The 288,358-nt window shown below is 47.5% G+C and overlaps 5 protein-coding genes across 6 annotated transcripts; 2 read left to right on the forward strand and 3 right to left on the reverse strand.

The window, feature by feature from the left end:
- The first annotated feature begins 10,350 nt into the window (after positions 1 to 10,350).
- Positions 10,351 to 42,321, forward strand: KDELR3 (KDEL endoplasmic reticulum protein retention receptor 3). The gene is made up of 5 exons (XM_075321835.1): positions 10,351 to 10,647; positions 22,220 to 22,320; positions 25,223 to 25,381; positions 36,201 to 36,453; positions 41,895 to 42,321. The coding sequence occupies exons 1-5, from the start codon at positions 10,557 to 10,559 to the stop codon at positions 41,933 to 41,935; spliced, it is 645 nt and encodes a 214-aa protein (XP_075177950.1). The 5' UTR covers positions 10,351 to 10,556; the 3' UTR covers positions 41,936 to 42,321.
- A 7,938-nt stretch (positions 42,322 to 50,259) lies between these two features.
- On the reverse strand, positions 50,260 to 123,964 carry LOC142249875 (putative endonuclease 4). 2 transcript variants are annotated; one of them, XM_075321832.1, is made up of 13 exons: positions 123,838 to 123,964; positions 118,546 to 118,667; positions 118,203 to 118,316; positions 115,924 to 116,028; positions 114,606 to 114,728; positions 112,054 to 112,209; positions 111,754 to 111,963; positions 111,493 to 111,675; positions 110,992 to 111,123; positions 110,787 to 110,891; positions 78,214 to 78,343; positions 59,571 to 59,636; positions 50,260 to 50,410 (listed from the first exon to the last, which is right to left on the reverse strand). In XM_075321832.1, the coding sequence occupies exons 2-12, from the start codon at positions 118,637 to 118,639 to the stop codon at positions 59,579 to 59,581; spliced, it is 1,410 nt and encodes a 469-aa protein (XP_075177947.1). In that variant the 5' UTR covers positions 118,640 to 118,667; positions 123,838 to 123,964; the 3' UTR covers positions 50,260 to 50,410; positions 59,571 to 59,578. The 2 variants fall into 2 exon arrangements, with proteins under 2 accessions (XP_075177947.1, XP_075177949.1); XM_075321834.1 differs by lacking the exon at positions 78,214 to 78,343.
- A 23,938-nt stretch (positions 123,965 to 147,902) lies between these two features.
- LOC142249877 (noggin-like) lies at positions 147,903 to 151,652 on the forward strand. Its single transcript, XM_075321836.1, has 2 exons — positions 147,903 to 148,830; positions 150,222 to 151,652. Exon 2 carries the CDS (start codon positions 150,802 to 150,804, stop codon positions 151,543 to 151,545), a length of 744 nt encoding a protein of 247 aa, XP_075177951.1. The 5' UTR covers positions 147,903 to 148,830; positions 150,222 to 150,801; the 3' UTR covers positions 151,546 to 151,652.
- A 19,443-nt stretch (positions 151,653 to 171,095) lies between these two features.
- GCAT (glycine C-acetyltransferase) lies at positions 171,096 to 239,518 on the reverse strand. The gene is made up of 9 exons (XM_075320867.1): positions 239,283 to 239,518; positions 210,078 to 210,208; positions 207,120 to 207,221; positions 191,457 to 191,603; positions 187,011 to 187,165; positions 177,152 to 177,234; positions 174,559 to 174,730; positions 172,965 to 173,086; positions 171,096 to 171,557 (listed from the first exon to the last, which is right to left on the reverse strand). Exons 1-9 carry the CDS (start codon positions 239,464 to 239,466, stop codon positions 171,406 to 171,408), a joined length of 1,248 nt encoding a protein of 415 aa, XP_075176982.1. The 5' UTR covers positions 239,467 to 239,518; the 3' UTR covers positions 171,096 to 171,405.
- Positions 239,519 to 274,009: 34,491 nt separating this feature from the next.
- On the reverse strand, positions 274,010 to 275,840 carry H1-0 (H1.0 linker histone). Its single transcript, XM_075321837.1, has one exon. The coding sequence runs from the start codon at positions 275,548 to 275,550 to the stop codon at positions 274,957 to 274,959; it is 594 nt and encodes a 197-aa protein (XP_075177952.1). The 5' UTR covers positions 275,551 to 275,840; the 3' UTR covers positions 274,010 to 274,956.
- Between the last annotated feature and the right edge of the window lie 12,518 nt (positions 275,841 to 288,358).

Consider the following 288,358-nt stretch of genomic DNA (forward strand, 5'->3'; position numbering starts at 1 on the left):
TTTACATAAACAGACGTAAATCTATACACAGTCATACACACATCATACATACAGACACATTTCACATTAGAGATATTAATATGGGGAAGCCGGCAGCAGCCTTAGGCTACTTTCACACATCCGGTTTTTGCTCTGCAGCACAATACGGTGCTCTGCAGAAAAACCGCAACCGTTTTTTTTTTGCCGCTGGTTGCGGTTTTTTTTGTATAGACTTACATTAGTGCCGTATTGTGCCGCATGGGCTTGCGTTCGGTCAGGTTTTTGCCGCATGCGGCAGATTTGCCTGCAACGTTTTTTGCTCCGGCAAAAAAAAACGCATCGCGACGCCTCCCGCCGCTGCGGCGCATTTTTCAATGCATGCCTATGGACGCCGGATGCGACGCGATGCGGAAAAAAATGCATCCGGACGCCGCATGCGGTTTCTTCCACTACGCATGCTCAGTAGCGTGCCGCAACCGGAAAAAAACGGGCCGCATGTAAAAACTTATGCAAAGGATGCGGTGTTTTCGCTGCATCCGTTGCATAGGTTTCACAGCCGGATTGAGCCGCACTGCTCAAACCGGATGTTTGAAAGTAGCCTTACTCACCTTCCCGGCTTGTCTTCGTGTGACGCCCTGGACTCGTCAGGTCGTCCCAGGTAGTCCCATACACATACGCCCCCTCCCCTTAGTAAGGTGACAGCAGCCAAACTACAAAACCCTTGTCACCTCCCTCCGGGTTTGATGTTCACACCAGGGGGCGGAGCCAGGCGGTTGGCTCCGCCCACCGAGGAGTTCACAGGCCCGGAAGCGGAAAAACAGAGAGTCGGAGTTGAGCTTTGACAGTGGAGTGAAGTGGAGTCAAGTTCAAGAGCAGACCTGTGCTCAGGCCTGAAGTCTACACCAGGTGTCTGAGTTGGAGCCCAGTCACCTCTGGCAAGGAGGCAGATGGTGGTGGCCGCCTGCAGGAGCTGGGATTACGGCCGGTGGAACCGTAGGGACCGGGGACGGGCGGTGGCCCGCCAGTACCGAACTGGGGAACCGATTGGAAACCAGAGCACCAGGAGGGGTACTCAGACCCAGTACGAGGCCCAGAAACAACCGGGCTGAGTCAAATCAACTGATTGAGGACTGGACTTTAGGACCTTTCCCACATAAGACCCGACTGAAGACAACAGCCCAACCATAGGGGTAAATCCACCGCCCAGGCATAGAGACCCGAGGGGCCAGCGTCTGCGGGCAAAGAGGGCTCTCCCGACACATATCAAACCGGGGAGCGGACTACTGTTGCTCAGGCATAGGAGTCGTGATTTCTACTTAAGTGAGGTGCAGGAGAAAGGCGGAAACCACCAATCTCATAAGGGGAAAACTGCAGCCAGCTGCGGGCACCGTTCACCATCTTGTTTGGTTTACCAGAGACTCCAGCGGGTTTATCATAGTGAGTACACCAGTGCCTTCGGGCCGCGCACCGCGCCGCACCGACACCCCAGCACGCATCCATCCCCTCGCCTCAGCACCTCCCTCGGGCCCCCGGGACCATCATCCCCTACCCAACCCCCTTTCAGAGCGACGTGACCCCCAGGTCCGTGAAGAGCTCGAGCCACCCACCGACGAGCACGGATCCGAGCGGCTCGGCGGCCGGCCGAGCCCCGGGGGGTACATTCGTCCAGCTCCTCCATGGTATGTAAATTTGAAATAACTCCGGCACACTACTGATTTCCCATAAGAATCAAGGAGACATGTCTCCTTGATTCTTATGGGAAATCAGTAGTGTGCCGGAGTTATTTCAAATTTACTGACTGTTTTTCTCCAGAGCACCTACACTAGGTGAGGCGAGGTCTTTTCTTACAAACCTCCATGGTATGTGGCTGTGCAGGCCACACTGCATGATGGCTGGGGGCACATACAGCACAGGGGGCATAGACAGCACTGGGTGGGGCATATATGTTACCGGGGTCACCAGGGGGTATACACATTGCTGGGGGTGCTCGGATCCGGGCTCGTTTGGTGGGTGGCTCGAGCGCCTCCGGACCCGGGTGTTGCGTCGCTCTGCAAGGTGGTTGCTGGCGATCTCGATGGGGGGTGGTTAGGTAGGTGTACATCCGGAGCCGTGTTTGAGTTCGTGACGCCACCCACGGGACGTGGTGAAGGTGTAGACACCACCGCTGCAGTTATGGGGGCACCCGGGGGAGATGGTCGTGCAGCAAGATGTTAACCCCTCCGTGGGCAGGGATGGTGGCCCCGGGACCCGTTTGGGGAGCGTAGTGGCTGGGCGGTGCAGGGCAGTGCGTGGCCGGATAGCACTGTTGTACTCACGAGTACTGACACACACAAGTCTCTGGTAAACAAAGTTGATGGTGGTCGGTGCCCACAGCCGGCTGCATCTGGTCCTCCACCCGGATTGGTGGTCTTGGCCTTTCTCCTGCACCGTGTTGTGTTTGTGTAGACTGCCTGTGCTTCAGCAACGGGAGTCCGCTCCCCGGCTATGTATGTGTCGGTGGAGTCCATTTGCCCGCAGACTGGTCCTATCACCGGTCTGGGTCCGAAGTCACGACGGGGTACACGGACCCTAGGTCGGGGAGAAGCTTCAGGCGACCCGGCAATTAACCTGTGGAGGACATGGCCTTTATGGACTGTTCCCACGAAGCTCAGAGATCGGGGGCACTAGCGCAACGAGGGGGATAGGGCTTTCCTAGCAAGTGGCCCACTGAAATCCCAAGCGTGAGCAGGCTCCTTCACTTAGCCATAGTGGGGAGCGGGGCCCAGAAATTTCCAAGTTACCGGGCCACAACGTACAATCTAAAACTTAGTGCCAGGTGGCAGGTTACGGACCACCAGGCAGTACTGCAGGGGACGGGACCCGGACGAGCTCCCCTCAGCAGACAGCGGCACCCAGAGACTTGGTTTACCCTGTTGTCAGCGTCTGCTTCATTGCTGAGTACCCGACTGACCCCTGCACTGCATCCCCGCATCACCATCCAGAGTCCCGGGGCCTACCCCCAACCCGTGGAGGGCAATGTCATCTAACTGCCCCACTCCATCACCCCGGGTACTCCTAACGGCAGCGGCCGTACTCCCAATTACCGCACACCACGGGTGGTGTCACGAACAGGGGCGTAACTACCACGGTCGCAGCGGTCGCCACTGCGACCGGGCCCGGGAGGTTAGGGGCCCGCCCTGAAGATAAACAGCTGATCGTGTCAGGGAGCGAGAGCTGCATTACTTCACTTGTAACTATACTATACGATCTCTTTTACAAGTGGCCGGCTCCGCCCCCTCCAGCCTCTTTACCTGTGACCTCGGGCTGACTGCCTGCCGCGTCATCTACTCTTTTACAGCCAGGGTATGGAGACAGTGACTGGCTGCTGTTTGTGACTGTGGATGCATGTCGGGCCGGCAGTGCAGGAAATGAAGATTCAGGTCAGGACTGGAGGCTGCAGACAGTGGCCGACACAGTTTGTGACTTGTTTGTGAGGCTCAGCCTCTGCTGCCTCCCTCTCCCATTAGCTCTGTAGTAATGGGCAGCCATGTGCTGGGCAGGGTCAACAGTAACTATAATGCAGAAAAGTGGATCTGGCCCTTTTTGCATTATATCTTTATTATAACATGTAAAGATTCACCAAGCTGCCAGTGCTTGGAACACTAGAATCTGGGGGGATGGGGGATAAGGGACTGAGGCTGATCTATGAGTTGGTGGGGGTCACAATCCACAGAATCAGTGCCATACAATGAGTGTAAGCAGTGGGGGACGCATTTGGAGCAGTTTGTTGAAGGCAGCCAGGTCCTTTGCACTATATATGGCTAAATGACTGTGCACTGCTGAGTGCTATTACACTGTAAGGCTGGGGCCACACGGGCACTACTGCGATCCACTTGCATGAGACTCGGCTCGTGCTGGCAGTACAGCAGAGCCGAGTGTCATGCCTGTGTCCTTGCAACTGAGGTCCGTTCGTGCGAGCAGACCTCAGCTGCGGGGGGCGGGCCGGCACTCAGGAGGGGAGGGAGGGATTTCTCTCCCTCTCTCCTCTGTAGCCGGCTATTGCCATTCTCGCACTGCACTAGCAATACACCGGTGTACTGCGAGTGCAGTGCGATTTTTCTCTCGCCCCATTCACTTGAATGGGTGCGAGAGAAAGAGACTCAGCTTACAATCGCAGCATGCTGCGATTGTTTTCTCAGTCCGATTAGGGCTGAGAAAATAATCGCCCATGTGTGCTGACACACAGGCTAGAATTGGTCCGAGGGGAATGCGATGTTTTATCGCACTCCACTCGCACTGTTTTTCTCGCCGTGTGGCTTAGCCCTAACGCTATGTGCACAAGATGGAGATTTGTTTGCAGAAATTTCTGCACCAAGTCTGCATCTACTGGCAGGAGAAATGCTGCAGCAAAAACAAAGGGTTTTGCCACAATTTGGTGCATTATATGTATTTTTGGTTTCGTTTTTTTTTTCATTACTTTTAATGGGGAAAACGCAGCATAAACACAAAGAATTGACATGCTGCAGTTTTTTTTTCTACAACCAAATCTGCAAGGAAAAGATCCTGAACGTGTTCACAATACTTCAGAATTCTCATTTACCATATTTTTCGCTTTGTTAGACGCACTTTTTTCCCCTGAAAACTGGCGGTAAAATGAGGATGCATCTTACAAAGCAGATATGGCTTTATGAAGGCGGCGGTGATCGAGCGGGCTCATAAGATGCGCTCAGAGGTGTCGCGTGGACAGCATTGATCTGCGGGCAGGCGGGCTGTGAGGGTGTCTCGGCGGCGGGTGCATTGAGCTGACTGCAGGCTCAATTGAATCGCTCACAGTTCACGCGATGAACTTCAAAAAAATGGCCACAGAAGCAGCACTTGCACAGATTGACACAATGGACTTTAAGAAAATGGCCATGGAGTCCTATCTACGCACGCGCCACCTCCGCAGCCATTTTCTTGAAGTCCATCTCGTCAAACGCAAATGATTCAATGGAGCCGGCAGTCAGCGCAATGCACCTGCCGCCGAGTTGCCTCCACAGACTACCCGCCGCCATGACACCCTGTGTTGTGACACCTCCACAGCCCGCCCGCAGATCAATGGCGGCCGCTGCAACAACCTTGAGCGCATCCTGTGACCCTGCTCCACCACCACCGCCCTGGTAAGCCATAGCCGAGGGATTCAAATGCGCCCATGGCTACACCCCGAGCTACAGCATCGCTGACCCTCCTGAGCCGCAACACCCCCTCCTCCAAGCCTGCAGAATCGCGACCCTCCTGTGACCTTCCCAAGCCACTACACCACTGCCGCTCCCCCCTGGTGAGCATTAGGATTAAAGGTCCAGTCACACTAAGCAACTTACCAGCGATCCCAACAATAATAGGGATCGCTGGTAAGTTGCTAGGAGGTTGCTGGTGAGATGTCACACTGCGACGCTCCAGCGAACCCACCAGCAACCTGACCTGGCAGGGATCGCTGGAGCGTGGCTACACGAGTTGCTGGTGAGCTCACCAGCAACCAGTGACCAGCCCCCAGCGCCGCGTGGAAGATGCTGCGCTTGGTAACTAAGGTAATTATCGGGTAACCAACCCGATATTTACCTTGGTTACCAGTGCACGGAGCTACACGTGCAGAGAGCAGGGAGCAGCGCACACTGAGCGCTGGCTCCCTGCTCTCCTAGTTACAGCACACATGGGGTTAATTACCCGATGTGTGCTGCAGCTACACGTGCAGAGAGCAGGGAGCAGCGCACACTGCTTAGCGCTGGCTCCCTGCTCTCCTAGTTACAGCACACATGGGGTTAATTACCCGATGTGTGCTGCAGCTAAATGTGCACAGAGCAGGGAGCAGCGCACAATGCTTAGCGCTGGCTCCCTGCTCTCCTAGCTACAGCACACATCGGGTTAATTAACCCGATGTGTCCTGCAGCTACATGTGCACAGAGCAGGAGCCGGCACTGGCAGTGTGGGAGCGGCGGAGGCTGGTAACAAAGGTAAATATCGGGTAACCAAGGACAGGGCTTCTTGGTTACCCGATGTTTACATTGGTTACCAGCCTCCGCAGAAGCCGGCTCCTGCTGCCTGCACATTTAGTTGTTGCTGTCTCGCTGTCACACACAGCGATCTGTGCTTCACAGCGGGACAGCAACAACTAAAAAATGGCCCAGGACATTCAGCAACAACCAACGACCTCACAGCAGGGGCCGGGTTGTTGCTGGATGTCACACACAGCAACATCGCTAGCAACGTCACAAAAGTTGTTCGTTAGCAGCGATGTTGCTAGCGATGTTGCTTAGTGTGACGGGGCCTTTAGACGCACTGGGATTATAAAATGGACCCTCTTCAACATTAAAACTTATTTTTTCCTCCTCTAAATCTTGGGTGCATCTTATGCCAGAAAAGTATTTTATTTTTCATTTTATAAGGATTTCCTGCAGCAGCATTTACTGAACTGTACACTGACAAGCTGCAGAATTTATGCTAAACTGTGAACTGTATATATATATATATATATATATATATATATATACCTGTCCTCATGGGTGTAACTACCGCGGTCGCAGCGGTCGCGATTGCGACCAGGCCTCGGAGGTCAGCGGCCCGCGGCCGCCCGGCAGATCAGCAGCCAGCTCCTTTCTGTGAGAGGAGCTGCGCTGTTCTGCACCAGACCACGCGGCGGCTGCTATATGACCCAGTCGCCGCTGCTGACACCGGGCACCCCCTGTCTGGTGTCAGCAGTGGCGTCACCGCGCTCCCGTCTCTCACCGCGCTCCCGTCTCTCACCGCGCTCCCGTCTCTCACCGCGCTCCAGTCTCTCACCGCGCTCCCGTCTCTCACCGCGCTCCCGTCTCTCACCGCGCTCCCCTCTCTCACCGCGCTCCCCTCTCTCACCGCGCTCCCGTCTCTCACCGCGCTCCCGTCTCTCACCGCGCTCCCGTCTCTCACCGCGCTCCCGTCTCTCACCGCGCTCCCGTCTCTCACCGCGCTCCCGTCTCTCACCGCGCTCCCCTCTCTCACCGCGCTCCCGTCTCTCACCGCGCTCCCGTCTCTCACCGCGCTCCCGTCTCTCACCGCGCTCCCGTCTCTCACCGCGCTCTGCTTTGATATTGCATAGAGTGGCCGGCGCCGCTCTATGCATCATCAGTCTTCCCCTGTGTCTGCGCGGTGACATCCCTCCTGTGCGACTGCTGTGTGTGGTGAGAGCACAGAGCACAGGAGGACGCCGACCGGAGCCACGGGGGAACGATGACAGAAGTGAGGACGGGCAGCGGTGAAACAAGTAGAGGTGAGGACAGAACTGCAGTGGAAGGAGGAGAGGTGAGTACTTGTTTTTTTAATTTTTTTTTTTTATAAATCAGTGAGTACACGGGGAGGCTGGCTGCAGGACACATGGAGTCCTTGGGGAGGCACTGGCTGCAGGACACATGGAGTCCTTGGGGGGGCCCTGGCTGCAGGATACATGGAGGCCCTGGGAGGTGCTGGTTGCAGGACACATGGAGTCCTTGGGGGGGGAAATTGGTTGCAGGACACATGGAGTCCTGGGGGGGGGGGGGGGGTGCGTGAGGCTGGCTGCATGACTCATGGAGGCCTGGTAAGGGGCTTGCTGCATGACACATGGAGACCCTGGGGGGGCTGGCTGCATGACACATGGAGGTCTCTGGGGCTGCATGATACATGGAGGTCTATGGGGCTGCATAATAAACATGAAGGACACCTTATACATGGACTATATAAGTGCATTGTACATGGAGGAGTATGGGGCTGCATAATACAATATGAAGGTTTATGGGGCTGCATTGTAATACATATAGAACTATGGGGGCTACATTATAATATATGGAGGCTACTTTATATATGGAGGATTATGGGGGTGCATTATAAAACATGGAGGACTGTGGTGCAGTATAATACATGGAGAACTATGGGGTGAATTATAATACATGGAGGACTATGGGAAATGCATTATAATACATGGAGGACTATGGAAGGGTATTCTAATATATGAAGGGTTATGTGGGACCCTTTATACTATATGGAAGGCTATGTGGGGGCCATTATAGTTTTTGAAGAACTATATACGAGGGGGGACAAAGATACAAACATGGGATGGGAACGTTTTATGCTGAGGAAAAAAGGCTCTTTCCCTCAGCACCCAGATTTCCCATGCTCTGATATGGGAAAGCTGGGTGCTGAGGGAATGATGTATAGCAGAGCATGGGAAAGCTGGGTGCCGAGGACAAGATGGATATCAGAACATGGGAAAGCTGTGTGCTGAGGGTAAGAGCCAAGTGTCAGCATCATAATCCTGTACCACGAGTGTCAGTGTCATTATCCCGTACCCTAAGTGTCGGTGCACGTACAGGGGGGGCCCCGGTACAAATTTTGCACCAGGGCCCATCAAATTCTAGTTACGCCACTGGTCACGAACTATACCAAATCCCCCGTTAATACTCCCTTTGCCATTTGAGTGTGGCCCCTAACCCCCGGGGCCAGAGACCCTCGAGCCACGAGTAATCACCCCCCCCCCTTCCAGATCCGAGCAGTTCGATCCTCTGCAGGGGCGGCACATTCTCCCTGTGTTCCTGTGGGTTTCCTCCAGGTTCTCCGGTTTCCTCCTACATTCCGAAGATGACACCGATAGGGAGTTTAGATTGTGAGCCCCAATGGGGACATAGATGATAATGTCTGCAAAGGGCTGCAGAGTACGTTGGCACTATATAAGCAACCTAATAAATACATATCAGGTCACAAAGAGGGATAAAAGTTTGAAATGCAGCACAAAAGAGTCACTTTGAGGTCTGGGTGGAGCAGTACATACTTTTGGGACCTTTGGTATATAGATTTTCATTAATTATACTGCCATATAGTACACTAAGTATGTCATGCTTTGCTACATGTGTCACATGGGTCTGTATTCAGCTCTGGAGCTGCTGGGGGTCTGGGGGAGTGTGTGTGTGTGTGTGTGTGTGTGTGTGTGTGTGTGTGTGTGTGTGTGTGTGTGTGTGTGTGTGTGTGTGGTGTGTGGTGTGTGGTGTGTGGTGTGTGTGTGGTGTGTGTGTGTGTGTGTGTGGTGTGTGTGTGTGTGGTGTGTGTGTGTGTGGTGTGTGTGTGGTGTGTGTGTGTGTGTGTGTGTGTGTGTGTGTGGTGTGTGGTGTGTGGTGTGTGGTGTGTGTGTGGTGTGTGTGTGTGTGTGTGTGTGGTGTGTGGTGTGTGTGTGGTGTGTGTGTGTGTGTGTGTGTGTGTGGTGTGTGGTGTGTGGTGTGTGTGTGTGTGTGTGTGTGGTGTGTGTGGTGTGTGTGTGGTGTGTGTGTGTGTGTGTGTGTGTGTGGTGTGTGGTGTGTGGTGTGTGGTGTGTGTGGTGTGTGTGTGTGTGTGTGTGTGTGGTGTGTGGTGTGTGTGTGTGTGTGTGTGTGTGTGTGGTGTGTGGTGTGTGGTGTGTGGTGTGTGTGTGTGTGTGTGTGTGTGGTGTGTGGTGTGTGGTGTGTGTGTGGTGTGTGTGTGTGTGTGTGTGTGTGGTGTGTGTGTGTGTGGTGTGTGGTGTGTGTGTGTGTGTGTGTGTGTGTGTGGTGTGTGGTGTGTGGTGTGTGGTGTGTGTGTGTGTGTGGTGTGTGTGTGTGTGTGTGTGTGTGTGTGTGTGTGTGTGGTGTGTGGTGTGTGTGTGTGTGTGTGTGTGTGGTGTGTGGTGTGTGGTGTGTGTGTGGTGTGTGTGTGTGTGTGTGTGTGTGTGTGGTGTGTGGTGTGTGGTGTGTGGTGTGTGTGTGTGTGTGTGTGTGTGGTGTGTGGTGTGTGGTGTGTGGTGTGTGGTGTGTGTGTGGTGTGTGTGTGTGTGTGTGTGTGGTGTGTGGTGTGTGTGTGGTGTGTGTGTGTGTGTGTGTGTGTGGTGTGTGGTGTGTGGTGTGTGGTGTGTGTGTGTGTGTGTGTGTGGTGTGTGTGGTGTGTGTGTGGTGTGTGTGTGTGTGTGTGTGTGTGTGGTGTGTGGTGTGTGGTGTGTGGTGTGTGTGTGGTGTGTGTGTGTGTGTGTGTGTGGTGTGTGGTGTGTGTGTGTGTGTGTGTGTGTGTGTGGTGTGTGGTGTGTGGTGTGTGTGTGGTGTGTGTGTGTGTGTGTGTGTGTGTGTGGTGTGTGTGTGTGGTGTGTGGTGTGTGGTGTGTGGTGTGTGTGTGGTGTGTGTGTGTGTGTGTGTGTGTGGTGTGTGTGTGTGTGGTGTGTGGTGTGTGTGTGGTGTGTGTGTGTGTGTGTGTGTGGTGTGTGGTGTGTGGTGTGTGTGTGTGTGTGTGTGTGTGTTTTGCCACCTGGTCACACAGGCCCTGTACGTGGCACATCCCAGCTGCAGTTTCTGTCGGCGCACTGTCTCCGCAGCCCCTTTAAAGCGTCCTGAGTGATGTGCAGCCTCCCCCGCCCCCTCCCCGCGCCCCGGTGTCCGCACAGCCACGTCACCCGCCTGCTGGGGAGAATCACCGCGCACTCCTCCGGGTCCCTCCGCCGGTCCCTGCGCCCCTCACTGCGCCCTCTGCGCCCCTCTCTGCTTTGCCCCAAGTTTCCGGCCGGGCAGTAAGTTGCTGCCTCTTTTCTTACTCACCAGTCTGATCATTTACTGGGAACAATGAATGTGTTCCGAATCTTGGGAGACTTGTCCCATTTACTAGCGATGATCATCCTGCTGATGAAGATGTGGAAGACCAAGTCCTGTGCTGGTGAGTCCGGGCCATGGACAGGGAGGGGAAAGTTTGGCTATGGGAATGTATAGGAGACATGTAAAAACTTCTGATGGGTTATTTCTTCTCTTTCCTGTGTGATCTGTGCAGAATCCTCCAGCAATCGCCCATGTCCAGTAATCATGCATAAGAACGGATCAGGCAGCGATCCAATGGCAAAAAAGTTCTATAAACACTTTTTTTGTCCGTTTTTAATTTGATTTTTACAGTATCCGTTTTTTTTTTAACATTGGAGCCAATGGAAAACGGATCTGTTAACCAATTGCTATTAAGGGTGCCTTCACACATCCGTTTTTTGCCGTCAGGCACAATCCGGCGAATGCCGGATAAAATGGACCAGGCGCTGGATGCATATTTTTCCCTCATTGAAATATGTGTCTAGCTGCCGGAAAGGACGCAGCATGGAGCATTTTTTGGCAGCAGCAAAAAAACGGACCGCATCCGGCGTCATGTTCAATGAAAGGCTATGGGTGCTGGATCCGTCGTAATGCGGCATACAACACATTACAGCGACGGATTCCGTTTTTTGCTACTGAGCATGCTCAGTAGCACAACGGATCCGTCCAAAAACTGAAGGAACTGATGGAAAAAACTCATGCAACTGATCCGTTTTTTCACCTGATCCGTTTTTTCACCTGATCTGTTTTTTCGCCTGATCTGTTGCATCAGTTTTTACACCGGATTGTGCCTGACGGCAAAAACTGTATTTGTGAAAGCAGCCTTAGCCTCATTTGTAACGGATCCCTTTTTTTGCTTACAGGATCACTTTCAAATGGAAGATAAATAGCAATCCGTTAACGGATCCGATAGACTCCAGTGGTAAAAAAAAGTGGATCCAGCAGACATCAGTTATTTAAAAACGGACAGAATAGTTGTGTCTGGACAACTTTTTTGCCAACTGATCCGTTCTAACGTGAATTCAAGCTGATGTGATCACATCTCTTTCGATTGCTGCATGAGTCTCACGGTATCATCTGTGTTGCAGACCATGTTAAAGGGAATGTTTCACTTCATTGTTTACATATAAACTCGAGTACTTCTTTGAATTTCCAATGTTCCTCTGATTCTGGAACAGTTTTTCTTTTTTTTCTACGCCCCTCCGTTCTAAAGTTATGCCCTCCGGAAATAAGAATGCTAATTATCCCTTCAATTACATGGGCGAGTACCACAGAACTTCTCTGTGGGCGTTTACTTTTTCTCCTCTTGCAGTGGCCAATCAAAGCACGACCACGCCCACTGAGAAGTTCTGTGGTACACGCCCATGTAATTGAAGGGTAAATATGCATCTTTATTATCAAGGGACATAACTTGGGGACAGAGGGGCCTAGAAAAAAAAGAAAAACTGTCCCGGAATCAGTGGAATAGACACAATTGGAGGATGTGCTCTCTTTAAATAATTATATACAGTGGAACCTTGGGTTACGAGCGTAATTGGTTACAGGAGTGAGCTCTTAAACCAAGTTACTCTTATATCAAAGCAAATTTTCCCAGAGAAAATAATTGAAACGCAGACAATTCGTTCCACAACCCAAAAATATTTGCTGTATTTATACAAACTTATTACAGCAATACAATATAATGTACTGTATTCATATAAAATTACAGTACACTAATACAAAATACTGTGCAGTAAAAAACATGTAAGGCTGCTTTCACACTACGTTTTTTTAACATGCGTCATGAACGTTTTTTTGCTGTAAAAGCGGATCCTGCTTTTACAGCAAAAAAACGCATGCAAACGCATGTGTTATTTTGCAGGATCCTGTCACTTTAAGTTTATGGGCGGGCATTGGAGTCATGTGATCGAGAGTCAGTGGAACTGAACGTGATAGACTGGGAGCCGGCTCGTAACCAAGGTAAACATCGGGTAACTTGCTTGGATACCCGATATTTACGTTGGTTACGAGCATCCGCAGGTGCTAGGAGCCGGGCTCCCTGCACACGTAACCAACATAAACATCGGGTAACTAAGAGAAGTGCTTTCCTTGGTTGGGGAGAGGTGGAGGCTGAGAGAGGCAGAGAGGGAGGGGGAGAGAGACAGAGAGGGAGGGGGAGAGAGACAGAGAGGGAGAGGGTGAGAGAGGAGAGGGAGAGGGAGGAGAGGGAGAGAGACAGAGAGGGAGAGGGTGAGAGAGGAGAGGGAGAGGGAGGAGAGGGAGAGAGACAGAGAGGGAGAGGGTGAGAGAGGAGAGGGTGAGAGAGGAGAGGGAGAGGGAGAGAGACAGAGAGGGAGAGGGTGAGAGAGGAGAGGGAGGAGAGGGAGAGAGACAGAGAGGGAGAGTGTGAGAGAGGGGAGGGAGAGGGAGGAGAGGGAGAGAGACAGAGAGGGAGAGTGTGAGAGAGGAGAGGGAGAGAGAGGAGAGGGAGAGAGAGGAGAGGGAGAGAGACAGAGAGGGAGGGGGCGAGAGGGAGGAGGCGAGAGGGAGGCAAAGAGAGACAGAGAGGGAAGGGGAGAGAGACTGATCACCCGAGGCTGGTTCCTGGGCATGCTCAGTAGAGCAAGCCGGATCCTGTCTATCAGCACGCCAGCGTTCACATGCGTTTGCATGCGGTTTAGTCAGGATCCAGCAATTTGCAGAAGTTGGACGCAGCTCAAAAACGTTACAAGTAGCGTTTTTGAAAAATGTTAAAAAACTGCAACTCGCTGGATCCTCATATAACGCACACAAACGCAGGTGAACGCATGTTGACGCGAGTCCATTGCAAATGCATTGAAATGAAAACGCATTTGCACTGGATCCGCTTTTGTGTTAAAAAAACGTTCATGACGGATGTTAATAAAACGTAGTGTGAAAGCCGCCTAAAACAAATTAAACTGCACTTTAGCTTCCAATAGAATTGTTGGTGTGCGGGAGGAACAGAACAAGCAATGTGCTGCACTGGTTATCAATAAGAAAGTACAATACTGTATTCACAAATGCAAATTGATAGACATGCTATATAGTATATACTGTACTGTACAATGGTATACAGTATACAGTACATATGGACATAGAGTTACCTCCAGAGCGGGTCAGAGCGCGGTGAAAGGACAGAACCGGAAGTGTACATGGTGGGAATTTGCTCTTATTGCAAAGCATTGCTCTTAAACAAAGTTACAATTTTTTAAAAAGCTTTGCTTGTCTTGCAAAACACTCTCAAACCAAGTTACTCTTAAACCAAGGCTCCACTATATATATATATATATATATATATATATATATATATATATATACACATATATATATATATATATATATATATATATATATATATATTCAAATTGACTAATAGCTAGTTATGCCCTACCCTACCCAATATAAGTTATACTAAATTCTTTCTTTAAAAGAATATGTGGCTATATATACTATATATCGGTCTCATCCTTGCCCGCTCTGTGCTATGCTGCCTGGAGATCAGGTTGCATTTCATTGTGACATGTTCCCCATAAAAGGGTTTTCAGTTATCTGAACACCACTGTACTCGGGCTGTAGTTTCTATAATAAAAAAAATAATAACAAAAAAAACCAACAACTAAACTTCTTTACACACCGTCCCATTGTGAAGGCTCGGACTGGCTGACAGGAGAGCAGGAGAATCCTCTGGTGGGCCCCTTTTATATCATTTACCCCCCAAACATAATTAACCTATTATCTACCATTGTCCTTTTTTTGGGATGCCTAATCTTTTGCTTAAAATTCATTAAATTAAATTAATCATTAATTAATTTAATTTATACATTAAATTCATTAATTTTGCTTAAATTTCATTTTAATTTTTAATTTTTGTTTTTCATTAAAAATCTGTCATTTAATAAAAAAAAATGAAAATGTCTAATTTGGCAAGTAATGGGTTAATAGTTGGAAAAATACACTTGTTTCAATATGTACAGACAAAAGAAAACAACTAATCAGTCATTTTACCAACTACCCAGAATATTATTATATAGAAGCATAGGTAAATGTCATTTATAGAATGTAGTTGATTAGTGGGCCCCCGTAGTCAATGTTACGGGGGGGCCCCTGCCGCCCCAGTCTGACACTGCCGTGGTCCAACGCTAAATCTCTGCCGCCGCTCCTGGTGTCGTCTGTTACTGTCTGTAGCGCTAAAGTCATGATGACGGCACCACAGCGAATTCTGGATCCAACACTAATGTCAAAGAAATGAAAAATATCCAAAGAGTTCCAAGAAGAACAATGAACCAGTAATGAGCCGCACGGGATTTCACTATTGTCTTTAGAGCATGTGCAGGATTTGGTGCAGAAATTTCTGAACCACTTCTGCATCTCTTGGCAGAAAAACGCAGCGCAAAAATGTGCATTTCTGCTGCATTTATGGATTGTTTATGGGGCATATTGTTCCCATTCATTAGTATGGGTGAAATCTGCAGCAAAAACACTGAATGAATTGACATGCTGAAGATTTATTTCTGCACCAAATCTGCAAGGAAAGAATACTCAATGTGTGCAGGAGACTTCAGGATTCTCATTGACTCTGCCAGTATCAGTAAACCCTTCAGATTGTGACAATTCTGCACTAAAAAATGAATAAAAATGCAATAAAAATGCAACATGTGCACAAAGACTTAAAGGAGTTTTCCGGAAAAACCTTATCCCCAGGCTGCAGTTTGTTTAAAAAAAAACAAAACAACAACAAGCAAACTGTGCTTTACTCACTCTCCCCAGGTCTGGCACCAGGGCTGGGAAGGGTGAGGAAAGCACAGTTTTGGGTTTTTATTTTTTTTAAAGCTGGGGAACAAGATTTTTCCGGAAAACCCCTCTAAAGACAAGAGACAAAATCCTGGGTGGTTCATTGCTGGTTCATTTTAATTATTTTACTTTTTTGATGTTTTTCTTTTTTTTTCATCAGAGATGTATTAGTCTTTTCTTGTATCTTTCGCCTCTGTCCTTGCACTGATGCAGGACTGCTCCCTGAACATGGCCGACACCGCATATCAGTGTATGGAAACCTCTTTTCTTGTGTTGTGTAATAACGTCATCACTTGTTGACTGCTCTGACCTGACTGTTGGCGTTACAGTATCAGAAGCGTTTCTTGGCTGTTGCTACACTGTATTCTTCTACTGAACACATTCCTATGTGACAGCCCTGCAGGCAGATGTGGTCCCCCAGGACACGATGAGCTCTGTCATGTAACCATATTTGTTCATACTCCCTTGAGGGAAGACAAGTTGAAACTTTTCACTTATGAAAATAACTTTAACTATTGACATACTGCATGAAAGAACATTTACATATTAATTTTTAAAGATGAATGCTGAAATATATCTTCTAGGTCTAGGACATAGCATGTACTGTACAAAGGGACAGATGGGGGAGTTTGAAGGCAGGGCTGCCACTAGGAATTTCAGGGCCCCATACTGGCAACATTTTTGGGCCCCCTTGAGACTCTGTCCAAGCTCCACTACAGCACCCTTGAAGTTGCTCTACAAAATGAAGTATTTCCCTCAGAAAATTAATACACCCCCTACACCACCACTATCCATAATACACACTCTACACTGCCTCATACTGCCCCCAAGTATAATATCCTCCACACACACTGCCCCTCTGTGTAATATCACTCCACACACACTGTCCCTCTGTATAATATCCCCCACACACACTGCCCCTCCTTATAATATCACCCCATTCACACACTGTCTCTCTGTATAATATCCCTCATATATGCTGGCCCTCTATATAATATCCCACACACACGCTGCCCCTTGGTATAATATCCTCCCACACACACTACCCCTCTGTATAATATCCCCATACACACACTGCCCATCTGTATAATATTACCCCACACACACTTCCACTTTGTATAATATCGTCCCACACACACTACCCCTCTGTATAATATCCCCACACACACACTGCCCATCTGTATAATATCACCACACACACAATGCCCCTTTGTATAATATCCCCCACACACACTGCTCCTCTGTGTAATATCCCACACATACACTACCCCTCTGTATAATATCCCACCACATGCGGTGTCCCTCTGTATAATATTTAAATTGTCCCTCCAGTGAGGAAGGAGACAAACTCTAGCGCCACCTATTGGAAGTAGCAATCCTACAAGTCAAATGTGGCGTTTTAAACAAGCCTTTTCATAAGACTTAGGATTTATTTGCCAGATCAGAATCCCAATTTGCAGACACTGTGTTTCGGGGTGATTGCCCCTCGTCAGTGCTAAGTGTGGGTATCTGATCTGGCTTATGAGAAGCTATGTGGGGACCACGGGGAAGACTATTCTCCTTATGGAGACCTGACAAACCAGTCTGGCTGTCAGTAAGAGGACTTATAGCTGCAATGCCCCTCTGGGAATTATTCAAATTGTCCCTCCAGTGAGGAAGGAGACAAACTCTAGGGCCACCTATTGGAAGTAGCAATCCTAAAAGTCAAATGTGGCTTTTTAAACAAGCCTTTTCATAGGATTTGTTTTCCAGATCAGAATCCCAATTTGCAGACACAGTGTTTCGGGGTGATTGCCCCTCATCAGTGCAAAGTGTAGGTATCTGATCTGGCTTATGAGAAGCGTGTCTGCAAATTGGGATTCTGATCTGGCAAATAAATCCTAAGTCTTATGGAAAGGCTTGTTTAAAAAACCACATTTAACTTTTATGATTGCTACTTCCAAGAGGTGGAGCTAGAGTTTGTCTCCTTCCTCACTGGAGGGACAATTTGAATAATTCCCAGAGGGGCATTGCAGCTATAAGTCCCCTTACTGACAGCCAGACTGGTTTGTCAGGTCTCCATAAGGAGAATAGTCTTCCCCGTGGTCTGTATAATATCCCACACACATGCTGCTCCTCTGTATAATATCCTCCTACACACTACCCCTCTGTATAATATATCCCCACACACACACTCTGCCCCTCTGTATAATATCCCCCATACTCACACTGCCCCTCTGCATAATATTCCCCCACACACTGCTCCTAGGAACACTTTAAGAAAGAAGTAGTGGGCACCACAGTTTAATAAATATAAATAAAGGGAGAGGTGCCAACAAAAACCTCATGTTCAGGTATTTAATTTTTTGCCTAGCAGCATTAGATCAACTTATGAATTTTGGATGTGTGGCCATTTGTTTTTTCTTCCACATTGTTGCTATAAATAAAGGGAGGGGTGCCAAGAAAAAGTATGCAAAAAAAGAGTTGCATAGTAAAAAATTTGCACACTCAGCTATTTATATATAAACATGGCTTTTATTGATGCAAAGCATATAAGGCTGACAAAAACAAAGGTTAAAAACATGGTTGGCAAGAAAAAAAATAATGAAAGAAATAAGAGGGTAGACCTAATAATCCTGTACTTTTCCCCAATGCAGTATCAGGGCACTGATAATAGAATGCACAGTAAGTTTATAATCCCAAAACACACAATACCTTTACTATACATTTTTGCCCTGTCATGCATCATTTTCGTCCATATACGTGTATTGGAGGCGGGCAGCAAGATGTAGTAGACTACTCCTTCAGCAATTTTGCATTAGTAGTAACTCTGGATTAAATGTTAACCCTGTGCTTCTGTACTAGAGTTGAAGGGGGCCCAAGGTACGATTCTGTAGTCTCCTATAGACTTTGTTTTTAAAGGTGTTTTTCACCAACACAAACTTTCTTTACCTACATTAAGCAATTGAGTGTTCTTTAAGGGCTTCTTGTCTAGGTATGACCTATGGAAATAGCGGGCCCTTTTGCATCACCTCTTTATTCCCTGTTCAGACTACATATTAGGAACAAGTCACAGTGGATAGAATGCCACCCCCGTCAGTGTCCTGGCTTCAGTGCTTGACTTTGACTTAGTTACACAAGAAAATGCATTAATTACTGTACCCGAGGCAGAACTAGTCCAGGTATTAGATGCCCGGACTAGTCCAGGATAGTTAGCACATCATCAGCGGCGAAATAACAGTGTTTTGATGTTCATATTTTTTCAAAAACGCAAACACTTGATTAAATTGCCGGAATATGGCTTTGATATATGCTGGAGACATTTTCAGGGCCTAGCAGGTTCCCTTTAGGGCTCAGTCAGGAGAGCATATTAAAGATCCTTGTGCCATACATACATGCCATTTATATCCATACAATATGGATATTAAAAAAAATGACATTCGGAATACAATATGAATGTAAAAACATGAGGTTTTTTCAGGATGAAACTATTTTGGCCAATTTTTTTTCAGGACAATTTTGCATGTGCTCATCACAGGTTATTGGTATGTAACAGGAGTGGTAGTGTCTGCCCCTGGAGTCTGACCAGAGCGAACATTTCTAGATCTGGAGTGTGGAAACCCAGTGTCTTGCACCACTTATGTAAGGTGTTGGTCTGTTAAAGGGAATATGTCAGCAGGTTTTTGCTACCTCATCTGAGAGTGGCATGATGTAGGCAAAGAGATTCTGAATCTAAGGATGTATCACTTAGTTTACTGGCTGCAGCCTCTCTGATATAATCAGTGGAGCTGATAGTGCTGTCCCGCCCACACCAGGCTCTCTATAGAGATTATACATGGATAATAAGGTGCCAATCACAGGAGGGAGTGTGCTGGATTGCAGTGCGCATAACATTGAAGTCCAAGCAATAAGAAGTTCTGCTGGTTAAACAAACATAGCAAATAAACAACAGATCGTACTGTGACAAGACAGGCATCCCTGAATTCTATGTTTTAACCCTTGCAGCATGCTTTCTTCAGCTTACATAGCAAAAACCTGCTGACAAATTCTCTTTAATGCCCTGTTTGTGCCAGGGTTGCCTTCTTGACTTTTATTTTTTTCTGGATGACTTATCAAATAATCCCAGCAAACAATATTTTTTACAGACACATTGAAAATCCATAATAAACTAGTATGATAAGTGATACACGTCTATGGACAAGGCAAATTATGTCCTATTGTCATGGACTGTCCAGGAATTTCTGGATGGTTGGAAACTCATATCTGTGGTTAATTTCCATATAAGAGAAGTTGTTCAGTGAAGGTTTCTCTTAAGACTCTTGGAGACTTTTATATGTATCCTTCTTAATTGTAGTTAAAAGAGATGGATTAATGCACTTCCAAAGTCAATGGCCAGCTTGCCAGATATAAAAAATTGGGTTATAAATTACTCAACGTTATATAAATGGTTAAAAATGTATTTTTAAACAGGCTGAAATATTGAATGCAAGCCTTACAGGTTGCCCAGGATTATACACTCCGTCTTTTTTTTCTGCAAAGTACCAATCCATGCAAAACAGGAGTATCCAGAGCAATAAATTGTGCAAAATATAACAATTTTTATTGATGTAGAAACACAAAGGACACACAAAGGAAACAATGGCCGTTAAAAAACACCATTAAAAACACCATAGACAGGGGGATTGTAGCCCTAAAATGGGACAGGAGTATGGCTTCATAGATGTACAGTGTAAGTAACCTGAACTGATGATTATCTCATATAGAATATATCATGCTGTATTGCATCATGTTAGATCAACATAGGTTATTGCATCTTGCCATAAATTACAATTGTACAAAAGTATATATAGGCTATGATAGATGTGTCCCAAATTTACTAGTGATATAGCCTATAACGTGTAAGCCTAGCAGAAGGCAGTAAACAAACCACTGGAAGCAAGAAAAATACTATATGCAGAGTACTGCAAATTACAGTAATGGGGTAAGATTTGCAGTTATGCAAGAAGCCAATCCAGGTTGCAGTAGATATATCGCAAGATTACTATAATATAATAATATAGCTTATGCAGTGCAAGCGTGGCAAAAAGCAGTAAACAGGTCACTGAAAGAAAATAAAGTGCAATATGCAAGTACTTCTAGTCCCAGTAAGGGGATCCCCGTGAGAATAAGCCCCCTAACCATCCAACGCACGTTTCGCCAATATATAAATACCCTTGTGGACACAGCTTCATCAAGGAGGGAAGGCCATAAGCTATATTATCAGTAATCTTGCGATATATCTACTACAGCCTGGATTGGCTTCTTGCATAATTGCAAATCTTACCCCATTACCATGATTTGCAGCACTCTGCATATAGTATTTTTCTTCCAATGGTTTGTTTACTGCCTTCTGCTATGTTTACACGTTATAGGCTATATCACTAGTAAATTTGGGACACATCTATCATAGCCTATATATACTTTTGTACAATTTTAATTTATGGCAAGATGCAATAACCTATGTTGATCTAACATGATGCAATACAGCATGATATATTCTATATGAGATAGTTATCAGTTCGGGTTACTTAAACTGTACAAGCCATACTCCTGTCCCATTTTAGGGTTACAATCCCCCTGTCTATGAGTGTGGATGACGTAGGACACGTCATGCACCCCGGCTTCAGAAGAAGGAGGACAAAGATGGCCGAAAGAGGAGGCGCTGGCACCGGAGAACAGAGATGCACATATAACCCAACTCCACAGCAGCGACCATTTAGGTAAGTATTATAAAGTGTTTTTTATGTTATACCCTGCGGCCTCGGCTCTTATATACAGCATGTTAGAATGCTGTATATAAGAGCCCACAGGTGGTGGCCGCAGCTTATAGGCCCCAAATCTGGTGACTGGTTCCCTTTAAGGCGGCGGTAGGTGAGTATAAGAGAGGGTGCAGGGAACTTACATTTAAAGCAACGCTCCAAAAGTGAAATAAAAACTCTGGAGTGGTGCTTTACACAATAAAACACCTGTACTTGGTTTGTGTCTGTTTTTACATCTCAGTTCCATTGAAGTGTATAGGCTCTGAGCTGCAATACCACAATTAGGCTATGTGCCCACGCTGCGGATTTTGCGCGGATTTTGCCGCGGATTTACCGCGGATTTTCCGAAAATCTGCAGCAGCGGCACTTCCAAGCCATTTCAATGGCATTTTGGAAATGCTGTGTCCATGCTGCGGATTTTTTCGCGGCGGATTTGCCGCGGATTTTGATCTGGAAAAATCTGCAGCATGTCAATTATTGTTGCGGATTTTGGTGCGGATTTTGGGTATAGAATGGGGAAAAAAAAAAAAAAAAATCCGCATCAAAATCCGCAGCAAATTTGCGGCAAATCCGCGGCAAAAATAAGGTGCGGATTTGCCGCGAAAGTCGCGGATTTTCATGCAGAAAAATCCGCAGGTACATTCTACCGTGGACACATAGCCTTAAAGGGAGTTTGTCAGCAGATGATAACCATCCAAACTAAACTCAGGCACTCACTGTGCCCTTGATTTGTCTAACTATTTTAGCTCTTCTTCCCACCTATTTTTGCATTTTGCTTCTATCGCTGACCCCCACTCCCCCCCTTCCCCCCTCCCCCCCCTCTTCCCTGATTGACAGTTTTGATTTTACAGGAGGGCAGTGATATAAGGCAAACAAGTAGGTAGGAAGGTGCACGGAACTGTTTGGCCACACTAAGGGTGCACTGAAATTCCCACAGCTAGTGAATCATGCTGCATTGTCGGTGTGCAACTTCTGCTCCATTCAGACGAGAGATAGCTGATGAGTGTTGAATGAGGGAAAACTCCTTTAGGTGGAAGAGTTGGAAAAGAAGAGTTTATTTAGACATAATATTATTTTGTATTCCAGGTATATCAGGGAAGAGTCAGCTATTGTTTGCTTTAGTATTTACTACGCGCTATTTGGATTTGCTGACCACATTCATCTCCGTCTATAACACAGTGATGAAGGTAAGAAGGTTTTCACTCCGTAACGTCAACTGTTCCTATTGTAAATATTAAATTTATGTGCCACAAATATCTCAACCTGAAAATAGAAGGGCTAGCTCCCCTATTTCATACACCTTTTCCTAATTTGTCATACACTATAATGTCTGACAACGCATGTATGACCACATCTCACCAGGACTCTTGTTATCAAGACATCCTCTGCTAGGCTGGAGGTCAGCCTGAAAAATACCTGTGCAGGCATCCAGGTAGCCATAACGGTGGCACTCAGGAATGACTGGTATTGTAGACTTCATGACATGAAGATCTGGGGAGCTGAAGCTTTAAAACGGAACCATTATTTTAATTTTATTTCATAAATCAATAGTACACATGAAAATAAGCAAATTTGTAATTTATCTTATCAGACAAATCTGCTTCTTTCTCTGCCAGAATTGATCAGTCATTATCAAAATTCTCAATTTTGAGGTCAAATATGTATTTAGCGAAGACTTTCTCATTACTGAGATAGGAGATGGAGGCTCGTTCTGATGAGATTCTATGTAGATAAAAGAAGGAGGAAGGAGCGGAGCTCTACCTCTAGCTCCTCCCTCTGCACCTAGCTCCTCCCTCTTCATCTACCTCCTTCCTCTGCCTTTAGCTCCTCCCTCTTCCTCTAGTTTCTACCTCTAGCTCCTCCCTCTGCCTCTAGCTCTTCCCTCTGCATCTAGTTCCTCTCTCTGCATCTACCTCTTTCCTCTACCTTTAGCTCCTCCCTCTTTAGTTTCTACCTCTAGCGCCTTTCTTTGCATCTAGCTCCTCCCTCTGCATTTACCTCCTTCATCAAGCTTCTACCTCTCCCTCCTTCCTCTGTCTCTAGCTCCTCCCTTCTCCCGCCATTATAGAATCTCATCAGTAAAAGATGCCATCTTCTATCTCAGTAATGGGAAAGTTTTCACTGAATACAGATTTTACCTCAGAATTGAGAATTTTGATAATGACTGATCAATTCTGGCAGAGAAAGAAGATTTCCCTGATTAGATATATTACAAGGTTCCTTATTTTCATGTGTACTATTCATTTATGAAATAAAAATGAAAACTGTTATGTTTTAAAGGGAATCTGTTTTTTTGGAACCTCATCTGAGAGCAGCATGATGTAAGCAAAGAGATCCTGATTCCAATGATGTATCACTTAGATTACTGGCTGCAGCCGTTCTGACACAATCAGAATTTTATATTTAGCCATGTAGCAGAGCTTTAGAGAGCTGTCCCTGCCCACCAGGCTCTCTATAGACATTGTACATTGACAGTGAGATGTCAATCAGAGGAGGGGGCGTGCCGGACTGCCGTGCATATGCAATATAGCCTTATCAATTATAAGTCCTGTTGCTTAACAAACATAGCAAATAAAAAGCAGATCGGACTGTGACAAGACAGGCAAACCTGAATTCATCGCAAAATCCTGCTGACCGATTTCCTTTAAGAAACATTTAAACTAATGTCTCCAGATTTCACAAGTCAAGCTGTATACATTGTTGAATCAATCTTTTAATTGTGGTGATTCTGGTGTACTTCTTTTGAAAATACAGGTCAGAATGAATGTGTAATGCTGAAATTAAAATGAGTATGTAACTTTGGGCAAGAAAACACTTAACAGCATTGCGACATAGCATTTTCAAAGTAAGTACACCCTCCTCTACATGTCCAAGGGGGTCATAGAACTAGAAATAGACCAAGGAAAAGGCAAAATTTTGGATGTTGCTTACATGCAATTTTTTTTTTTACAGGAGTAAAGCCAAATTACCTAATAACGTGACTTTCAAAGTTCCAGAATTTTCCATGCTGGATAAAATTTTAAAAATAAAAAGTTTAGTTAATTTTTAACAGTTTTAAATTTCCCTAATTATTTTTTATTTAGCTATTAAGAGCACTGTAATAATACTTCAGGTTCATACAGTAGTTACATAGACTACAGCTTATCAATCACAGCCATAGGAGGACTCATAACAGGGGTGTGTAATCTTTAGCATTTCTAATACCCAAGTGTAATAATCTTATTATGTCCTATTGTTTTTCCTTATAGCATATGTAGGTGACAGATCTGCTTCCCTGTAAAAGAAATGTTAAGTTATTCCTGTATCCAAAAGGTCCAATATTTTGGGTTGAATTGTAACAAGCATTGAATAATAATGTGATAGGCGATGGAGTTCTATAGAACACAAGAAATAATTAAAGGGGTTGTCCACTTCTCCGATATTAATGGCCTATCATTACATTAAATCATCAATTTTTTGATTGGTGGTGGTCTGATCCCTTGTACCCCCACCGATGCTCTGTAGTGTTTATACCCGGCCTTCCCCACAGCTGCTGATCGGCGAGGGTGCCTTGTATCAGACACCACCAATCTGGTTCTGACCACCTAGCCTAAGGATAGGTTTTTAGTATCTAAATAGTGGCCAACTCCTATAAACCAACCACAGCCTTTAAAAGGAATCTATCAGCAGGTTTTTGCTACCTCATCTGAGATCCGCATGATGTAGGCAAGGAGATTCTGAATCCAACAATGAATCACTTAGATTACTGGCTGCAGCCGTCCTGACACAATCTGTATTTTAGGTTTAGTCATGTAGCTCAGCTCAGGGAGCTGCCCCCGCTCACACCAGGCTCTCTATAGAGATTGTACATTGACAGTGAGGTGTCAATCCGAGGATGAGGCATGCTGGACTGTCATGCACATGAGTTTTTAGTCCTGTAATGATAAGGATACTGCTGATTAAACAAATAAACAAAAGATTAGACTGTGACAAAACAGGCATCCCTGAACATTCTTTGTTAACCTTTGCAGCATACTGGCTTCAGCTTACATAGCAAAAACCTGCTGACAGATTCCCTTTAATACCACATATTGTCTCATTTTTCAACAGATCGTATTCTTGCTTTGTGCATATATCACAATTTACCTGATCTACATGAAGTTTCGAAAGGCATACGACAGTGAGAACGACACATTCCGACTGGAGTTTCTCTTGGTGCCAGTTATTGGTCTTTCCTTCTTAGAAAACTATGAGTTTACACCGTTGGAGGTGAGAGACCAAATTCTAAAATGCAGGAATGTTATCTGAAGTATTTTAATGTTGTATCCAATAAAAATGGTCTTTTTTATTCGTAAGAGAATGAAACAAATCTGGTTGGGTGATGCTCATATGTAATATGTAGGGTCTCCAGACAAAGGGTAATTATTATATCCATGATGATAATAGCTTCCATATGGTAGCCCCAGGGGCTAAGATTTGTAGCCCTTGAAAGCCTATGGGCTAAAAAAAAATTATTCACGGAAAACCAATTTTTTGGCTGAGAAAAGGCTTTCAGCCTCCTGAACATATAGTGCCTACAAGTAGTATTCAACCCCCTGCAGATTTAGCAGGTTTGATAAGATGCAAATAAGTTAGAGCCTGCAAACTTCAAACAAGAGCAGGATTTATTAACAGATGCATAAATCTTACAAACCAACAAGTTATGTTGCTCAGTTAAATTTTAATAAATTTTCAACATAAAAGTGTGGGTCAATTATTATTCAACCCCTAGGTTTAATATTTTGTGGAATAACCCTTGTTTGCAATTACAGCTAATAATCGTCTTTTATAAAACCTGATCAGGCCGGCACAGGTCTCTGGAGTTATCTTGGCCCACTCCTCCATGCAGATCTTCTCCAAGTTATCTAGGTTCTTTGGGTGTCTCATGTGGACTTTAATCTTGAGCTCCTTCCACAAGTTTTCAATTGGGTTAAGGTCAGGAGAGTGACTAGGCCACTGCAACACCTTGATTTTTTCCCTCTTGAACCAGGCCTTGGTTTTCTTGGCTTTGTGCTTTGGGTCGTTGTCTTGTTGGAAGATGAAATGACGACCCATCTTAAGATCCTTGATGGAGGAGCGGAGGTTCTTGGCCAAAATCTCCAGGTAGGCCATGCTATCCATCTTCCCATGGATGCGGACCAGATGGCGAGGCCCCTTGGCTGAGAAACAGCCCCACAGCATGATGCTGCCACCACCATGCTTGACTGTAGGGATGGTATTCTTGGGGTCGTATGCAGTGCCATCCAGTCTCCAAACGTCACGTGTGTGGTTGGCACCAAAGATCTCGATCTTGGTCTCATCAGACCAGAGAACCTTGAACCAGTCTGTCTCAGAGTCCTCCAAGTGATCATGAGCAAACTGTAGACGAGCCTTGACATGACGCTTTGAAAGTAAAGGTACCTTACGGGCTCATCTGGAACGGAGACCATTGCGGTGGAGTACGTTACTTATGGTATTGACCGAAACCAATGTCCCCACTGCCATGAGATCTTCCTTGAGCTCCTTCCTTGTTGTCCTTGGGTTAGCCTTGACTCTTCGGACAAGCCTGGCCTCGGCACGGGTGGAAACTTTCAAAGGCTGTCCAGGCCGTGGAAGGCTAACAGTAGTTCCATAAGCCTTTCACTTCCAGATGATGCTCCCATCAGTGGAGACAGGTAGGCCCAACTCCTTGGAAAGGGTTTTGTACCCCTTGTCAGCCTTGTGACCCTCCACGATCTTGTCTCTGATGGCCTTGGAATGCTCCTTTGTCTTTCCCATGTTGACCTAGTATGAGTGCTGTTCACAAGTTTGGGGATGGTCTTAATTAGTCAGAAAAGGCTGGAAAAAGAGATAATTAATCCAAACAACATTGTTCTTTGTGCCTGAAATACTTCTTAATACTTTAGGGGAACCAAATAGAATTCTTGTGGTTTGAGGGGTTGAATAATAAATGACCCTCTGAATAAACTTTTCACAATTTAAAAAAAAAAGAAAAGAAATAACATTCTTTTTTGCTGCAGTGCATTTCACACTTCCAGGCTGATCTACAGTCCAAATGTCACAATGCCAAGTTAATTCCGAATGTGTAAACCTGCTAAATCTGCAGGGGGTTGAATACTACTTGTAGGCACTGTAACATACTAAAGAAGTTGGCCGCTACTTTAACATTGATGGCATATCCTTATTATAGATCATCAATGTTTGATCGTCCGGGGACCGACGCCCTACGGCTGCTATCAGAAGAGGAGGTATCTCCGGAACTGAGCATTTACAGCCTCCTGCTGCCGCCTGCACTGAGAACAGCTGATAGAAGGACCTGTGCTGATGTCATACCCATGTGTCCAGAAGGAGCGGGGCCCCAGCCAACAGAAAAATGTTGCTTCCTGGTATCAGCTATGGTGGCTGAGGCCCTGCCCCTTCTGGTCACATGGGTATGACATCAGCACAGGTCCTTTAGTCACAAAGTAAATCGATTCTTTAATAGAATTAGGATAAATAACACGGGAGGGGATAACTATGAATATCCACCCCAGCTATCAGCTGCTGCAGCTGCTGTCATTTAAAAAGCTGCTGATTTTACAAACTTTACTTGCTTGTGTTTTCAAGATCTATACATTCTAGCTGACAACTAAACGTATGTAGAAAATCAGCCTGATAGTGCCAGTATAGCACTGGGTTTAGGTTATATACGAAAATCCTGAAGATTGGTCCACGTAAAGATATTTTTAGTTATGTTCGTTGTGTTCGGATTTTAATGTTTTCCTAAATGATGAAGTCCACTGATGTATCATGGCTGAGTTTACATGTAAATTTAGGAACTTGTAGTTCATGCCATGCCTCTTTATTAATAGTATTACTTTTAGGGTATATTGTGGAGAATACCGCCATAATACACCATGTGACGGGGCATGATTTCAGAGTCCTTGAAAAACAACTTGATGTGATACTGTTCTTTGAAAGTTTTACATGAATTTGTGTTAAACTGACATTATTTTAGCCCAAAAATTATCCGGGATTTGCTATCTAAGCCTTTACAACGCCTTCATAAAGTGCCTTTCTGTAGGTCTATTACATAGATTGTCCATATGTGCAGTTTTGCCTGGTATTGCAGCTTAACACCACTGATGTAAATGGGGCAGCACTGTAATACGAAGCATAGCCAAACTTACAGATAGCCCCTGTGCAGGGATAAACAATAAAGGAATAAGGCTATGTGCACACAGTGCGTTTTTCTCGGCGTTTTTCGGGTGCGTTTTTGGCCTCAAAACTGCATGACTTTGCTTCCCCAGCAAAGTCTATGAGTTTTCATTTTTGCTGTCCCCACACAGCGTTTTTTTTCAGCTGCGTTTTTGTGGTGACCACAAAAGCGCAGCATGTCAATTATTCCAGCGTTTTTCACCGCGATTTTCATCCATTGAGTGCAATGGGATGTTGAAAGATGCAATGAAAAACGCAAATAGCTGCGTTTTGGTGCGTTTCTAAGACCAAAAACGCAGCTATAAACGCAGGAGGTGGGTAGTAAAGTGACGTGTACAGGAAGAGGATTCCTTCTGTCAGTAAACACAGAAGCGTGAATCCTCCCGGTACAGTCAACGCCGCTTCCATCTCCCGTCCTCTGCAGGTATGCTGCCGTCTGGGCGGGAGGTGGAAGCGGCTGCGAAAACAAAAGTTAACAGTAGAAAAAAAGAAAAAAAATTATACTCACCTGTCTGCAGACTCCCGGTGCCATGCCCGCTCCCATCTCCTCTCACGGTATCGCCACCCCCGCTCCGGCTGTGTGCAGACGGCCGGGAAACCTCCGATGGATGCAGGACCTGGCGATGGATCACCTGATGCAGTCACCTGACGCATCAGCTGATCGTAAGTATCGCGGTGACGCGGGCGCCCGGCCGGTATCAGCGGATGCATCAGGAGACTTCATCCCTGATTACCGGCAGCTGCTGCAGCGATCGGACAGGATCAGACTCCCGCCCCATCGCTGCAGGAGCTGCCGGTAATCAGCACATAAGTGAGTATTATTTATTTTTATTTTTTTTTTTGCACTGATGCTTCAGCTGATTTTATAATCGGCTTTTATACAATCAGCTGATGTGTGATGGGATTCAGTCACTTGAACCTGACACATCATCTGATCACTTTGCCTTCCAGCAAACCGATCAGATGATATTGGATCCGGATTGGACGGCGCGGGACCCTGACCCAGGATTACTGCGGAGGGGGGGTTCTTTATTTCAATAAAGATGGAGTCACTAATTGTGTTGTGTTTTATTTCTAATAAAAATATTTTTCTGTGTGTTGTGTTTTTTTTTTATCTTTACTAGAAATTCATGGTGGCCATGTCTAATATTGGCGTGACACCATGAATTTCGGGCTTAGGGCCAGCTATACAGCTAGCCCTAACCCCATTATTACCCAGCGAGCCACCCGGCTTCAGGGCAGCTGGAAGAGTTGGATACAGCGCCAGAAGATGGCGCTTCTATGAAAGCGCCATTTTCTGGGGTGGCTGCGGGCTGCAATTCACAGCGGGGGTGCCCAGAAAGCATGGGCACCCTGCACTGTGGATTCCAATCCCCAGCTGCCTAGTTGTACCCGGCTGGACTTAAAAATTGGGCGAAGCTCACGTCATTTTTTTTTTTAAATTATTTCATGAAATTCATGAAATAATTTAAAAAAAAAGGGCTTCCCTATATTTTTAGTTCCCAGACGGGTACAAATAGGCAGCTGGGGGTTGGGGGCAGCCCGCACCTGCCTGCTGTACCCGGCTAGCATACAAAAATATGGCAAAGCCCACGTCATTTTTTTTGTTTGGGGGGGCAAAGAAATCCTGCATACAGTCCTGGAAGGAGGATGCTGAGCCTTGTAGTTCGACAGCTGCTGTCTGCTCTCCTGCATACACTATTGGATGGAGGATGCTGAGCCTTGTAGGTCTGCTCCCCCTGACTCTCCCTCAAGCATACAGTCCTGGATGGAGCATGCTGAGCCTTGTAGTTCTGCAGCTGCTGTCTGCTCTCCTGCATACACTATTGGATGGAGTATGCTGAGCCTTGTAGTTCTGCAGCTGTCTGCTCTTCTGCATACACTAGTGGAGAATGAAGAACACATTGAAGAAGGAAATGACATCAGACCTTTTTTTTTTTGTTCACTGATAAAAAACGCATAAGGACGCAGTGAGCAAAAACGCAGCAAAACGCAGCAAAAAAACGCACCAAATCGCGGCAAAACGCGTCGTTTTTTGCCACGTTTTTTCGACGCAGGTGCGTTTTTGTGCGTTTTTAGCGGCCAAAAACGCAGCGTCAAAAAAACGCACTGTGTGCACATAGCCTAAAGGGTCCATAGCACTCCAGTGAGCATCACTGCCCCTTCGTAGTGATGATCGGCAGACAGGGCTATGGAGTCGGAGTCGGTATATAATGCACTACGACAACTAAAATATATAATAAATTGGGGACAGTAGTACAATGCAGAATGTGCTGAATATTTTTTCATAGGAATTTGGGAAAGTTATGAAATGTCCTATAAATGGCTGTTCTATTCCTGATCTAAGGCTGCATTCACACACAGCGTTTTTGCTGCGTTTTTTTGAGGATACGTTTGTCAGCTGCAAAAGCAGATCAGCTTTTTAAAAAACTGCATCACCTGAAAGGTTTCTGAGCTCATAGATAATGCTTTCAATAGCAAAAGCAGATTAGAAAAACGCCACAAACTGACATGCTCATTCTTTGTGAGGATCCTCACAAAACCATGTGTCTGAATGTCCTATCTTGAAACCCATTGCCTTTGCTGGATGCCAGAGACACTGCATTTCACTGAATTATTTTGCCATCAATGTTCGATATGTTTGTGACAAGAAAGAAATTGTTAGCAAGTCACTGGCAGTAAAAGATACTAAAGCTCATCACACCAGCCAGTTTCTCCAGGCCTTAGTGGAAAAAGTTCTACAAGACTACAAACTCAAAAAAGAACAGGTTCTTGCTATTGTAAAGGACAATGCTTCAAACTTGATAAGTACAATTACACTGATGAATGAGAGTAATAAACAACAGCTAGAAGAAAATGTCGGATTTAGTATGTGTGAGATGGAAGGCCACAGTGCTGTTCATGTAACTGAGGAACAAACAGATATTACAACAGAAGAACAGCAAAATGATACTTTAGGATTAGATGATCTTGTTGAAGCTGGTTCAAAACACTTTCATATTCATCACATGCGCTGTGTTGTGCACACGCTGCAGCTGGCAATAAGAGAGACAGTCTGCAAGAGGGACCTCGGTTTCACGCATCCGGCTTTTTGCCGGTTTGGTGGATGCGGCGCACTCCAGTACAGTGTATACAGTACAGTGACAGCGCGACAAACGCCGGACACATGCTGTCATGTGACCGGAGCATGTGACACGGAAGTTGCAGCGCTGCCACTGTACTGTATCGTACTGTACTGGCGTGCGCCGCATCCGCCAAACCGGTGAGAAACCGGATGTGTGAAACTGGGCGGACATGCTGGAAATCTAATTGGAAAAGTGAGGAAGTTGGTTATTGCCGCCAGAACCCCTAAAATTGATTCCATCTTGAAGAGACGTGCTGGGAAAGGGGCAATTGTTGATCAAGCCACTCGGTGAGGCAGCACTTATTTAATGACAGAGCTTGAACTAAAATAGTTTCTTATAGATATGGTGAACCCTCAAGTAACATTAAATGAAGGTCAATGGACACAGGTGGCTGAATTGAAGGAATTGCTTAATCACCCATTTACCGTGACTAAAAAATGACAAGCTGAGGATTTAACTCCTGGCATTTTCATAAGGGAGTGGAAGAACTTTCTATTTTGCCTGTCCCGAAGAAGACGTTTAATCACAGATGGAATTTCTGCTTCAATGCAACGGAGAGAGACACAGCTATTGGAAAATAAAATTCTTCTGGCAGCTGTTTATTTGGACCCAAGTCATCGTATACTGCTTGATGATCAACAGCTTACTAAAGGAAAAGAAGCTTTGAGTGAGGTAGCAGTTAGGATGAGCGGCTACAGGACTGCCAGGCGCAAGAGGACTTGGGGCCTGACAGTGCTACTGCTGCCATATCTTCAGCCTCATCGGATGAGGAGTTTAACTTTGACAAGTATTTGGATGACATGGAGCAGGCAAAGCGTTGCCGCAAGGAAAAAGATTTTACTCCGTCTCCTATAGCAGCAGATTGACCAGATTTCAGTAAAATTTTTCACTTGCTCTCAAAGAAATAGAAAAATTCAACTGTTCATCAAAACTAACTGTGCATGAGGCAATTCCTTTTGTACCCGGAAATTGTTAGAGATGTTGCCCATGTGGCTACGGCTTTGCCTCCAACCCAAGTTACTGTAGAGAGGCTGCTCTCTAGCCTTAAAATTATTAGGTCAGATTTGAGGTCATCTGCGAAGAAGGATCTGATGGAAGCAATTCTATTTCTTACAACAAATTCATAGACTGCACAAGTGTTATTTAGTATGTTTTTGGTGAAAACTGTTTTTTTGTCACTTACATAGTGTATTACATAGCGTTATATATAACACTATGTAAGTGGCAAAAAACTGTTTTCATCAAAAACATACTAAATAATAACATTTAGTATAATGCTTATATTTAAGTGAAAAATGTATTGTAGTACAATGTGAGCATCAGACATTTAATAATTTTTATGATACACAATAATCAAGATATTTAGATAGAATATAAAATATATTTATTGGATACAACTTTAGAACACGAAAAAACTAAAATTGTAAATATGTAATGCACCATGTAATATACAGTAGCATATCTATATATATATATATATATATATATATATATAGATATATATATCTATATCTATATCTATATATATATATATATATATATATATATATATATATATATATATATATATATATATATATTACATATTTACAATTTTAGTTTTTTGTGTTCTAAAGTTGTATTCCAATAAATATATTTTATATTCTATTTATTGGAATACAACTTTAGAACACAAAAAAATAAAATTGTAAATATGTAATACAATATGTAATGTATATATATATATATATATATATATATATATATATATATATATATATACGATATATATGTAATCTACTGTATATTACATGGTGTATTGCATATTTACAATTTATTACAGGTTTTTGTGTTCTAAAGTTGTATTCCAATAAATATATTTTATGTTCTATCCAAATATCTTGATTATTGTATCATAAAAATGATTAAATGTCTGATGTTCACATACACATGTTCATGTACTACAATACATTTTTCAATTAACTATAAGCAATACATGTAGGAGTCGGTGCAGGTGCAAGGGAAATTGAGTCGGAGCTGGAGTCGAAGGTTTGGCTTACCGACTCCACAGCCCTGTCGGCAGGGTCAGTTTCCTTCAATTAAATATTTTCAAAGATAAAATACCAATATTTTACTAAAAATCCCTGAACCCTTTTTCTTAAAGTAGACACCTTCCAAGTCGTAAAAATGACACATAATGGGCATCATGCAAACTACACTCCAGATGCCTTTAAACATCTAAGTGCCAGAGTCAACAAATGGCCTAATTAGGATTAGATGGTAACTCTCACAGTGCCCTTAAATGTGACAAGAGAACCGAGCTTGAAAGAACACTCCTCCATCCCTCATCTGCAGTAAGTGTAAGGTTGAGGCCTTTTTTTCTGTCTTAATTCAGCTTCTGTTAGGCATAAAAAAAAAATGCACGTGTGGCACGTTCCGTTTTTACAAATCGTGTGGCCTTCCATGTCTGTATGTGTCATCCATGTGACACGTACCAGAAAATAATTAAGAATGTGCAAAGATAGCTAGATAAATAGCTTATAGGCCTTTTCATTTAGCCTGTTAAATAAATAAAAAACGATGTGGGGTCCCCCTCATTTTTGATAACCAGCAAAAGAAAAGCAGACAGCTGGGGGCTGATAGTATCAGGCTGGGAAGATCCATGGTTATTGGGACCTTCCCAGCCTAAAAATACCAGCCCGCAACCACCCCAGAAGTGGAGCATCACCTAACATACTTCAGTTCTGGCTCTTTGCCTTAGCTCTTCCCGATTGTCCTGGTGCAGTGGCAATCAGGGTAATGGTAGATGGGGTAGATATCAGCTGTGTAATATCCAAAAACACAGCTAGCATCAAGCCATGGTGTTAGTAATGGAGAGGCGTATATCAGATATCCACATTACTAAGCCAGTAATCACAAAAAGGAGACACACACACACAAATAAATAATTTATCGAAATAAACACTCCCCGACACTTTCTCTCGTCCTCACTTTATTAAATAAAAAAAACAAACTACATAGGTTAACCATAGATCAGGGATTCATCGTAGTCCGCAAATGTAAACCTGCAAAAAACAGAAATATAAACATAAAAGAAGATACTTAAGGCCCCGTTAAATGCAACGACATCGCTAACGAGATATCGCTGGGGTTACGGAATTCGTAACGCACATCCGACATCGCTGTGCGTGACACCTACGTTCGACCACTAACGATCCAAAAAGCGGCACAAATCGTTGATTGTTGACACGTCATTCCTTTCCCAAATATTGTTGCTCGTTCTGGACGCAGGTTGTTCGTCGTTCCTGAGGCAGCACACATCCCTACATGTGACACCCCAGGTACAACGAACAACAGCTTATCTGAGTCCTCCGGCAACGAGGTGGGAGTGACGTTTATGCGGCTGCTCTCCGCCCCTCCGCTTCTATTGGTGGCCCGCTGTGTGATGTCGCTGTGAGGCTGCACGAACCGCCCCCTTAAACAAGAGTTTGTTCAGCGGCCACAGCGACGTTGTTAGGAAGGTATGTGCGTGTGACGCGTACTAGCGATATTGTTCGCCACGGGCAGCGATTTGTCCGTGACGCACGCACGACGTGGGCAAGTGCTATCGCTAGCGATGTCGCAGCATGTAAAGCCCGCTTTACTCTCATTCACCCCTTTATTAATAAATAAATTAAATAAAAACTCCCGCTCACGTGCGACGAAGCCCAAAGATACCATCGAACAACGTGTATGGAGCATCAATCTGACACTCCATAGTCTTACAAGCAATTCTGGGTCTTGCTGCACCTCACTAGACCCAGTAACATCAGTAACGTTAGATCTCTTCAGAGTCACTGGGTCACGCTGTGCTGTTCATGACTCTCTGAAAACACGGGAATGTAAGCAAAACCATAGATTTTAATGGCTGTATGTATGTACATGTCTTCGGTTTGTATAAAAATGGATGCCATACGTACCGGAAACATTCACATGTGGAGAGGGCCTTCCATAGACACTGAGACCCAGAAAATTACATTTTTGACTCTGATCCAAGACTTTAAAAAAAGTGCTCCTCCTCTAGTAATGCCAGCAGGGATTTGGTATCATTTCAAGGGTTTTTTTCCCAAGAACAAAATTAATTTTAATGTTGATTTTTATCATTAGATCTTAGAATACTTATAAGTTCTACAATTGGATCTGTTTAAAAAAAATGTTCCTGTGCTAAGATAATCTTATATATGTGCCCTGCTATGTGCTGTGTAATGGCCGTGTCTAACCGTACAGGAGGACATGGTCTGATCATACCATATCTCCTGGGCCAGGGAGAAAGTAAAAAAAAAAGAGAGTATACAGACATTACAGCATTGGATTCTTTTTATGAGTTAAAACATTTCCGTGACTTTTTTTTTTTTTAATATTTTACCTCACAAAAAGAATTAGCTGTACTGTCTGTATACCTTTTTATTTCGTCTTCGGCCCAGAAACATAATACAAAAGTGGTCTCCATCGAAATCTATTTTAACCAGATGTTAGAAATCAGTAGGGATCACTGAACCTTTCTTCAGCAGCCAATCACATTCATGTATCACTGTTCCTCCTAGGAGACTGTAACCCTGAATCATTTTGTGATAGTTATGATATTTTAATGTGTTTTTGTACTATGTAGACATCATTTTAGTGTAAATAGGACCTTATGTTGAAGGAATGTGACATTTGAGGAATCTCCTAGAAGCATTTGCTAACAAACTCTTTTCTCTTTAATAAAATTGAATGTATTTTTCTTTTAGATACTTTGGACTTTTTCCATTTACCTGGAATCTGTGGCAATTCTGCCCCAGCTCTTTATGATCAGTAAGACGGGAGAAGCCGAGTCTATCACCACACACTACCTCTTCTTTTTGGGCTTATATCGTATGCTTTACTTGGCTAACTGGATCTGGCGCTACCACACGGAGAAGTTCTATGACCAGATAGCCGTGGTGTCAGGAGTTGTGCAGACCATCTTCTACTTTGACTTTTTCTACCTCTACATCACTAAGGGTAAGAATTCCAACTTGGGGAGAAAAGTAACCCGTAAGGCCTCAGTCAGATGTCTGTTTTTCCACATACGTGTACCTGTGTTTTTCGTGGATAAAACATGCACGAATTATAGACCATGTTTGCAAGTCCTTTGAAGTTCCAGTTAGACAGCTTGTGAATTAAAAATGAATTTATTTATTCCATATTTAAAATCGTAGGAAGAGGAAGGAGAATCTCCAGCATCCAAAAGATGGACAAGTGAGCTCCCCATAACGTGGAGCTCCCCATCCTGAGAATTCCAGCTTTCAGCCGTGTGGCTTTACCCTGGCTGGTATCAAAATTGCGGGGGGACAGCACGTCTTTTTTTTTATTTGTTTATTTTACTGCACGATATAGACCCGCCCACCGGCGGCTGTGATTGGTTGCAGTGAGACAGCTGTCACTCAGCGTGGGGGCGTGTCTGACTGCAACCAATCATAGGCGCCGGTGGCCAGGGAATAAGAGATTGAATAATGAGCGGCCGGCATTTTCAAAAGAGGAAAAGCCGCCGGAGCTTGTAACAGCCGTGCAGCGCCGCACTGGTGATCGGGGATTGGTGAGTATGAGAGAGGAGGAGAGACCGACGGACGGACAAAGAGAGGGACAGACAGAGAAAGACCGACAGACAGAGCGACCAACTGACAGAGAAAGAGACCGACCGACCGACAGACAGTCGGAGATTGACCGACATCCACAGAGAGAGACTGAAGACCTGCGTTTTGCTTGTCAAAAAAAGCATGCGGAACGCAACAAAAAAGGAATCCAAGTGCATTTTGGTTGCGTTTTGACCCACATAATTGATTTCAATGGGTGGAGAATAATTGATTTCAATGGGTGGAGAACGCAGCTACAACGCACAAAAGAAGTGACATGCTGCTTTTTTTTTTCCGCAGCGATTTTTGGCATCTAAAACGTTGTGTTTAAAATCGCAGCGTGTGCTTTGAATTTTCGGACTTCTCATAGACTTTGCTGGGGAAGCAGAACGCATGCAATTTGGCACTGAAACGCTGCAGTTCAAAACGCAGCGTTAACTCGGGAAAAAATGCAACGTGCGCACATAGCCTAACTCAGGCCTGCTGCTGAGACTCACTGATGATAAAGATAAGAGGCTTAAGCTAATATTACAGGTAAACAAAAAAAGACAGATAACAGACACAGCTGAAGACTCTGTTTTAACATTTGCAGCATGCGGTCTTCAAGTCACATTTCAGAAATCTGCTGACAAACTCCCTTCAATGTGGTTGAGCTGATTTCTATATTTGTGTTTTCATAATCGTGGACCAACAAAAAAAAAAAATCACTACAAGCTATAAGCTTTACTGAAGGCATTCATACCATGAATGAGTAAGGCCGGCTTTGCACATTACGACATCGCATGCCGATGCTACGATGTCGAGTGCGATAGTCCCCGACCCCGTCGTACGTGCGATATCTTGTGATAGCTGCCGTAGTGAACATTATCGCTATGGCAACTTCAAATGCACTCACCTGTCCTGCGACGTCGCTCTGGCTGGCGAACCGCCTCCTTCCTAAGGGGGCGGGCCGGGCGGCGACACAGCGACGTCACACGGCAGCCGGCTAATAGCAACGGAGGGGCGGAGATGAGCAGGATGTAAACATCCCGCCCACCTCCTTCCTTCTCATAGCATCCGGGATGCAGGTAAGCTGATGTTCCTTTCTCCTGCGGCTTTACACACAGCGATGTGTGCTGCTGCAGGAACGAGGAACAACATCGTACCTGTCGCTGCACCGGCATTATGGAAATGTCGGAGACTACACCGATGATACGATTACGACGCTTTTGCGCTCGTTCATCGTATCAAAAAGGTTTTACACACTACGAGAGCCTAGAAGAGGATTTCTCAGACACTGAACTAGGCGATGCTATTAAAGCCCTTAAAGTTGGCAAAAGTCCTGGCCCCGACGGGTTTACTCCCCGGTTCTACAAAATATGTGGAGAAGCCTGTAGCTCTATAATGTTGAAAGCCTTTAACTCCATAACAAAAACATGCCAGTTCCCTAAACAGACACTTCAAGCCCGAATAACAGTAATCCCAAAACCTGGCAGGGATCTACTAACTTGCGCCAATTACAGACCTATCTCATTAATAAACGTGGATATTAAACTATACTCTAAAATGATAGCTTTGAGATTAGGCCCCTACATTCCCAAGCTGATACACAAAGACCAGGTAGGATTTGTTCCAGGGAGGGAGGCGCGTGATAATACAATCAGAACCCTGTCTTTGGTAGCCCAAGCCCGACAACGCCAGACTCCAATGTGCCTCTTGACAGTCGATGCCGAAAAAGCATTTGACAGAGTCCATTGGGGCTTTTTAGAAGCCACGCTGCAGGCAATTGGCGTCCGTTCGCGCTTACTACAATGGGTAAAGGCCCTATACCGTGAACCAACGGCACAAGTGGGCGTGAACGGACGCCTGTCAACCCCATTCAATATTGGAAATGGCACCAGACAGGGATGCCCTCTATCACCATACCTATACATTTTGGTAATGGAATCCCTGGCAAACGCGCTTAGGAAAAACCCCTCGATAAAGGGGTTACAGATCGGACCAACGTCTCATAAACTGGCACTGTTTGCAGATGACCTCCTGATATATGTGACACAACCAAGGATTAGCTTACCTGCCATACTACAGGAGTTTGAGACTTTTGGTGGACTCTCCAACTTTAAAGTAAACCTACAAAAAACAGAGATCCTAAACGTATCGCTACCGTCGGTGGAAGAGGATGCCCTCAAACCAGTTTTTCCCTTTAAGTGGAACAGCAATTGCATAATATATTTGGGGATCAGGATACCTTCTAAACACCAAGACCTATATGAACATAATTTTCCAGACCTTTTAAAAAACATACAAAAAGACCTCACGGCTTGGCATAACCTCCCCATCTCATGGTTTGGCAGAGTCAATACAATTAAAATGGATGTCCTACCCAAAATACTATACATGTTCCAAACAATCCCATTGAATCTAGGAGAAAACTTCATCTTCAAGTTAAAAAAGATGATCAGCAATTTTGTATGGCGAGGTACCAGACCCCGACTGAAATACTCCATGTTGAACAGGTCTCGCTGGGGCAGAGGGGTGGGGCTACCTGATTTTAAAGCGTACCATGCGGCGTCGGTGGGCAATTGCATACTGGATCTCCTCCATAACAGGGACAGAAAATTGTGGATAGAGATTGAATGTGATCTACACGCAACCATGACGCAGGGAATCTTCTGGTTATCATCTAGAATCAACTTGGAGACCCTGGGAATTTCCCCAATTCTCTTGTCTCTGGCTACTGCATGGAGGAGGGCCAATAGGCGATATAGGCTGACAGGGGAACCGGGCCCTATGACGTCACTGGTGGGCAACCCTGCATTCCAATGCTGGCTTCATGAAATCCGTCCCAGCTTGATTTCAATGCCAACGGGAGGGATCCCACGTGTTAAAGATGTCATTACTCAACAGGGTTGCAGACCACTGATGTCCTTGCTAGATGACCGGCCAAGAGAGCCAAGTCATTGGTTCAATACTTACAACTACGTAGCTTTGTAGACTCTCTATCTCCGAGATCTGAGATGCATAAGGACTTAACTCCATTTGACAGATTTTGTTTCCTTCGAGAAACACCTCCCCACACAGTCTCAATAATCTACAACATAACAGTGTCTGGAGGGACGGGGGGGACCTGCCCGAGTATGTAGGGCAATGGCAGTCAGAACTGAGAGACTTTTTCCAAAGAACAGTGGTATAAGTCATTTAACCTAACACACAAATCCACCATCTCATGTAGAATGCAGGAACTCAACTATAAAATCCTCGCACGGTGGTACAGGACACCCGCCAGGCTCCACAGAATGTTTCCAGAGGTCTCAGACACTTGCTGGAGGTGTCAGTCCTCTGTGGGCACAATGCTACATGTTTGCTGGTCTTGTCCAGGGATCCAGGGATTATGGGAAGACGTCTTTGCTCTCTATAATCATTTACATCAAGTGGGAGTGACACCCTCGCCGGAGGTGGCACTCTTCTCAATGTACGGGGGGGCAATCTCTAAGGTGAGGAGAGGTCTGCTCTCATACTTCATGATCTCAATGAGACAGATCATACCGAAACATTGGAGGTCCACCTATACATTGAGAAGAGCAGACTGGGTGGGGGCTATGGATGCCCTGAGACGTTTGGAAGAGATAAGAGCATTTGATGAAGGGAGAGACTCACTATGCTTTTCCACCTGGTATCCGTGGCTTCAATTCAGAGAAACACAACAATCCCAATCCTGGTTACACACGGGCACGCTGCCACACTGATGTTTGGCGGGGCGAAGTGGCCCTCCTGATGGGAGGGTGGTGTGGTGCGACGTCACAGAACCCTACAGAATCTCCCCTTCTCTCTTTCTCGTGTTTTCCTTCTTTCTCTTCTCTTTCTCCCTCTTCTTCTCCTTTCATCCCTTGCTTTTCTTTCTTTCCCCTCTTTTCCTTCTCTTGCTTATCTAATTAGTGTACATAGGTTTACTTGTTGAAATATATGGCAAGATTATTCAGAATGATATTGGCATCTACATATTAAATAGAACAAAAGATAAACGATTGATATATACTTGGGATAAGATGTCATTAAGGATGTTATGAAGAATTTTTCTTGTAAGACCTACGATAAAGTTCACTGTAGTATATGCTGTATAAGATTTAAATGCCCAGACCAAACTGCTACTTTTCCATATTCTGTAAAACCGGGCACTACAAAATTATATATATTCATGCTTTGTTATATAATTTTTCTTGAAAACAATAAAGAAATATTAAACGAAAAAGGTTTTACACACTACGACATCGCAAGTGACGCCGGATGTGCGTCACTTTCGATTTGACCCCACCGACATCGCACCTGCGATGTCGTAGTGTGCAAAGCCGGCCTAAGGTTTAATGCCGCAGTGCGTAGGATTTCACTTATCTACACTTTTCTTATCTATTGTCACACTTTTATTTTGTACCATGATTTTAAAAATGGAATAATGGAATTGATTTTGAATCCATGGGCTGTCCAGCTGGATCTTACTGCATGTTACCTGCATGTTTGCCTCCTGTGTTGCTCTGACTCTTCCTTGCTGGGAATCACCTGTGGTCTGTTCATGTACCTGGGGTAAGGTGACTTAGAGGTTCCTTAAATTATAGTCTATGGGTCTGTTTACGTCTTTTTTTTGCAAACTATTTTTGATCTGAGTTGCAGACCAAAATCACCCATACAAGTCTAAAAAAATTGGCAAAAATTGACAAACTAATAAAAATCTGATTGAACGTATTGGACATTTTTTTTTCACATACAAAAAATAAACGGGGTGTCTAAATGAGGCTCAAAAAATACATAATATGCTGAAATGTGTAAGGATGAATCATTTTTCTTCTATCTAAACAGTTCTCCGCGGGAAGAAGCTCAGTCTCCCTATGCCAGTTTAATGCCAGGACTCATCAGTAATGACACGTTACAAGCCGTGGACCAAGTGAAGAAAAGGTTGCATCCGAATTTACTCTATGCCCATTAACTCGATCCAGAATTGGGTGATGAGCGGCGCTTCTGAGACGGCCAACCAAGAGTGTATTAGAATTTATCTTGGGGGAATGGAGAGAGTTGAGTTCTTAAAGAAAGAGGACAGTCTACATAATATTTGGTGGTACTGACAATCGATCACAGTAAATCTGGTCTGGGTAAGGGGGTGGTCTTCTTTGTTTTATATTTTGGTCTCTTTCCTGATAAGACAATATATTTGGGATATAAACTTGTAAATATCTTTGTACAAATAAAAGAAGCAATGATGCTCTGTAGATAATCTGGGTCACATGCTTTTTACGACTAAGCTTTTTGCCACCTTGAGAAATGTGTCGGTTTTTTTTAGAGCTCACGTGCAATTAGTTTTTATGGCTCTATTACATGATCAGGATATTGAAAATCAGCAGTCATGTAGTCTCTGGCCATAGAAGGTCACAGCGTTTGGCTGCACACAATACTCCCTGACTTTCCATTGTTCCTGCTGTTAGTATTCATTGTACTAGGTAACTTTCCTGCTGGGTTTTCATCTCTTCCCCTTTAGGACCCAGCGGCGCTCTTCTTCCACCCAGCTGCTTATTATCAGTATTTCCCATGGTCTTAAATACTCCCATCTTCCCTGGACTTGTGCTGGTTATATTATTCAGTTTTTTCAAACTCTGGTTGCAAGCAGGTGGCTTGTACTCATCTGTGGTATCACATTGCTGAATTTCTACCTGAATCACCTGTAGATAAGTAGTTCATGAACTTTTTCCCAGTATGTCCTCCTTGTGTCTTCGTTAGTGTTTAGTGGGGTTGACAAAGACCTCATCCCACCCGTTCCCTATTTAGAGTCAAGCATTTGGAATACCTAAGGTCAGATATCCATCTCAGCACATAGGTAATGAACCTATCTAGGGTGGTGAGGGACCCCAGGGGACAGCAGTAGGTTTGGTCAGGGGTCACCATATCCCCCTTCCCTAGACAAAGGGTTCCGTTTCACTTTCGCGGTTCGTTTGGTACTCCCCCGTATCTAGCGTGACAATAGCCTGATGCTAGGCAGGGTACAGTCAGTGACTTAAGGCCACTTTACACGCAACGACATCGCTAACGAGATGTCGTTGGGGGTCACGGAATTCGTGACGCACATCCGGCCTCATTAGCGACGTCGTTGCGTGTGAAATGCACGAACGAACGACCGTTAACGATCAAAATTACTTACCTAATCGTTGATCGTTGACGCGTCGTTCCTTTCCCGATTATCGTTGCTGTAGCAGGACGCGGGTTGTTCGTCGTTCCTGTGGTAGCACACATCGCTACGTGTGACACCGCAGGAACTAGGAACATCACCTTACCTGCGGACGTCCGCAATGAGGAAGTAAGGAGGTGGGCGGGATGTTCGTCCCCTCTGCTTCTATTGGGCGGCTGCTTAGTGACGTCGCTGTGACGCCGCACGAACAGCCCCCTTAGAAAGGAGGCGGTTCGCCGGCCACAGCGACATCTCTAGGCAGGTAAGTATGTGTGACAGGTGTAAGCGATGTTGTGCGCCACGAGCAGCGATTTGCCCGTGACAGCACTTTGCTTGGATACCCGATATTTATCTTGGTTACCAGCTTACCGCAGGCTGCCAGCGATGGCTCCCTTCACACTGTAGCTGTAAAAAGCCCTGCTTTTGGTGATCGAGCCGTTCTCGAACGTAACTCGAACTGTCGAGCTTTTAGCAAAAAGCTCGAGTTCGATCTCGAGCACCCCCCAAAATCACTCGAATATGAAATTGGCGAACCTCGCTCATCTCTAGTGTATACCCTAATAACTTTTCTAAAGTGTCAACATAATCTGTAGATAATAACGAATACTGAAGAATTTCATATGACCGATTAGTTTTATATCTGAATAGTACACTGTGTGCAGAATTATTAGGCAAATGAGTATTTTGATGACATGATACTTTTTATACATGTTGTGCTATTCCAAACTGTATAGGCTTGAGAGCCAACTACCAATTAAGTAAATCAGGTGATGTGCATCTCTGTAATGAGGAGGGGTGTGGTGTAATGACATCAACACCCTATATAAGGTGTGCTTAATTATTAGGCAACTTCCTTTCCTTTGGCAAAATGGGTCAGAAGAGAAATTTGAAGGGCTCTGAAAAGTCCAAAATTGTGAGATGTCTCGCAGAGGGATGCAGCAGTCTTGAAATTGCTAAACTTTTGAAACATGATCACCAAACAATCAAGCGTTTCATCGCAAATAGGTCGCAAGAAGTGTGTTGGGCAAAAAAGGCGCAAAATAACTGCCCATGAATTGAGGAAAATCAAGCATGAAGCTGCCAAGATGCCATTTGCCACCAGTTTCGCCATATTTCAGAGCTGCAACGTTACTGGAGTATCAAAAAGCACAAGGTGTGCCATACTCAGGGACATGGCCAAGGTAAGGAAGGCTGAAAAACCACCACCTTTGAACAAGAAACATAAGATAAAACGTCAAGACTGGGCCAAGAAATATCTTAAGACTGATTTTTCAAAGGTTTTATGGACTGATGAAATGAGAGTGACTCTTGATGGGCCAGATGGATGGGCCAGAGGCTGGATCAGTAAAGGGCAGAGAGCTCCACTCCGACTCAGACGCCAGGAAGGTGGAGGTGGGGTACTGGTGTGGGCTGGTATCATCAAAGATGAACTTGTGGGACCTTTTCGGGTTGAGGATGGAATGAAGCTCAACTCCCAGACCTACTGCCAGTTTCTGGAAGACAACTTCTTCAAGCAGTGGTACAGGAAGAAGCTCCATCACATGCATCCAACTACTCCACGGCGTGACTGGCCAGTAAAGGTCTAAAAGATGAAAAAATAATGAAATGGCCCACTTGTTCACCTGATCTGAACCCCATAGAGAACCTGTGGTCCGTCATAAAATGTGAGATCTACAGGGAGGGAAAACAGTACACCTCTCGGAGCAGTGTCTGGAGGCTGTGGTGGCTGCTGCACACAATGTTGATCGTAAACAGGTCAAGCAACTGACAGAATCTATGGATGGTAGGCTGTTGCCTGTCATCATAAAGAAAAAAATCCTTTTTTCTTAAAGGGACTTTGTCAGAATGACTGTTCAAATCAAGCACAGGCGCTTGGTGCATCATGGTGGGGCTAATCATTTAAATGCATCTTCCCACCTGCTGTTTTCCCTCCTAAAACCACCTCTTTCTTTGATCGGCAGCTGTGGCTTCATAAAGCCAGAGAAGGGCAGAGATAGAGGGAAAACCAGCAGGTGGGAAGGTGCACTTAAATGTTTGGCCACTGTTTGAACAGTCATTCTGAGCTGATAGCGTCTCTTTAAAGATCAAGTTTAAAATGATGTGTTTCGGAGCCATCCTTTTTCAAACGAGAAAGTACAGCCTTGTCATTTGAAAAAGGAGTGAATGGCTCTGAAATGCATCATGTATTACGCTCATCTTTAAGAATAAAGGCTTTGTCTTCTGTTGGATGCTGGGATATTTCTACATTGTACCCTTGATCGGTAGTAATGGGCAGTCCAGCTCTTTTTTTTTTATACAGCTCTCTTGGTTTTGTTCGCCAAAAAGAGATGGATCTTTTGGATACTCAATGGATCCCTATTAAATAGGTGAACACATTTAAGATGACAGTAACTCGGCTGAAACCCTGCCCACCCATGACCAAAACCGGGGTTTGCTCAGGTGCGCGGGATTTTGTTTGCCGAACACCAAATTTTTATGCCCAGTGGCAGCCATTAAGAAAATGTAGTGGCTGTCACTGGAGTACCGACTCTCATCAAATTCATAGCAGGGACCCTGCTCTTTGTCTCAGATCGGTCATGACAGACATCATTATTGATCGAATGTGCCTAATTGGATCACTGTATCTGTTGCTTTCCTTGGGTAGTGCCACAGCCACTGTACACCACTGGATATGGACTTCTGGCAGCAAATGAAGCCTTGATTAGCGTTGTGCCTATCCTAGCACAACTAAGCAAGGTGAGCCTTTGAGACGATTACATTGCTTATAAATGTCATGCTAGGTACAGGGAAGTACCCAGCATACGGCGAAAGGGTGACCCCCTGACCAAACCTACCACTGGGCCCTGGGTTTCCTCACCACCCGAGATAGGTGCGGAACCTATGCGCTGAGAAGGATACCTGTGACCCTAGGCTGACTGTCTGTATCTAGGCCCTAGGTAGGGAATGGATGGGATTAGCTCTTCGTCAACCCCACTGAGAGCTAAAGAACACACAAGAATAACAAACAAGGGAAGTAAACAACAACAACTTATCTCCAGATGCCTCAGGAAGAGGAACTGCAAGCAACAACCATGTTACACCAGAAGAATGCGAGCTTGCACTGGAGACTTGTTAAGGGTAAAGAATTAAGAAATTATATATATTTTATATATATATATATATATTTTATATATATATATATATATATATATATATATATATATATATATATATATATATATATATATATATATATATATATATATATATATATATATATATTACACACACATACACTGTATAGACACCAAGAGCCAAGAGAAGTGCTGATGAAAAGCAGCTGAAAGGGTGAAGAACTGTGCAGGGTACTAAAGGGAAAGGGATAAAAACAAAGCAACAGCGATACATAGGATACCAAATACATTATGAAGGAATGATAGAGTCAGAGAGCAGTTTGCACAGCCAAACTCTGTGACCTTCTATTAGAGTATACTTACCCTCTAAGGGCCTGTATCTATCTGGTTAATGTTTTCCCAATATTGCCTGATATGCTGAACCAAGTGAAAATGAAATCTTTGAATATTTACACATTACTGTATAATGGGCCTCTAAGCTACATACATTACTAACTAGTAATATGTGTAACACCGTACAATTTAGAGATCTGCTATTAATTTTCCTACAACATATTGCAACTCTACATGGAACAATGTAACCAGTCATATGGTAAACTACTGCATCCTACCACCATCCATATGGCTTAAATATGCACTAGAACATTTATACTGTATCCATTGTCCATTGTAACCATTAGGTCTACTCAGAATGGGATATAGTGATAATTACTGGCGTTCCAGAGAGGCCTGACATTTGTACTGGTCAATGTTTTTATCCTTTGTTGATCTCGAAGATCCTATCCAACATATAGTAGGTGTAGTAGTAATAATAATAATAATAATAATAATAATAATAATAAAAAAAAATAATAATAATAGCAAATACCTCCAATTAGAAATGTAGTATAGCTCTGATTAGCTATGTCACATACCTCATGTGCAAGGCATTGCAGCTTAGGTTTCCATAGTTACGACCACTAGCAACTAAGTGTCCCTATATGAGTGGTCAAAAAAACATGTATACTTAAGCTACTGTAATGCCCTGCACATGAAGCAAGAGACGTAAGTAATCAAGAGAAATATACTACATTTTATATTTCTAATTGGAGGTAATTGTTAATATTATTAGTAAACCTACTACACATTGCTGACAATGAATGGTAGGGGTTAAAATACACGCTGCCATGGCATGGTGATTATCCTGATGGAGTTTCCACTCAAATATATATACACACACTATATATATATTTTATATATATATATATATTACATATTTACAATTTTATTTTTTTGTGTTCTAAAGTTGTATTCCAATAAATAGAATATAAAATATATTTATTGGAATTCAACTTTAGAACACAAAAAACTAAAATTGTAAATATGTAAAATATATGTATATGATATATATATGTAATCTACTGTATACATACATACATAGGTATATACACATAAGAGAATGAACCCCTTGCGTCCTGGCCAGTTTTGGCCTTAATGGCAGACCTACAATTTGTTGTTTATTTTTCTATTGTCACGTTCCTGGAGCCATAATGTTACCTTTTATATTCATTTTTGCAGCAGTCATATTAGGGCCCATCTTTTTTTAGTATGAGCTGGCTTTGCTTAAATTATTAAGCTTTTATTACCGCTTTATGAGGAGCATTTTAATAAAAAAAAAAACAGTATTGCCAGGTTTTTTGTGTTTGAATTTTACACTATTTCTCTTGTACTAAAAAAAAAAAAAAAAAAAAAAAGGGGTTAGTTTATTCTGTGGGTTTGTACAAATACTGATGTATGAGCTCTACTTACCATATGATGAGCGGGCACTACCATGCTCGGTAGTTGTTAAGACCAGTTGGGTGCTCGGACGGACAAGACTCGAGCCCCCGTTTATAATGGAAGTCAAAGCGGGACTCAAGTGTTTCTCTGAGAAATCTGAAAAAAATGCTCGAGTTCCCCATTAACTTCCATTATACTCGGGTGCTCAAGTCACACCTGTCCTAGCATCCAACTGCTCTATTAGAGAATATGTCACCAGGTTTTTACTCCCTCATCTAAGATCAGCATGATGTAGAGACAGAGACCCTGATTCCAGCAATATGTTACTTACTGAGCGGTTTGCTGTCATTTTGATAAACTCCATGTTTTCTCTGCTGCTTCTCTAGCAGTTACACAGATTTCATGAATATGCTGGACTACCTGGCAGCAGGGCAAGTAGTCCTCTAATGATAATCTCCTGCTGATAAAATCACTGTTTAATCAAAACTACACTAAGCAGCCCAGTAAGTGACACATCACTGGAATCAGGGTCTCTGCCCCTACGTTATGCTGCTCTCAGATTAGGTGGCAAAAACCTGGTGACAGATTGCCTTTAACGAGTACTGAACACCTGAGCATGGTAGTGCCCTGCCCTCTCATAATGAACGGCGATACCAAATTTGTATACTTTTATACATCTTTTACTATTTTGTATAATTTTTTTTTTTTGCATAATTTACAAATGGAACATGTCATCTTTAACTTTTTGCCTTTTGGAGAACATTTCATCTTCAACTTGCTTAACTGTTCACAATAACAGTAATTTTGACCCGGGATGCCCAAACGTTTGCATCATGCCTCTGTATAGGGCTTAGATTGGCGCTATGTCCGGCCTCAGCACTTGCAGCAGGAGTCTGTGCAAAGCAATTGGCTCTTCCATGCGGATGACATGGGTACAACTTCTGTGCCTGTGCAATCGCTGACAAACCTGCACGTCAGATTACAGTAAATCACCTGCAATCTTGATATAGTTACAAGTTACGTCATTTTTTGGGAAGGGGTTAAGCTTATCAGTAATGTCCCGAATATGTTCTGAAGGCAAAGTTTTTAGAATATTGTAAGTGATCTGAAATTATAAATGTTGGTTCAGGTCAATTAGCAGATGTATGTCTGTGTCTGCCTCTGTCCCCTAGCTTCTTGCTTCTTCTTCCCCCTTCTTAGACTTTTAAGAGCAGCACCGGTCATCTTTTCCAGCTGGAAATGAAAATATGTCTTCACTGAGGACATATTTCTGCAATAAATATTCTAGAAAGTTTCATATCTTTGCTTGTTCTGCTAATTTATAACAATGGTAACTCTATAACGGGATCCAAGGCCACAGTGCATACTTTATATTTTGGACTGGACAGGGCAGAATGTGAGAGTAACAGTGGCCTTAGAGAGCGGACAGACCCGGCCGAGAGTGGCAATGTCTATGTGTAAGGTATTGTATTATCGTGATGTCAGGCACTACGGCTCCAGCAACTGCCAGGAATATTCTGCACAGCTCCGGATTTGCTTCTCGTTATTGACAAATTTGGCTACGAATACAATATCTAGAGTTGAGCGAGTACCTAACTATTCATACTCGCTATACTCATAACGAGCACTGTCTACTACTCGCGTATTCATTCCGAATAGCATGTGCCATGAAAGTCAATGGGGAATACTCGCAATGTAATGAGAAACCCAAATTCGGCATTATTCGCTACTCGAATGAATAGTATGCCATTCGGGTTACTCGTTACCTTGTGAGTTTTCCCCATTGACTTGCATTACACGCTATTCGTAATGAAGACGAGAGTAGAAAACAGTACTCGTTATGAGTATAGCAAGTACATAGTTAGATACTCGCTCAACTTGAAGAATATCATAACTTAACTGCATGCGGACAGAATACATTTAGTTTTATTAGAAAATACTTCATATTATATAATATATATACATACACATACACATATATATATATATATATATATATATAACACTGCAGAAACATTATTGTGTATAAAGTTACAAAATGTTTAAAATATTACATCAATTTTCCTCTTGAACATCAGAAGAAGTGTCTTCTTTTTTTTTTACAAGGTTGGAAAATATTTTTCATCTTTTTCTTGAAAAAAAAAAAAAAAAAATATCAGTTTAGAAAGGTATCTATTGGGGACAAAAACCTTGAATTGCCAAGAAAATGTTGAATTCTTCAGCCTTGCAAGAACTTTACACTGAATATTTGCTTGCTGTTTCTCAAAAAGTCTCAGAAGTGTCAACCTCTAAGGAGGAAGAAAAAAAAGTTCCATTATTACTTGTTGTTCCATAATAGATGGCTACGTTCACACCACGTTTTTGACACATACCGTATTTTTCGGACCATAAGACGCACTTTTTTCTCCCTCAAATGTTGGGGGGAAGTGGGGGGTGCGTCTTATGGTCTGAATGTGGATGCGGGGAATGAGGGTCATCGGGAGCACAAGCAGGCTGCAGCAGCGCCTGCCGTGACCACGTGAGCCCGCTCATTAGATATGCACGCCCATCCTCCCGCCCATCATCTCTCAGCGCTGAAGTCAGCGCTGACAGGTGGGCGGGGTAATGGGCAGGAAGATGAGCGGGGGATGCGCGCATAATTAACAGCCGGCCGCATGATCATCCCTGGCAACTACAGCCTGGAGTGATCATGTGCGGCTGTATTCACTGCCCCGTGCATCATTATCAGCGCAGGGTGCAGTGAATCAGTGTACTCACCCGTCACCGTGTGTGGAGCAGTCACCGTTGTCTGCAGCATCGCGATGTCTTCCTGTCTGTGCCGGTCAGCTGATCTGTGTAGAGAGCGGTGAGCATAGCGATGACGTCATCGCTGTGCGCGCCGCTAGTGTCCACACAGATCAGCTGACCGGCACAGACAGGAAGACATCGCGATGCTGCAGACAACGGTGACGGCTCCCCACACGGTGACAGCTCCACTCAGCGGCGCTGCAGCTGAGACAGAGAGGAAGATGATCGGTGCTCCAGGGAGTGAGGAAAGGTGAGTATAAACGTTTATTTCTTTTTCTGTGCCACAGGATACAGGCCATATACCAGGATGGGGGTATTTTATGAGCAGGGTGGGTGGTATATTATCAGCAGGATGGGGGTATATAGCAGGATGGGGGTATATGAGCAGGATGGATGGGGGTATATGAGCAGGATGGATGGGGGTATATGAGCAGGATGGATGGGGGTATATGAGCAGGATCATATACAAGGCAGGAGGATAGTTACCAGAATAGGGTACCTTAGTAGAAAATTTGGGGACATTACCCCCATAACAGTGTCAGCAGCAGATCCTTGCCCCATAACAGTGTGTCATGACCACATTTTTTGGTTAAAATTTTATTTTCCTATTTTCCTCCTCTAAAACCAGGGTGCGTCTTATGGTCAGGTGCGTCTTATAGTCCGAAAAAGATGGTAGTTAAGGTACATTTTACTATTAACTGTAAAAAATAAATTTTAATATATATATCTCCCTCTCTCTCTATATATATATATATATATATATATATATATATATATCTATCCCCACAACACATACATAACAAACAATTTCTATTTTCTCATTAATGTACACTCTGCACCCAATCTTGCCAGGAAAAAAAAAATAATTATAGAAATTTACCAGAAATGTAGACATTTTTGCAAATTTATTAAACAAGAAAAACTGAAATATCACATGGTCATAAGTATTCAGACCCTTTGCTCAGTATTGAGTAGAAGCGCCCTTCCTTTTGAGCTAGTACAGCCATGAGTCTTTTTGGGAATGATGCAACAAGTTTTTCACCCCTGGATTTGGGGATCCTCTGCCATTCTACCTTGCAGATCCTCTGCAGTTCTGTCAGGTTGGATGGTGGACAGACATTTTCAGGTTTCTGATATTTCAGTTTTTCTTGTTTAATAATTTTGCAAACATTTCAACGAAGGGAATTTTGTTTACTTACCGTAAATTCCTTTTCTTCTAGCTCCAATTGGGAGACCCAGACAATTGGGTGTATAGCTACTGCCTCCGGAGGCCGCACAAAGTACTACACTTAAAAGTGTAAGGCCCCTCCCCTTCTGGCTATACACCCCCCCGTGGGATCACGGGTTCCTCAGTTTTAGTGCAAAAGCAAGAAGGAGGAAAGCCAATAACTGTTTCAAAAACAAATTCAATCCGATAAACAACATCGGAGAACTGAACTTATTAACATGAACAACATGTGCACCCGAAAAACAAAATCCCTAAGAAAAAACAGGGCGGGTGCTGGGTCTCACAATTGGAGCTAGAAGAAAAGGAATTTACGGTAAGTAAACAAAATTCCCTTCTTCTTTGTCGCTCCTAATTGGGAGACCCAGACAATTGGGACGTCCAAAAGCAGTCCCTGGGTGGGTAAAAGAATACCTCGTGATAGGGCTGTCAAGCAGACCTTTCCTACAGGTGGGCCACCGCCGCCTGAAGGACTTGTCTACCTAGGCCGGCATCCGCCGAAGCGAAGGTATGCACCTGATAATGTTTGGTAAAAGTGTGCAGGCTCGACCAGGTAGCCGCCTGGCACACCTGCTGAGCCGTAGCCTGATGCCGTAATGCCCAGGACGCACCCACGGCTCTGGTAGAATGGGCCTTCAGTCCAGATGGAATCGGAAGCCCAGCAGAACGGTAGGTGTGAAGAATTGGTTCCTTGATCCACCGCGCAAGGGTGGATTTGGAAGCTTGCGACCCTTTACGCTGACCAGCGACCAGGATAAAGAGTGCATCCGAGCGGCGCAGGGGCGCCGTGCGGGAAATGTAGATCCTGAGTGCTCTCACCAGGTCCAACAAATGCAAACCCTTTTCGAATTGGTGAACTGGATGCGGACACAAAGACGGTAAAGTGATATCCTGATTGAGATGAAAGGAAGATACCACCTTGGGAAGAAACTCTGGAATTGGACGCAGAACTACCTTGTCCTGGTGAAACACCAGGAAGGGAGATTTGCAAGATAACGCCGCCAGCTCGGACACTCTCCGAAGAGACGTGACCGCCACTAGAAAAGCCACTTTCTGTGAAAGCCGAGAAAAGGAAATCTCCTTCATAGGCTCGAAAGGCGGCTTCTGGAGAGCAATTAGAACCTTGTTCAGATCCCAGGGCTCCAACGGCCGCTTGTAAGGAGGGACGATATGACAGACTCCTTGCAGGAACGTGCGTACCTTAGGAAGTCACGCTAGGCGTTTCTGAAAAAATACGGATAGCGCGGAGACTTGACCTTTAAGGGAGCTAAGCGACAAACCTTTTTCCAACCCAGACTGCAGGAAGGAAAGAAAAATAGGCAATGCAAATGGCCAGGGAGAAACTCCCTGGGCAGAGCACCAAGATAGGAATATCTTCCACGTCCTGTGGTAGATCTTGGCGGAGGATGGTTTCCTAGCCTGTCTCATGGTGGCAACCACCTCATGAGATAAACCTGAGGCCCCTAGGATCCAGGACTCAATGGCCACACAGTCAGGTTCAGGGCCGCAGAATTCAGATGGAAAAACGGCCCTTGAGACAGCAAGTCTGGACGGTCTGGTAGCGCCCACGGTTGGCCTACCGTGAGGTGCCACAGATCCGGGTACCACGACCTCCTTGGCCAGTCTGGAGCGACGAGAATGGCGCGGCGGCAGTCGGACCTGATCTTTCGGAGCACTCTGGGCAACAGTGCCAGAGGTGGGAACACATAAGGTAGCCGGAACTGTGACCAATCTTGAACTAAGGCGTCTGCCGCCCAAGCTCGGTGATCGTGAGATCGTGCCATGAAAACCGGGACCTTGTTGTTGTGTCGTGACGCCATCAGGTCGACGTCCGGCATCCCCCAGCGGCGACAGATCTCCTGAAACACGTCCGGGTGAAGGGACCATTCCCCTGCGTCCATGCCCTGGCGACTGAGAAAATCTGCTTCCCAGTTTTCCACGCCTGGGATGTGAACTGCGGATATGGTGGATGCTGTGTCTTCCACCCACGACAGAATCCGCCTTACTTCCTGGAAGGCTTGCCGACTGCGTGTTCCCCCTTGGTGGTTGATGTACGCCACCGCCGTGGAATTGTCCGACTGAATTCGGATCTGCTTGCCTTCCAGCCACTGTTGGAAGGCTTGCAGGGCAAGATAGACTGCTCTGATTTCCAGAACATTGATCTGAAGGGTGGAGTCTTTCCGAGTCCACGTACCCTGAGCCCTGTGGTGAAGAAACACTGCTCCCCACCCTGATAGGCTCGCATCTGTCGTGACTACCGCCCAGGATGGGGGTAGGAACGACCTTCCTTTTGACAAAGAGGTGGGAAGAAGCCACCACCGGAGAGAATCCTTGGCTGTCTGAGAGAGGGAAACATCCCTGTCGAGGGACGTCGACTTCCCGTCCCATTGGCGGAGAATGTCCCATTGTAGAGGGCGCAGATGAAACTGCGCGAAAGGGACTGCTTCCATTGCTGCCACCATTTTCCCTAGGAAATGCATGAGGCGCCTCAAGGTGTGCGACTGGCCCTGAAGGAGAGATTGCACCCCTGTCTGCAGCGAGCACTGCTTGTCCAGTGGAAGTTTCACTATCGCTGAGAGAGTATGAAACTCCATGCCAAGATATGTTAGTGATTGGGTCGGGGTTAGATTTGACTTTGCAAAGTTGACAATCCACCCGAAACTCTGGAGAGTCTTCAGTGCCACGTTCAAACTGTGTTGGCATGCCTCTTGAGAGGGTGCCTTGATAAGTAGATCGTCCAAATACGGAATCACAGAGTGACCCTGCGAGTGCAGGACTGCTACTACTGCAGCCATGACCTTGGTGAAGACCCGAGGGGCTGTCGCCAGCCCGAAAGGTAGCGCTACGAACTGCAGGTGTTCGCTTCCTATAACGAAGCGTAGAAAAACGCTGATGCTCTGGCGCAATCGGCACGTGGAGATAAGCATCCTTGATGTCTATTGATGCTAGGAAATCTCCTTGAGACATTGAGGCGATGACGGAGCAGAGAGATTCCATCCGGAACCTCCTGGTTTTTACGTGTTTGTTGAGCAACTTTAGATCCAGGACGGGACGAAACGACCCGTCCTTCTTTGGCACCACAAACAAATTGGAGTAAAAACCGTGACCTTGTTCCTGAAGAGGAACGGAAGTCACCACTCCTTCCGCCTTTAGAGCGGCCACCGCCTGCAGCAGAGCATCGGCCCGGTCGGGCGGTGGAGAAGTTCTGAAGAAACGAGTTGGAGGACGAGAGCTGAACTCTATCCTGTACCCGTGAGACAGAATGTCTCTCACCCAACGGTCTTTGACCTGTGACAGCCAAATGTCGCCAAAGCGGGAGAGCCTGCCACCGACCGAGGATGCGGAAAGAGGAGACTGAGAGTCATGAGGAAGCAGTCTTGGTGACGGTTCTTCCTGCTGTCTTTTTTGGGCGTGATTGAGTCCGCCAAGAATCTGAGCCTCTCTGATCCTTTTGAGTCCTCTTAGACGAGGAGAATTGGGACCTGCCTGAGCCTCGAAAGGACCGAAAACCAGACTGACCCCTCCTTTGTTGGGGTTTGTTTTGTCTGTGTTGAGGTAAGGATGAATCCTTACCCTTGGAGTGTTTAATGATTTCATCCAAACGCTCACCAAACAATCGGTCACGAGAAAAAGGCAAACTGGTTAAGCACGTCTTGGAAGCAGAATCTGCCTTCCATTCCCTCAACCACAAGGCTCTGCGTAAAACTACGGAGTTGGCTGACGCCACCGCCGTACGGCTCGTAGAGTCTAGGACAGCATTAATCGCGTAAGACGCGAATGCAGACATCTGAGAGGTCAATGGTGCCACCTGCGGAGCAGATGTACGTGTGACAGTGTCGACTTGTGTAAGCCCAGCTGAAATAGCTTGGAGTGCCCATACGGCTGCGAATGCTGGCGCCAACGACGCTCCAATAGCTTCATAGATGGATTTCAACCAGAGCTCCATCTGTCTGTCAGTGGCATCTTTAAGTGCCGCTCCATCTTCCACTGCAACTAAGGATCTAGCTGCAAGCCTGGAGATTGGAGGGTCCACCTTGGGACACTGGGTCCAGCCCTTGACCACGTCAGGGGGAAAAGGATAGCGTGTATCTTTAAGCCGTTTGGAAAACCGCTTATCGGCATAAGCGTGGTGTTTCTGGATTGCGTCTCTAAAGTCAGAGTGGTCCAGAAAAGAGCTTAATTTACGCTTGGGATATCTGAAATGGAATTTCTCATGCTGTGAAGCTGACTCCTCCTCAGGAGGAGCTGGCGGAGAAATATCTAACATCTTATTGATGGACGCTATAAGATCATTCACTATGGCGTCACCATCCGGTGTATCCAGATTGAGAGCGGTCCCAGGATCAGAATCCTGATCAGTTACATCCGCCTCATCACCCATAGATTCATCCCGCTGGGATCCTGACCAGTGAGACGAAGTTGAGGGCCCCTCATAGCGAGCCCGCTTAGGCTGTCTGGGACTGTCGTCCGAGTCAGAGCCGTCACCCTGGGGTGCATGTGACACCCCCGGAGCCCGGAAGTGTTCCAGTTGAGGGGGACCAGGGAGCAATGATTCAACAGTGTCCGTGGTCTGAGTTACTGGTCTAGACTGCAATGTTTCAAGAATCTTAGACATTGTCATAGACAATCTATCAGCAAAAGCTGCAAACTCCGTTCCTGTCACCTGGACAGCATTCACAGGTGGTACACCCTGGGTCACGTCTAGCAGAGGCCCCGGCTGAGCAAGTGCTGCAGGGGCCGAGCACTGCACACAATGGGGGTCAGTGGAACCTGCCGGTAGAGTAGCCCCACATGCGGTACAGGCAGCATATAAAGTCTGTGCCTTGGCACCCTTGCGTTTAACGGACGACATGCTGTTGCCTCCTTGCAATCTAGGAGGGTATATAGCCGAGAATCACCAGCGACCGTACAGTGAAAAGTATTTGCAAACACAAAATACCAAGTACACAACGGCACAAGTGGGGGTGAGCCCTTGAGGGCTGCTTACCGCCCGCTGAAACGCGGGTATGAGGTCGCAGAATCCCGTGTCTGGGTCTCCCAGGCTACCCTCTCCAGCTCAGCGTGCAGACAGGAATGGCTGCCGGCGTCCTGTGAAGAGGGGCGGACCGTGGGCGTGCCACAAACAAAGTGCGGGAAACTGCGTCCTACTGTGCCTGGTGTGAGGGCTGGAGTATGTAAAACAGACTCCAGCCCTCAGCGCTGATGCTCTGTACGGCGTCCCGCCCTCCTCCTGACTGGCAGGTGCGGAGGCGGGAACGAGACGAACTAGGCCGCAAAAGCCGGGGACTGTAGTAATAAGCGCGGCCGTGATATATGCACGGCCAGCGCGGAAGTCCCCGGCGCACCACAAGTCCCAGCCGCGTCGCAGTGTGACTGACCCCAGCGGCCGGCGCGACCGTTCGCCCTAAGTCTACCCACTCAGCCAAGCTGTAGTGAGGAAATGGCACAAGCGCAGCAGCGCTGATGTCCCCGGTGCACTAACACACCCAGCCATGCTGCGGTGTGCGCGCGGTATGCACGGGGACACAGAGTACCTTGACGGAGCAGGGTCTGTCCCTGATGATACTCAGCTCCATATCCAGCGGCTTCTCCAGGGGCTGCGGATGGAGCACGGTCTCAGTGCCTGGAGACCGGTAAAGTCCCACTTCACCCGGAACCCTAATGGGGATGGGGAAGGAATCAGCATGTGGGCTCCAGCCTCCGTACCCGCAATTGGTACCTCAAACTTAACAAACACCGCCGACAGAAAGTGGGGTGAGAAGGGAGCATGCTGGGGGCCCTGTATGGGCCCTCTTTGCTTCCATCCGACATAGTCAGCAGCTGCTGCTGACTAAACAGTGGAGCTATGCGTGCGTGTCTGACCTCCTTCGCACAAAGCAAAAAACTGAGGAACCCGTGATCCCACGGGGGGGTGTATAGCCAGAAGGGGAGGGGCCTTACACTTTTAAGTGTAGTACTTTGTGCGGCCTCCGGAGGCAGTAGCTATACACCCAATTGTCTGGGTCTCCCAATTAGGAGCGACAAAGAAATCTTTTTTTTCTGTCTAGATGGGGGATGGGGTGCAGAGTGTACATTAATGAGAAAAAAATGAACTTTTTTGAATTCACAAAATGGCTTCAATGAAACAAAGTGAAAAATGTAAAGGGGTCTGAATGCTTTCTGTACCCACTATATATATTTACACATAGATTTCTCATTTTCAGAATACATTGTTTGCTTGGAAATTCGAAGACATTGTCAGTAGTTTATAGAATAAAAGAGCAATTTACATTTTACTCAAAAATCTACCTATAAACAGAAAAATCAGAAAAACTGACAATTTTGCAGTGGTCTCTTAATTTTGCCAAACCTGTATTGTGTGTGTGTGTGTGTGTGTGTGTGTGTATATCTTTGTTTATTAACTTTATATTTTTATTGTTAACACAAAATGCAAAAAGAACAATTTATATTTTACTCAAAAATATACCTATAAAGAGAAAAATCAAAAAAACAATTGACAATTTTGCAGTGGTCTCTTAATTTTTGTCAGAGATGTGTGTATGTTTATATATATATATATATATATATATATATATATATATATATATATATATATATATATATATATATATATATATATATCTATCTAATTTTTATTTTACATATTTTTATTAAAGGAAAATGTTATTTGTCAATATTATTTCTTGACAGAAGAATGCAGATTTACATTCTCAAATCCTGTAAAAAAAAAAAACACACAAAGAAACTCAATAGTATACAGACATATACTAACATATTTTTGCCATTACAGTAGTAATCAGTGTCAACTGTATCCGGTTGTCTGTTTTAGGCTATTTTCACATTACAGATGTCCTCTGCGCTGAGGGCTCAGTCAGAGGATAAGGGCCTGATACATCAAGACCAACGTTGCTCTCGCCGGTCTTGATGAGAAGATGGGTGAGAGTCAGACGCTTCTGATTCGTACGCCCCTTCATGAACAAGGATCACCGGGCAAGTGGTCTACACCTCTGTGTGCGCCTCTCCACCAATCCTACTCTACTCCCTGCAACACCACCATTAGTCATGAATTTGACAAGTGGTCGCCATGCACCCATCCTTCCCACTTTATCAGAGTGAAGCAAACACACCCAAAAGTCAATATTTTAGCACAGCCTGAATTTGCGCCAAAATTATGACCTTTTCAATGCTTTTTACATCAGAATATCAGTGTAAAAGATAGGGCGACATGTCTTTTTCCTACCAAAAGTAATTCAGCCATGGTGATGTGTCCTCCATAGTGCACCTCTGTAGTGTGAATGTAGCCTTAGCAATAGTCTTTTTTTTAAAAAAAAAAAATTGCATTAAAAAAAAATTCTCAACTGTACGGCAAATGCATAATGTAAGCATAGAGAGAAGCACATGTTCAGTGTCCTGCACGTCATCTGGATGCCACTTACTGTTGTCCTTATTGACACAGAGAATACAGAAGATCAATCTCTTTGGAATAGTCTTCAAATTCAGAACTGAGGGGGAAAAAAAAACAAAAAAAAAAAAACTTACTAGAAATATAAAATAATAATAATAATAATTATAAAACACTCAATGATTGTCCATATGTGCTTAATATAGGCCCTGTACCTCTCTGGCGGAGACCGATAAAAAAGAACCTCTGTGAAAGAACAATATATGGGCTGTTTGCAGTTCAATAGTTCATCATAATGCATAACTCCACTTTTTAGAGTGGAAATGAGCCCCTGTGTGACTGTACAGATGGGATGTATGAGGTGTACCTCTGGTGGACCCATTAGTGGTACTGTGCTTGAGAAAAATAGTTTTAATTTGCATGCATATAAGGGGGCTTTGGCGCACCCTTAGCAATGGCTTAGTGTCAGTGCATCACTACACCCTCCATTTAGCATGTTGAGTACTACCCTAGCTTCTGATTGACAGTGCTCTCTTCCTATTGCGAGCACTGCCTGAAATCGGCTCATGAGTGACCCCGGTGTGTGCGCACCCAGTAATCAAATGTTATTATCGGTGGCAGTTGTGATCATCCCCTAATCAGTGATGGAATGAAATTAGGAGCCACAAGTATTTCATCTACATCTTCTCTTCTCTGAAGCCATTCTCTAGTCTGTGACCACAGAGAGGAGCGAGAAAGGAAACCAAACCAGCCCACCGTGTGCACTTGCAGCTAGGCTCCTGGAGGGTGTAATGAGAATTAGAAGGAACTTCCCCGACATGCAATAGGAGCACCAAACGATGCACCAAAGCCAGTCATTATTGGTACACAAATAAAAGTTAACTGGTACAGTGCCTGAGAAGGCAAGTATGGTTGTTATAGGGCAGGGGTCGGGAACCTATGGCTCGCGAGCCAGATATGGCTCTTTTGATGGCCGTATCTGGCTCGCAGTCAGGGCTCCTACCTGTCTATGGGAAGGATCAGGGCCGGCGCCAGCACAATTGAGAGCAATGATGAGAGAGTGAGCAGCGCGCTCTCTCTCTTATCATTCTCCCCGCTGTGACTGTCGGCGTTCTTCTGACAGCTCTGCAGCGAGCGCGGTGACGTCATCACTGCGCGCCTGCTGAGAGGTCAGCGAGCGACAGCAATGGACGATGCGCCGAGGAGACCGGATCAGCGGGGGAACGAGTGAGCCGCCCCTCTACTGACACTGGGCTCCACTGACTCACAGGCCGGCCACTACACAGCGGCACTAGTACACATAGGGGCCCGGCAGCCGCTCTGCGTCTATGTGTAGTGCTGCTGTGTAGTGGCCGAACTGTGAGTCAGGGGAGCCCAGTGTAAGTAGAGGGGCCCCTGACCTGGAGAGGCCACCAGCCATGTCTGAGCTGCAGGAGTGCTAGTCCTGACCTGCACAGCAGACGGAATCTCCATCCTGCAGGACCTGCGATGATGTCACGCCCATGTGACTGTGTGGGAGGAGACACAGGATGCCGGCAGAAAGCAAGAGAACTGAATCCTGAAGGAGATTTGGACACATGACTGGTAATAAGAAAAGAGGGGACATGAGGGTGAGGGGGGCTGCAGGGTGAGGGGCATATGAGGGCTGCAGACTGACAGAAGGATGTGAAGGGGTGCAGAGTGTTTGAGAGGGGTAAGTTGGGGTACAGGCAGGGTGAGATATGTGAGCAGGGTGTGTGAGATATGGGGGTGTAGTGTGTGAGATCTGGGGGGTGCAGGCTGTATGGGAAGCAGTGTGTGTGTGTGTGTGTGGGATATGGGGGGTGCAGGCCGTATGGGGAGCAGTGTGTGTGTGTGTGATATGGGGGGTGCAGGCTGTATGGGAAGCAGGGTGTGAGAGATATGGGGGTGTAGGCTGTATGGGAAGCAGGGTGTGTGAGATATGGGGGTGTAGTGTGTGTGATATGGGGGTGCAGGCTGTATGGGGAGCAGGGTATGCGACATATGGGGGTGTAGTGTGTGGGATATGGGGGGTGCAGGCTGTATGGGGAGCAGTGTGTGTGTGTGATATGGGGGGTGCAGGCTGTATGGGGAGCAGTGTGTGTGTGATATGGGGGGTGCAGGCTGTATGGGGAGCAGTGTGTGTGTGTGATATGGGGGGGTGCAGGCTGTATGGGGAGCAGTGTGTGTGTGTGATATGGGGGGGTGCAGGCTGTATGGGAAGCAGGGTATGTGACATATGGGGGTGTAGTGTGTGAGATCTGGGGGGTGCAGGCTGTATGGTGAGCAGTGTGTGTGTGTGAGATCTGGGGGGTGCAGGCTGTATGGGGAGCAGTGTGTGTGTGAGATCTGGGGGGTGCAGGCTGTATGGGGAGCAGTGTGTGTGTGTGATATGGGGGGTGCAGGCTGTATGGGGAGCAGTATGTGTGTGTGATATGGGGGGTGCAGGCTGTATGGGGAGCAGTGTGTGTGTGTGTGATATGGGGGGGTGCAGGCTGTATGGGGAGCAGTGTGTGTGTGTGATATGGGGGGTGCAGGCTGTATGGGAAGCAGGGTGTCTGGGCCACTGACAGATACAATTGCTCCAGCGGTCACTTAGTACACAAAGGAGTGTTCCTCTCTGCTGCACTAAGCCACCGCTGGACCTAAACAATAATTCGCTGTAAAATAATAAAATAGATAATTGACATAACTGACAATGCGTTGTGTGACATGTCCAATATTCCAGCTTCTTTCTTCTGCGAATGCCTCAAAGCTGGCATTCTCTCAACATCAGGTGGGAAGAATGCCAGCTTCCAGTCATGCGCAGGAAAAAGAAGCCAGACTGCTGGACTGATGTCATGCATCGCAAGTTCACAATGTAAGTTATTTATTTGATTTTTTACTGCTAATTACCATTGTTTCAGTCCAGTTGTGGCTTTATACAGCAGGGAGGAGCATTCCTTGCTGTACTAAGTGAACATTGGAGCGATTGATCTGTCAATGGCCCTTTAAACATATTGTACGGCTCTCGCGGAATTATATTTCAAAATATGTGGCGTTTCCGGCTCTCTTAGCCAAAAAGGTTCCTGACCCCTGTTATAGGGGGTAAGTCCACTATAACACTGTATGGCATATTTAAAATTGAGTTGAGGGGCATCAGACTCTTTTTAAACATACAGTCATAAAAACATACAGAACTTACAGACAGAAATAGAGGTGGATCAAACAGGAAGCTCCCATGACTCAAATCCAGTCTTTAACTGTGAAGCCCACCAGACTAGGGCTGGTATTGACAGAAGTGATAATAGGGGAGAGTCTCCAGGGTCTGATCTCCTGAATGTGCATCTAATCCTAAATAAAATCCAATGTGATCCTAGGTAGGTGTTCATAACTGGAAGGAGAGCAAGGTGGAAGCTGGATGGAGACTAAACCTAATCAAGCACAGTGCACTAAAGCCGCCAACGCTCAATAACTGGACAGAACATCAGCTGAAAAGCTGCACGGGGAGCTTTAAGACGTAGCCGAGCAGATGCCTGCTAGCCTTACATCACCAAGCACAAGACCATCTTGCCCAGAGACCTGGCTGACAGGAAAACACAATCTACATGTTGCATAAAACTGCAACTTTCCAAAGTAATAATACACCGTGCTAGCACATAGGCAAAAAGGGAAAAGATATAACCTCCCAACGGCAGGGAGTTCATAAAAGTATCCCTCTATATAATATAGATCTATAACATAGATATGGTTATACATAATATAGATTATATAGGGGGATACTTTTGTGATTGGACTTTTTTCATCCAATTCTCTTTTATGAGCGCTCTTCGGTGGTGAGGTTATAGCTTGAACTTTCGCCATTTGCCCTACGTGGTAATCTTGCTTTATAGGTTTGCTGTAACTCATGGGATTTTGGACTCGCCCTATTTACGCAGCAGCTCTGTTTGCGGTCTTTCAGACTGATGTGACTACACACGCTAATTTTATTTAATACAACTAATATCGGTTTTGCTTTACACCTGATGCGCTCTCAGTCCTCTCCACTATGAAATGAAGTGATGCTGGGCAGAGATGTCCCATGCGGGTGCACTGCTGGACATTATACTTGCTGGTATGAACATTTCACATGGTATGACATTTAGTAGGTGCACAGATCACACTGACACCATGTAGATGGGAGTTGTAAAACTTAGCTAGTTTCTTTCTATATAAGATGTCACCATCAGATCCAGACTTTAGGACCTCACAGTACAAGAGCCCATCATACAACCACAGAGATGTGTGTACCAGAGTAAGCTAGTAATGATTATGGGGGGAGTGTGTACCAGAGTAGCCAATAATGATTATATGGAGTGTGTGTACCGGAGTAACCAGTACTGATTATGGGAAGCGTGTGTACCAGAGAATCCGGTACTGATTATGGGGAGAGTGTTTACCGGAGTAACCGGTACTGATTATGGGGAACGTGTGTACCGGAGTAACCTGTACTGATTATATGGAGAGTGTGTACCGGAGTAACCAGTAATGATTATATGGAGAATGTGTACCGGAGTAACCAGTAATGATTATATGGAGAGTGTGTACCGGAGTAACCAGTACTGATTATATGGAGAGTGTGTACCGGAGTAACCAGTAATGATTATATGGAGAGTGTGTACCGGAGTAACCAGTAATGATTATATGGAGTGTGTACACCGGAGTAACCAGTAATGATTATATGGAGAGTGTGTACCGGAGTAACCTGTACTGATTATATGGAGAGTGTGTACCGGAGTAACCAGTAATGATTATATGGAGAGTGTGTACCGGAGTAACCTGTACTGATTATATGGAGAGTGTGTACCGGAGTAACCTGTACTGATTATATGGAGAGTGTGTACCGGAGTAACCAGTACTGATTATATGGAGAGTGTGTACCGGAGTAACCAGTAATGATTATATGGAGAGTGTGTACCGGAGTAACCAGTAATGATTATATGGAGAGTGTGTACCGGAGTAACCAGTAATGATTATATGGAGAGTGTGTACCGGAGTAACCAGTAATGATTATATGGAGTGTGTACACCGGAGTAACCAGTAATGATTATATGGAGAGTGTGTACCGGAGTAACCAGTAATGATTATATGGAGAGTGTGTACCGGAGTAACCAGTAATGATTATATGGAGAGTGTGTACCGGAGTAACCAGTAATGATTATATGGAGTGTGTGTACCGGAGTAACCAGTAATGATTATATGGAGTGTGTGTACCGGAGTAACCAGTAATGATTATATGGAGAGTGTGTACCGGAGTAACCAGTAATGATTATATGGAGAGTGTGTACCGGAGTAACCTGTACTGATTATATGGAGAGTGTGTACCGGAGTAACCAGTAATGATTATATGGAGAGTGTGTACCGGAGTAACCAGTAATGATTATATGGAGAGTGTGTACCGGAGTAACCTGTACTGATTATATGGAGAGTGTGTACCGGAGTAACCAGTACTGATTATATGGAGAGTGTGTACCGGAGTAACCAGTAATGATTATATGGAGAGTGTGTACCGGAGTAACCAGTAATGATTATATGGAGAGTGTGTACCGGAGTAACCAGTAATGATTATATGGAGAGTGTGTACCGGAGTAACCAGTAATGATTATATGGAGTGTGTACACCGGAGTAACCAGTAATGATTATATGGAGAGTGTGTACCGGAGTAACCTGTACTGATTATATGGAGAGTGTGTACCGGAGTAACCAGTAATGATTATATGGAGAGTGTGTACCGGAGTAACCAGTAATGATTATATGTAGAGTGTGTACCGGAGTAACCAGTAATGATTATATGGAGAGTGTGTACCGGAGTAACCAGTAATGATTATATGGAGTGTGTACACCGGAGTAACCAGTAATGATTATATGGAGAGTGTGTACCGGAGTAACCAGTAATGATTATATGGAGTGTGTGTACCGGAGTAACCAGTAATGATTATATGGAGTGTGTGTACCGGAGTAACCAGTAATGATTATATGGAGAGTGTGTACCGGAGTAACCAGTAATGATTATATGGAGAGTGTGTACCGGAGTAACCAGTAATGATTATATGGAGTGTGTGTACCGGAGTAACCAGTAATGATTATATGGAGAGTGTGTACTGGAGTAACCAGTAATGATTATATGGAGTGTGTGTACCGGAGTAACCAGTAATGATTATATGGAGTGTGTGTACCGGAGTAACCAGTAATGATTATATGGAAAGTGTGTACCGGAGTAACCAGTAATGATTATATGGAGTGTGTGTACCGGAGTAACCAGTAATGATTATATGGAGTGTGTGTACCGGAGTAACCAGTAATGATTATATGGAAAGTGTGTACCGGAGTAACCAGTAATGATTATATGGAAAGTGTGTACCGGAGTAACCAGTAATGATTATATGGAAAGTGTGTACCGGAGTAACCAGTAATGATTATATGGAGTGTGTGTACCGGAGTAACCAGTAATGATTATGGGGATTCATAGGTTAAAGACACACCAAGATGTCTTGTTACCTAGTTTAATGTGTAGGAATAAATATATTAAAGGGAACCAATCACCAGGATTTCCGTATATAAGCTAAAGCCAGTGCTATACTGGCACTATCAGGCTGATTCTGTACATACCTGTAGTGATCAGCTCGGATGTTTAGGTTTTGAAATCCAGAAAAGTAAAGTTTATAAAATTAGCTGCTTGTTGAGTGACAGCAGCAAACAATCAGATAATTTATTTATAGTTGTCCCCTCGCCCTGTAAGAATTAGCATAAGCATTATACAAACGATTCACTATGACCCCACACAGGTCCTGCAAGAGACAAAGTGAATCGTTTGTATAATGCTTATGCTAATTCTAACAGGGGGAGGGGATAACTATGAATATATTATCTGATCCTCAGCTGCTGTCACTCAACAAGCAGCTAATTTTATAAACTTTACTTTTTTGGATTTCAAAACCTAAAACATCCGAGCTGCCCACTACAGGTATATATAGACTCAGCCTGATAGTGCCAGTATAGCACTGGCTTTAGCTTATATAGGAAAATCCTGGTGATTGGTTCCCTTTAAGCATCTTCAGAGGAGCTCTTATTGTTTACTGCACGGGCTATGAAGGGGTTAAGTGTTAGCATTTCATCGCCATAACAACCTGATACTTAACATGTTGTGCTTTTAATTATTATTCGAATGATTGGGCTGATTTGCATGCGCCCCCACCTCTGATATCTCTGCTAATGACTACACAGCATCATCTCAGACTGGATTTACTTGTAAGGAGATCAGCGGTTCAGCTTCCTGCTGGGACGGAGGATCAAACCTGGAGGTGAAATTACAGGCTGACGCTCTATATATACACGCTCACCAGTCCAATGCTCAACCAGGTTCAATGCAATGTTTAGAATGTTTTATTTATTTTTTCTATATGAAGTGTAAATTACGGAGGCAGCCATGTGTCAAATGACAAATGCTTTATTAAAAAAAATATAATAAACACCCATAACAGATGTTTATTCTCGGAGATCACACTCTTACATGTGCTGCTATTACCGTATTTTTCGGACCATAAGACGCACTTTTTTCCCCCCAAATGTTGGGGGAAAGTGGGGGGTGCGTCTTATGGTCTGAATGTGGCTGCGGGGAATGTGGGTGCTGCGGTGGAGCGGGTCATCGGGGGCACGAGCAGGCTGTAGCAGCCTGCCGTGACCACGTGGACCCGCTCATTTAATATGCACGCCCATCCCCCGCCCATCATCCCTCAGCGCTGAAGCCGGCGCTGACAGGTGGGCGGGATGATGGGCGGGGGATAAACAGCCGGCCCGCATGATCACTCCTGGCAACTACGGCCTGGAGTGATCATGTGCGGCTGTATTCACTGCCCCCCGTGCATCATCATCAGCGCGGGGAGCAGTGAATCAGTGTACAGTACTCACCGTTCCCCTGCAGCATCACTCGTCCTCCAGTCTGTGTCAGCGGCAGCGCCGCTGATTGGAGCCGCCCCATTACCCTGCTGGATCGCGATCATCTCCTGTGTTTGTGCCGGCGGCTGAGTGGAGACTAGCGGCGCACACAGAGATGACGTCATCGCTGTGCGCACGTGTCCACACGCAGCCGCCGGGCCACTGGCACAGACACAGGAGATGATCGCGATCCAGCAGGGTAATGGGGACGGCTCCAATCAGCGGCGCTGCCGCTGACACAGACGGGAGGACGAGCGATGCTGCAGGGAGTGAGGTAAAGTGAGGTGAGTATGAACGTTTATTTTTTTTTATGTGCCACAGGATGCGGCCATACACCAGGATGGAAGCATATTATGAGCCGGATGCAGGCATATTATGAACCAGATGGGGGCATATTATGAACCAGATGGGGGCATATTATGAACCAGATGGGGGCATATTATGAGCCAGATGGGGGCATATTATGAGCCAGAGGGGGGCATATGAGCCAGATGGGGCCATATGCCATGATGGATTATATAGCAGGATGCGGCCACATGCCAGTATATAGCAGGATGCGGCCATATGGCAGGATTACGGTATATAGCAGGATGAGGGACATATACTGTATATACCAGGCAGGGAGGATCATTACCAGGATGCGGCACCTTAGTAGAGAATTTGGGGACATTACCCCCTGTGAGGTAGCGCGGTCGGCTGCGCAGCAGAAGACACGGGATCCAGGCATTAAGTTTCACAGCACACGGTGTTTAATGTCCAAACAAAAATCCACAGCAATATACATGTCTCTCCAGCAGAGACTCAGGGAGTTGTGATCACTCCCTCACACCCGGCACACCTGCCCCTCGTTCCTGTTTCCATTTAACCCTTCCTTCAGCCTGTAGGGAAACAGCATTAACCCTAGAGTGGATTTACTTTCTATCATGGAGTGAGCACAACCGGGGCGAGACATACCGGCCGTCATAGATAACCCCGGTCACAGTCTCACATACCCCCCCCCCTCAGTTCAAGCGAGCGGGGTTGAACTCCTGCCAGCAAACACGGGCCGCGGGACAAGGCATCGGCGTTGCCCTGCAACCTACCGGCCCGGTGTTCAACCGTAAACCGGAAGTTCTGCAGAGAAAGGAACCACCGGGTAACCCGGGCATTCCGTTCCTTGGCGGACCTCATCCAGACCAGTGGAGAGTGATCCGTCACCAAGCGAAACTGCCGTCCCAGCAGGTAATAGCGTAGGGACTCCAAGGCCCACTTGATCGCCAGGCACTCCTTCTCCACTACGCTATAATTCCGCTCGGGAGGGGTGAGCTTCCTACTTAAGAAGGTGACGGGGTGTTCCTCCCCCTGAACCACCTGAGACAGCACTGCCCCCAGGCCGACCTCTGAGGCGTCAGTCTGTACTATGAACTCCTTCCGGAAATCAGGGTGTACGAGAACGGGCTGTCCGCACAGGACCCCCTTCAGGGCCCGGAAGGAGTCCTCGGCCTGCGGAGTCCAGCGTACCATGACGGACTTCTTGCCTTTGAGAAGGTCCGTCAAGGGGGCTGATAGTCCCGCAAAATCCTTTACAAACCTCCTGTAGTACCCCACGATACCCAGGAAGGCCCTAACCTGCTTCGTGGTCAGGGGTCTAGGCCACTTCTGGATCGCCTCAACCTTGTTAATTTGGGGCTTAATCACTCCTTGGCCTATCACGTAGCCCAAGTAGCGGGCTTCCGTGAGTCCCAACGCACATTTCTTGGGATTGGCTGTCAATCCGGCTGTTCGAAGCGCGTCCACCACCGCTTGTACCTGTTCCAAGTGGGTCTGCCAATCGGAGCTGTAAATAATGATGTCATTAAGGTACGCTGATGCATACGCCTGGTGGGGTTCCAGCACCAAGTCCATCAACCTCTGGAACGTGGCCGGAGCGCCATGTAACCCAAAAGGCAAGACAACATAGTGGAAGAGACCCTCCGGCGTAACAAAAGCGGTTTTCTCCTTGGCGGACTCCGTCAGTGGCACCTGCCAGTACCCCTTGGTCAGGTCGAGCGTGGTGAAATATCGCGCCTGTCCCAGCCTATCAATCAGCTCATCCACCCGGGGCATGGGGTAGAGATCGAACTTGGATATTTCGTTCAATCTCCGGAAGTCATTGCAGAACCTTAAGGAGCCATCGGGTTTTGGTATTAGGACAATCGGACTAGCCCATTCACTCCGGGATTTTTCGATGACCCCCAGGCGTAGCATTGTCTTCACTTCTTCTGATATGGCTTGTCTTCGAGCCTCCGGCACGCGGTATGACTTCAGGCGTACCTTCAGGTGGGGCTCGGTGACAATGTCATGTCGTATCAGACTGGTCCTACCCGGCAACTCGGAGAAGACATCGGGGTTCTGCTGAACCAGCCGTCTGGCCTCTCGCCTCTGTTGCTTGGTGAGGGCTTCTCCGATCCTTACTTCCGGTTCGTCCTCTCCGGAGGTCGCTGAAGCCGGGAGTGAACGACCCGAAGAGGAGGGAGATGGGGGAAACTCAACCATCAGGCTTTCCCGTTCCTGCCACGGTTTTAATAGGTTGACATGGTATATTTGTTCAGGTTTCCGCCTACCGGGCTGCAATACTTTATAGTTGACCACCCCGACTTTTTCCTTTATCTCGTAGGGGCCTTGCCACTGAGCCAGGAATTTACTCTCCGCCGTGGGGATTAATACCAACACCCGATCCCCGGGTTTAAAGGTCCGCACGGTGGCTTGTCTATTATAGCGGCCGCTTTGCGCGGCCTGAGCCTCCTGTAAATGCTCCTTCACAATTGGCATGACCGCGCTTATGCGGTTCTGCATTCCTAAAATGTGTTCAATCACACTTTTATGGGGGGTGGGCTCTTGCTCCCATGTTTCCTTTGCCAGGTCCAACAATCCCCGAGGATGTCGCCCGTATAACAATTCAAAAGGCGAAAACCCCGTGGATGCCTGTGGCACCTCTCGGATGGCAAACATCAAATAGGGAAGCATCATATCCCAGTCCTTCCCGTCTTTGGAGATCACCCTTTTTAGCATGGTTTTCAGGGTTTTATTGAATCGTTCTACTAACCCATCCGTCTGAGGATGATACACAGACGTACGCAACTGCTTGATCTGGAGTAGCCGGCATAGTTCTTTGGTCACTTTAGACATGAATGGGGTCCCCTGATCCGTAAGGATCTCCTTGGGCAACCCCACCCGGCAGAACACAGAAAACAACTCCCGAGCTATAAGCTTTGCCGCAGTATGTCTGAGAGGTATCGCCTCTGGATACCGGGTGGCATAGTCAACGATCACTAGGATGTGTTGGTGCCCTCGAGCAGACTTTACGAGGGGCCCCACCAGATCCATCCCTATCCGTTCAAAAGGGACTTCTATAATGGGTAACGGCACCAACGGACTGCGAAAGTGGACCAGTGGTGCGGTAAGCTGACACTCCGGGCAGGTTTCGCAGAACCGTTTTACCTCCCCAAAGACCCCGGGCCAATAGAACCTTTGCAATATTCGCTCCTGCGTTTTCTTGACCCCTAGGTGGCCACTCATCAGATGTTTATGAGCCAAGTCGAGGACCCGCCGGCGATACGGCTGGGGCACCACCAACTGCTCCACCCCCACGCCCCGTATTTCATCTACCCGGTAGAGTAAATCCTGTTTAAGAGCGAAATGGGGGTACCTTACCTGGGCACCGGGCAGCTGGGCCACCCCGTCAATTACTAACACCCTATTCCGGGCATGTATTAACGTAGGGTCCTGGAGTTGGGCTGTCCCAAACGCATCCGGGGATGCCTCCAAGTCCGGGATGGGCTCGACCGTCTCAGCCTCTCCTGCCAATACCTCTAGGGGCGACCTATCGGGTTCACATTCTGTCCCTATCATGGGGACCCCTACGGCAGGTGTCCCGGATTCAGGATTGTAAGGCTCAGGCCCCGGACTGACCAATATCGGAGGGGATCTAGGGGTTCCCTTCCATAAAGTCCAAAAATAGGGCAGATCCCGTCCTAGGATCACGTCATAAGGAAGAGTGTTAAGCAGTCCCACCTCATGTTGCACCTGACCGCAAGGTGCTGTGATGGTGACAATCCCCGTGGGATAGTCTCGGCGGTCCCCATGTATGCAAACCACCCCCACGGTACGTCCTGTGGCCTTTACTTTAGCCCTCAAGGTGGATCGCACAAGGGTCACTAAGCTTCCGGAATCCAACAATCCTGTAACCGGACATCCATTCACCTGTATTTGGCACAAGTGGGGCTCAGTCTCTGGGGGAACCAGGTCAGCGGTACACACCACCTGAGCATACATTGAACCCCGCCGGGTAACCCCACAATCCATGGGCTCCGTGGTCAGGGGACACTGGGCTTCCATATGTCCCACCCGCTGGCACCGCCAACATCTAATAGGGAAGGAAACCCCCTTGACAAGTTGTCGTTTAGGGTACATGGCCTTCCGGACCTCAGGAACGGCGGGCGCGGCCTCAGCCAGGATGGTAGCGGACTCCTGTACCGGTGTCGGCGGTGGGTCCTTGGCCCTAGGCTTGGAGGGGCCGGACCGACGGGCGGTACGCAAAGTCTCAGTGTCCCGTATCAAGTCCTGCGTAGCCACATGCCGCTCTACCAGGGACACTAATTGGTCCAGGGTACTCGGGTCACCCTGTCCTACCCACCGTTGAACGGTGACGGGTAAAGTGCGCACAAAACGATCCACTACTACCCTTTCCACCATTTGCGCCGGGCTCAGAGTGTCAGGCTGCAACCACTTTTTTACAAGATGTAATAAGTCATAGGCCTGGGAGCGTACGGGTTTGGCTTCCTCATAGAACCACCGATTTACCCGCTGAGCCCGTACATAGGTATTCACCCCCAACCGAGCCAGTATTTCGGCTTTCAGGGTCACATAGTCAATGGCGTCCTCGGTACCGAGGTCCAGGTACGCTTTTTGGGGTTCCCCCGTCAGATAGGGCGACAATACCTCAGCCCACTGGGGGGTCGGCAGCTTTTCCCGCTCGGCCACCCGCTCAAACACTGCCAGGAACGCTTCCACATCATCCCCCGGGGTCATCTTTTGCAACGCTTGTCTCACCGCTTTCCGGACGCTGCCGTCGTCACCCGGTCCCGGGGTTGTTGCTGCCGGTCCGGCACGGATTGACTTGGCCAGGAGAACCATCTGTTCTTGGTGCCTTTTTTCCTGCAATTTCAAGGATTGCTGGTGCTGTTGCTGCTGTTGCTCCAACGTCCGGAGCAGGTGGGTATTCACCTGTTGTTGCTGTGCATTAGCCTCTTGTTGTTGTGCATTAGCCTGCTGCTGCTGTGCATTAGCCTGCGCCAAATGCCTTAGTATGTCCTCCATGGCGTCGCTGGGTTTGGGCCGTAGTATAGCTGCTTGAATCCAGGACATGTGCTACCGGATCACCAGAAAAGGAAGTACACCTCACCGGGCTGGCATGCCCGCCGATTCTCCACCATATGTGAGGTAGCGCGGTCGGCTGCGCAGCAGAAGACACGGGATCCAGGCATTAAGTTTCACAGCACACGGTGTTTAATGTCCAAACAAAAATCCACAGCAATATACATGTCTCTCCAGCAGAGACTCAGGGAGTTGTGATCACTCCCTCACACCCGGCACACCTGCCCCTCGTTCCTGTTTCCATTTAACCCTTCCTTCAGCCTGTAGGGAAACAGCATTAACCCTAGAGTGGATTTACTTTCTATCATGGAGTGAGCACAACCGGGGCGAGACATACCGGCCGTCATAGATAACCCCGGTCACAGTCTCACACCCCATAACAGTGTCAGCAGCAGATCCTCGCCCCATGACAGTGTGTCATGACCACATTTTTTGCTTAAAATTTTATTTTCCTATTTTCCTCCTCTAAAATCAGGGTGCATCTTATAGTCCGGTGCGTCTTATAGTCCGAAAAATACGGTAGATACTTGCAGTAATTGAAAAAAAAAAATAAATAAGAATTTAAGTATTTTTTCTACAATTTTTTTTTATTTACTAAATGCTAAAAGTGATTTAATTTGCAGACAAATGTCATATCCCGTGGCTATGATATACAAGGGTCTGATCACAATAGGGTTGGCATGACTCCAATCTCTCCAATATAAAAGATGAAGAAACAGTCCCATGTGAGGGTATGTGCGCACGTTGCTTTTTACCTGCTTTTTACCTGCTTTTTCTTCTGCGCTGTTTAATGCCAAAATGGATGTGTTCTTCTATTCAAGCAAAGTCTATGGGAATTTGGGTTTCTTGTTCACACCATGTTGTTCAAAATGCTGCCTTTTTGTGGCAGAACTTTGGTCAAAAACTCAGCTTTGCAGTGCAAAACCCAAATGGCAAAAACAATTGACATGTTGCTTCTTTGAAAAGCTGAGTTTTTGACCAAAGTTCTGCCACAAAAAGGCAGCATTTTGAACAACATAGTGTGAACAAGAAACCCAAATTCCCATAGACTTTGCTTGAATAGAAGAACACATCCATTTTGGCATTAAACAGCGCAGAAGAAAAAGCAGCAAAAAAAGCAGGTAAAAAGCAGGTAAAAAGCAACGTGCGCACATACCCTAAGTCCTTTTATATAATCACGGTAGGGTTTGTGAGCTTTTCATTAAAGAAAAACAATGAATGTGATCATACCTGCAGATTTATGCCACCGTTCTATTGTTTATTGTGTGCAGAAACTGTCCTGGCGCCAAAAACAGTGTGTCTTCTGGCGGCAGTGAAGGTGGTAATGAATGAAAGCATATTGCAAAATCATTTTACGAGAGGCGAGTCTAAAATTAGTGTTGTCAAAAAATATCCTATTGTTTAAATTAGGTTTTTGTGCTACATATATTTTAAGATTAGAAATTTTCCTATTTTCAGATTGGTGACTATTTTCGATTTATACTTCCTAGTTATTACTGAAGAGTTTTCAGTAGTCTCATTATCATCAGAGGCAGGATTGCAATGACAGGTGACACCTTTAAGCACAGCTAATAACACTGGATCCAGCAATCACAACAGAAGATGTCACAGCTAACTCTGCTCTTCATAGCTTCACAATGACCATTGTACACGCTCATTAGATGCTTTTATTCAAAAGAATGGGACAGAGTCTGCTCATTGCTGCTAATGTACAAGTGAATTTTCTGAAAGAACAGGCAGCATGGGTCTAGAATAGCCCCAATGGTCAATATAAATACTGCAAGATTTAATTTTTATTTATGTTATTTATTTATTTTTATTTATTTATTTTTTATTTTTTTTTTTAAATACTTGGAATATAAAAATTTGATGTAAATAGTAGGTCATTTTCTGATGACACACTGGGGAGGATTCATTCATGCCAATCTAAATGAAGAGCTCCCTTGCCACTTAATGAATTCAGTGTCATGATTCAGGCCGGCTTTTCCCTGCTGTGGCTACACCCAGCTCTGGCCTGGTCATGTCAGGGGTTAACTTCCCTTGCCTCGTTCTGGATCCCAGGATGCTATATCTTGCTTCTCTACCTATGGATCAGTGCCAGTGATATTTCTGCCTTGCAGCTTGTATACTGGCTCTGGTGAGTGTTCCCGATCTGTCCTGCCTCCCTGATACGGAGTCCTGACCTGTACCCTCCCCCGTTCGTCTGTCTGTCCCGGTCCCTGACTTCCCGCTCCTGTCTGTTGTTTGTGTTTCCCTCTGCATACCTGATCTCCCGACTTCCGACTCAGTTCTGTTTTCTGACTTGATATTGATCCTCCCTTTGCAGTGACTCGACTTTCATGGCTAGACCCTGACTGTTTGACTACTCTATTGCCCCCTGGTGGTTCGCCTGTTAACTACCTGCTGAAGTTACTCTGCTGTACTTCAGCTGCCTTTTCGTTAGTTGTTCTTTTTCTCTCCTTCACTACTCTGCTGCCACCTAGTGGTGATTACGCTGTACAACATCTTACTAGCCTTTGTACAGCATGACTTTCAGCACATTTTCTCTGTGGCGTGTGCCTTGCCAGAAATGCTACTACCGTCCCCTCCCCAGCTCTGCCCACTTCGGTGGAGATTAATCAAACTGGGGTGGAAATGCAAAAAGTTGCAAGATTTTGCACAACTCAGTGCTAAACAAAAAATGCTGCAACTTTTCTGAAGTAAAAGCTTTGATGAATCATTCCATTTTCTTAAAAGGTAGAACGTTAAAGGGTTGCTCCCTTTAGTCATCGCCCCTGAGTAGCGCTTGGACTCTGGCGCAGCTGTGGGTGGGTATTGGCTGTACCACTGATAATGTGGCAGCCATCAGTGAGCTCAGTGACTGTGAGAGGCATACCATCTACACGGGCTGTTGAGCTTGTGGATTGGCTGCAGCATTGATGATGTGGCAACCAAGAGTGAGCTCAGCAACTGCAGAAGGCAATCCATCTTCACGGGCCGCTGAGCTTACCAACTGGCTGCATCACTGACAATGTGGCAGCCATTAGTGAGCTCAGTGACTGTGAGAGGCATACCATCTACATGTCCTGTTGAACTCACTAATGGCTGCTGCATCATCAGCACCACAGCCAAATCAGTGAGCTCAACTCAGCGACTGTGAGAGACATACCATCTATACGGGCAGCAAAGCTCCCTGATTGGCTACTGTGCTGACAATGTGAGCTCAGCGAATGCGGGAGTCATTTCATCTACAGTCATGGCCAAAAGTTTTGAGAATGCTACAAATATTAATTTTTACAAAGTCTACTGCTTACGTTTTTCTAATGGCAATTTGTATACACTCCAGAATGTCATAAAGAGTGATCAGCTTAACAGCAATTACTTGCAAAGTCAATATTGTCTAAGAAAATGAACTTCAACCCCCAAAACACATTTCAACATCATTGCATTCCTGCCTTAAAAGGAGCAGCTAACATTGTTTTAGTGATTGTTCCATTAACACAGGTGTGGGTGTTGATGAGGACAGGGCTGGCAATCAATCAGTCATGATTAAGTAAGAATGACACCACTGGACACTTTAAAAGGAGGCTGGTGCTTGGTATCATTGTTTCTCTTCAGTTAACCATGGTTATCTCTAAAGAAACACGTGCAGCTATCATTGCTCTGCACAAAAATGGCCTAACAGGGAAGAGTATCGCAGCTACAAAGATTGCACCTCAGTCAACAATCTATCGCATCATCACGAACTTCAAGGAGAGAGCTTCCATTGTTGCCAAAAAGGCTCCAGGGCGCCCAAGAAGGACCAGCAAACGCCAGGACTGTATCTTAAAACTGTTTCAGCTGCGGGATCGGACTACCAGCAGTGCCGAGCTAGCTCAGCAATGGCAGCAGGCTGGTGTGAGTGCTTCTGCACGCACTGTGAGGCGGAGACTGCTTGAGCATGGCCTGGTTTCAAGGAGGGCAGCAAAGAAGCCACTTCTCTCAGAAAAAAAACATCAGGGACCGACTGATATTCTGCAAAAGGTACAGGGAGTGGACTGCTGAGGACTGGGGTAAAGTCATTTTCTCAGATGAATCCCCTTTTCAATTGTTTGGGACATCTAGAAAACAGCTTATTAGGAGTAGAAGAGGTGAGCGCTACCACCAGTCTTGTCTCATGCCAACTGTTAAGCATCCTGAAACGATTCATGTGTGGGGTTGCTTCTCAGCCAAGGGAATCGGCTCACTCACAGTCTTGCCTAAAAACACAGCCATGAATAAAGAATGGTACCAGAATGTCCTCCAAGAGCAACTTCTCCCAACTGTCCAAGAGCAGTTTGGCGCCCAACAATGCCTTTTCCAGCATGATGGAGCACCTTGCCATAAAGCAAAGGTGATCACTAAATGGCTCATGGAACAAAACAGAGATTTTGGGTCCATGGCCTGGAAACTCCCCAGATCTTAATCCCATTGAGAACTTGTGGGCAATCATCAAGAGACGGGTGGACAAACAAAAACCAACAAATTCTGGCAAAATGCAAGCATTGCTTATGCAAGAATGGACAGCTATCAGTCAGGATTTGGTCCAGAAGTTGATTGAGAGCATGCCAGGGAGAATTGCAGAGGTCCTGAAGAAGGGTCAACACTGCAAATATTGACTTGCTGCATTAACTCATTCTAACTGGCAATATAACCTTTTGGTACTTATAATATGATTGCAATTATATTTCTGTATGTGATGTAAACATCAGACAAACACAATTAAAAACCAGAGGGCAACAGATCATGTGAAAATATAATTTTGGTGTCATTCTCAAAACTTTTGGCCATGACTGTACATGGCCCGCTGAGCTCGCCAATTGGCTGCAGCACTTGTGATGCAGCAGCCATCAGTGAGCTCCGTGACTGTGAGAGACATTCCATCTATATGGACTGTTGATTGGCTGCAGCGCTGACGATGCAACAGCCATCAGTGAGATCAGCAATTGTTGGGGGCATTCCATCTACACCAGCCGTTGAGGTCACTAATTGGCGCTGTTAACGTGATGTCAGCACTATGACAAATACTGGACATTGGATGCAGTGCCAAAAACTCAGTGCTAGACCCAGGGACGGTGAATAGAGCACAGGTTGGTTTTATACCTTGGATCTTTGTCACCTATATAGGTGTAGTGCAGTCAGGGAACGAGATCCCACAAAATTAGAATATATGTTACCATAAAATAAATCATACATATATTACTGAAGCCAATCTTTTAGTTGAGGGAGTCAAATCGACAGTATTTTAAATATTTTAGAAAGTTTCACAACTTAAACAGAGACTATCCTTTATGATAAGAATAAGGAGGATAATGCAGTCAGATGGCACAAACCTGGCCGGAGTCTCCAGGATCATGGGAATCCCATTAAACCGTGGCTCATTCATCACCTCTTTGAATCCCTGTATTCCTATGTGACCTCTACCAATGTTTTCATGGCGATCCAGCCGACATCCAACTTCACCTGAGATTATATCAAACATTACTACAGGAAACACGAACAGAAATTATTATAATACTTATTGGTTTGCCATTAATTGTCAATAAATCACCGTGCCACTGTCACCTAGATTCAGCTTTTTCCCCAGTGGACATATGGATAGTGATAATATTCACTGCACATACAGTGGCGGAAAATAACCGATCAGTAGAAGCTGACTGCTGTTGATTAGACAGGCCGATCGCACTTCCGATGTATAGAGAATGATAGTCATTGTTCTCGGCAGCACATGTCCTGTTTATGCAAGTCAATGTGCTGCCGAGAGCAATACTTTTTAATAGGGATGAGCGAGCGCTACCATGCTTGGGTGCTTGGTACTTGTAATGAGCAGTTGGACGCTGGGCTCGACTCTTGTACTGAGCGCGATGGAAGGTAATGGTGAACTCAAGTGTCGCGGGCGGAGAAGGGGACGCCGCGCTCTCCCACTGCTGCTCGGGTGCGGCTGCTGCGGCCTGCTGCTGCTCGGTGGCTCAAGCGATGAGCCGGATCCCGGGGACTCTAGCGGCGCTCCTCGCCCGTGAGTGAAAAGGGGGGTTGTTGGGTGTGGGGATGGTTTATTGTCCGTGACGCCACCCACGGTTGTGGTGATTTGTTGGCACCACCGCTGCTCTGTATGGGGATCCCGGGAAGGATGGTATGGAGCAGCCAGTTATTGTGTTGCCCCTCCGTGGGTAGGGGTTGGTGATCCCGGGGCCCAGTGATGAGATGGGAGATGCAGGGCTTGGTGGGCGCAGGGACGCGGGGGCAGCGCGGTGCCTTGCGGCACTGTGGTACTCACTCAGCCTGAGACGTTGACACAGTTTTACGGTAAACCACACGGCTGGAAAGACGGTTCCCACGGACGGCTGCACTTGCTCTCCCAGTAGGTAACGGTGATGTCCCTTTGACCTGCACCTAGTGTTTCTGTGTTGGTAGCGATGGGTTCCCACCGGTAACCCGCTCCCCGGCTTGGATATGGGCCGGAGGAGCCCTACTTTGCCCGCAGACGCTGGCCCCGAGGAACTGGTGCCCTGGCGGTGGCGGTGTTCCTCCTTAATGGTTGGACTTTTGCCTTCAGTCGGGACTTGGTTGTTGGGGGATCGACGTCCCCTTCACTGACGGATTTGGCAAATTATGGCGACTCCTAGCCTTGCCGGGGTCCGAGAGGCCCCTGCCCTGGTGCTGACTGTCCTTCGTATTCTGCTCCAGACCGCCTGGCCACTACCCGTCCGCGGTCCTTCCAGCAACCTCCGAGCAGTCCCCCTCCAGACAATCACCGCTGTTGCTGACCTTGCTGACACGGTCCTGCACTTAGCCGGACCAACTTCAGGTCTTTCTACGCTCACTTTTACTCCTTTCTTCTTTGCTCCACTACCACTTCACTTTCACTTAGCTCCTCTACCACTTCCTTCTCCTTTGAACTTCCACTTCTCTCACTGTACTGAAGCTCTTCCCTGAGCTGACTGCTTGGTTCCTCCTGCCTCCAGGGCTGTGTACTCCTCGGTGGGCGGAGCCAACCGCCTGGCCCACCCCCTGGTGTGAACATCAGCCCCTGGAGGAAGGCAACAAGGATTTTAGTAGCTTTGGTGTTCCTAACTGGGATGTAGGGTGTGGTGGTGTGATGACCTGTGACCCCTGGCTTGCCCAGGGCGTCACACAAGCATTTTTCCAAAAGATTTTCTGGATGAATGCTCGAGTTCCTTATTGACTTCTATTATACTAGGTACACGTATTGGGCCTGTCTGAACATCCAACTGATCGTTACGAGTACAGAGCACCCGAGCATGGTAGTATCCGCTCATCACTAGTTACAAATACCGAGCACCGGAGCATGGTAGTGCCCGCTCATCACTAGTTACGAGTACTGAGCACCCGAGTATGGTAGTGCCCGCTCACCACTAGTTACGAGTACTGAGCACCCTAGCATGGTAGTGCCCGCTCATCACTAGTTATGAGTACTGAGCACCCGAGCATGGTAGTGCCCGCTCACCACTAGTTACGAGTACTGAGCACCCGAGCATGGTAGTGCCCGCTCATCACTAGTTACGAGTACCGAGCACCCAAGCATGGTAGTGCTCGCTCATCACTAGTTACAAAAACCGAGCACCCGAGCATGATAGTGCCCGCTCATCACTAGTTACTAGTACCGAGCACCGGAGCATGGTAGTGCTCGCTCATCACTAGTTACGAGTACCGAGCACCGGAGCATGGTAGTGCTCGCTCATCACTAGTTATGAGTACCGAGCAACGGAGCATGGTAGTGCCCGCTCATCACTAGTTACGAGTACCGAGCACCGGAGCATGGTAGTGCTCGCTCATCACTAGTTACGAGTACCGAGCACCGGAGCATGGTAGTGCTCGCTCATCATTAGTTACGAGTACCGAGCACCGGAGCATGGTAGTGCCCGATTATCACTAATTACGAGTACCGAAGCATGGTAGTGCTTGCTCATCACTAGTTACGAGTACCGAGCACCGGAGCATGGTAGTGCTCGCTCATTACTAGTTACGAGTACCGAGCACCGGAGCATGGTAGTGCTCGCTCATTACTAGTTACGAGTACCGAGCACCGGAGCATGGTAGTGCTCGTTCATCACTAGTTACGAGTACCGAGCACCGGAGCATGGTAGTGCTCGCTCATTACTAGTTACGAGTACCGAGCACCGGAGTATGGTAGTGCTCGTTCATCACTAGTTACGAGTACCGAGCACCGGAGCATGGTAGTGCTCGCTCCTCATTACTTTTTAAGCAAGCATTAAATTAAGTTCACAGATGGAAGAGTGATTTTGCTGGTCAATCAGGTAATTAGGAGCCTGTTTATACTGCCTGATTATTAGGAAACAAGAGATCTTAGGAAAGTTTGTTGCTGATAAACAGTATTATTTATATTAGGAACTCGTGCAAAATTACTACTCTTTAGGCCAGGGTCACAATCGGATTTAAAAAAAAAAAATAAATATCGGACTGCACTCATCCCCATGTTATTTAATGATGCAGGTCAGATCTGCGTATCTCTCAGCTCAAATCGGCTGAGGAAAAAATTGCAGCATGCTGTGATTGGCAGCATATATCGGATTACACGCACCCACACAAGTCTATAGGTGCGTGTGAAACAGCAGACTGCACTTGTATGTACTGTAGGGTGTGTGTTCATATACTCACCTACTGCCGTGTTCTCCAGGATCCAGCACTGTTCCCGTCCTCTCCTGGCCCCGATACACCAAGACCAGTGATCTTCATGCAGGTCCTGATGAGGGGGGAGAGTGGAGTGAGAGGATCCTGATTCAATAAGAGGCAAATGAATGCACCCCAATCTCTGCATTCTTTCTCAGAGTTGAGTACAAATGGCTTGAGAACAGCAAAAGTTGTTAAACTTTAGCACAGTCTCAACTTGCGCCAAAATGTTCCAACTTTTCAAAGCTTTTTAGGCCACAATTCAAAAAAGCTTTGATGAATTGGGTCCAAAATATATCGAAAAATTGAAAATGAAGGGAATTTTGTTTACTTACCGTAAATTCCTTTTCTTCTAGCTCCAATTGGGAGACCCAGACAATTGGGTGTATAGCTTATGCCTCCGGAGGCCACACAAAGTATTACACTTAAAAGTGTAAAGCCCCTCCCCTTCTGCCTATACACCCCCCGTGCATCACGGGCTCCTCAGTTTTGGTGCAAAAGCAAGAAGGAGGAAAAATTATAAATTGGTTTAAAGTAAATTCAATCCGAAGGAATATCGGAGAACTGAAACCATTCAACATGAACAACATGTGTACACAAAGAACAACAGCCCGAAGGGAACAGGGGCGGGTGCTGGGTCTCCCAATAGGAGCTAGAAGAAAAGGAATTTACGGTAAGTAAACAAAATTCCCTTATTCTTTGTCGCTCCATTGGGAGACCCAGACAATTGGGACGTCCAAAAGCAGTCCCTGGGTGGGTAAATAATACCTCATAATAGAGCCGTAAAACGGCTCCGTCCTACAGGTGGGCAACCGCCGCCTGAAGGACTCGCCTACCTAGGCTGGCATCTGCCGAAGCATAGGTATGCACCTGATAGTGTTTCGTGAAAGTGTGCAGGCTCGACCAGGTAGCCGCCTGACACACCTGCTGAGCCGTAGCCTGGTGCCGCAAAGCCCAGGACGCCCCCACGGCCCTGGTAGAATGGGCCTTCAGCCCTGAGGGAACCGGAAGCCCCGAAGATCGATAAGCTTCGAGAATTGGTTCCTTGATCCACCGAGCCAGGGTTGATTTGGAAGCTTGTGACCCTTTACGCTGGCCAGCGACAAGGACAAAGAGTGCATCCGAGCGGCGCAGGGGCGCCGTACGAGAAATGTAGAATCTGAGTGCTCTCACCAGATCTAACAAGTGCAAATCCTTTTCACATTGGTGAACTGGATGAGGACAAAAAGAGGGTAAGGAGATATCCTGATTGAGATGAAAGGGGGATACCACCTTAGGGAGAAATTCCGGAACCGGACGCAGAACCACCTTGTCCTGGTGAAACACCAGGAAAGGGGCTTTGCACGACAACGCTGCTAGCTCAGACACTCTCCGAAGTGAAGTGACTGCTACTAGGAAGACCACTTTCTGCGAAAGGCGTGAAAGAGAAATATCCCTCATTGGCTCGAACGGTGGTTTCTGAAGAGCCATCAGCACCCTGTTCAGATCCCAGGGTTCTAACGGACGCTTGTAAGGAGGGACGATGTGACAAACCCCCTGCAGGAACGTGCGTACCTGTGGAAGTCTGGCTAGGCGCTTCTGAAAAAACACAGAGAGCGCAGAGACTTGTCCCTTAAGGGAGCCGAGCGACAAACCCTTTTCCAATCCGGATTGAAGGAAGGACAGAAAAGTGGGCAAGGCAAATGGCCAGGGAGAAAAACCCTGATCAGAGCACCACGACAGGAATATCTTCCACGTCTTGTGGTAGATCTTGGCGGACGTTGGTTTCCTAGCCTGTCTCATAGTGGCAATGACCTCTTGAGATAACCCTGAAGACGCTAGGATCCAGGACTCAATGGCCACACAGTCAGGTTGAGGGCCGCAGAATTCAGATGGAAAAACGGCCCTTGAGACAGCAAGTCTGGTCGGTCTGGTAGTGCCCACGGTTGGCCGACCGTGAGATGCCACAGATCCGGGTACCACGACCTCCTCGGCCAGTCTGGAGCGACGAGGATGGCGCGGCGGCAGTCGGACCTGATCTTGCGTAACACTCTGGGCAACAGTGCCAGAGGAGGAAACACATAGGGGAGTTGAAACTGCGACCAATCCTGAACTAAAGCGTCTGCCGCCAGAGCTCTGTGATCTTGAGACCGTGCCATGAATGTCGGGACCTTGTTGTTGTGCCAGGATGCCATTAGGTCGATGTCCGGCATGCCCCAGCGGCAACAGATCTCCTGAAACACGTCCGGGTGAAGGGACCATTCCCCTGCGTCCATGCCCTGGCGACTGAGAAAGTCTGCTTCCCAGTTTTCTACGCCCGGGATGTGAACTGCGGATATGGTGGAGGCTGTGGCTTCCACCCACAGCAGAATCCGCCGGACTTCCTGGAAGGCTTGCCGACTGCGTGTTCCGCCTTGGTGGTTGATGTATGCCACCGCTGTGGAGTTGTCTGACTGAATTCGGATCTGTTTGCCTTCCAGCCACGGCTGGAACGCCTTTAGGGCAAGATACACTGCCCTTATCTCCAGAACATTGATCTGAAGGGAGGACTCTGTCTGAGTCCAAGTACCCTGAGCCCTGTGGTGGAGAAAGACCGCTCCCCACCCTGACAGGCTTGCGTCCGTCGTGACCACCGCCCAGGATGGGGGCAGGAAGGATTTCCCCTTCGACAGAGAAGTGGGGAGAAGCCACCACTGAAGGGAAGCCTTGGCTGCCCGCGAAAGGGAGACGTTCCTGTCGAGGGATGTCGACTTCCTGTCCCATTTGCGGAGAATGTCCCATTGAAGTGGACGCAGATGAAACTGCGCAAAAGGAACTGCCTCCATTGCTGCTACCATCTTCCCTAGGAAGTGCATGAGGCGCCTCAGGGGGTGTGACTGGCCTTGAAGGAGAGATTGCACCCATGTCTGTAGTGAACGCTGTTTGTCCAGCGGAAGCTTCACTATCGCTGAGAGAGTATGAAACTCCATGCCAAGATATGTCAGTGATTGGGCCGGTGTCAGATTTGACTTTGGAAAATTGATGATCCACCCGAAACTCTGGAGAGTCTCCAGAGCAATGTTCAGGCTGTGTTGGCATGCCCCTTGAGAGGGTGCCTTGACAAGCAGATCGTCTAAGTAAGGGATCACCGAGTGTCCCTGAGAGTGTAGGATTGCCACCACTGTTGCCATGACCTTGGTGAAGACCCGTGGGGCTGTCGCCAGGCCAAGAGGCAGTGCCACGAACTGAAGGTGTTCGTCCCCTATGGCGAAACGCAGGAAGCGCTGATGCTCTGGTGCAATCGGTACGTGGAGATAAGCATCTTTGATGTCGATTGATGCCAGGAAATCTCCTTGGGACATTGAGGCGATGACGGAGCGGAGCGATTCCATCCGGAACCGCCTGGTTTTTACATGCTTGTTGAGCAGTTTTAGGTCCAGAATAGGACGGAAGGATCCGTCCTTTTTCGGCACCACGAACAAGTTGGAGTAAAAACCGTGACCCCGTTGCTGAAGAGGAACAGGGATCACCACTCCTTCCGCCTTCAGAGTGCACACCGCCTGCAGAAGAGCATTGGCTCTCTCGGGGGGCGGAGATGTTCTGAAGAAACGAGTCGGAGGACGAGAGCTGAACTCTATCCTGTAACCTTGAGATAGAATGTCTCTCACCCATCGGTCTTTTACCTGTGGCAGCCAGGCGTCGCAAAAGCGGGAGAGCCTGCCACCGACCGAGGATGCGGTTTGAAGAGGCCGAAAGTCATGAGGAGGCCGCTTTGGGAGCGGTTCCTCCGGCGGTCTTTTTAGGACGTGACTTAGACCGCCATGAATCAGAGTTCCTCTGATCTTTCTGAGGCCTTTTGGACGAGGAGAATTGAGACCTGCCCGCGGTCCGAAAGGACCGAAACCTCGATTGTACCTTCCGTGGTTGAGGTCTGTTTGGTTTGGACTGGGGTAAGGATGAGTCCTTTCCCTTGGATTGTTTAATGATTTCATCCAATCGCTCACCAAACAGGCGGTCGCCAGACAATGGCAAACCGGTTAAGAACTTTTTGGAAGCAGAGTCTGCCTTCCATTCACGTAGCCACATGGCCCTGCGGACTACCACCCAATTGGCGGATGCTACCGCCGTACGGCTCGCAGAGTCCAGGATAGCATTAATGGCGTAGGACGCAAACGCCGACGCCTGAGAGGTTAAGGACACCACTTGCGGAGCAGATGTACGTGTGACTGTATTAATCTGCGCCTGACAAGCTGAGATAGCTTGGAGTGCCCATACGGCTGCGAATGCTGGAGCAAAAGACGCGCCGATAGCTTCATAGATGGATTTCAACCATAGTTCCATCTGTCTGTCAGTGGCATCTTTGAGAGAAGCCCCATCTTCCACTGCAACTATGGATCTAGCCGCCAGTCTGGAGATTGGAGGATCCACCTTAGGACACTGAGTCCAGCCCTTGACAACATCAGGGGGGAAGGGATAACGTGTATCCTTAACGCGCTTGGAAAAACGCTTATCTGGACAATCTCTGTTTTTCTGGACTGCCTCTCTGAAGTCAGAGTGATCCAGAAACGTACTCAATGTACGCTTGGGAAACCTGAAACGGAATTTCTCCTTAGAAGCTGACTCCTCAATTGTAGGAGCTGGGGGAGAAATATCCAACACCTGATTGATGGTCGCTATAAGGTCATTCACTACGGCGTCACCTTCAGGTGTATCTAGGTTGAGAGCGGCTTCAGGATCAGAATCCTGATCTGCTACCTCCGCTTCATCTTCCAGAGAGTCCTCCTGCTGAGACCCCAAACAGTGTGATGAAGTCGAGTGAATTTCCCAGCGAGCCCGCTTAGGCGGCCTGGGACTGCGGTCCGTGTCAGAGACCTCACCCTGGGACCTATGGGTCACCCCAGGAGCACTTTGCTGTTCCAATTGAGGGGGGCCTGGGGTCAAAGATTGAACAGTGCCCGGGGCCTGAATCACCGGTCTGGACTGTAAGGCTTCAAGTATCTTAGCAGACCATTTATCCATACTCTCAGACAGTTTGTCAGCAAAAGCTGCAAACTCCGTCCCTGTCACCTGGACAGTGGTAGCAGGTGGTTCCACCTGGGCCACCAGTAGCAGAGGCTCCGGCTGAGTAAGTGCCACAGGGGCCGAGCATTGCACACAATGAGGGTCAGTGGAACCTGCCGGTAGTATAGCTGCACATGAGGTACAGGTTGCAAAGTACGCCTGTGCTTTGGCACCCTTGCTTTTTGCGGACGACATGCTGTTGTCTCCTCTGAGTACAATCCAGGAGGGTATATAGCCAAAAATCAACAGTGCGACCGTACAGTGCAAATGTATAGCCTATAAGCCTATATATATATATATATATATACACACTTCGGCACTCAGTGGGGCCAGCACCAGAGGTGCTGCTTACCGACCGCTCAGAGCGGTTGTGTGATCACCAGATTCCCTGCCTGGGTCTCCCTGTGTTGTCTCTCCTCTCCAGCGTCCGAAGCGCTGACAGGAATGGCTGCCGGCGTTCTGTGGGGAGGAGGGGACCGTGGGCGTGCCCAAGAAAGTGCGGGAATCTAGTGCCCCAGTGTACTGAGTGAGGGGGGAGGAGGATACTAAAGTATGCTCCAGCCCTCAGCGCTGACGTCCTGTGCAGCGTCCTGCCCTTCCCCTGACTGGCAGGCCTGTGGGCGGGAATATGCGATACTAGGCCGCAAAAGCCGGGGACTAAAGTTATAAGCGCGGCCGGCAATAAGCGCGGCCGCGCGGTAGTCCCCGGCGCACTAACACACCCAGCAGTGCTGCAATGTGTATGGCACAAGCGCTCCATGCGCGGTCCCCACGGGGACACAGAGTACCTCACAGTAGCAGGGCCTTGTCCCTGACGATACCCGGCTCCTATCCAGCAGATTCCCCAGGGGCTGCGGAGGGAGCACGGTCCCCGTGCCTGGAGACCGATTAGGATCCCACTTCACCCAGAGCCCATAAGGGATGGGGAAGGAAAACAGCATGTGGCTCCTGCCTATGTACCCGCAATGGGTACCTCAACCTTAACAACACCGCCGACAAAGTGGGGTGAGAAGGGAGCATGCCGGGAGCCCTGTTATGGGCCCTCTTTTCTTCCATCCGACCTAGTCAGCAGCTGCTGCTGACTAAGCTGTGGAGCTATGCGTGGATGTCAGCCTCCTTCGCACAAAGCATAAAAACTGAGGAGCCCGTGATGCACGGGGGGTGTATAGGCAGAAGGGGAGGGGCTTTACACTTTTAAGTGTAATACTTTGTGTGGCCTCCGGAGGCATAAGCTATACACCCAATTGTCTGGGTCTCCCAATGGAGCGACAAAGAAATTTTATATTAATCTAAAAATTATTGCATCCAGTATAAAATATTTCAGAACCGGATAAAAGATTTTTATTACCTATAATATTAGGCCATGTACTCATTTGTCCCATAGATTTTATTACAGAGTGAATCAAATCACCAGATTTCACAATGTAAGCTGCAATTAAAAACATCTGATGAGGCTGCTAAACTTACTGTGCAAAAAACATCAGAATGGCTGTTTAATGTTGGTTTTAAAATGAGCAATTTATGAGTCCAGCAAAAAAGCTCATGAGTTCAATTGAATTCAACCTTTGCCCACCCACTCAGCCTGACTGACAGCTGCAGCTTGTACTGAGTAATGTGAGATCTCAGCAGGGAGGAGGGACACTGAGGAGCTGTCAGTCAGGATAGGGGAGAAGAGAAAAAGTATAATATTTCAGAAACAATTTAAGTGCCATTTACACGCTGCGACAAGACTAACGGTATATCGTCTGGGTCGCGGTGTTTGTAATGCACATCCGGCGCCGTTAGCGACATCGCAGCGTGAGACAGGCAGGAGCGACCTTAAACGATCGCAAAAAAGACAAAAATCGTTGGTATATGAGAGGTCGTTCATTTACCAAAAATCGTTGTCTCGTACGTAGCGAGGTTGTTCCTCGTTCCTGCGGCATCACACATCGCTATGTGTGACACCGCAGGAGCGATGATCATCTCCTTACCTGCGTCCACCAGCAATGAGGAAGGAAGGAGGTGGGCGGCTTGTTCCGGCCGCTCATCTACGCCCCTCCTCTACTATTGGACGGCCGTTTTGTGACATCGCTGTGACGCCGAACGCCCCTCCCCCTTGAAGGAGGGATTGTTCAGCGGGCACAGCAGCGACGTCGCAGAACAAGTATGTGCGTGTGACGCTGCCGTAGCGATAATGTTCGCAACGGCAGCGATCACCACATATCGCACCAACGACGGGGGCGGGGGCTAACACTCGCGACATCGCTAGCAATCGCTAGCGATGTCGTAGCGTGTAAAGCACCCTTAAGTCACTAAGTGGATTTCCAAACTAAGTACATGTGTCGCCAGGGGTTAAGGAGATACCCAGAACCGGGCCAAGGGGTCGCTTCTGGAAAGGGGATCACGGTGTCGTGACCCGGTCCGTGCTCCCTGGTTCCACAATAAAAAGGGGGGTTATGTTCGTGACGCCACCCGTGGAATGTGATCAGAGATGACCACCGCTGCTGCAGAACCTCCGGGGTGATGGAAGGCAGCTTGAGATGGGACGGCTCCCCACGGGTAGAGCCTTTTCCCCGGGGCAGTGTGTTAGTCTATGGGGGGGGGGAGCAGGACACGAGCACAATAAACAGGCAGACTCACGGTTTTGCAGTTTCTTTGTCCTTTACTGTAGATGGCATTCAGCAGAGTACTGTCCACGGAGTCTGTGAGGGGTTCAGGGCTTCTCCCACCCAGCCGGGCCGTTTTGGCTTCCTTGCCTGCACTGTGTGTCTGTGGCCCCGCTGCTGAGTGAACTATGCAGCTGGCTCTGCTCTGCTCTGCTCCTAGGTACCGACCTGACAGGCAACTCGAGTCCTTCCTAGTATGTTCCTGAACTCTGCGCTTGTTGCTTGTGTCTGTGGTACAGGTGAAAGATCTGGAATCTTCACTTATCTGGTGGTAACTGTGCAGCATGTAACCTGCAGTCTCGGATCCAGCATCCGTTCTGTGTGCTCCACTGGGGATGAGCCCTGCAATGCTCTGTCTCCCAGGAATGTTCCTTTGTGTACGCTTTCTCCTTTCCTCAGACCCTCAGCTAGGCCTGGAATTGGTCAGTGGATCCTGAGGTGAGCTAAAGCCAGCTTCCAACCTCCAGAGATCCTGTCTCCTCAGTGCTCTGCACTGAACTTCCAAACTGAAACTACTTCTGACCATTTCCTCCCCCCCAGCAGAATGTACAGGGAAGCAGCTTGGTCTCCCCCTTCTGGCCAGGAGGTCTTGGTGTTGTGTGTGGGGAGTTAACCCTTTGTGTTGTTACTGTGGCAACCCTGGGGTGCCACATTCCCCCTTAGTGAAGAACAGTACTCCGGGACTGTGAAACAAACAAGTTATGAACAACAATTATATATATATACAGAGTCTCAAAAGGAAAAAGTACAAAAACCTTAAAGCTCAAAAAGAGTCCAAAATGTTCAAAAATATGTAAGTGTTCATACAGTATAGTCTCTGTAGGTACTGGGCTTTTGGTCTTAACGTTGCAATTAAATAAACATTTCAATCAACAAACACTTCTTAAAGGTGTCTCTACTCTGGTCATAAGTGCAGTAGGCCTCACGGCCCTCGGGCCACCAACATGTGATCAAGTTGTAACTCTCCGTGCTGCCACCTTACACCACTCTTCTCTCACCTTTTCTGTACACTAAACTGTTACGGTTTTTCATATAAACATTATAACATATGTACATTTTATATGCAATTCCTCATTAGTCTTTATATCTTGCTGGTATCTGACCCTGAGTACTACGCTGTGACCTGCGTACTGCTGGTGTACTGGGTGTACTTAGCATAATGGTGTGGGTGGAAGTGTACCTATTTGGTGTTTCTGGTACTTGTGAGGATGGTGGACTGACTGTAGGACTGGCAAGCTCACTGGGACCAGGAATCTGTTCTTCCTCTACGGTTTCAACTTCCAGTTCTTCTTGTCTTGAGACTTCTTGTGGTACGAGTTCTGATGCTGGTTCCGCCACTTGAGGGAAGGCGATCATTGGGACTACTACTGCTCCATAGTAATTTGGCCATGTTTTTGGGAAATCTCCTAAGACTGTATGGAATACATCTTCTCCCTTCTTGACAGGTTGTACCTGTACGGGTAAGGTGACTTCTGGTGTCTTCAGGGTTTCAGGACACGGTTTGAGTTGATCTCTTGACACGACAGCTGATGTCCTTCCTTCATCCTTACTGATTAGACACACTTTGGGATTATCCATACTGGATGGTAAGACTGTATATGGGGTGGTTTCCCACTGATTATCCAATTTGTTTGTGCGCCGTTTCCTCTTGAGAACTTGGTCACCAGGTTGCAATGGGGTTGCTAGAGCATGCTGGTTGAAGTTTCTCTCCTGTCTTCCCCTAGCTTGTTGGAGACTTTTCTCTACGCACTCTTGTACTTGGCGATACTGCTGCTGACGTAGGGTATCCCAATTGGATTCTTGAACTTCTGCATCTGGCTTCAGAATTCCCATATCTAAATCAATTGGCAGTTTACCGGGCCTTGCACGCATGAGGTAAGCGGGGGTGCAGTTTGTAGAACTCACCGGGACATGATTGTACAAGTCCACCAAGTCTGGCAATTTCTCTGGCCATTGATTTCTTTCTGACTCTGGTAAGGTCTTCAACAGGTCAATCACAATATGGTTCATCTTCTCACATAAGCCATTTGTTTGGGGATGGTATGCTGTTGTGCGAATCTTTTTACAGCCATACATGTTGCAGAATTCTTGGAAGATCTGTGATTCGAAAGCTGGACCTTGATCTGCAAGGACTTGTTCTGGGTAACCATGGGGTCTGCAGAAGTACGTCTGGAATGCTTTAGCTGCTGTTCTAGCTGTAAGGTCTTTCACGGGTACCACCACTAAGAAGCGTGAGTAATGGTCCACGATGGTTAAGGCATAGACATAGCCGGACCGGCTTGGTGACAACTTGACGTGGTCTAATGCGACTAGCTCGAGTGGTTGCTTGGTTACTATGGACTGGAGTGGAGCTCTCTGGTTCTGTTGATCCTTTCTTCTGAGGTTGCACGGTCCGCATTTTCTACACCAATCTTCAATTGATTTTCTCATGCCAACCCAGTAGAATCTTTCTCTTAAGAGCACTTCCAACTTTTTCCAACCAAAATGACCAGCACCGGGGGCGTGGCTATGTAGCCAAGCAGAACGGTCGCAGGCTAGAGGGGCTCCCATGATCTGGACTTAAAATCCTGCAATATACCTGGCGATCAGTCCCCAATCGACAGCCAGCTCTTCCTCCTGCAAGGAGAACCTCACCTACAGCCCAGCAACTCCACTGGAACTTTCCCCAGGCTTCTGGCAGTGGTGGTGAAGATCTGTGAGTCTGGAGAGGGAGACACGGTGGCCATTTTGCCTGCATGCTGCCAGCTCTGCAGAGTGTGTGCAGCGTCCTCCAGATCTGACAATTGGAGACCCACTCCCCACGGAGATAAAAAGGATCCGACTGGAGCAATTAGCTGTGCTCAGGAGAGCAGTGGGTGGCCTTGAAACCGGAGACACAGTGAGTGCTGGAGGATATTTGCATTACAGGCCTCAGGCTGGCAGTCAGCATGAGGCAGCTTTACACAGCCTAGCAGCGGTGAAGGGACTTTAACCCCATATGTGCTGGAGGATCTGTGGTGTGTGCCCTGAAAAAAGGGACCCACGGCTCTTCCCCAGACACACAGTACACCTCTAAGAATTCCTCTCCCCCCTCCCATCCCCCACTGTATAACCCAGCTACAAACTGCTAGCCACATATAATACAGGGGCTTGGATTGGGGACCCTCATCGCTGATACCTAACTCCATTGTTGTCATCCAGCTACTGGGAGGTGGGCAGGAGGCCACAAACACCCTCTCCCTGATTACATATATACCAGGAGAGGTATCATGAGTCCCCCCAAGAACTCAGGAGCCGCTGACAAGCTCAAGGAATTTGCTAGAGGGAACCCCTCAGACACCCCCAGAGCTATGAGGGCTACTTCTCACAAGGGTTCAGAGAACCATGGGGATCAGAAATCAACAGCAGAGGATAAAGGAGGCCAAGATGATCTGACCCTGAGACAAGTATATGAACAATTGTTACAGGCGATATCCACGTGTAAAACCTCTCTTTCGGGGAAGATTGAGGAGGTACGCATGGAGATGGGCTTCTTACGTCAGGATCTGCAGACCCTGAAAACACGTACCACTGAAGTCGAGACAAGGGTATCTGACCTAGAGGATAAAATTACACCACTGGCCACTAAACTGACAAAGGTGGCTGGGTCCATGAATTCGTGGCGCCAGAAAGCGGATGACTTGGAAAATCGTATGCGCCGCAATAACATCAGAATAATTGGGCTGCCTGAGAAATCTGAGGGTCAACAACCGGAACACTTCCTGGAGGAGTGGCTCAAATCTACTCTTGGGGACGAGTTTTCATCCACCTTCGCGGTTGAGAGAGCACATAGGGTCCCGACCAGGCCCTTTCCTCCGGGTGCGCCACCGCGGCCATTCTTAGCACGACTTCTCAATTGTAAGGACAGAGATACAACTCTCCGTTTGGCTAGACTGAAGGGCCCACTCAAATACAACGACACCACTCTTTCAATCTTCCCGGACTTCTCTGTGGACCTCCAGAAACAAAGAGCTAATTTCCTGGAGGTGAAAAAGAAGCTCAGAGACAGACACATTGCATATTCCATGCTATACCCTGCACGGCTCCGCATAGTACATGAAGGATCCTCATTATTTTTCTCCACTCCCTCGGAAGCAGAGGACTGGCTCCGGCTCCACCCGGGGTCGGGGAACAAAGGACGTTGAGATTGTGCTCAAATGGCGGAGGTTTTTTTTTCCTTTGGGGCTCCCTCCTTACTGTGACTCCCTCTCTCTACTGTCGTTTCTCTTAAGCTATTCTGGACTTTTTTGTGTCTCTGGGCTGGAGAAATGTGTTGGGGTCTGGATGCTGGCAGAATGGGAGCCCTGAATCTTGCGTTCCCACACCACCTATACTAGGACACTGTGTTCAGTGACGGTATCCCCATTGGTAATTGGGATGCTTAATAGGACTCCGAGAAGAGGCTCCGGAGCTTGTTGCTGTTTTATTTGGTTAACAGTTATATGGTTATTAACCCCGCTTTTTTACAGGGATATCCATAATGCTGCTGGTGTGCTAAATATATTTTATTGTAAGATAAGATGTGGCCGAGAGAAATCTGAAAAAGAGGCTGAATGCTGGGGGAGGAGTCCTTTCTGCGGCATACAAGATCTACATACTTGTATCTGTGATTCTGGTCATATAGAGGCAAGACGTATAACATGGGGCCAGAATTAGTTTTTACAACATGGAACGTCCGTGGCCTTGGGTCACCCAAAAAGCGGGTTAAGATCTTTTCCCAAATCAGGCGTTGTGGGGCTCAGCTGGTGACGTTGGTCGAAACCCACCTCACAAGGGACACGGCTAAGATGGTGAAGAAACCATGGGTACAATGGGTGGCACATACATTTCACACCAGCTATTCTAGGGGAGTTTCCCTTTTGGTACATAGATCTGTCCGGTGGGAAGCCAAGGTGGTTAGAAGAGACCCGGAAGGGAGGTTTGTATTTGTATTTGCATCTATAGATTCCAGGGACTATGTTCTATTATGTATTTATAATCCCCCACCTGCCCGTACTTCAGTTCTCAAACAAGCGCTAAGCTTCGCCCTTAATTATCCGGATGCGTATATCCTATGTATGGGGGACTTTAACTTAGTGGTCGACGAGGACTTGGATAGGTTTAGGCTAGATGGGGGGGGGCGGTCCGCGACCTCGACTTTGACTGACCTAAGACAGTGCATAGAGGGGGGAGGGTGGGTGGACCTCTGGAGGCTGCGACATCCTAATACACGGGAGTTCACCTGCCATTCTTCCACGAGACGCACGTTGTCCCGTCTGGACTATATTTTTGGGTCGAGCAACGTAGCAACCTGGGTGGATAATGTGGTCCATGGGGTAAGGGGTATTTCAGACCATTGTCCGGTGACCCTGACTCTTAAATTTGACCAGACTATTAATAGACCTTCCTGGCGGCTAAATCCCTTTTGGCTCAAATTAATTGATCAAAGTGACAGAACCCCGCTTCAACTAGAGGAATTCTTGGCAGCCCACCCTAAACCCCGAAATAACTTGGTGTGGGATACCCTCAAAGCTTATCTTCGTGGGTGTCTGTCCTCGACTATTACATATATAAAACGGCTGACTAAACAAGAAGACGAAGAAATTGAGGGGCGACTTAGGACCCTAGAGGCAAGGTATATATCAAACCCGACAGAGGGGAATAGGACGGAATGGTTACATTCATATAGATCGCATGTGCAACACTCAGAGACCAAGTCTAAGCGTAAACTGTTTTTTACTCGGCAGTCATATTTTGAGTTGGGGAACCAGTCAAGTAAATTGTTGGCATATATGGTTAGACAGCATAACGCCTCTAATACAGTCCTGGGTATACGAGAAGCTAATGGTACGATTGTCACATCCCCAGCAGACATTTTACAAAGTTTCTGCACCTTTTATAAAACACTTTATAGCTCCAGAAGCGTTCATGGAACCCAGGACTGCTTAGACTATCTTGCAGATTTAGAGTTCCCCACTTTGAGTCAGGCACAGCGCGAGCTCCTAGATGCAGATATTACAATAGAAGAGATAACTACGGCCATATCTGAGATGGCAAGGGGGAAGGCCCCGGGCCCGGATGGCTTTCCTATAGAATTCTATGTCAAGTATTCTGAGACCCTGGCCCCGGTTCTTCTGGAAGTTTTCTCGCATTTCTCTGATGGTGGCTTGTTGCCTGCTTCCTTCTATGAGGCACATATTATTGTTTTGAAGAAAGAGGGAAAGGACCCTTTGGAGTGTGGATCCTATCGACCTATATCATTAGTTAATGTTGATTATAAGATCTTCACCAAAATATTGGCATCCCGGCTCAACTCTGTCATACTGGACATAGTACATCCGGATCAGACCGGCTTTATGCCAGGGAAAAATACCTCTATAAATATTAGACGGGTCCAGTCTATAGTGCAGTACAGTACATTGGTTCCAGATAACAAGTGGGCCTTGGCTTCGCTGGATGCGGCCAAGGCATTTGACTCGGTGGAATGGCCTTTTTTATCAGCTTGTCTCCAGAGGTTTGCTTTTGGCCCAAAGTTCAGTAACTGGATTCACATGTTATGTAGATCCCCTACAGCTAGACTCATAGTCAATAACGTATCATCTGCACCTTTTTCTTTGGGACGGGGTACACGTCAGGGGTGCCCTTTGTCTCCTGCCCTATTTGCCTTAGTTATCGAGGCCTTGGCAATTCGGATCCGTACTCATCCATCTATCACGGGAATTACCATAGCAGATCGCACAGACACTATTGGCCTATACGCAGATGATATGGTTGTCTTCATGGATAGGGCACGTGCCACTTTGCCAGTCGTCATTGAAGTTATAAATAGATTTGGAGAATTCTCCAGCCTTTATATTAACTGGGACAAGTCAGCCCTAATGCCATTAACACATGGGTCAGAGGTCCCGATGGATGATGTGTCACCCTTGCCTGTTGTATCTAGCTTCAAATATCTAGGTATACATATTCAGAAAGACCACACAATGGATCTTAAGATGAATATATTACCACTTTTAGATCATGTCAAACTTAAGTATAACTTATGGGGAAAATTGCCACTCTCAGTGGTCGGAAGGATAAATTTAATTAAAATGATTTTGCTTCCTAAGCTTAGCTATGCTCTGCAACATAGTGCGGTGCTGGTGCCCAGGTCCTTCTTCTCCACACTTAACTCACTCACCTCATCCTTTATTTGGGGGAAGGCTCGGCCTAAACTCCGGATGTCTATCCTACAGAGATCTAAGTCATTGGGAGGGATGGCATTACCAGACTTTTTCCTATACTATTTAGCAGGACAACTCAAGATGCTGGGTACATGGATGCTGGACTGCCAGCTGCCTAACTCGGAGGATCATTTGGCACGTGCGGTAGGAGCAGACTGTCTGTTGGGCTTTCTGGAGTCGGACAGGGCGAATGTCCCGAGGCTGTTGCCTATTTTAAGGTTGGCACGATCAGTGTGGCGACAAGCCAAAAAAGTAACGCGCTTTGAGGGGGCAGTGGCAGAGCTTCCGTTATGGGGCAATGGTTACTTTCCCACCCTAAAGGACCACCCGTCGGCACAGTTTTGGATAGCTCATAAAGTCCTTGAGTTGGGAAATCTTTATGTCTCGGGAACTGCTGTTTTTAAATCTTTTGGGCAGATACAAACCGATTATAATGTTCCACACTCACAATTCTTTAGGTATCTGCAGCTGCGTACAGCGATTCAATCTCACCTGCGGAGGACAGGGTCTGGGGCATTGATATCATCGTTTCCAATGATAGGCATACTGAAGTCACAGGGGCCCCGGGGTATGATTTCAGCTATCTATACACACCTGTTATCGGTTGGTGTGGAATCGGTGCCGCTGCCGGTACAGGATAAATGGAGGCTCCTAATTCCCTCTCTACAGGGAGAGGAGTGGGATGAGGTACTGGAGTCTCCAACTATGGTATCTCCGTCCATCAACAATAGATTGATACAATGCTATTTTATACATCAGGCATACTTAACTCCCACTCGCTTATTTACTATGGGCCAGCGCCGATCGTCGGAATGCCCACGATGCCATGGACCGGACGCAAACTTTCTGCACATGGTATGGAGTTGCCCAATCATACACACGTATTGGCAGGAAGTGACTTCCCAGTTGTCCTCAATGGTGTTGATGCCTGTTCCATGCAACCCTCTGTTGTGCCTATTTGGAGTAATGGAGGACGGGATGGGAGATCACTACATAAGAATACTTCTTAGAGAGACATTGTTCCTGGCCAGGAAATTAATTGCCTTGAGGTGGATGGGGGGTTCAAATCCAACTGTGCGAGCCTGGATTAAACTGGTTAACTCGATAATTCCATATGAGCGGGTGGTATACTTTAATAGAGGACATCCGGAAAAATTCAGGAAAATTTGGGATATGTGGAACTCCTCCCCCGGCACACTCGAAGAAGCCTCAGGTTTATTACTGTTACAATAATAGATTCATACTCTGTATTGGATAATGAAGCGCATTCCAGTGGCACAGCTAGGCGGTATAGAATAGGAATAGTTATTGTTACTAATGTTCGTTTTCTTTAGGTTTAGAGACTACAGACTACATTGATTAAAATTGACTACATGCTATATATCAGTATGTACTGGCAGGATCAGTGTTGTAGCATGCAGTTGACAAAGTTGACAGAGGTGCAGATAGTGCTATGAAAATCTTATTATCTTATCCGTTAATGTTACTATTTGTTCATGCTATTGACCGATATTCCTGGAAAGTACTTGAGTAATGCTATGTGTGATTTATTCTGTACCACATGTTTTTGGAATTAATAAAACGAAGTTAAAAAAAAATGACCAGCACCGTTGTGGTAAGCTTCCAGAACCATCTTGACGTCTCTCTTGGGCACAATGATCTGCCAGACCAACTCATGTGTTTTTGGATTGGTGTGCCTTCTACAGAGCTTCCCTTGGTACAGGAACAATTTACCTCTCTCCTTCCAGAGATGTTGCGTCTCAGCTGGGGCATTCTGATTAGGGTAAGCACCTTGTTGTGTAAGCAGTTCTTTCACTAGCTTCACAGCTGGATCGCTGTCTTGTGTTTCAGCCCATCCGTGGTGTGCTAATGGGTTGAGAGTTGCCTGCTGTTGTTTTTGGTAGACACTTGGTTGATACTGTCCAATCTTAGGACGGTGAAAGGCCGGCAGCTCAATTTCTTCCAGTCCCTCCGGTTCCTCTTCCACGTCCCCCGAGTGTGGCATCCGGGATAAGGCATCTGCATTCCCGTTCTTGTGGCCTGCCCTGTACTTGATGACAAAGTTGTAGTTTGACAGTCGGGCTATCCATCGCTGTTCCAGCGCACCTAGTTTTGCAGAGTCCAGGTGGGTCAACGGATTGTTGTCAGTAAAGATGGTAAATTCTGCAGCTGCCAGGTAGTGTTTGAAACGCTCTGTTACAGCCCAAACTACTGCCAGTAGTTCTAACTTGAAGGAGCTGTAATTCTCTGGGTTTCTTTCTGTAGGCCGGAGCTTCCTGCTTGCAAAAGCAATAACTTTCTCCTTGCCTTCCTGCTTTTGAGACAATACTGCTCCCAGTCCTACGTTGCTGGCATCCGTGTACAAAATGAAGGGTTGATGGTAATCTGGATATGCCAGGATCTCTTCTCCTGTCAGTGCCCACTTTAACTTCTTAAAGGACTCTTCTCTCTCATCACTCCACTGGAAAGGAGGATTTCGGGCTGCAGACTTCTTTGACTGTCCTACCAGGATGTCTTGTAGGGGAGCTGCTAGCTTCGTGAACCCTTTTATAAATCTTCTATAGTAGCCTACCAGTCCCAGGAATTGCCTCACCTCTTTCACGCTGGTGGGTCTCGGCCAATCTCTGATCACGGTAACTTTTTCAGGATCTGGTGCTACCCCTTCTGAGCTCACGACATGTCCCAGGTACTGTACCCTTGGCTTTAGAAGGTGACACTTGGATGGCTTGATTTTCATGCCGTATCCGGATAAGGCTTCAAACACTTCTGCCAGGTCTTGTAGATGCTGTTCATAGGTCTTGGAGTAGACTATGACGTCATCCAGGTACAGGAGGACAGTTTCAAAGTTCTTATGTCCTAGGCAGCACTCCATCAGTCGCTGGAAGGTTCCAGGTGCGTTGCAGAGTCCAAACGGCATACAATTGAACTCACAGAGGCCCATCGGTGTGGTGAACGCTGTCTTCTCCTTATCAGCCTCTGCCACAGGAACTTGCCAATACCCACTAGTCAGATCTAGGGTGGAAAAGTAAGTAGCGGATTTTAATGCAGCCAATGACTCTTCTATCCTAGGTAATGGGTATGCATCCTTGTGTGTAATGCGGTTGATCCGTCTGTAGTCTACACACATCCTCATGGTCCCATCTTTTTTCTTAACTAGCACTAGTGGGGCTGCCCAGGGGCTACAACTGTCTCTTATTACTCCTGCTTCTTTCATTTCTTTGAGCATGTCTTTGGCGCATTGGTAGTGAGCCGGTGGTACTGGTCTATACCTCTCCTTTATGGGTGGATGGTTACCTGTGGGTATAGTGTGCTCTACCCCTTTGATCTGCCCAAAGTCTAATGGGTGTTTGCTGAATATTTGTTCATATTCTTTCACTACCCTGTATACTCCATGCTTTTGATGGGAGGGTGTAGAATCGGTGCCTACATGTAGCTTTTGGCACCAATCCTCCAGCTTTCCCTCTGAGCCATTGTCCTCCGCCTGACTTGACGGCTTCAAGGGCTCAACGGTGGTGATGGCGTTGTTATCAACCGTATATAGCTTAGCCATGGTAGCATACTTTGGTAGGGTGACCTCATCTTCCCCACAATTTAGAAGGCGTATTGGCACTCTTCCCCGATGTACCTCAACTATTCCTCTGGCCGTCAGTACAGTGGGCCTACTATCTGAGTACACGGGTTCTACCAGGGCCTGATAGTCTCGCCCTCTGATGCCTATTGCGGCTCTACACCAGACCAGCATTTCTGTTTTGGGAGGAATTACAATAGGTATTGGGTCACTTACCCTTGCACTGCCAATTTCACCTCCTGACACTTCTACCTGCTGCTTCAGCATCAAGGCTTTAATTTCCTTCTGCAGGAGTCTCTGTTGCCCAGGTTTGGCAGTCTCGACGATCTGCTGCAAGACAGTAATTACCTCTGCAAAACAATTTTCAATTACATTCATTCCTAGCAGCATAGTTGGTTCACGTTCTCGTCGGTCAACATCAACAATGATAATACCCTGATTCTGCAATTCTACTCTCCCAATCTTAATGGTCATTTCTCTGAAACCAACCTGTGGTACTAATTCACCATTGCTAGCCCATATATTCAATGCAACATTAGATGGACCACTGCTAACGTCTGAATCAGCCCAGTACCTCTTATAAAGGACATGCGGAATCGATGATATTTGGGAACCAGTGTCCAGCAAGGCGTTGAGCGGAATGCCATCCAGCACTATGGGGATGACTGGACGTCCCCCCACATACTTGTCGTGCCAGGGTGAAGGACCTTGAGAGTTCATTCCTGAGGAGCGGCCCGCCTCCCCAGGGGATCCCCATTTAAAGCACATTCACGGGCAAGGTGACCTGGCTCATTGCAACGGCGGCAAATGGGCTGTCCATCCGGCTGGTAGCGGTCGCTGGGTCGTCCTCTCGTCGCTTGGTATCTCCTAGGCCTCATCCATGGGACATCCTCCTTGCTGGTCGCCAGCTCAATCTTGGGTGCAGACTTGGATCCACGCAGCTCCTGGACGATTCTAGCCATGGAAGCAACAGTGTCTGTCAGGGCATCAAGCCTTTGATGGAGAGCCTCATTAGTGATCGGCTCCAGGTGGTTAGCAACAGCCGCTGACATGGCCGATGTCACTGGCACTACTGGCTGCTGGGGTGCCACTGTAAGGTGTTGAACAGAGTCTATATCCTGCGGCTCCTCCACCTGCTGGAGGCGGATGGCTCTATCCTTTAGCTGGGCAAATGTTAGTCCTGGATCCTGGATCACCAATCATGCTCAGTTGTCCCCGGTGGGAAGGGGATGAGAGTCCATCCAGGAATTGGTCTATCAGCAGCTTATCTGCTCCAGGGGCTAAGGCAGGTTCTGCTACTTTAAGTGCTCTGAGCGCCTCCTGCAAGTTTAAGGCAAAGTCTCTTGCGCTCTCTCTAGGTTTTTGCTTGCATCCAAAGAACCTCATTTTAGCCCGGCTGCCAGCAGTGGATTCAAAAGCTGCTTTTAGTCCAGCTATTATATGCTCTACAGTGTCCTTTGCATCGTCCGGCCAGGATGTAGCCTCCCGCTGGGCATTGCCAGTTAACTGTCCCATAAGCATACCAACACGCTGAGCTTCTGTCAGGGGGTACATGCTGTAGTAGATTTTTAGCTTTCCGATAAAGTCATTAAGTGTGTTGGGCTCACCTGAGTACTGCGGCAGCCACACTGCACCCGGGGTGTACGGCATCAGGAACGGCATGATAGGTGCCGCTGCACCGCCGAGTACAACAGCGTCTCCCTGCTGCGACATCTTTGCGCCCCCTTAGTTAATTTCACCAGTCTTCTTGACAGCAAGCCTGGGACACTTTTCTGCGTTTTCGTTCGGGTCGCAGGACCGAGCGCACCTCCTCTGCAAGCGGTGGGCGGAGTCTTAGTTTAGGCGCGCTGTTCTCCCGCGCGTAGCAGCTAATGGCGCGATTAAAGATGGCGCCTGGAAAATTTTACCAATGATGTTTATGGATTTTTCCAGGTATCTTTGCAAAGTTTAAAGTCCGTTCTTTGTTGCAACAATTCACAGTGCAAGTCTTTTATGCGATGCAATAAGTCTTTACAGGCACACGTCACCCGGGTTGCAGCCGGGTCCAGTCCGCATCCTGTTCGTGACGCCAAAGTTGTGTCGCCAGGGGTTAAGGAGATACCCAGAACCGGGCCAAGGGGTCGCTTCTGGAAAGGGGATCACGGTGTCGTGACCCGGTCCGTGCTCCCTGGTTCCACAATAAAAAGGGGGGTTATGTTCGTGACGCCACCCGTGGAATGTGATCAGAGATGACCACCGCTGCTGCAGAACCTTCGGGGTGATGGAAGGCAGCTTGAGATGGGACGGCTCCCCACGGGTAGAGCCTTTTCCCCGGGGCAGTGTGTTAGTCTATGGGGGGGGGGAGCAGGACACGAGCACAATAAACAGGCAGACTCACGGTTTTGCAGTTTCTTTGTCCTTTACTGTAGATGGCATTCAGCAGAGTACTGTCCACGGAGTCTGTGAGGGGTTCAGGGCTTCTCCCACCCAGCCGGGCCGTTTTGGCTTCCTTGCCTGCACTGTGTGTCTGTGGCCCCGCTGCTGAGTGAACTATGCAGCTGGCTCTGCTCTGCTCTGCTCCTAGGTACCGACCTGACAGGCAACTCGAGTCCTTCCTAGTATGTTCCTGAACTCTGCGCTTGTTGCTTGTGTCTGTGGTACAGGTGAAAGATCTGGAATCTTCACTTCTCTGGTGGTAACTGTGCAGTATGTAACCTGCAGTCTCGGATCCAGCATCCGTTCTGTGTGCTCCACTGGGGATGAGCCCTGCAATGCTCTGTCTCCCAGGAATGTTCCTTTGTGTACGCTTTCTCCTTTCCTCAGACCCTCAGCTAGGCCTGGAATTGGTCAGTGGATCCTGAGGTGAGCTAAAGCCAGCTTCCAACCTGCAGAGATCCTGTCTCCTCAGTGCTCTGCACTGAACTTCCAAACTGAAACTACTTCTGACCATTTCCTCCCCCCCAGCAGAATGTACAGGGAAGCAGCTTGGTCTCCCCCTTCTGGCCAGGAGGTCTTGGTGTTGTGTGTGGGGAGTTAACCCTTTGTGTTGTTACTGTGGCAACCCTGGGGTGCCACATACATAAAGTCCTCAGGTCTAAGTGATCTATATAATGTATGCAGCTTGGATTGCGAAATATAATGACATTCTTGGGCAGAGTACAGACTTCAGTCTAAAATTAAGTACCTCTTTTTTAACAGCACAGGTATGCAAAACTTGGGTTTATAACATTATTTTTTTCAAATCCAATGAATGATATATGTTTTCTTAGGCCCGGATTTAAAGCAAAAAAAAACCACACGACTATTTTTAACCATCACGCATGACATTATGTACAAGTAAGATGAACAAGAAAAATCTGTAATATAGCCAAAAATGTACACAATATTATATATTAAAAATGTATTGAACATTCATTCTGCAAATTAATTCTTGCGCCTTTTCCACACTGTGGCAAACAAATAAATAAATCCGTCTTTACTGCCCATAGCAATCACAGTGCAGCGTTCATTACTTATGCTGATGAAGTTAAATGAAAGATATGCCATGATTGGATACTATGGCCCACAGCAGCCAATCGGAGTGCAGCGTCCATTAATTTCTAACCAATCTAATCACATCAAAATCATCCACCAAAGGCCACGCAAAGGGGTCAAAGTATGGTGCAAGAGAAAGCCTATGGAGTCAGTGTTTGTACGTGATGGAATTTTATAGTTATTTTTATGAGTTTGCTAATGGAAAGTATATAAACCTCACCTCTTACTTTTCAGGCAATTTTACCGTGCAGACCTGTGTAGTTAGTAGTTAAACATTTGTATCCGGTTTCATTTCCAAACAAGGATTTAAACAATTGCTGATCCTTCACTAAACATGATCCAGAGAGTAAACACACATCCAGAGTGACCAGAAACTAAAGGTCCAGTCACACTAAGCAACTTACCAGCGATCCCAACAACGATAGGGATCGCTGGTAAGTTGCTAGGAGGTTGCTGGTGAGCTGTCACACTGCGACGCTCCAGCGATCCCACCAGCAACCTGACCTGGCAGGGATCGCTGGAGCGTGGCTACACGAGTTGCTGGTGAGCTCACCAGCAACCAGTGACCAGCCCCCAGTCTCCTAGTTACAGCACACATCAGGTTAATTAACCCGATGTGTGCTGCAGCTAAATGTGCACAGAGCAGGGAGCAGCGCACACTGAGCGCTGGCTCCTTGCTCTCCTAGTTACAGCACACATCGGGTTAATTGCCTGATGTGTACTGCAGCTAAATGTGCACAGAGCAGGGAGCAGCGCACACTGCTTAGTGCTGGCTCCTTGCTCTCCTAGTTACAGCACACATCGGGTTAATTACCTGATGTGTCCTGCAGCTACATGTGCACAGAGCAGGAGCCGGCAGCACAGGCAGTGAGAGCGGAGGAGGCTGGTATCAAAGGTAAATATCGGGTAACCAAGGACAGGGCTTCTTGGTTACCCGATGTTTACATTAGTTACCAGCCTCAGCAGAAGCCGGCTCCTGCTCACTGCACATTAGTTGTTGCTGTCTCGCTGTCACACACAGCGATCTGTGCTTCACAGCAGGACAGCAACAACTAAAAAATGGCCCAGGACATTCAGCAACAACCAACGACCTCACAGCAGGGGCCGGGTTGTTGCTGGATGTCACACACAGCAACATCGCTAGCAACGTCACAAAAGTTGTTCGTTACCAGCGATGTTGCTAGCGATATTGCTTAGTGTGACGGGGCCTTAAGAACACGGAGCAGTGGCAAGAACGGCTTCCACCGAAGAACTTAATGCTGAATATCCAAATTATTACATTAGCAAACTACTTGTGTCAGAAAGGGGGATTTTTATTTCTTTATTTTTAAAAAGATGTTGTCCACTACTAAGAAAACCTGTTCTTAAATGTTGCAGGCCTCCAAGTGAAATAAAAGAATATATGGTAGTTGTAAATATGAATTACAGCACTCTTCATATTAAAAGTCACGGTAAGCCATGAGTAAGAATAGGAAAGTTTGAAACGCGCTAGCAGTCCGGTATGCTCCCCGTCATACTTGTTTGTATGATTTACCAGTGACAATCAGAATGTTTGAAACGCGCTAGCAATACAGTACACTTCCCGTCATACTGGTGTGTACAATCTACCGTGAAAATCAATGTTTGAATGCGCTAGCAGTCCGGCACGATCACTGTCATACTTGTTTGTACAAGTTACCAGTGAGATGGTTTGTACTGGTTTGTACGATTTCTTGTTTTTGAGATAACAAATAAAAATTGATGATCATTTCTCCTGGTCTGAGCGATGCTGCTTTGATCAGGAGAAATAAATGAGCGATCAGACAGCTGATCGTTATAGCACCCTAGGGGACTAGTAAAATAAAAAAAAGTTTAAAAAAAGTTTTCAAAAAATTAAATTGAAATACTATGTCCCAAGAATGACAAAAGTATTTTAGCAGTGATACCTTTTAGGCTAACCAGAAAAATTATATTAGCAAGCTTTCAGAGTACAGAGGCTCCTTCTTCAGGCATATTATTGCCTGAAGAAGGAGCCTCTGTGCTCTGAAAGCTTACTAATATAATTTTTCTGGTTAGCCTATAAAAGGTATCACTCCTAAAATACTTTTGTCATTCTTGGGACATAGCCAGAAAAATCAATTGAAATACTAACAGGGTACCACAATATTACCTTGTATTGCACATTGTAAGAAAAAAATTAAAAAAATAAATAAAAAAAAACCTAAAAGTTCAAATCACTCCTCATTCACCCCATTGAAAATTAAAGGGTTACAAACATGAAAAATATACACACACATTTGGTATTGCCGCAATCAAAAACGCCCCAACCAAAATATAAAATCAACTAATCTGATTGATAAACAGTGTAGCGGCAAAAAAAATCCAAAATTATGTTTCTTGGTCTTCACAAATTTTGCACAAAATGCAATAATAGGCGATCAAAACATAGTTTCTGTGCAAACATGATACCGTTAAAAACGTCAGCTCGAGACGCAAAACATAAGCCGTCACTGAGCCATAGATTCCGAAAAATGAGAACGCTATGGGTCGCGGAATATGGCGCAAAACAAACGCCACTTTTTTCAGACAAACTTTTATGTTTAACCCCCTTTGATAAAAGAAAACCTATCTATGTTTGGTGTCTACGAACTCGCACTGACCTGAGGCATCACAGCGATACATCAGTTTTACCATATATTGAACACTTAATTAAATATCTCAAAAATAGTGCAATCAAAAACTTAAAAGTATAGCTCATTCCACAAAAAACGAGCCCTCACATGTCCATATTGCCGGAAAAATAAAAAAATTACGTCTATCGGAAGAAGAATGGCGAAAAAAAAAAACCTGAAAGCGCAAAATCGGCCGGTCGTGAAGGGGTTAAACAATAAGTTAATTTCTGATTATAGCAATTTAAAGGGAACCCGTCAAATGGAAAAATGCTATAAACCTGCAGATATGGGGTTAATCTGCAGGTTAACAGCATTCTGAACCTGCCTGGCGCCCGCACTTAGAGCCCCGCTGCCGGTAGGGAATTTACTTTAATCCTCCAGGCAGTGTTCCAATTTTTGCATTGGTGGCGGTGCCGGTGCAGATTCAGTCATCGCTCTGTGTATGGAGAGCGGCAGCTGTAACAGCACCCCACGCACTGACTGAAAGTTGCGTCTAATGCGGTGCAGATGTCAGTTAGTGCAGGGGGTGCTGTTACATGGAGAGCGGTGACGGTAACCACACCGCTGCTGCCCCCATGCCTGAAAATGGAACGCTGCTGAGATGATTAAAGTTATTTTCCTCCCGGCAGCGAGGTTTAATGTTCAGGCACCGGTCAGGTTCAGAATGCTATTATCCTGCAGATTAACCACATATCTACATGTTAACAGCATTTTTTCACATGACAGGTTCCCTTTAAATATATACGAACCCCAAAACATGATAATTAGAATTACTTCATGGCAGTGTATAGCAGAATCCCCAGAAGCGGCATGGGTCAGGCTATAGGAAGTGCATGACAGAGCTCCCTGTGGCACACAATGTAAGGAGGGAATACCACCCCCATCAGGTCTCACCACAGCGCTCATTCCGACCGCTCCCGAGTGATCACAGTACCGGAGCTACAACCACCCTCGCTCCGTGTTCCTCTTCTAAATCTTCCAGTGTATTGGTCACTGGAGGACATTGAGTGACCGGATCACTCAGGGGGTCATACCGTGATCACTCAGTGTCCATGCCTAACCCAAGCAGCTGTCAACAGTGCGGAGATTAGTGGCAGGGTATGTGGAAACTGGGAGCGGGTGCGTGATGAAGGATAAGGTTTTTGACTTATGTTTGGTCGTGAATAAAAAAAAATAAGAACATACTGCAAATATCTTAATTCAGGTCCAGCACAAAGTTTGTGTTTGTTTTTTTTTGTTTTTTTAAGGCTTGCGATCAGTGACGTTAATAAACTCAACACTTACTCACCCCCACCCGGTCCAGCAACGCTTCTCCTTGTCACTTTTACAAAGTTAAGGCTACACTGTGTCTTGTAAGTCACCGAGTGCTGTTCTTTAAAGTTTCACAAAAGTGAAACCCTAAATGTGATGACCGTGCTCCCCCTGCTGGTGATTAATAAGAAAGCACCAGCCACTGTGACAATTTCCTATTAACTTATCTCTGCAGCCCATTTTAATTTTTTTACTCCCCAGGCTAGTGTCACACGTATGAGAACATGGTTTGTTAAAAAACAGAACACAACTCCGCCATTTTATTTTAATTTTTTCTCTTACGGCGTTGATTGTTATTGTAGTTAAAATGAGCCGACGTGTTTCTCCAGTTCAGTATAATTTATGGCAATACCAAACATGTAGAGTTGGGGGTGTTTTTTTTATTATTTCTTTTAGCTTAAAAAAAAAAACCCCAAAAACATTTAAAATTTTATAAGAAAATAAAAAAAAAAATGGTCTGCATCACTATTTTCTGAGACTAATAACTTATTTTATGTCAATGGAGCTGTATGAGGGCTTGTTTTTTATATGGCGAGCTGATGTTTACTTATTTATACCATCTTGGGGTACAAATTGAGTTTTGATCGATTTTTATTGCCTTTTTACGTGAGATTGAGCAACAAGAAAAAAGCTGGAGTTTTGATTAAGAGTATGACAGGCATGGGGGACTTCAGTAGGCCCTAGTCTGCCATAGCAACCCATTGGCACCCAGTCGCAGGGGAGCTGATGAGTGCCCGAATGAATTAATACTATGATTTGAACTGCAGAGATGAAATGCGGCTGTCAGTGACTGAAAGTGGAATGTGAGGGGTTAACAGCAGCGAATGGTGGTGGCACTGGTCACTGCTGGGGTACAAGTGATGTAATATATCTGGCACATTCTCTGAGCCACTCCACACACCCTGACATACTCCATAATCTTTACATTCATTATGGAGATTTAAGGAGTTAATCAAAGAAACGTGCAATCACACAGAGTGAAGTTATATGTGAGGACTGAATGGTGGCTGTAGACGCTATACCTCAGAATCTGAAGGTCTTCGCACAGATCCCATTGATTTAGTCTATCTTCTAAGCATAGGACAATGTCTTGACCTAGGACCCTTACCTCCCCTGGGCTAATGCCTACAAAACTACAGCCTCTTCTTCTCTGTTAGTGCGGCCTCCCTCACAGACTGCGCAGCTCTTCTGTTCTCAAAATGGCCGCTGACAGATGTGCATCAGCCTTCTCCAACTGAGGAACACCCAGTACTTAAAAGCTGTTTTTTAATTGGATGAGGTTGATGGACAGAGCTGGTCATATTCTCCTCCACTAGCGGCCATTTTGAGAAAAGGGGCAGATATTTATAAAGGAGATGAGCACTGAATTTTCTATTAATTATATTCCTTTTAGAGGACAAGAACCTGTAATTGTTTGATCTCTTATACAGTACTATATTCTGTGATACTACAGTGTGGTGATATAAAAAGGGAATATACTCGTGAAGCCCAGCCACAGGGTTTCATCAGAGTACAAAGATGGCAGTGACAGCCTTTAGTAAGCACCCAGCTGCTATGGCTAAACCTTTGTCACTTCGTAATTGCCTTACGGGAGAACAGGATGTGATCATACATAAGTGCAATAGCACCAGAACCGCTGCTGTCAGTGATGAACAGGTGCATCCAAACCTTAAATGTCACCAAACACTATTAACATATATAGAATTAATTTGCTGGTTAATAGCATTCTAATGCTGTCCAGACACATTACTGAAAGTGCGGCTACTGGGAGAAAATGAAAAAAAAAAAAAATTCCTCCCAGGACCCTCCAGGCTTTCAGTCATAGGGGCTTGCATGGAGCGCTTACAGCCATCGCTCACAGCATCGCTCAGCACATGCCGGTTGTAAGCACGCCCCGGAGCTTTGACTTCTTGCTGTACAAAGAAGCGCTGCAGAACACGATGTTAAAATGCTGGAGCGTGCCAACTATAGCTCCTTGCACTGCCACAATGCCTAACAGACAGCAGGCCATGGGAAGAATAAAGTTCATTTCTCCCAAAAGTTGCGCTTTCTGTAAGTCATTTGGGCAACACTGGAACGCAATTACCTATATATTAACCCTATATGTACAAATTAATAGGGTTTGGAGACATGATAGGTTCCCTTTAAAGAGCAGCAATTTGAGTTAGCGCTGGTTGCTGCTCTTAGAAGTAGGCGCTGGCTGTATAACACAGCTGCCACCCACCATTAATGGAGCAGGCAAAGCCCCCGAGCCAGGTCTATATATCCTGACGCTGAAGTATACGTACAGAAGAGTGCAGGAGGCATTAAAAAGGGAACCTGTCATCAGAAATTTACCTGTAAACCTAAAAGTTTCCCCCTCTGCAGCTCCTGGGCTGCATTCTAGCAAGCTTCCTATAGTTTTTGTGGCCCCTTTTATACCAAAATAAAATACTTTATAAACTTGTACCTTTTCGTATGCAAATTTTGAAAATTATCCATGGGGGCAGGCTGCCTGATGTCCGTTGTTGTCCTCCTGCCGATTTACGCCGCCCCCGAACGCTGAATTTCAAACCTCAGGACGCCTCCCCTGGGCGCCCGTGGTCCCGCGCATGCGCTATGCGACTGTAGCGGTGCCGTGCACTGTGTGCATGTGTGACCGCTGGTGACGCTTTGCGCGGGCACGAGGTTATGGGCGGCGCTGTGAGTGTCATCAGCAAGTGCCGCCCATAAACTCGTGACCGCACTTTCCCCTGTGCCTCCTGCATTCTGCGCAAGCGTCTCCTCGTAACCTGTGGTGGCCTGATCCGCTCCTCCCATCTATTTCCTGCTGCAGGGCAAGATGGGAAAGGTGACGTCGGATCATTTGGCCAGCGCTTGCGCAGAACGCAGGAGGCAAAGGGGAGAGCGCGGCCACAGTACTATGGGCGGGCACTTGTGATGCATTCACAGCGCCGCCCATAATATCGTGCCTGCGACCACGTCACCAGCAGTCCTCGCGTGCACGGGACCTCGGGCGCAGTGGGCGGCGTCCTGATCTATGAAATGAAGCAATGGGGGACGGCGTAAACCAGAAGGAGGGACAGTAACGGACGCAACAGAGACCGCCCCCATGGACGATTTACAAGAATTGCAGACAAAAAGGTACAACTTTATAAAGTGTTTAATTTGGTTTAAAAGGGGGCACAAAAAATACAGGAACCTGCTAGAATGCAGCCCACGAGCTGCAGAGGGGGAAACTTTTAGGTTTAAAGCTCAATTTCTGATGACAGGTTCCCTTTAATGTAGGATAAAAAAAAACAACATTGGTTAAGTATTAATGAGACACATATGCTCCAGACTGACCTTTGGAATCGTTCATGTGGACAGCTTTAAGGTATGAAAGCCCAACAATTTTGTCAAACTCATCTAACATACGTTGGAGTCCATTTTTTTCTGACAGGTTGTGACCTGAAAAAAAAAAAGACAGAAATTCAGCACTAATCTGTCAACCTCTGTGGTTGAAACTGAGAAGAGGTTAGATTGAGGATATAGTCAACATAGAACTCACCGGCAGCAAAGGCGTGACACGTGTCTAGGCACACGCCAATACGAGACTTATCCTTGATGTGGTCAATAATTCCCCGCAGCTCCTCAAAACGACCTCCAACCGTGTTACCTTGACAGCTCATATTCTCCAACACTGGGAGATGACAAAATAATAAATAGTTTGGTGACACAAGATGATAAAGAATAAACTAAAGTGAAGAAAAAAAAAGACAGTTCTGTTGAACAAGTAGAAAACTGAGATCAGCCATAACGGTAAAATGGTACTGCTGACCTACTGTAAAGTACAGTCATGTAAACCAACTTATATAGCGACACTTATATAGTGACATTGATTTCCACAGCTCTTTACAGAGATTATCATCACTGTCCCCATTTGGCCTCACAATCTATATTCCCTATCAGTATGCCTTTGTAGTGTGGAAGGGAACCAGAATACCTGGAGGAAACCCATGCAAACACACAGCAAAAAAAATTGTATTATTTTGTCCAAAAATGTACTTACCTACTGAAACTCCTGGCACTTGTGAGTGGGCATGATTTATCCCATCAGCAATGAGTTCCAGGCACTTGCCGACTGGCATTTCACCAATATGGGATCCCGGGTGAATGTTGTATAATGTAAGACCAAGCTTCTGGCACCGAGTTAATTCTTCAACTAGCAAAGTGCGACTTTTCTGAAACACATCTTTAAGTAAAAAAAATTAGAGTAAACCGTGCACATAAAGAAAAAAACATATCAGAACTATGTTAATTTTTTATATACCAGGTTTAGGTGAGCCTAGGTTCATAAGATATGGGCTATGTGGCAGTATATAACGGGACTCAAAGCCCAACTCATCACATGTTCTCCGGAACTTCTCCGCAATCTCTTCTTCTAAGGGTTTACTGTTCCAGGTTCTCTGCGATCTTAGAAACAGACCAAAGGCTCTGGCTCCAATACGTTTGGCTTCCAGCGCTGCATTCCACAGTCCCCCTGCACCCCCATAAAAGAACATACAGTACATAGGATGGACGGTAATCCAATCCGTCAATTATTCCATGAAGAAAACTTACTTTCATATACCTTGAATGGAGACATGTGCTCCTACATACTTGTGAGAGCTCAGACTGAGGTGGAGGGGCTTCAATACGGCCACCTCCACCGCTTCCTTCTTGGTGTTAGCGCTACGTTTACTCCTTGTCGTTCTCTTTTTCTCCGATTTTTCAATTCTGATCTCCTCTAAATGGGGTAATGAATAAGGACGCTTAGATGGCACACATTTCATGGTTTTGTACTAGCTGACGTGCTTGTCAATCAATATTACAACTTATATAAATCATCTTAGACACAATATGGTGCATTCAAACAACATCTACACATCATCTACACTTCTCATCTCCATGATTTTTTTTAGTATAGTTTTGTGTAACCATGTGACTTATTAGAATTTTCCCCTCTTAGAAAAATCCTAATTCAATGTCAAATGTTGACCAATTTGGACTATTCCTTATAAGATAACCAATCCTCTATTAGGATCTGAGAATCTGTTCATATGGGTTTTTTCTGCAGCCCTCAGTTGGGCCAAGTTCACACAAGTGTATTTTCCGTCTCACTGCCCTTTTTTTTAAAAAAAAAAAAAAAAAAAAAAAAAAAATTAAAAAAAATGGACAGCATAGAGATCAATTTTATTTATTGCGTCACTGCATATGTCCGATTTTTTTTTTTTTAACTAAAAGACTGATGGCACATCCTGACTTTCTAATGTGAAAAGGTGCATACTGACCATAAAACATATTAACAAAAAGGAGACAACAGTATTCTGTTGGGCTCACATAAAACAGTCCATTTTTGTGTGCCAAATATCTCAATTTTTACATGTTTTTCATAGCAGTAATGCAGGTCTATAGTCCCATTTTCATTGTTTCACATATCTTAGCACTACAAAGTGCAACTGTCTCCTTTTTGTTACTATGTTTAATTTTTCATTTGCACCTGTTCACATTAGAAAGGTAGGAAGTGCCATCAGTCTTTTTCTTAGATTATAGGGTAATTCATTCTGGTTGAGCACTGATGCTCTTCAGCCTTAGGCAGTTTTAATTCTCTATTTGCAGATTCCTGTCCATCCATAAAATAACTCAAAAAGAGGCATTACATTAAGCAGAGACCCAACAAAAAGAGGTCGCCTTGTCGTTGGCTGTTGGGCTCACATAAAACTGAGCATTTTTGAGTGCCAAGTATCTCAAAATTTACATGTTTTTCATAGCAGTAACGCATGTCTATATTCCCATATTCATTGTTTCACATGTCTTAGCACTACAGAGTGCAAATGTCTCCTTTTTGGTACTATGTTTCGTGTTCAGTTTGCACCTGTTCACATTAGACAAGTGCCATCAGTCTTTTCTTAGATTACAGTGTTACCGTGTTTTTCCAAAAATAAGACCTCCCCCAAAAATAAGCCCTAGCAGGGATTTTCAGCATTTTTGGAGAAAGGCTTAAATATAAGCCCTCCCCCGAAAATAAGCCCTACTCCCGGATCAATAATGAAGTGTCCGTGCAGCTAAAAAAGATACAGATACTGCAGGACACTTCATTATACACAGTGGCACCCGGCAATTACACTCACCCGACACTGAGCGGCAGGACCTGTAGCTATCGCACACCCGCACACATCAGATCACACACACACACACACACACACACACACACACACACACACACACACAAACATCGGATCGCACACAGTCAGATCGCACACGCAAACATCAAATCACACACACAAACATCGGTCGCACACACATCAGATCGCATCCATACTCACCTGATCCAGAGACACCGATCTCTTCTCCTGAGAGGCAGTGCAGTGGAGTGCAAGGAACAGGACCTGCGGCTGGACACGTGACTTGCTTCATTCCCTGCGGCCGTAAGTGCTGGATGTGATGTGATGTGTGTGTGTGTGTCTGCGAATGGATGTGTTTTTCTGCGATTGGCTGTGTGTGTCTGTGATCGGATGTGTGTATCTGTGATCGGCTGTGTAAGCCTGCGATCGGATGTGTGTATCTGTGATCGGCTGTGTATGCCTGCGATCGGATGTGTGTATCTGTGATCGGCTGTGTATGCCTGCGATCGGATGTGTGTATCTGTGATCGGCTGTGTATGCCTGCGATCGGATGTGTGTATCTGTGATCGGCTGTGTATGCCTGCGATCGGCTGTGTGTATCTGTGATCGGCTGTGTATGCCTGCGATCGGATGTGTGTATCTGTGATCGGCTGTGTGTGCCTGCGATCGGATGTGTGTGATCTGCTGTGTATATCTGCGATCTGCTGTGTGTGTGATCTGCTGTGTGTATGTGATCTGCTGTGTGTGTGTGTTTTTCTGCGATCGGCTGTGTGCATCTATGATCGGCTGTGTGTGCCTGTGATCGGCTGTGAGTGCCTGCGATCTGCTGTGTGTGATCTGCTGTGTGTGTGATATGCTGTGTGTGTATGATCTGCTGTGTTTGGTGTGTATGATCTGGTGTGCTTGTGTGTGTGATCTGCTGTGTGCGCCAGCTAGCAGCAGGGTAGGACGGCGTGCAGCACCAACCGGAGATCACAGGGAAGAGGGAGATATATTGATTGCCCAATTTAAGTCTCACCTGTTTCGGGTTTTATGTCAGCGTCTGTCTTCTGCTGCCGAGCTTTGACTGAAGTTTCTTTTTTCTTTGATTTTTGCTTCCTGTTTGACTCTGATGTAGAAATGTCATCCGAACCGATATGTTCTAAAAGCAAAGTCAAAATATTAGTTGGAAATTCATACAGTATGCATAAAGAAAAAAAAAAAACAACAAAAACAGCCTCTGCTGACAATATTATGGATTATTCTAATTTTTAGAGCAGATTCATGATAATTAGGACTTGTATCTATTTAATCTGCAACTTTATTCTTTTCAATCTCACTTTCCATAGTTTATTTTTCTCTATTTTTTTTTTTTGCAGGACAAGATGTAGTTTTTAATGGCATATGTTTTGTACCAGGGCGTTATGACTTATCATTAACTGGAATTTGTCAGCAGGTTTTTGCTATGTAATCTGAGGACAGCTTGAGGTTAGACAGATTTTAGTGATTATCAGAATTTGTGCTGCTTCCATGCAATGAAGGTTTTATCATCAACAGGAGATTATCAATTCCCGGACTTCTGGGCTTGTGTGCCCTGGTCTGACCACTCCACCTCCTTTGATAAGCAGCTCACTGATTATAGACATTGTACATAGAGAGTAGAGTGTGGACGGAGGAAGCTTTCGGAGCTCTTCTACATCTAATAACAGGGATTGAGTCACAGCTGCTACACCCAGTAAAATGTGTGTGTGTACAGGCTTCCAGTATCTGTTTCAGATGCTGCACATCTTGTATCTTCACAGCATAGACAATTGCCTTCAGATGAGATGAGATAAAAGTCTAAGGGGGTCAGATTGGGAGACCTTGGTGGCCATTGAACTGGCCCACTGGAAGCCTGTGCTAGCATTTCTTCTGCGGTGTTGCTATCCAAGTGTCAAGAGTGGAAGAAGAGGGTTGAATGGACAATCCAACACAATGGGCAGCATTTTGAACACATTTTATATGTGGTCAAAAAATTGTAAATAATTAATGAACGAATAAAGTTACGTTAAAACCAAGAACACCATTGGTTTTCTTGTGAAATGTTCAATAAGTTTTATGTGTTACATGACCCTCTTCGCATTGGAAAAAATAAAGTTGGATCCAAAATGGCCGACTTCAAAATGGCCACCATGGTCACCAGCCATCTTGAAAAGTTTCCCCCCTCCCATATACTAATGAGCCACAAACAGGAAGTTGATATCACCATCCACTCCCTTTTTATTTGGGGGTATCCATATAAATGGCCCACCCTGTAGATTATACCATATTTCTAAGTTGATAGGTCAATGGTAAATTATTCCATAATATCCGGATACCATCTTTTCTCTTTTGCCTTTTCACTCCGCAACCATCAGAGATTTGTTTCTTGTCCTCTTGGCCAGCAATGGAACCGTCTTTCTCATCCATAACCTCAGGGAGAACTGAAAACATTAAAATTATTCACGTCAATGGTTATTAGAATAGGAAACTTTAAAAACTAAAAACAAAACTTGTCTAAAAACTGCTCCTCCCCCGCCTCATCTAAGGTTATCGAAAAGCAATCCCAATAATACTTATAGATGGATCCAAAGAGCATGCAATATATAAGCAAGTGATCTGGACAAGACAAAGCCTGCTCCCCATCACAGCCAGTGATGACAACTGCTACTGACCTGTTCTCCCCGGGGATGTAGTCACTTCTGTAGTCCATTTTGTTGTAGTCCAGAGCAATGCTCTGAGCTCCAATTCCTCCGTCATCAGTTACTATGTTATGTGGTGATGAGAGGTGATCGTTGGCTACCAATATGATAGTATCTACCTGCCAGCGTCTCCTGCGTCTCTTCCAATTAGTGGGTCACGTGTGAGTAAAGGCCACGTCTCACTAAGCAACATCGCTAGCAACATCGCTGCTGAGGCACGACTTGCTAGCGATGTCGCTGTGTGTGACATCCAGCAACAACCTGGCCCCTGCTGTGAGGTCGTTGGTTGTTGCTGAATGTCCTGGACCATTTTTTAGTTGTTGCTCTCCCGCTGTGAAGCGCACATCGCTGTGAGCTGGCTTCTGCGGACGCTGGTAACCACGGTAAACATGGGGTAACCAAGAAGCCCTTTCCTTGGTTACCCGATATTTACCTTCGTTACCAGCGTCCGCCGCTCTCACGCTGCCAGTGTCGGCTCCCTGCTCTCTGCACACGTAATTAACCTGATGTGTACTCTGGCTAGGAGTGCAGGGAGCCAGCGCTAAGCGGTGTGCGCTGGTAACCAAGGTAAATATCGGGTTGGTACCCGATATTTACCTTAGTTACCAATCGCAGCGTCCCTTCCACGCGTCGCTGCTGGCTGGGGGCTGGTCACTGGTTTCTGGTGAGATCTGCCTGTTTGACAGCTCACCAGCAACCCGTGTAGCGACGCTCCAGCAATCCCTGCCAGGTCAGGTTGCTGGTGGGATCGCTGGAACGTCGCTTAGTGTGACGGTACCTTATCACTGCAATGATACCATCTCCCTAGACCTACCAACGCAACTACTGTCATCTCAAAAGCTGACAGCCCCAGAGGTCTCATAGCTGAGAACTTCATGCGATCTCAAAAGCAAAGAAAGTTTCCAAACTTTTTCAGAATGAGATCTACTGCTTGTAAAGGAATCATCTTCAACCGGAAAAATCTAACTTTAGGGCCCAGGGTAGTGAAAATAAAATAAAACTATACCCACCTAGTAGATGAGGGCTTCTTATCCTCTGCACTACATCCTCCACAAGTCTCCTGGCATAAATGTCACATGAGTGCTGCAGCCAATCAGCAACCGCTAAATGGTTGTACCCTCACATTCTGTGAACACTTTCCTCCCATTTTCTCGACAGGTAGGGGAGTATATATTTTTTTTTCTTTCATCGCCCTAACCATTAAAAGGTGTAGCAAGTATGAAAGTTATCCCATATCTTTATGATAGACAAAAACTTCCCAAGCCCTGGTGGTCGGTTTGATTGTTGGGACCCCCACTGATCCAGAGAAGCATAGCTCTGAAGAGCCCCATGTGAATGGCGTGGTGTTTGAGCATGCGCAATGCTAATCTATTCATTCCGAATTGGATTGACGAGGACTAGATAAGCTCTGTCAGTCCCGAGAGAATGAACAGAGCGGAGGTGCACATGATCGACCATTGATCAATACAAAGCCCCAGTTTTCAAGATTGTGAGGGTCCTAGTGAATCCAACGTCCAGCAATTGGGAAGGTATTCCCTTCTATTAATTGGGTTTAACTACCAATGGAGAAGTCCTTTATTCCTTGACCATCTAACTCCCTAATCTCTGTTCTACAGAGTAAAGCCACCAGGGAGAGTGGAAGAGTCACACCAGCAAGCCCCAGTTTTGTTTGCTAGTCGCCATTTCACTAGGTAACAGGGACAGTCAGCACACGGACCACTGGGATTTTCCACTTCTGTACAGAATTCGGTAGGACACCCTGGTGGTCAAACATCAAGATCTACTTTACTACACTCTGAGGTCAACAAGCAACCCATCATTTATTACATGATCATCTCTGCTATAAAGAACATCTGTGCCGTAGTTCAAAGCTGACTATCACTGGTTAATGTACGGCTGCGGTCTGGGAGTCTTACATTTTTCAGGTTTCATATCCATCGTTACGAATTCTGTATTTTGCATCTGGGATTTGCTTGTAGTATCTCTATTCCTCGTTTTCGGCCTCTTGTAAGGCTCTGATTTTAGATTTTCTGAGTAAAGAGAATATAAAAAATTTTGCAAAAACAGATTTTTTTTTCATATTTCAGATACATATAACCTATGAGGATGAATCCATATATCCTATATACTACTAAGACACAAATATTATCCACAGATTATTTCTCCACTACTTCCATGATGGAGAAGAGTAGATACAACTAGTCCTTTGCCCCAAATGTCAGTGTACCTCTTATATAATCCCATTATAAGCAATCATACCGGCTTTCTTTGCTCGTCTTTTCACTTTACTGTCATTTTGAGGATTCTTCTTGGGTTCTTCGGCAGTGGAGCCTCCTTCGGCATATCCGTCCATGTTATGTGAGCTGTAGATATTTAGATAGCTGGGAAAACAAAGTGTACTAACCATTAAACTCAAAATGAAAGGACGTGTCTCCTAATGATGTTATGGTCAGCTGTTACTAGTTGCTGGCAGGTCCTCATATCCTAAGGACTCGTGCACTCATTGAGTATAGGTGAGTTTTTACCTCAGTATGTGTTGCCAAAACCAGGAGTGGATAAGAAATACAGAAGTGGTGCTCGTGATTCTATTATACTTTTCCTCTAATTGTTCCACTCCTGGTTTTGCCTTCCAAATACTGAGGTAAAAAACAGACCAAATACTCAGCATGTGAATGTGGCCTAAACCTAGTACAACTTCGATAGACTCTAACAAGGGAAAGTTGGACATGCAAAACGTAACATGGACAAAACAGAATTCATTATCTTTCCTCCACTCACTCAACCCCCCCAACTGACCTATCCATCAAAGTCAATGGCTGCTCACTCTCCCCAGTCCCACGTGCTTGCAGCCTTGGGGGTAAGTCTAGACTCTGCTATCTTCTTCAAGCCACATATCCAAGCCCTCTCCACCTCCTGCCACCACCAACTCAAAAATATTTCCTGGATTAGTAATTTCTTTTCCCATGAAGCCACAAAACACTAGTGCATGCCCTTATTATCTCCCGCCTGGTCTACTGCAACCCCCTGCTCTGTGGCCTCTCTTCAAACAGTCTTACACCCCTGCAATCTATTCTAAACGATGCTGCCCAATTAATCCACATGTCCCCCTCCTACTCCCCGACCTCCCATCTCACCCAATCCCTTCACTGGCTTCCTATTGCCCAACGTCTCCAGTTCAAAATCCTAACAGTGACTTACAAAGCCATCCACAACCTGTCTCCACCCTACATCTGTGACCTGGTCTCCCGGTACTTACCTGCATGTAACCTTCGATCATCACAAGATCTCCTTCTTTACTCCCCTTGCACCTCCTCTTCCCACAATCACATACAAGATTTCTCCCGTGCATCCCCCATACTCTGGAACTTTGTACCCCAACATATGAGACTCTCACCCACCATGGAAACCATTTTATGGACTGGAGAGCTATGTAGTCTGTGAGGAAAGCTGTACTTACAAGAGCAAGAGGAGAATTTGTAATACTTCTATAATATTAAGTGCCACCAAATCATGTACCCAACACATCTGTGAAAATATAGATTATGTGGCCCACCCCATTAGCTTACTTTGCAGCCTCCATTAGGCAGTGTAACACAGACGCTATAGGAGGCAAATGGTGCAAAATTTTTAATGAAACCCAACTGCATATACCGTATATGAATTTTAGGCCCAAATGCATGCATTTAAGTAATAAAAAAAAATTGTCCACAAAGATGGACAATTTAAGGCCCCCTTTAAGGCCTCATTAAGATGTGTAAGTGTTGCATCTATTATTTTCCCCACCTCTCCAGTACAGGCCCTTTCCATTGCCTTGCCGGTCTCTGTACTTCCTGTACAGCTGATCATGCCCTCGTCGAGCCATGTAATCGCTGCAGCAGCCCAGGTCACAAACCACAGGGTAACACAAGGATATCATGTGCTGTATATCCAGCTGACAGCTGTAGTAGTCAAGCGGCTAGCAGGCAAGTGATCAGCTATAGGGACGTATAGAGACCGACGAGGGGGCTCCCTTTTATTTGTCATCAGGTTGTTAAAATTATTAAATTAATGAAATGTAAATATTTTTAATTACAAAGAAAGCAATATATAATTAGCCCCTCAACATCATGAAGCATATCCAGTTCTCTTATAAGGGTGTTCTTTATGTTTGTGAGGCAGGTAATCAGTGAAGCACATGACAATTGTCCTAATAAGTTAGGCGGCTTTTACACTACTTTTTTTAACATGCGTCCTGAACGTTTTAACGCAAAAACGGATCCAGTGCAAATGCGTTTTCATTTTAATGCATTTGCAATGGACTCGCGTCAACATGCGTTCACCTGCGTTTGCGTGTGTTATAGTGAGGATCCAGCGAGTTGCAGTTTTTTAACTTTTCAAAAAACGATATTTGTAGCGTTTTTGAGCTGCGTCCAAATACTGCAAATTGCTGGATCCTGACTATACTGCATGCAAACGCAGGTGAACGCTGGCATGCTGATAGACAGGATCCTGCTTGCTCTACTGAGCATGCCCAGAAACCAGCCTCGGGTGATCACAGTCTCACTCTCTCCTCTCCCCTCCTCTCTCATCTCTATATCTCCATCTCCTCCTCTCTGCTCTCTCTCCTCTCATTCTCCCTCTCTCCTCCCTTTTCCTCTCTTCTCTCTCTTCCCTTTTCCTCTCTCCTCTCTCTTTTGCACCCAGCTGCATCTGAATTTCCAGTCTATCATGTTCAGTTCCCCTCACTCCCGATCACATGACTCCAATGCCCGCCCATAAAATTAAAGTGACAGGATCCTGTAAAATAACACATGCGTTTCTCTTTGCAAAAACAGGATTCGCTTTTGAAGCAAAAACGTTCATGAGGCATGTTAAAAAAACGTAGCGTGAAAGCAGCCTAATATTTCAGGTGACATGTTAAAAAAAATACACAGTAGAAATTAGTGAATATATAAACTAAAAACTTGAATGAACACACTCTCCGTAGCAGCACACTTTCCACAGCAACAGCAGATCCTCCCACCTGTGCACACACTCCGCCGCAGCAGATCCTCCCACCTGTGCACACACTCCGCCGCAGCAGATCCTCCCACCTGTGCACACACTCTCCGCTGCAGCAGATCCACCTATGCACACACTGTCTGCAGGAAATCTTCCCACCTGTGCACACACTCAGCCGCAGCAGATCCTCCCACTTGTGCACACAGTACAAAGAAGATCCTCCCACTTGTTGACACACTGTGTGCAGCAGATTCTATCACCTACACACACTCTCCACAGCAGCAGATCCTCCCTCTTGTGCACACACTCTCCACAGCAGCAGATCCTCCCTCTTGTGCACACACTCTCCACAGCAGCAGATCCTCCCTCTTGTGCACACACTCTCCACAGCAGCAGATCCTCCCTCTTGTGCACACACTCTCCACAGCAGCAGATCCTCCCTCTTGTGCACACACTCTCCACAGCAGCAGATCCTCCCTCTTGTGCACACACTCTCCACAGCAGCAGATCCTCCCTCTTGTGCACACACTCTCCACAGCAGCAGATCCTCCCTCTTGTGCACACACTCTCCACAGCAGCAGATCCTCCCTCTTGTGCACACACTCTCCACAGCAGCAGATCCTCCCTCTTGTGCACACACTCTCCACAGCAGCAGATCCTCCCTCTTGTGCACACACTCTCCACAGCAGCAGATCCTCCCTCTTGTGCACACACTCTCCACAGCAGGAGATCCTCCCTCTTGTGCACACACTCTCCACAGCAGCAGATCCTCCCTCTTGTGCACACACTCTCCACAGCAGCAGATCCTCCCTCTTGTGCACACACTCTCCACAGCAGCAGATCCTCCCTCTTGTGCACACACTCTCCACAGCAGCAGATCCTCCCTCTTGTGCACACACTCTCCACAGCAGCAGATCCTCCCTCTTGTGCACACACTCTCCACAGCAGCAGATCCTCCCTCTTGTGCACACACTCTCCACAGCAGCAGATCCTCCCTCTTGTGCACACACTCTCCACAGCAGCAGATCCTCCCTCTTGTGCACACACTCTCCACAGCAGCAGATTCCCCCTCTTGTGCACACACTCTCCACAGCAGCAGATCCTCCCTCTTGTGCACACACTCTCCACAGCAGCAGATCCTCCCTCTTGTGCACTCTCCACAGCAGCAGATCCTCCCTCTTGTGCACACACTCTCCACAGCAGCAGATCCTCCCTCCTGTGCACACACTCTCCACAGCAGCAGATCCTCCCTCCTGTGCACACACTCTCCACAGCAGCAGAACCTCCCTCCTGTGCACACACTCTCCACAGCAGCAGATCCTCCCTCCTGTGCACACACTCTCCACAGCAGCAGATCCTCCCTCCTGTGCACACACTCTCCACAGCAGCAGATCCTCCCTCCTGTGCACACACTCTCCACAGCAGCAGATCCTCCCTCCTGTGCACACACTCTCCACAGCAGCAGATCCTCCCTCCTGTGCACACTCTCCACAGCAGCAGCTCCTCCCTCTTGTGCACACTCTCCACAGCAGCAGCTCCTCCCTCTTGTGCACACATTCTGCATAGCAGATCCTCCCTCCTGTGCACACACTCTCTGCAGCCCCAGCAGATCCTCCCTTTTGTGCACACACTCTCTGCAGCACCAGCAGATCCTTCCTCCTGTGCACTCTCTGCAGCACCAGCAGATCCTCCCTCCTGTGCACACACTCTCTGCAGCACCAGATCATTCCTCCTGTGTACACTCTCCGCAGCACCAGCAGATCCTCCCTCCTGTGCACACACTCTCCACAGCAGCACCAGCAGATCCTCCCTCCTGTGCACACACTCTCCACAGCACCAGCAGATCCTCCCTCCTGTGCACACACTCTCCACAGCACCAGCAGATCCTCCCTCCTGTGCACACACTCTCCACAGCAGCAGATCTTCCCCTGTGCACACTCTCTGCAGCACCAGCAGATCCTCCCTCCTGTGCACACACTCTCCGCAGCACCAGCAGATCCTCCCTCCTGTGCACACACTCTCCGCAGCACCAGCAGATCCTCCCTCCTGTGCACACACTCTCCGCAGCACCAGCAGATCCTCCCTCCTGTGCACACACTCTCCGCAGCACCAGCAGATCCTCCCTCCTGTGCACACTCTCTACAACAGCAGATCCTCCCTCCTGTGCACACACTCTCTGCAGCAGCAGATCCTCCCTCCTGTGCACACTCTGTACAGCAGCAGATCCTCCCTCCTGTGCACACACTCTCCGCAGCACCAGCAGATCCTCCCTCCTGTGCACACTCTCTACAGCAGCACCAGCAGATCCTCCCTCCTGTGCACACTCTCTACAACAGCAGATCCTCCCTCCTGTGCACACACTCTCTGCAGCAGCAGATCCTCCCTCCTGTGCACACTCTGTACAGCAGCAGATCCTCCCTCCTGTGCACACACTGTCTGCAGCACCAGCAGATCCTCCCTCCTATACACACACTCTCCGCAGCAGAGGCCAGTCCACACTGCCGTCTGCCTGCGCTGGAAGCGTCCCTAGGCCCCGCTATATTTCACTCCCAAGACATTGAGGCTTCTTACAAATGGCTGCTACTCCGCAGTAACAGGCGGCGGTAGCGGGGGCCACACGTGTCAGCGGCTCCTGGATTATGAGCTCCTCAGCAGACTGTGCTCGTGTACGCAGATTCCCTGCAGTGCGGGGAGGTCCTCAGTGTACGGTGATTGCTGTGTATATGGCGCCCTCTGGTGGCCATTGCTGCACATATCGGATTGTGCTATCTTCAGACCAGTGTCTTTCCTGCCAGTAATTCTCTACAATGGCCTCTTCTGCTGATCATTTGGGCCCATTAATGAGTCACATAGCTTCTGCAGAGGTTACACACAGTGTGATACAGTATCAGCAATGTACTGCCTGTAACACACGGGTGCTCCTGTAAAAAAATGTGTAATATATTGTTCCCACAGTGAGATTTTGGGGAGTTTTTGATGTTGCAGAATTTCTGCTCCTATTATTTAACCCCATTATGACCGCCTTACATTTTAAAACAGCTACCGGGGGTAGCTGAGACCCTAAAGGCCCTGTCACACACATAGATAAATCTGTGGTAGATCTGTGGTTGCAGTGAAATTGTGGACAATCAGTGCCAGGTTTGTGGCTGTGTACAAATGGAACTATATGTCTATGTGTGGCGCCCTGGACAAGCCAGGTCGTCACAGAACAACACCAACACACCCCACACCCCGGTTAGGCACACCAAAGCCAAACACAAAATCCTTGTTGCCTCCCTCCAGGGGCTGATGTCCACACCAGGGGGTGGGCCAGGCGGTTGGTCCCACCCACCGAGGAGTTCACAGTCCTCGAGGCGGGAAAAGCGGAGAGGAGTTGAGGGTTGGAGTTTGAGAGGAGAGGAGTGAAGTGGCAAGAGAGCAACTGTCTGACGGCGTCCGGGTGTGTGGCCCGGACGATACAGCAAGGTTGGCAGACGGTGGTGACCGTCTGCAGGAGAGGCCGATTAAAGCGAACTGAAAGGACCGTGGACGGGCGGTGGCCTGGCGGTACCGGACCGGCGAGCAAAGAGAAGGCAGCACCATCCGGCAGGGCTTACGGACCCCGACAAGGCTAGGAGTCGCCGTCCAATTTGTCAAATCCATTAGCGAAGGGAACCTCCTGGGTTTCCCAGCAGTCAAGTCCCGATAGAAGGCGACAGCTCAAACCGTGAAGGGAAACACAGTCACCGCCAAGGCTAAAGTTCCCAGGGCCAGAGCCTGCGGGCAAAAGGGGCTCCCTCAGCATCGATCCAAGCTGGGGAGCGGGTTACCGGTGGGAACCAATTGGAACCGTACACACTACACAGGTGCAGGGAAAGGCAGTCACCATCAACCTACCGGGAGCAGAAACCACCGCAACCGTCAATGGGCCCCGTCCATCCAGCCGTGTGTGTTACCAAGGACTGTGTCTTCGTGATTGGCTGAGTGAGTACTACCGTGCCGTGCGGCACAGCGCTGCCCCCGCACCCCGCCTGCCATCCAACCCTACCATCCTCACCGGGCCCCGGGACAACCAACCCCCTACCCACGGAGGGGAGAACCAACATCCAAGCTGCTCCCAGTCATCGCTCCCGGGATCCCCGTCCAGAGCAGCGGTGGTGGCACAACCTCACCACAACCGTGGGTGGCGTCACGGACAATAAATCCCCAAAACCATCCCCCTTTTCATTCACGGGCGAGGAACGCCGCTCGAGTCCCCGGGATCCGGCCCACCGCTCGACCCACCACCGAGCAGCAGTAGCCGGACCCGAGCAGTGGGAGAGCGCAGCGTCCCCTCCTCCGCCCGCGACACATGATTTCACTGCAACCACAGATCTGACAAAGATTTATCTCTGTGTCACGGGGCCTTAAGATCACAATTCTAGTAGTTTTTTTTCCTCGATCACCGGTACACACCAGAGAATCGTGATCATGTTGCTGAAAATGGACGCGCCAGTATAATATTATTTATTATTTTATTCATTTATATAGCGCTATTAATTCCACAGCGCTTTACATACATTGGCAATACTGTCCCCATTGGGGCTCACAATCTAGAGTCCCTATCTGTATGTCTTTGGAGTGTGGGAGGAAACCGGAGTACCCGGAGGAAACCCACGGAGAACATACAAACTCCTTGCAGACAGTGTCCTTGATGGGATTTGAACCCAGAACCCCAGCGCTGCAAGACTGCAGTGCTAACCACTGAGCCACCGTGCCACCCTAATATGAGTTATCTCCCACCTGGCATGATCAAACATGTCAGATGGGAGATAAATCTCCTCCCCAGTCCCCTGCTGTGGCAGAGTGTCCCCACAACCCCGCACAAGTCCCCCTCCCTCTCACAATCTCCCTATATGGCCGCCAAATGTGTTGCACACGTCCTTCTCCTCTGATTCCTGCCTCATCTGACATGTTCCAGGTCCCTGGTCATGTCAGATGAGGCAAAAAAGTCGTCCCCAGGTCCAACCTAGGTCCCCTCGGTGTCGTCGGTAGCTCTTACAGCGTTGATCCCCCGCCACCCCTCCTTCTCCTTGTCGTAAGAAGAAATGCTGGCCGCATGCGCAGACAGCGGCTCTTAGCCTGATCTGCACTCAGTGACACATAGCGTACTGCACTCACACTCCCGTGCAGTGGACCTGTGGAGTGTGGGAGTGTGAGTGCAGTATTCTCACATGGAGGGCCTGCTCTTCCAGAAAATAGGGGAAGCATTCTCAGAGCGTGCCTCGCTTATTCTGGAATGAGGTTACTGCAGGTCACTCTGCCCTCGGTTGGACCGGGACAGTGTGAGTGCAGTATTGTCAGGTCACTGCAGCCACACTCCTCACATGGAGTGCCTGCTAGTCTGGAAAATGGGGGATACGTTCACTCCCGTGACTGAAACCATAATACTGCCTGGAGGGATAAAGGTATTTTCCTCCTTGCAGTGTTGTTTATGCACAGGCGCCAGGCAGGTTCAGGCAGCTATTAAGGCTGCTTTCACACATCCAGTTTTTCCTGTGCGGCACAATCCGGCACTTTGCAGAAAAACCGCAACCTTTTTTTTTTTGCCGCCGGTTGCGGTTTTTTTGCATAGACTTACATTAGTGTCGCGGGCGGGGAGGAGGGTGTCAGCACACCGCGCTCACCCCTTCTGCTCGGGTCCGGCAGTTGCTCCTGGTGGCTCGAGCCGTGGGCCGGATCCCGGGGTGTCTCGAGCGACACTCCTCGCCCGTGAGTGAAAGGGGATATGTTTGTTGGGTGTGGGGATTGTTATAGTTCGTGACGCCACCCACGGTTGTGGTGATTGCACCACCGCTGCTCAGTGTGGGGGTCCCGGGGATGGTGATGTGGAGCAGCCAGGTGTTGTGTTGCCCCTCCGTGGGTAGGGGTTGGTGATCCCGGGGCCCGGTGATGAGATGTGAAGTGTAGGGCCTGGAGGGCGCAGGGACGCGGGGGCAGCGCTGTGCCTTGCGGCACTATGGTACTCACTCAGCCTGACACACGGACACAGTTTGTACGGTAAACCAACGGCTGGTAGGACGGTCCCACAGACGGCTGCACCTGCACTCCCGGTAGGTAGCGGTGACGTTTCTCTTCCTTGCACCTATGTTGTCTGATGGTAGCGGTGGATTCCCTCCGGTTACCCGCTCCCCGACTGCAATCTGGGCCGGAGGAGCTCTACACTTTGCCCGCAGGCGCTGGCCCTGGGGAAACTGGTGCCTTGGCGGTGGCGGTGTCTCCCCGGTAATGGTCGGGCTGTTGCCGTCAATCGGGACTTGGTTGTTGGGGGATCTGCGTCCCCGTCACTGACGGATTTGGCAAATTTGGCGACTCCTAGCCTTGCCGGGGTCCGAGAGGCCCCTGCCCTGGTGCTGACTGTCCTTCGGAACACTGCTCCAGACCACCGGGCACACAGCCAACGGGGTCCTTCCAGGAACTTCCAAACGGTCCCCCTCCAAACAGTCACCGCCGTCGCTGACCTTGCTGTTCTGGCCCTACACAAAGCTGGGCTCTCAGGCTTTCTTTCCTTCTGTCACTTTGCTTGCTTCTCTCCTTTACACTTCTCTACTTTCACCACTTTCACTTCTCTGTTGTTTACTCTAGCCCTGCCTGGGCTTCACTTGTTGACACAACCTCGCCCTGGGCTAAACTGCCTGGTTACTTCCTGCCTCCAGTGTTGTGAGCTCCTCGATGGGCGGAGCCAACCGCCTGGCCCACCCCCTGGTGTGCATCATCAACCTCTGGAGGAAGGCAACAAGGATTTCTGGTTAGCAGGTGTGCCTACCTGGAGTGTGGGGTGTGGTGGTGTTGTGACCTGTGTCCCCTGGCTTGCCCAGGGCGACACATTAGCGCCGTATTGTGCCGCATGGGCTTGCGTTTCGTCCGTTTTTTGCCCCATGCGGCAGATTTAGCCGATGCAGCAACCGGATGGAATATTGCCTGGCACGTTTTTTTGTCCGGCAAAAAAAAAGCGCATTGCGCCGCATCCGGCCAATGCGGCGCGATTTGCAATGCATGCCGCGTCCTGCGGCAAACACCGCATCCGGCCACCGCATGCGTTTTTTTTTCACTGTGCATGCTCAATAGCCTGCCGCAAGCGGCAAAAACCAGACGGGCCGCATGTTAAAAACTTATGCAAAGGATGCGGCATTGTCGCCGCATCCGTTGCATAGGTTTTAGAGCCGGATTGTCCGGCTCTGCTAAAACCGGATGTGTGAAAGCAGCCTAACATGCAGATTAACTCCATATCTGCACGTTAGTAGCATTTTCCCATGTAACAGGTTTCCTTTAAATTTTCGATATATCCACAGGACATGCCAAAAATATAACCTCCTATGGAATGTAGATTGTGAGCCCCAAAGGGAATAGTGAACATTTCTGTAAAGCCCTGCTGCATATGATGGCGCTATATAAGTGGATATGTCGCGGGCAGGGAGGACGCCACTGCGCTGCGCTCGCTAATGCTCGGGTCCGGCGCTGCTGCGATGGGTGCTCGGTGGCTCGAGCGGTGGGCCGGATCCGGGGACTCGAGCGGCGCTCCTCGCCCGTGAGTGAAAGGGGTGGTTGGTTTGGGGGATTTAGTCCGTGACGCCACCCACGGGTTGTGGTGAAGATGGGCACCACCGCTGCTGATAACGGGGATCCCGGGAGTGATGGTGGGGAGCAGCTGGGATGTTGTTTTCCCCCTCCGTGTGTAGGGGTCGGTGGTCCCGGGGCCCGATGATGTGACGGGGAGGCAGGGTTGGTGAGGTGCAGGGTTGCAGGGACAGCGCGGCGCGGTGCCGGATGGCACGGGTGTACTCACTCAGCAAGAAAGGTACAAAGTCCTCGGTAAACCAAACGGCTGGATGGATGGGTCCCGCAGCCGGCTGCAGTGCTTCTCCCCGGACAGGTGATGGCGGCTGTCTTTCCCTGCACCTTGATGTTCTCCTTCTGACTACTATGGATTCCCAACGGTAGTCCGCTCCCCGGTGTATGGGTACCGGAGGAGCCCGTTTGCCCTCAGGCGCTGGCAATTGGATCTCTAGCCTTAGGCGGTATACCCTCATGGTGTGGGCTGTTGCCTTCAATCGGGACTTTTGCTGTTGTGAAACCCCTGGGGTTCCAGCCACATTCGGATCTGACTATTGACGGCGGCTCCAAGCCTGGTCGGGGTCCGATGGCCCTGCCTGTGTGTGCTGGCTTCACTTCGCTCCCCGGTCGGTACCGGCGGGCCGTCGCCCGTCCCCGGTCCTACGGTTCCGCGTTGCTCTACCACTCCTGCAGACGGCCACCACCGTCTGCCAACCTTGCTGTCAGTGCCTGGGCCACAAACCCAGACACCCAAGTGCTTGCTCCTCTCACTTCCAATTCCTCAACTGTTCAGTCACTTTTCCCTCCTCCAGGCCTGTGAACTCCTCGGTGGGTGGAGCCAACCGCTTAGCTCCGCCCCACCTGGTGTGGACATCAGACACTGGAGGGAGGCAACAAGGATTTTTTGTTTGGCTGGTGTCCCTGTCTAGTGGGGATGGGGGTGTTTGTGTGTTATCTGTGATGACCTGGCTAGGCCAGGGCGCCACAGATACAATAAATAAATGTCTAATAGGTGATCCCATGACCCCGTGTCTCGCTTAGTGCTGTGGTCTGTGTCTGAAGAAGTGGCTGTATATATGTGTCTTTTTTATTTTTTTCGGAGTACTAGCAGTAGTACCCGATGTTGCCCAGATAGTCTCTCTCTCTCTCACTCTCTGTCTGTTTGCACCCTCTCTGTGTGTCTCTTTGTCTTTTTCTCTCTCTCTGCCTGTCTGTCTCTTCGTCTCTCTGTATCTCTCCCTGTCTGCCTTTTTCTCTCTCTTTCTCTGCTTTTCTGTCTGTCTCTCTGCCTCTCTCTATCTCTGTCAGTCTCTCTGTTTCTCTCTATGGGGAGATAAGGTATGCACACCAGTGACTATGTAAGGGAATACATGAAATAGCAGAAACTGCTGTGTGAATACTGACTTGAAAAATCCAATAGCTATATGCAAGAGTGAATATGTGAAAAATGGAATCTGCATTACTGCCATGAACATATGAATCAAGAGAAATTTAGCTACTGTGAATTGATCAATGCAATAGAGCCCCAACACTACGCCAAAGTATTTCTCTACGTTGGGGTCCCTAGCTTGTGTGTGTCCTCTCATGCAGTTAAAAAACTTGCCGTGTATGGGAAGCTGAGACCCAGGCTATTTATGCATATGATATGGATTGGCAATAGATGTGGTTGGGGAGGGTTCACAAACGAAAAACTACTAACAAATAAGGAATAACGTTTGGAACACCATTCTAAGTCTGAACTGGGTGCAAAAACCTAAAAAAAACATCACTATGGGGAGATAAGGTATGCACACCAGTGACTATGTAAGGGGAATACATGAAATAGCAGAAACTGCTGTGTGAATACTGACTTGAAAAATCCAATAGCTATATGTAAGAGTGAAAATGTGAAAAATGGAATCTGCATTACTGCCATGAACATATGAATCAAGAGAAATTTAGCTACTGAATTGATCAATGCAATAGAGCCCCAACACTACGCCAAAGTATTTCTCTACGTTGGGGTCCCTAGCTTCCCATACACAGTAAGTTTTTTAACTGCATGAGAGGACACACACAAGCTAGGGACCCCAACGTAGAGAAATACTTTGGCATAGTGTTGGGGCTATATTGCATTGATCAATTCAGTAGCTTAATTTCTCTTTATTCATATGTTCATGGCAGTAATGCAGATTCCATTTTTCACATTTCACTCTTACATATAGCTATTGGATTTTTCAAGTCAGTATTCACACAGCAGTTTCTGCTATTTCATGTATTCCCCTTACATAGTCATTGGTGTGCATACCTTATCTCCCCATAGTGATGTTTTTTAGGTTTTTGCACCCAGTTCAGACTTAGAATGGTGTTCCAAACGTTATTCCTTATTTCTCTGTTTCTCTCTGTCTGTCTCTCTGTCTCCCTCTCTCTCCGTTTCTCTCTATGTCGCTGTCTGTTTCTCTGCTGGTCTCTGTCTCGCTCTCTGTCTGTCTCTGTTTCTCTGTCTCTCTCTTTCTCTCTCTGTGTGCCTCTTTCTCTGTCTTTCTATCTGTCTCTCTGTCTGTCTCTGTCTGTTCCTGTCTCTATATTCCTCTCTCCACCAATATCATGTTACCTCACACATGAGCTTCTTATAGTAACAACTAGAAGGTGGCCCGATTCTAACATATCGGGTAGTCTAGAATGTGTATGTAGGTTAGCAGATTGAATAATAAGGTAATGAATGGACTTGATGGGTTAGGTTTAATTTAGTATTCTTATAATTGTTTATTGGTTTTAAAATGACAAACAACAGAAGGAACAGTTTTAATAGATGAGTCTAATGTTTAATGATGTCCATGGCTTCTAATGAAAGAAGGCCATGAACAGTGTAAAGTTAAGTAAAAATATGCTGATGCTGTGATGTGGCCCAATGCTGGTATGTGCCCCCATCGTGGTGCAGCCACCATCCTGACATGTGCCCCCATCCTGCGGGGTAATGTGTGCAAGGGGCGGAGTGCGGGGGGTGGAGCCGAGCGGGGCCATGGAGCTGAGGACGTCAGTGCCAGGGACTGCATGGCTGGGGACAGGTGACTATTCGTGTGTGTGTGTGTGTGTGTGTGTGTTCGTTCAGTGTATACATGCGGAGTGCGGGGGGTGGAGTCAAGTGGGGTAATGTGTGCGGGGGGTGGAGGCAAGCGGCGGGTATGAGTCGGCTGGGTTGCCGGTGTGGGCTCCCGGGGGTGCAGCACTCACCGGGGAGTCAGGGCTCCATGTGGGTGCGGGGAAAAGTGTCAGGCGTCGTCCTGTCGGCTCGTAGTTCTGGCTGTTCAGTTAGCTGAGCCGTTGGTCGCAGGCTCTTTAGCACGCGCAGTGTGGCAACGGTTGTCACTGTAATGACGTCATTTTGGAGCAAGACAGACAGAATAAGGCAATTATATATATACTAGAAGGTGGCCCGATTCTACGCATCGGGTATTCTAGAATTTACGTATTGTGTAGTTAATGTATGATTTTTGTTTTATATATATATATATATATATATATATATATATATATATATAGATGTTGTTGCGTGTAGTTACCAAGTGTTTGTGTAGGACACTGTACATGTTCTGGGTGTTGACTGGGTGTGGCGGGGGGTGAGAGCGGTGTTGTATGTGTGTTGCGTGTGTTGCATTGTTTGTGGAGCGCTGTGTCTGTCGCGTTGTGTGTGTTGCGCGGTTTGTGTGGGTGTGGTGTGTTTTGGGGGGAGGTATGTTTTGTGCAATGTGTGTGTTGTGCGGTATGTGGGTATATTTATGTATGCCGCGGTGTTTGTGTGTTGGGTGTTGTGTGTGTGTGCAGCGTTGTCTGTGTGTGTGGGTGTGTGTGTATGGCGGTGTTTGTGGTTCCCAGTGTGTGTGTGGTGTGTTGTGTGTGTGTGTGTGTTGGGGGGAGGTGTGCACCTCCCATCGTGCTCCATCCCCCCATGCTGCGCACCCCCCATCGTGCCCCATCCCCCATGCTGCGCACTCCCCATCGTGCTACATCCCCCATGCTGCGCACTCCCCATCGTGCTACATCCCCCATGCTGCGCACTCCCCATCGTGCTACATCCCCCATGCTGCGCACTTCCCATCGTGCTACATCCCCCATGCTGCGCACCCCCCATCGTGCTCCATCCCCCATGCTATAATAGTTCTCCTATTATACTCAGAGAGGAGTATAATAGGAGGACTGTAATAGGAGGAGTAGTCCTGGGGGGAGAGGAGTATAATGCCGGCTCCCTGCACATGTGTACCGGGATCCGGTGTACGCTGGTAACTATGATACACATCTGGTAACTAAGGGACCTTAGTTACCCGATGTGTATAATGGTTACCAGCGTTCACGGGCTCCGTCAAGATCCCAGCATCGCAAGGTTATGTCTTGCGCTGCTGGGATCGTGACGGAGCCGGTGTACACTGGTAACTATGATACACATCGGGTAACCAAGGGACCTTAGTTACCCGATGTGTATAATGGTTACCAGCGTTCACGGGCTCCTTCAAGATCCCAGCATCGCAAGGTTATGTCTAGCGCTGCTGGGATCGTGACGGAGCCGGTGTATACTGGCAACTATGATACACATCGGGTAACCAAGGGACCTTAGTTACCCGATGTGTATAATGGTTACCAGCGTTCACCGGCTCCGTCACGATCCCAGCATCGCAAGTTTATGTCTGGCAAGGCGTGCGGAGGGCCGGGGCGAGCAGCCAATCCATGCGGAGGGCGGGGCCATGGCGAGCCCAGCGGCCAATCAGCTTTGTGTCACCGTAAGGACACAATTTTGGAGCAAGACAAACAGACAGACAGACAGACAGAATAAGGCAATTATATATATAGACTAGAAGGTGGCCCGATTCTACGCATCGGGTATTCTAGAATTTACGTATTGTGTAGTTCATGTATGATTTTTGTTATACATATATATATATATATATATATATATATATATATATATATATATATATATATATATATATATATATATATATAGATGTTGTTATGTGTAGTTACCAAGTGTTTGTGTAGGGCGCTGTACATGTTCTGGGTGTTGTCTGGGTGTGGCGGGGGGTGAGAGCGGTGTTGTATGTGTGTTGCGTGTGTTGCGTTGTTTGTGGAGCGCTGTGTGTCTGTAGCGTTGTGTGTGTGTGTGTTGCGCGGTTTGTGTGGGTGTGGTGTGTTTTGGGGGGAGGTATGTTTTGTGCAATGTGTGTGTTGTGCGGTATGTGCGTATATTTATGTATGCCGCGGTGTTTGTGTGTTGGGTGTTGTGTGTGTGCGGCGTTGTCTGTGTGTGTGGGTGTCTGTGTATGGCGGTGTTTGTGGTTCCCAGTGTGTGTGTGGTGTGTTGTGTGTGTGTGTTGGGGGGAGGTGTGCACCTCCCATCGTGCTCCATCTCCCATGTTGCGCACCCCCCATCGTGCCCCACCCCCCATCGTGCTCCATCTCCTATGCTGCGCATTCCCCATCGTGCTCCATCCCCGATGCTGCACACCCCCCATCGTGCTCCATCTCCTATGCTGCGCATTCCCCATCGTGCTCCATCCCCGATGCTGCACACCCCCCATCGTGCTCCATCCCCCATGCTGCGCACTCCCTATCGTGCTCCATCCCCCATGCTGCGCACTCCCCATCGTGCTCCATCCCCCATGTTGCGCACCCCCCATCGTGCCCCATCCCCCATGCTGCGCACCCCCCATCGTGCTCCATCCCCCATGCTGCCCACCCCCCATCCTGCTCCATCCCCTATGCTGCACATTCCCCATCGTGCTCCATCCCCGATGCTGCACACCCCCCATCGTGCTCCATCCCCCATGCTGCGCACTCCCTATCGTGCTCCATCCCCCATGCTGCGCACTCCCCATCGTGCTCCATCCCCCATGCTGCGCACTCCACATCGTGCTCCATCCCCCATGCTGCGCACCCCCCATCGTGCTACATCCCCCATGCTGCGCACCCCATCGTGCTCCATCCCCCATGCTATAATAGTTCTCCTATTATACTCAGAGAGGAGTATAATAGGAGGACTATAATAGGAGGAGTAGTCCTGGGGGGAGAGGAGTATAATGCCGGCTCCTTGCACATGTGTACCGGGAGCCGGTGTACGCTGGTAACTATGATACACATCGGGTAACTAAGGGACCTTAGTTACCCGATGTGTATAATGGTTACCAGCGTTCACCGGCTCCGTCAAGATCCAAGCATCGCAAGGTTATGTCTGGCGCTGCTGGGATCGTGACGGAGCCGGTGTACACTGGTAACTATGATACACATCGGGTAACTAAGGGACCTTAGTTACCCGATGTGTATAATGGTTACCAGCGTTCACCGGCTCCGTCACGATCCCAGCAGCGCAAGGTTATGTCTGGCGATGCGTGCGGAGGGCCGGGGCAAGTGGCCAATCCATGCGGAGGCCGGGGCCAGGCCGAGGCGAGCGACCAATCCGTGGGGGGGCGGAGCCGAGGCGAGTGGCCAATCCGTGGGGGGGGCGGGGCCATGGCGAGCCCAGCGGCCAATCAGCTTTGTGTCACCGTAAGGACACAATTTTGGAGCAAGACAGACAGACAGACAGACAGAATAAGGCAATTATATATATAGATAGATCTCCTTCGTTAGCTACAGCAACCAATCTGAGTTCCTATTAATGACCTGTAGCTCCCAGCTCCATTGACTTTAATGTAAGCAGGTTTTTTGGCAAACTGTAAAGTGCGGGGTTAAATTTTCCCCTCAAAACATAGTCTATGACGTTCCCTGAATCTCATGAGGCGTCTATGCAAAATTTTGTGATTGTAAATGCGACGGTGCGGATTCCTTTAGCAGACATACACACATACATACATACATACATACATACATACATACACACATACTGTACATACATACACCCTGTGAGGTAGCGTCGTCGGCTGCGCTGCAGAAGACACGGGATCCAGGCACCAAGGTTCACAGCACACGGTTTATTCCAAAGAAAAAAGTCCACAATATTACATATGTGCCTTTCCAGCAGAGAACTCAGGGAGATGTGATCACCCTCACACCCGGCACACCTGCCCTTGTTCCTGAATCTATTTATCCCTCCCTTCAGCCTGTAGGGAAAACAGCATTAACCCTATAGTGGATTATCATGGAGTGAGCACAACCGGGGCGAGACATACCGGCCGTCATAGATAACCCCGGTCACAGTCTCACATACCCCCCCCCTCAGTTCAAGCGTGCGGGGTTGAACTCCTGCCATCAAACATGGGCCGCGGGACAAGGCATCGGCGTTGCCCTGCAACCTACCGGCCCGGTGTTCAACCGTAAACCGGAAGTTCTGCAGAGAAAGGAACCACCGGGTAACCCGGGCATTCCGTTCCTTGGCGGACCTCATCCAGACCAGTGGAGAGTGATCCGTCACCAAGCGAAACTGCCGTCCCAGCAGGTAATAGCGTAGGGACTCCAAGGCCCACTTGATCGCCAGACACTCCTTCTCCACTACGCTATAATTCCGCTCGGGAGGGGTGAGCTTCCTACTTAAGAAGGTGACGGGGTGTTCCACCCCCTGAACCACCTGAGACAGCACTGCCCCCAGGCCGACCTCCGAGGCGTCAGTCTGTACTATGAACTCTTTCCGGAAATCAGGGTTTACAAGAACGGGCTGTCCGCACAGGACCTCCTTCAGGGCCCGGAAGGAGTCCTCGGCCTGCGGAGTCCAGCGCACCATGACGGACTTCTTGCCTTTGAGAAGGTCCGTCAAGGGGGCTGATAGTCCCGCAAAATCTTTTACAAACCTCCTGTAGTACCCCACGATACCCAGGAAGGCCCTAACCTGCTTCGTGGTCAGGGGTCTAGGCCACTTCTGGATCGCCTCCACTTTGTTAATTTGGGGCTTAATCACTCCTTGGCCTATTACGTAGCCCAAGTAGCGGGCTTCCGTGAGTCCCAACGCACATTTCTTGGGATTGGCTGTCAATCCGGCTGTTCGAAGCGCGTCCACCACCGCTTGTACCTGTTCCAAGTGGGTCTGCCAATCGGAGCTGTAAATAATGATGTCATCAAGGTACGCTGAAGCATACGCCTGGTGGGGTTCCAGCACTAAGTCCATCAACCTCTGGAACGTGGCTGGAGCGCCATGTAACCCAAAAGGCAAGACAACATAGTGGAAGAGACCCTCCGGCGTAACAAAAGCGGTTTTCTCCTTGGCGGACTCCGTTAGTGGCACCTGCCAGTACCCCTTGGTCAGGTCGAGCGTGGTAAAGTATCGCGCCTGTCCCAGCCTATCAATCAGCTCATCCACCCGGGGCATGGGGTAGAGATCAAACTTGGATATTTCGTTCAATCTCCTAAAGTCATTGCAGAACCTTAAGGAGCCATCGGGTTTTGGTATTAGGACAATCGGACTAGCCCATTCACTCCGGGATTTTTCGATGACCCCCAGGCGTAACATTGACTTTACTTCCTCTGATATGGCTTGTCGTCGAGCCTCCGGTACCCGGTATGACTTCAGGCGTACCTTCAGGTGGGGCTCGGTGACAATATCATGTCGTATCAGACTGGTCCTACCGGGCAGCTCGGAGAAGACATCGGGGTTCTGCTGAACCAACCGTCTGGCCTCTCGCCTCTGTGTCTTGGTGAGGGCTTCTCCAATCCTTACTTCCGGTTCGTCCCCTCCGGAGGTCGCTGGAGCCGGATGTGAACGACCCGAAGAGGAGGGAGGTGGGGAAAAAACAGCCATCAGGTTTTCCCGTTCCTGCCAAGGTTTTAATAGGTTGACATGGTATATTTGTTCAGGTTTCCGCCTACCGGGCTGCAATACTTTGTAGTTAACCACCCCGACTCTTTCCTTTATCTCGTAGGGGCCTTGCCACTGAGCCAGGAATTTACTCTCCGCCGTGGGAATCAATACCAACACCCGATCCCCGGGATTAAAGGTCCGCACGGCGGCTTGTCTATTGTAGCGGCCGCTTTGCGCGGCCTGAGCCTCCTGTAAATGCTCCTTCACAATTGGCATGACCGCGCTTATGCGGTTCTGCATACCCAAAATGTGTTCAATCACACTTTTATGGGGGGTGGGCTCCTGCTCCCAGGTTTCTTTTGCCAGGTCCAACAATCCCCGGGGATGTCGCCCGTATAACAATTCAAAAGGCGAAAACCCCGTGGATGCCTGTGGCACCTCTCGTATGGCAAACATCAAATAGGGAAGCATCATATCCCAGTCTTTCCCGTCTTTGGAAATCACCCTTTTGAGCATAGTTTTCAGGGTTTTATTGAATCGTTCCACTAAACCATCCGTCTGAGGATGATACACAGACGTACGCAACTGCTTGATCTGGAGTAGCCGGCATAGCTCTTTGGTCACTTTAGACATGAATGGGGTCCCCTGATCCGTAAGGATCTCCTTGGGCAACCCCACCCGGCAGAACACAGCAAACAACTCCCGAGCTATAAGCTTGGCTGCAGTATGTCTGAGAGGTATCGCCTCTGGATACCGGGTGGCATAGTCAACGATCACTAGGATATGCTGGTGCCCTCGAGCAGACTTTACGAGGGGCCCCACCAGATCCATCCCTATCCGTTCAAAAGGGACTTCTATAATGGGTAACGGTACCAACGGACTGCGAAAGTGGGTCAGGGGTGCGGTAAGCTGACACTCCGGGCAGGTTTCGCAGAACCGTTTTACCTCCCCAAAGACCCCGGGCCAATAGAACCTTTGCAATATTCGCTCCTGCGTTTTCTTGACCCCTAGGTGACCACTCATCAGGTGTTTATGAGCCAAGTCGAGGACCCGCCGGCGATACGGCTGGGGCACCACCAACTGCTCTACCCCTACGCCCCGTATTTCATCTACCCGGTAGAGTAAATCCTGCTTAAGAGCGAAATGGGGGTATCTTACCTGGGCACCAGGCAGCTGTGCCACCCCGTCAACTACTGTCACCCGACTCCGGGCATGTATTAATGTAGGGTCCTGGAGTTGGGCTGTCCCAAACGTATCCGGGGACGCCTCCAACTCCGGGATGGGCTCGACCGTCTCAGCCTCTCCTGCCAATACCTCTAGGGGCGACCTATCAGGTTCACATCCTGTCCCTATCATGGGGACCCCTACGGCAGGCGTCCCGGATTCAGGATTGTAGGGCTCAGGTCCCGGACTGACCAATATCTGAGGGGACTTAGGAGGTCCCTTCCATAAAGTCCAAAAATAGGGCAGATCCCTTCCTAGGATCACATCATAGGGAAGAGTATTAATAAGTCCCACCTCATGTTGCACCTGACCGCAAGGTGCTGTGATGGTGACTATCCCCGTGGGATAGTCTCGGCGGTCCCCATGTATGCAAACCACCCCCACGGTACGTCCGGTGGCCTTTACTTTAGCCCTTAGGGTTGATCGCACAAGGGTCACTAAGCTTCCGGAATCCAACAAGCCTGTAACCGGACATCCATTCACCTGAATTTGGCACAAGTGGGGCTCAGTCTCTGGGTAGACCAGGTCAGCGGTACACACCACCTGAGCATACATTGAACCCCGCCGGGTAACCCCACAATCCATGGGCTCCGTGGTGAGTGGACACTGGGCTTCCATATGTCCCACCCGCTGGCACCGCCAACATCTAATAGGGAAGGACACCCCCTTGACGAGTTGTCGTTTAGGGTACATAGTTTTCCGGACCTCAGGGACGGAGGGTGCAGCTTCAGACGGGACGGTAGCGGACTCCCGCACCGGTGTCAGCGGTGGGTCCTTGGCCCTAGGCTTGGAGGGGCCGAACCGCCGGGCGGTACGCAAAGTCTCAGTGTCCCGTATCAAGTCCTGCGTAGCCACATGCCGCTCTACCAGGGACACTAATTGGTCCAGGGTACTCGGGTCACCCTGTCCGACCCACCGTTGAACGGTGACGGGTAAAGTGCGCACAAAACGATCCACTACTACCCTTTCCACCATTTGCGCCGGGCTCAGAGTGTCAGGCTGCAACCACTTTTTTACAAGATGTAACAAGTCATAGGCCTGGGAGCGTACGGGTTTGGCTTCCTCAAAGAACCACTGATTTACCCGCTGAGCCCGTACATAGGTATTCACCCCCAACCGAGCCAGTATTTCGGCTTTCAGGGTCACATAGTCAATGGCGTCCTCGGTACAGAGGTCCAGGTATGCTTTTTGGGGTTCCCCCGTCAGATAAGGTGACAATACCTCAGCCCACTGCGGGGTCGGCAGCTTTTCCCGCTCGGCCACCCGTTCAAACACCGCCAGGAACGCTTCCACATCATCACCCGGGGTCATCTTTTGCAACGCTTGTCTCACCGCTTTCCGGACGCTGCCGTCATCACCCGATCCCGGGGTTGTTGCTGCCGGTCCGGCACGGATCGACTTGGCCAGGAGAACCATCTGTTCTTGGTGCCTTTTTTCCTGCAATTGCAAGGCTTGCTGCTGACGTGCATTGGCCTGCTCCATCTGTTCTTGGTGCACTTGCAAGGATTGCTGCTGACGTGCATTGGCCTGATCCATCTGTTCTTGGAATTTTTTTTCCTGCATTTGCAAGGATTGGAGCAGGTGTGCATTGGTCTGTTGCTGCTGTGCATTAGCCTGAGCCAAATGCTTTAGTATGTCCTCCATGGCGTCGCCGGGTTTGGGCTGTAGTATAGCCGCTCGAATCCAGGACATGTGCTACTGGGTCACCAGGAATGGATGCTACACCTCACCGGCTGTCATGCCCGCCGATTCTCCACCATATGTGAGGTAGCGTCGTCGGCTGCGCTGCAGAAGACACGGGATCCAGGCACCAAGGTTCACAGCACACGGTTTATTCCAAAGAAAAAAGTCCACAATATTACATATGTGCCTTTCCGGCAGAGAACTCAGGGAGATGTGATCACCCTCACACCCGGCACACCTGCCCTTGTTCCTGAATCTATTTATCCCTCCCTTCAGCCTGTAGGGAAAACAGCATTAACCCTATAGTGGATTATCATGGAGTGAGCACAACCGGGGCGAGACATACCGGCCGTCATAGATAACCCCGGTCACAGTCTCACAACCCATACATAAATACATAAAATCAGCTTTATACAGTGTGTCCACTCATATCCTGTCTACCGCCATTAACTTGAGAACGGCGGCCGCTATAGTCATAGAAGTGGTGTCTAGGTATAGTAAAGTAGCCATGCACTACGCAATGAAACCACCTATAGCGCCACCTGGTGAAAAACAACGGAGTCAGCATTTTTATCTCAAAAACGGAACGACATAGAGAAAAAAAATGAATTACAAAGTTGTAGGGCATCATCAATTTAATATGAATCAACACCTTGCATACAGAAATGCTATGATTAGAAAGTGTAAAACTCACAAGGCTGCAGAGGTGAAGCGATACCTCATGGAGACCTTCCTACAAGTCATTGGATATGGTGGCTGCGTGGAGTGGCCTCTACGCTCACCTGACCTGACCCCATTGGACTTCTTTCTGTGAGGTCACATCAAACAGCAGGTGTATGCGACCCCTCCACTAACATTGCAGGACCTACGACGACGTATCACAGATGCTTGTGCAAACATGTCACCTACCATATTGCACAACGTGCAGCAAGATACAGTATACTGTCCAGAGTCCAGATGTGCATTGCAGCTGACGGTGGCCACTTTGAGCATCAAAGTTAAATGAGCGCCATATGCGTGACCAGCATTCAATGTTTTGGGGGGTCATGGGTTTTATATCATAGCATTTCTGTATGCAAGGTGTCGATTCGTATTGAATTGATGATGCCCTACAGTTTTTTTATTCACTTTTTCTCTCTATCTTGTTCCATTTTTGACATAAAAATGATAACTCCATTGTTTTCCACCAGGTGGCACTATAGCTGGTTTTATTGCGTAGCGCATGGCTACTTTACTATACCTAGACACCTCTTCTATGCCTATAGCTGCCGCCATTCTCAAGTTAATGGCGGTGGACAGGATATGGGTGGACACACTGTATATTAGACTAGACACAGCAAAGCAAAGTGTGAAACTTCCAGTCCCTACTTTTGAGATAAGCCCGGGTCCTCAAAGTGAAACTCACAACTACTTACATAACATGGAACCCAGACACATTGCATGTGTTACGCCGCTGAGGCGTGGAGATGTACTGTGGACTCGCTGGATCACCGGGAGTCTGATGGTAGTAGATTGCCCAATACAGCAAGAGACCAGAGACAACTTGGAGTAAACAGAAAATGTTTTATTGAGAAATTGGTTACCAGAGCAGATGCTGAGAGGGCCCAAAGAGTCAAGATGCAGAGCACTATCGGAGGAGCAACAGGAAAGAGAACCCTTATACAGGGGTTATTCCGGCACAGATCCAGAGGGTGCGATGGCCGCTTGTAGGGGGATGACTCACACTGAGCACCCCGGAGGTCCCCTATCCCCTATCAGAAAATCTGCACATAACAAGCATGTTTTGGCAGAAAAAAATCTGATGAAAAAATGCACATTTTTTATTGCATTTGAACGCTATTTCATGGTTTTTTTCCTGCTTCTTTTCATGCGCTTTTTTGTCGTGGTGATTGTGTCGCGGGCGGAGGAGGGGACGCTGCGCTCTCCCACTGCTCGGGTCCGGCTGCTGCTGCTACTGCTGCTCGGTGGTGGCTCGAGCGGTGGGCCGGATCCCGGGGACTCGAGCGGCGTTCCTCGCCCGTGAGTGAAAAGGGGCATGGTTTTGGGGATTTATTGTCTGTGACGCCACCCACGGTTGTGGTGAGGTTGTGACACCACCGCTGCTCTGGACGGGGATCCCAGGAGCGATGACAGGGAGCAGCTTGGATGTTGGTTCTCCCCTCCGTGGGTAGGGGGTTGGTTGTCCCGGGGCCAGGTGAGGATGGTAGGGATGGATGGCAGGCGGGTTACGAGCCTGGTGAGGTGCAGGGTCGCGGGGGCAGCGCTGTGCCGCACGGCACGGAAGTACTCACTCAGCCAATCACAAAGACACAGTCCTTGGTAAAACACACGGCTGGATGGACGGGGCCCACTGACGGCTGCGGTGGTTTCTGCTCCCGGTAGGTTGATGGTGACTGCCTTTCCCTGCACCTGTGTAATGTGTACGGTTCCAATGGGTTCCCACCGGTAACCCGCTCCCCAGCTTGGATGGGTGCTGAAGGAGCCCCTTTTGCCTGTAGGCTCTGGCCCTGGGAACTGTAGCCTTGGAGGTGACTGTGTTTCCCTTCACGGTTTGAGCTGTCGCCTTCAATCGGGTCTTGACTGCTGGGAAACCCCGGAGGTTCCCTTCGCTAACGGATTTGACAATTTCAACGGCAACTCCTAGCCTTGTCAGGGTCCGTAAGCCCTGCCGGATGGTGCTGGCTTCTCTTTGTTCACTGGTCTGGTACCGCCGGGCCACCGCCCGTCCACGGTCCTTACGGCTCACTCTAATTGGCCTCTCCTGCAGACGGTCACCACCGTCTGCCAACCTTGCTGTATCGTTCGGGCCACACACTCGGACGCCGTCAGACAGTTGCTCTCTTGCCACTTCACTCCTCTCCTCTCAAACTAATCTGCTTTCTTTTCCCGCCTCCAGGACTGTGAACTCCTCGGTGGGCGGGACCAACCGCCTGGCCCACCCCCTGGTGTGGACATCAGCCCCTGGAGGAAGGCAACAAGGATTTTGTGTTTGGCTTTGGTGTGCCTAACCGGGGTGTCGGATGTGTGGGTGGTGTTCTGTGACGACCTGGCTTGTCCAGGGCGCCACATTCCCCCTTAGTAAAATGCAGACCGTCCGCGGGCTGCCCGTCCATCACCGGTTTTATTTTAACTGCAAAAAGATAAGAACAGGTAAAACAAGCATTTTCAATCTTCCCATAACGGGAGGTACATTTCTTAAACGTTACCAACATTTTAATAAATAACGGTTACGGCTTCCGTTCTCTCCCACCCAAGCAACCTGGCCCTGATGCTGCCCCTAAGCATATGGGCAGCACCCCTTGACCCCAGTCCAGCACCAAGTTGCCCGAGCAGGTTCTGTCCCTTTCAGGGGACCCACGTCCTTGGGGACCCCTGAACCCCCTGGAGGATCGCCACCGGTTCCGGTAGTGGCGGGCCTGGGCCATCACTTTCCTCCAGGCCCATCCTCCCAAATCTGCCTCTCCGGAGGCGGTTACGGTTTTAAGCCAACATATATTTTTATTTTCATACCACAAGTTCGTGGTTGCCCTGCTAGTTCTCGGGCTTGTCCATAGCAGTTTCTACGCATCGGTTTCAAGGGGTCCCAATGGGGACCAGTTGCCGGAAACGACCGGTTCAATCAAGTTGCAAATCAGGTGAACTTCTCAGATAATCATTTTTACTTATCATTCAGAAACTCTTAAACAACGTTGCTGGTGGTCCCAACGGGGACAACTTGCAGCGGAGCTCCGCAGCCATCACTCTAGGTTTTCTGCTGAGGTGGCCTCATCCTCTGCTACCAACATGTCGAACATGCAGTGACAGGCCTGTTGGGAGAGGGGTGCCCGGTATCCGTTCCCACCGGTGCACGGGATGTAATAAACCACCGGCTCTCCCTCGTAGCGGAGACGCTCACTCGCCTTCTCAGCTTCGGAAGTGGGCTCGGCGCCGGAGTCACTATCACTTGTCTCTGCGCCAGGCGGGTTGCCGCCAGCTGCCGCAGTCTCCAGGCTTCCAGCATCCAGCACATCAGATCCTTCTGTAGTAGCGCGGGACAGTAGGTCAGGTTGGTCAACGCTGAGGCGCCCTAAGAATAATGGCAGGGACAATGCGAGGGCCGAGACCGGGCCGGGCCCCCCAGCCACAGTGGCCGGTCCTGGTAGGACATGGGAACGTGGGCCACTCGTCGGCTCCGTCACATCTGCTCCCATCCCATACATCGGGGCAGTCGCAACCAGCATCTCCACCTCGTTGTTCCACTGCTCCATCATGAGGGATATCTGACTCCGCTGGCGTTGGTTGAACTCAATTACTCGGGCCTTCATCCATGCCGTGGTCCCGGGCTCGAGCACAGCGCCTGGGACCATCCCGGTCGGGGCCTCCGATACATCTTCGTCAAGGGGCCGCGGTCTCGGCGGCTCCCACAGGAGCGGTTCAGGGCGGTCCTGAGCATCTGCAGCCGGTCGGTCCGCCGGGGTGGATTGGCAGGGTATCGCTATCGGTTGGACGGGTAGCGGGCCTAGTGGCGGGGCGGTAGCGGCTAACACGGGCAGCGGGAGAGGCAGCAGGGTGAGCGGGTGCAGGCCGGGCCCCTCAGCCGCAGTGGCCGATCCCTCGGGAATACAGGGGCGTGGGTCTCTTACCCGCTCCTCCAGATCTTCCTCCACCTCGCGTCTCCGCATAGCAGCCACCACGTCCGCCATGTCGGTCTCCCACTCCTCCAGGAGGAGCTGCATGCGGGCCTGCAGACGGTTACTCAGCGGGGCGGTCCGGCCCCTCACCCACGCCGCGGTGCCCGGCGCGGGGACTACGGGGTTGCTGGTGGGGCTGTGCATCTCGGCCATGGTCCTTTCCAGGAACCCAGTATCGCTGCAGAGTCCTGGTGTCCCTGCTTCCACAGCCGCTGTTCACATGCGGCCAGACGCCATCCGTCCCCCTTAGTCTTTTTCCGGCTCCTCCTCTACAGGGGCGGGGTTTAGGCCTTTGCGCCTCCACTGCTCGAGGAGACGCTCGAGCGGGAATTTTTCGCGCCCAAGATGGCGGCTTCTCCAAATTTTCGGCCTGACACCTCCGGCGGTCACAAGGCGCACCTCCACCAGACGGCAGAGCGGTAAGATCCTGTTCGTGATGCCAAGTTGTCACGGGCGGAGGAGGGGACGCTGCGCTCTCCCACTGCTCGGGTCCGGCTGCTGCTGCTACTGCTGCTCGGTGGTGGTTCAAGCGGTGGGCCGGATCCCGGGGACTCAAGCGGCGTTCCTCGCCCGTGAGTGAAAAGGGGGATGGTTTTGGGGATTTATTGTCTGTGACGCCACCCACGGTTGTGGTGAGGTTGTGACACCACCGCTGCTCTGGACGGGGATCCCGGAAGCGATGACTGGGAGCAGCTTGGATGTTGGTTCTCCCCTCCGTGGGTAGGGGGTTGGTTGTCCCGGGGCCCAGTGAGGATGGTAGGGATGGATGGCAGGCAGGTTACGGGGCCTGATGAGGTGCTGGGTCGCGGGGGCAGCGCTGTGCCACATGGCACGGTAGTACTCACTCAGCCAATCACGAAGACACAGTCCTTGGTAAAACACACGGCTGGATGGACGGGGCCCATTGACGGCTGCGGTGGTTTCTGCTCCCGGTAGGTTGATAGTGACTGCCTTTCCCTGCACCTGTGTAATGTGTACGGTTCCAATGGGTTCCCACCGGTATCTCGCTCCCCAGCTTGGATGGGTGCTGAAGGAGCCCCTTTTGCCCGCAGGCTCTGGCCCTGGGAACTGTAGCCTTGGAGGTGACTGTGTTTCCCTTCACGGTTTGAGCTGTTGCCTTCAATCGGGTCTTGACTGCTGGGAAACCCCGGAGGTTCCCTTCGCTAACGGATTTGACAATTTCAACGGCAACTCCTAGCCTTGTCGGGGTCCGTAAGCCCTGCCGAATGGTGCTGGCTTCTCCTTGTTTACCGGTCCGGTACCGCCGGGCCACCGCCCGTCCATGGTCCTTACGGCTCACTCTAATCGGCCTCTCCTGCAGACGGTCACCACCGTCTGCCAACCTTGCTGTATCGTCCGGGCCACACACCCGGACGCCGTCAGACAGTTGCTCTCTTGCCACTTCACTCCTCTCCTCTCAAACTAATTTGCTTTCTTTTCCCGCCTCCAGGACTGTGAACTCCTCGGTGGGCGGGACCAACCGCCTGGCCCACCCCCTGGTTTGGACATCAGCCCCTGGAGGAAGGCAACAAGGATTTTGTGTTTGGCTTTGGTGTGCCTAACCGGGGTGTGGGGTGTGTTGGTGGTGTTCTGTGATGACCTGGCTTGTCCAGGGCGCCAAAATTGCGTGGGTTCAAGCGGCTGATCTTACAGCCGGGACCCGGTTCTCATCGCCAGGAGCTGTGCCTGTGCCGCTCCTGGCAGTTTAACTGCCTGAATGCTGTGATCAGTGCGATCACAGCATTCAGAAAACAGGGAGAGAAATCACTTTCCTCGCCCTAGCAATTGGGTCAATGTAATGCAATCACAGGGACCCAGTCATTTCCATGGTAACCTTGGGTCGTGACAATGACAACCCCAGGGTTACTGCGGTATGGATCGCCTCACAGACCAAGGCACCTACATCACCGGAGTTCCCTGCAACTAGGTCCCGCGGTAAAGACCACAAGTCCTAGGTGCAGGGAACCCTGGTGACGTCATAAGGTGAACCGAGTTTATGCTGGCGGGTCTGTAGGAAAGCCCGGTGATCCATGGCACGAACTCTATTCCCCTTCTGATGTCACCAGAGTTCCCTGCACCAAGGTCCTGCTGTAAAGCCCATGAGATGAATATATAAGCCTACATAAAACCTCCATAGTCAATAATCATATAATCATATTTCAAATATACAAGAAAAACAATTTCTTTATAGGAATTTAGAAAATTTATTTTTATGCAATTACAAGGGACACACAAAGTGCAGCACAGGGTGCGATGTGCATATAAAAACATACAAAGAATCAGGGTAGTGTATTGGATAGGGACAAACTGAGGTAGTCAGATGATACAACTTTAAATATACACATAAACACAGTGCATATATGTATATAATTACTGACGTAAAGGTCTCTCATAGCACAGATTAATTAATGAGTGATGATCAATAACAGTCAGCCAAAAGGAAATATGCCATGCTATCAAGATACAACAACTATAACATACATGTGTCAAAATAAGTATATAAAGAGTCTCCAATATATGCTTTCCTATATGTAACGCCCCTGTAAACGGGTCGTTACAGGGTATTAAATGTTACCCCATTTTTCCTGGGCAGGAGGAAGAAGAGTCCCCACAACACACACTCACATCACACTGGCAGGAAGGAGTTAACAGCATTTGCAGAAGTTTGTTCTGAGTCCATGACTCATCCTGTCTCGTTAATGAGCAGGTGGCTGGACACAGGCAGGTCCCCATGACAACCAAGGGGAGGGGGGCATGAAGGAGTGAGTTTAGTGCAGAGCACAAAGAAGTTTTAGGCAGAACATCAGAGGCTGCAAGGGAGTGCAGACGTCTAGAGAACAGCTCCTGTTGAGGAGATGCCACGAGACCAGGGCTGATAACACCTAGAGGAGGGGAATGGAGCTGAGGACTGGGGTTCCCTGGAGAAAGTTTTACCCGTGGCGGTTGTGTTGGTCCGCTACCGGGGATGAGAGAGACCGAGAGGCGGAGAGTTCCCAAGATGCTCTATGCCACGGGGACGGCACTAACGCACCGAAAGGGAGAGACCCCCAGAACACCTCACCGGACACCCCTTCCTCCTACCTGAACGTGACCGACCAAAGGCTACAGGCGGCGAGGACCAGCACCCGGGTGCGATGTGAAACGGACTTTAAATAAAGAACAACTAGAACCGCACACCGTGACTGTTGTGAGTAATGCCGCCGCACTGTGCCCCCGGTGTCCCTGAGGACTGTTGCCCTGGGTCTCATTAACCTCCTGGGGCTCCCCCGCTCCACCCGTGGGGAGCGATTCCATCCGGCTGCCCGTAACACCTGCCCCGGAGAGAGACCGCGCAGCGGCGACTGAACACCTGGCCGCAAACCACGGGTGGCGCTGCAAGCATCCCCCGTCCCGTACCGTTTCCTGGGGGAGAGCGATGGTAAGCCCCCCCCCCAGGGACCCCGTTACCCTCCTTCCGTCCCCCTTGTAACACCAGACTGACGGTCGGACTTTCCTTTTATTGAAACCCGCCGGGGGTCACAGAAGCCGGGTCGGGCCACTCACAGCCTGACCCCGAATACCACCGGCCCGGTGACCGTGCGAGCCCTGCAAGCCCCGGCATGGGCGTTTCATATATACTAAATCTTAACACAATAAGTTGGAGACCGCATCAACATTATTAGACCATTACATAATAGATAAGTCGTGTCTAACCAACCTGTTGGGGTCTATGAGGGGGTAAGTGCAAACCTGGATATTGGTAATGCAGCTGATGTGATTTATTTGGACTTTGCAAAGGCATTTGATACTGTACCACATAATAGCCTTATATTAAAGCTCCAGAAGCAAGAACTAGGGGAAACTATATGCAACTGGGTAAGGAATTGGCTAAAAGATAGGAAACAAAGAGTAGTCATAAATGGTACATTCTCTAAATGGGGTATAGTAAGCAGTGGGGTGCCGCAGGGATCTGTGCTAGGACCGATTCTGTTTAATCTCTTTATTAATGACCTTGTGGATGGGATTGATAGTAAAGTGTCCGTCTTTGCTGATGACACCAAACTATGTAGGATATTAAAAACTGACCTTGATAGTACAATATTACAAAAAGATCTGGATAAGATGTCAGAATGGGCAGATACTTGGCAAATGAGATTTAATGTTGATAAATGTAAAGTAATGCACCTAGGACGGAGTAATCCTATAACTACGTATACATTAAATGGAATTAAACTCGGGACTACAGAACAGGAGAAGGACTTGGGTATTCTCATTACAAATAAGCTGAGCAGCAGCACTCAATGTCAAGCAGCAGCTGCTAAAGCAAACAAGATTCTAGGGTGTATAAAAAGAGAGATTAGATCCCGTGATCCCAACGTATTGTTACCCCTCTATAAATCACTTGTAAGGCCACATCTGGAATACGGGATTCAGTTTTGGGCTCCACATTTTAAAAAGGACATTCAGAAGTTAGTCAGTTCAAAGTCGGGCAACTAGACTACTACAAGGAATGGAAGGTCTCCCATATGATGAGAGGTTGAAAAAGTTAGATCTGTTTAGCTTAGAAAAAAGACGTCTCAGAGGAGATCTCATTTATATGTATAAATATATGTGTGGTCAATATAAAGGACTGGCACATGACTTATTTCTTCCAAAGACAATACTAAGGACCAGGGGGCACTCACTGCGAGTGGAAGAAAAGCGATTCCGATAGCTAAATAGGAAAGGGTTCTTTACAGTTAGAGCAGTCAGACTGTGGAATGCCCTACCACAAGAGGTAGTAATGGCGGATACTTAACAGGTTTTAAAAAAGGGCTGGATGATTTCCTCGGTACACAAAACATTGTTTGTTATAAATGACTTAGCGACCAAATGTAGAACTGGTGGATGAAGGTTGAACTAGATGGACATAGGTCTTTTTTCTACCTAAGTAACTATATGTAACATAGTGTCTAGATGTAACAACACAGCACTGATAGGCGCAATACAAAGGTTGAACACTCAGCGGTAGATTAGGAGTTAATCCAGAACAGACAATATAGGTACAATGACCCACCAAGATGACTTCTTAAGCCCACACCGAACACACCAGCCTGCACCTAAACGCGTTTCGCTTATCTCTTCATCAGGAGGTTATGAGATGAGGCTGCAGGGAACCCGAGTGATGTCAAAAAAGCACATAAAAACACACAAAAATGCACTGACTCCATTGATGTCAATTGGTGAAAAAAGCAGGAAAAATGCAGAAACAATTGACACGCTGAGTCTTTTTTCAGCAACAAAAAACTACGAAAACTAGGAAAAAAGAAGCAACGTGTGCACATCAAGTCACGATTCTCATAGACTTTGCTGGGATGATTTTTCCTTGCTTTTATTGATTAAGGCCTTTTACACTCATATATTTTCTCCTGATAATACATTATTCACATTTGTATAACGTTGGTATATTCCATCTCCCCGCACAACACGAGTTATAATGGGTGAGAGGGCAGTGGGAGTCAGTATAAAGTATGCCAAGGAACAGATTGATGCAGAAGACAGATCCAGGGTCAGACAGACCGCAGAAGATAAGTGAACTGAGGTAGACAACAGTGAAGAGGGATGTAAGCAAACGAGCGGGACATTACATCTAATAACCAGACAGCTGCACACATACAAGACAAGAGCCGGCATAGTCCAATAGACTGATAGAACCAGAATTTTGGATCTATGGAAATGTTCTCGCTCTTCATCTGGTTAATACTTCTTGGAATACAATGGTCTCTGGTTTACTTGGACAATACGGCCGACACCAAGCGTTTAGATGAGACCCAAGCAGACAGTGAATTGGGCACTCTGCGACGGAGAATCTCCTCTGGCACGCGTCCATACAGCCTCTCCCGGTCGCCACTGGATTACCACTATTCTCCAAAGCCCAAGCACTTGAAAACACCTCGTCTTCTCCGAATACTCGGATCCTCCTTTGATCCGTTCTGGATGTCGGTGGAGAAACCTGCAGAAAATGATACCAGCCGCCACTTATCTGCTCTCAGCCAGGATCTTTTTGATGGTTCTAGTCGTTACCGCAGGAAACTTACCCAGGAGGCGGAAAACATTGATTTTACTTCACTAAAACTGCCGTCAGAACTCTCCGCCAACAGCAGCCATGTCGTACTCCATGAACTGCGGCGCTGGCTGGTGCAGCGAGCTAGCTGCAAGCTAACGTCCACATGGGTGGATCTAGGTCCTGTTTTTTGGCCACGATGGGTGAGGCACATGGACTGTGATGAGAGTAACACTGCCTGCTCCTGGCCACCAGGGATGGAGTGTCGCCAGGCGCAGATTACTCATATTAAGTTGTTGGCGTGGCACTGCTGGATGCAGGATGCTGGTAAAGGATGGGCATCACAAAATTGCATGTGGAGACAGGTACCTTACCCGGTGGTGGCTGCTTGTAAGTGTGCATGTAGGTAATAAGGTATTACGTTGCCTGAGATTATTTAGGGATGATCTCTTCACCACCATTAAGGTACAAAGGTTTTATGCAAGATCTGATATTAAAGCAGCTTTCCAAACTTTTACTTTGTACCGTTTTTATATGGGTAATGTATGGCAGTGAAAGGATTAAATCTAGACAGCGTGTGCCCAAGTAGGATGTTTCTTAGAAGTCAGTCGAGACAGCCTGTCTGGGATAAGAGTGAAGGTCACGGGGTAACCCAAACAGCTGGCAAGACACAGGGCACAGTAATCAGGGCATGTATGCATTAACTCAAGAGTGCCTAAGTCAGCGCGGCTGTCACTCATCCCTGCACCCGACTGTAGATACTCATGTGCCAGGGGTGGACAAATCATTGGTGCAGCCTGGGGCCCACAAGATTAGGTAGCCCATTTCCACCTCCAAAGTAAGTGGTATTGTGTATTTTGATGATCTTATGGGCTGAAAAGGGCCCTGATATTGTTCTTGCACAGGGGCCCTTTTCTGTCTGCGTCCACCAGTGTACCACTCCATACTACGGTGACCTGGGAATAGTAGAAACCAGCAAGGCACACAACTCTGTTAGGTAACCAGTGTGTCTCAAATCATTATTGTCTGTAATGTCACTGGGTATAGTCTTCTATGGCAACTAATTGATAAGGGATGGCAAGTGAGGTCCTAAGGGAGCAACTAGAAGTAAGTACAAATCTGTATTATCAGCTAAACCTGGATAATGATATATTGTAAAAGGAGGGGAGCCAGCACTGCTTGTGAATGGCTTGCAACAATGAAGAAATAAAAAACAAATTCATTCCTACTGTAACAATTCAATGAGATTTTTTGCAAATGATTGATCAATGATTTGAGCCCCTCTGCCCCGTCACGGCAAATCTCTATAGGGGGGTCCCTAACGCTATATTATAAATTATTATGTACCATAAGGTCTCATATAATGCGCAGGACCATATGAAGACACCACTTACGTGAGACATGTCTGAACCGCTCCCATGCTACTAGGACTGACAACCGCGAATAAAGGCAGCCCAGGCGCCAGTGTGTGTGGCAGAACCACACACACCAGCACAATGTCAGGACTGGCCCTCACAGTGCCAGACCAGCAAACATGGATGAGGGCGGAACAAGGTTCAGGCAGGTGGTGTTTAAATAATGATGCCTTGGAGCAGGAGGCGGTGACTGTGTGTGAACAAGCACCAGACTGAATTTTGATGGCAACAGAAGGAATTTGCAAAACCACACTGGGCGTTTTTTTTTCTTCAATGATATATTGTGGTTGGAAAGAACTGACAACCAGCTGCGTATATAAAAAAATATATAATATCACTGAAAATGGGATAATATGGAGCGCCGCATGTCTGTCCATATTTACCTCCTCATGTAAGTTGTATCCACAGGATTATTCAAAGTATTTTTCTCAGGAATATATAATAACTAGCTGTAGTACCCGGCGTTGCCCGGGATAGTAACTGTCTCTCTATCTCTCTCCCAGTCTCTGTCTGTGTGTCGCAGTCTGTCTGTCTCTCTGTCTGTCTCTGTCTATGTCTCTGTATGTCTGTTTCTATCTCTCTGTCTGTATTTGTATCAGTCTATCTGTCTCCATCTGTGTCTGTCTCTATGTGTGTACCTGTCTGTCTCTCTCTATGTCTATGTCTGTCTCTTTCCCGGTCTGTCTCTTTCCAGGTCTGTCTCTTTGCTCGTCTGTCGCTTTGCCCGTCTGTCGCTTTGCCCGTCTGTCGCTTTTTAAGGGCTGTCTCTTTTCCAGGGCTTTCTCTTTGCCCGGCTGTCTCTTTCCCTGTCTGTCTCTTTCCATGTCTGTCTCTGTCTGTGTCTCTGTCTATCTGTCTCTTTCTGTTTCAACATCATATTACCTCACACATAAGCTTCTTATAGTAACAGTGTATTTTGTTCCTATAGCAACCACTGACAGTTGATATTAATAGCCTGTAGCTCCCACCTCCATTCAGTTTAATGGAGGCAGGATTTTGTAGAGTAACTGTAAAGCGCAGGGTTAAATTTTCCCATCAATACATAGTCTATGACGTTCCCTGACTCACATGAGGCGTCTGTGCAAAATTTCGTGATTGTAAATGCGATGGTGCGGATTCCTTTAGCGGACATACTCACACACACACATACACTCAGCTTTATATATTAGATGACCTATCCACTGGTGGACAAAAAAAGGCCCTGTGCAAGACTAATATATGGGCCCTTTGGAGCCCAATAGCTCCTCATAATGCACAATTCCACCTGCTTTGTAGGTAGAAATGGGCCCCCTGACCAGGGGTGGACATATCATTGGTGCAGCCTGTGCAGCCGTGCAGGGGCCTACGAGGTTGGGAGCCCATTTCTACCTCCAAAGCAGGTGGAATTGTGAATTTTGATGAGTTATTGGACTGAAAAGGACCCCATATACTGTTCTTGCATAGGGGCCCTTTTTTGTCTCTGCCCGCCAGTGCCCCTGATCTCTTGGGCCACTGTGCAGCTGCACAGGATGCACCAATCATATGTCCGCCTCTGGGCCTATCTATAGAATTCGGTAGGTAATTAATGTGTGATCGGTGGGAGACCACCATGGAATTGCAGAACAAGTATATACAGTGTGTCCACCCATATCCTGTCCACCGCCATTAACTTGAGAACAGTGGCAGCTATAGGAATAGAAGTGGTGTCTAGGTATAGTAAAGTAGCCATGCGCTCCGCAATGAAACCACCTATAGTGCCACCTGGTGGAAAACAACGGAGTTAGTATTTTTATCTCGAAAACGGAACGAGATAGAGAAAAAAAATGAATTAAAAAATTGTAGGGCATCATCAATTCAATACAAATCGACACCTTGCATACAGAAATGCTATGATATGAAATCTATGACCCCCCCCCCAAAACATTGAATGCTGGTCACGCATATGGCGCTCATTTAACTTTGATGTTTGAAGTGGCCACCGTCGGCTGCAATGCACATCTGCACTCTGGACAGCATTCTGTATCTTGCTGCACATTGTGCAATATGGTAGGTGACAGGTTTGCACAAGCATCTGTGATACGTCGTCGTAGGTCCTGCAAAGTTGGTGGAGGGGTCGCATACACCTGCTGTTTGATGTGACCTCACAAAAAGAAGTCCAATGGGGTCAGGTCAGGTGAGCGTGGAGGCCATTCCACACAGCCACCATACCCAATGACTTGTAGGAAGGTCTCCATGAGGTATCGCTTCCCGTCCGCAGCTTTGTGAGTTTTACACGTTCTAATCATAGCATTTCTGTATGCAAGGTGTCGATTCGTATTGAATTGATGATGCCCTACAACTTTGTACAGTAATTCACTTTTTTTCTCTATCTCGTTCCGTTTTTTAGATAAAAATGCTAACTCCGTTGTTTTCCACCAGGTGGCGCTATAGGTGGTTTCATTGCGTAGTGCATGGCTACTTTACTATACCTAGATACCACTTCTATGCCTATAGCTACCGCCGTTCTCAAGTTAATGGCGGTGAACCGGATATGCGTGGATACACTGTATGAATGTCATCTATATTCCTGCAAACACCTCTTCGAGGCTTTGGCCATTTAGAGCATATTTGCAGCAGAATTTCTGTCCACGTTATGCAGACCGAGAATCCACAGAGTATTACAGCCGTATAATCCCATCCACTAACTGACCAGCGCTTCAGAATTGACCTCCGCAGCCTGTCCACTCATGCTATGGATGTTCTCTGCAGATGTCATCCGTGCAATACACAGTAGTGCTCAGGCGTTGTCTGCCCTATTTAGCGCTGATATTGCTTCTGGAAATTTCCTGCAAAAAACACTCCCACTAATGACGTACCTAAAGGCCTCATGTTGCTTTAGTTTATTTAGTATGTATATTTTTATGTAAAATATTATGCTGAAGTGGAGAAGGGGTTAATCTGCGTGAAATGAAGAACCGATAAGACCAGAATCCTGGATAAGTGATTTAATGTCAACGCGTTTCGGAGTTAATATCACTCCTTCATCAGGACAAATCACAATGCACACGCTAAATGCATTGTCTATAAATCTGCGGCAAATAGCGGAGCCCTGCACTCGGCAGCCCCATAGACAACTGATGGAATGAAGACCGAACATGCACATCGCCAAACCATTAACACTAGAAGTCCCAGAGAGGGGTCATTAACATTTCTACCTTTGAAACCCAGAGACGGGTCGAATGACCTGAAGGATTTTAACTAACTTCCTATAATCACCGTCTTTTGTTCTGTAATTAAGGCCATTACTGTCGCACAACAGGAGGTTGTTGTTTTCCATTGAGTTTAGCCATTTAGTTTCTAGTTAGTTCTATTCAGTTCATTGTATTTGATAATATAATTGACTAAGGGTCATTTGACCCTCTTTCGGGACATCAGGGGGGAGCTCGAAATTTCTGTGTTAAAGGAAACCTGTCATGTGCAAAAATCGTATCAAACCCCGCTGCTGGGAGGAGAAGAACTTTATTCCTCCTGGCAGTATTTGGGTTTCCGTTATTGGTGCGGCGGGATCAGTCACCTTTCAGTGTGTCGAGACTGGTGGCTGGAACCGTGCCCCTTACACTTCTCTAATGCTAAGCAGCTGTCAGTCAGTACAGGGGGTGCAGTTTCAGCCAGCCGCCGCTCTCGATACAGAGTGGTGACTGAATCGTCGCCAAACCCAAGCCTGAGATCCAAACGCTGCCAGGAGGAATAAAGTTCTTTTCCTTCAGGCAGTGGGGTTCAATGTGCAGGAACCAGACAGGTTCCAAACACTATTAACCTGCAGATTAACCCCATTTCTGCAGGTTAATAGCATTTTTCTATAACATAGGTTCCCTTTGAAGAGGTAGTCCACTACTTGGACAATCCCTTCTCATACCCCTTACTTGCCCCAGAAAAATAAATAAGCCTATACTCGCCTCCAGTGCAGCCACGGTTCCAGCGATGTCTGAAGTCAGGTTACTGAGGCCTTAGCGAGCAATCAGCACCGGCTTCCTTCTCCCCGCCTTCGGATGTTTGATCAGGAAGTCAGCGCTGCGCTCACATCCTGCTCAAATTTCCGACGGCGAGGAGATAGACGCCAGCCGCTGATTGGTCGTGGGGCTCGTGTGTCAACAATCTCACGTGGAATGTGACTTCATGCATCACTGGAACCGCAGACGCACTGGAGCTGAGTATAGGCTTATTTATTTTTACGGGGGCGAACAAGGGAAATGAGAAGGGGTTGTCCAAGTTGTGGACATCCCCTTTAGGGTACGCTCACACGAGCGTGAAAATTGGACGAGAGCAATGCGAGAAATTCTCGCATTACACTCGGACCAATGTTATTCTATGAGTGCGAGCAGTTGGTCAGCTTTTCTATCATCCTGATTCTGGATGCGAGAAAAGCGGCAGCATGCTGCGTATTCATACGTAAAACGTCTCTGACTCGCCAATACAAGTCTATGGGTGCGAGAAAAAAACGGACGTCACATGGACCATCCTAGTGACATCCGTTTTTATGAATACAATTCTATCATGTAGCATAGAACACTGTAAATGTTCATGTTATTGACTGTAAATGACTAATAACTGCTGAGAAAAAACGGATTGCACACGGACAGCATACTGACAGCACACTGAGAGCACACTGATGACAAGTGAGAAAAATTCGTCCGACTCTCGCAAACAAGAATGGGACCGTTTTTAATACGTTCGTGTGAGTCCAGCCTTAAGGACAGGGTTGCAGAACCCCGATCTTGGGATTGAAGGGGGTCCCAGTGTCTGCACCTCTAGCGATCAGAAAGTAATCCCTTATCATATGGATAGGGGACTGATTGAGATTTTTTGTAAAAGCATTTAAGGACTTATCAAACGTAGACCTAATAAGGAAATAAAGAATGCGCATGTGAAAAAAAATCCTAGTACGACTGAAATAAGTATTACTAAGCAATATATTTTTTCTTAAATTACAGGGAATCTGTCAGATGGTTTTTATCTAATCTGACAGCAGCATGATGTAGGTAACAGAGACCCTGATTTCAGTGATGTGTCACTTGCTAGGCTGTGTTTTTGTTTTAATACAATCAGGGTTTTATCAGCAGGAGATTATCACTAGAGGATTAGGATTTCTGCCTCCTGGTCTAATTCCTCTACACCAATAATTGGCAGCTTCCTGAGTATACTGTACATTTACTGTACATTGTTAGAAAACTGCTAGTCAGTGATGTGGACCAGGTTATACACAGCTCAGCAATCGAACCTCTGCTATAACTGCAGCAGAGAAAACTATGATTTTATCACAGTTACTGTACTCTGTAAACTAAGTGACATCACTGGAATCAAGGTCTCTGCCCCTACATTCTGCTGCTCCCAGATGAGGTAGCAAAAACCTGGTAACAGACTTGCTTAAATCACCCCTATCTAGAAAAAGGTTTATAAGAGAAGGAGTATCCTATCCATCCGAGAAGATACAGGTCACTGAGAAGATCCAAAAAAAAAAAATATTTCATTATCGAACAGAAATCACAGAATTATTTCACCCCCAGAGTGATAAAACCAGGATTAGAACAGATTAAAGGGAATCTGTCAGCAGGTTTTTTCCACCTAATTTGAGATCAGCATAATATAGGGGCAGAGATCCGGATTCCAGTGATGTCACGTACTGGGCTGCTTAGTGTAGTTTTGATAAAATCACTGACTAATTAGCAGATACGTCATCGTAGTTCCTGAAATGTTGGTGGAAGGGTCACATACACCTGCTGTTTGACGTGACCTCACAGAAAGAAGTCCAATGGGGTCAGGTCAGGTGAGCGTGGAGGCCACTCCACACATGCACCATACCCAGTGACTTGTAGGAAGGTCTCCATGAGGTATCGCTTCACGTCCGCAGCCTTGTGAGTTTTACACGTTCTTATCATAGCATTTCTATATGCAAGGTGTCGATTCGTATTGAATTGATGATGCCCTACAATTTTGGCTACTTTACTATACCTAGACACCACTTCTGTGCCTATAGCTGCCGCCGTTCTCAAGTTAATGGCGGTGGACAGGATATGGGTGGACACACTGTATAGAGTCATTACACACAGAGTGATCTATTTCAAGTGTTTATTTCTGTTGCTGTTGTTGATTATAATACGGGAACAAAAGGAACGGTCTCATGGAGCGCTAATAAAGGGAAATTTCAAAAAGTTCTTTTAAAGCAACAAACCTTTTATTGGTGGTCCCTTATAGCCAATAGCGTTTCAACAACTCATATGTTGTCTTCTTCACTTGAGTTGTTGAAACGCGCAGTGGCTATAAGGGACCACCAATAAAAGGTTTGTTGCTTTAAAAGAACTTTTTGAAATTTCCCTTTATTAGCGCTCCATGAGACCGTGCCTTTTGTTCCTCTATTGTATCTATTCCCCTTGAGGGAAGTTCGGCAGGAGCTGCTGGAAGGAAAGCCTAATTGGATTAGTACTATTGTTTGCCGGGTGTGTGCACGGAGTACGGGACCCGCTGTGAAGGCAAGCAGCTGCAGTGTGTGGATTCACGTGACGCCTGGACCAAGTCTTTCCTTAATTCAGCATTGGAGAGAGGACGGCTGGAATCTCTGTCTACATATAATAAAGCCTACTCCTGGGGTTGTGCGGGGGTGCACAACCCTATAAGGTGAGCAGTATTTCGGAATTTTATCATTCTAAACCCGCTGGTGCTTCTCATTGCCCCCCCTTTTTTTCTTTTCTTTTTGCACGATGTTGATGATTATGGCTTACAGCCAATCAAAACCCAAAAGTCATCTCAGAAAATTAGAATATTTACCACAAAACCTGCAAAGGCATCCTAAGTGTTTAAAATGGCCCATTAATCTGGTTCAGTAGCCTACACAATCATGAAAAAGACTGCTGCCTTGACAGATGTCCAGAAGGCAGTCATTAACACACTCCACAAGGAGAGTAAAGGCCCCGTCACACTAAGCAACATCGCTAGCAACATCGCTGGTAACGAACAACTTTTGTGACGTTGCTAGCGATGTTGCTGTGTGTGACATCCAGCAACAACCTGGCCCCTGCTGTGAGGTCGTTGGTTGTTGCTGAATGTCCTGGGCCATTTTTTAGTTGTTGCTGTCCTGCTGTGAGGCACAGATCGCTGTGTGTGACAGCGAGACAGCAACAACTAAATGTGCAGTGAGCAGGGAGCCGGCTTCTGCTGAGGCTGGTAACCAATGTAAACATCGGGTAACCAAGAAGCCCTGTCCTTGGTTACCCGATATTTACCTTTGATACCAGCCTCCGCCGCTCTCACTGCCAGTGCCGGCTCCTGCTGTGTGCACATTTAGCTGCAGCACACATCAGGTAATTAACCCGATGTGTGCTGTAACTAGGAGAGCAGGGAGCCAGCGCTAAGCATTGTGCGCTGCTCCCTGCTCTGTGCACATTTAGCTGCAGCACACATCGGGTTAATTAACCTGATGTGTGCTGTAACTAGGAGACTGGGGGCTGGTCACTGGTTGCTGGTGAGCTCACCAGCAACTCGTGTAGCCACGCTCCAGCGATCCCTGCCAGGTCAGGTTGCTGGTGGGATCGCTGGAGCGTCGCAGTGTGACAGCTCACCAGCAACCTCCTAGCAACTTACCAGCGATCCCTATCGTTGTTGGGATCGCTGGTAAGTTGCTTAGTGTGACTGGACCTTAAGTCACAAAAGGTCATTGCGAAAGAAGCTGGCTGATCACAGAGTGCTGTATCCAAGCATATTAATGGAAAGTTGAGTCGAAGGAAAAAGTGTAGTAGAAAAAGGTGCACAAGCACCCGGGAAAACTGCAGCTTTGATAAGATTGTTAAGAAAAGGCCATTCAAAAATTTGGGGGAGATTCACAAGGAGTGGACTGCTGCTGGAGTCAGTGCTTCAAGAGCCACCACACACAGACGTATCCAGGACATGGGCTACAACTCATCTGTCGCATTCCTTGTAGACAACGCCAAAAGCATCTTAACTGGGCAAAGGAGAAAAAGCACTGGACTGTTGCGCAGTGGTCTAAGGTGTTGTTTTCCAGATGAAAGTAAATTTTGGATTTCTTTTGGAAATCGTGGTCCCAGAGTCTGGAGGACGCGTGGAGAGGCTACAATCCAAGCTGCCTGAGGTTTAGTGTGAAGTTTCCACAACCAGTGATGGTTTGGGGAGCCATGTCATCTGCTGGTGTTGGTCCACTGTGTTTTATCAAGACCAAAGTCAGCGCAGCCATCTACCAGGAAATGTTAGAGCACTTCATGGTTCCCTCTGCAGACAAGCTTTTTAGAGATGGAAATTTCATTTTCCAGCAGGACTTGGCACCTTTCCACACTGCCAAAAGTACCAATACCTGGTTTAAGAACCACAGTATCACTGTGCTTGATTGGCCAGCAAACTCATCTGACCTAAACCCCATAAAGAATCTATTTGGTATTGTCAAGAGGAAGATGAGAGACACCAGACCCAACAATGCAGACGAGCTGAAGGCGGCCATCAAAGCAACCTGGGCTTTCATAACACCTCAGCAGTGCCACAGGCTGATCACCTCCATGCCACGCCGCATTGCTGCAGTAATTCTTGCAAAAGGAGCCCCGACCAAGTATTGAGGCTGTTACTGTACAGACTTTTCAGTAGGCGCCAACATTTCTGAGTTTAAAATCATTTTTTCAGTTGGTCTTATATAATATTCTAATTTTCTGAGATAATGACTTTTGGGTTTTCATTGGCTGCAAGTTATAATCATCAACATTACCAGAAATAAACACTTGAAATAGATCCCTCTGTGTGTAATGACTCTATATAATATATAGGAATAGATCCCTCTGTGTGTAATGACTCTATATAATATATAGGAATAGATCCCTCTGTGTGTAATGACTCTATATAATATATAGGAATAGATCCCTCTGTGTGTAATGACTATATAATATATGTGTTTCTTTTTTTGTATTGAATTACTGAAATAAATTCACTTTCTGAGGGTATTCTAATTTATTGGGATGCACCTGTAAGTGATCTGGGAGACCCCCATAACAGCTCTAATAACTTTAAGCACTTTTCATGTGTCTTCTACTGCTGCCCATATTCACTATCAGGAGGAGAATTATGAAAAATCACTGCCAATTAATTCACCAGTTCCTTTATTTCTTCCTTAGAATTAAAATCAAAAGGAATATAACGTCTACTTGAGGAGCAAGGACTCTGGTCTGACAATTCCCTTTTGACCATATTTTTTACTAAATTTTTAATTAATGATTTAATGTCCTGAAACAGGAGAGAGATTCTTCAACCATCGTTTTCTCAAAGCAGTTTGTTATATGCTTTGCGTAACTTTTCTCTACCTAGGGTAAATTCTTTGCTCTTGGTCTTAGTTACCGCCTTTCTAGGCCTACCCTACAGAACACCAATAATAACCAGTCAGCATGATGCTCTACATCAACAAAGAGTACTCACCCCATCTCATGCATTGGAAACTACTGTGCTAGGAGGTGGTTTTAGGTCATTTGCACCACCTTTGGCATTATAGGATTGTCAATGCTGTTGTGTGTGTTGCTGCATTAACACTGGTAAGGAGTGTCTACAGCTTTTTTATAAACCTTAATAGGTTGAGGGAAGAGGGAAAAGGCTACCCTCACTAGCTCCAGGTTTGCTAAATCACCGATCTTTAAACACCCTTTCTGAAACCGGAAACAGCTGATGTCCTTAAGCCCCAACCTTGAACGTGGAAGTGGATGGTTACTATGCCTCGTGCATGCGTGCTCAAGTGTGTGTCATGTCATATACATCTTTGCCTCTGAATGGCCAACGCTATTACTCATGCGTTTCTGTAGAGTGTGCCAACATCAGCATGCTGTTATCTCCAGACTCAAACTGAGAACTATAATGCTCATGGCCGGTGTAGAGGCAGTGAGTGGGATTAGTAAACACACTGCTCCACAGGGGGACCCCGGGCTTACTCATTAGTGGGAAGTGGCTTGACTAAGCACCAACCACAAGGTGGACTCCAGGTACCACTCCCAGGGAAGTGACCGGGACGGTGGCAGCTGACCCCCAGGACAGGTAACGGACTCGGGAATAGACTAGTACAGGTGGGGTGACTGAAGCAACTGGACAGGCAGGTATGGGCAGGAATGGTGGGCACGGCGAGGGCTCACAGGTATGGGAAGGCAGGTACTGAAGGAGCTCATGACCTGACAACTAGCTAGGTAGACTGGAGACTGACTAACTAGAGGCATTGTGCAGGCACATCCCCAAATGGGAGGCAGCCTTGAATACACAGTGCTGCCTCTCAGCTTGGCAAGACCCTTCCCGGAGGGATATCTGGCTAGTTTCTGTGTCGAGACTCCTAACCAGGGCCGCCATCAGGGCATTACTACTGTGCCTGGTGTAGGGGGCCCGGTGAATAGAGGGGGCCCGGCCAGGCCCAGGGTAAATACTTATCTTTAGCCTCAGGCAGGATGGGCCCCTTCTCTTTACCAGGCCCCAGTCACAGGAGCAGCAGAGGGGCCCCGCAGTGTCGCTTCATTACCAGACATGTCTAATTTGCATGCGAAGGGGTGGAGCATGCAAATTAGCCATGTGCTGTAGTGGAGGCAGGGTCATTGGAGCAGAGCAGGGCACTGGCCCGTCATCACTGAGCCATCCAGCAGGTGGTGAGGTCATCACTCTGAGACCTTATTACACTCCTGCAACAGCAGCTGAGGTGGTGAGGACGTGGCAGCCTGTGGGACAGGTAAGCATTGTGAGCCGAAGATTTGATGATCTCTGCCCGGGCCCGAGCTGATCTCTGTCCAGGGGAAGGGAGGGCGCTGATCTCTGCCCGGGGCCCACGCTGATCTCTACCCGGGGCCCACTGATCTCTGCCCGGGGGGGTAGGCACTGATCTCTGCCTGGGGCCCGCGCTGATCTCTGCCCGGGGGAATGCGGGGGCGCTGATCTCTGCCTGAGATGGGGGGGGCGGCACTGATCTTTGCCCGGGGCCCACTGATCTCTGCTAAAGGCAGGGGGGAGCGCTGATCTCTGCCTATGGTTGCCCGCCGACCCCAGCCCCTGTCTTGCTTCAGCTAGATCAGGGGTGGGGAACCTCTGGCCTGTGGTCTCCTGGCCTCTCTGCTGTGAGCCTCCTGGCCTCTGCTGTGAGCCTCCTGGCCTCTCTGCTGTGAGCCTTCCTCTGCTGTGAGCCTCCTGGGTCTCTGCTTTTGAGCCTCCCTCGCCTGTGGCCTCCTGGCCTTCTGCTGTGAGCCTCCTGGCCTCTCTGCTGTGAGCCTCCCTCGGCTGTGAGCCTCCCTCGGCTGTGAGCCTCCTGGCCTCTTCTTTGAGCCTCCCTCTGCTGTGAGCCTCCTGGCCTCTCTGCTGTGAGCCTCCCTCTGCTGTGAGCCTCCTGGCCTCTCTGCTGTGAGCCTCCCTCTGCTGTGAGCCTCCTGCCTCCCACTGCTGTGTGCCACCCTCTCTCCAGTGCTGTCTGTGCTCCCTCAGTCCTGTTCCCTCTAGTGTTGTCCGTGCCACCGCCAGTACTGTTCGAGCCCCAGCCCCTCCTGTGATGTGTATATGCCCAAGTCCCTCCTGTGATGTATATACAGTACCTTGCGAAAGTATTCGGCCCCCTTGAATTTTTCAACCTTTTTCCACATTTCAGGCTTCAAACATAAAGATAAAAAAATTACATTTTATGGTGAAGAATCAACAAGTGGGACACAATTGTGAAGTTGACTGATATTTATTGCTTATTTTAATTTTTTGTAAAAAATAAATAACTGAAAATTGGGGCGTGCAATATTATTCATCCCCTTTACTTCAGTGCAGCAAACTCACTCCAGAAGTTCACTGAGGATCTCTGAATGATCCAATGTTGTCCTAAATGACTGATGATGATAAATATAATCCACCTGTGTGTAATCAAGTCTCCTTATAAATGCACCTGCTCTGTGATAGTCTCCGTGTTCTGTATAAAGTGCAGAGAGCATCATGAAGACCAAGGAACACAACAGGCAGGTCCGTGATACTGTTTTGGAGAAGTTTAAAGTCGGATTTGGTTACAAAAAGATTTCCACAACTTTAAACATCCCAAGAAGCACTGTGCAAGCGATCCTATTGAAATGGAAGGAATATCATACCTCTGCAAATTACCAAGACCCGGCCGTCCATCCAAACTTTCATCTCAAACAAGGAGAAGACTGATCAGAGATGCAGCCAAGAGGCCCATGATCACTGTGGATGAACTGCAGAGATCTACAGCTGAGGTGGGAGAGTCTGTCCATAGGACAACAATCAGTCGTACACTGCACAAATCTGGCCTTTATGGAAGAGTGGCAAGAAGAAAGCCATTTCTCCAAGATATCCACAAAAAGTGTCGTTTAAAGTTTGCCACAAGCCAGCTGGGAGAAAAACATGTGGAAGAAGGTGCTCTGGTCAGATGAAACTAAAATCGAACTATATGGGCACAATGCCAAACGATATGTAACAGCAACACAGCTCATCACCCTGAACACACAATCCCTACTGTCAAACATGGTGGTGTTAGCATCATGGTTTGGGCCTGCTTTTCTTCAGCAGGGACAGGGAAGATGGTTAAAAATGATGGTTAGATGGATGGAGCCAAATACAGGACCATTCTTGAAGAAAACCTGTTGGAGTCTGCAAAAGACCTGAGACTGGGACGGAGATTTGTCTTCCAACAAGACAATGATCCCAAACATAAAGCAAAATCTACAATGGAATGGTTCACAAATAAACGTATCCAGGTGTTAGAATGGCCAAGTCAAAGTCCAGACCTGAATCCAATCGAGAATCTGTGGAAAGAGCTGAAAACTGCTGTTCACAAACGCCTCCATCCAACCTCACTCAGCTCCAGCTGTTTACAAAGGAAGAATGGGCAAGAATTTCAGTCTCTCGATGTGCAAAACTGATAAAGACATACCCCAAGCGACTGCAGCTGTAATCGCAGCAAAAGGTGGCACTACAGAGTATTAATTTACAGGGGATGAATAATATTGCACGCCCCAATTTTCAGTTATTTTATAAAAAGTTTAAAATAAGCAATAAATTTCATTCAACCTCACAATTGTGTCCCACTTGTTGTTGATTCTTCACCAGAACATTAACATTTTTATCTTTATGTTTGAAGCCTCAAATGTGGGAAAAGATTGAATAATTCAAAAGGGGGCCGAATACTTTTGCAAGGCACTGTATATACCAGAATGTGCCCTGGAGGGGAATGTATAAAGCAAGAGGGGCCCAGGATGGGACATATATACCTAAACGGGGACATATATACAAAGAAAGGGACATTAAAAATAATTATATATATATATACATACTAGAAGGTGGCCCGATTCTACGCATCGGGTATTCTAGAACTTACGTATTGTGTAGTTCATGTATGATTTTTGTTATATATATATATATATATATATATATATATATATATATATATATATATATATATATATATATATATATATATATATATAAGCAAGAAGGCCTGCGGAGACACCATCACATGTTTCTCAACGATGGCAGGAAACTAGCCAGGTCTTTCACCGGGAAGGAACAACCACGAGAAGGGCAGTCTCAAGTCAAGGAGACCACCTATGCCAAACATGGTATCCATCCACAGACAGCCGTTTCGGGGTATTTGCCCCTCATCAGTGTGGAGTAGGAATCCTACTCCACACTGATGAGGGGCAAATACCCCGAAACGGCTGTCTGTGGATGGATACCATGTTTGGCATAGGTGGTCTCCTTGACTGGAGACTGCCCTTCCCGTGGTTGTTCCTTCCCGGTGAAAGACCTGGCTAGTTTCCTGCCAGCGTTGAGAAACATGTGATGGTGTCTCCGCAGGCCTTCTTGCTTTGAATATTTCCCAGAGGGCATTGCTCTAGAATCACTGCGTTGAGAAACACGTGATGGTGTCTCCGCAGTGGTGGATGTTGATCTCCCTAAGGTCAACCATCCTTGCTCATATATATATATACACATACATCATATACATACATATATATACATACAGTTAGGTCCAGAAATATTTGGACAGTGACACAATTTTCGCGAGTTGGGCTCTGCATGCCACCACATTGGATTTGAAATGAAACCTCTACAACAGAATCCAAGTGCAGATTGTAACGTTTAATTTGAAGGTTTGAACAAAAATATCTGATAGAAATTGTAGGAATTGTACACATTTCTTTACAAACACTCCACATTTTAGGAGGTCAAAAGTAATTGGACAAATAAACCAAACCCAAACAAAATATTTTTATTTTCAATATTTTGTTGCGGATCCTTTGGAGGCAATCACTGCCTTAAGTCTGGAACCCATGGACATCACCAAACGCTGGGTTTCCTCCTTCTTAATGCTTTGCCAGGCCTTTACAGCCGCAGCCTTCAGGTCTTGCTTGTTTGTGGGTCTTTCCGTCTGAAGTCTGGATTTGAGCAAGTGAAATGCATGCTCAATTGGGTTAAGATCTGGTGATTGACTTGGCTATTGCAGAATGTTCCACTTTTTAGCACTCATGAACTCCTGGGTAGCTTTGGCTGTATGCTTGGGGTCATTGTTCATCTGTACTATGAAGCGCCGTCCGATCAACTTTGCGGCATTTGGCTGAATCTGGGCTGAAAGTATATCCCGGTACACTTCAGAATTCATCCGGCTACTCTTGTCTGCTGTTATGTCATCAATAAACACAAGTGACCCAGTGCCATTGAAAGCCATGCATGCCCATGACATCACGTTGCCTCCACCATGTTTTACAGAGGATGTGGTGTGCCTTGGATCATGTGCAGTTCCCTTTCTTCTCCAAACTTTTTTCTTCCCATCATTCTGGTACAGGTGGATCTTGGTCTCATCTGTCCATAGAATACTTTTCCAGAACTGAGCTGGCTTCATGAGGTGTTTTTCAGCAAATTTAACTCTGGCCTGTCTATTTTTGGAATTGATGAATGATTTGCATCTAGATGTGAACCCTTTGTATTTACTTTCATGGAGTCTTCTCTTTACTGTTGACTTAGAGACAGATACACCTACTTCACTGAGAGTGTTCTGGACTTCAGTTGATGTTGTGAACGGGTTCTTCTTCACCAAAGAAAGTATGCGGCGTTCATCCACCACTGTTGGCATCCGTGGACGCCCAGGCCTTTTTGAGTTCCCAAGCTCACCAGTCAATTCCTTTTTTCTCAGAATGTACCCGACTGTTGATTTTGCTACTCCAAGCATGTCTGCTATCTCTCTGATGGATTTTTTCTTTTTTTCAGCCTCAGGATGTTCTGCTTCACCTCAATTGAGAGTTCCTTAGACCGCATGTTGTCTGGTCACAGCAACAGCTTCCAAATGCAAAACCACACACCTGTAATCAACCCCAAACCTTTTAACTACTTCATTGATTACAGGTTAACGAGGGAGACGCCTTCAGAGTTAATTGCAGCCCTTAGTGTCCCTTGTCCAATTACTTTTGGTCCCTTGAAAAAGAGGAGGCTATACATTACAGAGCCATGATTCCTAAACCCTTTCTCCGATTTGGATGTGAAAACTCTCATATTGCAGCTGGGAGTGTGCACTTTCAGCCCATATTATATATATAATTGTATTTCTGAACATGTTTTTGTAAACAGCTAAAATAACAAAACTTGTGTCACTGTCCAAATATTTCTGGACCTAACTGTATATTGTTGTGTGTAGTTGCCAGTGTTTGTGTAGGGCGCTGTACATGTTCTGGGTGTTGTCTGGGTGTGACGGGGGGTGAGAGCGGTGCTGTATGTGTGTTGCGTGTGTTGCGTTATTTGTGGAGCGCTGTGTGTCTGTAGCGTTGTGTGTGTGTGTGTTGCGCGGTTTGTGTGTGTGTGTGTGTGGTGTGTTTGGGGGGGAGGTATGTTTTGTGCAGTGTGTGTGTTGTGCGGTATGTACGTATATTTATGTATGCCGCGGTGTTTGTGTGTTCGGTGTTGTGTGTGTGCAGCGTTGTCTGTGTGTGTGGGTGTCTGTGTAGGGCGGTGTTTGTGGTTCCCAGTGTGTGTGTCGTGTGTTGTGCAGTGCACGTGTGTGTGTGTGTGGGTGTGTTGCGCGGTTTGTGTGTGTGTGTGTGTGTGTTGGGGGGAGGTGTGCACTTCCCATCGTGCTCCATCCCCCATGCTGCGCACCCCCCATCGTGCTCCATCCGCCATGCTGCGCATTCCCAAACGTGCTCCATCCGCCATGCTGCGCACTACCAAACGTGGTCCATCCGCCATGCTGCGCACTCCCAAACGTGCTCCATCCGCCATGCTGCGCATTCCCAAACGTGCTCAATCCGCCATGCTGCGCACTCCCAAACGTGCTCCATCAGCCATACTGCGCACTCCCAAACGTGCTCCATCCGCCATACTGCGCACTCCCCATCGTGCTCCATCCCCCATGCTGCGCACTCCCAAACGTGCTCCATCCGCCATGCTGCGCATTCCCAAACGTGCTCCATCCACCATGCTGCGCACTCCCAAACGTGCTCCATCCGCCATGCTGCGCACTCCCAAACGTGCTCCATCCGCCATGCTGCGCACTTCCAAACGTGCTCCATCCGCCATGCTGCGCACTCCCAAACATGCTCCATCCGCCATACTGCGCACTCCCCATCGTGCTCCATCTCCCATGCTGCACCAGCATCAGCTTCTCTACCCGCATCAGCCTCTCTCCTCCCAGCATCAGCCTCTCTCCTCCCAGCATCAGCCTCTCTCCTCCCAGCATCAGCCTCTCTCCTCCCAGCATCAGCCTCTCTCATCCCAGCCTACCCCAGCCTCAGCCTCCCCCAGCATCAGCCTCTCTTCTCTCAGCCTCCCCCCTCCCAGCCTTCCCCAGGATCAGCCTCTCTCCTCCCAGCCTCCTCCAGCACGCCGTGCTCCTCTGCCGACACTCACAGATCCAATCGCATACACTCACACACACACACACACACACACACACACACACACCCCCGATCGCATACACTCACGCACACACACATTGACGATATTACACATACGTGCTCACACTCACAACATCCGGAGATACCACATGCTTCTGGCCATGTGATCCTCCGGCAGGTCCTGGAAGCTCACTGCACAGTATCGCCGCCGAGAAGCAAGCGATATCCCAGGATGTTGTGAGTGTGTGGATGCGATGTGAGGTGTGTGTGAGAGTGTGATCTGATGTGTGTGTGTGCGTGCGTGTGCATGTTCCGCCGCTGCAGGACCTTGATGCGCTGGTAACTATGCTACCATGGTTACCAGCGTATCTCGTCGAGCCCACACCAGCATACGGCGAAAAGCCCAGCAATGCGAGGGTATGTGTCGGCTGGGTTGGCGGCGTACGCTGATGTGGGCTCCCGAGGGTACAGTACTCACCTGGGAGTCGTGGCTCCGTGACAGTGTCGGTTCGGGGAATGCGTGGGGGGCGGGGCCAGAGCTAGTATGCATTGCGTGAGGGGGCGGGGCGTGGCCGAGAGGCCAATCTGTGGGGGGACGGAGCCTAGGCGAGCGGCCGGCCAATCCGTGTGGGGGCGCAGCCTGGGCGAGCAGCCAATCCGTGCGGGGGGCGGGGCCATGGCGAGCCCAGCGGCCAATCAGCTTTGTGTCACCGTAAGGACACAATTTTGGAGCAAGACAGACGGAGACAGAGGCAAATATATATATATTATATATTTATATTACACATGTTTTTCCAAGAGGGGCAGTGAGACTGGAGGAGGTTTGACGGGTGGGGCCGAGCTGGGGTGGAGCCTGGGCGGAGTCCCAAGGGGGCCCGAAAATGTTGCTAGTATGCGGCCCTGCTCCTAACAGAGGCTCCATGGAATTTTTTGATTTGCATATTTCCCAGGGGGAAATGCACCTAGGATTTCACTGTGTTGAGCGCCCTCATTGGCAGTGTTTTCTCTGGCTGGTCTCCCCGAGATCAGTGATTGTTTTTTCTTGTAGGCTGAGAGACCGTTCCTGGAAGTAGCACACCGGCCCCTTTAAGAGGAGGGCCGGTGTGCACGCACAAGTCTTAAGCGCACTCCCAGGAACCCGGTGTGGCATGTACAGGGCCGGGAAGGGAAGGAGGCAGCAGAGAACGTGGATGGCTGTACGGCAGCAGGGAAGGACGCGACCTGGCATCAATGCAGAGATGCCGGCGCTACATGTACTCAGATATGGCCAGTCAGGGTGCGTGCTCCTCACATGTTGTGTCATATCTGGCCCCAACTTCCGAAGCCAGAAGCGACCCACTGAAAACAGGATGGTGTCTTCGGTTACCTCCGGCTCCAGACTCTCCTTCCCTAAACCAAGGTAAGGGTAGCAGCCAAGATTCACCGTCCCCGGGATCCATGCCTGCAATACGGGATAACGTCTCCCTCCTCCCGTTCCTGGAGAAATCTCCCTAGGTACATTACTTTTCACATCGCAGAGCAGTAGGTCTACTCTTCCTGTTCTTAAGTGGAGAACCCCTCAAAGTTCCCCAAGCTAATACTTGCTGTGAGTCAGTTGGTATACGATGAGTAAGAGGACACACCCTGAATTATTCTTTAACTACTCAGACGGGTTTAGAGCGATTAAATGCAACATGAAAAGATCGCAATATAGATTCAACAACATTAGAATACAGGTCATAGAACAGATCTGCTTTTATTGAGGTCACTATGATAGGCGTCATGGGACAAGTCATCACTAATGCAAACTGCTAGAAATACATTGTGGAAATTTACATCCATATGTGCAGCATCGTCTGCAGTTGAAAAATACTAATGTACACAATGTTGTATAGAGATTTAGCTGTTGGTGCAATGTTTGCTTTGGCACATCGTCTCCAAATGGCACTTTTTCCATTGAATCTTATTCTTTGGTGTTATAGCAACTGGTTTCTAGATAAAGAGGTGCCAATTTGCAGTGGTCAGGGATGTTCTTTGGTCCTTAAGGCACGACACCAAGTTTGCGGCCCACCTCTGTAAATGCCTGCACACAGTGGTCAATGTCCTCATCACTGTGAGCTGCAGAAATCTGGACACGGATGCGAGCTTTCCCTTTAGGGACCACGGGGAAGCTAAATCCGATGACATAGATACCTGAGGGACAGGGGGACAAAAAAAAAACCAAAAACAACAAAAGTATAGTTAATATACATTAGGTTACAGTACATAGATGACATTGTAGCAGGTCACTTGACTATACTGTGTCGTGAGCATCATGGATGAAACCTAGGTGCTGATGGCTGGATCACTGATACCAGGTCCTCATCTAAGAGAAGAGGACTCCGGACATAGGGGATATTTATACCCAAACAGTACTAAACGTCTAGTTATGGATCTTTTCCAGATTGAAAGCATAGCCATTTACTAGCACAACTAGGTGGCTGGTCATGGCCACTTTATTTTTACTTTGGATGTTGCTGCATCGTTGAACAAATCCTTGGATTCACACTGTATGTGGGCATTACGTTCGGCACATGCACCGGAAGATGCTAAAAACTATTATTGCCCAAATTTGTACTTTTTATACATAGATCGTCAATATATCTGTGCACAAAAACATTTTTTTCCCTTCTTTTTCGTCAATGGGAGTCAGTGACTAAAACACAATGTGAACCTATCCTTACGGGGTGCATAGAGCAGGTTCTACAGTTTCACCTGTAAAGCCTGGTTACTTTGACACATATTAGGGTTACGTTTCCACAATAAGTACTTAATGTTGTAGATTATCTGCACCTATTAGCTAAATCAGGTTACATGCATTTTTTTTTTTCATTGTGTTTTTAACTTGTTTTTTTAAGCCTTTTATCTACGGATTTTCTGCATCCTATGCAAGTCTATGGGGAAGATCCGCATATAAAACTGCATATGTTGGCAAGACATATTGACATGTTGCGGATTTAAAATCAGTGCAATTTATTTAAATGCTATCCACCTTACTGGATCTGTAAGATACAGAGAAAATACGCAGCATCAAACTCATCGTGGAAACGTATCCTAAATAGTATGGATCGTCTCCACATATCAGCAGAAAAATAAAAGCTACAATTTCTAAAATGAGAATTAAAAAAAAACAAAAAAAAACAAAAACAAAACCGGAGTCTATACAAGGTGTGTTCACATTTACAAATCACACACAAGTGCGTACAAATTTTCCTTTATACCCATATATTTTTTTTTTTTTTTTTTTTTTTTTACTGCACTATTCTAAGTCCTGTTGTGTATAAATACGTGACTCTTCAGATTTTGTGTTATACCATGCCTGATGAAGAGACCTGAGTAGTCTCGAAAGCTTGCAATTATTACCATCTTTTCAGTTAGCCATTAAAAGGTATCAACCACTGAGGACTCTCTGTTCTTTTAAACAATTTTTTTACCTTTATACCCATCAATTTTTTTAAATCTACTGATAGCAAAACAAAAAGAAAATTAAAAACTGCCCGGTGAACCAGACATGTCACCTTGCCCACTCTGTTTATTGCCACCAAAGTCATTAATACACACCTCTTTCTAACATCTCATCCGCCATAGATGAAGCCAGTCTGGCATCGCCAAGCATTACTGGACAGATTGGATGATCCTTCCCGGCAATGGTGAAGCCTGCAGTCGTCATCTTGTTACGGAACCTAAAAAGCAGAATTAAGTGTGGACAGATACATATTGTAATAAAGTACAGAGTATAAATGGTAGAAGTAAGTCAAAGCCTGACTGCACTAAAAGCCTAAATAAAGAAATAAATTCTGGTGACACTTTTCACCTGCATCCAGATATAGCGGAGATAGGCACAATGGAAATTGGAGCTTTAGGCTATGTGCGCACGTTGCGTACTAGCCCTGCAGAAATTTCTGCAGCGATCTGAAGAGCACATGTGCGCTTTAGATCGCTGCAGAAATGTCCGTAGTGAGCGCCGATTCCATGCGCTCTGCCTGCAGCTCCTGCCATAGACAGAGCAGGAGCTGCCGGCAAAGCGCAGGAAAGAAGTGACATGTCACTTCTTTTTGCGCAGCGCTTCGGCAGTAGCCGAAGCGCTGCGCTCTGAGACGCCACGTGCGCATGGCCCCTGCACAATCTCCATAGACTGTGCAGGGGACGCAGGACGCATGCAGTTACGCTGCGCTGCAAAGCGCAGCGTAACTGCATGAATTTACGCAACGTGCGCACATAGCCTTAGCCTCGTATGTATGCATGTATGTATGTATGTGTATATATAGGCTAAAGCTCCAATTTCCATTGTGCTATATCTCTGCTATATCTGGATGCAGGTGAGAAGTGTCACCAGAATTTATTTCTTTATTTAGGCTTTTAGTGCAGTCAGGCTTTGACTTACTTCTACCATTTATACTCTGTATACTTTTTATTTTTTTAGATATTTTGATAGGTCTCTAGATAAACAGAATTCTTGCTTATCTTGCTCTAGCACCTGGTGCCCATTAAAATCATGCATGTTTTGAGAGAGATAGATATCAATATGTCCATGATTTTAGTGGGCACTATGTGCTATAGCAAAACAGGCAAGAATTCTATTGAGCTATAATTGGAAAGAGATGGACAAATACCTGTCCATCTATCTCAAAACACTATGTTCTTTAGCAAGAGAAGCAAGAATTGATCAACCAATGCACAGGACCAGCAGATTGGTATCTAGCTGTCCACACTGGATATAGGAGTACAATGACTAGTTGTCAGCACATTTCTAGTATCAATTTGCCCTTCATGAATGGCAACATGCCAGGGAATGGTTGGGCCTCTATGTCTCCATTCCTAGTTATTTCCATTACATTTAGTAATCTTTGTGCACATCATTGGTGTATATAAAAGAAAAATGAAAGGATAGCAAAAAAAAATTAAAAAAAAAATCCCCCTCCAATTGACCAACTATTACCTTATAAGCAACACTCATTTTCCTGTCCTTGTTTGATAACAGTATCATGGTGTGCAGTGTAATTGGGACTGATCTGCTCATTCCTTATATATTAGTTATCATCCCTAATATAAAGCCCTTTATTTACAGGACTGATAGATGCTCTGTGAGAAGTATATTATTCACTTTGTCCTTTCCTTGTGTTCTGCCTGTAGCCATCTAAAACTCTGTCCTTACCGTGTGGTTTTTGCAGACATAGATTGTGCAATTTCATTGCTTTCCATCAAGAGGTCTAGAGCTTTGGAGGCGCTGCCGACCACAGCGGGAGGAAGAGTATTCGAGAAAAGGTATGGTCGCGAGCGTTGCCGTAGCAGGTCAATTAAAGGCTTTGGTCCTGTTGTATAACCACCTAGAAAGATACATGTATTTAATAGGAGACTGGACAAAAATGATATCAACGGTATGTAAATTACAAATCGAGAACTAACTTTCTGTATATAAAATGGATTGGTATACAACCCAAATGGCCATGGAAAAACATGTCAGACCATGAGCACAATTACTTAAATCGGGCAGAGGGGAAAAAGTTCATCGCTAATAAGTGGATATCAGAAGATCCAGCTGACATTTGCGCGATCACTCAGCTTTAGGGCACGCTGACACAAGAGTAAACATCGGATGAGTGCTATCCGGTGTTTTAGCATTCGCTCCAATGTTAGGCTACGGGCAATTCAGAATGAGAAGGGGAGGGGGAACAAACAAAAACACAGCATGCTGTGATTGGCAGCGTGTATTGGATATTGTGCACCCATTCAGGGCTATGGGTGTGTGTAAAATATCGAAATGCACTTGGATGTCATCCGGAGTGCAGTCAGATTTATGGTGACCGACAATAGAGAAGATGGAGAAATTAAGTTCTTTGTCTTCTGACCCATGATCAGATTCTTGCATTCAAAATAATCAAATTACAGTAAATAACACTTGGCACAAACTCTGATGAGTGTCATTTGCATAATTGGCCCGATTCTCTCACATGAGAGTATATATAGCCTTGTGACTCCTGCCTTTAAAGGAAATCTGTCACCAGATTTGTCCCTTATAAGCGGTCGCCACTACCAGTGATCCCTTATATACAGTATTCAGCCCAGGCCGATCTGTATAACGTAAAAAAGACCTTTATTATACTCATTTAGGGGGAAGTTGGGTCCAATGGGTGTCTCGTCTCGGTCAGGCGCCTCCTTTCTTCCTTCAATCATAGTCTCCTTGCCAGCACCATGTGGATGACGCATCCCACATCATCCACACAGAGGCCTCCATTGCGCTCCTACGCACATACACTTCTCTCTACTCTGCTGAGGGCAGAGCAAAGTACTGTATAGTGCAGGCATGAGGAAAGGTCAAAGAACGCTCACACATTCGCACTACAATACTTTCATCTGCCCTCAGCAGCGCAGATGACGTAGAAAGTGTTATCCACACGGAGTGACATGCCCACGGGGTCTGGGGGGGGTTACTAGTCACAGGGCCGGTGCAGGGAGTGGGATGTCACAGTGGTTCCGTGACCCCGGCGGTGTCAATGGTGGGGATGGTAGTTCTTCGTGATGCCACCTGTGATGTGCGGCTGTGATATGGCAGCCGCCACTGCAAGAGGTTTCCTCTGAGGGCCAATGGTAATACAGCTAGGTTGGTATAGCTCTCCACGGGCAGAGCTCGGGCCCACAGGGAGAATGGGAGTAGTCGTCCACTCTAATGAAGGAGCGCAGGAAGGATTGGACGAAACAGCGATTGCAGTTTAAGTTCTATACTCACTGAGATGTCACCGCCTTTGTACTGCCAGACTCCGATGTGATGGGCCCAAGCCGATCCCGGATAGTTCGGAGGCCAGAACCGGTGTTTCTGTCTGAGTCCTTCCTCCCTGTACTGTGTGGTGTGAGTCCCTGCGGCCTGAAGCCACGCGGGGAACCGGGTCCCTGGATGAACCCAGTTTGTCCCGTATAGCAGGTAGCGCAAGTCCGTGACTCATGCCACTCTATTGTCATGACTCCTGGCTCAATATGCTGCTCTGCCCCATGCGCTTTGTGTGGGCCAGAAGACTTGAAATCTTCTGCCCAGCGGATTCTGCTGGTGGGACGTGAAGTGCCCACCAGCCTAGGGCTCCGCACCCTAAAGTGCGCTCGGTCCTAAGTGAGCTATGGTGCAGCTCTCCCCTCAGCGACCATGTTCTGCTGCGTCTAACTTCTTCCGTGTCTTTTCCAGATTGTCTGTATGTGTGTCTGTCACCTCACTCCCCTGTGACAAGCCCCTCCCCCTGGGTTCCTGAACTAGTGAGCAGAGAGTCCACTACATTAGTAATGGCCATCCCCAATATCTCTACCCTAGCCCGGTCCCAGTGAGAGGGCATCTATCTGTATGTTGTGATGGATTGTGGTGGTTTACCGGCAATGACCTCCTCTGTACTTGGGATGAATACTGCACGACTGGTAAGGTGCAGCACCTGATGGCGACTGAAACCTCAGGGGCACCACAGGAGCAGGGAGGGAGGACGGCGAATAAAGGAAGAGAGGAGGAGCCGACTGAGACCAGCAACGCCAATCAAAAAGGACGCCCCCTAGGTGAAAGATGTTTTTTTACGTTATATAGAGCAGCTTGGGCTTTTATATACAGTATCCTAGAATGCTGTAAATAAGGGCTCACTGGTGCTGGCTGCAGGTTATAGGGGACAAATCTGGTGACAGGTTCAGACAGGCAGATTTTTGGTTAGTGTGTTGTCCATGTACATAGACTAATCACGGGTACATTCCTGACCATAAGAAGATTGATGAGTGCTGACCTGCAGCTCCACCGAGTGCTTTGCCAAGAGTGGAATTTACAATTGTCACCTGGTCCATGACACCCAAAAGCTCATCTGTACCCCTGTCAATGAGAAAGGATGGGTGAGTAAGACTTTCCCCACACACATTTACAATTCTCTCTGTTCTCTGTTTTTTGAAAGAAGTTTAGAAAGTGAAGGAAACAAATCTCTGCTTCAATATGTAGACTTGTCCTTGTGTGTTCAACCTTTGGTACCCCCTATGGCAAGAGCATGCTTGTTACATAGACTTTGGGGAATGTCTATGTTGGTCCACACTGCCACCATGGAGTCCTTGAGTTGGGAGATCTTTGGGTCACTGCACCCCACAGCAGCTTCCTTGGTGGATATTAGGGTATGGATGTGACTTGTATATGGACTTCTATCCATATAAAATAGAAGGCGTAAAGATGTTGCACTTTAAGCATTTTTGTGTCATCCTGAAAGCTACTACTTTCTCAGAAGAGGGCAAGTCTAATGCAGGCATCACACGATACGATCTATCATGTGATCGTACCCGCCCCGTCGTTTTTGCGTCAAGGGCAATTAGTTGCCCATGGCGCACAAAGTCGTTAAACCCCCGTCACACATACTTACCTGCTGAGCGATGTCGCTGTGGGCAGTGAACATCCACTTCCTGAAGGGGGGGGGCGTTCGGCGTCACAGTGTCGTCACACAGCCGCCGGCCAATAGAAGCGGAGGGGCGGAGATGAGCGGGACGTAAACATCCCGCCCACCTTCTTCCTTCAGTATTGCTGGCGGCCGCAGGTAAGCTGCAGTTCATCCTTCCCGGGGTGTCACACGGAGCGATGTGTGCTACCCCGGGTACGATGAACAACCGGCGAAAAAGAAGAATAAACAATTTTTAAAAATAAAAAACAATGTGTAACAGATACACGATTTGTAACCAATTTGCGATCGTTCTGAGACGCTCGTAGGTGTCACACGAAACAACGTCGCAAACGATGCAGGATGTGTGTCACGAAAACCGTGACCCCGACGACATATTGCACAATGGATCGTCTCGTGTGACGCCCGCATAAGTGTTGAGAACATCTAATGTCATGTCAGATTATTCAAGGTCTGGGTATAAAATACAATGACAGCTCTACATGGCATAGCCACCAGGGTTTTTGATCTGTAGTTGCTCCATGTAAATGTTATTGTATTGTGCAAATTCTGACCGGGAAAAGACTAGAATAACCAATGCCTCTGGTAGCCATCAGCAACCCTGCTGTTGTCCTGCACTGGGTATTTTATAAGATCCTTCCCCTCCAGCTCATGCATTATGTAAAATGCCAGAAGACTATAGTGATGCAGATGGTTGCTGTCTGCTACAATTATCTCACAGTCTTTTGAGGGATGACGTGTAAGGCCACGTTCCAACCATGAGTATTTGATGTTGCAGATTGTCTGCAGCATTTCTGCACCAATTAGGTTACTTGCATTTTTTAGTGGTTTTTTTTGTTTTGTTTTTTATCTACAGGTATTTTTAATCATATTCATAATGCTGCGTTTTTTGTATGTCATACTATCATTGATACTCCTGGTATAAGCCTTTGACAACATTTTTGATAGGCATGTGTTTTTTTTTTACCTGCGGATTTTCCACATCTAATGCAATCCTATGGGGATATACACACAAAAGTCGTCTTGCGGATATGCGGAGTGTGGACATTTTAGGTAGTTCAAAACATGCTCCACAGTTCAGTTTACGTTGCGTAAAAAAAAAAAAAAAAAAAAAAGTAGATTTTTGGTACTCTCCATAAAATCTGTTTCTCTTCATTAGCGGACGCACAACCATGGGATAGTCTGCTGACACAGATATTACATAGCATAAAGAAATTAGCTCGTTCACAGTAGACTGTACCTTGCCTGCCAGTGATCGGCTTTCACAGTGAGAAGAACAAGAGTCAAAGAAATATGGCATAAAAAGAAAAAATAAAAATAAATATATAGTACAATAAAGTACTAAGAGAAGAACAATATAAGGACACACCCAACCAGGCATCCATGAGGGGGAGCAGTGTCCCTCAATGAAGACTAATAAGAAATAGATTTTACAGTGAGTAACAAAAATCTACTTTCCTCGATTACTTCATTGAGGGATACAGGACCATGGAACATCCTAAAACTGTCCCTGGAATGGGAAAAGAAAATAAGTAAACATTCTGTCTAAACCACAGAACTTACTGGTGAGGCTCAAAATTGGAGGCTTGAGGTTTTGCTACCTGCAGAATCTTTCTGCCCAAGCCTCCATCTGCTGATACAAAGGTGTAGACCTTGTAACACTTCAATAAAAAAGGTATGTACTGATGCCCAGATAGCTGCCTTACAGAGCTGTAGGGCTGGAACCTAATAAAAAGCCGCGAAGGGAAACACCCACCACCTAGGTAGAATTTGCCATGAAGCTAAACAAGGAAGCCATGTTCTTCAATTTACAAAGCTGAACAAATTGCTTTGATCCAGCAGGAGATAGTCACTTTGGAAGAGGCCTGACCCTTGTGAGGCTCATTTGGCAGGACAAATAAGAAAATCGGACAGCTTAAAGAGGGCGGTGGCCTAAAAGTAATAATGTAGGGCCCTAGCCACATTCAGACTGTGCAATATCTTTTCAAATTGGATAAGATGGAGAGGGGCAAAAAGAAGGTAAAACAATGTCCTCATTAAGGTGAAAAGTCAAAATGACTTTGGGGAGGAATGTCGAAATCTGCCTCAGCACAACTTCATCTTGATGAAGAACAAGGTAGGTAGCGCAGCAAGAAAGCACCGCCAACTCCGAAACCCTTATAATGGAGGTGATGACTATAAGAAAAGCCCCCTTTTGGGACCAGAGATGAGTCGGGATTTCTCTGATGGGTTTTAAGGAGGCAAACTGAAGAACCCCCAAAACCAAGCTAAGATCCTAGAAATCAGGGTGTGAAAAAGTCTTGATCTGTAGCTTCACAGCCAAATGTCTCTGAAATAAGAAAGCCAGGGCAGAAACCTGGCCCTTAACGGAGATAAGCGCCAGCCCTGTCTCTAATCCGGACTGCAAAAAGGAAAGAACTGCCAGCAAAGAATAAGATATTGGAGAAGTAACAGTAGACTTGCACCAGCAAAAGTATGCTCTAAGTGCGATGCCCTAATCATGGTCTGAATAACTGACTCCGAAAGACTTGACCTCCTCAGAACAGTGGCCTTAACAGCCATGCCGTTAAAGCAAGCGACTGCAAATTGTGGTCGTAGAATGGAACCTGGAACAAAAAGGTCTGGGCCCTCTGGAAGAGGCCACGGAACAATGCCCAGTAGGTCGATGACGTCCAAATACCAGGACCTCTGAGGGCAAACTGGAACCACCAGAACTACCGGAATCCTCTTTACTGTAATCTACTTGAGAAGACTGGGAAGAAGAGGTAGAGGTGTGTAGATGTGGCGCCCTGGACTAGCCAGGTCGTCACAGATAACACACAAACACCCCCACCCCCATCAGACAGGGACAACAGCCAAAACAAAAACCCTTGTTGCCCCCCTCCAGTGTCTGATGTCCACATCAGGTGGGGCAGAGCCAAGCGGTTGGCCCCACCCACCGAGGAGTACACAGGTCTGGAGGCGGGAAAAGTGACAGATAGAGTTTGGAGTTTGAAGTGAGAGGAGTGAGCACTTGGGTGTCTGGGTTTGTGGCCCAGGCACTGACAGCAAGGTTGGCAGACGGTGGTGGCCGTCTGCAGGAGTGGTGAAGCAACGTGGAACCGTAGGACTGGGGTCAGGCGTTGGCCTGCCGGTACCGACCGGGGAGCGAAGTGAAGCCAGCACACACAGGCACGGCCATAGGACCCAGACCAGGCTTGGAGCCGCCGACAATAGTCAAATCCGAATGTGACCGGAACCCCAGGGGTTTCCTAACAACCAAAGACCCGATAGAAGGAAACTGCCCACACCGTGAGGGTATACAGCTACCGCCTAAGGCTAGAGAGCCTAGGGCCAGCACCTGCGGGCAAACAGGCTCCTCCAGCATCCATCCACCGGGGAGCGGACTACCATTGGGGATCCATAGTAGTCAACTGAGAACATCAAGGTGCAGGGAAAGACAGCCGCCATCACCTGTCCGGGGAGAGACACTGCCTCCCCGTCACCTCACCGGGCCCCGGGACCACCGACCCCTACCCACGGAGGGGGAAAACAACATCCCAGCTGCTCCCCACCATCGCTCCCGGGATCCCCGTCACCAGAAGCGGTGGTGCCCATCTTCATCACAACCCGTGGGTGGCGTCACGGACTAAATCCTCCAAACCAACCACCCCTTTCACTCACGGGCGAGGAGCGCCGCTCGAGTCCCCGGATCCGGCCCACCGCTCGAGCCACCGAGCAGCCGCAGCAGCACCGGACCCGAGCGTTAGCGAGCGACCAGCAGCGGCGGCGTCCTCCCCGCCCGCGACATAGAGACATTGCAACAATAACTAGGACCAAGAGATTGCCTGCGGGTCCAGTGTTCTTGCACCAAATTTCATCACCTTGTGGTTTAGCCTGGAAGTCATTAGATTAACATCTGGAGTGCCCCACCAAAGACAAATCTGATCGAAAACCTCCAGGTTAAGTGCCTAGTCTCTAACTGCTGACGGCTGAGTAAGTCTGGCGCCCAACAGTCGATTCTAGATAAACCACAGAAATCGTGTCTTCTGCCCACTCCAGGTTCCTTGCCACCTCCAACATGGTGGAACAACTTCTTGCCCCCAGCCCCTGACTATTGATATATGCTACCGCTGTGGCACTATTTGACTGAACCCTGGCTGGCAGTTCTTAAAGTAGATGCTGCCAATGAAGAAAAGCCAAAAGGATCGCCCTCAGTGCTTAGAACATTGAGTGGGAGAAGCTTCTCCTGACTGTCCCATGTCCCTTGCGTTGAGAAACAGCAAAAAACTGCCCCTATCTGATTAGGCTGGCATCCTAGATCAAAACCTGCCACTTAATGGGGCAAAAGGAGCGACCTTAAGTCAGAAGGGGAAAGGTCAACCACCACTTGAGGGACTGACAGCAGTGAAGTGGAAGACAAACAGACTGATCTAGGGACTGTAACAATTTGTCCTAGTAAGCTAGAAGAGTGTTCTGCAACTGTCTTGAATGTAACTGACCAAATGGGACTGCATTGAATGGCACCACTATCTGACCTAAGACCCTCATACAAAACCAAAAGGTAATGTTTGCCCAGATGTCTCAGAGTCGGATTGAAGAGCTACCCTCTTCTCTTCTGGAAGAAAGATAGACCCCTGGAGCTGTGCCAAAATTATCTCCAAAAAGAGAAGCCACTGAGTAGGAATTATTGTGGATTGAGTCCGGTTGACAATCCAGTCTAATTGGTCCAGGGTGCATAAAACGATCTTCAAGCTCTCTAAATTCTGAGACTTTGTGGAAGCCTTGAAGAGAATGTCGTCCAAATAGGCTATCACCACTATTCCCTTGGAGTGAAGGAGTGCCATTATTGGTGCCAAGATCGTCATATATATACTCTGGGCACTGAGGCCAAACTTCGAAAGGCAGAGCAGGTAGGCAGGTACCCTGGTCTAGTCAAACAGAGAGGATACAGACTGAATGGTACAGACTACTCTGTGTCACAAAAATAAAAGAAAAAAAATATTGTTAACCCAACATCTAAGACGGGTCTAAACCAGACCTAGTCTCCAACTGACAGAAAAAAAAACTGAGAAGGATGATTACCAGCAGGCAAGGTATTGTCTGCTGGGGGGGAGCCAATTTTTTTATGCTGTGTAATATCAGTGTCAGCCTCCAGGTGGCAGCACACTTTCCCAAAGTTCTGTCCCCCAACGAAGTGACTGAGAAAAAAACCTATAGAAGTACCATCCACTTTGCTGGGACTGTAAGGCTACTTTCACACATCAGTTTTTTGCCATCAGGTTCAATCCGGAAAAAAACGGGTAAAACGGATCCGGTACCGCATCCGTTTTTTCCCCATAGACTTGCATTGGTACCGGATTGTACCGTATGGCTTTGCGGTGCATCCGTTTTTTTCCGGATGCGGCAAAATTTATCAAAGCGGCGGCCGGAGGCAACGTATCTTGCAACGTTTTTTTGTCCGGCAAAAAAACCGCATCGCGCCGGATCCGGCGCGATACGGCGTGTTTTACAATGAAAGCCTATGGACGCCGGATCCGGCGCAATGCGGTAAAAAATGGATGCGGCTACCGGATCCGTTTTTGTAAACTGCGCATGCACCAAATTAATTAAAAAAGCTGATCCTTCAAAAAAAAAGGACAAACCGGATGCAAAAACGGATGCAAACCGTATCCACCGGATCCGGTTTTGTACGCATCCGGCATAACGGATCCGTTAAAAACCGGATCCGGTGGATACAGTTTGCATCCGTTTTTGCCGGATCCTTTGCATCAGGAAAAAAAAGGATTGTGCCTGAATGCAGAAAACTGATGTGTGAAAGTAGCCTAAGATGCTGCATTTTTTTGTGCATTGAAAATACTGAGGTGAAATTCACACGATGAGTTTTTGATGCTAAATTTTCAGATGACCGAATTCTGCTTTATAGCCTTTATTTGTAAATGAAAGTGTACGGATAGGGAAAGAGCACACTGCATACATGATACAGTTTAAGTTTAAGATATAACATATTACATTATATAAAATGATGTTAAAGAGGTGACAAGTAGTCTTTTCATTTAGAAGGCCAAAAAGGGGAGGGGGGGGGGTAACACAATTGAAGGAGTATACAGACATTACAGCACGGGATTGCAAACTATCCTGTGAGGTAAAACCTTTAAAAAAAAAAAATTCATTCAGGGAACTGTTTTACCTCACAAACAGAATCAGCTATGATCCGGTCTGTATTCTCGCTTTTGCGTCCTCCCCAGCACAGTGACATATTTTTAAAAACACATTCAATTGTAGAGCTTATTATTCCAAAATCTATTGATTAAAATGAACCTTGTTCGTGGGAAAACCCCTTTAAGGCCGGCGCGATTTCAGCTGCAGCCGGATACAAGGCCAAAAATCATTCTACACCGCTGCTACACCACAGAGTAAAAATCAGTTGGAATATTTGTGACTTGAATATCAAGGTCACAATGTTACCCCATTCACCTGTATTATTGTATTGGTCCAGCCATATGTGCAAATTGTGGATTGTCATAGCTGCCTGATATTGACATGGACCAGACTGTTCTGTAAATCCTACTAGAGTAGTGCATGCTGCCCCTTTTTTTTTTCTTAAAAAAAACCCATTGGTGTGCAGGGGAACACTGTTTATTATTGAGGGTCCAAGTAGTAAGGAGGCACTCTTCCACCTTCCAAGCAGCAAACAGCTTCTGTAACAGACATGTGGCGCCCCTGAGGCTTTAGTCGCCACATGGTACTGCACCTCACATAATGCGCAGTATTTATCTCGGGTAAGGAGGGGGTTAATCACTTGTGTTTCCACATTTCACCTTACATACAGTTTAGGTGCCTTCTTACTGGGGACTCGTCTAGGGTAGGCTGGGGGGTGGCCATCACGAGGCATGGGACTTTCCCAGTCACTAGGACAACCACCTGGGGGGCGGGTACCCCTTGGGGTAGAAGTAGGAGCAACCTGGACACAATCTTCAGTCAAGTCGGGACTACAGTTCTGGCGACACGACATCACTTTCTTCTTCTTTCTTCCACGGTACCCGAGGCTTGGAGTGGGAAGCTCAGCCCGGGTTCCTCACTTCTGAAGGGGCATCCCTTAGGAAAGGACACTTTCAAGCACAAGTGGCTACCTTTAATTTATCCGGGATCAGCTGTGGCCCATCACGGTAGAGACCGGTACCCTGAGGGCAGCACTTGAACTGAGTAAAAAGACCTGGAACCGCAGCAGCTGACTAAGCCTCTTATTGCCAAACTCCTACATCCCGCAACCCCAACCCAAGCCAAACCCCTGCATCCCGCAACCTCAGCCTAAACCAAATCTCTGCATCCCGCAACCCCAATCCAAGCCAAAGCTCTGCATTCCGCAACCCCGGTCCAAGCCACACCTCTGCATCCCGCAACCTCGGCCCACACAGCCCGTACCTGATACCATAGACTGCTAATCAGCAGACTCCATACAGGTGCTGCCATCTTCGGGTCATATGAGGTCACATGCTACTGAACTCCCTCACCATGATACTAGCATGGGCGGGAGGATGTGACAGCCGGTGTGTGCCTAGTGCTATGCTGACGTGAACTAAGCACTGCACTCACGCATCAGCTCGGCTTCCGACAGGACGCATTCAGTTTTATATAGTGAATACACACCACTCCACACCTGAAGCTGGTGGGCCCATAAGAATTTGCCAATTCATGTGCCAAGTATTTTCATTTTATATACATATAATCTTTATGACTGTAACTAGAAGGTGGCCCGATTCTAACGTATCGGGTAGTCTAGAATGTGTATGTAGGTTAGCAGACTGAATAATAAGGTAATGAATGGACTAGATCAGTTAGGTTTAAATTAGTATTCTTATAAATTGTTTATTGGTTGATAGGCTCTTTAGCGCACGGTGTGGCGACGGTTGTCACTGTAATGACGTCATTTTGGAGACAGACAGACAGACAGAATAAAGGCATATTATATATATATATATATATATATATATATATATATATATATATATATATATATATATATATAAATATATATATTATACATAATGCAGTTTAAACATGCATATTTTCAATGTTCACTACATCTTAAAGCAGTGTGCTGCTGCACTTTGTATGTATATGCATTATTACAGACACTGCAGCTAGCATCTGTTCACACTTGTTCTACAGTAGTAATAATTCTATATAGTGTATGCTTTTATAAGTCACTAAATTCATTGTATATCTAAACAAAAAAAAAATACAATTAGAAGCTCATAACATAATGCAATTTTAAGAAAAACCATTGTGACGCTAGTCACTACTCATGTACTCATGGGCTAGCCGTGAGGCTGTGTAGTAATGAGGTCCAGAGTCAGATACCAGGAGGCATAGTCAGGTCATGGTGCAAGGACCAAAATCACAGGAAGGTAGAGGAAGACAGAGGGGCTAGGCAACCTGATAGAAGCAAGGTCAAAAGGTCTAGTAACAACAGATCTGAGCACAGGAACATAAGGCACCATCGACTGGCAGCAATTGGAGGAAGTGAGCGAGCCAAATAGCAAGGTAATCACTTGAAACAGGTGACATATGGAGGAAACCTCGCATGCCCCAGCCCTGATTGGACGGCTGAGCTGTCCATCACCATACTGATAGATCAGCACACCACTGTCTCCGAATGGATAGCTGAATTGTCACTCATTTCCTGTAAAGACACCGGTAGGAAGAATCGTGACAACACTATAGAAAAGGATTCTGCTCATATTCATGAGGCATTAACCAAGTGAGGACTGCAATTGGCCAGGCCTTTATTAAAAAGGTAATCTATCAGCAGGTTTTTGCTATGCATGATGTACGGACAGACTCAGATTCCAGAGATGTGTCACTTACTGGTCTGCATGCTGTCATTTTGATATAATCACTGTTTGCACATTAGCAGTTCTCCCTTACGCTCTGCAAAACCCAGTTTACAGCAATAATTGAAAAAAAACTGTTAATCAGTGGTGGGGAGGGGTTACACAGAGCAGTTGACTAGGAGACACCTAGTCCTCTTGTGATAATCTCTTGCTGATAAAACACTTTCTTGAAACACCAAACACACAGTCTAGTAAGTGACACATCGCTGGAATCAGGCTCTCATGCTGCTCTTAGATTACATAGCAACAACCTGCTGACAGACCTATTTAAATAACACTATTGCCATGTCCTACAGACCCGCAATAATGCATATTGCATATTATCAGTGCCTTACCTTCCATTTGGTCCCATAAAACCAGTGGCATGACATTCATCTATGAACACTAAGGCATTATATTGCTTCGCAAGGTCACAAATCCCACGAAGAGGAGCGATATCCCCATCCATGGAGAAGACACCATCTGTAACGATGAGACGCAGCCGGTGTTTCTGGAAACAAATGAGAGGTTAGTATGTAGAGATGTAGAACTGAACAGGCACCCCGAGAATAAATGGTGCCAGACAGTGTACGTCACCCGATGTGCTTATTATTTCATATTCTACATTGTTATGCAGAGTCCAAGAGATCAGTGATTGCACACAACAGTTGTGTGACGCCCTGGGCAAGCCAGGGGTCACAGGTCACAACATCACATGCACCCCACATTCCCTGCAGGAACATCTAAGCTAACCTAAAATCCTTGTTGCCTTCCTCCAGGGGCTGATGTCCATACCAGGGGGTGGGCCAGGCGGTTGGCTCCGCCCACCGAGGAGTTCACAGCCCTGGAGGCGACCCGGCGGTACTGGAGCAGTATACGAAGAACAGTCAGCACCAGGGCAGGGGCCTTTCGGATCCCGGCAAGGCTAGGAGTCGCCATAATTTGCCAAATCCGTCAGTGAAGGGGACCTCTGTCTCCTAACAACCAAGTCCCGATTGAAGGCAACAGCCCGACCGTGAAGGGGAGACACCGCCACCGCCAGGGCACCAGTTTCCCAGGGCCAGCGCCTGCGGGCAAAGTAGGGCTCCTTCGGCCCAGATTGAAGCAGAGGAGTGGGTAACCGGTGGGGACCCATCGCTACCAAGAGACTTTACATAGGTGCAGGGAAGAGACAGTCACCGCTAACTGCAGGGAACCGCAGCACCGTAACCGTCCGAGGGACCCGTCCAACCAGCCGTTTGTTTACCGAGAACTGTGTCGTGTTTACTGGCTCAGTGAGTACCTCCGTGCCATGCGGCACAGCGCTGCCCCTGCACCTCCACAGGCCCCATACCCGCCTGTCCACCATACCAACCCCATCACTGGGCCCCGGGATCACCAACCCCTACCCACGGAGGGGCAAATCAACAACTGGCTGCTCCGTACCATCACTCCCGGGCTCCCCAGACAGAGCAGCGGTGGTGTCCACTTAATCACCACAACCGTTGGTGGCGTCACGGACAATAAACTATCCCAAAACCCAATCCCCCTTCACTCACGGGCGAGGAGCGCCGCTCGAGTCCCCGGGAGCCGGCCCATCGCTCGAGCCACCGAGCAGCGGCAGCAGCAGGCCGCAGCGGCAGCCGGACCCGAGCAGAGGGAGAGCGCGGCGTCCCCTCCTCCGCCCGCGACAGTTGGATTATACATGAAGAACTTCCAATTAGTCCAAACTGGACTGAATGTGGACAGGTTAATATGTTCGGCTTACGAAAAGAAAACCAAATCCATAAATAAATATATAAATGTAGATTATACCCATAACGACATCATAGTGAGGATTGAATTCAGTAAGGTTTTTCTTTACATTGTGTAGAATACAGCTTAATATGAAGAATGGAGGGAGACGTCAGTGTGGTCAGCAAGGTGTGGAGAAAGAGGAAAGTAGTGACCCTGAAAAGCCATGCTACCAGCAACAAACCTCCACTTCAGCACATACCTGCGACTACACAACTCTACGGATTACACGGCTGAACATTAATGCACTGCGTCAGCCGCACTTTCCAGAGTGCCATTCCTAATCTATAGGTGCAGTAGTTATCCAGCAAATGTCCGTATGTTATAAAGCACAGCAGCAGCACTTCGCACTGTGACTTAACCTTTTGACAAAAAATACGAAAAAAAGAGGGTGCAATATGTCCACAACCCTGCCTCCCATGTGATGAGAGGTTGAAAAAGTTAGATATGTATAGCTTAGAAAAAAAGACGTCTCAGAGGAGATCTCCTTTATATGTATAAATACATGGGTGGTCAATATAAAGGACTGGCACATGACTTATTTCTTCCAAAGACAGTACTAAGGACCAGGGGGCACTCACTTCGAGTGGAAGAAAAGCGATTCCGACAGCTAAATAGGAAAGGGTTCTTTACAGTTAGAGCAGTCAGACTGTGGAATGCCGACCACAAGAGGTAGTAATGGCAGATACTATAACAGCTTTTAAAAAAGGGCTGGATGATTTCCTCAGTACACACAACATTGTTGGTTATAAATGATTTAGTGACAAAATATATAAATGGTGGAGCAAGGTTGAACTAGATGGACCTAGGTCTTTTTTCAACCTGTGTAACACTGGCAAATACAGACAGAAAAAAAAGGGCCCCTTTTTGCAAAAACAGTATATAGACCCTTTTCAGGCCAATAACTCAAAATGCCTAATTCCACCTGCATTGGAGGTAGAAATGGGGCTCCTCTTGGGCCGCTGTGCAGCCGCTCCAGTTGCACCAATGATATGTCCACCCTTGGTCCACATTAGTAGGATACAAGGCTCAGACTGCCTGGGATTCTATTAAACTAAATGTAAAATCATGACAAAACCCCAAAATCATGGCTAAACAGACCAAGGCAGACTCCAATAACAACGCAGAAATCAATCTTTGGGCTTGCTCACACAAGCATATGACAAGTGCTATAAAAATGGATTGCAATACCACCCGAATGGACATGGCAAAACAAGGCCGACCACAAGCACACGATTACCGTACTTAAAACGGGTATTCCCATCGTTACTATCCTATCCCAATATATAGGAATAATAATAATAATAATAATAATAATAATAATAATAATATTATTAGCAAATCCCTCCAATTAGAAATGTAGTATAGTTCTTATTTACTGCCATGTACCTCATGTGCAGGGCATTACAGAACCTTAGGTATCCATGGTTACAACCACACATAGTGACAGTTAGCTGCTCGTATTCGTCCTGCAATACCCTGCACATGAGGTAAGCGACATAGTGAATCAGAACTCTACTACATTTCTAATTGAAGGCGGCTGCTGCTACTACATATTGGGATAAGAGCATGGAGATGGGAATACCCCTTTAAATCAGGCAGAGTGGAAAAAGTCCATGGCTAGTAAGCGGATGACTGCAGATCCAGCTGACGATCATGCATACGTTCAGCTTTAGGGCTTCGCACTCGTTACAATGTTAAGCTATAGAGCAGTGCTGATCAGTGTCTTTTTATCATGCCGATTTGGCATGAGGGGGAAAAAAAAAAACAAAAACACATGCAGCGAATCTCGGACGGCGCACAGCCATTAAAAGTCTATTGCACTGCACTGATGTCATCAGAGTGCAGTCCAATACACGCAGAGACAATGGAGAAGATGGAGAAAGTGAGCTCTTCAGCTTCTCCTCACCTGGGATGTAGGTGAAATTACAGTAAATGACGCTCGGCTCACGCTTGTAACAGAGTCTGAGCCGAGTGTCATTAGCAAATCTGTCCAGTTCTCTCACATGAAAAAAAATCTACAGTCATGCGACGCCGGCCTAATACTTAGTTTTAAATAGGTCAATAAACCAGGAGCCAGTCCTCAGGACCCCAGGCTTTATACTAAAAGTTCTTACACGTCATAGCAATAATGATTTTCCCAACTTCAAGCTGTCCTCTACAAGTGTCTAATTTTAATACGGAGAAGAGTTACCACTTAAGGAGAATCTGACAACTATTCTAACAGCAGACCACTACAGAGACAGAGACCCTGATTCTAGTGATGTGTCACTTACTGGACTGCATATAGTAGTTTTGATTAAATCACTGTTCAATCAGCAGATTATCACTAGAGGACAAGTAAATCTGCTGCCGTATTGTCCAACCCCGGCCATCACTGATTGGCAGCTTTATGTGTACACTGTGCATAGGCAAAATGCCAATCAGTGATGTGGGTGTGGTTATACACAACTCAGCATTGAGAAATCTGCTAAATGTGCAGCAGCTAAAATGGATTTTTAGCAAAACTGCAGCAAGCAGCCCAGTATGTGATACATTGCTGGAATCAGGGTCTATGTCCCTACCATATGCTGTTCTCAGATGGGGCAGAAAACAAAAAAACCTGCTGACAGATTCCCATTAATAAGTCAATAGCAGCATACCCCTTTATTGCCTAGCCAACCTAGCCATTGGATAAGTGATATTTGCATGATTGATGAAGGTCTGAAAACAAAGCCTCTTTGGAAGGGGAACTGCTGTGGTTTCTCCACTATTTCCCAATCATATAAACACTTGCAGAGAAACAGATGTTGCACTCACAAGACCACGAGGATGACTGTAATGGCCACGCATTCCTGTAAGTAAAACAGCAGTTTACCGGTGCAGGAAACAGTGGCGGGATCAGAGCAGCACAGCGCTGTGTGAATGCAGAATTACACTCTGCAAGGAATGCAAAATTAGCAAAAACTTTACTAATGGTAGCACAGCGCCATATACAATCTACAGCTATAGAATAGGCACGAGGCCAGATACCATCCCAGGGTCAGTACCTGAGCCTCTTTCAGTTTGGCCTCTAGGTCCTCTAAGTCCATGTGTTTATACCGGTACTTATTGGCCTTGCATAGGCGGATGCCATCGATGATAGAGGCATGGTTTAGCTCATCTGATAGCACAGCATCTTCAGGGGTCAGCATGGCCTAGAAATAAAGAAAAAAAAAAAAAAAAGTACATGTAGAAACTGAGTAACCGAGAATTGTTCGTAATATCCTCATGTCAGCACAACTCTTAAAAGGGGTTTTCCGATACTTAGACACCGCTTATTCCTCATGTTCGCCCCCACAAAAATAAAAAGACTTCTACTCCCCGCTGGTGTCGGCGCGGTTCCAGCAGTGTTGGTGTATCGCATTCCTGGGCCAACATGACATTGTTATGACCCGCGAGCCCCACAAACAATCAGTGCTGGCTTCTCTCTCCGCCTTCGCACATATAAGCAATTAACAGGCAGTGACCGGTTCATATAGTAGGGAATTTTAACACCTACCTCCACTCTTTCTGGGATATGTTTCAAGAGGAAAATATTTCTCAAAATGTGCAATATCCATCTCTACATGATCTGCTAGAGGGGTTGGCATGGTGGACCTATGGAGAATACAGCATCCTGATGGACAAGCCTTAGGTCACAAATTGTACATGCTACATTCCATCCTTGTTGGCTTCCTCCACCCATATTACGTAAAGTGTAAACCATGTTCAGGGAATTAATATGGTGTAAACAGCATGCTCGAAGAAAACGTCAAACTCTCCAATGTAATAAGGATGAGGGTGGACTGGCAATTCTGGAACCATGATTCTATTTTATTACATCCCAATTACAACATCAGCATGGATGGGGAAGCAGAGAGGACATTGACAAGTCAGGTATTCTTTTACATAATAGGAAATGGGCCTCACCTCCATGTTTTCTGGAGTCTGGGATTTCTCCCAGGGGAAATCCTCTTACTCCCACATTGGCGTTAGTGTATAGTGTATAAAGTGTGGGACAGAGGAAAGAAACTTATGGGTATTAAGGAATATACCAAACACACACCGCTATGGAGTAATCCCAATTTGAGTGAAGGGTCAAAGTTAAATTTTTTTCTGATTAGGAGCAAAAAAGGGATCTTGGCAATAAAACAGGTATTTACAAACTCTGTCTTAAGCTGAATTCCTCTTGGAGCTGTTGACAACTTATCACGTAACACTTTTTACCCATACCAACAAAGCCAACAATTAGGTCCGATGGACCTTAACATTCCACATCATCCCCTGATAGAGACTACTGCTTATACAGTTCATACAAAGGGTTTAATTTTTACAATATATAAAGTGTCTGTTATCATCCCAACTGGAGAATCACCCTGTGACAGTTGAAGCTAAATGGGAGGCGGATGTAGGCCCTATATCGGTGGCACAATGGAGAGAGATTCTAGAAACCGTTTCCAAATTATCTGCCTTTGAGGCCCAATGGCTCTCCCACAGGAGTATACAAATTTCCAAGCTTTTTACACAAGAAAGGGTATCACCATGATGCCAAATGCCCTAGCTTTGGGATTGATGAGGCACATTTGATACTTACGGTATGATGTCGTAAGGTAGACAGATAGGCCCTATTGTTGAGTGAGCACTACCATGATTGGTACTCGTAACGCGCAGGTAATACTCGGATTTCCCAGAAAAATGCTTAAAGGGAACCTGTCACCAGATTTGGTGACTATAAGCTGCGGTCACCACAACTGGGTTCTTATACATCATCCTAACATGCTGTATATAAGAGCCCAGGCCGCTGTGTAGAACATAAAAATCACTTTATAATACTCACCTAAACGGTCTGTGCAGATGGGTGTCTCCGTTTTATGGGTGCGGCGCCTCCTCTTTCGGCCATCTTTGTCCTCCTTCTTTTGAGGCTAGGGTGCATGACGCTTCCTACATCATGCACACAGGCGGGCATTGAGGTCCCACTCGTGTGCACTACAATACTTTGATCTGCCCTGCTCAGGACCTTAATGCCCGCCTGTGTGTATGACGTAGGACAAGTCATGCACCGTAGCTTCAGAAGAAGGAGAACAAAGATGGCAGAAAGTGGAGGCGCCACTCCCGAAGAACGGACACATCCATCTGCACCACACCGACCATTTAGGTGAGTATTATAAAGTGATTTTTATGTTCTACACAGCGGCCTGGGCTTTTATATACAGCATGTTAGGATGATGTATAAGAACCCAGTTGTGGTGGCCACAGCTTATTGTCACCAAATCTGGTGACAGGTTCCCTTTAAGTTCCCCATTCAACAAATTTTATACCCAGTTATTCTAGAACTGCTGTGAAAATGAAATACGTAATTACTTACCGGTAATGTGTTTTTTCTGAACCCATGACAGCACCACGAGAGAGGGGATCCGCCCTTCAAGGACAGGAAACCTCCAGGATAAAAAGGGGCGGGACCACTCCCCGCATCAGTTGGTTTACAGAGCATGAAAGGACCTCCGGAGGAAACAACATTATAACATAACCAGCACCAACATGAACCACGTGCAGCTAAAAAACAGCCAATTAACCACATGCAGGGAGGGAATGTAAGGGTGCTGTCATGGGTTCAGAAAAAACACATTACCGGTAAGTAATTACGTATTTTTCCAGCACCCATGACAGCACCACGAGAGAATTACATAGATAGAGGAATAAGCCAAGAAGTGGGGGGGGGGGGGGGGGGGGGGGGAAATCACAAAACCGAGCTCCCCAGGTGAAGCCAGTAAGGATAAGGCCAACTTAGTGCCTATAGCGAGTGAAAGGGGAAGATCACGAGGCCCCTGACAAGCTGCTCAATGGTGACATACGATCTTGCAGCCCAGGAGATGTCATCGCCCTTGTGCAGTGAACTTTCAGACCTACAGGCACATACCTACCACAAGCCGAGCAGACGAAGAAGTGGCTTCGCAGATCCACCCACCAAGTGGATTTAGAAGCCTTGAGCGTCTAGCTATCACCCTGAAAGAAAACAAACCGGACCTGCCTCTGCTGCAGACAGATAGTCCATAAGGAACCGCTAATGTCCAGGCAATGCCCCCCCTCCCCTTCCTGATCTTGCCGACTATCCCAAAGGATGGAAGAACAATTCCCTTTTGAATTAAGAAGACATGACGTACAATCAGGAGGCAAGGAGGGGCAGGTTTCAGGACACCTTATCCTTGAAAGCTGAGTAATGGTGGAACTAAGATAGGGCCTGGAAGTCACTAACCCCACAAGCTGATGTGAAGGTGTCAGGAAGTCTGTTTCAGAGACAGAGTAGTGAATGACATGGACTCCAAGGGATCAATGGGGCTTTGTCAGGGCAGATAGGACGAGAATAAGGCCCCAAGGGGGCAAGATACATTGCGCAGAGGGCTAGACCATACCCGAACGAACCGGGAGTCCAGCGGACTCCAGACAGGACACAATGGTACCAGGTTGCAAGGGCCCATATTAGAACTCTTAGTGAACGTAATGACAGACCCAGTGTCAACCCCTTCCGTAAAAACTCTAAAGATTACCGCAACAGTCGTCAGTCCATCAGGGCTCACCCTTGGAAGGCAAGAATATCGTCCAGGCATGTTTCATTACTTCACTGGTTCAACCAGCAATGTAGGGATTCGAATGTGCTGGAGTGCAAGCACTTGGTCAATTATCTTCAACAATTGATTGAGTCTCCAATATGTCCCACTGAAGGTTACTACAGTGTGCGCCCGGTCCCACCAAACTGTCGCAATGGCGGATGTAAGGGAACCCTGTAGGGACATAGCACCTTTGAGGGACAACCTTGGTGCCTCTGGTGCCGGATCTATTAGGACCGGAAGATTCTCCAGCCTGGATTCCGGAAGACGAAATACCTGAACTTCTGAATCGAAGTGAGCCCTAAAAAAAAAAAAAAAAAAAAAAAATATATGAGGACTGTCCTCGACATAATCCTGAGTCTCCTAGTGTAGGAGCCTTTCCCGTGTGAGCAGAAAGAACATCCGCCCGCAGAAAGGCGGCACGATGACAAGCAGGCCTGCCATCAAACAAGAAGTTGCTGAGGTAAGAGATGATAAGCACTTCTCTGCACTGTAACTTCTGAAAATCTTGCGTAGACTCCCAGCCCATCGCCATCCCTTGGAAGGGTTGCATACCGGAAACGTCGAACGTTTCCTTCCATAAACAGGCTACTCTGAGGAACTCTGAACTACGTCAAACTGGACATGATAGTATGCATCCGTCAGATTCTTTTTTTTTTTAAATCAGGTTCATTTTTATTTAACATCAAAATTATACAACACATAAAATAATTCCCTCCATAGAAATATCACAGAAAGGGAAAAAACCTTTAGTCAATAAGAAAAACCACACAAATAACATAATAAACAATGCACCCGCAGTCCACGTCTCATTTCAATATGGGTCTCAAAGTGCATATTATTTCCCAATATATTCTCCATAGTATAGCTTACCCAGCATCATTATGACATATATATATATACACATATACATACACGCACGCACGCACTCACACACACACATATACATGCACACACATATACATGCACACACATATACATACACGCACGCATGCACGCACACACACACATATACATGCACACACATATACATGCACACACATATACATGCACACACCTTCCAGCAGTACGCATATCACCCTATTTGAGGAAATTTGTTAACCGGTCAGAAGGAGAAGGACCTGGTCGCTCGCACTGTCCTGCAGTAACGCCGAGGAGGGAAGGCCTGGGGTATCCAACCATGCCCCCCAGATCTTATAGAACTTTTTCAATGCATTTCTTTTAAGGTATACTCCTCTCTCCAGTCGAAGTATAGCGTTTACTCTTTCCCTAAAATCCCCGATGACCGTAGGCGCTGGGTCCAACCAGTGGTAGGCCAACAGTTTCCTAGCCTGGTACAAGAGACGTGTAATACCGACCATTACCGGCGAACTCAAGTCCACCGCCCCCTCCAGTAGACCCAGGATACATATAATAGGTCTTGGCTGTAGACGGATATTGAAAACTTGTCTAACCAAATCTAGTACTGCCCTCCAGTAATCTTCAATGTTCCCACAGGACCACATCATATGCATGAGATTCGCACCCTCCTGTCCGCACCTAGGACACAGATCATCCATCCTAACTCCCATCTTATGCAATAGACTAGGTGTCCTATATACTCTATGTAACAGGAATAGCTGTGACAGTCGTTGGCCTTCAGATACAGCAAGGCTTGGAGTCTGAGACAGGACCTCACCCCACTGTTCCTCTGTCATAGGGCCTAGGTCCCTCTCCCACTTCTCTCTAGCCTGCAAAGGGAATTTGTCGAGGTGTCTAGATAACATCACTGTATACAACCTAGAAATAATACCATAGGAGCGATCAGATGTCAACAATTCAGTAAGAGTGTGATTCCGCTCTATCCTAATGTCCATACGACGTGTCTGTGTCTCATAGGCATGACGGAGCTGCAGGTATTGGTAAAAGGAACTGTGCGGTATCCCAAACTCAGCTTGAAGCTGGTCAAATCTTTTAAGTATATTATTCTGAAGAATCTGAGACACCTGATGCACCCCCCTGCTCACCCACATTCTCCAACCCGGGAGTCTCTGCAGCTCCGCCAGTCCACGATTATGCCATAAGGGCCAGTACTCAGTCATTCCTGATATTCCCAGCAACTGCTTCCCTCTATCCCACACCTTGTACATCAATGATAATGTTGGATATAATGTTCCTCCTCTGGGTGAGTATCCTGCATCCAAAAAAGCCACTGGGTGTCCCCATTCTGCAAGGCCCCTCACCAATTTGCCCCCAGCGTCATATGCCTCATCCTTTCCCCACCCCCTGAAGTGCTGCATCTGTGCCGCAACATAATAAACCCACGGGTTGGGGACTGCCAGACCCCCATCCTCCTTCCCTCTCTGCAGGGTCTCAAGGCGGATTCTAGCCTGCTGCTTTTGCCACAAGAGTTCCCGAAACAAAGTGTTGATTTTACGGAAAAATTTCCAGTGGATCCATATTGGGGCGTTGTGGAGAAGATACAGAAGTTTGGGCATCAGTACCATTTTTAGTAGATTAGCACGGCCAATAAGGGACAGTGGGAGTCGACACCAGGCATCTATCTTGTTCCTAAACTGAGCCAACACTGGTTCCAGATTTTGAGAGTAGTAATCACGCGGTCGGGCACTAACCACAATCACCAGGTATTTAAATTTATCCACCGTCGGAATTGGCAGCCCCAGAGTACTAAAATTAGATGGGAGTGCATCTATAGGGAGCAGGGCCGATTTCTTCCAGTTTATTAGGAGTCCCGAGCGCCTACCAAATTCTATAATAATATTTATTGCTGAGCCCACCGATGTCCCCACCTCCCTGAGATACAGCAACAAATCGTCCGCATAGAGGGAAACCTTATGCTCCAGACCGCCTATCTCAAACCCCTTTACGCCAGCGGATGCACGAAGCATAGCCGCCAATGGCTCAATTGCCGCTGCAAATAGTAATGGAGAGAGAGGACAGCCCTGTCTCGTGCCCCTGGCCAAATTAAAAGACGAGGAGGTACAACGATTAACTCGAATCCTGGCCCGCGGAGAGGCATATAACAATTTGACCCAGCCAATAAATCTGGAGCCAAGACCCAATTTCTCCAAAACTACCCATAGGAAATTCCATTCAATACTGTCAAAGGCTTTGGCTGCATCTAATGACAGGACTGCTCTCTCCTTGTTTCTCCCCTCAGAACTTAGCTGTATCCCCAGGAATAAACGTCGCAAATTAATGGAAGTAGATTTATTGGGGATGAATCCAGTCTGATCCTCGTGGATCACTGACGTGATCACCCGGGACAATCTGTTAGCTAGAATTTTAGCGATTAATTTAATATCTAATGTAAGCAGCGAGATTGGGCGATAGGAGTCAGGCGCGGTCGGATCTTTCCCGGGTTTTAAAATCAGAACAATAATAGCCTCCCTCATGGATGCAGGGAGGGATCCCTTCTCCTCAGCATCTCTGAACACATCCAAGAGTCTTGGCAGCAGCAGATGGGTATATAATTTGTAGAATTCACCCGGGAGTCCGTCCGCACCTGGGGCCTTTTCATTTTGGATTTGACCGAGCGCCTCCTCCAGCTCCTCCAGGTCTATATCTCTATTCAGGGATTCTCTCTCACTATCTGACAGACTGGGGAGAGTGATCTCCTCCACAAAGTCCCGCAGTTCCTCATCCCCATAATGCGATTTAGAGGAGTATAATTGGGTGTAATACTGTTGCATGACCTCCACAATCCTCCCGCTGTCCCTCACCTCCTCTCCAGTGTCAAGTTTCAATTTGGTGATATAGGTCAATCCCTCCTGCGCCCTAGCAATTGTAGCCAAGAGATGTCCCACACTCTCCCCCTCCGTAAAGTACCGCTGCTTAAGGAAAAAAGCGTTTGTTAGTGGCCAAGGAAGTCATATGGTCTCTCAGAGCTCTCTGCGCCCTCTCTAAGTCCCGCTTGGCATCATCTGTAGGGTTAGATATAAGAAGTCGTTCTGCATCACCTAAAGTGTCCGTCAGATACTTAGTGCGCTCTCTTGTTTTCGCCTTTCGGGTGCAAATTTCCCTAATATATGTCCCACGAACATACGCCTTCATTGCGTCCCACACTATATGTTTAGATGCCGTACCGTCATTTGTCACAAAATATTCCCGTATAGTGTCAGAGTGCCCCCTATCAGTTGTATCCAAAAAGGGTTGAGCCGCCAAGGTATCCCCGCCAGCCGGTCTGGGTCCCCAAGCCTTAGACGGACCTGTAGTGGGGAGTGGTCAGACACCCCCCTGGCCAGGTACGTGACTGAAGCTACACAAGGCAGCAGCTGAGCATTTCCAATGGCCAGGTCAATCCGGGACAGTGAATGATGAGAACTAGAATAGCATGAATACTGCCGGACCTGCGGGTTTCTAATACGCCAAATATCTACATATCCCACCTCCTCCATCAGTCTGGCAAGGGATGTAGCTGCCGCCCCCACTGAGATATTCCCTGTATGTAACTTATCCCAATACGGGTGCAAGTAATTATTATAGTCTCCTAATAGGGTGGGGACCTCAGGGAGGGAAGCAACAAAATTGAGGATACGTTTCAATGGTTCCCCTGTGTATGGCGGCGGAATATAGATTGCAACTAGAACACAGCGCACATTATGAAGGACACAGTAAAGACATACAAATCTACCCTCCTGATCCACAGAAGCTTTAAGACACTCAAACGGCACTGTCCTGTGTATCAGGACACTCACCCCCCTGGAATGTGTGGTATATACAGAGTGATACTCATGGGCTATCCATTTTTTGTGGAGCAAGTGGAGCCGCTCCTTCACCAAGTGCGTTTCTGATAAGAATATTATGTCTGGCTTAAGCTGCTGTAGAAACAGAAAAACTGCACATCTTTTAGTGGCTTCACCCAATCCTCGCACATTCCAGGCCACTATATTAACCTCCTTCGCCATAAGGGTGAGTGCACATATGTAACAGCAGGGGGCAGCAAGCGGGGACCCCCGGACCCATCTGCAGCAGTTCCCATAGATGAGCATAGACCAAACAGGTGCATAAAACAAAAAGGTCAAACAACATAAAAACATACACAGTAAACCAGGACATTCCTCTCAAACAGAGGGAAGTGGGGCTAAACATAACCGTAAGAGCACATAACGGTTTAAATTCCTGAACAGTCATCAACTGCATAGTAACCTATCTGGGTGGCTCCTGCCAACCGTCCATAAGTGTTCCAGCCGGGAAACATAGCAAGTTCACCTCAGCAAGTCCAACAGCAAGGAATCCGCAATAATCCTCAGCGGTGATTTCTGCGCAGTCCTTTTTCATTGGTATCGAGCCATGCGGCTGCATCCTTTGGAGTGTCAAAAAACTTTGTCCCACCATCCGCCACCACTCGCAGCCTGGTAGGGTATAACATTGAGTAAGAGATCTGCAGCTGCCTCAGGCGTTTTTTGACATCAATAAATTGCGCTCTCCTCTGCTGGATTTCAGTGGAAAAATCCGGGTACAGTGAGACCTTATGGCCGTCAATAGCCAGATCCTTAATCTCCCGGGCTCTGCGGAGCGCAGTGTCCCTGTCCCTGAAGTGCAGTAGCTTGAGGAGGATAGGACGAGGGGGTGCCCCTGGTGGTGGGGGTCTAGTGGGGACCCTATGTGCCCGCTCAATAGTGAAGAAAGGAGAAAACAGATCCATACCCAAAGTCTTGGGGAGCCACATTTCAAAAAAAGCTACTGGATTATTGCCTTCTGCCTTTTCTGGGACCCCGACCAGTCGGAGATTGCTTCTGCGGGATCTGTTTTCTAGATCGTCCACCTTAGCCCTAAGCAATGAGATATTGTGGATTGCTCTGCCAAGGTCCCGAGTCAGAGGGGGCAGCTTATCCTCTGTGGCACTGACCCGGTCTTCCAGGGCCCCCACCCGTACATTGACCCCCTGCAACTCGTGCCTGATAGATGAAATGTCCATTTTAATTCCTCCCATCTGTATGTTCAAAGTGGCTAGCATATTGTTGCAGGTGTTTACTGCTGCAAGCACATCACTGAGGGTGGGATCTGCTCTCCCAGGATCTGTGTTTTCATCTGCAGCTCTAAGGTTGTCCCCCTTCTCCACATTACTGGCAGCAGCCAACATACTCACAGCTCCCTGCTGCTCTTCCTCCTCCATCAGTTCTTGTCCTGGGATCTGTAGCTCCTCCACGCTGAGGTCAGACTGCTTAACAGCTCCAGGTATCTCAGGCTGATCTCGTGCAAACTTGCTGAGGCGAGCTATTGCATCAGACGCCCTGCCCCCACCTGAAGCTCCAGCGTCCATGAGTGTGGCCTGTGTCCCGCGCTTCTTATCAGCCCGAGTTCTGGTCATATCACTCAGGTCTTTGAAGCCCCCTCAGTCTAGGAGAGGTCACCACTCCAGGAAAGCAGTAAAACAAACTTTAACCCAAGCTGGACAGGATTATACAGGAGTTTTTGGCAGGAGCTCTCTCTACACAGGTCTTCCTCACATGCTGCTCAGGCCACGCCCCGCATCCGTCAGATTCACTACTGGTATGTGACCGTCTGGAATAACACACACTGGACCTCCCGGACACTATTCCGAAACAGGTTTACGACGAGAGAACTGGTTGCCAGTCTGGGTGAGGCTGCAGAGGAGTCTAAAAGGAACGCTGCCGCTCCTTGTGAGAAGAGGAGTGGGGACATGAGCCGTCTAGGGGCTCTCTGGCATAGCCGATCCTTGATGTGGTCAACTCATACTGCCAGGGACTCCGTTGTGTAAGCAGCTACATTAGCTGTTGCAAGCCCCAGCTGAAAATTCCCAGGTATTTTGAGGAAGTGGCGTTATTTCCATCCTAGAACGCTGTAAGTCCTTACCTCCCTCTTTTTCAGAGAATCGGGAATGCCCCCCAATCCCTTCAGCAGTTACTTGTCCAGTCTCAATCTGTAGAGCCGCTGTGGGCTAACAAGGGCAGGCACAAGCAGCCTAGAGTGGCCGATGACTATTTGAAATCCTGATAGCAGCGACAGTCAGCTTAAGGGGCCCTGCGACAGAAGGAACAAGCTGCTTCCTCAAAGGGCAGTCTGGGTTGAACTTTGCCTATCCGCCTGTGTCCCTTATATAGCAATGAGGGACTATACATTAACAACAACCGGGAGGCATCACAGGTTCCCTCTTCTAGGCCACAAACATACGAAATCAAGACATCTCTTGGGTGCCACTTCAGGGATGCCCATAGCGGGCCCGACCACAGTCACTAGTGTCACATTGTTCTCCATCGAGAAGTCTGAACAACCCGAGATACTGTCGGACATTGATGTGGAAGCTGAAGAAGTCCACTCACCCTCGGACCTGTCAGAGTCCCCATAAGCAGGGAAGGCAGGCCTGAATTTCCGAAGGCCATGACGCCGCAAAACTGTCAAGACAACATCGGGCTTGACAGCCCTAATCCAAGACCGCACCTGAGAGGTTATGCTTAATACCCTTCTGGCACCACTTCTGAGACCACGTAACAGACATCTCCCGATTAAAGGGAGCGTGGTCCAGTTATTGAAGTGTATCCATTGAGTCCGCCCCAAAAACAGGCAAGAGTGGCTCTGAACAAAGTGAACTTTCATGAAGGTCACTTACCACTCTGATGCAGAGGCGGAACTGGGGTAGAAGGAGGAATGGTGGCATCTGATCAATCTCCTCAGCAGGCTCTGGGCGTCGGTCCTGCTGGATTTGAGACTCCACTAATTGGACCAGGTCGCGATCCTCCCAGAGTATCACATGAGCTAGTACACCCGTCCGCGTTGAGGCTTGCAAGCACACTGCCCCAACTGCGTGCCAGCCTGCACTGTGTGGTAGGAGCAGAACTGGAGGTTGCCTCAGTGAGCCCCTTTTTTTTTTTGAATGACATGAATGCTCACATCTAAAGGGTTATCAGTCATTTTAGCGCGACCGACAAGAGCCATATGAGTGCAGCAACTGCGAGCAACCAGCTCCCTCTGTCCCCCAGCTGTCACAGAGCTGTTACCGTGTACATAGCAGTCTGCAAGTACGGACTCAAACCCATAACGTTATAGGAGCCATGTCGCTAAACGCGGAGGCCGACCCACACCAAGGATCTCCAACACCAGGCCCGCAGGCCACATGCAACCCTGGAAGCTGTTTCCAGCAGCACGGGGACTGCCGTATTCCACCGGAGGGGGTGAAGCCTTCAGTTCGTCTCACTTCAGCCGAGTCTCAGCACACAGCCAGTGTCTCTTCCGGGAGGTGACGTCAGCTAAGCGTCATGCGACAACCCAGAGAAGATCCCGCGCCTGAGCGCACACGCGCACGCGCACGCGCACACACACACACACACACACACACACACACACACACACACACACGGCCATCCTCAAGATGACGTCCCCCGTTGTCGCTCCTGCCGAATCGCCCGGCGTGGCCAGGCAGATACTTGTGAGGCCCCGAAGCACACTGTGGAAACACCACCACTTACCTCTGGGCAGGTAAGACAGCGTCACCGCTCCTGTAGCATTGGAGCGTGGGAGACACTGTTATTCACAGGCATAGCCCCCGTGGGCTGCTGTGGTGCGTCCTCGGACTTGCTGCTGGTAGGCGCCGCCACTCCCAGGTGAGGCCAAAGAAACAGGTACATCCCCTGTGGGCCTGCAGCCACGAGGACGCCACCGCAGGGAAGCGCAGCAGCAGCCACCTCCATCCCAGCCCCTGGCGCCGGTGGTAAGGGGGGGGGGGGGGGGGGTTTGGAAGGGGGAGGGAGCCCATGCGCAGACGGAACCCCCGTGGGTTTGTTGCGGCGGGAGAGCACTTGTGGCCAACCAGCCCTTACCTGGTCCTCGCAGGCTCCACACCACGTCCTCGCGCCTGGAATCTGTCCTGGCGTCACCGGAGGATGGTGTGCCGCACGCAGGACTGACCCCCGTGGGTCCGCTGCGGCAGTTCCACGGCACCTCGGCCGCCTGCAGCTGGACCCATGCCGCTGCCAGAGCCGGCCGGCCGGGCGCCGGATTTGAATCTTCGGCCCATCAGGACCATCCTGGATCTCTGGAGGCTCCCTGTTCAAGGACAGGAAACCAACTGATGCGGGGAGTGGTCCCGCCCCTTTTTATCCTGGAGGTTTCCTGTCCTTGAAAGGCGGATCCCCTCTCTCGTGGTGCTGTCATGGGTGCTGGAAAAAATGACCCTCTCTGGAATGTTGGGATTTGGGTTTAGTGAATTGAAGTTGTGATACTTTGTCTATGTTTTATACTATGGAATTATTATGTCATTCATGTTATTTGACAGATAGAAATTCTGTATTTGAAGTTTTTCAATTAAAATGATTTGATTTAAGAAAGAAAAACAAAAACAAGAAGTTAGTGGCAGTAGCAGTTCTCACTGCTTGTTAATTACTTAACCGTTGGAAGGCAAGGAGAAGGAAGCCGGCGGTGATTGGTCCCGCCTCTCGCGTGTCATAATGTCATGTAAGCCTCGTGACCGCGAGTTCCGACATCTCTGAAACTGCGCCAGCATCCGAGGTGAGTATGTGTTTTTATTTTTAAGGAGAATGAGAAGGAGTTGCCCAAGTAGGGGACAACCCCTTTAGTGAGCATAGAATATTGATAAATGAAAGAGGTACAGCAATTTGCCATCTCCATCAGCTCCATAGACACTGAATGAAGCCATCACCATTACTTTTGGTTCAGGAACACCATTTTAGTGATCGTGCCATCCCAGAGATGGTGGCCCCAACAATCAGACATCTATTACATATTCAACTGGAGGAAAAGATCATTAATGCTCCATCAAGTGGATTTTGCAGCAAATGAATGGCAATATGTAAGGATTCCATAGTGAAATTTGCATTGCAGATTTGTCGCGTATTTTGCCTTATATTTAGAAGGGAACCTGTCACCAGTTTTGGGGCCTATAAGCTGTGGCCACCACCAGTGGGCTGTTACATACAGCATGTTAGAATGCTGTATATAAGAGCCAAGGCCACTGTGTAGAACGTAAAAAAAAAAAAAAAAAAATCACTTTATAATACTCACCTAAAACTGTCGCTGCGGTGGAGTTGGGCTATATGAGGGTCTCTGTCCTCCATTGCCGGCACCTCCTCTTTCGGCCATCTTCGTTCTCCTTTTGAAGCCTGTATGCATGATGCATCCTAGGTCATACACACTCGCCGGTCCAGTGCAGATCAAAGTGCGCTTGCGCAGGACCTCAATGCCGGCGAGTGTGGATGATGTAGGATGCGTTATCCACACTAGCTTCAGAAGACCGAGAACAAAGATGGCCGAAAGAGGAGGCGCCGGTACCGGAGAACGGAGACGCCCATCCGACCATCTGCTCCGCACCGACATTTTAGGTACTTATTATAAAGTGTTTTTTATGTTCTACACAGTGGCATGGGTTCTTATATACAGCATGTTAGGATGCCGTATTTAAGAACCCAGTGGTGGTGGCCGCAGCTTATAGGCCCCAAATCTGGTGACAGGTTCCCTTTAACCAAAAATGATGAACTCTGCAGGATAAATTGACATAGTGGAGATTGTAAAACATACTGTAGGACAATTTCTCCATGGAATCCACACACATTTATTTTCCAAACTACTTAGATGACATCTGGTCAAAGTGGATCCACTTTGTTGGTACTTTAATTTGCTGTTTGTCTCCCCAGAAAATCAGCATTTGAACAAAACTGAAGAGAAATTGAAGCCGCTTCCATATATTCCATTTTTTTTGTTAATCACTGTGAGGTAAATCCTGGGATATGAAGAGGAATTATGACTAGAAGTCATAATTGCTCTCATCACTCCCTGGCAGTGCCCCCCTCCCTTCTCGTTCTCAAATGTCCAGCATCTGTGAAGGTGTCACATCCCACTTACACCTCCAACAGCCATCTCCTCTGATATGGAGATGAGATGATGTGAGGACAATGGACCCAGGATGACTCCCTGCCGTCACCCTGTAACAAGAGTTGTATCTCATTAGCAAGGCTTGGAAGTAGCCAGACAGAACGACTCCAGTAAAAAATGGTTCATATCTCGCAAGCCATATCTCCGATAAATATGGCAACCATAAAAATGGTGTTTGCGCAGGCGGACGATGCTGGCACACCTTTTTTATGGAAGGGGGAGCTTGGGAAATACCCCAGGCGTGATATCAGCCATATGGGAACTCGTAGACAGGTCATGAGTCCCCTCGTTCTGTAGCTAAATTCATAACTGTCACAATGAGAGCATTGGCGTCCGCCTACGACGCTCCCAGGCAAAGTTATGGCCCATATTCCATGTTGTGAATTTGTCCATAACTCCAGCCAGGGGTGGAGCAGTGCTCCCTGTGAGGTCACTAAGGTAGGAGGGGACCTGGATTTGCCCAGGTTAATAACCCTGCTTCGGCCATTTTCCAAGGTTCTTCTCGCTGGGGGCACGTGTAGGAAACATCTGTGGGAGTTCCTAGAAACCTGGTCTACAGCGCCCCCCTGTGGCCAGACACACAAGGTAACTGATGTAATTGTATACCTGTTTGTAACCCATGCTTTATCTGTAACTGTACTCTGACATATGTATATTCTGTAGATTCCCTATTGTATATATTGTAGTTCTAGTGTGCTTTAGGCGATTAAATTATATAATTAATCTTGGGCTGTTCTGTTATCTCGATCTTGAATCCCACGTCTGTGTGTTCGGCTAATAGTTACCGTGAAGCGGTTGGTGGCAGCGAGTTGTGCCAAGGATTATTGTGGGGAGGCCAGTGAGATTCGGGAAGATATTATATATTCCGCCCGCGGAGGTCGGGGGAATATATACCTTACTCTCACCGGGGACCCTTCAATAATCGGCATAAGTAGTATAGCGGCCTCCTTGCTTATTGTCGGGCAATTCCATAATTGGCCTGACTATAAGAGGGGCGCTAGAGAGCGCGTCACGTGCTCTGTCTGTCGGTCGGGAGGTATAAAGTAGGGGTGACCCCCACTTGTTACCCCCCGATTGTGACGTACTGGTAGCCAGCGCGGGGGATTTCTGAGTGACCCCCCCGGTGGTTCGTGACAATCACAATAACTTAATGGATGTTAAACTGGTTTCAGACAAGACTAGGTTTACGTCATAGGAAATAAGAGCGTAAGCTCCACTGGCACATTGTCAATAACTCACCTCAAATAGGCCGGCATTAGCATCAAAACAGCTTATATACAAGATGGCATCTTCTCTTTGGTGGAACCGTGCAATCTTCTCCTCAAGAGTTTTGTGTATGTTCTGGGCAATAAAAGTGACACATATAAATGATTAGTTCTAGTGCACATAGCCATGAGTTTTATCAGACACTGTTGTCCTCTACACCACGGCACCATTCATATATATGTATGTGATTAGGGATTTTTTGTGTTTGTTGGTTTTTTTGTTTTTTTTTAAACAACCATCAGGCCTTAAAAATAAAATAAATAAATAATATTATTATATATAATTATATAAATAAATATATACACATACATACCAATACACCTATAGACTACAGTCTAAGGACATATTTATATACTTTTTTTAGGTCTGGTAATCAGAAAAAAAAAAACCTGATACATGTCCGTTTTTGATCTGGATTGGAACCCAATTTGCCCACTCATGGGTTTGGGGGGGGGGGGGGGTGTTCTTCTTTCCTTCTGCATTGTATGTCATCTCACTTCACAGGTAATTCCTCCTTTTGGGTGACGATCTTGGAAATGGAGAGTAATTTTTTTTTTTTTTGCCTAGGTCTGTCAATGTTTTAAAATAATTGTTACTGTAATAATGTGTATGATGAATGCCAGATTGCAAAATACTCTGCCATTCCACTGCAAACTGTCAATCAACTCCAGATCAAAGAGATTGTAAAACAGTGAAAAAGATAAAAGTAACTGCTGCATTGGCGGATGGTAGTAGCAGCTATGGGTGATATCGCTCCCTGTCACAGGTGGGCGGACCCCGGGGAGGATGATGAGAAGAGTAGTAATGGCAGCGGGGAGCGGCAGTACCGGTAATAAGGAGTCAGAGTCTATGGCTGCGGTTCCACGTTGTTTTACTCACTTTTGTACGATGCCGCTCACCCAGGTAATACCGGTCACTTGCTATGATGGGCTCCATCGAACCCAAACCAGTTAGAGATCAGTCCGGTTTGGTGTTCGTTGGGTTTCTCCTTGTAACGCCTGTCTGTGAATCCCCTGGCTTGAAGCTACATGGGACCCAGGTTTTCACGAGATGTACTCGTCACTATATGCAGGTGCCGCGGTTCCGATGTGGGGTCCGGCTTGATGCGAGATCCCGGATCCTCTCTGGCACTGTGCGTCGGGCTCTGTGTGGTCAGGGAAGCTTGAAACTTTCCCCGTCCAGGCAGATTCTGTAAAACCAACGTGAAGTATGATCTTCCCTAGGGTCCTGCCGCCCTGTGTGGCATCGATACCGTGGGGAGCAGGTTCACTCTCCCCATGGCAATCGTGTGAGCTTCTCCTCCATCCCATCGGAGCACCTGTAGATGCGACTGCTCCCTTCCTCTCCTGCTGGAGAACTCTCTAAACTGTTGTGTTGGCTCCTGACTCCCCCTGCTGGCTGCACCTCCCCCTCCCAGGTCCTAAGCTAGTGGGACTGAGGCCCCTGTTGAGGGCATCATATAATTGCCACTCTGTCAGCGACCCATTTATTACCAAACCCTAGCCCAGTTCCCAGTGGGAACAGGGCAGCCCGGAGTGTGTTTGAGCGTGTAATGTGGTGAAACCGGGACTGACCTCTTCAGGATCAGAGTTTAGCATTACACCCAAATTTGAGTGCAATACTCTGTGGCAACTGAAGCCTCAGGGGCGCCACAATAGCATATAACTTTTTTTGCACTTGCACTTTATTGCAACCATTTCCCATTGTTCACGTAGGGGTTTGCCTTACATTTTGGATATATTATGTGTCATTAGATGAACTGGTCTTTAATATTTTTGTACTATTTTCTATCCAATTTTTGTGATTTTTTTTTTTGAGACACCTCCTGCACTCACCTGCACCCTGTACTCCTAGCAAGAACCATACAGGTTCCGCACCTGTCGCTGATCAGGATACCTCAAGCACTGAGAGACTCTGAAATAACCCTGGCTAGTGAGCTGGCATGTAAGGATCATTAGTCCCACTGCTGCACTAAATCAACATGAAGGGAAGGTACAACAGGCGGGGGAAACAAAGGATAAAGCCCAACTTCATGCCTGCAGTCAGGCAACAAGACAGCAGCTTATACCGCTTCCAACAACAAAAAGCTGCAGCAGCTCCTTCCACCTTGAGGCCTAGCTTCAGAATGAATCAGAATAATTGGCGCCCTCTACTGGAAGATGTGACCATATATAGGGGTAGGGAGTTGTCACCAACCGGAATCACTTGAGGCCAGGAGTCAGAAGCTGCTGAGAAGTAAAACTGACATTAACCCTTTCAACACCAAAGGAAATGGAAATATGTTTAATATGAGGAGTCTCAAATGTCAAAGCGAGACTCTGGCCCAAATCCTGTCACAAGTCTAAATGAAGAGATAAGGTTGTTACACCCATTCTCTTTCCCTTCATTTTTTCCCCATAATAAAAGTATTTACCATTTTTACAATTCTAGACTTTCGAGTCAGGTCTTTCTTTCCCATGATAAATTGTATTTTTACCGATTAATCCTATGTGGCTAGTTTGTTCTTTACGTTATTCATTCACCATGCCAATATTTTTCTGACATACCCCATAGTCAGACAAAAAGACTCATTATTTAGAGATACGTCATTGATGTATTGATACATGAAGTGGCCAGATTGTTCTGTACCCATCATTCTTCATCAACTAGCGTAGTGGCGAAGAAACAAGCCCTGAACCACTTCAGAGAGTTAAACGAGCGCAATCATCTCCTATTGAACTCAGCGCATGTAAATGTCACCTAGATGTTGGAGTGTGGTGGTGCAATATGTGAGTATTGTATTTGGGGCCCCACTTTAAACTTTACCAAGGGTTAAAATGTTCGTCTAAAACCAACCCTGGCTTCAACATATCCAACCCATCTCTCGCCACCAGACAAAGTAAAAAGGAACATTACTAATATAACAAGGATCTTTTCCTTCCATGCACTCACCTGTGTGCCACAGATAAATCTAACTGAGCTCAACCCAGCACCATAATCCTTCAGCGCCTCATGTCCAGCATGAATCACCTTGGGGTGACTGGATAGACCAAGGTAGTTATTGGCACAAAAGTTTAAAATGCCTAAGAAAAGGACAAAAAAAAAAAAAGTTTAGAATTAGAACAATTTAAACAAAAAATTATAAATGAAAAGAATGCCGAATGTGTGTTCTGCTTTTTCCTTTAAGCGGCACACTATATTACACGGTATCTATAATATATTATATATATATATATATATATATATATATATATATATATATATATATATATATATATATATATATATATATATATATATATATATATATATATATATATAGCCTTATTCTGTTTGTCTGTCTGTCTTGCTCCAAAATGACGTCATTACAGGCACAACCGTCGCATTGGCCGCTCGGCTCGGCCCCCTCACGCATTGGCCGCTTGGCTCGGCCCCGCCCCCTTTGCCCGCTCGGACACGCCCCCCCCCAGGACTAGTACTCCAATTATACTCCTCTCTCCCCCCAGGACTGCTCCTCCAACACACACTGCACAAAACATACCTACCCCAAAACACACACACTCACCCCGCGCACGCGCGCGCGCACACACACACACACACAACACCCAGAACATTTACAGCGCTCTACACAAACACTTGGCAACTACAGACAACATCTATATATGTAACAAAAATCATACATTAACTACACAATAAATTCTAGAATACCAGATGCGTTAGAATCGGGCCACCACCTAGTCTTTTATAAATGTCTTTTTTGAATCGGTTATTCCCCCTTAAACTGCTGTAGATGAGGAGTTAGGGGGCAGGGACCTGAGACTTTAGTAGATGGCTCACAAGCACTTACTTCTGCAAGCAACAGACCCCAGATCCTGGACTGTACAAGAGCATCAATCCATAGACCATGAATGTTCAGGAGTGCACTCTAGTGTATGGTTACAATTGTCTCTCTGTGTTTGGAGACTAGTGAAAGCTTTAGGACTGCAGCCTCTCATCTCCATCTGGGACTCTTCATTTAAATGTTTTGTTTCTCTTGGTGCTGAAACAGTTAATATCAGTTTTGCTGCTAGCAGCTTCCTAGCAGTGCATTTGAGCTGTCGCTGCTCTGTAGTTACACCCCTTTGTGTTTAATTAGCAAAGTTTCCCAGCAATCTTTGCTGATTAAACAAAACCATTTGCATGCTGGCCGCCTTGGTGGAAGGAGCCGCTGTGGAGTCATCCTGAGACATATGTTCTCCCTAGCCAGGACTACAGTAGGGATTTTTCAGGGCTTCGGGTATTCCTGCTCGGCGACAGGTGACGAACCTGTATAGGGTCTGCTTAGAAGTGCAGGGTACAGCAATGATACTCACTGATCACCGGAGCAGCGTGGCTGTCACACTGCGTCCGCAGCCTCGTTTGCTTCTGAAAGTGCCGGCTGCTCATTAGGCTCATTTCATATTCACGGCTTTCATGCACACCGGCAACTATGATTGGTTGCAGTCAGACCCGCCCCCCACGCTGATTGACAGCTGTCTGACTGCAACCAATCACAGCCGCCAGTGGGCGGGTCTATATCGTCCAGTAAAATAAATAAAAAAAAAAAAAAAAAAGACATGCAGTCTCCCTCAATATTGATACCCAGCCAAGATAAAGCCTCACAGCTGGCAGCTGGTATTCTCAGGCTGGGGAGACCCACTTTATTGGAAGCCCCCCAGCCTAACAATATCAGCCAGCAGCTGCCCGAAATTGCCGCATCCATTAGATGTGAGTCCAGGGACTTTACCCGTCTCATCCAGATTGTCCTTGTGTGGTGGCAATCGGGGTAATAAGGAGTTAATGGCAGCCCATAGCTGTCACCAAGTCCTAGCTTAGTGATGGCAGGCATCTATGAAACACCCCTCATTACTAATCTGTAAGTGAAAGTAAATAAACACAAACACCGAAAAATCCTTTATTTGAAATAAAAGACAAAAAGCCACCCTATTTCATCACTTTATTAACCCCAACACAACCCTCACCCTCCAGGTCCGATGTAATCCACACGAGATACCACGACACTTCCAGCACTGCTACATCTGACACTCACAGCGTGCGCCATAGAACAAGACTGCCGCTGTGAGCTCCATAAAGCAACTGAAGTGAGTCGCGCTATCAGGGGTGATATCACTCAGGTTAGCCGCTCCCACAGCTGGAGTCTTTCACCCATGACAGTAAATCACCAGAGGGACTGAAGTGAACAGCGGGACGTCCCTCAGGTGATTTCCGATCACAGCTGGAGTCCTTCACCTGTAAATCGCAAATCAGACGGCGACACAGACAGAGCTGCGCAATGAGAATGAACTCGGGTGAACCTCTAACATCACAGTTACAGGCCCCGCACCACTGCCTGAGTTCATTCTCATCGCGAGGCTCTGTCTGTCAGCGGGCAGTCATGCTCTACGGTGATCACTGTGACAGGACAGGGATGTAGCAGGGCTTAATCGCCGTCGGATCTGGTGTGGATTACTTCGGACCTGCAGGGTTTGCTGCGGTTAATAAAGTGGTGAAAGAGGGTGTTTTTTGTATTTTATTCCAAATAAAGGATTTTTTTGGTGTTCGTGTTTATTTACTTTCAGTTACAGATTAGTGATAGGGGCGGTGTCTCAGACGACTGCCATCACTAATCTAGGACTTAGTGGCTTCCATTAACTCCTTCTTACGCCGAATTCCACTACACCAGGGCAACGGGAAGAGCCGGGTCGAGCGCCAGAATTGGTGCATCTTACGAATGCGCCACTTCTGGGGCGGCTGTGGACTGCTATTGTTAGGCTGGAAAGGGCCAAATAACGATGGGCCTTCCCACCCTAATAATATTAGCCCCCAGTTGTCTGCTGCACCTTGGTTGGTTTTAGAAAAATGGGGGGGGGGGGAGGGGATCCCCTCTATTTTTCATAACAGGCCAAGGTACAGCAGACAGCTGAGTGTTCCAGCCTGCAGCTGCTGCTGTTCCTGTGCTGGATATGAAAAATGAGGGGGACCCACGTCATTTATTTACCCAAAATAATTTAAAAAAATTTCTGTCCAAGTTAGCTATCACTCTATCAACTATTTTGTTATTTTAAATCTATTCAACCTATCATTTTATTTCTCCTTTAAAAAACGCACTGTCAAAATGCAGTGTTTACAGTTGTCAAGTCTGCCCTAGGGTGCATTTTTTTGTCAAATCAAGAACGCAGCATGCGGACATAGCCTAAGACAGAGTCTAAGGGGAAAGCTTTATACATCTGTAATAAGGATCGGTAATATGGACATGAAACATATTGCATCAGTATTTGCATTTACAGTGGAACCTTGATTAACGAGTAACCCATTTAGCAAGTATTTCGCTTAACGAGGAAAGCTTGCTGTAAATTTGTAACTCAGTTTACAAGCAAGCTTTGCCGTACGAGCAAAATACTCGCCGCACACACTTCCGGTTCCGTACATCCACCGCGCTTTAACCCACTCTTGTAGTCCGCACAAACACACACATTATGCTCACCTTACCTTCCGTTCCATCGCCGGCCTCTCGGTTCTTGTAGTTCGCCGCTACAGGCTGTGTATCGGTAAGCATCGCGACGAGGGATGAACTTCCGCTGTCAGCCGCTACTCAAAGGCAGCGCGCTGACCAATCAGAGGCAAGCGGCTCATGCCTTTGACGTCAGCGATCTGACAGCGGAAGTTCCTCCATTGTCAAGATGGTTACCCAATACACATCCTGTACCGGCGAACTGCAAGATCCAGGAGGCCGGCAAGGGAACGGAAGGTAAGGGGAGCATAATATGTGTGCGTGCGTGAAAAAAATAAAAATGTGCGGCAGGAAACTGATCTCTAGGCTAAGCCTGGTGAGGAGGTGGATTGTGCACGTCAAAATTATGTTAAATTTTTGCATCAGCAGATTTGTGGGAAGTCTGCTCCCACATTATGTAAAGCAGTGCTGGTATATAACTCATACTGCAATTAGTAAGAGTCCTGGGAAGGGAAGATTATCTGGACCACACCCTACTGCTTCAGTATAAAAATAATTCTCGTACAACATAATAGGGGACTTGGGTATACAGAGCAATCAAGGGCTCATAGTGAAACTCTGAAATTTATCCTCCACATGAAAAAAAACTATTATAATTTGCGGGAAAAGAGCTATTGGTGAAGTCACGGTGTGTTGGCACCGCAATACATAGGGTGAAATCCATTACAAAAGGAGCATAAAAACCTGCATGTAACGTTGGCAGTGTTACAACATGAAAGAATTCCACGGTCCGTATACAGAACACAATGCCCTGACTTGACCAAAATGTACAGCTCCATATGTGTCTATGAGAGTGTAAGTTCGGATGGGGAGACTCACGGTCAGTCCGGGGAAATGCAGTGTAGTCCCTATACGGACTATGAAATACACTCGTGTGAATCGGGCCTTTGGCTAAATTCACAAAAAACACGGTGTGAGTACAGACTGCGATACATAGGCCGGCTGCCAGTCACCTTATCTGAACTTCACAACCTCATAGATTCCAAGTGTGAGCCAGGACAAACATGGCCAATCCAGGCATCATGGTTCACTCAGACTATGTTTCACGAACATATTATACATTCGTAATATGGATCACAAAACAGACGCGTATTTATATAGGATGCATCAATGTTTGCATTCATTGATGTTATTTTCTGTTTTGCCATTTTTATTCTTTTTGTTTAAAGAAAATTATCAATAAATGCAAATACATATAGATTACTTATGAAATACCGTATTTCTCAGGCTATAAGATAAAAAAAAGAACTGTAAAAGAACTAAGAGTCCTCAGTGGTTGATACCTTTTAATGGCCAACTATAAAGATGGTAATACTAGCAAGCTTTTGAGACTACTCCGGTCTTTTCATCAGGCATGGCAGAACACTATCTGAAGAGTCACATATTTATACACAACAGGATATAGAATGGAGCAGTAAATAAGACAAGTTATGTGAAGCAGAACTATCACTATGGCAAGGGGACAAACAGTTGTGGCAGAAAATATTGCAGCAGTTCATAGATAAGCAGTGTGAAAGTTTTATTGTCCTCTGATTGGGGTCTGGTCCGGGCTGTGATGCCCCCAGATGGTCTGAGGAGCACATTTCTTAATTGATGTAAAAAGACATAAATCCATGTGGCACATTCATTCCTGCTCTGAATGTGTCAAAGTTCATCATAAGTTTGTATTCCCAGACTATGTCTCTCTGGGATTTGAAATTTCCTTTCAATGCCAGCAATTTTATGTCCATGATGCTGTGGTCTGGGTTACAAAAATGTTTGGTAGATCTATCCTTTTTTCTAAAATTGTGTGGCGATGAGAATTCATCCTTGTTCTGAGCTGTTGTCCAACAGGAGATCTGTATGTAGGGAAGACAGGACATTTGATACATGTAATTAAGTACACCACACTAGTTGTGGTGCAGCTAAAGGTACCTGGGATCTTGTAGTCCTGATGTGATCTGGGCTATCAGGCTATAAACACACTTTTTCCCCCCAAATTTAGGAGGAAAATGGGAGGTGCTCCACTGTCTCGCAGTGGTGGTTGGCAGCGGCAGTGGAGTGGGTCACAGGAGGTATGAGCAGTGTTGCCACTGCAGGAAGCCGGAAACTGGGGCAAACACGTGTGCCTGCTATTAAAGGAAATGAATATTCACTACTCCCCACACCCATAATCCTGCCCACCTCTCAGCACTAAAGTCGGTGCCGAGAAGTGGGGGAATATTATGGGCGTGGGGAGCAGTGAATGTCCATTTTCTTTAACTGCAGCCATACTGATCTACCTCAGCCACCAGCTTAAGGCTACTTTACACATTGCAATATCGGTCCCGATATCGCTAATGTGGGTACCCGCCCCCATCTGTTGCACGACACGGGCAAATCGCTGCCCGTGCCACACAACATCGCCCAGACCCGTCACACATACTTACCTGCCCGGCGACGTCGCTGTGACCGGCGAACCGCCTCCTTTCTAAGGGGGCGGTCCGTGCGGCGTCACAGCGACGTCACTGAGCGGCCACCCAATAGAAGCGGAGGGGCGGAGATGAGCGGGACGTAACATCCCGCCCACCTCCTTCCTTCCGCATAGCGGCCGGGAGGCAGGTAAGGAGAGGTTCCTCGTTCCTGCGGCGTCACACATAGCGATGTGTGCTGCCGCAGGAGCGACGAACTACATCGTTACTGCTGCAGTAACGATAATCGAGAATGGACCCCCATGTCACTGATGAGCGATTTTGCACGTTTTTGCAACGATGCAAAATCGCTCATCGGTGTCACACGCAGCAACATCGCTAATGCGGCCGAATGTGCGTCACAAATTCCGTGACCCCAACGACTCCGCATTAGCGATGTCGCAGTGTGTAAAGCCCCCTTTACTGCAGCAACTTGAGCGATCACATTTGTCAGTTATTAAAAGCCAAAAGGCAAAAGTGCAGGAGAAACACCGGGCACTGCTGTGAATCCTCAGCCGTCGCTATTTTTGTACCGTTTGGGATAGACAAAAGCTATACAGGTGCACAATCCTTATAAGTTAATTCCATCTGTAGAGTCCATCTGGAAGAAAGAAAAAAAAAAAAAAAAAAGGCAGCAAGCACCGTACTTCAGTGTTCACAATTTAATCTTGAACGCAGTTCAGATACACCAGAAGTGGGGGGAGGCAGTGGGATGAGGACAACGGCACGCTGTTTTGCACAAATGTGCTTTGGCAGGTCCTGTTATTAAGGCTATGTGCGCACGTTGCGTACAGTCACTGCAGAAATTTCTGCAGCGATCTGAAGAGCACATGTGCGCTTTAAATCGCTGCAGAAATGTCCGTAGTGAAAGCCGATTCCATGCGCTCTGCCTGCAGCTCCTGCCATAGACAGAGCAGGAGCTGCCGGCAAAGCGCAGGAAAGAAGTGACATGTCACTTCTTTTTACGCAGCGCTTCGGCAGTAGCCGAAGTGCTGCGCTCTTAAACGCCACGTGCGCACGGCCCCTGCACAATCTCCATAGACTGTGCAGGGGACGCAGGACGCATGCAGTAACGCTGCGGTACAAAGCGCAGCGTAACTGCATGTTATTTACGCAACGTGCGCACATAGCCTTAAAAAAAATTAAATATTCACTGCTCCCCACGCCCAGAGTGAATATTCATTTTGGATTAGCCAGCAGCTAACATTGGCGGGTGAGTGGGGGTCACATGGCAGTTACATCATGCTTTGCACCGCTTACACGCCAGTCAGTTGCCGGCAGTTGAAGAGGACGCTGCACAGTGGGGGAGCGGATGGAGGATGAGTAGAACAGATTTTTTTTTTGTGCGGCATAACGGGAGACATATATACCAGGATGGGGCCATGATGGGAGACATGTATACCAAGATGGGGGACATATACGTGGAAGGGGTCTAGTATGGGGGACATTAGTACAGAATTAGGGGCAACATTACCCTCATAACAGTGACAGAAGCAGATCCCCCCCCATAACAGAGTCATGATGACCACATCTTTTGCTGCAAATCATTTTTCCTATTTTCTGCCTCTAAAATCTAGGTGCATCTTATCTTATAGTGTGAAAAATACGGTACAAAATACTCCAATTCGCCAATATAAAGCAGATCCATTAAAAGGGCAGAGCTGTGGCAGGGTGGGACATATCTACTCCCATCTATCAAATTGATTAAAAATGCCGGTATTTGTATGATAGAAATCAATGACTGGAGTAACACTCCTGACGAGGCACGACACTGAGCAGATGCGTCAAATTCATAAGTGATGGGCACCTCTTAGTGAATTTGGCGCCTCATACTCCAGTGCTACCATCATTAAAGGGGGTGTCTGGGACGTTTATATTAATAATGTCTCCGAAGAGAAAAATAGTGCAAATAACCCAAATAATTAAAACTCAATTTTTTTCAAAATTACCATAAAATATTAAGAGAACACAGGGATCACCTCACAACAATCATTAAATTCATTAGTTTACAGACATATTGTATATAGATTTTATTATATGTAATAGTACTATATATTAACAAAAAGGGCAAGTTAGAAACCTCTAATAGATACAGTATATATAATTCAATAGTAACATAGCCATATGTTGTGCACAATCAAGTAATACATAGTTACAAATAAGGCTATTGCCAATGCATATGTTGAAAGTAGCAGTGTACCTAATATGATAGTGTGACGCCCTGGACACCCAGGGGTCACAGGTCACTACACTCACCACATACACCCCCACCCCAGTAAGGTACCACCAGTCAACCAAAAGACCCGATTGCCTCCCTCAGAGTCAGACAGGCACACCAGGTGGGCGGAGTCAGGCGGAAAGACACGCCCACCGAGGAGTCTGCTGGCCTGAGGCAGGAAAACACGAGGGAGTTAAAGTTTGGAGTTTGAGGAGAGAGAAGCTCAGTTCCGTGTGGGGCCTGGGTTGGAGCCTAGGACCCCAGATCAGGCAGGCAGGCAGACTGTAGTGGCCGCCTGGAGGAGACCGGGAATACGACCAGCGGAACCGTAAGGGACCGGGACAGGGTAGTGGCCCACCGGAACCGAACCGGGGAGCCAACAGGATACCGGAGCACTAGGCAGGGTACTCAGACCCCGACTAGGCTTTAAGCCACCACCACAGTCAAATCAACTGATTGCGATCTGGACCTCAGGGGTTCATTCCCACCTAAGTCCCGATTGAAGGCAACAGCCCAACCCGTCCGGATAGAAGCCACCGCCAAAGGCCAGAGATCCAAGGGCTAGCGTCTGCGGGCAAACGGGCTCCTACGACACAAACGCCGGGGAGCGGGCTACCAGTGCCCAGGCACGGTAGCCAAAATTACATAGAGGTGCAGGAGAAAGGCGGACATTACCAACCTATCTGGAGAAACTGCAGCCGGCTGCGGGCCCCGTTCGTCACCCAGTTTGGTTTACCAGTGACTCTGTGTGGTTTAATCGTGAGTACACCAGTGCCATCAGGCACCGCACCGCAACCCTGCACCCCGGCCTTCACCACCAGGCCCCGGGACCAACATCCCCTACCCACGGAGGGGTCAACAGCTAGCTGCGCCCCAACATCGCTCCCGGGATTCCCTGTACCTTTACTGCAGCGGTGGTGTCCACCATCACCACAACCCGTGGGTGGCGTCACGAACTTTCCCAAAAACAACCACCCCCCCCCCACAACCCCTGCACCGCCACTACTCCCTTCCAGAGCGACATAACCCCCAGGTCCGGAGGCGCTCGAGCCACCGACACGTGCGAGCCCGGACCCGTGCGGCTCGGCAGTCGCAGCCGAGGCCGCGGGGCGGTACAATAGGATACGTCACCTGATAAAAAGGTGAAACGCGCGTTGGGACTCCGGGAGGCCTCACACTGTGGAATCGATAGGTTGCTACCTTACTACTTAGCACTATGGGCTTACTATAGATTCCATGGGCATAGTCATTACAAGTAATTACAGCAGGTAGATAAGTTGCAATTTATTGGTGCACTGATCTAGTTCAAATAGTTACATATATTGTTTTAAACAATGGTTTTGATAAATTATTGTGACCTTATATTAGGTACACTGGACTTTCAACATATGCATTGGCAATAGCCTTATTAGTAACTTAGCACAACTATGTATTACATAAGGGTGTGCAATATATGGATATTGTACTATTTAATTATATATACTAGATATAATATAAGTTTCTAACTTGCCCTTTTCGTTAATATATAGGACCAATAAATATGATATATATATATATATATATATATATATATGTAAACTAATGAATTTAATGATTGTGAGGTGATCCCCGTTTCAGACTTCTTGCTTTTTTAATGTTCTAATATTTTTTGGTAATTTTGAATAACAATGAGTTTTAATCATTTGGGTTATTTGCACTAATTTTCTCTTCGGAGACATTATTAAAAGCTAATCTGTGCTGTATTGTCATATAAATCACCCCTACAATTGTTATTTTTAGTTTTCTAACTTTTGTTCCTCTTGAATTCACCCTTTATTCTCTGCAGCGCTCTGTTTACATTCAGCTCCAGCTAACTGACCACTTCCTGTGCAAAACCTCAGTCAGAGCTGGCACCACCCGGCCTCAGTGTCCAGCCCCTCCCCAGTGTCCAGCCGCACCCCCTGCACACCCATTCCCTGTCAGTATTCTTCCCCAGCACCAGACCTGGTATCACTACAGCATTGCAAATAACAGCCCCACATCGGGCTCTGCACCCCACACCACATCGGGCTCTGCACCCCACACCACATCGGGCTCTGCACCCCACACCACATCGGGCTCTGCACCGCACATATGGCTCTGCACCGCACACACACATCGGACTCTGCACCGCACATGGGCACATATGGCTCTGCACCGCACACGCGCACATATGGCTCTGCACCGCACACGCGCACATATGGCTCTGCACCGCACACGCGCACATATGGCTCTGCACCGCACACGCGCACATATGGCTCTGCACCGCACACGCGCACATATGGCTCTGCACCGCACACGCGCACATACACAGCGCTCTGTACCGACCGCCTACCCCCATAGGGAACACATGTAGGGAATACATACTCACCCGTCCTCGGTCCCCGCCGCTCCTGCACGTTCGTCCGCTGTCTGGTCTGGACATATCAGCACAGTAGTGACGTCACCGCTGTCCTGATCTGTCAGACACAGACAGCGGGAGGGACCAGTGATGAGCAGCAGCGCTGAGCTCCCTCTCATCAGCGCTTTCAAATGTACTGGCATCTGTGATCTGTGATGCCGGTATATTTGAATATGCGATCCTGAGCAGGGGCCCGGGTACTGGCGCTGACACCATGGCAGCCGCCGCCAGGCCCCTCCCCCAGGGCACGGACCCCACAGCAGTGCAGGGGGAGTTTGCGGGGAGAGTAAGGGGAGCGGGGGAATGTGTGGGAGGGTGCAGGGAAGGGGGGGGCGGGGCTCATCGCACTGTACAGCCCAGCAGGAATGTGACATGCTGTTCCAGATTTGCATGTCAACATGGTCCTGCCCATGTTGACATGAAATGACCGGAAGCAGCAAAATCGCGGCAGGAGCGGTCACATGATCACTCTGAGCCGGGGGAGAGAGGTTTAGGTTGTGGACGCTCACCTTCCCTCCAGATAAATAAACCCCCGCGACACAGCCGGTCGCACTTTCCCAGGGGCCTATACCCTATGCCACCACTGCCAGGTATGTTACAGTTGTTGCCTCTTCACTCCACGCCAGATGGGCTACCACTAATAGTGCATTCCATTCTTTTTTTTTCCCCTCAGAATCATACATTGTACTGCTAGTCAGTTCATTTACTGTGCCAAATATATCTCAGCAGGTATGTGCTCCCCTAGTACTATGTTACTGGCCCTCTCTGTCATCATACATGATTCCTGATTTAATGGCCTCACATGTTTTTCTTATTTAGTCCCACAGGGACAGATAGCCCTTTGCCTATGGTTACAGCTCCTTATGGTCTCCCCCTGATAGCCTGTTAAAGGTAGTTTATACTATTAGCTCAATGCAATCCTGAAGATATGTACCTTATACTGGTGTTATTCTGCCTATGTATGAACCCTTGTTTCTATGTATGTCATTTTCAGCATGTGTATGTGACTCGCCCACCCCAGGGCTATGGGACACCCGGTGCCGGGCCGGACTAGTCCGGTGGTAGTCAGTGGTGGCTGGGCCCGGCTCCGTGGCCCTGGTGGGTGTCAGTTGAATATGTGGCTGATGACTTTAATGGTTGTGTTCGTGACGCCACCTGTGGTATGCGGCTATTAAGCCGCCGCTGCGGTATGAGGCCTCCGGGATAGTGTTATGGCAGCAATGGTGGTACTGCTCCCCACAGGTGGAGCAATGCCCGGGGCACAGTTGGTGTTTGTGGAAGTCTATGGTGCTGCGTGACTAACACGGTGCAGGGCCGACAAGCAATGAAAGAAACAGGCACAAACAGTAGTCTCTTTACCTTCTCCTCTTTTACTCGGCAGAAACTTAGTCCAGGGAGACCGTCACAGATGGTAAAGATGATCCGGCCGGCCTGGAAGTGCCTGGGGTGATCTTTGGCCAGTTGAGTATGAGGCCTACTCCTTAATCTTTCTCTGCTGTTTTAGGACACTGCACTTTGGGTTCGCAATTGCCCTCTTGCTGCTGGGACTTGTTGTTCGTCCCCTTTTCTGTGTGGTAGACTGCGCAGGCCCTCTCTGGTGCTTCTCTGCTGGAGCCCACACCAGGCCCTTGGGATGCAGTTGTACCTTCAGATTGCTTCTGGGACAGGGGGCTTACAGCTCTCCTGCCCTCCGGATTCAGCTACCAGGGATGGATTTTATGCCCTGGCAACTACAGACTCCGATGTCCGAGTCTCTGCTGTGCCTCTCTGCTCCCCTTGCTTCACTGGGCCAAGCTATCCCAGCTCTAGGCCCCAGTTTACAAGGCAGCACTACTCTGCGTCTGCACTCTTTCACTCCTGTCTCCAGACTAACTACCACTTCCTCCTTCCAGCCAGACTTAAGGAATGCTCCCTGAAGTTCCAGGTTCAGAGCTCCCCCTGCTGGCCGGAGGGAGAACTGTGTTGAGTGTTAACTTACTGGCCAATAGATCTCCCAATTACCTCCAGGCTCAGCATTAACCCTTCTGGGAGGGCAATGCTGTTGTGGCGACCAGGTCCTGGGGCGCCACACTCCCCCTTAGTTAAATTCAGTACTCCCGGACTGTAGAGACAAACATGACATGTTAGAACATTTCATCCCATTATGGGAGGCGCAATTACTTTAACGTTACAACCTTAAACATTACTATAAGAGTCCAGTGTGGCTCCCTGCCGGGTGTCCATTACACTGCTCCATGGGGGACCCGCCGCGTTCAAACCCCCAACGTAGGCTCTGGGCGTGCGTCAGAGCATTGATGACCCCACTCTATGCACGCCGGACGGGTTTTTCTTCAGGGGTGTTGAGCACACTGGTGCTAACTATGAACAATTTAGGTGTTGGCCACCCATAGTCCAGTGGCCCAATTGTCCATTTTCGCAATCAAAGAAAAAGAAAACATTTTGTACACAACATGACAGACATTTTGCATAACTATTTACATCCTAATAAGTACTCTTTCCCTTATACAGTTGACTCCCTATACCTTAGAGGGGGTTGTCCCCGAGTGCTGCGCTGGGACCTACGTAGCTCTGGTGTTTGCCCCTGACTACGTGGTGCGTCTTCTATCTCAGCACTACAGGTGGGCCTAACCCCCATAGGTAAGCGTGATGGTTGCCTTTGTGATCTAAGAGTCGCCAAGGGTATGACAGGTTCACCACTGACAGGGGGTTGATCCTCCTGTTCCACTGCTGGCGTGTCATCTCGTGCTGGAGCGGACGATTCTTTAGGTGGATCCGGAACCTTTTCTGTTTCTGGCTCGACCAACTGCGGAAACGTCAAAACTGGTACCACTATGGCATTGTTTATTCGGGTCCAAGTTTTGGGGAACTTTCCAAGGATGGTTTGAATCATCTCCCCTTCTTTCTCTTGACTTTGGGGACTTCCTTGTACTCCTTCCATTTCTCTTTGGATTCTGCACCGTTCAGGGCACGCTTTCAGGCGGTCTCGGGAAATTGCTTGATAGGTCTTGCCTTCATCTTTGCTTATGAGGCATACCTTACTATTGTCAAAGTTGGAGGGGATAATGGTGTAGGGCTCGTTTTCCCACTGATCATCCAATTTATGCGTCTTCCGCTTCTTCTTGAGGACTTGTTCTCCAGGTGCTAAGGGAGTTGCTGGGGCTGTTTGATTGTAATGCTGTTCTTGTCTCGTTCTTGCTTGAGACAGGCTCCTCTCTACGCACTCCTGGACCTTACGGTACCGCTGCTGGCGTTCTGTATCCCAATCCTCTATTTCTTGAACCGCCTCAGGCGACACAGTCCCCATCTCAAAGTCTACAGGCAACTTGCCTGGTCTGGCTCGCATCAGGTAAGCGGGGCTGCAGTTGGTCGAATTCACTGGGATGTGGTTGTACAGGTCTACCAGATCTGGCAACTTTTCTGGCCATTGGTTCCTTTCCTCCAGCGGTAGGGTCTTCAGCATATCAATAACCACATGGTTCATTTTCTCGCACAGTCCATTGGTTTGGGGGTGGTACGGTGTGGTTCGGATTTTCTTACAACCGTACATGTTACAGAACTCTTGGAACACTTCAGCCTCGAATGCAGGACCCTGATCAGTCAGTACCCTTTCCGGATAGCCGTGAGGTCGACAGAAGGATGCCTGGAACGCTCTAGCTGCTGTCCTGGCTGTCTGGTCCTTCACAGGCACTACTACCAGGAAACGAGAGTAATGGTCCACAATGGTGAGGGCGTACACATAGCCTGACCGGCTTGGTGTTAACTTCACGTGGTCCAGGGCCACCAACTCCAGGGGCTGCTTTGTGACAATTGGCTGTAGGGGAGACCTTTGGCTGGCATCGTCTTTCCGCCTCAGGTTACACGGGCCACAGTCTCGGCACCACTTCTCGATCATCTTCCTCATGTGCACCCAATAGAACCGATCACGGAGTAGGGCCTCCAACTTCTTCCACCCGAAGTGTCCTGCGTTATCATGATACGCTGCTAGGACCATTGGAGCATCTCTCTGCGGAACCACTATCTGCCAGACAAGTTCATTTGTTCGATAGTTGACATATCTCTTGCAGAGCTTGCCTTGGTAGGTGAACAGTCGTCCCCTCTCCTTCCACAGCTGCTGGGCTTCCTCTGGAGCGTCTGGGCCAAGATGGGTCTCAGCTTGCGCTAGCTTCTCTTTGACCAATCGCACGGCCAGGTCACCGTTCTGTGTTTCTTCCCAATTATGGTGGAGTAAGGGGTTGACCGAGACCCCGTGCTGGCTTGAGCGCTTCACTCCCACAGCATGCTCACACTGGGACACACCTTGGTGATGGAAAGCCGGTAACTCTATCTCTTCGAGTTCATCCATGTCTTCTCCAGACTCGGGCAAGTGAGGCATTCTGGACAGCGCATCAGCATTGTTATTCTTCTTGCCAGCCCGATACTTGATGGTAAAGTCAAAGTTAGACAGCCGGGCCATCCATCGCTGTTCCATCGCACCTAACTTGGCTGTTGCCAGGTGTGTCAACGGATTGTTGTCCGTGAAGATGGTGAACTTGGCCGATGCCAGATAGTGCTTGAAGCGTTCAGTCACTGCCCAAACAATAGCGAGGAACTCCAGCTTGAAGGAACTGTAGTTTTCTGGATTCCTTTCTGTGGGCCGAAGCTTCCTACTGGCGTACGCTATCACCCTCTCTCTGCCTCCCTGTACCTGGGACAGAACTGCTCCCAGTCCCACGTTGCTGGCGTCTGTATACAGTACAAACGGTTGGCTGTAGTCAGGGTAGGCCAGAATTTCTTCTCCCGTGAGAGCCCCTTTCAGCCGGACAAAGGATGTTTCCAGTTGGCTGCTCCATTCAAATGGAGGGCTCTGCTTCTTAGCCTGCTTTGGCTGGCCCACCAGGAGATCTTGAAGGGGCGCTGCTATCTTGGTGAAACCATCAATGAACCTTCGGTAGTAGCTCACCAGTCCAAGGAACTGCCGCACCTCCTTCACTGTGGTGGGTCTTGGCCAGTCCTTGATTACAGTGACTTTCTCCGGATCAGGTGCCACACCTTCTGCGCTGACCACATGACCCAGGTACTGTACCTTTGGCTTCAAGAGGTGACATTTGGACGGCTTGATCTTCAGGCCATATTTCGACAAGGATTCAAACACTTCTGCTAAGTGCTTCAGGTGGTCCTCATAAGTCTTGGAGTAGACTATTACGTCATCCAGGTACAACAGCACGGTTTCAAAGTTGTGGTGGCCCAAGCAGCACTCCATCAACCTTTGGAATGTCCCTGGGGCGTTGCAGAGCCCGAATGGCATACAATTGAACTCACAGAGGCCCATTGGTGTCGTGAATGCAGTCTTCTCCTTGTCCGCCTCTGCCACGGGAACCTGCCAATACCCACTGGTGAGATCCAAGGTGGAGAAATAGTTAGCTGACTTTAAGGCTGTTAGTGACTCCTCTATTCTGGGTAGTGGATAAGCATCTTTATGTGTAATGCGGTTAATTTGCCTGTAATCTACACACATTCTCATTGTACCATCTTTTTTCTTTACGAGCACTAGTGGAGCTGCCCAGGGGCTACAACTATCTCTGATAACCCCAGCCTCCTTCATTTCCCGTAACATTTCCTTGGCACACTGATACTGTGCGGGGGGTACAGGGCGGTATCTCTCTTTAATGGGATGATGATCACCCGTGGGGATTTGATGTTTAACCCCTTTCACCTGCCCAAAATCTAGGGGGTGTTTGCTGAAGACCCGCTCGTACTCCTGTACCACCCGGTAAACCCCATGCTTTTGGTGCGAGGGGGTGGAGTCGGTGCCTACATGTAATTTTTGGCACCAGTCTTCCGGCTGCCCCTTGGAACCATTGTCTTCCGCCTGGTCGGACGGGATCAAGGGTTCCACTGCTTTAATGGTATTGTTGCTGACAGTGTACAGTTTTGCTACAGTGGCGTACCGGGGCAATTTGGCCTCCTCCTCCCCACAATTCAGGACACGGACGGGCACTCTCCCCTTGCGGACGTCCGCTACCCCTCTGGCTATCAGGACTCCAGGCCTACTGTCTGAATACACTGGTTCTACCAAGGCATGGTAATCCTGACCCTTGAGGCCTATTGCTGCCCGACACCATATCAACATTTCACTTCTTGGGGGTATTGCAATGGGGAGGGGGTCACTTACCCTCACACTGCCAATTTCTCCTCCGGCCAGCTCTACCTGTTGCCTCCTCATCAGGGCTCTGATCTCCCTCTGTAGGGCACGCTGCTGCCCGGAGCTGGCAGTTTCAGACGCCTGTTGCAACAAAATTATCACTTCGGCAATACAATTTTCTATCACATTTGTACCAATGGTTAGCAGTGGGTCAGATTCTTTGCGATCAATATCTACAATTATCATCCCCTGACATGGCAATTCTACCCGCCCCACTTTAATGGTTACTTCTTTGTACCCAATTTGAGGTAAGGGCTGACCATTACTAGCCACAATCGTTCAATCATCATCTGGGCCATGGTCAATGTCTGAATCAGCCCAATATCTTTTGTACAGTTTGTGGGGGATGGTTGTTACCTGGGACCCCGTATCCAGGAGGGCATTCAAAGGGATCCCATCCAGCACAATGGGAAGGACCGGTCGTCCTCCCACATACTTGCTGCGGCTGGGGTTTGAGCCGGGCTTCCTCACACCTGGGGGTTGGCTCCTGGCCCCAGGCTCAGCCCGTTTAAAGGACAGCGTCGTGCAATGTGGCCCGCCTGGTTGCAGTGGCGGCAGATCGGTTGTCCTGTTGAATCATACCGGTCTGTGTCTCTGCCTCGGGTCGGCGGAATCCTCCTCTGTCGCATCCATGGGACGTCTTCTGGGCTGGAGGCCAACTCGATTTTTGCAGGCGAGGGGGTCATTTGTAGAGACTGCACGGTCTTGGCAAGGGCAGCCACAGTCTTGGTCAGCTCCTGGAACTGCTGTCTGAGCTCCGCAGTGGGATCCTTATCCAGGGACTGCGCCTCAGCCCCTGCAGTGGCTCGTGTTGCAGGCACCACCCCGGGGTACGTGATAGCAAGAGGCCGGAGGGGTACTGGGTCATTCGGTGTAGATTCTCTCAGTACCCGGATGGCCTGGTCCTTAAACTTGGCAAAGTCCAGAGCAGGGTTCTGCAGGACCAGGATACGCAGCTGGGTCCTGTGGGCATCTGACAGGAGCCCCTCTATGAACTGCTCAGTTAGGAGTTTGTCTTCTTCACGTACACTCTCTGGATCCACCTGTTTAACTGCTTTCAGGGCCTCCTGCAAGTTTAAGGCATAGTCCCTTAGGCTGTCTGTGGCCCGTTGCTTGCACCCAAAGAATCTCATCTTTATCTCTGCTGCGGTGCGGGTGTCAAAAGTACTCTTTAGCTTGGCCAGTATCTGGGCTACTGTCCCTTTATCTGTATCAGGCCAGGACTTCGCTTCACGCTGGGCTGCGCCGGCTAGCTGTCCCATTAATATGCCCACCTTCTGGCTCTCAGTCAGAGGATACACCCGGAACAAGCTGTGCAGACTTTCTCTGAAGTCACTCAAGGTATGGGACTCCCCGGAGTACTGCGGCAGCCATTCTGCTCCTGGTATGTACGGCATGGTGATCGGCATTACCGGCGCTACAGTGGGGGCTGGAGCGACGGCGACTGGGACTACTTCGGCCGGTGCTGCGGCGCCCTGGGCGATGGCAGCCACCTGCTCTCCCTCGGAGTCGGACATCTTCCTCCCCCTTAGTGAACCTTACCAGGCTCCGTTCACTTTTCAAATTTTCTTCCGGGTCGCGCGGGGTTAACAGCGCTCTGCTCTGATGGCGCGCTCCCTTCGCGCTCTTTGTCAGGCACGCCCCCCTTCTTCCTGCGCTCGGCGCGGCTAATGGCGGCGGCAATTTACAACCAGTACACAGTCTTTTACACAGTTCTTCAGGCGCACAGTACCCGGTGTGACCGGGCACGAAATCCTGTTCGTGACGCCAAAAGTTGACTCGCCCACCCCAGGGCTATGGGACACCCGGTGCCGGGCCGGACTAGTCCGGTGGTAGTCAGTGGTGGCTGGGCCCGGCTCCGTGGCCCTGGTGGGTGTCAGTTGAATATGTGGCTGATGACTTTAATGGTTGTGTTCGTGACGCCACCTGTGGTATGCGGCTATTAAGCCGCCGCTGCGGTATGAGGCCTCCGGGATAGTGTTATGGCAGCAATGGTGGTACTGCTCCCCACAGGTGGAGCAATGCCCGGGGCACAGTTGGTGTTTGTGGAAGTCTATGGTGCTGCGTGACTAACACGGTGCAGGGCCGACAAGCAATGAAAGAAACAGGCACAAACAGTAGTCTCTTTACCTTCTCCTCTTTTACTCGGCAGAAACTTAGTCCAGGGAGACCGTCACAGATGGTAAAGATGATCCGGCCGGCCTGGAAGTGCCTGGGGTGATCTTTGGCCAGTTGAGTATGAGGCCTACTCCTTAATCTTTCTCTGCTGTTTTAGGACACTGCACTTTGGGTTCGCAATTGCCCTCTTGCTGCTGGGACTTGTTGTTCGTCCCCTTTTCTGTGTGGTAGACTGCGCAGGCCCTCTCTGGTGCTTCTCTGCTGGAGCCCACACCAGGCCCTTGGGATGCAGTTGTACCTTCAGATTGCTTCTGGGACAGGGGGCTTACAGCTCTCCTGCCCTCCGGATTCAGCTACCAGGGATGGATTTTATGCCCTGGCAACTACAGACTCCGATGTCCGAGTCTCTGCTGTGCCTCTCTGCTCCCCTTGCTTCACTGGGCCAAGCTATCCCAGCTCTAGGCCCCAGTTTACAAGGCAGCACTACTCTGCGTCTGCACTCTTTCACTCCTGTCTCCAGACTAACTACCACTTCCTCCTTCCAGCCAGACTTAAGGAATGCTCCCTGAAGTTCCAGGTTCAGAGCTCCCCCTGCTGGCCGGAGGGAGAACTGTGTTGAGTGTTAACTTACTGGCCAATAGATCTCCCAATTACCTCCAGGCTCAGCATTAACCCTTCTGGGAGGGCAATGCTGTTGTGGCGACCAGGTCCTGGGGCGCCACATATGTCTTTGAGATAACTGAGAACCAGTCAGTGAGAGAGTCTTATTGTGCTGCCATCTATTCTCACACTGTATTACAGGTAGTACTTCTTTTCTATATACTTGCATGTATGTTATTCTCCCAGTCACGCTGCTTGACGTACACCTATGTGATGTTTATATTCATGTTGGCCCTCTTTTAGATACATCCGATAACACAGGTTGCCTTCAGCTCTGGTTTTCGGTTATCGCGTACCAACACATGAGGTAGAGACCCGCATAAATATATTTGATATTGGTGTTACCCGTCCTTATATGAAACCTCCTTTTTGTACATGTTGTTTCAGCGTATGCATATAGTGAAAGTAACAAGTGAACCATTCAGTGAGGGGTCCTTATTTCCCTCTCATCTACTACCAGACATTACGCAGTATCCCAGGTAGTATTTTTATCTCATATATATACTATATGTCCCAACGTGTATGTTCACTATACTGCATACTTGAGTGATACTCTTATCCATGTTAATTCCCATCTAGTAACAACTACAACCACAGATTACCTCTTTCTTGGTTTTGCTCGCTACCCCAGGCCAGCGTGGGAGGTACATATACAGTCTAGTCCACTAACTCTCTGTACACCACATATGCGAAATGAGTGTGTTGTATTAGTTTTCTAGTCTTGTGATGTGTCACGTAACATGTATTCTCCCTTTTAGACTTATGATCGTAACCTCCTGATCACTTACACCTTCTGGTGATGACCAGTTTCTACTGAATTCACGTTCCCCCATTTTTGACATAGGTGGGTTTTTGCTTGCTGTACTCAAAAGATTAATTCCGTGCATTTTTTGACCCAATAGGTTATGTACACGTCGCAATAATTGTATTATATACCACCAGGAATCATGTGCTACTTGAAATAATTGGTTTGTTCGTGGCATCAGACACTTTATGATGCTTATTGTGATAAATCCTCTTTGTACTTTTTGTACTCTTTTGTATTCTTTGTAATATCATGTAATGATGTAATTTTTGTAATATCATATGATGATGTATTTTTTATGATTTTCTTTGGTAGATAATTCTATCCTTGATAACGACTACGATAGTCGAAACGTTGGATGAATTTATCGTTTTTGCACTAATAAAACTGATTCTGCATTCAAGAAAACATTTTTTTCATGCTCTTATTCATCTTAGTGTGCCAGAAACATTCTTTTTCTGGGGGAGAGAGGCTGACAGCGGGGCAGGTAAGTGCTCACTATCTACTTACCTGCCCCAATGTAGCCCAATAGGGTAATAAAAAAAAAAATAATAAAAAAAAAAAAAATCAAAAGAAGCCGGATAACCCCTTTAACGATTCGGCTCTATTGTATTTTTTATTACATATTCTGCAATGGTATTTGTTCTTAAGAAAAGTGGTTGTGATTTGTCTAATCTCATCGACATGTTGCTTTTATTCTCAGGCCAGAATTTGTTTTGTGGATTTTCCAATTTGCAATAGGTCAATTTCACCTACGCAAATAATGTAGATTTATTGCAGATTTTCCCAGTGGACTAGAATGTGTGCATCAGATGTGCAATAATACGGTACCCTGTGGAGTTTGCTGCAGGTCTCCTGTGCACGTTTCAGCCAACGATCAACTGTACTGGTCACATGGCAACAATCCTGGCACAAGAAGCTGGGATGCCCTGGGACTAAAGAAACAAATACACTGCAAGTCCATAAGTAATGCTGTGTGTCTGTGTGCGCAAACCCTGAAGACACCGATGTAGTAATGTGAACTGTGCATATATAACAGCCACTAAAATAATGTGTTTCTGCATAAAGTATGTGTAGCTATCTAGTGGCCGGGTTTTAGGTACTGCTCCTTGATATAGCGAATAGGTTCTGCCTAGTGACTAGTGATGTGTCGGTCGCGAACAATCCGACACAAAGATCCGGCTCCCTGCTGTGAACGACAGGAGCCGGATCACCAGTGTGAGCCACTGAAATCACTAAACGGCTCTTTTCGCAGTCAAAACCCCACCCACCCGCGGCTAAACTCCGCCTATTCAGCAATCTAATTGGCCGCTTGTAAGTGGGCGGGGCTTAGCCGTGGGTGGGCGGGGCTTTGACGGCGTTGCTATAATTTTAAATATGCGTTCACCTGGGGTGAACACATATTTAATAAGGAGCCGAGAACGAGCTGAAAGATCCGGCTCTTTTTGGTGAACGGAGCCATAGGAACCGGCTCACCAAAAAGAGCCGGACTGCCCATCACTACTAGTGACAGGAGTACTACAGGCAGAGAACAGCTAATCTCTGTGGGTCGCCCACAGGAGCAGGAGCCAGCTGCAGGGAACAGCCTGACTCCATCCTGGTTTAGTCAGTAGTAGTGATGGGCAGTCCGGCTCTTTTTAGTGATCCGGTTCCCATGGTTCTGCTCACCAAGAAGAGCCGGATCTTTCAGATCGTTCTCGGCTCCTTATTAAATATGTGTTCACCCCAGGTGAACACATATTTAAAATGATAGCAACGCTGCCAAAACCCCGCCCACCCGCGGCTAAACCCCGCCCACTTACAAGCATCCAATTAGATTGTCGAGTAGGCAGACTTTAGCCGCGGGTGGGCGGGGCTTCAGCTGCGAAAAGAGCCTTTTAGAAATATTAGTGGCTCACACTGGTGATCCGGCTCCTGTCAGTCACAGCAGGGAGCCGGATCTTTGTGTCGGATCGTTCACGACTGACATCACTAGTCAGTAGTGTTTAGAGTGTAGAAAGCTGTACCAGTGGGTATTATAATGAATAGAATCAGTGTGCAAGCCCATCACATACCTTAGGCCGCAGAAAGTGGGCGTTTGTGGTGTCCGTTACCTAACCCTCAGGGTCCCATCGGGGACAGAGCGCCCGTGAAAAACTCCAGTCAGGGACTTTACTGCAGAACACGTCAGATGCAGACTTGAAATGTGGAAATTTATTATTAGTGTATGTTCACACAAGGCAGATTTGTTGGAGAAAATGCTCCAAGTGAAAAGTTTGTTGCATACATCTGTGACCAGCGTATAGATTTCTGCAAACCAGTTGTATAAATCGCTGCAGCAAAGCACAGCATGATCTAAAAGCAATGATTTTTCTCACTTGTAAAAAAAATATATCAAAAGTGTGTGAGCCCAGCCTTTGGGTACATCACATACAAGAAGTTATAGACTGATTTGCAATAAAGTGTTATAAAACCCCCCAAATGACAGAAGAGATCTGGTGAGCACAATAGCCGCTGGTGTGTGTTTCCACTGCAGCGCACAGGCTTTGCCAGCTGTGCGAGTTCATACGTGGCAGTGTGTGTTCATGTGAATGGGGTTGTGTTGTCTGCAGCATGTGAACGTGCACTCGGCACAGCTGGTAGAGCCTGTGTTCTGCAATGGAAACCGATAGCAGCAGCTATTTTTATCAGCGGTTCCCTGCATGGATGCCTGCCATCTCCATCCTTATGAATGGGACAGGCTTAGAAAGTTCTGCAACAAATCAGTCACATGTATCGGTAGCTACACCCTAAGGGCTCGTGAGCACACTGCAGAAAAAAAAAGTGCACCCGCTGGCAGACTTGACACTGCGTTTTGACAAAAAGAATGGATCCAAAACGCATGTATTTTGCATGCATTTTACAAGCGTTTTGGATGGATTTTTGTCAGTGCGGTCCCCCGGCAATTCAGCTCTGCTACATGCTCGCTGACAGCAGACACAGATAGAGCCGGGTGATGAGAATGAACTTCACCCGACTTCATTGTGATCGCACGTCTCTCTCTGTGTCGCAGCCTGACTTGCGGTCACATGTGAAGGACTCATCGGTGACCACAAATCCCCCGAGTGACTGAAGTGAGCAGTGCGATCAGCGGTGCCGTCACTCAGGTGACCCGCGGCCACAGCTGGAGTCCTCCACCTGAGAGCGGTCGCCACGAGTCACCTGAGTGACATCATCGCTGACCGCGCGACTCACTTCAGTTGCTGTGTGAAGTTGACAGAGAGTGGTCGTTGTCTGTGGCTGCTCGCTGTCAGCTTCATGTAGCAGAGCTGAAAGCGTCGTGGGACCTCATGTGGGTTACGTCGGACCTGGAGGGGTATTTGCGGATTAATAAAGTGGTGAAAGAGGGTGTTTTTTTGTCTTTTATTCCAAATAAAAGATTTTTTCGGGTGTATGTGTTTATTTACTTTCACTTACAGGTTAATTATTGGGGGTGTCTCAGACGCCTGCCATGATTAACCTAGGACTCAGTGGCAGCTATGGGCTGCCATTAACTCCTTATTACCCAGATTGCCAGCGCACCAGGGCAATTCGGGATGGGCCGGGCAGAGTCCCAGGACTGTCACATCTAATGTACGCGGCAATTCCAGGCGGCTGCTGGCTGATATTGTTAGGCTGGGGGGGTTCCCCATAATGTGGAGCTCCCCATCCTGAAATACCAGCCTTCAGCAGTGTGGCTTTACCCTGGTGGCTGGTATCAAAATTGTGGGGGGGGGGGGGGGACCTCACGTTTTATTTTTTAATTATTTATTTTACTGCACTATATAGACTCGCCCACCAGCGGCTAATATGATTGGTTGCAGTGAGACCGCTGTCACTCAGCATGGGGGAGTGTCTGACTGCAACCAATCAGAGGTGACGGTGGAAGCAGGGAATACGAGATGGAATAATGAGCGGCCCGCACTGTCAAAAGAGGAGAAGCCGCCACAGTGTGAACGCTGTGCAGCGCCTCGCCGGTGATCGGTGAGTATGAGGGAGGGGGTGGGAGGGAGAGACCGACCGACAAAGAGAGATAGTGACAGAGAGAGAGCGAGAGACAGACCGACCAACAAAGAGAGAGACCGAAAGATCTGCATGCGGATCGCTACAAAAATGCATTGCAAACGCACTGCTTAGCATTTTGGTAGCGCTTTTCAACAACGCTTCAATGGGTGTAGAACGCTGCCAAAACGCTCAAAAGAATTGACATGCTGCATTTTTAAACGCAGAAATTTTGTCAAATTTTATACTTTAAAAACGCTGCGTTCAAAAAAGCATTGTGCGCACTGATTTTGCATGACTCTCATAGACTTTACTGGGGAAGCAGAACGCATGCATTTTGACAATGTGACGCTGCTGCTTAAAACGCAAAAAAAAAAAAAAAAAAAGAAACGTGTGCACGAGCCCTAAGGCCGGTTTCAGACGTCCATGTTTCAGGTACGTGTGACATCAGTTTTTAACACGGATGCCACACGTACCCATGTTATTCTATACTGTTACTCACACATCCGTGTTTTCACACGGACCCTGTGACCCCTCACGGAGTCATATCCGTTTTTTTTCTCTGGCAGCACGGGTGTCACACGGACCGCACACTGATGTGATCTGTGTGACATCAGTGTGTCACGTAACGGAGAACACACGGGTCTTTTAAATAAAATGATTTTCTATATTCACCTGTATCCAGCGCTGTTTTCTCCAGCTCTGCTGTCTCCTGCTTCTGACCCCCGCTTATTATATTCATTGATTATTCACTGCACTGAGGAGCTGGAAGCCGGACCAGCGCTGGGGACTTCAGTGCCGGGGACCGCTTTGTGTGTGTGTACCTGGAAGCCGGAGCATCGCAGGGACAGTGCCAGGGACAGCAACCTGAAGGACAGCATCGCCAGTGACAGGTGAGTGTTCAGCAAGCAAGCAGTGTGTGTGCAGTCAGCGTTGGACTGACTACCAGAGGAACTCAAGTAATACCAGGCCTGGCCACGGTTACCTGCACTGGACTCCGGAGCTCTCAGCGGAGCCGAGTAGAGTTCAGCTCGGCCTGTCCGCAGCTGTCATGGACTGAACTGTGATAACCGGCGCTCACAGTTCAGTCCTGGATACCCGTGGCTCAGTCCAGGCTGCACTCCGGAGCGCTCACCTGAGCTCCAGAGTTCAGTGCAGGTAACCGCGGCCAGGATTGGTATTACTACAGTTCCTCCAGTAGCCAGTCCGACGCTGTGTGCAGTGACGTCCAGGAGGTCATCAGAGTTCCCAATGAACTCTGATTAACCCATGAAGTCATCATCCTGACACCCACTGTAGTGCGGTGGGAACGCTGATGACCTCCTGGACGTCACTGCACACACTGCTTGCTGAATACTCACCTGTCCCAACGATGCTGTACCCAGCACTGTCCCCACGATGCTCCGGCTTCCAGCTCCTCAGTGTGGTGAATAATCAATGAATATAATGAGCGGTGGTCAGGAGCGGGAGGCAGAAGAGCCGAAGAAAACAGCGCTTGATACAGGTGAACATAGAAAATCTTTTTATTTCAAAGACCAGTATTTTCTACGGTACATCTCACACTGATGCAAACACAGATGTCACATGTGTGACACACGTATGACCATAACCATGCATGTGGCTTGTACCTGATTAAACACGGACATCTGAAACTGACCTAAGCCTCAATCAGTCGTCCAATTTTTCCACAAGAAAAACACTGATTTTTTTGGATCAGAGAGAGCGGTCCAAGTGTCATCTCCTTTACTGCCATGATAGCAGGTTTGCCTGTGTGAGTGGTCTGTGACCTGCAACCCCCTGAAGACCTCATTGCTTATATAAGAATGTATAATGTGTATATATTTGTGTAGTGGCAGTGAGATGTTTAATGGGGATGTCCACTACTTGGACACACTTTTCTCATTCCATTGATTCCCCGCATAAAAATAAAAAGGCCTATACTCCCCTCCAGTGTGGCGGTGGTTCCTGCAATGTCTGAAGCCGCAATCCTGGGACCCACGTGACATTTTTATGACATCAGGCCCCACAACCAATCAGTGCCCAGCGTTTGTCTTCCAGCCTTCGAATATTTGAGCAGGATGTGAGCGTTGTGCTGACTTCCTGATCTAATGTCTGAAGGTGGAGAGAAGGAACCTGGCACTGATTGGTCGCAGGGCTCGCGTGTCATAATAATGTCACGTAGGTCCTGGGATCGCGGCTTTAGATATCGCTGGAACCACGGCTGGACCAAAGGTGAGTATAGGCTTATTTATTTTCATGGGGGAATGAGAAAAGGGTGTCCAAGTAGTGGACAACCCCTTTAAGTCCCCTGTGTGCATCTGTGGGTGCAGTACTATCAGCCACCATTAGAGGTCACCAGTTCTAGGTTCTGTAGGTGAAAGGGGAAGCTTAGGCCTCAGGTATAGGAACAAGGCTGAGAGGGTTAACTAAAGAAGTACCACTGCGACAAGGTAAAATTTCCACCCACACACAACCCCCTTGTCTGTAGCGTGGCGGGGCGAGCAAAGCCTTCGCCCATGACTACCCTCCCCTGGCACAGTTACACCTGCACAAAAAAAAAAAAAAAAAAAAAAAGTGTTAAAAAAAAAGCAATGTATGAACATGGCCTAAGTGGACGGGAAAAAATGTTTCCGCCTTCTCCATTCTGACAATCTGTGAGAATCAGACCGCACTTTGATGCCACCAAATTTTTTCACTGACCCCTAGACTTGCATTGCCAACTTTGATCCAACCCTAGGATCAGAATCGGATATTTTGCTATGATCTTCTACAGGTCGCACGGGCCTCATAAAATAAGACATCTGAATGGCCCCCAGGACTACCACAGATCAGAGTGCCATCAGTGACCACAGATAAACCGGAAGTCTGAACCAGACATAACCCTGTGCTGCTGCAGCACTTCCACTGTATAATCACTGTATCTTGTAAGGAAACAGCAGTGGGACCTGGAAACAGCAGTGGGACCTGGAAACAGCAGTGGGACCTGGAAACTGCAGTGGGACCTGGAAACTGCAGTGGGACCTGGAAACTGCAGTGGGACCTGGAAACTGCAGTGGGACCTGGAAACTGCAGTGGGACCTGGAAACTGCAGTGGGACCTGGAAACTGCAGTGGGACCTGGAAACTGCAGTGGGACCTGGAAACTGCAGTGGGACCTGGAAACTGCAGTGGGACCTGGAAACTGCAGTGGGACCTGGAAACTGCAGTGGGACCTGGAAACTGCAGTGGGACCTGGAAACTGCAGTGGGACCTGGAAACTGCAGTGGGACCTGGAAACTGCAGTGGGACCTGGAAACTGCAGTGGGACCTGGAAACTGCAGTGGGACCTGGAAACTGCAGTGGGACCTGGAAACTGCAGGGACATTTTGATCGTTTGTGCAGTTTTCAGAAGAAACCGCTGCAAAAAGAAGAAGATCGTGCAAAGAAACAGGAGAAAGAGCAGAGCTTTACAGGACTGACATGCCATTGTCACTGCTCAGAAGCCAGGACCACAGCAATGACAGGGTGACAGCTGGTGAGGAGAGGGGAGGCCGGACAGAGCCGGACCCGCACGGTGCCGGACCCGCACAGTGCCGGACAGAGCCGGACCCGCACGGTGCCGGACAGAGCCGGACCCGCACGGTGCCGGACAGAGCCGGACCCGCACGGTGCCGGACAGAGCCGGGCACGCACGGTGCCGGACAGAGCCGGGCACGCACGGTGCCGGACAGAGCCGGGCACGCACGGTGCCGGACAGAGCCGGGCACGCACGGTGCCGGACAGAGCCGGGCACGCACGGTGCCGGACAGTGCAGGGCACGCACGGTGCCGGACAGAGCCGGGCACGCACGGTGCCGGACAGTGCAGGGCACGCACGGTGCCGGACAGTGCAGGGCACGCACGGTGCCGGACAGTGCAGGGCACGCACGGTGCCGGACAGTGCAGGGCACGCACGGTGCCGGACAGTGCAGGGCACGCACGGTGCCGGACAGTGCAGGGCACGCACGGTGCCGGACAGTGCAGGGCACGCACGGTGCCGGACAGTGCAGGGCACGCACGGTGCCGGACAGTGCAGGGCACGCACGGTGCCGGACAGTGCAGGGCACGCACGGTGCCGGACAGTGCAGGGCACGCACGGTGCCGGACAGTGCAGGGCACGCACGGTGCCGGACAGTGCAGGGCACGCACGGTGCCGGACAGTGCAGGGCACGCACGGTGCCGGACAGTGCAGGGCACGCACGGTGCCGGACAGTGCAGGGCACGCACGGTGCCGGACAGTGCAGGGCACGCACGGTGCCGGACAGTGCAGGGCACGCACGGTGCCGGACAGTGCAGGGCACGCACGGTGCCGGACAGTGCAGGGCACGCACGGTGCCGGACAGTGCAGGGCACGCACGGTGCCGGACAGTGCAGGGCACGCACGGTGCCGGACAGTGCAGGGCACGCACGGTGCCGGACAGTGCAGGGCACGCACGGTGCCGGACAGAGCAGGGCACGCACGGTGCCGGACAGAGCAGGGCACGCACGGTGCCGGACAGAGCAGGGCACGCACGGTGCCGGACAGAGCAGGGCACGCACGGTGCCGGACAGAGCAGGGCACGCACGGTGCCGGACAGAGCAGGGCACGCACGGTGCCGGACAGAGCAGGACACGCACGGGGCCGGACAGAGCAGGACACGCACGGGGCCGGACAGAGCAGGACACGCACGGGGCCGGACAGAGCAGGACACGCACGGGGCCGGACAGAGCAGGACACGCACGGGGCCGGACAGAGCAGGACACACAGTGCCCTATAATCACACACACTGGGGTCTGCCGATACCTGAGCTCTTCCCCTGCACGGTGATGTGCGGTCCTTGCATTGAGGTGATGATCCGCTCACTCTTCCATGTCCCGGCCTCCTTTATATTTTCAATCTCTTTCTTCAAAATACCCCTAAAGTGGGCAACAGTGGACTGTGCGCGTCCTGGCCGGAGGGGCAACCTGGAAACCCACGGGCTCCACATCCCTGCACTGCTCCACCACGTACACTGTCACCGCATGTGGATGGGAGGTGTGTACCGCTGCAGCCAATCAGCAGCCAAAACACCCAGTGTCCCTCATATCACTGCCTTCCTCTGACAGCACCTCCTACTTAACCCCAGCCTGTCTGCAGCGGAGCTTCTCATGCAGGAATGTGTGTGTGTGTGTGTGTGTGTGTGTGTGTGTGTGTGTGTGTGTGTGTGTGTGTGTGTGTGTGTGTGTGTGTGTGTGTGTGTGTATGGATAGATAGCTAGTACATATCTATCTATCTATCTGTCTAGTTATACATACACACACATACCTCTGTGTAAATGTGTGTGTGTGTGTGTGTGTGTCTTTGTATATGTATATATGGATAGATAGGAAATATCTATCTGTCTAGTTATACATACACACACATACGTCTGTGTAAATATGTGTGTGTGTGTGTGTGTGCATATATATATATATATATATATATATATATATATATATAAAATGTGCATGTGTGTCTTTGTATGTGTATATGTATGTGTGTGTATATATGTGTATATATATATATATATATATATATATATATATATATATATATATATACAGACCAAACGTTTGGACATACCTTCTCATTCGAAGAGTTTTCTTTATTTTTATGACTCTGAAAATTGTAGATTCACATTGAGGGCATCAAAACTATGAATTAGCATATGTGGACTGAAATACTTAACAAAAAAGTGTGAAACAACTGAAAATATGTCTTATATTCTAGGTTCTTCAAAGTAGCCACCTTTTGCATTGATTACTGCTTTGCACACTCTTGGGATTCTCTTGATGAGCTTCAAGAGGTAGTCACCAGAAATGGTTCTCACTTCACAGGTGTGCCCTGTCAGGTGTAATAAGTGGGATTTCTTGCTTTATAAATGGGGTTGGGACCATCAGTTGTGTTGTGCAGAAGTCTGGTGGATACAGAGCTGATAGTCCTACTGAATAGACTGTTAGAATTTGTATTATGGCAAGAAAAAAGCAGCTAAGTAAAGAAAAACGAGTGGCCATCATTACTTTAAGAAATGAAGGTCAGTCACTCCGAAAAATAAGGAAAACTTTGATAGTGTCCCCAAGTGCAGTGACAAAAAAACCATCAAATGCTAAAAAGAAACTGGATCACATGAGGACGGCCCCAGGAAAGGAAGACCAAGAGTCACCTCTGCAGCGGAGGATAAGTTTATCTCAGTCACCAGCCTCAGAAATTGCAGGTTAACAGCAGCTCAGATTAGAGACCAGGTCAATGCCACACAGAGTTCTAGCAGCAGACACATCTCTAGAACAACTGTTAAGAGGAGACTTTGTGCAGCAGGCCTTCATGGTAAAATAGCTGCTAGAAAACCACTGCTAAGGACAGGCAACAAGCAGAAGAGACTTGTTTGGGCTAAAGAACACAAGGAATGGACATTAGACTAGTGGAAATCTGTGCTTTGGTCTGATGAGTCCAAATTTGAGATCTTTGGATCCAACCACCGTGCGACGCAGAAAAGATGAACGGATGGACACTACATGCCTGGTTCCCACCGTGAAGCATGGAGGAGGAGGTGTGATGGTGTGGGGGTGTTTTGCTGATGACACTGTTGGGGATTTATTCAAAATGTAAGGCATTCTGAACCAGCATGGCTACCACAGCATCTTGCAGCGGCATGCTATTCCATCCGGTTTGCGTTCAGTTGGACCATCATTTATTTTTCAACAGGACAATGACCCCAAACACACCTCCAGGCTGTGTAAGGGCTATTTGACTAAGAAGGAGAGTGATGGGGTTCTACGCCAGATGACCACAGATGACTCCACAGTCACCAGACCTGAACCCAATCGAGATGGTTTGGGGTGAGCTGGACCGCAGAGTGAAGGCAAAAGGGCCAACAAGTGCTAAGCATCTCTGGGAACTCCTTCAAGACTGTTGGAAAACCATTTCCGGTGACTACTTCTTGAAGCTCATCAAGAGAATGCCAAGAGTGTGCAAAGCAGTAATCAAAGCAAAAGGTGGCTACTTTGAAGAACCTAGAATATAAGACATATTGTCAGTTGTTTCACACTTTTTTGTTAAGTATTTCATTCCACATGTGCTAATTCATAGTTTTGATGCCTTCAATGTGAATCTACAATTTTCAGAGTCATGAAAATAAAGAAAACTCTTTGAATGAGAAGGTGTGTCCAAACCTTTGGTCTGTATTGTATATGCCTCCCATTATGCTGCACACATAAAAAAAACCATAGTAGACTACGTTTGGGTGTCCGCCTGCAGAAAACATTTATGCCCAAAAATGGTGCAAGACAGAGCACACGCTAACTCCATCTGCTCCATTATAGTCAATAGCCCGTCGGCGCATGCATCTGAAACATGTTTTGCGGGGGAAGGGGAGGGGGGTTCGGATGGATGCCCCGACGGGACCTGTGAACGTAGGTGAAATTGCAATATGAAAGCGGCCTTATAGTCAGAAAAATACAGTACTATTTAATTCGGTGAGACTGCCCAGCACTTTCTCAGTGCACCACAAGAGTTACAGGCCCCTAATTTACAAGGTCACCATTGATGGGTCTGGCTGCACCCTGTAAAAAATACTGTATTTTTGGGACTATAAGACGCACTTTTTTTCCACCAAAATATTGGGGGAAAGTGGAGGGGTGCGTCTTAGAGTCTCAATGTGGCTGTGGGGAATGAGGGTGCTGAGGTGGAGTGGGTCATGTGTGGCATGAACAGGCTGTGGCAGCGCCTGCCGTGACCACGTGGGCCCGCTCATTTCATATGCACGCCCATCCTCCCGCCCATCATCCCTCAGCGCAGAAGCCAGCCCTGAAGCCAGCGCTGACAGGTGGGTGGGATGATGGGCGGGGGGTGCGCGCATAGTAAAGAGCTGCCCGCGTGATCACCCTTGGCAACTACAGCCTGAAGTGATCATGTGCGGCTTTATTCACTGCTCCCCACGTATCATCATCAGCGCGGGGGGCAGTAAATAAGTATACTCACTCGTCACCGTTGTCTGCAGCATCGCGATGTCCTCCTGTCTGCCGGCCAGCTGATCTGTGTAGAGACTGAGCGGTGAGCACAGCGATGACGTCATCCCTGTGCGCACCGCTAGTCTCCACACAGGTCACCTGACAGGCAGACAGGAGGATGAGCGATGCTGCAGGGGAACGGTGACGGGTCCACACTACAGCGGCGCTGCTGCCGGTACTGACAGGAGGAGGAGCGATGCTGCATGGAGCGAGGAAAGGTGAGTATAAACGTTTATTTTTTTGTGTGTGTCATATAGCAGGATGAGGGTATATAGCAGGATTGATGGGGGTATATAGCAGGATGGATGTGGCATATTGCAGGATGGATGGGGCTGTATAGCAGGATGGATGGGCGTATATAGCAGGATGGGGGTATATAGCAGGATGGGTTTATATAGCAGGATGGATGGGGTATATAGCAGGATAGGGGTATATTCCAGGATGGCAGTATACAGAAGGATGGTGATATATAGCATGATGAGGGCATATAGCAGGATGGGGGTATATAGTAGGATGGGGTATATAGCAGGATGGGGGTATAAAGCAGGATGGGGATATATAGCAGGATGGGGGTGTATAGCAGGATGGCGGTATATAGCAGGATGGAGGTATATAACAGGATAAGGGCATATACCAGAATGGCGCTATGTAGCAGGATGGGGGCTATACCATGATGGCGGTATATAGCAGGATGGGAATATATACCAGGATGAGGGACATATTTACAAGGATGGGGATCATATAAAGGCAGGAGGATCATTACCAGGATGGGGTACCTTAGTAGAGAATTTGGGGACATTACCCCCATAACAGTGTCAGCAGTAGATCCCCGCCCCATAAGTGTGTCATGACCACATCTTTTGCTTAAATTTTTATTTTCCTATTTTCCTCCTCTAAAACCAGGGTGCGTCTTATGGTCCGGTGCGCCTTATGGTCCGAAAAATACAGTATATAGAATGTTTAGAAAAATAATATAAGGTATTGATTTATATTTTGGCCAAAATATGCAAGCTCACAACCCAACATCAGGGTTCTAGATAAATGAGTCCCTACACTATAAAAAAATAAAAAACATAGCCAAAGAAATATAAGGAAGTTTAAAAAAAATCGCAGGTAATTAAATTATAAACAAAGCAAAAAAGCAATGGTATTTACCAGCCAAGGTCATAGAAACAAATGCATAGACCGGGTGCAGCAGATGCCCTTAACGTCTCGTGCGCACGTTGCTTAATTGCATGCGTCCTGCGTCCCCTCCACAATCGATGAAGATTGTGCATGACGTGTGCACGTTACTTTTATGAACGCAGTGATTTTGGTGCTAAAATTTTGACCCAAATCCGTGTGTTTATAAAATCAGCATGTCAATTATTTGTGCGTTCTGGATGCAGCTCCCGCTCTGCCTATGGTGGGGGCAGCAGCCATAGCGCATGAAATCGGCTTTTTTTTGTACAGAAAAACTGCATCCATTACGCAGTGTTTCTGCAGCGATTTGACGCGCACATGTGCTGTCGAATCCCTGCAGAATATTCAGCCGTTACGTGCACATGAGTCCTAATAAAGGATGTAACACAGGTGCTAAATACTCATAAAACAACCAGTCTCAGCCTACCAGTTCAGGCCTCTGACACACATCCGTGAAAATGTACGCACGTGTGTTATGGTCAGTTTTTTGGGTCCGTGTCCCGTGTTTCTGTCCGTTTTTATGGTCCGTGTAGCATTTGTGTGACCGGGGTATGCTAGCCGTGTGTGCGTGAAATTTGTAACTGACGTGTGAGTGTGTTTTCCGTGTGAAATGTCCGTGTGTGTGATGTAAAATGCCATTGATGCTTACCCGCTGACAGCAGACAGAGTCGCGCGCTGAGAATGAACTCGGGTGAACATCACCCGACTTCATTGTCATACCGTGGCTCTGTCTGGGTGTTGCGTACTGATTAGCGGTCACCCGTGAAGGACTCAACAGTGACCGCTAATCCCCTAAGTGACTCAAGTGAGCAGCGTGATTAGCGCTGCCGTCACTCAGGTTACCCGCGGCTAGCTGGATCCTCCACCCGTCACCGCAACTCACCTGTGACTTCATCACTGTCACTCGGGCGACTTGCTGTCACAGTTGGAGGATCCAGCGGTGGCCGCGAGTAAACTGAGTGACAGCACAGCTGATCGCGCGGCTCACCTCAGTTGCTGTGTGGATCTGGCAGGAGCGGCGGTGTTTTTCTGCAGCTCCTATCACCTTCATGTAGCAGAGCTGGAAGCGACGCGGGACCCCCGTTGATTACGCCGGACATGGATGGGTATTTGGGGCTTAATAAATTGGTGAACGAGGTTTTTTTTTTTAGTGTTTATTATTTCAAATAAAGGATTTTTCGTTGTGTGTGTTTATTTACTGTAACTTACAGATTAATCATGGAAGGTATCTCGGGGAGACGCCGGACATGACTAATCTTGGACTTAGTGGCAGCTATGGGCTGCCATTAACTCTTTATTACCCCGATTGCCAATGAACCAGGGCAATTCGGGAAGAGCCGGGTAGAGTCCCAGAACTGTCGCATCAAATGGATGCGGCATTTCTGGGCGGCTGCTGGCTGATATTGTTAGGCTAGGGGGCTCCCCATAACGGGGAGCTCCCCATCCTGAGATTACCAGCCTTCAGCCGTGTGACTTTACCCTGGCTGGTATCAAAATGGGGAACCGCACGTCGTTTTTTTAAATTATTTATTTATTTATTTTACTGCACAGTATAGACCCACCCACCGGCGGCTGTGATTGGTTGCAGTGAGACAGCTGTCACTCAGCATGGGGGCGTGTCTCACTGCAACCAATCATAGGCGCCGGTGGGCGGGGAAAGCAGGGAATATGAGATTGATTACTGAGCGGCCGGCTTTTTCAAAATAGTAAAAGCCGCCGGAGCAGTGTGAATGCTGTGCAGCGCCGCGCCGGTGATCGGGGATCGGTAAGTATGAGAGAGGGGGGAGACTGACTGACAGACAGAGAGAAGAAGAGACAAGACACAGAGAGAGACCGACCAACAGAGACCGACCGACCGACGGACTGAGGGAGATTGACCGACATAGACAGAAAAAGAAAGAATAGCCGACACCGCTACAAAAAAGCACAAAACGTACATGGAGCATACAGAGATGCATCCGTGTCACGTACTTGTGCGCACCAAACCATTGACTTTCATGGTGTCCGTGTGTGCATGTTCCGTGCAGAAACGGACATGCTGCCGTGAAAAACAGAAACACATACGGATCATGGACACGGACACACGGACATGATGAAAAACGCAAGTTTGACCACAAACATAGATTAACATTGGTGCACATTTGTCCGGATCTCCGGTATATACGGAAACGGACAAAACATGCATGTTTTTAACGGATGTGTGTCGGAGGCCTCACAGAGGGGGACTGCTGCCTCCTGTCTGTGCGTTTGTCTCTATTACCTTGGCTATTACCATTCCCTTTTTGCTATGTATTTCATTATCTGGGGGGGGGGGGGGGGTTGGGTTTTTTTTTGTTTTGTTTTTTTAAAACCAACCTTTTCCTTATTTTTTGGCTATGCCTTCTATTTTATTCTGCCTCATGTTACACCAAAATTTTGGTAAAATCCTGTCTTAGTGGATTTTAATATTATTTAATTAATAAAATTATTATTATTATCTCCCTCTCACGTGTACAACAATTAGCCAGAGGCATAAGGTTATCTGTATAAGGAAATATGTTTTGGGAATTACATACATGTGGGTGTGCCACTGGTGGACACAGACCGGAAAGGGTGGCAGTGCAACAACTGTACATGGGTCCTTTTCAGTCCAATAGTTCATCGTAGAGAAAAATTTGATCTGCTTTGAAGGTGGAAATGGACCCCTTACCTCCTGGGACCCTGTGCGGTTGCCCCAATGATATGTCCACCCCTGGGGTGTGCTTATGTTAAAAAAGAAAGTTTCTGATTGAGAAATCCTCGCTGTCCCAAGAACAAACCTTTCTAGGGACTTGTTACAAGAGCGCCCTCTGCTGCTTCGTGCACAAACATAAACCATTAGGCAGAGATTAGGTTTCTCATGTGCACTCTTTTCCAGAAAGTTTCCCCCAGTTTTCGTGGAAAGTGTTTTTTAAAATTAAATCACATCTGTACCAAAAATATTTGCTATTCTTTTATTTTGGAAAGCATGTGACGTGTGACCTCTCCAGCACAGCACTCTAGCACTTTTTGGCCATGCATACTGATATCACAAATCTGCAATCATCCCAGTTTTCACTTGATGCAGATGTATGGCTGCATGAAAATCAGATTCCCAGTCATTGCCCTGCAACTCCATCAGTCTCCAGCCTTCTATTTACAGCAGCCTTGAGGTCCTTGAACAGATGTAATGCTAAGAGCAATATCTATTTTTGTAATAATCCTTCTTTATTTGTATTGGCAATTCCATTATAAGGAATAGGATGGTTTAATTTTAGCAAAACAGATGAAGATGATGGCTAATTTAAACAAATCTCATAATCTGTAAAACAGGTCTGAATGCTTAGAAATCTGTGTGTAACTCAAGCTTAAAAGGAACCTTGGGGCCCATAAGCTGCGGCCACCACCAGTGGGCTCTTATATACAGCATTCTAACATGCTGTATATAAGAGCCCAGGCCGCTGTGTAGAACGTAAAAATCACTTTATAATACTCACCTAAACGGTCGGTACGGTGCAGATGGGTCAAATGGGTGTCTCCGTTCAAAGTATTGTAGTGCGCCTGCATTGAGGACCCGCACAGGCGCACTACAATACTTTGATCTGCCCTGCTCACGGTAGATCAAAGTGCGCCTGTACAGGACCTCTATGCTGGCCTGTGTGCATGACGTAGGACGTGTCATACACCCTGGCTTCAGAAGGAGGACAAAGATGGCCGAAAGAGGAAAACGGAGACACCAATCTGACCCATCTGCACTGTACCGACCATTTAGGCTATGTGTCCACAGTAGAATGTACCTGCGGACTTTTCTGCCTGAAAATCCGCGACTTTCGCGGCAAATCCGCACCCGCGGATTTGCCGCGGATTTACCGCGGATTTGCCGCGGATTTTGATGCGGTTTTTTTTTCCCATTCTATACCCAAATCCGCACCAAAATCCGCAACAAACAATTGAAATGCTGCAGATTTTTCCGGATCAAAATCCGCGGCAAATCCGCAGCGGAAAAATCCGCAGCATGGACACAGCATTTCCAAAATGCCATTGAAATGGCTTGGAAGTGCCGCTGCTGCAGATTTTCGGCAAATCCGCGGTAAATCCGCGGCAAATCCGCGGCAAAATCCGCGATAAATCCGCAGCGTGGGCACATAGCCTAAGGTGAGTATTATAAAGTCATTTTTACACTCTACACAGTGGCTTGGGCTCTTATATACAGCATGTTAGAATGCTGTGTATAAGAGCCTGGTGGTGGTGGCCGCAGCTTATAGTCACCAAATCTGGTGACAGGATCACTTTAAAGGGGTTGTAAACTACTTGGTCAACATCTCCTCATTCCCCACATTTGGACCCATTAAAAATAAAGAGGTTACACTCACTTCCCGTGCTGGCGCCGTTTCACTAGTGTCGGCACTCGCGTTCTAGGGGATCATGTGACGTTACTCGAGCCCCATGGCTGCCACTCACTCTTGTTCATTAATCATTTGTCCAAATGTAGAGAGAGAGACGCCGGCGGTGATTGGACGCAGGGTATGTGAACACAATGTATTTTTTAGGCAAATTCTGTCTGGAATCTGCCAGAAAAGCACTACAAGAGTGCAGAAAAAATGAACATTATGCACAGCAATTAAAAAACGACATTGCTGTGCACATGTTCAGCATTTTTTTTACTAAAAAATATGTTCATTCTTCATTCTTGGAAACCGTTTGCTAGATACAGTTTAAATTAAAAACAAAAGACCCCACAAATACAAATGGCAAGACCACCAGCAAACCGTCTCAGGAAAAATACCATCGGTTTGTCTAGGAAAAGCTTTTTTTGATGCTGCATCTATGTAAATTAGGTTATGTGCATTTTATTTACATGCATTTTTTACATGAGTTTTATGGCATTTTTGACGCTGTGGTGTTTGTTTCTTGCTGGTATGTCATGTTTATAACAAAGCTGCTTTGTTTTTGATACTTCCTTGTATTTAGCTTTGACAAAACATTATTGATATACATTTTGATGCAGCGAAAATACACAGCGTCAAAGATTCACTAAAAACTCATCATGTACCCAGCTCAAATGGGAATACAACCTTCAGCTATGTGCACTCTAAAGGGGGCTTTACACGCTACGATATCGTTAATGTTTTGTCGTCGGGGTCACATTGTTAGTGACGCACATCCGGCATCATTAACGATATCGATATACACTGACCAGCGACCTTAAGCGACCTCAAAAATGGTGAAAATCGTTCACCATGGAGAGGTCGTCCCAAACTCAAAAATCGGTAAGGGTTGTTTATGCAGGTGGTTCGTCGCTCCTGCGGCAGCACACATCGCTATGTGTGACACCACAGGAGCGAGGAACGTCTCCTTACCTGCCGCCGGCCACAATGCGGAAGGAAGGAGGTGGGCGGGATGTTACGTTCTGCTCATCTCCGCCCCTCCGCTTTGATTGGCCGGCCGCTTAGTGACGTTGCGGTGACGTCGCTGTGATGCCGAACGTCCCTCCCCCTTGAAGGAGGGATTGTTCGGCAGTCACAGCGACGCCGACGACCAGGTAAGTATGTGTGACGCTGCCATAGCGATAATGTTCAATATGGCAGCGATCACAAACAATCGCATGCACCACGGGGGCAGGTACTTACACGCTCGCTATCGCTACAAATTGCTAGCGATATCGCTACCGTGTAAAGCCCCCTTTAAGGTACGTACCCACAATCAGGACCTGCTGTGTACTGGACGCAGAGGGTCCTGACCTGCATGGCTGCGAGTGCTGTCCGCAGGAGACCTCAGCTGATTGTGCCCACGATCCAGGTGCGGGCAGTTGCGGTCTCTTGCTGTGTTCTCCCTACGGAGGAGACTTGCGACTGCGCAGCAAACAACTGCCATGCTCAGAAAGTCACACCGCAGGTCAGTATTACTGCAGAAAAAACAAGCACAGTGGGCACGGGATTTCTAGAGATCCCATCCACTGTGCTTGTACTGTGCAACGAAGCGTTTTGAATGCAGCTGAAGCAGGCTGCATCCAAAACGCTGTGAAAACTGATTCTGGGCGCTCAGCCTAAGACCCCATTCACACGCGTGTGTCTCCGGCACGTGCTAGGTCCGTTTCTGCATGTACCAGAGACACGGGCACACGTATAGCCATTAAAATCAATGGGTTTATGTGCACGCACGTGTTCAGCGATTGACACGAGCCTCCGTGTGGAGCAGACGTGTGCCCGTGTGCTCCATACGGAGGCATGTCCGTTTTTCTCCGGCAGCACGGGTGGCACACGGCCTGCACCCGTACCACACGGATGTAGTGTGGATGCGGGCCCACGTGACACACGTGTCATTTTAAAAATTAAAAAAACACATACCATACTCACCTCCACCATACCTGCAGTCTCTGCCGCGGCTGTCACCTTCATCCATCCCCCAGTGAATTTGAACAACGCATCTTCTTCACTGGGGGCCGGAAGCAGCGTCAGCGGCGTGTGGCCTGTGCCGGACACTGTCATTCAGCACCACAGACTGCTCTGGAAGAATCAGGTAAGGCGGGACTATCCGTTCTCCATGTACTATTACATACAACACACGGAGAACACGAATGTGCCACAAACATGGCACACGGGGAGCAAACCACCCCTTTAATATGTGCCTGAAAAAACGTTTTTTTTTCACGTGCGTGTGAAGGAGGCCTTAGGCTTTTTGCTGAGTTTTTGGAGTGGAAACTCAAAGTTTTTGAGTTTTGCAATTTGAAGGAAGATTTGTTTGATGAGTTTCCTCTCACTGGTTTTGTGCACACATTGTTTATTAGACGCCGGTGCTGCTGCTTTTTCCCAGGTGCGGCCACTTCAGGAAAAAGTCTGTCACTTTTTTTCCTAAAGCGGCTCTAAGGCTATGTGCGCGCAGTGCGTTTTTGCGCGTTTTTCGGGTGCGTTTTTGGCCTCAAAAGTGCATGACTTTGCTTCCCCAGCAAAGTCTATGAGTTTTCATTTTTGCTGTCCGCACACAACTGTTTTTTTAAGCTGTGTTTTTGAGTTTGAAAAATAAAATGGACATGTCAATTCTTTCCTGCGTTTTTCTGCGTTTTCCGCCCATGCAATGCATTGGAAAAACGCAGCAAAACACAGAGATCAAAAATGCAGCAAAACGCAGCCAAAAACGCACCAAATCGCAGTAAAAACGTTTTTTGATGCGTTTTTTCGACGCAGGTGCATTTTTGTGTGTTTTTAGCGGCCAAAAACGCACAAAAACGCAGCGTAAAAAAAATGCAGCGTGCGCCCATAGCCTAACGGCGATTTTGCTGTTTTGAAATGGTTAAAAGAAATTTTAAAATACTTAAGATGTGCACAGCAATGTTGTTTTTATATTGCTGTGCATTATGTCTGTGTTTTGCGGCAGTTTTTGACACATTTTTAAGCAAACTTTGGACAGAATACAACTAAAATTGATGCCATGTGCACATAGCCATTTTCTACAACAAAAATGTCTAAAAAAACCCAAAAACCTCTGGGTGTACTTAGCTTACTAGAGCAACAAATCAAGTGAATTTACAAGTCAAGTACCAGAAATAGGCCTTACATGAAATGTCTAACACTGCTACAATATATACCGTGTTTCTCCGAAAGTAAGACCTACTCTGAAAATAAGCATAGGAGAATTTTTTTTTCAAAAATGTTTATTGAAAAAGAGAAATTATCATACAAAATTAAGTATAAGTAACTCTATAACACAGTGGCATATTTTCAGTTTGTGCATGAATACTTCCACACATTGAGGAAATAAAGACAATCGCAATAAGATCATTTACACACAATTCTCCATGTGGACTTAGGTAATGAGTCAATGAAAATAAGAACGTTGATTTCTGAAGCACTAAATTTAGATTAATAAAAACTGGAAAGAGAAAAGAATATTAAGACGCAAAGAAGAATTCAAATGAAAGCAAAGACAGATCAGAAAAAGAGAAGAGAAGAGAAGGGGGGGCAGAAGGCGGGGAGGGGAAGGAGGGACTTGGGGTCTCCCTTGGAACACAACCGGTTTAAGGAGGTCTACACGCTACCTCTCAGCACGAACCAAGCAAAAATTAAGCAATTGGTTCCTAAGAGGAAAGGATTACTTTGAAACCAGCAGATTCTCTAAATAGAAGCCACAGCATCCAAGAGCTGAAAAACTTGCTCAGCTGGAGCTCAGAGTGGGAGGATAGTTTCTCCATCCTGCAAATGTGATCCATTTCCGCCAACCACTCCAGAATTGTTGGAGTTACACCCAACTTCCACTTTTGTCGGGATGATCGCTCTGGTCGCAGCAAGCATAGGAGAATTTTTAGGCCTTTTTGGAGTATGCTTAAAATATAAGCCCTACTCGAAAAATAAGCCCTAGTTGCGGTTCATCATACCAATAGTATCCTGAAATAGGGCTTGTGCTGCCCTTTCAGGATATGTAACTTTTATTGTTGTATGTTGCCCCGTTGTGTTGCAGTAAGCCGAAAAATTGATACTCACGCCCACGCTGTAATACAAAATTAATGTTTACCCCTGCCCACTCCTCTGTGTCGGCATCAGTGTTTGGTGCTTTTATACTGTTGTAGTTGCCAAAAAAAAATAAAAACTGCATTTACAAATATAGCTAGTGTGAACAGGTGCTAACTGCTAAAACTATAAAACTACACAAAACACAAACAATGGGTTTTGTGCTGTACTCACCTGTTGTTAATACAAAATGAATATTCACTCATTCCTCCACCCGTCTCTGCCAGCGTCAGTGATTCAGTCACACTGCTGAAATTCCTTGCCCGACGATCGCATTGCAATGCTTGCACTGGCTAGTGGCTCTCCTGATCCAAGTGTATTTCTATGCAGCGGTCACGCTCAGGTCAGGGGAGCAGATAGCCAGTGCAAGGACTGTAATGCGATCATCGGGTGATGAATACAGCAGTGTGACTGAACCACTGATGCTGGCACAAAGGGGTAGGCAGGGGATGGGGTGAAGATTAATTTGGATTAAAGGGAACCTGTCACCAATTTTTTGGCCTATAAGCTGTGGCCACCACCATCGGGCTCTTATATACAGCATTCTAACATGCTGTATATAAGAGCCCAGGCCAGGGGTATAACATAAAAAACACTTTATAATACTTACCTAACGGTCGCGCTGTGGGCCATATGGGCGTCTCCATTGTCCGGTGCTAGTGCCTTCTCTTTCGGCCATCTTTATCCTCTTTCTGAAGCCTGGGTGCATGAGGCGGCTACGTCATACACACTCGCCGGTCCTGCGCAGGTGCACTACAATACTTTGATCTGCCCTGCTCAGGGCCTGAATGCTGGCGAGTGTGTATGACTTCAGACCCGTCATGCACCATGGCTAGAGAAGAAGGAGGACGAAGATGGACGAAATAGGAGGCGCCGTCACCGGACAACGGAGACGCCCATAAGGCCCACCGCACGACCATTGGGTAAGTATTATAAAGTGTTTTTTATGTTATACCCCCGGCCTGGCATGTTAGAATGCTGTATATAAGAGTCCGGTGGTGGTGGCCGCAGCTTATAGGCCGAAAAAGTTGTGACAGGCTCCCTTTAACAGCAGGCACGTGACTATAAATTTCTAGGGCTTACAGCAACACAATGGGGCAACATACAGCAACAAAAAATATAAGACATCCCCTGAAAATAAGTCCTAGTGCATCCTTCAGAGACAAAAATAATATAAGACCCTGTCTTATTTTTTGGGGAAAGAGCCCATAAAATATATATATATATATATATATATATATATATATAATATTTATTTTTTTTTAAAGAACTTTTAACAAAAGAAGAAAATTAACCATTCCGCATAGCATTCATTCCTCTCACTCTTTATCCCCCAAGTGGAAGAAGAACGGCGACTAACCAGCGGCATCACTTAAGGCAATTTTAAGACTAATTTTGATGTTCATCGTCATCCACATTAATTTTTACACATTCGGTATTTTATTGCAATAGCATTTGTATCACTGAATAAAGTTTTGAATCTGATACTTATTTTTGATGTGCGGGCGTCCTTCATGTTCCACATAACGCAGAGTAGATACTAGTAGTGCGCATTAATGTCAGTAAGTGACATTGTGGTTGTGAGCCTGTGGGGAGCAGCTGTGAGTACATAATATATAAATACTCATAGCCAAATGTAACTCTATATCATGAAGTGTCTCAGGGCCCATAGCCATATAAACACCAGTTCAGGGCTTAAAGACTTTGCTCCGTCATTTTTAAGGATTTAGTCTGGGTTCACAACACTTGTTTTAATTTTATTTTTATTTTAATTCCATGTAAGACTGGAATGAATCCAAACGAGAAAAATCTTTTCAAAGTATTGTATTCTCATGATCTGCTGCTGTTATCTTCAGCGTTTTCCTGGGAAGTCGGCAATTTCTGACACTATTATTTATATACCAGATACCTAAGCTTACAGAGGATAATGCTCCAACAGAGCCACTAAGGAGGAAGACCATCTGTTGCTTCCTATGGACAATAATCAGACTATTTACAAAGAACTTCTGATTGTGTCAAATTTTATCCTATTCGTAAAGAATTACTGTGCACTCTGTTCTGAAATTTTAACATCTTCATCGTTTTGCTCTCCCTTCCAGTGATAGTAGCCACCATGCTCATCTACCAGTGTGAATAGGGGCAGCAAAACGATTCTCAATCGTCTACGAAATATAATTATAAATCCTGAAATAGGCAGGTTATACTATATATATATATATATATATATATATACACAATGAAATGTATATGATGGAAGATCAATGTAGTAAATTACATTAATATTTAGAGCAGGCTATGATTTCTAGCATAGGAATTGAGCTGAAGCAATGGATGGGTGTTTGCTGAGATATTCATGTTTCACGTATAGAATCAGTATTATACTTAAGGTCAAGGGGTTGTCTCAGAGAGGCTCTTTCCGTAAGCTCTATTATGACACATGGATGTGATAGCGGGAGGTCTATGGTGTAAGCAGTGTCTCCCTCTGGTGGCCGTTCTATGTATTACATCTGTAGTCACCCTAACAATTGTTAAGGTTTTTTACTCTGTGGATGATTTCATGAGTTTGCAGAATTTCAGACACAAATTTAACGTATAAATCATAAAGAGGGATAACCTATGTACAAGGTAGCATGGGACAAGGTGGAAAAAAACAGCATAAGTAGCAAGTATTCAATACACATGTTCAATAAATATATATATGTACATATATTGTATATAATAGTACACATACACAGAGGACATTTATCATTTTATTAGTTTTAAAAGTGGCTCGCAAGCAGCATTATTATTGTCATACACATTACAAAATAATATTAATTGTCACAAACTTTTACTTTACATTTTGGCAACCCTCGCTAACAAAAGTTCTGAAGCTACATCCAACACCTCAAAATACGATACTCATTGTGGTGTTTTATATCAGCCTTAGGCCAGGGTCAGATGAGCGTATAGCATCCGATAAAGCAGGAGCATTGCATGTGATACCCTAAAGACACTCAGATCAAACGCTGCTAAACGTGTGAGTCGGCCTTCATTCACTGAGATCCGATTCTTTTGCATGTGAGAATCAGAGCACAAGTGCGGAGGAGAGATTCATTTCTCCATCTTCTCCATTGCCTGTCTGCATATATCACACTGTATTCGGATGACATAAGTCCAGTCCGATGTCTCATATGCACCCATAGACTTGTATGGGTGTGTGTGATCCGATACACGCTGCCAATTGCAGTATGCTGTAATTTTTGTGCACATGTCGAATCAGCAATAGAAAAAAATCACAGATCTGCACTGCCTCATTGACTAATATTGGTCCGAGATTTCTCTTATTGTACTTGTCCGATTTAAACACTCATGTAAGCGAGCCTTAGGAGAAACCTGCTGGAGTTAGATGCATCATAATTTGGACTGTGATCCAATTTCTGGTATAAACTATAGTAAATATGTCAGCCATGGTTTTCTTCGCCCTTCACCAAAATTGTTTATTATTTTTCTTCCAAAAAAGGGATAAATTCCCCTAGTCGCCTGTACTATTTTTATGGTAATGAAATTGACCAACCTCTTTTTGAGTTCCCAAAACTGGTCCCTAATTAGCTTAATTATCCAGCTCAGATCATGAATGGGTGGAATGGGTCTACTCTATTCTCCAACCAAACCCTAGACTTAGGCGGGCTTTGCACACTACGACATCGCAGGTGCGATGTCGGTGGGGTCAAATTGAAAATGACGTACTTCCGGCATCGCATGCGACATCGCAGTGTGTAAAGCCAAGATGATACGATTAACGAGCACAAAAGCATCTGTGGCGCCCCTGAGGCTTCCGTCGCCACAGGTCATTGCACCCCATCCAGCGGTGTGATGCCCCATTCTGAGAGAGGAAGAGAGTGAACTCCGGTCCCCTGGTAAATCCACACTACACCCATTGCTAGGAACACACTGGGACCAGGGAAAGTGGCAGACAACCCTCCCATGCTGCATGCTGGGAGGGGTCGTAAGACCCGTCCCTGCTCCTATAGGGTAGAACAGAGCAACTGGGGAGGTGGGAGGAGCCACAAGAGTGCAGACACAGAGAGGAAGGTCAAGTTTAGTTAGTCTACCTCAGGGAGTGAGAGAGTGAGGAGGCAGCATGTAGTTGGAGAAGAAGAACGAGAGAAAGGAGGGAGGAGGAGGCCTGCTGGAGGCAGGCAAGGAGGAGAAAAGGAAAGGAAGAAAGAAAGAAAGAAAGAAAGAAAGCTCCAAGTCAGACAGGAGGAGAGAAACAGAAGGAGACACTTCCTGGTGAAGATCCTGGGACCCAGAGGTCCAGGTGACACCACGTAGAAGACAGAAGGAGTCGCAGGGCCACGGGTAGTCTGTATAGCTGTCGGGGCAGTTTAGAGCTACGGTGGCCTGTTCCACAAGAACATCGGTGGAGGGATCAAGCTGCGACAGGGGACGGTCCCTAGAGACTGGAGGAGTGCAAAGATCATCTCCAAACAGTAAAAACCGAGGCCCAGGGAATGTTGTAAACTCCCCGGGCCAGAACCCATAGCAGAACTTCCAGACAAGGGGTAATCAGCCGACAGGTGACCCCCCAGCCTGGAGGCTGTAGTGGAGGCCAAGCCAGGTTTATCCTATCAAAGGCAAGGCTAAGGAAGACAGCAGAAGAAAGAGACACTAAGAGAAGGGTACCGGCTTTCACTCTCAGAATCACCCAGAAACGGCGGAGGTCCCTGACAGTGGTCCCAGCAGTCCAAGGGTCCCTACAGCGCTGTGACAAGAATTGTGAGTAAAGAACTTGAACTGCACCCTTGAAGTGGTCTCTGTTATTTCAGCTGCATAGACATTCACAAGCACCAACTGTGCCCCGGGCATTGCTCCACCTGTGGGGAGCAGTACCACCATTGCTGCCATAACACCATCCCGGAGGCCTCACACAGCAGCGGCGGCTTAATAGCCGCATACCACAGGTGGCGTCACGAACACAACCATTATTAAGCAAGCCACATATTTTACTGACACCCACCAGGGCCACGGAGCCGGGCCCAGCCACCACTGACTACCACTGGACTAGTCCGGCCCGGCACCGGGTGTCCCATAGCCCTGGGGTGGGCGAGTCAACTTTGGCGTCACGAACAGGATTTCGTGCCTGGTCACACCGGGTACTGTGCGCCTGAAGCATCGTGAAATAGCCTGTGTTTACTGTGAGAAACTGCCGCCATTGAAGTCACTGAGCGCGGGAAGAAGGGGGGCGTGAAAGAAGAAAGGGCGCGAAGAGAAGCCCCGCCCCCTTGTCCAAGAAAAGAGCGCGAAGCAGTGCCCGCCATAGAAGGTGGAGGAAGAAAAGATGGCGCGTGAAGAAGCTAAAAGGATGGACGCCAAGCAACGAGCGGCCAGAGGAGGAGTGGCCGAGCCGGGACACGCACCTCAGAACCGGGTTGTGTCCTGCGTCCTGGAGAGCGGAGAAGATCCAGCAGCCGCTGCAGAGCCGGGTAAAGAGAGTGTCACCCCCAGCCGGCGGAGCCCGGATTGCCAGGTGGGGTTCCTGCCCGGTCCTCCTGCAGGCGCGCGTGCCACGACCGCAGCTCCGATACCAGCACCCTGCATCAGGCCAGCGACCACCAGAACACCGGAGATGCTACTGAGGGGTGAGTCATTTAATGCCCCTACCGGCGCGAGTGCCCCGACCCCCGCTGCCATGCCCGCGGTCCGTGGAGAGGCGCCCGGCGCGGCAACGCAGATCCAGGCCGCAGCCACGCCAGGTGCGGCCCGCCAAGATCTCACCGCCGGAGCGACGCCCATCCACACCGCAGCAGCGACTCCAACCCAGGCCGCCGCCATGCCAGGCGCGGCCCGCCAAGACAAGGAGGTAGCCCCAGAAGAGCCAGAGTGGCGCCGTACGGCTGGTAACCCCCTGCAAGCCAGCAGCCTCGCGCCAGCCAGTAACCCTATGCAAACACGCAGCCTCTCCCCTAGCAGCAGCACTACCTCAAGGCAGACCCAGGCCACAGAACTGAGCAGAGGTCCTGCGACAGCCACGCAAGAAACGCAGACCAGGATCTCCATGGCCTACATGCTGCCCAGGGCCCTGCCAAAGAGGGACCCCAGCAATGAAGAGTAAGAGTAAAGAAGTAAGAAGAAGCTGAACTGTATATAGCCCCTGTCTGCCCCTCATTCTTTTTGAAGATGTCCCTTGTGTTTCTGCCCTGATGTTCTTTTCGAAGATGACACCCTTTCCTGCTGTACTGCCCCTCATGCTTTTCGAAGATGTCACCCCCATGTTTATGTGTACCGGGCCACTAGACTGGAATGTGGTCCCTGGTAAATGTGATGTCTTATGTGTCCTGTGTAACCAGGCCACTGGACTTAGTGGCTGGTTTTGTTTTCCACTTTGTTGATTGAAAGAAACGAACTGCCAGGCTACTGGACTTGTTGTAGCTAAAAATGTATATAGTTGCACCCGTTGTGCCCCCTACCAGAATTATGGGGGATGTGCCCGAACCGTGCAATGAACTGGAAGTGCACACATAGTTTCTTTATAAGAAGTTTGCAACGTTTAAGTACCTATGCCTCCCATAAAGGGAAGAAATGTTTTATTGTTTTATATTGTTCATAACAAAAATGTTTTGCAGTTCTTCCACATGTTTTTGTTGTTTTTCAGCCCGAGGACGTGCTGGGATTTGCTGTGGGGGAGTGTGGCGCCCCTGAGGCTTCCGTCGCCACAGGTCATTGCACCCCATCCAGCGGTGTGATGCCCCATTCTGAGAGAGGAAGAGAGTGAACTCCTGTCCCCTGGTAAATCCACACTACACCCATTGCTAGGAACACACTGGGACCAGGGAAAGTGGCAGACAACCCTCCCATGCTGCATGCTGGGAGGGGTCGTAAGACCCATCCCTGCTCCTATAGGGTAGAACAGAGCAACTGGGGAGGTGGGAGGAGCCACAAGAGTGCAGACACAGAGAGGAAGGTCAAGTTTAGTTTGTCTACCTCAGGGAGTGAGAGAGTGAGGAGCCAGCATGTAGTTGGAGAAGAAGAACGAGAGAAAGGAGGGAGGAGGAGGCCTGCTGGAGGCAGGCAAGGAGGAGAAAAGGAAAGGAAGAAAGAAAGAAAGCTCCAAGTCAGACAGGAGCAGAGAAACAGAAGGAGACGCTTCCTGGTGAAGATCCTGGGACCCAGAGGTCCAGGTGACACCACGTAGAAGACAGAAGGAGTCGCAGGGCCACGGGTAGTCTGTATAGCTGTCGGGGCAGTTTAGAGCTATGGTGGCCTGTTCCACAAGAACATCGGTGGAGGGATCAAGCTGCGACAGGGGATGGTCCCTAGAGACTGGAGGAGTGCAAAGATCATCTCCAAAGAGTAAAAACCGAGGCCCAGGGAATGTTGTAAACTCCCCGGGCCAGAACCCATAGCAGAACTTCCAGACAAGGGGTAATCAGCCGACAGGTGACCCCCCAGCCTGGAGGCTGTAGTGGAGGCCAAGCCAGGTTTATCCTATCAAAGGCAAGGCTAAGGAAGACAGCAGAAGAAAGAGACACTAAGAGAAGGGTACCGGCTTTCACTCTCAGAATCACCCAGAAACGGCGGAGGTCCCTGACAGTGGTCCCAGCAGTCCAAGGGTCCCTACAGCACTGTGACAAGAATTGTGAGTAAAGAACTTGAACTGCACCCTTGAAGTGGTCTCTGTTATTTCAGCTGCATAGACATTCACAAGCACCAACTGTGCCCCGGGCATTGCTCCACCTGTGGGGAGCAGTACCACCATTGCTGCCATAACACCATCCCGGAGGCCTCACACAGCAGCGGCGGCTTAATAGCCGCATACCACAGGTGGCGTCACGAACACAACCATTGTTAAGCAAGCCACATATTTTACTGACACCCACCAGGGCCACGGAGCTGGGCCCAGCCACCACTGACTACCACCGGACTAGTCCGGCCCGGCACCGGGTGTCCCATAGCCCTGGGGTGGGCGAGTCAACTTTGGCGTCACGTACAGGATTTTGTGCCCGGTCACACCGGGTACTGTGCGCCTGAAGCATCGTGAAATAGCCTGTGTTTACTGTGAGAAACTGCCGCCACTGAAGTCACTGAGCGCGGGAAGAAGGGGGGCGTGAAAGAAGAAAGGGCGCGAAGAGAAGCCCCACCCCCTTGTCCAAGAAAAGAGCGCGAAGCAGTGCCCGCCATAGAAGGTGGAGGAAGAAAAGATGGCGCGTGAAGAAGCTAAAAGGATGGACGCCGAGCAACGAGCGGCCAGAGGAGGAGTGGCCGAGCCGGGACACGCACCTCAGAACCGGGTTGTGTCCTGCGTCCTGGAGAGCGGAGAAGATCCAGCAGCCGCTGCAGAGCCGGGTAAAGAGAGTGTCACCCCCAGCCGGCGGAGCCCGGATTGCCAGGTGGGGTTCCTGCCCGGTCCTCCTGCAGGCGCGCGTGCCACGACCGCAGCTCCGATACCAGCACCCTGCATCAGGCCAGCGACCACCAGAACACCGGAGATGCTACTGAGGGGTGAGTCATTTAATGCCCCTGCCGGCGCGAGTGCCCCGACCCCCGCTGCCATGCCCGCGGTCCGTGGAGAGGCGCCCGGCGCGGCAACGCAGATCCAGGCCGCAGCAACGCCAGGTGCGGCCCGCCAAGATCTCACCGCCGGAGCGACGCCCATCCACACCGCAGCAGCGACTCCAACCCAGGCCGCCGCCATGCCAGGCGCGGCCCGCCAAGACAAGGAGGTAGCCCCAGAAGAGCCAGAGTGGCGCCGTATGGCTGGTAACCCCCTGCAAGCCAGCAGCCTCGCGCCAGCCAGTAACCCTATACAAACACGCAGCCTCTCCCCTAGCAGCAGCACTACCTCAAGGCAGACCCAGGCCACAGAACTGAGCAGAGGTCCTGCGACAGCCACGCAAGAAACGCAGACCAGGATCTCCATGGCCTACATGCTGCCCAGGGCCCTGCCAAAGAGGGACCCCAGCAATGAAGAGTAAGAGTAAAGAAGTAAGAAGAAGCTGAACTGTATATAGCCCCTGTCTGCCCCTCATTCTTTTTGAAGATGTCCCTTGTGTTTCTGCCCTGATGTTCTTTTCGAAGATGACACCCTTTCCTGCTGTACTGCCCCTCATGCTTTTCGAAGATGTCACCCCCATGTTTATGTGTACCTGGCCACTAGACTGGAATGTGGTCCCTGGTAAATGTGATGTCTTATGTGTCCTGTGTAACCAGGCCACTGGACTTAGTGGCTGGTTTTGTTTTCCACTTTGTTGATTGAAAGAAACGAACTGCCAGGCTACTGGACTTGTTGTAGCTAAAAATGTATATAGTTGCACCCGTTGTGCCCCCTACCAGAATTATGGGGGATGTGCCCGAACCGTGCAATGAACTGGAAGTGCACACATAGTTTCTTTATAAGAAGTTTGCAACGTTTAAGTACCTATGCCTCCCATAAAGGGAAGAAATGTTTTATTGTTTTATATTGTTCATAACAAAAATGTTTTGCAGTTCTTCCACATGTTTTTGTTGTTTTTCAGCCCGAGGACGTGCTGGGATTTGCTGTGGGGGAGTGTGGCGCCCCTGAGGCTTCCGTCGCCACAGGTCATTGCACCCCATCCAGCGGTGTGATGCCCCATTCTGAGAGAGGAAGAGAGTGAACTCCTGTCCCCTGGTAAATCCACACTACACCCATTGCTAGGAACACACTGGGACCAGGGAAAGTGGCAGACAACCCTCCCATGCTGCATGCTGGGAGGGGTCGTAAGACCCATCCCTGCTCCTATAGGGTAGAACAGAGCAACTGGGGAGGTGGGAGGAGCCACAAGAGTGCAGACACAGAGAGGAAGGTCAAGTTTAGTTAGTCTACCTCAGGGAGTGAGAGAGTGAGGAGCCAGCATGTAGTTGGAGAAGAAGAACGAGAGAAAGGAGGGAGGAGGAGGCCTGCTGGAGGCAGGCAAGGAGGAGAAAAGGAAAGGAAGAAAGAAAGAAAGAAAGCTCCAAGTCAGACAGGAGCAGAGAAACAGAAGGAGACGCTTCCTGGTGAAGATCCTGGGACCCAGAGGTCCAGGTGACACCACGTAGAAGACAGAAGGAGTCGCAGGGCCACGGGTAGTCTGTATAGCTGTCGGGGCAGTTTAGAGCTATGGTGGCCTGTTCCACAAGAACATCGGTGGAGGGATCAAGCTGCGACAGGGGATGGTCCCTAGAGACTGGAGGAGTGCAAAGATCATCTCCAAAGAGTAAAAACCGAGGCCCAGGGAATGTTGTAAACTCCCCGGGCCAGAACCCATAGCAGAACTTCCAGAAAAGGGGTAATCAGCCGACAGGTGACCCCCCAGCCTGGAGGCTGTAGTGGAGGCCAAGCCAGGTTTATCCTATCAAAGGCAAGGCTAAGGAAGACAGCAGAAGAAAGAGACACTAAGAGAAGGGTACCGGCTTTCACTCTCAGAATCACCCAGAAACGGCGGAGGTCCCTGACAGTGGTCCCAGCAGTCCAAGGGTCCCTACAGCGCTGTGACAAGAATTGTGAGTAAAGAACTTGAACTGCACCCTTGAAGTGGTCTCTGTTATTTCAGCTGCATAGACATTCACAAGCACCAACTGTGCCCCGGGCATTGCTCCACCTGTGGGGAGCAGTACCACCATTGCTGCCATAACACCATCCCGGAGGCCTCACACAGCAGCGGCGGCTTAATAGCCGCATACCACAGGTGGCGTCACGAACACAACCATTATTAAGCAAGCCACATATTTTACTGACACCCACCAGGGCCACGGAGCCGGGCCCAGCCACCACTGACTACCACCGGACTAGTCCGGCCAGGCACTGGGTGTCCTATAGCCCTGGGGTGGGCGAGTCACATCGTAATCGTATCATCGGTGCAGCGTCGGTGTAATCCATAATTACGCTGATCCGACGGTCCGATGTTGTTCCTCGTTCCTGCGGCACCATACATTGCTGTGTGTGAAGCCGCAGGAGCGAGGAACATCTCCTACCGGCGTCACTGCGGCTTCCGTAGCATATGCGGAAGGAAGGAGGTGGGCGGGATGTTTACATCCTGCTCATCTCCGCCCCTCCGCTCCTATTGGCCGCCTGCCGTGTGACGTCGCAGTGACGCCGCACGACTCGCCCCCTTAATAAGGAGGCGGGTAGCCGGCCAGAGCGACGGTCGCAGGACAGGTGAGTCCATGTGAAGCTGGCGTAGCGATAATGTTCGCTACAGCAGCTATCACAAGGATATCGCTGCTGCGACGGAGGCGGGGACTATCGCGCTCGGCATCGCAGCATCGGCCTGCGATGTCTCAGCGTGCAAAGTACAAAGTACCCCTTACTGTTCCCATACACAGTAGACTAAAATCAGACAAACTCAACTGTGTAATATGTATGCATGCGCTCAATGGCTTTACCAATGTAAAAGGTACAAGTGTCTGAGCTCAGTGATCGGCGGCAAAACTGTGGAGGTGATGTCACTTCTGCAGCAGATTTAGCAAAGGCCAGAGCAGTGGCGGAGAGGTAGTGTCTGACCCCGAGGAGGGTAATTAGAGCTCAGTTTATTATTCTATACGTCCTTGTGCCTTTGAGCTAAATGGGACAACCCATTTAATGTTCTACTATGGCTCAGAATATCACAATGAACATATAAAAATAATGTAAATAACTTCCAATTTTTCTAAAGATATGCTATTGGCTGAGCATATGCTACATTTATACGTATAACAGTGCTTTTACATTAATAATGCAGTACTAATATTTACCAAATGCAAATTTACAAAAAAAAAATGCAGGGCACAGCACCCGATGGTGGGGGTTCAGGTACCGCTTGTGGCAGCTTATCCCTGGGAGAACAAAAGCAACAAGTGTCTAAACTGAAATTGCTCAATTCTTCTTTCCACCTTATTGTTGGCAGAGAGTCAGGAGGCTCCCATATATAAATGGTAGACTGATCCTGCCCAAAACGGATGTTGTGGATGTCTCTAATGTGTATTGGGGCCTTAAAGGGAACCAAACATCAGCATTTTCCTATATAAGGTGCAGCCAGTGCAGTACTGGCACTACCAGGCACATGCTGTACATACCATTAGTGGGCAGCTCAGGTGTTTAGACTGTGAAATTCAACTTTATAAAGTTTGAAAATTCATGCACTTTTTGATTGACGTGTGCACCTCTGCTGCTAATGTCCGGACGGGTTATGCACGTGTATCCCCGCCCCCCCGCCGCCTGTTCCTCCCTCTCACTGGCCGTATGTAAATTTCTAATCTTCAGTTACACGGCGTCGGAGTTAGCGCCTGCGCATAGCGCTCATCTCCGACGCCGTGTTTCTGAAGCCCACAGTATTATGGTGCATGAGTGGGCGGCGTATGCGCCATCGCTTCTTCAGATCTGTTGTGACCGCGGGAGCACGCGCGGTCACAACAGGACTGGAGAACAGCTGATCTTACCGATTAGCTGCAGCAGACGATATCGTAGGAGACGTCTGCTGCAGCTAATCAGGGTAAGATCAGCTGTTCTCCAGTCCTCTTGTGACCGTGTGTGCTCCTGTGGTCACAACATATCTGAAGAAGCAAGGGCACATGCACCGCCCTCTCATGCACCATAATACTGTGGGCTTCAGAAACACGGCGTCGGAGATGAGCGCTATGCGCAGCGCTAACTCAGACGCTGTGTAACAAGATTAGACATTTACACACGGCCAGTGAGAGGGAGGAACAGGCGGCGAGGGGGCGGGGATACACGTGCATAACCCGCCCGGACATTAGCAGCAGAGGTGCATACGTCAATCAAAAAGTGCATGAATTTTCAAACTTTATAAACTTGAATTTCACAGTCTAAACACCCGAGCTGCCCACTAATGGTATATACAGCCTGTGCCTGATAGTGCCAGTACTGCACTGGCTGCACCTTATATAGGAAAATGCTGATGTTTGGTTCCCTTTAAGACACTCAACTTTTTTAAAATATAAACCTGGAGCAGCTGGACTATCACAATACGTAGTGTGTGGTATGGTGTTTTCTATAAAGTATGTGTAGATGGCATTAAAATAATAAAATCAACTGCAATTTCAGCATCACGATGTGAAATAACATTTCTTATATATCGACATGCAGCCTAACGTCAGGCCCAGCAAATATGTGACGGGCATATTAGCGATTTATATTAACACTTATTGGATTATTGAAGCCTGGAATGTGTCCATCTGAGGATGGACAAGTAATGATGATGGAATGTTAAGTATCTATCACTCACTGTAGAAAACACTTCATTACTATCCTTTAATAACACTGCCAAGCCCATGTAAGATATTAAGCCACACTATTCCTCTTAACCCTTTTCAGACCAGTGAGTAAATAAATTAACATAATTGTCAATTCCTCACACATTTGTCATGTCCAATCACTTGAAAATAGTTGTTTCTGATGGCCTTGAAATTTCAACTGCACTTTTACACAGTCTGTCTTTTCTATATAATGTTATCCTTTCCATATGCCACATACAAGAGGTCAAAAGAAGACGCTTTATGTCTTTCTTGCTATAGAGGGAGCCTATGAATACATTTATCTTATAGCCTTTCCACATGTCAGAAGCAATTCTGTCTAGTTGTGATATGGAGCATTTCCATGGGATGGATGAAATCTGTGCTGCCAATTTGAAAAGAAATCCAGAGGTAGATGAATGAAAAGTGGTTTATTTGTCGATGCGTTTCTGAGTCAACCACACTCTTTCATCAGGACAACCACATCCTGACTCAGACGTGGACAAATTAACCACTTCTTTTCATTCATCTACGTCTGGATTTCTTTTCAATTGGGCAGCACAGATTTCCTCCATCCCATGGAAATGCTTCGTATTTGATTTGTGGATATTGCAGTGGCCTGATTCTCACGAGCTTTAGTGCTTGTGTCTCACACAACACCACTAGGTGGATAGATCCCTGACACTTTCCTATGTTATCCTGATAGTACCCTAGTTGTGATATGGGGTCGCAGTAAGCTAATGCTGCATACTATAATTAGGTTTAAATGCCCCATGAAAAAAAGGCAACCTCAAGGCTACATCCAAATATTATACATTAATCAATAGGGATTTTTTTTTTAAAACAGGACATGGGGTTCTTAGTTAACATTTTGATCAAAGTGTGTAAGTCCACTGCCACATCACAGTGCCCTTCTTTATTAGGTGTAACACGCGGTCAGGTGCCCAGCTGTAACCATATTGCCAGGCATAGACCCCATAACTTGGTTCTAGCACTACTCCCATCTGTCATAGCTTTTTCTAATTTAGTAACAGACGTCAGCTAGAGTTCACTTGGTGCTAATGCTTTGGTGGTATGGTGCAGAGCTCAAGGCATTCCCTGGCAGGAGGGATGACTCTCCCTAAGGCCTCTTTCACACGTACGTATCTCCGGTACGTGTTTGGCAGTTTTCTCACGTACCAGAGACACGTACACACGGAAACCTATGTATTCCTATGGTTTTGGACACATGTAAGTATTTTCGTACGGAACGTGTGTCCGTTCCGTAGTTACGTGTGTCTGTGTGTTTCTCACGGCATCATGTCTGTTTTCTCTACGGCATCACGGGTGTCACACGGAACGCAAACGTGTCACACGTAATGCAAAGGGACCACACTGATGTGTTCCGTGTGACACGCACCGGGGAAAAGACATGTGTCTGTGAGAAAAAAAAACAAAACTTTATTCACCCTCTCCAGCCCTCCTGTCTCTGCCGCTGCTGTCACTTGCTGCCAACTGCCGCTCATTATGCTCATTGAATATTCACTTCACTGCGGCCGGAAGCTGCAGCAGCGGGGAGTCGGCAGGACCGGAGACCGAAGATCAGCACCATGGACAGCGATGCCAGGGACAGGTGAGTAGAAAGTTTCCGTTCTCCGTGTGTTATCACGGATAACACACAGAGAACAGACGTGTGCCATACACACGGCACACTGAAGGCAATACGCACCTCTGACACGTCCGTGAAAAACGTGCGTGATTTTCACCGACGTGTAAAAGAGCCCTAAGGGTGCAGCACTTCACATTGTAGAGTAGGGACCCCCTTATCGCCATAACATGGAAGCAGGCTTATACAATTGTATCAAAATCTTAACTATGAACATCATATTTAGTTTTGTAAAATTTTCCTTGGAAATGTATGTGCAAGCCACGTCTTTGTACAGATGTTTCATTTTCGGTGGTTAGGAAAGTGGAAAAACAACCCCATGGAGCAGCTCAAGACACATTTGTTCTCAGATTTACCAGAAAGAAAAAAAGAGGGTCTAAACTTAGAGCTGAACAGATGTACGGAGGTCTTTGGTAAGCTACTCCTGGAGTCAGTTGCATGCACTTACACAAAAGGGTCATTTCTTATCTTGATTTTAAGACTGCTCATGATAACCTGCTGCCGAGGACCAAAAAGCTTCACAGGACACTCAGGGTCAAGGTAAGGAGAACGCTGACATTATATTTTTCAGATGTTGTCTGCAGTGTCCCTTTAAATATTTCTCCCGGAGGTTAATGTAACTATTGTCAAGGTCACAATTATATCACAAGTAATAAAAAGAAAGCTGTCCTGGATAATTTGTACTTTTCATCAATGGGTCAATCTTTTCAGGAAACATTACATAAATGTAGGTCTTCTGGGTCTTTAAACAGTTTTCTCCATATTTTACATCAGTGAAGAATCAGACTTGCATGCCCCACTTGATGCCACATATCACACTGTGCTCCTCTAGACGCATTGCTTCCATCTTTTTACAGTAAAACTGAAGACTTCATTATGGCTCTAATATTTCGGTCCATATTACCCCTCATACACATTAGATAGCAATCAGAAAAAAATGTGATTTGGCTGATTGTTTGGGCAGCAGCTACCTCACACGATACTGACCTGTGGCACAAAACACGCCTGCCGATCGGTAAATATGTACCAAGCTGTGGTCATTTTTATAGCCTCTTAAGGCAGGCAGACTGCGGGAACCGATGAGCACAGAACGATCTGTAATAGATGATGCATAGGCTGCCATTGTTAGTGAGAGTCCGGTTTACACAGAATGATGCACCGCCAAACAGGGCAAAAAAACATTTTGCCCGATGAACGAGCGTATTGCTCATTCATCATGTGATCAGCAGGATGTTTACACTGCAAGGTTATCATGAAAGGAGCGTCTAGGATATAATGTAAATGCAGCTCAACCTCCCCGACAATCGCCCCATACACATTGCACTGTCTGCGAAACTTGATCAGCAGGTTCGGCTGACTAGAGTACAATGTGTATGGAGTCTTAAAGTTATCCCCCTAGCCAATAACTTTCCGATCACTGGGGGTCCAACTGCTGTGGACCAACCAGTACCGAGAACCTTTTTTCTGAAGAGTTCCAGCTGAATGGATCTAACCTGTGCAATACCACACAACTGATCTTTGACGCTCCTATAGGAATGACAATGGTGTGCATGATCAATCTCCGCTCTGCTCTTCAAAGCCCCAGGTTTTGGGATTGGTAGGAGCCATGGCTGTTGGTTCCCCAGTGACCATAGATAACGTTTAACCTTAAAAGGGGTATTCCCATCTCCAAGGTCCTGTCCAATATGTAGTAGGGATAATAATAATAATAATAAAAATAATAATAATAATAATAGCAAATACCTCCAATTAGAAATGTGCTTATCTGTAGCTTATCTCATATGCAGGGCATTGCAGGACCTTAAGGTCCAGTCACACTAAGCAACTTACCAGCGATCCCAACAACGATAGGGATCGCTGGTAAGTTGCTAGGAGGTTGCTGGTGAGATGTCACACTGCGACGCTCCAGCTATCCCACCAGCAACCTGACCTGGCAGGGATCGCTGGAGCGTTGCTACACGAGTTGCTGGTGAGCTCACCAGCAACCAGTGACCAGCCACACGTGCAGAGAGCAGGGAGCAGCGCACACTGAGCGCTGGCTCCCTGCTCTCCTAGTTACAGCACACATCGGGTTAATTACCCGATGTGTGCTGCAGCTACATGTGTACAGAGCAGGGAGCAGCGCACACCACTTAGCGCTGGCTCCCTGCTCTCCTGGCTACAGCACACATCGGGTTAATTAACCCGATGTGTCCTGCAGCTACACGTGCACAGAGCAAGAGCCGGCACTGACAGTGAGAGCGGCGGAGGCTGGTATCAAAGGTAAATATCGGGTAACCAAGGACAGGGCTTCTTGGTTACCCGATGTTTACATTGGTTACCAGCCTCCACAGAAGCCGGCTCCTGCTGCCTGCACATTTAGTTGTTGCTGTCTCGCTGTCACACACAGCGATCTGTGCTTCACAGCGGGACAGCAACAAATAAAAAATGGCCCAGGACATTCAGCAACAACCAACGACCTCACAGCAGGGGCCAGGTTGTTGCTGGATGTCACACACAGCAACATCGCTAGCAACGTCACAAAAGTTGTTCGTTAGCAGCGATGTTGCTAGCGATGTTGCTTAGTGTGACGGGGCCTTTAGATATCCATGGTTATGACCCAACATATAGTGAAAGTTAATTGCTATTGGTCGTAACCATGGATTTCTAAGATCCTGCATTGCCCTGCACATGAGATAAGCGATAGTGAATCAGAAGAACTATATTACATTTCTAATTGGAGGTATTTTCTAAATAGATTATTACACCTACTACATATTGGAATAGGATCTTTGAGATGAGAATACCCCTTTAAGGCTTGGACTGAATATTGTTGTGCAACATTGAATAGTAAAAACATTATACAAAAAACCTTCAGCAAAACATTATTAAACACTGGTGATGGGTTGATCACGACCAGTCTGAGACAAAGAGAAAGAGCCAGCTTCCAGCTGTGAACGACGGGAGCCGGTACTCCAGCGAGGGACACTAAATTCTCTTAATGGCTGTCACTGGGCAAAAAACTCCTGTATTCAGCAGACGAAATCCCATCTAAGTGAACCAAATCCTGTCCATTCACCAATTTAATAGGCTCTTTGCCTGTAGGCAGGGTTTTGGCCACTGGTGGGTGGGTATCATCCACATTAAATGTCATCCTAAATATGTGTTCACCTGGGGTGAACACATTTAATATGATCCATTTAGGATCCAAAAGATCCGGCTCTTTTTGGTGAGTGGAGCAAAGTTTGACAGATCACCAAAAAAGCAGGACTGCTAATTACTACTAAACACAGCAGTATAAAAATAGAGGGAAAGTAAATATAGCCTAGAACCCTCTGATGTGAATTAGCCAACAATCCAAGTTTTGCAGTTCTAGCACAGACACTAAAATTTGACCATATTCTGCCCATCAAAAAGTGGTCTTAAGCCCACCATACGTATTAGATGGCTGTCAGCCAAACAATGGTTCAGCTGGCAGCCATCTCTCCCATACCCTCTGTGTTCTCTATGAGAGAAGCGCTGCCACAAGTCTGATTGCACCTTATCTCCAGGAGCACAAAAGGATCGTCCGACATTGGATATTTGGATCCCTAACTTCCCCAACAATCGATTGTCCAGAGCCCACCTACACATTAGCCGGTTGGCCGAACCCACCAGTTTCAGTAAGTTTGGCTATCATTAGTGTAATGTGTATGGGAGCTGCAGACTGGGTTTGTTTGATGTAATTTACAAACTGCCTTTTTGCGCTTTCACATTTAAAAACTGCAGAATGGCCCTTTTGTTAAAGAATTTTTTTGTTATTTATCCATTGACACCAATTAAAGTTACCCACGTGTGACTTACTGTTCCTTTTTGTACTTTTAGTTTTCACTGAGTAGTGTGACCTTGGGTTGCACAAAAACGTAAAGTTTGAGTTTAGTCATTATTACACTTTTACTTACGGTACATCTTGGTCACTATTTTGCACCAGAATTGTAAACTAAAACCAGGAATTGGTAAAAAACATACAAGAGGTACAAATATTATCATTCTGCACTCTTTGTTTTGGTTTACAAAAAGCTCAAGCAAAATACTGTGTGCAAGTGATCGATTAGGCTGCTTTCACACATCTGGTTTGAGCCGTGCGACTCAATCCGGCTGTGAAACCTATGCAACGGATGCGGTGAAAACACCGCATCCTTTGCATAAGTTTTTTACATGGGGCCCGTCCGGTTTTTGCCGCTTGCGGCATGCTACTGAGCATGCACAGTAGACAAAACCGCATGCGGCGGCTGGATGCGTTTTTTGCAGCATCGCGCCGCATCCGGCGTTCATAGGGATGCATTGAAAAATGCGCCGCATCGGCTGGGTGCGGTGCGATGCGGTTTTTTTTGCCGGAGCAAAAAACGTGCCAGGGAACGTTCCATCCGGCCGCCGCATCGGCTAAATCTGCCGCATGCGGCAAAAAACGGACGGAACGCAAGCCCATGCGGCGCCAATGCAAGTCAATGCTGGAAAAAACGAAACCGGCGGCAAAAAAAAAAACGTTTCGTTTTTTCAGCAGAGCGCCGTATTGTGCCGCACTGCTACAGCCGGATGTGTGAAAGCAGTTTTACTGGTTGTTGAAATTTTGAAAGAAAGTTGGATCAAACAATATTGTTAGTGTCAAATGAAATCAGATTAAAGAGAACCTGTCAGGTCCCATATGCGTTCTGACCTACAAGCAGGGTGATGTGTGGCCAAGAAACCCCTTCCTACCCATCCCTGTGTTGTAAGGCTATGTGCCCACGCTGCGGAAAATTAACGGAATTTGCCGAAATTTTTTTGCGGAAATTCCGCAGATTTTTCAAAAATCCGCAGTACAGCGAGTCCCCAGCCATTTCTATGGCATTTGGGGAGTGCTGTACCCATGCTGTTTTTTTCCGCAGCGGAAATAATGCGGATTTCCCTGCAGAAAAATCTGTAGCATGTCAATTATTCCTGCGTATTTTTCTGCAGGATCCCATACTCACCTGCCTTGATAGCAGACACCGGAGTCACTTCCTACGGTGCAGAAAAGCGCGAGGAATAGGCAGCAGGAGGTGGTGGGCGGGGCCTGCACGAGTTCCGGTCATGTGACAGCCGGAGCTAGTTCAGGCACGCCCACCTTCTCCTGCAAAGTGCAGACAGACACACGGCCAGAAAGTGAAGTGCTGCGTGATGGAGGTAAGTATGAACGCCCCGATCACTCCAGCACTTGTTCTGCATTGAGGATGCAGTGCCGAAGCCATGGTACTGTATCCTCAATGCAGAATGACAGCAGCATATCCGCAGGACATTCCTCAATACATCCGCAGCATGAAAACAGACAAAGTTGTGTTGCGGATTTCTGAGAGCTCCTACAGAATGTACTGCGGATATATCCGCAAGACACTTTCCCCGTGGGCACATAGCCTGATAGTGTAATATGAATGTATAATTTTTTTTTTATAACTTACGTGTTCCCCATGTAAATGATTAGAGGGTCTAGTCCCGAGGGCGTCGCATAGCCCAGTGGGCGTTTGCATGCTTTCCGTGGTATCGCCCCTGTGGGCGTGATACCATGGATTTAAATGAGCAACGTCACCGTCAGCTCCTTGAGACCCATTCCCGCAGCCTTGTTATCCGGGTGCTTGCTTGTCGGTTTCAGACGCGCACTGCGCATGCTCAGAAGACATCTGCAGTTCCGACCATCCGCAGTGCGCGTTTGAAGCCGAGAAGCAAGCACCCGGATAACAAGGCTGTGGGAATGGCAAGCGCGGACACGCGGGATCTCAAGAAGCTGACGTCTCTCCTGTAAATCTATGGTATCACGCCCACAGGGGCGATACCACGGAGAGCAAGTAAACGCCCACGGGCCGATGCGACACTCAGGGGACTAGACCCTCTGATCATTTACATAGGGAACATGTAAGTTATAAAAGGGTTTTTTTATACATTCATATTACAACACAGGGTAGGAGGGGGTTTCTACGCCACACATCACCCTGCTTGTAGGTTAGAACGCATAAAGGACCTGACAGGTTCCCTTTAAGGCCCCGTTCACATTGCGTTCTGATCTCCTATCAGTGGTCCCATTGGGGCTTCCGTCCGAACCCCCGCAAAATGAGTTTCAAACATATTCAGCGACGGGGCCATTAACTATAATGGTGCAGATGGAGTCAGCGTGTGCTCTGTCGTGCACCATTTTCAGGAGTATACGCTTCCTGGAGGTGGACACCCAGGCGTCCAAAACCTGTTTTTGCTGGGGGTTCGGACAGAAGCCCCAACAGGACCACTAAATGGAGATCAGAACGCAATGTGAAAGGGGCCTAATAAAAAATGCTAATTATAAGGTTCAGGTAAGCAAATAACATGATGCTGCTTGCCCATACAAATCGCTGTGTCTACTGCCATGCTCCTGGGATCAACATCCGGCGAGGCCGTTACATGAGCACTGCAGCCAATCAGTGGATGCAGCATTCACGTGACATCTCAGCCGATACCAGGTAGAGGAGAGATGCCAGTCCAGGAGACAGGATAGTTTTTATAATTACCCACCATTCCAGTCCGGTTAATGAAGGGTTGTTCAATAGCAAGGGAAAAAAAATAGCAAAATCTTGTGTTAAAGCATTAATTTATGTTCATTATGTGACGCATTATCAGGGTAATTGTATGTAGTAACATTCCTTTAATCCTGTATTATCTGAAAATTACAAGTACTAGAATATAAAAAAGAAACATAAAGACTTTACTAGCAAGAGTGGAAATCTTGAAGGATACAAAAGAAATACAATAAAAAAAACATGATGACAACTACAAATTACACACACATACGTTCCTGTGTTCTCACCATGGGCACTCATGAGACTGCAGATCCACGTCAGCTGTCAGGGCATGCTGGGAGTTGTAGTTTTGCATAAGCTAGAGAAGACACATTTCAGATTAAAGGAATCTGAAAGTACCAAAGCTGCCAGCCGATATCACAGCATTAATAACTTACACGACAGATAAGGATCAGGTCTTTTTTTTATTTTGAAATTCAGGAATACAAAGTTTAGGATTTTGTTGATGCTAAACTACAAAGCAATCACACGTCAATGCTAAGGACAAAATTATCCTCCCATTAAGTCCATAATTAATAACTCATGTATCGAAGAAAAAGACCTGGTACGGCCTCCCGCATTTCTATATATTTAAAAAAAAATAAATCAATGCAAAAAAACACAAAAACAAAGACTTGTCCTCTAGTAAATCGTTCCTGACGGATCGTGATCTGTTTATAGAGTTCAGCTGAAATTGGAAAAGTGCAATTGTTCTGTAGTCGACGCTGGAGAAGAATAAGAGACAGTCGGCATCACACAGTTCATTCTCAATGATTAATAATATAGCACGGCACAGTGGAGCCCCCGGAGGGGTCTGCTCAGTGCCGGCTGCCCAGGACCAGTACGATAATCCAGAATACACAGTAACAGACGGGAACAATACAGAATATACACTTCTACTCAATCCCAAATCTCTCACTAGTTATGGGACGAACTGAAAACAAAACAGAAAAGTAAATGACTCCTGGACTTGGTGGCTCCGGAGAACGGGCTTGTATTCCATGATATGGCCATTATCCCAGCAATGCCACCAATACAAATCACATCTGATGTACAAAGCCTACCCTTAGTGGGAAATAATTACTTGGGTGGTAAATTACCAGTGACTACAGCCTATAAATTAAAGGTATAAAATTAGTGCAGATAAAACAAACAATAATGCCATCAAACTTTGACTCCCCCTCCCCCCTTCAAAAAAAGAAAAATCTAAAAAAAAAAAAAAATGTCCATAAATAAAAGGTATCGTCCTCAGGAATTACAGGGATCATCTTAAGAAAGTTGCACAGGAGGAGAAAAATAAGTGAAAAGGTTATAAAACTATGTACACGACTGGTGGGAGCTGTCCAGCTGCGCTCACTTCTTCCTTGCAGACTTCTTCGGGCTAGCCTTAGCCTTGGGTTTGGCCGGCTTGGCTTTCTTCACCTTAGATGCCTTGACGGGTTTGGATTTCACAGGCTTTGTCTTCTTGGCTTTCTTAGGGGAAGGGGCCGGCTTCTTCTTGACTACCTTCTTTGCCTTTTTCTCTGGAGCTTTGGCCTTTTTGGCTTTGGCTGGAGACTTGGCAGCTTTCTTAGGTTTTGCTGCTGCTTTTTTGGGAGAAGCCACTTTTTTGACTTCCTTCTTGGCTTTCTTGGCTGGTTTCTTGGGTTCATCTCCCTTGGCCAACCTGAAGGAGCCGGAGGCGCCCACGCCCTTGGTCTGTTTGAGGACGCCGGAGGTCACCAGCCTCTTGATGGACATCTTGATCTGGGAGTCGGCGTTCTCCCCCACCTTGTAGTGGTTCTTGATGTACTTCTGGATGGACTGACGAGACGAGCCCGATTTGCTCTTCTCCGCCTGGACGGCGGCCACTATCATGTCCGAGTACCTGGGGTGGTCGGTGGACTTCTTGGCTGCTCTGGACCTCTTGGGCTTGGCCGCAGGGGTGGACGCTGCGTTCTCTGTCATCTTCTCTGCTATTTCAGGTGGCTGAAACTTTCTGCTGTGGAGAACTTGTGTTCCCAGCTGTCTCCTTGGGGCACAGGTTTGGGAGAAGAGGAGCTGAGGAAGACAGCAGCACAGACACTTTCCTCTAAGCCAAGTTCAGCTAAACAATACCCGTCTTCCCAGGAGTAATGGCAGTCAGGCTTTCCTCCTCACTTTCCAGCTGTCTGTCCCTCCGCCGTCTCTCCGCCGCTCAGTGACAGTCGCCGGCGCTCTCTCCTCAGCACCTTCCCTCCCTCTGTTGGCCCCTCCCGCCGGTTCCCGCCTTTTATTTGCTGGGGTCGGACCGAGTTGAAGACTGGCGGCTGCGGGCGGGAAGAGGCAGACATGGCGCCGCTCTGCTGCTATCTGTGTTTCTTCCCGCACACAAAGTGTCCATTCCCTGAGCCCCCGGCGGCTCTGCCATTCTCCCAGCCGTGGCCCCCGGGAGCCCAGTCTTTGCTCTTTCCCCCGCTCTTGTCTCCCAGTCCCGGGACGTCGTGCAGCCCCCGGGAGAGCCCCGAAACCCGCCGTGGTGCTGCAGGAGTCGCAGTCATTTCGTCCTTTGTGGCCCCTGTGGAGCAGCCCCTGGGGCCCCGTCCGGCGTCAGACTGCGGCAGGGTGTAGGTGCAACCCTGAGCCATGAGTGGGGGCCACCAAGAGACTGCGGGCGCCTGCCCTGCGCCCACTGAGGGGGGCAAAAGCGACCCCAACTAACACACAGCCCTGAGAGCACCGCGTGTCCGTCAGGGAGAGGGGGGAGGGTCTGCAGCCCTCCTGGGGGACACGGCCACAGCAGGGGGTGCCCCCCAACACCCCGCACACCCACACCCCCAAAACCCCCGCCGGCCAGCCCTCCCGACAGCACTTTCACAGCTTCTTGGCCAAACTTTCCAGCTGACTTTTGCATTGTGCATAGGCTGCCATTACTGTGCTGCAGACAGGAAAGCTGGGGAAAAGGGGGACAGAGCAGGAGCCCCCCACCCCAGACTGCCAGCAGACCCCCACCCCAGACTGCCAGCAGCCCCCTGTGCCCTGACACTCAGGGGCAGCCTCAGTGCCGCCTTATTTTGGGGACTTTCTGACATTTGACCTCATCTATAATAAAGATCAATATACATTAGGCGTTTATTTCACCTGCGCCCCACTACTGGGGGGTCCTCACACCTGAACCCCTAAATTAAACTGCAGATTCTAGTTACCACCACTACATTATTATTATTATTTTTGCATGCATACATTTATATAATAATGTAAATATTTTAATAAAAAATATCTACATAAAAAAGAACATAAAAAAGATGAATATTACTCAGAGATAGAAGGGTGTCAGTGTGCCCAGGTGGGTGAGGGGCAGTGCCCTGTGTGTGGCACTGGGGGCACAGGGCATCATGGCGGGGGATTAGGACCCTCAGTCTGGCAGCACACAGGATGGCTGCTGATTAATCTCAGCCTCTGCTCCAGGACTAAACACACAGATTAAGCCGATTTTTAAGGTTGTCAAACCTTTTTAAATTGTCTTGCCAAGAGCATAGCAGCTCGGATCGCCATCTTGCTTGGAGGGAGTTGCTATTTTTCCCTCTCCCTTCTCCATTGAAAATAAGACAAGTTTAGTACAGTGCAATCACCTGAGCCGATCACAGGGGGCTGAGTATACATGTATACCCTCTGTGTATGCCACAGGTCCGGTGTCCACAGAAATAACTTGCAGACATATAATCCACAGTGTCCCCTCTTTCTGCAGCAGGGATCACTTACAGCTCCTTAATCTCCATCACATGCTTCTGCCAACTCTTCCTCTGCCTACCTGGAACCACCATGTTATTCTAGGCATTAAATGGTTACATTGTCATCACAGGAACCCTGCGATCACTATTTGTGGGATCTGTGATCGGATCAGTAATGTGAGCAGTTATGTAACACTTTACAGCAGACACTATGGCATTTACTGCACCGACTGCCTCCAAATGGAACGTTGCTTCTTTTGTAAACAATTTTGTATCTTTTTTTGTTTTGTAAACAATTTTGTATTCTTTTGTAAACAATTTATTTATATAATGTGCTTTTTGAACTATTTACATCTGATTTCCAGAATGTCATTAAAAAAAGCAACAATTCAAAGCCTCATAACATGCATCATATTTGGCTGTGCATTTTTGATGCAGATTTGGTGCAGATTGTTACCCAAATCTGCATGTCTATCTTCATGCCAGGAAAGTTTTCTACTTGCAATTTTGGTGTAGAAAATAACCAGCAGCATGTCAATTGTTGGTGCGTGTTTCCTACGTTTTTTTAGCCCTTCAACCCATTGACTTCATTAAAAACAAAACAAAAAAAACAACTGAGGAAAGATATGGACCATCCCAGAAACGCATATTATCTGATAAAGTCTTTTTTATCCACGTTGATGTGGTTCCTGAAGTGCCCAGTTATTGCACAGTTTTTTCTTTCCTATTTTTGCCCATTAAAAAAAAGAAAACGCATGACACAAAAACTCACCAAAATGCATGTGTTGTTTGGTGCTCTTTTCTTTCAGAAGGTTCAGATTTCATGCAGAAAATTTCTGCAGCGTGCGCACATACCCAAAATGTCTTTTTTTTTTCTCATCATAAAACATTTTCCAGCCAAGGGGGTGGAACAATTAAAGAAAACTAAATAGGAACCTGCCTATTGGGTTGCACCAAATTTATCCTAATATTTGCGCCAATCAGATAAATTTGGCGCAGTTTTTGCCAATTTCTACATTCTGGTGCGATGATAAACTTCTAGCTCTGTGTTTATCCTACTGTACAGTATAGTTACATAGTTACATAGGTTGAAAAAAGACCTGGGTCCATCTAGTTCAACCTTCCTCCACCAGTTCTACATTTGGTCACTAAAGGGTGCTTTACACGCTGCGACATCGCTAGCCGATGCTAGCGATGGCGAGCGTGATAGCACCCGCCCCTATCGTTATGCCAATATTTTGTGATCGCTGCCGCAGCGAATATTATCGCTACGGCAGCGTCACACGCACTTACCTGGTCGCCGACATCGCTGTGACTGCCGAACAATCTTTCCCTCAAGGGGGAGGGACGTTCGGCATCACAGCAACGTCACCGCGACGTCACTATGCGGCCGGCCAATCAAAGCGGAGGGGCGGAGATGAGTGGGACGTAATATCCCGCCCACTTCCTCCCTTCCTCATTGCTGGCGTGTGGCAGGTAAGGAGAGGTTCTTCGTTCCTGCGGCGTCACACGGAGCGATATGTGCTGCCGCAGGAACGAGGAACAACTTTGCCCACGCGACAGCAGCGATATTTGAGAATGGACCCCCATGTCAACGAGGAGCGATTTTGGACGTTTTTGCAATGATCCAAAATCGCTCCTAGGAGTCACACACAACGAGATCGCTACAGCGGCCGGATGTGCGTCACAAAATCCGTGACCCCAACGAGATCGCTGTAGCAATCTCGTAGCGTGTAAAGCCCGCTTTAGTCACTTATAACCAACAATGTTGTGTGTACTGAGCAAATCATCCAACCCTTTTTAAAAGCTGTTATAGTATCTGCCATTACTACCTCTTGTGGTAGGGCATTCCACAGTCTGACTGCTCTAACTGTAAAGAACCCTTTCCTATTTCCTGTCGGAATCCCTTTTCTTCCATTCGCAGTGAGTGCCCCCTGGTCCTTAGGGCGGCTTTGCACGTTGCGATATTGCACGTGCGATGTCGATGGGGTCAAATCGAAAGTGACGCACATCCGGCGTTGCAGTCGATATCGCAACGGGTAAAACCTTTTTGATACGATGAACGAGCGCAAAAGCGTCGTTATCGTATCATCGCTGCAGCCTCCGACATTTCCATAATGCCGGTGCAGCGACAGGTACGATGTTGTTCCTCGCTCCTGCGGCAGCACACATCGCTGTGTGTAAAGCCACAGGAACGAGGAACATCACCTTACCTGCCGCCGGCTGCAATGAGAAGGACGGAGGTGGGCGGGATGTTTACATCCTGCTCATCTCCGCCCCTCCGCTTCAATTGGCCGCCTGCCGTGTGACGTCACTGTGACGCCGCACAACCCGCCCCCTAAGGAAGGAGGCGGGTCGCCGGCCAGAGGGACGTCGCACGGCAGGTAAGTGCGTGTAAAGCTGCCGGAGCGATAATAATCGCTACGGCAGCTTTCACTAGATATCGCACATGCGACGGGGGCGGGACTATCGCTGCAGCATCGGTAACACATTGTTACCGATGTCGCAACGTGCAAAGCCCGCCTTAGTACTGTCTTTGGAAGACATTTAGGCTGACTTCACATGTCCAGTAATCATCCGTTAGAAAGGATCCTGTTGAGATCTGTTGGGAATATTATTTCTGCCAGATGCGTTTTTTTAACATTGGAGTTTATGGAGAACGGATGTGGTAACGGATTGCTATTTATCTTCCATTTGTAACTGATCCTGTAAGAAAAAAAGGATCCATTACAAATGCAAGTAAAATGGATGGCTAAATAGCAATCCGTTAGCGGATCCGTTCTTCATACATTCCCATGTTAAAAAAAAACAAAAAACAAATCCGACAGACATTAGTTAGTTAACAACAGCCAAAAAAATTGTTTTTGCAGAACTTTTTTACCAACAGATCTCTGCAGGATCCGTGCTAATCGATGATTACAGGACACGTGAACTCTGCCTTATCTGTTTTCATCATATGTTGCAGAATTGATTAAATACTTCCTGCCTAAAATAGAAAAAAACTTTTTAGTTTTAAAACTTTTCTTAAACTGACTTTCTGTCAGAAAAAGACACCATTTTACATGACCTGGCCACAATGATAACTAAAAGAAAAAGGGGGCATGGCTATGGAGAGTCATCAAGTGTCCTATATGTATTTACAGCTTCTGTCATTTTTGGGGGGCACAAAGGTCAATAGAAGATTTCTCATCAGTGACATAAAATAATAGCTAAAAAGGTGCCAGCTTCACAAAATGGTGAACATAGAATACTTGTGGCAACTCAATATAGACATGTTGCACGCCTTTCCTTATGTCACCTTATGGCTGATGCACTTTTCACCAATATTTTCCAACATAAAGGTAGAGATTGTTGACAAAGGTTTTACATTTACTTTATGACACCTTTTTTGGATTTTTTTTGAGTTCAGTTGTAAAGTGTGTAGTTATGTGTAAGGCCGGTGTCACACTTGCAATTGCCTCGCGTGTACCTCGCGCAAGTTTCGGGGTGCATCACCCGTCACAGACTCACACTCTGCAGACAGGAGCGTCTCAGCTGCATAGAGATGCAAGCAACCGAATTGCTCCTGTGAGGAGAGTGTGAGTCTATGACGGGTGATGCACCGCGAGACTCGCGCGAAATACACGCGAGGCAATCGCAAGTGTGACACTGGCCTAAGAAAGAGAAATGTGTCTTCAGCTAAGTTTCCACGTGCAGAAAAGCTCAGTCTTTTTTGGCTGTGTTTTCTCTGTTGCATTATTTGCTGCATGTAATCTACAGATGTCTGCACCAAAATGTGGAATTTTCCCTATTTATTCAGGGGTTTTTTTGTGTTTTTAATTCATTTTTCCTTTTTATGGGTGTAGGTGAGGTTTTAATGTAGCTTGTTTTTTTTATGCATTTTTTTAGTGCAGAAATATTGTGATTCCACACTTAAAAGCGCACTGGTGGTTTTATGGCGTTTTTCAGTCTAGTAATAGAAGTTTATTGGAAAAAAGAAAAAAAGCACTGTTCTGCAGCAGCTTTAAAGGGAAGCTAAAATCAGAAAATTACCTATTGTTTAACTAAGGTTTTTTTGTTTTATGTGTATTATAAAAAGGTTTTTCAATGTTTTGGGGGGTTTCATATCACAATCTTAATTTAATAAATAAAACTAGTAATCTTGCAATTTTCACAACGACCACTGGAGTTTTGTCCTTTTTAGGAAAAGTTTACAGCACTCTCAGTATGAGGGCGCAGTCACATGGCCGTATAACTTGGACGATGATCACATCACAATGCCCAAACTGGCCAGCGGCTCTCCTGACCCATGCATGACAGCATGTATTTCTATGCAGCTGACACGGGTCAGGAGTAGTGATGGGTGAACTCGCAGATATCTGGGATCGGCTGTATTAATCGGATTTTAAAAATAAAATAGGTTCCAGCCCGGAATTAATCCCAGATATCTGGCCAGACAGCAGTCCCCATGTAAGTCTATGGGGACCAGAATCTGGTGATTAAAAATGGTGGTTAAAGAGAAAGCAGGATGAGAGCAAGCGCGCTATACTTACCGAGTTTCCGACATGGCTACAACTGCTTTCAGGCCACTCACTCTTCTTCCGGGCCGCTCATTTACCTCCATGCATATTCACTGCTTCCCTCGCCCACCAGCAATCCCAATGTCTGTGATTTGTTGAAGTCAGACGCGCCCCCAGCCTGTGTGACAGAGTCTGACTGCTTGCAATCATAGACCCTGTCTGCAGGTCTATATTGTGGTATAAAAATAAATAAATTGGCGTAGGGTCCCCCCATATTTTGATACCCATATTTGATACCCAGAAAAAGTATGCGGCTACAGGCTGCAGCCCCCAGCCATGCGCATATCTTGGCTGAAGTTTCAGGATGAAGTTAATGAAAACTCCTTAACAGGCGCTCAGCATGTATATCAGAGGCTGGTACACAAGTCGTCTCCTCAGGACCATAACCATGCCAATGAACTAAATATTGCAATGAACGGTGAATAAAACGAGAATTAATAATCTTGGACACCTTGATAAATGCTTAAGTTTTCAAAAATTCATATGTTAGTAGTTTACATTATATGATATATGCAAATGAAAACGAATATGGTGAAGGTGGGAGGTGAGTTAGGGGGGGTTCTGCTCACTGGGATGAGACAGGTTTGGTATGAGAGAAAAGGAGGAAGGAGGTTGACCGGTCTGGGAGAGACAGACCTCATTCCCTATAAGGGAGTTAAAGATGTAAATCGGGGGTGGAGGAGTTTTGTTGGGGTGGTTCTAAGGGGCGGGTTAGGGAAGGGAAAGACTCAGCGTACAAAGGGACAGGATGTTTGTTTAAAGATAACCAGTAATTTTCAACATGGGAGAGGAGATTAAAATATTATGTTGGAATGTAAGGGGACTGTCAGATAGAAGTAGAAGAGACGCAATGATAAAATATATGCTAGACCAGAGACCATCAATAATGTGTTTCTTGAAAACGCATTTGACGAACGAAACGACAAATGTACTGAACAAGCGATGGGTGCAAAAAGCGTATCACTCTACTTTTTCTACTTATGCTAGAGGGGTCTCTGTGTTGGTCAATAGATCCGCCCTATATGAAGAAGTGGAGACATGGATAGACACAGAGTGACAATATGTAATGGTGATCTGTAAGTTGTATGGACAATTATGCATTACTGCTATATATGTTCTACCGCCTTACACTAGTGTCAAAATTAGAGAGGTGAGAGAGCATTCGGCTAAATGGGGGAATTTGCCATTCTTGTTGGTCGGTGACTTTAATAATGTCATAAATGCATATTGGGACAGGAGCAGTAACTCACGGGAGGCGAGGAGGGACGGAGCGACAGCATTTGGTATCCTTATTCAAGAATTGGGGTTGGTAGACGTTTGGAGGATAAGGAATGTAGGGGTGACCTGTTTTTCCTGACACTCAGCGACCCATGGTACGCTTTACAGTATAGACCTGGGCTTGGGAAATTAACTGATGGACTCTGGAATTTCAAATGTTGAATATTTGGCTAGAGTAATATCGGATCATAGTCCAATACTGGTATCTATTAAAAAACGGGGAGTAGGGGAGAGGCTAACAAGAGAATGGAAGTTACATCCGGTCTGGATAAAAGGTATTGACATGGACGGTTTAGGCAGTGAGATTCTGGAATATTTTACCCTTAATAGAGGTAGTATGGATCCATTGGTAGTTTGGGACGCCATGAAGGTATACTTGAGAGGCCTTTTATTTAGAGACGTTTTCCGGTGTAATTCTCGTAGTAGAGTAGACAGGGGGAAATTGATTGCTTAGAGGCCTTGAAGGGAGCAGAAGCAGAGATGGTAACAGCCCACACCAGAGAATAGGCAGAAGCTAAAAGCAGCGCAGGAAGAAGTTAATAAGGTGCTATTGGAGAAAGTAGCTAGGAAGCAGGTTTTTCAAAAAGAGAACTTTTATGCGGAGAAAAGGTGGGACATCTGTTGTCAGTGGTGACGGCAGCCCAGAGACAATCATCCTTTGTGCATTGCATTCGCACTACAACGGGAGATTTCGGTACGGAGGGGGGTAGATATTCTGGACAGTCTTTTATGAGGAATTATATTCCACTAGAGGGGAGACGAGACAGAGCGACCTAGAGGCTTTCTTAGGTACAATGACATTACCCAAAATTACAGAGACAGAGAAACACAGTCTAGAGGGCCCTATGACACTTGAGGAGATAGAGAGAGCTTTGCATGGCATGGCAAATGAAAAAGCCCCAGGGGTAGATGGTCTGCCGGTGGAGGTATACAAATCTTTGGAAGAAATACTCTTACCCAATTTGCTGAGTGTCTTGGAGGAGGCAAGGGAGAGGGGGACACTGCCAGAGTCTATGAGGGAGGCAATTATAACAGTAATACCTAAAGAGGATAAGGATCCAAAACTCCCCAAATCATACAGGCCCATCTCACTGTTAACGACGGATGTTAAAATTTTGGCCAAAGTACTCTCTAATCGATTAACAGAAGTGATATCTACCCTAATCCACCAGGATCAGTCGGGTTTTATGCCTAATAGATCCACGGCAAAAAATATACGAAGATTATACCTTAACATGCAACTGCCGGTGGACAATCCGGGAAAGAGAGTAATAGCTTCATTAGATGCTCATAAAGCATTTGACAGTGTGGAATGGGGATATCTGTGGGGAGTGCTAAGACATATGGGATTTGGCCCTAATTTTATATCCTGGATACAGCTGTTATATACTAGACCAGTAGCTAAAGTGAGGATTAATGGAATGTTGTCACACACGGTGGATTTACAAAGGGGTACTCGCCAAGGATGTCCGCTCTCGCCTCTCCTTTTTGCTCTGGCAGTGGAGCCACTGGCGGCTGCTATACGGCAGAACAGAGACATAAAGGGATTTCTAGAAGAGAAGATAGCCCTCTATGCAGACGATATTCTATTGTTTCTGGGAGACCCAGGGGCATCGTTGAGCTGTGCCATGCAGGTGATCGAGCGGTAAGGGGGGATCTCTGGACTGACTATCAATTGGACCAAATCGAATCTGTTTCAAGTGGATGCGGGAGTGGATAGCTCGATCCTGGGTGATGAGGTCAACAGACTGCGGGTTGTGGACCAGTTTAGATATCTGGGCATTCAGGTATCCATGCCAATTGGGAATTACATTACTATTAATCTACTCCCTTTGCTGAAGCAACTGCGAAGTAAGATAATTGCTTGGAATAATCTTTATTTATCAGTAATTGGATGGATTAATCTTATTAAAATGGTGCTTATGCCCAAGATACTCAATGTGTTGCACAATTCTCCTGTTTGGATCCCTCAGAGTCACTTTAAGGAGATTGATTCCATGTTCCGTGCTCTAATATGGAAGAACAAACAAGCCAGACTTAAACTCGAGATGCTAAAGAGACCGAAGGATGAGGAGGGGCTAGCACTACCAAATCCGGGAATATATAATCTGGCAGCTCAGAGTGAACATTTCAGGGGATGGGCAGATTTAGGGGTGGTGGACCCAGCATCCAGACTGTTAGGGCATGTACTGCATTGGAAACCATTAGCGTTCGGACTGGAGGATGGATCATTTGGGAGAATAGGAAAAACGAGCCCCACACTTAGCTTGATGAATAGAATCTGGAGGAAGATCAAGCAAATAAGAGGGATTACAGCAATAACTGAATTCTCTCCATGGTGGGACAATGAAAACTGCTCTGAGATATACAAGATAGGCAAAATTAAGCAATGGGCATGTAAAGGTATATGGTATATGGGGAAAATTCTTAGCCAGGGGCGTTTGAAATCGTTTACACAAATACAGAATGAGTTTGGGATATCCCCACTTGGGTGGTACCAATATAAACGGTTGGCGCATGCAGTGGTGGCTCAGGGGGTTAAGCAATCATTGCTGGTACAGGCAGACCTAGTACTGAAATATCTGTGTAGTAGTGGACCCACAAGAGGAATCATATCTACTATATATAGGGACCTACTGCATACATATTTGCTTGATCACCCTGTAATCACTAGGACTAAATGGGAGGCAGAGATAGACGGGATCACTGATGAGGTATGGGATAGTGTTTTGGAATACATACCGAAATTATCAATGAGTGAACCAGCAAGATTATCCCACCTCTACGTGGTGCATAGGGCATATAGATCCCCGCTAATTATGTGTAAAATGGGATTGAGGAGTAACTCCGACTGTCCTAGATGTAATGGAGAAGATGCCGGCATTTTCCACATGATGTGGATGTGCCCCAGGTTGGCACCCATTTGGATAACTGTTCTTAATAGAATAGTAGGAGCTTATAGATGTAAACTTCCTAAACAACCCCTGGTATGTCTTCTAGGTTACGTGGAAGAAATTAGAGTAGACAACAATTTTAAAATAGTGATAGCCAGACTGCTGTATGCGGCAAGGAAAGTAATTACCAAACACTGGATGCAGGGGGACCCACTGACTAGAAGGGAATTTGTCGCATATGTTAATAATATTGTTCGAATGGAGAGAAGCATATATGGGAAAAGGAAACAACTTGCACTTTTTGATAGATTGTGGAATCCGTGGTTGCAATATGGATAAATATTAGAGTTGGGAGATGTTGGACTATGGGCAGAGATAGTTAGTTCTATACATTCCATTATATGCTATTGAAGGGTTACAATGTAAGATCTTTGATATTGATATGGGTAATATGTACGCTGAGGGGGGATGGGGAGGGAAAGTTTATAGTTCTGCTCGTTATTGCTGAAAATATAAACACATGTTTTATATAGTTGGTGAAAAATAAAAATGTATCTGATAAAAAAAACAACTTGGATACCTGTAACTCTAATGACCCATCAACTAAAGGCCCATTTACACACAACGATATCGCTAACGAGATATCGTCAAGGTCACGGTGTTGGTGACACACATCCGGCCTCGTTAGCGATGTCGTTGTGTGTGACACCATTTTGCGATCAGTAACAATCACAAAAAGGTGACAAATCGTTCATAGTGTACACGTTGTTAATTTTTAAAAAATCGTTCCTCGTTTGGAACGCAGGTTATTTGTTGTTCCTGCAGCAGCACACATCGCTGTGTGTGACACCGCAGGAACGAGGAACAACATCGTACCTGCGGTCGCCGGCAATAAGGAAGGAAGGAGGTGGGCGGGATGTTCCGGCCGCTCATCTCTGCCCCTCCGCTTCTATTGGGCGGCCGCTTAGTGACGTCGCTGTGACGCCAAACGAACCTCCCCCTTAAAGGAGAGATTGTTCGGCGGTCACAGCAACGTCGCTGAACAGGTAATTGCGCGTGACAGTGCCGATATTGTTCGCTACGGCAGCGATCACCCCGTGACGCGACACCAACGTGGGCATGTGCTATCGCTCGCAACATCGCTAGCGATGCCGCAGCGTTTAAAGCCCGCTTTTGACTAGTGGCGGCTATAAGGGAATAGATGTTCCGAAAGCCACATATTTTTTTAGCAGAGATCTGTGAAATACATTATGGATATTAAAAGATGCAGGTAATGCCAGACGGAAAGCAACAGGATTAATAATGACCACTGCAATTTTGTATGGACCAATAAACCGGGGTCTAAACTTCAATTAAGGTATTTTTAGTTTAATGTTCTTGGTAGATAACCCCACCAGATTACCCATGTACAGGTCCAGACCAGGCACACATCTACATCGTCAGCCGCATGGTTATACTTAGAACTCATGCCACACAAATGTTTAACCTCTCCCATGTAGAAATAAAGATGAGACAAATAAATCCTCCTGGCGATTGCTCCTCCTGAAACATACAGAACTGGGGATGCCGACTATAGACACAAAAGAAGGTGATACAACAGAAGATTCATGACGATGATTATTAATGGCAAATTCAGAAAGAGGAAGGAAAGAGGACCTCTCTTCCTGGGTATCAGATACAAAATGTAACGTCCTGGAGGTGGATTCACGGGGCCGTGCACCGGACTCCCCCAGAGAGGCAAACCGGAGCTAACCCCTATACAGGGACTGCCCGGTCACCCAACCAGAGGGCCTAGATGCACGGTAGCCAGAACACTAAGGGTACGAGGTCTGAGTCCTTCAAAGGTCTGCACAGGGAAAGTCTATAGTCCACAGGGAACCGTACACAGGACGGATGTCTGGAACCAGGTTCTGGTGTCGAGAAGGAACAGCAGACGAGGTCCGGATCCAGAGAGATTTGCAGGCTGAGGTTACCAGGTGCAATCGGGGACCAGTGATGGGATCAGGCTGATGGAAGATGGAGAGATCCACAGCAGACAGTCACCAGGACGCTTCCGGGGGAATCAGCAATCTGGACCAGGTCAGGACGGCAGACGGGCTCTGCGGAAGAGACAGTGTTATACGGGAGACAAGGCACAGAGAGACCTGAACACCTAGCTATGGAAACACGTTGAACAGGCACCGCCCACCTGGAAAGGGAAGTCTACATAACCTGTACCTGTAACAGTCATATCCTGTTCCCGGGACGCTGGCCCTTGAAGAGGAGGCGAGTGAGCGCGCGCCCTAATGCGCATACGCGAGGCCCGAGTGCCGGAGGCCAGTACAGGAAGCAGTGA

This window comes from Anomaloglossus baeobatrachus, chromosome 8 (genome assembly GCF_048569485.1).
Source record: "Anomaloglossus baeobatrachus isolate aAnoBae1 chromosome 8, aAnoBae1.hap1, whole genome shotgun sequence".
Taxonomy (NCBI): Eukaryota; Metazoa; Chordata; class Amphibia; order Anura; family Aromobatidae; genus Anomaloglossus; species Anomaloglossus baeobatrachus.

What these genes read in the sequence shown, in the direction of transcription:
- KDELR3 (XM_075321835.1), top strand. Translation starts at nt 10,557, where the DNA reads ATGAATGTGTTCCGAATCTTGGGAGACTTGTCCCATTTACTAGCGATG. An exon ending in GAAGACCAAGTCCTGTGCTG is followed by an intron (nt 10,648 to 22,219) that starts GTGAGTCCGGGC and finishes TTTGTATTCCAG; the next exon opens with GTATATCAGGGAAGAGTCAG. An exon ending in CTACCTCTACATCACTAAGG is followed by an intron (nt 36,454 to 41,894) that starts GTAAGAATTCCA and finishes CTATCTAAACAG; the next exon opens with TTCTCCGCGGGAAGAAGCTC.
- LOC142249875 (XM_075321832.1), bottom strand. Translation starts at nt 118,639, where the DNA reads ATGGACGGATATGCCGAAGGAGGCTCCACTGCCGAAGAACCCAAGAAG. An exon ending in TGACATAAAACCCGAAACAG is followed by an intron (nt 112,210 to 114,605) that starts GTGAGACTTAAA and finishes TACCCCATTTAG; the next exon opens with AGGAGATCAGAATTGAAAAA. An exon ending in CCACATGAACGATTCCAAAG is followed by an intron (nt 78,344 to 110,786) that starts GTCAGTCTGGAG and finishes ATATAATCTCAG; the next exon opens with GTGAAGTTGGATGTCGGCTG.
- LOC142249877 (XM_075321836.1), top strand. Translation starts at nt 150,802, where the DNA reads ATGGAAATGTTCTCGCTCTTCATCTGGTTAATACTTCTTGGAATACAA.
- GCAT (XM_075320867.1), bottom strand. Translation starts at nt 239,466, where the DNA reads ATGTGGAGCCCGTGGGTTTCCAGGTTGCCCCTCCGGCCAGGACGCGCA. An exon ending in CGTGCAGGGGAAGAGCTCAG is followed by an intron (nt 210,209 to 239,282) that starts GTATCGGCAGAC and finishes TCCTTTTCTTAG; the next exon opens with GCATTTTAAACTTTTGTGCC. An exon ending in CTAATGCCGGCCTATTTGAG is followed by an intron (nt 191,604 to 207,119) that starts GTGAGTTATTGA and finishes CTTTATTTCTAG; the next exon opens with GCCATGCTGACCCCTGAAGA.
- H1-0 (XM_075321837.1), bottom strand. Translation starts at nt 275,550, where the DNA reads ATGACAGAGAACGCAGCGTCCACCCCTGCGGCCAAGCCCAAGAGGTCC.